Below are 288,358 nucleotides of genomic sequence, written 5' to 3'. Positions count from 1 at the left end.
TATCTGGGGAGCGGTGATGTCACTGCTGTATAATATAACTGATATCTGGGGAGCGGTGATGTCACTGCTGTATAATATAACTGAGATCTGGGGAGCGGTGATGTCACTGCTGTATAATATAACTGAGATCTGGGGAGCGGTCATGTCACTGCTGTATAATATAACTGAGATCTGGGGAGCGGTCATGTCACTGCTGTATAATATAACTGATATCTGGGGAGCGGTGATGTCACTGCTGTATAATATAACTGATATCTGGGGAGCGGTGATGTCACTGCTGTATAATATAACTGATATCTGGAGAGCGGTCATGTCACTGCTGTATAATATAACTGATATCTGGAGAGCGGTGATGTCACTGCTGTATAATATAACTGATATCTGGGGAGCGGTGATGTCACCGCTGTATAATATAACTGATATCTGGGGAGCGGTGATGTCACCGCTGTATAATATAACTGATATCTGGGGAGCGGTGATGTCACTGCTGTATAATATAACTGATATCTGGGGAGCGGTGATGTCACTGCTGTATAATATAACTGAGATCTGGGGAGCGGTGATGTCACTGCTGTATAATATAACTGAGATCTGGGGAGCGGTCATGTCACTGCTGTATAATATAACTGAGATCTGGGGAGCGGTCATGTCACTGCTGTATAATATAACTGATATCTGGGGAGCGGTGATGTCACTGCTGTATAATATAACTGAGATCTGGAGAGCGGTGATGTCACTGCTGTATAATATAACTGATATCTGGAGAGCGGTGATGTCACTGCTGTATAATATAACTGATATCTGGAGAGCGGTGATGTCACTGCTGTATAATATAACTGAGATCTGGGGAGCGGTCATGTCACTGCTGTATAATATAACTGAGATCTGGGGAGCGGTGATGTCACTGCTGTATAATATAACTGATATCTGGGGAGCGGTGATGTCACCGCTGTATAATATAACTGAGATCTGGGGAGCGGTGATGTCACTGCTGTATAACATAACTGAGATCTGGGGAGCGGTGATGTCACTGCTGTATAATATAACTGAGATCTGGGGAGCGGTCATGTCACTGCTGTATAATATAACTTATATCTGGAGAGCGGTGATGTCACCGCTGTATAATATAACTGATATCTGGGGAGCGGTGATGTCACTGCTGTATAATATAACTGAGATCTGGGGAGCGGTCATGTCACTGCTGTATAATATAACTTATATCTGGAGAGCGGTGATGTCACTGCTGTATAATATAACTGATATCTGGGGAGCGGTGATGTCACTGCTGTATAATATAACTGATATCTGGAGAGCGGTCATGTCACTGCTGTATAATATAACTGATATCTGGGGAGCGGTGATGTCACTGCTGTATAATATAACTGATATCTGGGGAGCGGTGATGTCACTGCTGTATAATATAACTGATATCTGGGGAGCGGTCATGTCACCGCTGTATAATATAACTGATATCTGGGGAGCGGTGATGTCACTGCTGTATAATATAACTGATATCTGGGGAGCGGTGATGTCACCGCTGTATAATATAACTGAGATCTGGAGAGCGGTGATGTCACCGCTGTATAATATAACTGATATCTGGGGAGCGGTGATGCCACTGCTGTATAATATAACTGATATCTGGGTAGCGGTGATGTCACTGCTGTATAATATAACTGAGATCTGGGGAGCGGTCATGTCACCGCTGTATAATATAACTGATATCTGGGGAGCGGTGATGTCACTGCTGTATAATATAACTGATATCTGGGGAGCGGTGATGTCACCGCTGTATAATATAACTGAGATCTGGAGAGCGGTGATGTCACCGCTGTATAATATAACTGATATCTGGGGAGCGGTGATGCCACTGCTGTATAATATAACTGATATCTGGGGAGCGGTGATGTCACTGCTGTATAATATAACTGAGATCTGGGGAGCGGTCATGTCACCGCTGTATAATATAACTGATATCTGGGGAGCGGTCATGTCACCGCTGTATAATATAACTGATATCTGGGGAGCGGTGATGTCACTGCTGTATAATATAACTGATATCTGGGGAGCGGTGATGTCACCGCTGTATAATATAACTGAGATCTGGAGAGCGGTGATGTCACCGCTGTATAATATAACTGATATCTGGGGAGCGGTGATGCCACTGCTGTATAATATAACTGATATCTGGGGAGCGGTGATGTCACTGCTGTATAATATAACTGAGATCTGGGGAGCAGTGATGTCACTGCTGTATAATATAACTGATATCTGGGGAGCGGTGATGTCACTGCTGTATAATATAACTGATATCTGGGGAGCGGTGATGTCACCGCTGTATAATATAACTGATATCTGGGGAGCGGTGATGTCACTGCTGTATAATATAACTGATATCTGGGGAGCGGTGATGTCACCGCTGTATAATATAACTGATATCTGGGGAGCGGTGATGTCACTGCTGTATAATATAACTGAGATCTGGGGAGCGGTGATGTCACTGCTGTATAATATAACTGATATCTGGGGAGCGGTGATGTCACCGCTGTATAATATAACTGATATCTGGGGAGCGGTGATGTCACCGCTGTGTAATATAACTGAGATCTGGGGAGCGGTGATGTCACCGCTGTATAATATAACTGAGATCTGGGGAGCGGTCATGTCACCGCTGTATAATATAACTGAGATCTGGGGAGCGGTCATGTCACTGCTGTATAATATAACTGAGATCTGGGGAGCGGTGATGTCACTGCTGTATAATATAACTTATATCTGGAGAGCGGTGATGTCACCGCTGTATAATATAACTGATATCTGGGGAGCGGTGATGTCACCGCTGTATAATATAACTGAGATCTGGGGAGCGGTCATGTCACCGCTGTATAATATAACTGAGATCTGGGGAGCGGTGATGTCACTGCTGTATAATATAACTGATATCTGGGGAGCGGTGATGTCACCGCTGTATAATATAACTGATATCTGGGGAGCGGTGATGTCACCGCTGTATAATATAACTGATATCTGGAGAGCGGTCATGTCACCGCTGTATAATATAACTGAGATCTGGGGAGCGGTCATGTCACCGCTGTATAATATAACTGAGATCTGGGGAGCGGTGATGTCACCGCTGTATAATATAACTGAGATCTGGGGAGCGGTGATGTCACCGCTGTATAATATAACTGAGATCTGGGGAGCGGTGATGTCACCGCTGTATAATATAACTGAGATCTGGGGAGCGGTGATGTCACCGCTGTATAATATAACTGATATCTGGGGAGCGGTGATGTCACCGCTGTATAATATAACTGATATCTGGAGAGCGGTGATGTCACCGCTGTATAATATAACTGATATCTGGGGAGCGGTGATGTCACTGCTGTATAATATAACTGAGATCTGGGGAGCGGTGATGTCACCGCTGTATAATATAACTGAGATCTGGGGAGCGGTGATGTCACTGCTGTATAATATAACTGATATCTGGGGAGCGGTGATGTCACCGCTGTATAATATAACTGAGATCTGGGGAGCGGTGATGTCACTGCTGTATAACATAACTGAGATCTGGGGAGCGGTGATGTCACTGCTGTATAATATAACTGAGATCTGGGGAGCGGTCATGTCACTGCTGTATAATATAACTTATATCTGGAGAGCGGTGATGTCACCGCTGTATAATATAACTGATATCTGGGGAGCGGTGATGTCACCGCTGTATAATATAACTGAGATCTGGGGAGCGGTGATGTCACCGCTGTATAATATAACTGAGATCTGGAGAGCGGTCATGTCACCGCTGTATAATATAACTGAGATCTGGGGAGCGGTCATGTCACCGCTGTATAATATAACTGAGATCTGGGGAGCGGTGATGTCACTGCTGTATAATATAACTGAGATCTGGGGAGCGGTGATGTCACCGCTGTATAATATAACTGATATCTGGGGAGCGGTGATGTCACCGCTGTATAATATAACTGAGATCTGGGGAGCGGTGATGTCACCGCTGTATAATATAACTGAGATCTGGGGAGCGGTGATGTCACCGCTGTATAATATAACTGAGATCTGGGGAGCGGTCATGTCACCGCTGTATAATATAACTGATATCTGGGGAGCGGTCATGTCACTGCTGTATAATATAACTGATATCTGGGGAGCGGTGATGTCACCGCTGTATAATATAACTGAGATCTGGGGAGCGGTGATGTCACCGCTGTATAATATCACTGAGATCTGGGGAGCGGTGATGTCACCGCTGTATAATATAACTGAGATCTGGAGAGCGGTGATGTCACCGCTGTATAATATAACTGATATCTGGAGAGCGGTGATGTCACTGCTGTATAATATAACTGAGATCTGGGGAGCGGTGATGTCACTGCTGTATAATATAACTGATATCTGGGGAGCGGTGATGTCACCGCTGTATAATATAACTGATATCTGGAGAGCGGTCATGTCACCGCTGTATAATATAACTGAGATCTGGGGAGCGGTGATGTCACCGCTGTATAATATAACTGATATCTAGGGAGCGGTCATGTCACTGCTGTATAATATAACTGATATCTGGGGAGCGGTGATGTCACCGCTGTATAATATAACTGATATCTGGGGAGCGGTGATGTCACTGCTGTATAATATAACTGATATCTGGGGAGCGGTGATGTCACCGCTGCATAATATAACTGATATCTAGGGAGCGGTCATGTCACTGCTGTATAATATAACTGATATCTGAGGAGCGGTGATGTCACTGCTGTATAATATAACTGATATCTGGGGAGCGGTGATGTCACTGCTGTATAATATAACTGATATCTGGGGAGCGGTGATGTCACCGCTGTATAATATAACTGATATCTGGGGAGCGGTGATGTCACCGCTGTATAATATAACTGATATCTGGGGAGCTGTGATGTCACCGCTGTATAATATAACTGATATATGGGGAGCGGTGATGTCACTGCTGTATAATATAACTGATATATGGGGAGCGGTGATGTCACTGCTGTATAACATAACTGAGATCTGGGAGCGGTGATGTCACCGCTGTATAATATAACTGAGATCTGGGGAGCGGTGATGTCACTGCTGTATAATATCACTGAGATCTGGGGAGCGGTCATGTCACTGCTGTATAATATAACTGATATCTGGAGAGCGGTGATGTCACTGCTGTATAATATAACTGATATCTGGGGAGCGGTGATGTCACTGCTGTATAATATAACTGATATCTGGGGAGCGGTGATGTCACCGCTGTATAATATAACTGATATCTGGGGAGCGGTGATGTTACTGCTGTATAATATAACTGATATCTGGGGAGCGGTGATGTCACCGCTGTATAATATAACTGATATCTGGGGAGCGGTGATATCACTGCTGTATAATATAACTGATATCTGGGGAGCGGTGATGTCACTGCTGTATAATATAACTGATATCTGGGGAGCGGTCATGTCACCGCTGTATAATATAACTGATATCTGGGGAGCGGTGATGTCACTGCTGTATAATATAACTGATATCTGGGGAGCGGTGATGTCACCGCTGTATAATATAACTGATATCTGGGGAGCGGTGATGTCACCGCTGTATAATATAACTGAGATCTGGAGAGCGGTGATGTCACTGCTGTATAATATAACTGATATCTGGGGAGCGGTGATGTCACTGCTGTATAATATAACTGACATCTGGGGAGCGGTGATGTCACTGCTGTATAATATAACTGATATCTGGGGAGCGGTGATGTCACTGCTGTATAATATAACTGATATCTGGGGAGCGGTGATGTCACTGCTGTATAATATAACTGAGATCTGGGGAGCGGTGATGTCACTGCTGTATAATATAACTGATATCTGGGGAGCGGTGATGTCACTGCTGTATAATATAACTGATATCTGGGGAGCGGTGATGTCACCGCTGTATAATATAACTGAGATCTGGAGAGCGGTGATGTCACCGCTGTATAATATAACTGATATCTGGGGAGCGGTGATGTCACTGCTGTATAATATAACTGAGATCTGGGGAGCGGTGATGTCACTGCTGTATAATATAACTGATATCTGGGGAGCGGTGATGTCACCGCTGTATAATATAACTGATATCTGGGGAGCGGTGATGTCACTGCTGTATAATATAACTGATATCTGGGGAGCGGTGATGTCACTGCTGTATAATATAACTGATATCTGGGGAGCGGTGATGTCACCGCTGTATAATATAACTGATATCTGGGGAGCGGTGATGTCACTGCTGTATAATATAACTGATATCTGGGGAGCGGTGATGTCACTGCTGTATAATATAACTGATATCTGGGGAGCGGAGATGTCACCGCTGTATAATATAACTGATATCTGGGGAGCGGTGATGTCACTGCTGTATAATATAACTGATATCTGGGGAGCGGTGATGTCACTGCTGTATAATATAACTGAGATCTGGGGAGCGGTGATGTCACTGCTGTATAATATAACTGACATCTGGGGAGCGGTGATGTCACTGCTGTATAATATAACTGATATCTGGGGAGCGGTGATGTCACTGCTGTATAATATAACTGATATCTGGGGAGCGGTGATGTCACTGCTGTATAATATAACTGATATCTGGGGAGCGGTGATGTCACTGCTGTATAATATAACTGATATCTGGGGAGCGGTGATGTCACCGCTGTATAATATAACTGATATCTGGGGAGCGGTGATGTCACTGCTGTATAATATAACTGACATCTGGGGAGCGGTGATGTCACTGCTGTATAATATAACTGATATCTGGGGAGCGGTGATGTCACTGCTGTATAATATAACTGAGATCTGGGGAGCGGTGATGTCACCGCTGTATAATATAACTGAGATCTGGGGAGCGGTCATGTCACTGCTGTATAATATAACTGAGATCTGGGGAGCGGTCATGTCACTGCTGTATAATATAACTGAGATCTGGGGAGCGGTCATGTCACTGCTGTATAATATAACTGATATCTGGGGAGCGGTCATGTCACCGCTGTATAATATAACTGATATCTGGGGAGCGGTGATGTCACTGCTGTATAATATAACTGAGATCTGGAGAGCGGTGATGTCACTGCTGTATAATATAACTGATATCTGGGGAGCGGTGATGTCACTGCTGTATAATATAACTGAGATCTGGGGAGCGGTCATGTCACCGCTGTATAATATAACTGAGATCTGGGGAGCGGTCATGTCACTGCTGTATAATATCACTGAGATCTGGGGAGCGGTCATGTCACTCATGTGGCTGTTGAGGTCTCGCACCACATGTAGTTGTCTTGTTGTAATGCTGAGAATGATGGTGGTGGGGAGCGCGGTGTCTGGTGTGAGGTGAACCCCATACTGTGCACAGATCTCGCCGTTCTCTGCGCTCTCCTTCCCACTGGAAACGTGTCAGAGCGTCTTTTATCAATGATCTCAGACAGACTCTTCAGTCCCTTTCAGACTGCTCTGATCCCAGAGACAGGAGTCAGGGAGGAAAGAGCGTGGGACGCAGAGGTCTGAAAAGGTGAGAGGAGTTCGGCCTCATCTGGATACTGGGTCCAGTTCTGGGCACATTTTTAAATAAACATTGAAGAACTGGAGCAAGTTCAGAGAAAGCGACCAGGATGGTGAGCGGACTGCAGAGTGTGTCCTATGAGGAACGAGAACAGGATCTGGGAATGTTTAGCTGCAAAAATAAAGCCTAAGGCTGCGCTCTCACGATCAGCTACATCAGCGTTTTGGACTCTGTGTGTTTTCGCTGCATTCTATTCATGCAGGTAAATCCGCATGTGATCACTGACCCGGGCGGATTTACCGCATCCAATACATTCTAGTGGTGACATTTCTGTTGCGGAGATTAATGTCTCCACTAGAGAGAGTGACCTGCTGCGGCCCGTAAACCTGCGCCACATGTCCGTCTCCACGTGTGATCTGCAGGGGCACAGACACCTGATGGACGTGAGATCTCTAGAAATCCCATCCACTCTGCTGTAACATTTGGTGGCTGCGGTTTTACGCTGCATAAATACTCAGCATCAGACCCGCAGCAATTCCTGAACGTGGGAACGCACAAGAGGAGACGTAATAGCTGTCTACACATATCTGAGGGGCTGTCACAGTGTAGAGGGATCATCATTATCCTCATCTCCACATGGAAATACGAGAAGCAATGGAAGAAACAGAAGGGAGAAGACACAGATTAGATATTAGGAGGGTGACAGTGAGGGAGATCAAGGAGAGGAACAGGCGGCCACGAGAGGTGGTGAGTTCTCCTTCAATGGACGTCTTCAACCAGAGGCTGGACAGACATCTGTCTGAGGTGGTTTAGTGACTCCTGCATTGAGCCGGGGGATGGACACGAGGACTCCGGAGGTCCTGATGACCCTAGAGGTCCCTTCCAACCCTACATTCTAGGATTCTGGGGGAATAGGAGGACAGCAGAGTCTTGAGGAGAAGGATGACAGAGAGGGTCTGGAGGAGGAGGACCACAGAGAGGGTATGGCAGAGGAGGACAGAGGGGTCTAGCAGTGTCTTTCGCCCCTTCTGTCAGTTGGGCAGAGCACTCCTATTTATGGGGTCGTTGTGGTTGACATTTACCTCATATTTAGCTGGATTTAGTCCCCGGGTATAGCCCCCCTGTGGTGCACCGTCCGGACATCCATGCACATAACTATGGCCGGCTGTGACCCTCGTGTGCACATCACATCAGAATATGAGGCGTCTTTCTCCTCAGAGCCCCGAATATATCTGTCCTGGATACCACACAGCAGCCAATCACAGCGCAGCTTTCATTCCTTTCACTGATCTGGTAAATTGGAAGCCGAGCTGTGATTGGTTGCTATAGGTAACTAGGCAGATCTTCCTCTGAGTGAGGCCCAGTGCCTGTAATAAAAGGAGGCCGCCGTCATTACTGAGGACAAAGTGCTTCTCCCGGTCATTCTCCCCTGTGGTATAGGTGCGGCCCCCGGCGGTCATTCTCCCCTGTGGTATAGGTGTGGCCCCCAGTCATTCTCCCCAGTGGTATAGGTGTGGCCCCCGGTCATTCTCCCCAGTGGTATAGGTGCAGCCCCCGGTCATTCTCCCCTGTGGTATAGGTGTGGCCCCCGGCGGTCATTCTCCCCAGTGGTATAGGTGCAGCCCCCGGTCATTCTCCCCTGTGGTATAGGTGCGGACCCCGGTCATTCTCCCCTGTGGTATAGGTGCGGCCCCCCGGTCATTCTCCCCTGTGGTATAGGTGCAGCCGCGGTCATTCTCCCCAGTGGTATAGGTGCGGCCCCCGGCCATTCTCCCCTGTGGTATAGGTGTGGCCCCCAGTCATTCTCCCCAGTGGTATAGGTGTGGCCCCCAGTCATTCTCCCCTGTGGTATAGGTGTGGCCCCCAGTCATTCTCCCCAGTGGTATAGGTGCGGCCCCCCGGTCATTCTCCCCAGTGGTATAGGTGTGGCCCCCAGTCATTCTCCCCAGTGGTATAGGTGCGGCCCCCCGGTCATTCTCCCCAGTGGTATAGGTGTGGCCCCCAGTCATTCTCCCCTGTGGTATAGGTGCGGCCCCCAGTCATTCTCCCCTGTGGTATAGGTGCGGCCCCCAGTCATTCTCCCCAGTGGTATAGGTGCGGACCCCGGTCATTCTCCCCTGTGGTATAGGTGTGGCCCCCAGTCATTCTCCCCAGTGGTATAGGTGCGGCCCCCCGGTCATTCTCCCCTGTGGTATAGGTGCGGCCCCCCGGTCATTCTCCCCAGTGGTATAGGTGTGGCCCCCGGTCATTCTCCCCTGTGGTATAGGTGCGGCCCCCCGGTCATTCTCCCCAGTGGTATAGGTGTGGCCCCCAGTCATTCTCCCCAGTGGTATAGGTGCGGCCCCCCGGTCATTCTCCCCAGTGGTATAGGTGCGGACCCCCATTCTCCCCTGTGGTATAAGTGCGGCCCCCCGATCATTCTCCCCAGTGGTATAGGTGCGGACCCCGGTCATTCTCCCCTGTGGTATAGGTGCGGCCCCCCGGTCATTCTCCCCTGTGGTATAGGTGTGGCCCCCGGTCATTCTCCCCTGTGGTATAGGTGCGGCCCCCCGGTCATTCTCCCCAGTGGTATAGGTGCGGCCCCCCAGTCATTCTCCCCAGTGATATAGGTGCGGACCCCCATTCTCCCCTGTGGTATAAGTGCGGCCCCCCGATCATTCTCCCCTGTGGTATAGGTGCGGACCCCGGTCATTCTCCCCTGTGGTATAGGTGCGGCCCCCAGTCATTCTCCCCTGTGGTATAGGTGCGGCCCCCCGGTCATTCTCCCCAGTGGTATAGGTGTGGACCCCGGTCATTCTCCCCTGTGGTATAGGTGTGGCCCCCCGGTCATTCTCCCCAGTGGTATAGGTGCGGCCCCCCGGTCATTCTCCCCTGTGGTATAGGTGCGGCCCCCAGTCATTCTCCCCTGTGGTATAGGTGTGGCCCCCCGGTCATTCTCCCCAGTGGTATAGGTGTGGACCCCGGTCATTCTCCCCAGTGGTATAGGTGCGAACCCCGGTCATTCTCCCCTGTGGTATAGGTGTGGACCCCGGTCATTCTCCCCTGTGGTATAGGTGCGGCCCCCGGTCATTCTCCCGTGTGGTATAGGTGCGGCCCCCGGTTATTCTCCCCTGTGGTATAGGTGCGGCCCCCGGTCATTCTCCCCTGTGGTATAGGTGCGGCCCCCGGTCATTCTCCCGTGTGGTTTAGGTGCGGCCCCTGGTCATTCTCCCCTGTGGTATAGGTGCGGCCCCCGGTCATTCTCCCCTGTGGTATAGGTGCGGCCCCCGGTCATTCTCCCATGTGGTATAGGTGCAGCCCCCAGTCATTCTCCCCTGTGGTATAGGTGCGGCCCCCGGTCATTCTCCCCTGTGGTATAGGTGCGGCCCCCCCGGTCATTCTCCCCTGTGGTATAGGTGTGGCCCCCGGTCATTCTCCCCAGTGGTATAGGTGCGGCCCCCGGTCATTCTCCCCAGTGGTATAGGTGTGGCCCCCAGTCATTCTCCCCTCTGGTATAGGAGTGGCCCCCCGGTCATGCTCCCCTGTGGTATAGGTGCGGCCCCCAGTCATTCTCCCCTGTGGTATAGGTGCGGCCCCCAGTCATTCTCCCCTGTGGTATAGGTGCGACCCCAGTCATTCTCCCCTGTGGTATAGGTGCGGCCCCCGGTCATTCTCCCCAGTGGTATAGGTGCGGACCCCGGTCATTCTCCCCTGTGGTATAGGTGCGGCCCGCGGTCATGCTCCCCTGTGGTATAGGTGCGGCCCCCGGTCATTCTCCCCTGTGGTATAGGTGCGGCCCCCGGTCATTCTCCCGTGTGGTATAGGTGTGGCTCCCAATTATTCTCCCCTGTGGTATAGGTGCGGCCCCCGGTCATTCTCCCCTGTGGTATAGGTGCGGCCCCTGGTCATTCTCCCATGTGGTATAGGTGTGGCTCCCAATTATTCTCCCCTGTGGTATAGGTGCGGCCCCCGGTCATTCTCCCCTGTGGTATAGGTGCGCCCCCCCCCGATCATTCTCCCATGTGGTATAGGTGCGGCCTTCTGTCTTTCTCCCGTGGGGTATAGGTGCGGCCCCCGGTCATTGTCCCCTGTGGTATAGGTGCGGCCCCCCGGTCATTCTCCCCAGTCGTATAGGTGCGGCCCCCGGTCATTCTCCCCAGTGGTATAGGTGCGGCCCCCGGTCATTCTCCCATGTGGTATAGGTGCGGCCCATTCTCCCCTGTGGTATAGGTGCGGCCCCCGGTCATTCTCCCCTGTGGTATAGGTGTGGCCCCCGGCGGTCATTCTCCCCTCTGGTATAGGAGTGGCCCCCCGGTCATTCTCCCGTGTGGTATAGGTGCGGCCCCCGGTCATTCTCCCCAGTGGTATAGGTGCGGCCCCCGGTCATTCTCCCATGTGGTATAGGTGCGGCCCATTCTCCCCTGTGGTATAGGTGCGGCCCCCGGTCATTCTCCCCTGTGGTATAGGTGTGGCCCCCGGCGGTCATTCTCCCCTCTGGTATAGGAGTGGCCCCCCGGTCATTCTCCCGTGTGGTATAGGTGCGGCCCCCGGTCATTCTCCCGTGTGGTATAGGTGCGGCCCCCGGTCATGCTCCCCTGTGGTATAGGTGCGGCCCCCAGTCATTCTCCCCTGTGGTATAGGTGCGGCCCCCCGGTCATTCTCCCCTGTGGTATAGGTGCGGCCCCCGGTCATTCTCCCGTGTGGTATAGGTGCGGCCCCCGGTCATTCTCCCCAGTGGTATAGGTGCGCCCCCCGGTCATTCTCCCCTGTGGTATAGGTGCGGCCCCCGGTCATTCTCCCCTGTGGTATAGGTGTGACCCCGATCATTCTCCCCTGTGGTATAGGTGTGGCCCCCGGTCATTCTCCCCAGTGGTATAGGTGCGGCCCCCGGTCATTCTCCCCTGTGGTATAGGTGCGGCCCCCGGTCATGCTCCCCTATGGTATAGGTGCGGCCCCCGGTCATTCTCCCCTGTGGTATAGGTGCGGCCCCCGGTCATTCTCCCCTGTGGTATAGGTGCGGCCCCCGGTCATTCTCCCCTGTGGTATAGGTGCGGCCCCCGGTCATGCTCCCCTATGGTATAGGTGCGGCCCCCGGTCATTCTCCCCTGTGGTATAGGTGCGGCCCCCGGTCATTCTCCCCTGTGGTATAGGTGCGGCCCCCGGTCATTCTCCCCTGTGGTATAGGTGCGGCCCCCGGTCATTCTCCCATGTGGTATAGGTGCGGCCCATTCTCCCCTGTGGTATAGGTGCGGCCCCCGGTCATTCTCCCCTGTGGTATAGGTGTGGCCCCCGGCGGTCATTCTCCCCTCTGGTATAGGAGTGGCCCCCCGGTCATTCTCCCGTGTGGTATAGGTGCGGCCCCCGGTCATTCTCCCGTGTGGTATAGGTGCGGCCCCCGGTCATGCTCCCCTGTGGTATAGGTGCGGCCCCCAGTCATTCTCCCCTGTGGTATAGGTGCGGCCCCCCGGTCATTCTCCCCTGTGGTATAGGTGCGGCCCCCGGTCATTCTCCCGTGTGGTATAGGTGCGGCCCCCGGTCATTCTCCCCAGTGGTATAGGTGCGCCCCCCGGTCATTCTCCCCTGTGGTATAGGTGCGGCCCCCGGTCATTCTCCCATGTGGTATAGGTGCAGCCCCCAGTCATTCTCCCCTGTGGTATAGGTGCGGCCCCCGGTCATTCTCCCCTGTGGTATAGGTGCGGCCCCCCCGGTCATTCTCCCCTGTGGTATAGGTGTGGCCCCCGGTCATTCTCCCCAGTGGTATAGGTGCGGCCCCCGGTCATTCTCCCATGTGGTATAGGTGCGGCCCCCAGTCATTCTCCCCTGTGGTATAGGTGCGACCCCAGTCATTCTCCCCTGTGGTATAGGTGCGGCCCCCGGTCATTCTCCCCTGTGGTATAGGTGCGGCCCCCGGTCATTCTCCCGTGTGGTATAGGTGCGGCCCCCGGTCATTCTCCCCAGTGGTATAGGTGCGGACCCCGGTCATTCTCCCCTGTGGTATAGGTGCGGCCCCCGGTCATGCTCCCCTGTGGTATAGGTGCGGCCCCCGGTCATTCTCCCCTGTGGTATAGGTGCGGCCCCCGGTCATTCTCCCGTGTGGTATAGGTGTGGCTCCCAATTATTCTCCCCTGTGGTATAGGTGCGGCCCCCGGTCATTCTCCCCTGTGGTATAGGTGCGGCCCCTGGTCATTCTCCCGTGTGGTATAGGTGTGGCTCCCAATTATTCTCCCCTGTGGTATAGGTGCGGCCCCCGGTCATTCTCCCCTGTGGTATAGGTGCGCCCCCCCCCGATCATTCTCCCATGTGGTATAGGTGCGGCCTTCTGTCTTTCTCCCGTGGGGTATAGGTGCGGCCCCCGGTCATTGTCCCCTGTGGTATAGGTGCGGCCCCCCGGTCATTCTCCCCAGTGGTATAGGTGCGGCCCCCGGTCATTCTCCCCAGTGGTATAGGTGCGGCCCCCGGTCATTCTCCCATGTGGTATAGGTGCGGCCCATTCTCCCCTGTGGTATAGGTGCGGCCCCCGGTCATTCTCCCCTGTGGTATAGGTGTGGCCCCCGGCGGTCATTCTCCCCTCTGGTATAGGAGTGGCCCCCCGGTCATTCTCCCGTGTGGTATAGGTGCGGCCCCCGGTCATTCTCCCGTGTGGTATAGGTGCGGCCCCCGGTCATGCTCCCCTGTGGTATAGGTGCGGCCCCCAGTCATTCTCCCCTGTGGTATAGGTGCGGCCCCCCGGTCATTCTCCCCTGTGGTATAGGTGCGGCCCCCGGTCATTCTCCCGTGTGGTATAGGTGCGGCCCCCGGTCATTCTCCCCAGTGGTATAGGTGCGCCCCCCGGTCATTCTCCCCTGTGGTATAGGTGCGGCCCCCGGTCATTCTCCCATGTGGTATAGGTGCAGCCCCCAGTCATTCTCCCCTGTGGTATAGGTGCGGCCCCCGGTCATTCTCCCCTGTGGTATAGGTGCGGCCCCCCCGGTCATTCTCCCCTGTGGTATAGGTGTGGCCCCCGGTCATTCTCCCCAGTGGTATAGGTGCGGCCCCCGGTCATTCTCCCATGTGGTATAGGTGCGGCCCCCAGTCATTCTCCCCTGTGGTATAGGTGCGACCCCAGTCATTCTCCCCTGTGGTATAGGTGCGGCCCCCGGTCATTCTCCCCAGTGGTATAGGTGCGGACCCCGGTCATTCTCCCCTGTGGTATAGGTGCGGCCCCCGGTCATGCTCCCCTGTGGTATAGGTGCGGCCCCCGGTCATTCTCCCCTGTGGTATAGGTGCGGCCCCCGGTCATTCTCCCGTGTGGTATAGGTGTGGCTCCCAATTATTCTCCCCTGTGGTATAGGTGCGGCCCCCGGTCATTCTCCCCTGTGGTATAGGTGCGGCCCCTGGTCATTCTCCCGTGTGGTATAGGTGTGGCTCCCAATTATTCTCCCCTGTGGTATAGGTGCGGCCCCCGGTCATTCTCCCCTGTGGTATAGGTGCGCCCCCCCCCCCGATCATTCTCCCATGTGGTATAGGTGCGGCCTTCTGTCTTTCTCCCGTGGGGTATAGGTGCGGCCCCCGGTCATTGTCCCCTGTGGTATAGGTGCGGCCCCCCGGTCATTCTCCCCAGTGGTATAGGTGCGGCCCCCGGTCATTCTCCCCAGTGGTATAGGTGCGGCCCCCGGTCATTCTCCCATGTGGTATAGGTGCGGCCCATTCTCCCCTGTGGTATAGGTGCGGCCCCCGGTCATTCTCCCCTGTGGTATAGGTGTGGCCCCCGGTGGTCATTCTCCCCTCTGGTATAGGAGTGGCCCCCCGGTCATTCTCCCGTGTGGTATAGGTGCGGCCCCCGGTCATTCTCCCGTGTGGTATAGGTGTGGCCCCCGGTCATGCTCCCCTGTGGTATAGGTGCGGCCCCCAGTCATTCTCCCCTGTGGTATAGGTGCGGCCCCCCGGTCATTCTCCCCTGTGGTATAGGTGCGGCCCCCGGTCATTCTCCCGTGTGGTATAGGTGCGGCCCCCGGTCATTCTCCCCAGTGGTATAGGTGCGCCCCCCGGTCATTCTCCCCTGTGGTATAGGTGCAGCCCCCGGTCATTCTCCCCTGTGGTATAGGTGCGACCCCGATCATTCTCCCCTGTGGTATAGGTGTGGCCCCCGGTCATTCTCCCCAGTGGTATAGGTGCGGCCCCCGGTCATTCTCCCCTGTGGTATAGGTGCGGCCCCCGGTCATGCTCCCCTATGGTATAGGTGCGGCCCCCGGTCATTCTCCCCTGTGGTATAGGTGCGGCCCCCGGTCATTCTCCCCTGTGGTATAGGTGCAGCCCCCGGTCATTCTCCCCTGTGGTATAGGTGCGGCCCCCGGTCATGCTCCCCTATGGTATAGGTGCGGCCCCCGGTCATTCTCCCCTGTGGTATAGGTGTGGCCCCCGGTCATTCTCCCCTGTGGTATAGGTGCGGCCCCCGGTCATTCTCCCGTGTGGTATAGGTGTGGCTCCCAATTATTCTCCCCTGTGGTATAGGTGTGGCCCCCGGTCATTCTCCCCTGTGGTATAGTTGCGTCCCCTGGTCATTCTCCCCTGTGGTATAGGTGCGCCCCCCCCCCATCATTCTCCCATGTGGTATAGGTGCGGCCTTCTGTCATTCTCCCGTGGGGTATAGGTGTGGCCTCCGATTATTCTCCCGTGTGGTATAGGTGCAGCCCTGATTTATTCTCCCCTGTGTTATAATTGCGGCCCCCATTATTCTTCCCTATACAGTTGTGCCCAAAAGTTCACATACCCCATTTCTTAATACCGTGTATTGCCCCCTTAACATCAATGACAGCTTGAAGTCTTTTGTGGTAGTTGTGGATGAGGTTCTTTATTTTCTCAGATGTTAAAGCTGCCAACTCTTCTTGGCAAAAAGCCTCCAGTTCCTGTAAATTCCTGGGCTGTCTAGCATGAACTGCGCGCTTGAAATCTCCACAGAGTGGCTCAATGATATTGAGGTCAGGAGACTGAGGTGGCCACTCCAGAACCTTTACTGTGTTCTGCTGTAGCCAATGACAGGTCGACTTGACCTTGTGTTTTGGATCATTTTCATGTTCGAACGTCCAAGTACGTCCCATGCGCAGCTTCCGGGCTGATGAGTGCAAATTTGCCTCCAGTATTTTCTTATAACGTGCTGTATTCATCTTTCCTTCAACTTTGACCAAGTTTCCTTTGCCTTTATAGCGCACACATCCCCAAAAGATCAGCGATCCACCTCCGTGCTTTTGTCAGGAAATAGGAAGAAGTTCTGATTACTTCAATTACACATACAGTGCTCTCAGCTGCAGTTTCCTGTGCCTGCCAGCAGAAGGCTGGAATCCTAAACCCCTCATTTCCCCCCTCCTTCAATAATTTTTATGGCTCTGTGCTGCGACAGGCAGGTCTCCCTACTCTCCTCATTCCTCCCTCCCACCTAATACTGGCTAAAACTGGTACAGAAAGCATGAGATTCTATTGTTCTTTTAAGGTTATATATATTGGCACCGATCAGGGCTAGAGATATAAGGATTATATATTCCGAATGTCCATCGAGAGATTTATTTCTCCCTGAAATCGCTAGAAGCTAAACCCAACAAGTGCAAGGAGCGGGTTTCTCCACAAGTGGGTCGTGTAACTACGCCATGTTTACTTAAAAGAATCCCCCCGACGTGGTGCACCTCCTGATCATTGTGTCATCCGTATACGAGGTTCATACAGCGGACTGTGTCAAAAAAAGGTTTGTCATAACTCTCAGAAAAGAGGAGTGCATTTCATAACCCAGCCCACTCAGTGATGTCACGACCAGAGGGCATATCTTAACCCTGCTGAGTTGTGAGTGTGTCTTTTCTCCAGGGTCTAGCTGCTATACAGATGTGTGATATGCATCTTGATGTGTCTCCTGAGCACACGGTCAGCCATAAGATGAAATGATCTGAACGAAATGTAAGTGTTCTTTCAACTTTAATCCCATTGTATTTGTAATTGTACTGTACATACGACACTTGTCTTCTTTATAATATCTTTTTATACTTCTGTAAACACTGCCTAACTTTTTTGGAGTAAAATATAAAATTACTAGGTTTGTCTCTCCTTGCTCTATAATGAACTGTCACATCCTCTGAAGTGAGCTACGCTACTAATTTGGGTCGGCTCCAGACCCGTTAATAATTAAGAAATCAGAGCTGGTGGCAGCGGGATTTGTCCTGTGCGTTTGGGAGGCTTTGTAACTACCGGCGGCGTTGATAATTATTGTTCCTGCCTGAGTGGAAGTAGTTACATCGCCCTCACTACAGTGTGCCCATTAGCCAGGACAAAGTAAGGCAGACTTTCTGGTGACTAATTATCCTAGGTGCAGTACCCAGTCTGACCTGAGGGTAAAGGGGGCGCCAAAGAGCTGCAAGTTCCAATCGGGAACTGGGAAAAGGGATATAGATAAATCCCCTTCAGAAAGAACCAGGGGGGAACCAAACAACCCCAGTTCATGACAAATTGGTGTGAGTGGTGGGGATGATAAAGGTATCCTCCCCGTGAACCATGACAGATTTACAGTAGGAATGGTGTTCCTTCATCATAGGTCTTGTTGACATCTCTCCAAATGTAACATTTATGGTTGTGGCCAAAAAGTTTTGGTCTCATCGCTCCAAGTTACCTTGTTCCAGAAGTTTTGAGGCTTGTCTCTGTGCTGTTTTGTGTATTGTAGGTGAGATACTTTGTGGCATTTGCACAGTAATGGCTTCTTCTGGCGACTCGACCATGCAGCCCATTTTTCTTCAAGTGCCTCCTTATTGTGCATCTTGTAATAGCCACACTGTTAGTTTTCAGAGAGTCCAATATTTCAGCTGATGTTATTTGTGGGTTTTTCTTTGCGTCCCGAACAATTTTCCTGGCAGTTGTGCATGACATTTTTGTTGGTCTACCTGACCGTGGTTTTGTTTTTACAGAGCCCCGGATTTTCCATTTGTTAATCACAGTGTGAACGCTGCTGACTAGCATTATCAATTCCTTGGATATCTTTTTGTATCCCTTTCCTGTTTTATACAGTTCAACTACCTTTTCCCGTAGATCCGTTGACAATTCTTTTGCGTTCCCCATGACGCACAATCCAGAAATGTCAGTGGCTGGATAAAAGATGCCAGAGTCTGTCTGGATCCCAGAAACTCACTCAGCTTTTATGCCCAAACTGATTACAAGCAAACAGGTCACAGGTGAGGATGTTACCTTTAGTAGCCATTCACACCCATTTGTGTCACCTTCTGTGCATGTTATCAGGCCAAAATCAACAGGGGATGTGAACTTTAGATCAGGGTCATTTGGATGTTTTGGGTCATCATGATTTAAGAAGAGAAAACACAGTAGTGACAACAAATGGCTTGTCCCAACCACTAACCATGAGTGTAGAAAAAGTAATGGTGTTATCATTCATATTCTCTGAAAAAAGGCCAAGAAAGCAAAAATTCTGCCGGGGTGTGTAAACTTTTGAGCAGAACTGTAGGTGAAAATCAACTATTGTCCCCTGTGCCATTCATCAGTGGATGGAACCAAGAGGTGCAAGGGCCGCAGCGCCCCCAACCAGATCCCAATCGCACTCACAGTGTGTGTATGTATGTATTTAGATGTATATGTATACACACAGTGGCATGTAAAAGTTTGGGCGTCCCTGGTCAAAATTACGGTTATTGTGAACAGTCAAGCAAGTTGAAGATGACATTTTCTCCACACATACCTTTGATAGTTGAGGCCACAGAAATCTATTTTACCCTCATTGGTCCACAGGACTTTTTTCCAAAATGCATCAGGCTTGTTTAGATGTTCTTTTCATACGTCTGATGCTGAATTTTATGGTGAGGACGCAGGAGAGGTTTTCTTCTAATGATTCTTCCATGAAGGCTATATTTGTGCAGGTGTCTCTGAACAGTAGAACAATGAACCACAACTCCAGAGTCTGCTAAATCATTCTGAAGGTCTTTTACAGTGAAGCACGGGTTCTGATTTGCCTCTCTAGCTATACTACGAGCAGCTCTAACTGAAATGTTGCTTGGTCTTCCAGACCTTATCTTGACCTCCACTGTTCCTGGTAACTAACATTTCTTAGTTACATTTCGAACTGAGGAAAGGACAACTTGAAAACACTTTGTTATCTTCTTATAGCCTTCTCCTGCTTTGTGGCCTCCACCATTTTCCGAGTGCTCGGCGGCTGCTTAGAAGAACCCATGGCTGCTGTTTTTGGCACAAGGTTAGAGGAGGCTCGGTGTTTATAAAGCTGGAAATTTGCCTCACCTGGCCTTTCCTAATGATGAAAATGAACAAGCCATAACCCTAACTGGCTATTTAAGGTCTGACACCTCGGTCAAAGGTATCTGAGCACTGAAAGACAGCACTTACTGAGTGTGTTGGTGGACACTCACTTGGCCGCGATATTCAGGCACGGGCACAATTTTCTACTTAAACAGTCCATGTGGTTTATTTTATGCAGCATAAACCGCCATGTCACATGACACACGCATAGCATTATGGGTTGCAGGCACTACACACGCCAGTTCTCCTCTAACTAGTTCCCGTGGGTGCCCTGCACCGCTGTATCACAGTTTCGTTAGTTTGCGGCATCTAAACAAGCTGGTCATCCTCTGACCAATTACCGTGGGTGACCACACAGTTCATAGAAACCCCTTTCCGGGTGTTACCTTTCTGGAGCTCCTGTTCCACACACTGACCTCCAGTCAGTCCAAGTTCCCAGGGAAGCTGCCGAACTGGAATCATCGTCCCTGTGACCAGTGCACTCCCGACAGTCCAGATCCTCAGATGCATGGTAGCTCCCCCAAACGCAGTGCCAACCCTCACTCTGCAAACGTGGCCTCTCCGAGTGCTGTTCAGGACGTCCGTCCCCACTTGGAACCGTCCAACACACAGGCCACCAGATCCAAAGCCTCACCATGTGCTCTCCAGGAAGTTTGCACTTCCAATACATAGGCCTTCCAGGACCTTGCACATGGACCAATCAGGTCCAAACACTCTCTCCTATGTGACCAGACCTCAGTCGCGTTACATCCCTGTAACCACTCCCATAGGTGGGAGGTGTGTGTGGTTAGTCAGACCCACCCAGTTCTCCGACTAAGGCTACTTTCACACTAGCGTTGTGTGATGTACGTCGCAATGCGTAGTTTTGGAGAAAAAACGCATCCTGCAAAGTTGCCCGCAGGATGCGTTTTTTCTCCATAGACTTTCATTAGCGACCCATTGCGACGGATTGCCACACGTCGCATCCGTCGTGCGACGGATGCGTCGTGTTTTGGCGGACTGTCGGCACAAAAAAGTTCCATGTAACTTTTTTTGTGCGTCGCGTCCGCCATTTTCGACCGCGCATGCACGGCCTAAACTCTGCCTCTACCTCCTCGGACATTACAATGGGGCAGCGGATGAGTTGAAAAACTGCCCCCGTTGTGCATTTATTTCACAACGTGCGTCGGTACGTCGGCCCGACGCATGGTGACGGCCCCGTACCGACGCTAGTGTGAAAGTAGCCTAACCCTGTAAGCTTCCCTCTTAAAACTATACAAATACTTGTGGCACTACAGGTCCCAGAATAACCATACTACAGGCTTACAGCGCAGAGGATCTCCTCTGCGGCACATACAGGCCATTTACAATAATGCCAGTCACTATCTCAATATCACCATTAGTTACGCCTCCATGCGTAATTGCATATCCTGAGGAGCACATACAGCGCCCCCTAGCTGCAGCATGGGTCACTGCATCATGCATCACAGCACACAAATAGCCAATGGTGCACAAACTTTTGCATCTGTGCTATTTTACTTTTTGTCATTTTAAAATGTAAAAAAGGACTATATATATATATATATATATATATATATATATATATATATATATATATACACACAGGAAATGCGTCATCTGTAACTTCAGGCCTCTTAGATCATTTATTTTTCAACTTTCTTCACTGTTCACAATAACAGTAATTTTGACCGAGGGGTGTACAAACTTTTACATGCCTCTGTATGTATACATATACATCTACATACACACACACACATACACTGTCGTTGAGTATCACGCACACAACACTGTATATCACACACATGTATATTACGCACGCGACGCAGTATATATCACACATGATGCTGTATATATCACACACAACACTGTATATATCACACACGACGCTGTAGCTCACATGACGCTGTATATATCAGAAACGACGCTGTATATATCGCACACGACGCTGAATAAATCACACACGACGGTGTATATATCGCACACAACGCTGTATATCACGCACACGACGGTGTATATATATCGCACACGAAGCTGTATATATCGCACACACGACGCTGTATATATCGCACACACGACGCTGTATATCACGCACACGACGCTGTATATATCGCACACGAAGCTGTATATATCGCACACACGACGCTGTATATATCGCACACACGACGCTGTATATCACGCACACGACGGTGTATATATATCGCACACGACGCTGTATATATCGCACACGATGGTGTATATATATCGCACACGACGCTGTATATCACGCACACGACGGTGTATATATCGCACACGACGCTGTATATATCGCACACGATGGTGTATATATATCGCACACGACTGTATATATCGCACACACGACGCTGTATATATCGCACACGACGCTGTATATCATGCACACGACGCTGTATATATCACACACGACGCTGTATATCTCGCACACGACGCTGTATATCTCGCACACGACGCTGTATATATCGCACACGACGCTGTATATATATCGCACACGACGCTGTATATCTCGCACACGATGCTGTATATATCGCACACGACGCTGTATATCTCGCACACGATGCTGTATATATCGCACACGACGCTGTATATATCGCACACACGACGCTGTATATATCGCACACACGACGCTGTATATATCACACACACGACGCTGTATATATCGCATACACGACGCTGTATATATATCGCACACGACGCTGTATATATATCGCACACGACGCTGTATATATATCGCACACACGACGCTGTATATATCGCACACACGACGCTGTATATATATCGCACACACGACGCTGTATATATCGCACACGACCCTGTATATATATCGCACACGACGCTGTATATATATCACACACACGACCCTGTATATATATCGCACACGACGCTGTATATATATCGCACACGACGCTGTATATATATCGCACACACGACGCTGTATATATCGCACACGACCCTGTATATATATCGCACACGATGCTGTATATATATCGCACACACGACGCTGTATATATATCGCACACGACGCTGTATATATATCGCACACGACGCTGTATGTCGCACACACGACGCTGCATATGTCGCACACACGACGCTGTATATGTCGCACACACAACGCTGTATATATATCACACACACGACGCTGTATATATATCGCACACATGACGCTGTATATATATCGCACACACGATGCTGTATATATCGCACACACGACGCTGTATATATATCGCACACGACGCTGTATATATATCGCACACGACGCTGTATATATCGCACACACTACGCTGTATATATATCGCACACACGACGCTGTATATATATCGCACACGACGCTGTATATATCGCACACACGACGCTGTATATATATCGCACACGACGCTGTATGTCGCACACACGACGCTGCATATGTCGCACACGACGCTGTATATGTCGCACACACGGCGCTGTATATATGTCGCACACACGACGCTGTATATATATCGCACACGACGCTGTATATATATCGCACACACGACGCTGTATATATCGCACACGACGCTGTATATATATCGCACACGACGCTGTATATATATCGCACACACGACGCTGTATATATATCGCACACGACGCTGTATATATATCGCACACGACGCTGTATGTCGCACACACGATGCTGCATATGTCGCACACGACGCTGTATATGTCGCACACACGACGCTGTATATATATCGCACACACGACGCTGTATATATATCGCACACACGACACTGTATATATATCGCACACACTACGCTGTATATATATCGCACACACGACGCTGTATATATATCGCACACGACGCTGTATATATCGCACACACGACGCTGTATATATATCGCACACGACGCTGTATGTCGCACACACGACGCTGCATATGTCGCACACACGGCGCTGTATATATGTCGCACACACGACGCTGTATGTATCGCACACACGACGCTATATATATATCGCACACACGACGCTGTATATATATCACACACGACGCTGCATATATCGCACACATGACGCTGTATATATCGCATACAGGACACTGTATATATCGCACACACGACGCTGTATATATATCGCACACACGATGCTGTATATATATCGCACACGACGCTGTATATATATCGCACACGACGCTGTATATATATCGCACACACGACGCTGTATATATCGCACACACGACGCTGTATATATATATATCGCACACACGACGCTGTATATATATCGCACACGACGCTGTATATATATCGCACACACGACGCTGTATATATATCGCACACACGACGCTGTATATATATCGCACACACGACGCTGTATATATATCGCACACACGACGCTGTATATATATCGCACACACGACGCTGTAATATATATCGCACACGACGCTGTATATATATCGCACACGATGCTGTATATATCGCACACACGACGCTGTATATATATCGCACACACGACGCTGTATATATATCGCACACGACGCTGTATATATATCGCACACACGACGCTGTATATATATCGCACACACGACGCTGTATATATATCGCACACGACGCTGTATATATATCGCACACGAAGCTGTATATATATCGCACACACGACGCTGTAATATATATCGCACACGATGCTGTATATATCGCACACGACGCTGTATATATATCGCACACACGACGCTGTATGTCGCACACACGACGCTGTATATATCGCACACGACGCTGTATATATATCGCACACACGACGCTGTATATATATCGCACACACGACGCTGTATATATATCGCACACACGACGCTGCATATATCGCACACGACGCTGTATATGTCGCACACACGGCGCTGTATATATGTCGCACACACGACGCTGCATATATTGCACACACGACGCTGTATATATCGCACACGACGCTGTATATATATCGCACACACGACGCTGTATATATCGCACACACGACGCTGTATATATATCGCACACACGACGCTGCATATATCGCACACGACGCTGTATATGTCGCACACACGACGCTGTATATATCGCACACACGACGCTGTATATGTCGCACACACGACGCTGTATATATCGCACACACGACGCTGCATATATCGCACACGACGCTGTATATATATCGCACACACGACGCTGTATATATGTCGCACACATGACCTTGGCAAGGTTGACTACCCGTGACTTCCCCCACCTTCTTGAATAACCACACCACATCAGTAATTTGGATAATAACGGCCACAGCAGCCAATTTATTATTGATATTAATAAAAACGGACCCTTGGTGCGGCCCTCGAAGCTAACCCGCTCCTGGTCTGGCGATTATTCCGTCGGCACTGCCTCTTCCCTCTCAGCCTTACTTCCAGCTGCGTTTTTACCCAAGCTCAGAAGCATCCTGAGTTGAGGGAAGAGGTTGCCTCCATCCGTTAACCTGTACCCGACTTCCCTCGTCGGGTACCCACCCATCGGTACCGCGCACCCGACCTCCAACATCAGGGTGGCCCTCCGGGTCCCCCGATAGCGTGACCCCGACCTACCTCGTCGGGTATCACGCAAGTATCACCAGACCACGAACTAAGTAACTATCCATGGCAGTGGGTGGGGGGTCCCGCAGTGCAAGAATCCCCCCTCTACCGTACTTTTTTGCCAGCTTCGAGGACCCACCAACGCTCAAATCATCATCCGATGATGTAACAGAACCTCGCGCTCACAAAGAGCTATCCGCCACCAGTCAGGAGAGGAAAAACCCCCTGTGGGGGAAACCTCCAGGGAACCATGGTGATGGACTGCCCTTCCCCTGGGCTTAAAGGTAACTGCCAAATAAGTAATTCTTGTATCAGTCTCGCTCTTGTCCGCGTCCGAATGGTTCATCTGGCTACTGCGACCCGGTCTTCCTTCTTTTCGTCAGGGATGGGTGGGTGGGGCTTGATGTCCGGCCGTCCAGAGAGGGAAAGAGGGCTACGGCTCCTCCCTGCATCCTTTTTATCCCCCCGTGTCCCCCCCCCCTCTCCCTCTGTCCTAGGTCACTTCCCCTATGTCACTTCCCCTATGTCACTTCCCCTTTAATTAGTCCCCTAATACTTCCTCCCCCCCCCCCCCCCGGCTTACCCCCTTGCCGTCCCCCTGCCTTCTCCCAATCCCCCATTCATACGTCACTTGCAACCTGCCCGGTCATGGCCCCCTCCTTACGGACCCTCCGTGCCTTATCCGGGGGTTACTTGACCTTGGCAAGGTTGACTACCCGTGACTTCCCCCACCTTCTTGAATAACCACACCACATCAGTAATTTGGATAATAACGGCCACAGCAGCCAATTTATTATTGATATTAATAAAAACGGACCCTTGGTGCGGCCCTCGAAGCTAACCCGCTCCTGGTCTGGCGATTATTCCGTCGGCACTGCCTCTTCCCTCTCAGCCTTACTTCCAGCTGCGTTTTTACCCAAGCTCAGAAGCATCCTGAGTTGAGGGAAGAGGTTGCCTCCATCCGTTAACCTGTACCCGACTTCCCTCGTCGGGTACCCACCCATCGGTACCGCGCACCCGACCTCCAACATCAGGGTGGCCCTCCGGGTCCCCCGATAGCGTGACCCCGACCTACCTCGTCGGGTATCACGCAAGTATCACCAGACCACGAACTAAGTAACTATCCATGGCAGTGGGTGGGGGGTCCCGCAGTGCAAGAATCCCCCCTCTACCGTACTTTTTTGCCAGCTTCGAGGACCCACCAACGCCACACCGAGAGCCCTTGACCTTCAAGTGCTCGAGACCCCACCAACCAACCCTGCTGCGGCCTTCCGCATCCCCCCAAGCAAGCCTTCAATCCACAAGTCAGTTCCCGCGGTGTTCAAATGTACCCCGTCCCCTAGCCAGTAATCTCCCTCTGTAGAGTCCAAGCCTGCATGACGTATCGTCACCCCTCCGTTCCGTGACACGAACTTAGATACCTCCTTGTTCACTGTTATCCGGGCTTTGTTAATTTTTTTTCACTGACCGTGCCGATGTCCGGCCGTCCAGAGAGGGAAAGAGGGCTACGGCTCCTCCCTGCATCCTTTTTATCCCCCCGTGTCCCCCCCCCCTCTCCCTCTGTCCTAGGTCACTTCCCCTATGTCACTTCCCCTATGTCACTTCCCCTTTAATTAGTCCCCTAATACTTCCTCCCCCCCCCCCCCCCCGGCTTACCCCCTTGCCGTCCCCCTGCCTTCTCCCAATCCCCCATTCATACGTCACTTGCAACCTGCCCGGTCATGGCCCCCTCCTTACGGACCCTCCGTGCCTTATCCGGGGGTTACTCGACGCTGCATATATTGCACACACGACGCTGTATATATCGCACACGACGCTGTATATATCGCACACACGACACTGTATATATATCGCACACGACGCTGTATGTATCGCACACGACGGTGTATATATCGCACACACGACGCTGTATATATATCACACACAACGCTGCATATATTGCACACACGACGCTGTATATATTGCACACGACGCTGTATATATATCGCACACACGACGCTGCATATATATCGCACACATGACGCTGTATATATATCGCACACACGACGCTGCATATATATCGCACACACGACGCTGTATATATATCGCACACGCGACGCTGTATATATATCGCACACGACGCTGCATATATTGCACACACGACGCTGTATATATATCACACACGACGCTGCATATATTGCACACACGACGCTGTATATATATCACACATGACGCTGTATATATCGCACACACGACGCTGTATATATCGCACACACGATGCCGTATATATCGCACACACGACGCTGTATGTATCGCACATGATGGTGTATATATATCGCACACGACGCTGCATATATCACACACGCTGTATATATCGCACACACGACGCTGTATATATCGCACACACGACGCTGTATATATCGCACACGACGGTGTATATATATCGCACACGACGCTGCATATATCGCACACACAACACTATATATCGCACACACGACGCTGTATATATATCGCACACACGACGCTGCATATATTGCACACACGACGCTGTATATATCGCACACACGACGCTGTATATATCGCACACGACGCTGTATATATCGCACACGACGCTGTATATATCACACATGACGCTGTATATATCGCACACACGACGCTGTATATATATCGCACACGACGCTGTATATATGTCGCACACACGACGCTGTATATATATCGCACACACGACGCTGTATATATCGCACACACGACGCTGTATATATATCGCACACGACGCTGTATATATCGCACACACGATGCTGCATATATCGCACACATGACGCTGTATATATCGCACACACGACGCTGTATATATCGCACACACGACGCTGTATATATCGCACACACGACGCTGTATATATATCGCACACGACGCTGTATATATCGCACACACGATGCTGTATATATCGCACACACGACGCTGTATATATTGCACACACGACGCTGTATATATCGCACACGACGCTGTATGTATCGCACACACGACGCTGTATATATATCGCACACATGACGCTGTATATATCGCACACGACGCTGTATATATATCGCACACACGACGCTGTATATATCGCACACACGACGCTGTATATATATCGCACACACGATGCTGTATATATGTCGCACACACGACGCTGTATATATATCGCACACACGATGCTGTATATATGTCGCACACACGACGCTGTATATATCGCACACATGACGCTGTATATATCGCACACACGACGCTGTATATATCGCACACACGACGCTGTATATATCGCACACACGACGCTGTATATATCGCACACACGACGCTGTATATATATCGCACACACGACGCTGTATATATCGCACACATGACGCTGTATATATCGCACACACGACGCTGTATATATATCGCACACGACGCTTGTCACGATTCACACCGTGACTGTCACCAATTGTCAAGATCCCTTAGCTGCTGCCTACGATATGTCACGGCTTGGGGTGACTTTAGACCAGCAGACGGCTATCACATGTGCAGGGGGGCTTATCCGAGTTATCCCTCCACTGCCACAATGTGATGAAAAAAAAAACACACACGAGGCTATTGACCTCTTGTTTACAGCAGGGGCTTATTCTAGGTATCCCACTGCTCTTCACTATACCATGAACTGCAGGGATTTGTGTCTATCCCGCTTACAGTTCCACTTAACACTTGCAGCTCTCTGGCGCCCCCCTTACTCTCAGGTCAGATTAGGTACTGCACCTGGGGTAATTAGTCGCCAGAAAGGCTGCCTGCTATGTACTGGCTATTGGGCGCACTGCAGCAACGCGATAACTACTCCCACTCAGGCAGGAACAATAATTATCAAGCCGCAGTCGCTACAGGGACCCCCAAAAGCCGGCACACGGTCGCTGCCACCAGCTCCAATTGAACGGGTCTGGAGCCAACCCCCAAAATAGTAGCGTAATTCCCTTCAGAGACAGGGTACGTATTTAGAGCAGGAAGGACGAACTAGTATTAAATATGATACCCCATAAATGATTTTTAGGCAGTGTTTATAAAATATTTTACAAAGATGTTACAAATGAGACAATTGCAAATATGTACAAGGTAATTATGAAAATAAAAGGATTAAAGGAAGAAACGATAACACTCACATTTCTCAGATCATTGCATGGCAGTCAGCCAGACATCCCAGCTCATTGGATGTGCTGCTCAGGGCTCACAGGAAAAGAGAAGAAGAAGACTGAGCCGGGAGATCTGGCCACAACTTTATAATCTACAGTCTGTGACCTCACAGAAAGGGCTGGCTTTTCCAGATCCTCCTACCTTTCAGTCTGAGTAACTTGGATACAAATTGGTCTAATGCTTATAACTCCGTCCCAGTACATATCAGAGTCATATCACACCCAGCATAGAGCTTGTATTAACATGAGCTTTCTAAGGAGACCAAATATGTCCTTTACAGAGCAATCCCTACTTCTTCCCCCGATGGAGTTAGGCGACTGTGTTTAGAGTGATGGGTAGATGCTTCGACGGAGATAAAGAATATGTATTTATCATTCCACTATCCTAAATAGTTTGTCTAATATCTCACAATAACCGAACAAAGGACCGCATGGTTCTAGAAGTTTCTCTAACTGTTAAAGCTGAGCACTTACTACTACAGGAACTGGGGGTCGTAAATGCCTTTCGTCAATAAAACTCACTTCCCCCATCTACATTGGCAAGCAAGCTCAACTCTGAAGCAAAAGACAAGGGGGGCCTCCTAGCCCACATCCTGGGCTGACAAGAGCACTAAACTTATGATATTTCATACCATATCGTGACACCTCCCCCTTTTGGCGTGCGCTACGGCGGCAGGACCTCTCGGTATGCCTCCATGCGCACCTCCGTGGGTTCACCCTGGCGGGAGAGTCCATCTGCATTACCATGCTCTTTGCCCGCTTTGTGTTTAACGGTGAAGTCAAATTGCTGAAGGGCAAGGCTCCAGCGTAGCAACCTGCCATTGGTTCCACACATGGTGCTTAGCCAGCGCAGAGGGTTGTGGTCGGTCACCACGGTGAAGGTGCGACCGTACAAGTAGGGCTGCAAACGCTGCAGGGCCCAGACTATGGCCAGGCACTCCTTCTCAATGGTGGAGTAGGCCACTTCCCTCAGCAAAAGTTTCCGGCTCAGGTACAACACGGGGTGCTCTTGGTCCTCCGAGTCAACCTGGCTGAGCACAGCACCGAGGCCAAACTCGCTGGCGTCGGTCTGTACCAAGAACGGTCGACTGCTGTCGACTGCTTTCAACACAGGGGCGTTGCACAGTGCTGTTTTCAATGCCTGGAAGGCCCCCTCACAGCCATCTGTCCAGTTGACGATGTGGGGTAGCTTCTTCCTGGTGAGGTCCGTCAAAGGTTTTGCCAGGCTACTATAGTGCTGCCCGAAGCGCCTATAGTACCCTGCAGTGCCCAGGAAGGACAACACCTGTTTCTTGTTCCTGGGAGTGGGCCAGTTCACGATCACGCCCACTTTGTCAGGCTCCGGTTTCAGGGTGTTTCCACCTACCCGGTGCCCCAGGTAGTGAACCTCCCTCATGCCCATCTGGCACTTTCCCGGCTTGATAGTCAGTCCTGCTCGGTGAATTCGCCCGAGCACCTCCTCGAGATGCTGCAGGTGTTCATCCCAGGAGGGACTGAAGATGGCAATGTCATCTAAGTACGCCACAGCGTACTTCTCCAGTCCCTGAAGCAGGAGATTGACCATCCGCTGGAAAGTGGCAGGGGCATTCTTCATGCCGAAGGGCATGACCGTGGACTCGTACAGTCCAAAGGGTGTGATAAAGGCGGACTTCTCCTGCGCCTCGGGGCTCAGGGGAATCTGCCAGTATCCGCGACTCAGATCCATTATTGTCAGGTATTCTGCGCCAGCTAACTTCTCAAGCAGTTCCTCGATGCGCGGCATTGGGTGCGCGTCAGAGGCTGTAATGGCGTTGAGCCCCCTGTAGTCCACGCAGAACCGGGTGGTCCAGTCCTTCTTTGGCACGAGAACTACAGGTGAGGCCCACGCGCTCTTTGACCGTCGAATCACCCCCAGCTGTAACATCTCATCGATCTCCTGGCGCATAATCTGCTGCACCTGGTCAGAGATTCGATAGGGTGTTCGCCGTAGTGGGGCGTGATTCCCGGTGTCCACCTCGTGGACCGCTAACTCAGTCCTTCCAGGCCGGTCGGAGAACACGACCCGGAAGGGTTCCAGGGTGGTTTGCAACTGCAACCACTGTGGTTCATCTAGCGAGGCGCTTACCTCCACGTCCTCAATGGACCCACGGGCCTTGGCTTGGGCCAGCATGTCCAGGAGGGTGTCCTCCTCCCCGTCTTCGGGTGCGCTGCAGACCGGTAGGACGAAAGGTTCACGTTCGTGATGAGCTTTCATCATGTTGACGTGAAAGGCCTTTCGCCTACCCCGAGTGTGGTCAAGCGTGACCACATAGGTGACCGGGTTGAGCTGTTGGTGGACGACGTACGGGCCCTCCCAGGCTGCCTGAAGCTTATCTGTTGGTACAGGAACCAGCACCCACACCTTTTGACCCACGTGGTAGGTCCGCTCCCGGGCGTTCTGGTCGTACCAGTGCTTCTGATCAGCCTGAGCCTGCGTCATGTTGTCATGCACCAACTGCGTCAAGGTCTGCATCTTGTCACGGAAGCGCATGACATACTCCACTATGGACACTTCAGAAGGGTTCGGCTCCTCTTCCCAGGATTCTCTTATCAACCCAAGGGGTCCCCGGACTCGCCTGCCGTACAGGAGCTCGAAGGGGGAGAACCCCGTCGAGGCCTGCGGAACCTCTCGGTAAGCAAATAGCAGGTGTGGGAGGTACCGCTCCCAGTCGCGCCCTTGTGTCTCAACCAGCATGCGTAGCATCTGTTTGAGGGTACCATTGAAGCGTTCACACAAGCCATTGGTCTGTGGGTGATATGCACTCGATACCAGGTGCTTCACCTGCATTTTCTTACAGAGAGCCTCCATTAGGTGAGACATAAATTGGGTCCCTCGATCAGTAAGCATTTCCCTGGGAAATCCTACACGTGAAAAGATGGCCAACAGGGCATCCGCCACCTTATCTGCCCTAATTGACGACAGAGCTACTGCCTCTGGGTACCGGGTAGCGTAGTCTACCACAGTAAGAATATATTGCTTTCCAGAGCTGCTGGGGACGGCCAGCGGGCCCACAATGTCCACCGCAATCCTCTGGAAAGGCTCCTCTATCATTGGCAAAGGGATCAGGGGAGCCTTAAGAGCAGGCCCCGCCTTCCCCACTCTTTGACAGGTGACACAGGAGCGGCAGTAGTTTGACACATCTGTCCCCATCTTAGGCCAATAGAAGTGTTGAGACAGCCGGGCCTTAGTTTTGCTGATCCCCAAGTGTCCAGCTAGCGGGATCTCATGGGCAATCCGCAACAACTCACCCCGGAATTGCTGTGGGACGACCAGCTGTCTTTCCCTCAACCACTCCTTTTGTGATTCTCCGGGTACTGTCTCCCGGTACAACCTTCCTCCTTCCCAGAACACCTTCTCCTTATCAGTCTCGGAGAAGCGCGTCCCGGCGAGTTGTCTCAAACTCTCTAGGCTCGCATCTGTGTGCAGAGCGGCCTGAAACTCCTGGCTAGGGGAAGCCAGAAGCGACGTCAGGGTCCCTTCCCCACGGGAGCCCTCTGGGACCTGCACTGGGTCCACCTCTGGTTCAGTCACACTGATGACTGAGGAGGGTCCGGAAGGCAGACAGGTATCTGCGTTCCGGGCACTCTGACTGCGGGTGACAGCAGCTACGTAGGCTGTCTCCCCGGGGATTTCTACAGACCCAACAGCCGACGCTGCTATGGGCTCTACCTCCCCATCCACCCCCATTACCTCAGGAGCATTGCTACTTATGGGCCAGTTACCTTCCTCGGTGGCACTGGTCAATTGCATGGCATCCACTTCCTCACGGTTCCCATGTATTTCCCCATTTCCGGTAGCACCGACACTTGCCCCTGCTAGGGGTTCCTCAGCCGTCTCACTCCGCAGAGCGACGTGGCTGAGCACTCCTGTACCTATGGACACATCAACTTTCACAGAAACATCATTATCCGATACAGTTGGCACAGGTACAACATTTCCCCCATCAATCCTAGGGAAAAAATGGTTATCAGATGCAACATTACAAGATAAAGCATGGTCAGGTAACACATGCGATTTCCCATCATCATCATCATCAGGGTTAACTTTACCCTCATTAGTAGATTGGGGAGGGGTGTCAGGGACGTAGTATGCAAACAACCTCCCCAAATCAGTCCCCAACAAAACATCAGTGGGCAAATTATCAGACAGCCCCACTTCTTTCACCCCGCTCCCGGCACCCCAATCAATAAAAACCCGGGCCATCGGTAAGGGACAGCTGATGCCCCCAATCCCAGTGACAGTTAGGGTTTTCCCCGGAATGATTTCTTCAGGGGCCGCCAGTTCGGGTCGGATGAGGGTTCGTTCAGCCCCGGTGTCCTTGAGGCCGGTAGCAACACGACCTCCCACAGTGACGGGCTGTACGTTGTCACACACCCTCCCAACCACACCACCCACCAAAAGAACGGCTGCATTAGGCCCTGGGGCCTGGGATGAGGGGTTCTTCTGCTTGGCTTGACATTGGTGACTGAGGTGTCCAGTCTGCCTGCAGTGGTAACACTGGCGAAGTTCGGGGGTAGGTCTGGTGCTGTTGGCCACGGGGACAGGACCTCTGGTGTGTTGGCTGGCAGGGGTACCGGCGTTGGCTGCAGGCTTACCCCCTCTCCAGCTGGTGGTGACTGGCTTCCGCACTTCCGATCTACGGTTGGCCTCATAGGCATCGGCAATCTGCGCTGCTTTCGTCACATCGTTGGGTTCTCTGTCCATCACGAACTGTCGCACTTCAGTTGGGCAAAGACGGAAGAACTGGTCTTTGATCATCAGGTCTCGCAGCTGTGCAAAGGTGGTCACTGACAGTCCTTGGGTCCACTGGTCAAAGTGGGTCCCCAGTCTATGCACCACATCACTGTAACTGTCGTGTGGGCCACGTAGGAGGGTCCGAAACTTTTTACGGTACACCTCGGGTGTAAGCTGGTACTTGGCTATCAGAGCCTGCTTGATGGCCTCATAGTCACCATCTTGTTCTTGAGGGAGGACAGCAAACGCCTCCAGAGCTTTTCCTCTCAGCCCTGGTGTCAGGTACCGTGCCCATTCTTGTGTAGGCAGCTGGTACTGTCTGCAGGCTTTCTCAAAGGCCCGCAGAAAAGTGTCCAAGTCCCCATCCTTTTCCATAACCGGAAAGTGGTCGGGCCGGGGCTTTGGTGTCTGAGCGCTGCTGGGCTCACGGCTCTGGGACGACCCCTGCATTTGCAGTTGGGCCATCTGCAGCTGGTACTCCCGCTGCGCTTGGGCCTCTCGCTCGGCTCGCTGGGCCTGGGCCTCTCGCTCGGCTCTCTCTTGGTATTGCTGGATCAGCTGCAGACGTCGGTCCAGGTCATCTGCGGAGCATTGTTGCAGAGCCAGTTGCAGGAGGAGGTCTGCACCCCCCTGGTTGCCAGTAGGGCCCGTATTCAGTGGTTGGACCTCTGCTGCAGCACCATGTTCGCTTGTGCCGGCTTCTGCGGCCTCTGGGCTCTGTGGCCTGGCTTGGTCTGCTTCACATTGCACCAGTTCAGCGACCATTTGAGCCTTGGTTTTGTTTGTACAGTCAATCTGCTGTGACATGCACAACGCCATAAGAGTGTCCTTGGACTGCTTCTTATAAAAGGTTTCTCCCAGCACAACCATGGTTGCCAAATAAAAGATAGGATAGAAAAACGAAGAAAAAGGGAGGGGATAATTACCAGTACACAATTGTCTCACAACTAATAAACACTGAGTTCGTTCTCCAAACTTATTTGCGCAGAGTTCTCGCAAGAACTTTCTGCAAGTTTTTAGTGAAAGGAATGATTGCTCAAACCAAATCACTAATGCTCTAATATCCCACCGCTGCCACCAATATGTCACGATTCACACCGTGACTGTCACCAATTGTCAAGATCCCTTAGCTGCTGCCTACGATATGTCACGGCTTGGGGTGACTTTAGACCAGCAGACGGCTATCACATGTGCAGGGGGGCTTATCCGAGTTATCCCTCCACTGCCACAATGTGATGAAAAAAAAACACACACGAGGCTATTGACCTCTTGTTTACAGCAGGGGCTTATTCTAGGTATCCCACTGCTCTTCACTATACCATGAACTGCAGGGATTTGTGTCTATCCCGCTTACAGTTCCACTTAACACTTGCAGCTCTCTGGCGCCCCCCTTACTCTCAGGTCAGATTAGGTACTGCACCTGGGGTAATTAGTCGCCAGAAAGGCTGCCTGCTATGTACTGGCTATTGGGCGCACTGCAGCAACGCGATAACTACTCCCACTCAGGCAGGAACAATAATTATCAAGCCGCAGTCGCTACAGGGACCCCCAAAAGCCGGCACACGGTCGCTGCCACCAGCTCCAATTGAACGGGTCTGGAGCCAACCCCCAAAATAGTAGCGTAATTCCCTTCAGAGACAGGGTACGTATTTAGAGCAGGAAGGACGAACTAGTATTAAATATGATACCCCATAAATGATTTTTAGGCAGTGTTTATAAAATATTTTACAAAGATGTTACAAATGAGACAATTGCAAATATGTACAAGGTAATTATGAAAATAAAAGGATTAAAGGAAGAAACGATAACACTCACATTTCTCAGATCATTGCATGGCAGTCAGCCAGACATCCCAGCTCATTGGATGTGCTGCTCAGGGCTCACAGGAAAAGAGAAGAAGAAGACTGAGCCGGGAGATCTGGCCACAACTTTATAATCTACAGTCTGTGACCTCACAGAAAGGGCTGGCTTTTCCAGATCCTCCTACCTTTCAGTCTGAGTAACTTGGATACAAATTGGTCTAATGCTTATAACTCCGTCCCAGTACATATCAGAGTCATATCACACCCAGCATAGAGCTTGTATTAACATGAGCTTTCTAAGGAGACCAAATATGTCCTTTACAGAGCAATCCCTACTTCTTCCCCCGATGGAGTTAGGCGACTGTGTTTAGAGTGATGGGTAGATGCTTCGACGGAGATAAAGAATATGTATTTATCATTCCACTATCCTAAATAGTTTGTCTAATATCTCACAATAACCGAACAAAGGACCGCATGGTTCTAGAAGTTTCTCTAACTGTTAAAGCTGAGCACTTACTACTACAGGAACTGGGGGTCGTAAATGCCTTTCGTCAATAAAACTCACTTCCCCCATCTACATTGGCAAGCAAGCTCAACTCTGAAGCAAAAGACAAGGGGGGCCTCCTAGCCCACATCCTGGGCTGACAAGAGCACTAAACTTATGATATTTCATACCATATCGTGACAACGCTGTATATATGTCGCACACACGACGCTGTATATATATCGCACACACGACGCTGTATATGTCGCACACACGACGCTGTATATATCGCACACACGACGCTGTATATATATCGCACATGACGCTGTATATATCGCACACACGATGCTGCATATATCGCACACATGACGCTGTATATATCGCACACACGACGCTGTATATATCGCACACACGACGCTGTATGTATCGCACACACGACGCTGTATATATATCGCACACATGACGCTGTATATATCGCACACGACGCTGTATATATATCGCACACACGACGCTGTATATATCGCACACACGACGCTGTATATATATCGCACACACGATGCTGTATATATGTCGCACACACGACGCTGTATATATATCGCACACACGATGCTGTATATATGTCGCACACACGACGCTGTATATATCGCACACATGACGCTGTATATATCACACACATGACGCTGTATATATCGCACACACGACGCTGTATATATCGCACACACGACGCTGTATATATCGCACACACGATGCTGTATATATCGCACACACGACGCTGTATATATCGCACACGACGCTGTATATATATCGCACACACGACGCTGTATATATCACACACGACGCTGTATATATCGCACACACGACGCTGTATATATATCGCACACGACGCTGTATATGTCGCACACACGACGCTGTATATATATCGCACACACGACGCTGTATATGTCGCACACACGACGCTGTATATATCGCACACACGACGCTGTATATATCGCACACGACGCTGTATATATATCGCACACACGACGCTGTATATATATCGCACACGACGCTGTATATGTCGCACACACGACGCTGTATATATCGCACACACGATGCTGTATATATCGCACACACGACGCTGTATATATCGCACACGACGCTGTATATATATCGCACACACGACGCTGTATATATCACACACGACGCTGTATATATCGCACACACGACGCTGTATATATATCGCACACGACGCTGTATATGTCGCACACACGACGCTGTATATATATCGCACACACGACGCTGTATATGTCGCACACACGACGCTGTATATATCGCACACACGACGCTGTGTATATCGCACACGACGCTGTATATATTTCGCACACACGACGCTGTATATATCGCACACGACGCTGTATATATCGCACACGACGCTGTATATATATCACACACACGACGCTGTATATATCGCACACGACGCTGTATATATCGCACCCGACGCTGTATATATATCGCACACACGACGCTGTATATATTACACACGACGCTGTATATATCGCACACACGACGCTGTATATATGTCGCACACACGACGCTGTATATATATCGCACACACGACGCTGTATATATGTCGCACACACGACGCTGTATATATATCGCACACACGACGCTGTATATGTCGCACACACGACGCTGTATATATATCGCACACGACGCTGTATATATCGCACACACGATGCTGTATATATCGCACACATGACGCTGTATATATCGCACACACGACGCTGTATATATCGCACACACGACGCTGTATGTATCGCACACACGACGCTGTATATATATCGCACACATGACGCTGTATATATCGCACACGACGCTGTATATATATCGCCCACACGACGCTGCATATATCGCACACATGACGCTGTATATATCGCACACGACGCTGTATATATATCGCACACACGACGCTGTATATGTCGCACACACGACGCTGTATATATCGCACACACGACGCTGTATATATATCACACACACGACGCTGTATATATCGCACACGACGGTGTATATATCGCACACACGACGCTGTATATATCGCACACACGACGCTGTATATATATCGCACACATGACGCTGTATATATCGCACACACGACGCTGTATATATATCGCACACGACGCTGTATATATCGCACACGACGCTGTATATATATCGCACACACGACGCTGTATATGTCGCACACACGACGCTGTATATATCGCACACACGACGCTGTATATATATCGCACACACGACGCTGTATATATCGCACACACGACGCTGTATATATCGCACACGACGGTGTATATATCGCACACACGACACTGTATATATCGCACACACGACGCTGTATATATCGCACACACGACACTGTATATATCGCACACACGACGCTGTATGTATCGCACACGACGCTGTATATATCGCACACACGACGCTGTATACATATCGCACACACGACGCTGTATATATCGCACAAACGACGCTGCATATATCGCACACACGACGCTGTATATATCGCACACACGATGCTGTATATATATCACACACGACGCTGTATATATATCGCACACGACGCTGTATACATATCGCACACGACACTGTATATATCGCACACGCTGTATATATATCGCACACACGACGCTGTATATATCGCACACACGACGCTGTATATATCGCACACGACGCTGTATATATTGCACACGACGGTGTATATATATCGCACACGACGCTGCATATATCGCACACACGACGCTGTATATATATCGCACGCTACGCTGTATATATCGCACACGACGCTGTATATATATCGCACACAAGACGCTGCATATATCGCACACACGACGCTGTATATATATCGCACGCTACGCTGTATATATCACACACGACGCTGTATATATATCGCACACAAGACGCTGTATATATCGCACACACGACGCTGTATATATCGCACACACGACGCTGTATATATCGCACACGACGCTGTATATATCGCACACACTGTATATATCGCACACACGACGCTGTATATATCGCACACATGACGCTGTATATATCGCACACATGACGCTGTATACATATCGCACACGACGCTGTATATATCGCACACGCTGTATATATATCGCACACACGACGCTGTATATATCGCACACACGACGCTGTATATATCGCACACGACGCTGCATATATCGCACACACGACGCTGTATATATATCGCACGCTACGCTGTATATATCACACACGACGCTGTATATATATCGCACACACGACGCTGTATATATCGCACTCACGACGCTGTATATATCGCACACATGACGCTGTATATATCGCACACGACGCTGTATATTTATCGCACACGACGCTGTATATATCACACACACGACGCTGTATATATCGCACACACGACGCTGTATATATATCGCACATGACGCTGTATATATCACACACACGACGCTGTATATATTGCACACACAACGCTGTATATATATCGCACACACGATGCTGTATATATCGCACACGACGCTGTATATATATCGCACATGACGCTGTATATATCACACACACGACGCTGTATATATCGCACACACGATGCTGTATATATCTCGCACACGACGCTGTATATATATCGCACATGACGCTGTATATATCACACACACGACGCTGTATGTATCGCACACACGACGCTGTATATATATCGCACACACGACGCTGTATATATCGCACACACGACGCTGTATATATCGCACACACGACGCTGTATATATCGCACACACGACGCTGTATATATATCGCACACACGACGCTGTATATATCGCACACACGACGCTGTATATATCGCACACACGACGCTGTATATATCGCACACACGACGCTGTATGTCGCACACACGACGCTGTATATATATCACACACACGACGCTGTATATATGGCACACACGACGCTGTATATATATCGCACACGACGCTGTATATATATCGCACACACGACACTGTATATATCGCACACACGACGCTGTATATATCGCACACACGACGCTGTATATATATCGCACATGACGCTGTATAAATCACACACACGACGCTGTATATATCGCACACACGATGCTGTATATATCTCGCACACGACGCTGTATATATATCGCACATGACGCTGTATATATCACACACACGACGCTGTATATATCGCACACACGACGCTGTATATATCGCACACACGACGCTGTATATATCGCACACACGACGCTGTATATATCGCACACACGACGCTGTATATATCGCACACACGACGCTGTATATATCGCACACACGACGCTGTATATATCGCACACACGACGCTGTATATATCGCACACACGACGCTGTATATATATCGCACACACGACGCTGTATATATCGCACACACGACGCTGTATATATCGCACACACGACACTGTATATATCGCACACACGACGCTGTATGTCGCACACACGACGCTGTATATATATCACACACACGACGCTGTATATATGGCACACACGACGCTGTATATATATCGCACACGACGCTGTATATATATCGCACACACGACGCTGTATATATCGCACACACGACGCTGTATATATCGCACACACGACGCTGTATATATATCGCACACGACGCTGTATATATTGCACACACGACGCTGTATATATCGCACACGACGCTGTATATATCGCACACACGACGCTGTATATATCGCACACGACGCTGTATATATATATCGCACACGACGCTGTATATATCGCACACACGACGCTGCATATATCGCACACACGATGCTGTATATATATCGCACACGACGCTGTATATATCGCACACGATGCTGTATAAATATCACACACACGACGCTGTATATATATCGCACACGACGCTGTATAAATATCACACACACGACGCTGTATATATGGCACACACACGACGCTGTATATATGGCACACACGACGCTGTATATATATCGCACACGACGCTGTATATATATCGCACACACGACGCTGTATATATCGCACACACGACGCTGTATATATCGCACACACGACGCTGTATATATATCGCACATGACGCTGTATATATCACACACACGACGCTGTATATATCGCACACACGATGCTGTATATATCTCGCACACGACGCTGTATATATATCGCACATGACGCTGTATATATCACACACACGACGCTGTATGTATCGCACACACGACGCTGTATATATCGCACACACGACGCTGTATATATATCGCACACACGACGCTGTATATATCGCACACACGACGCTGTATATATCGCACACACGACGCTGTATATATCGCACACACGACGCTGTATGTCGCACACACGACGCTGTATATATATCACACACACGACGCTGTATATATGGCACACACGACGCTGTATATATATCGCACACGACGCTGTATATATATCGCACACACGACGCTGTATATATCGCACACACGACGCTGTATATATCGCACACACGACGCTGTATATATATCGCACACGACGCTGTATATATTGCACACACGACGCTGTATATATCGCACACGACGCTGTATATATCGCACACACGACGCTGTATATATCGCACACGACGCTGTATATATATATCGCACACGACGCTGTATATATCGCACACACGACGCTGCATATATCGCACACACGATGCTGTATATATATTGCACACACGACGCTGTATATATATCGCACACGACGCTGTATATATATCACACACACGACGCTGTATATATATCGCACACGACGCTGTATATATATCGCACACACGACGCTGTATATATCGCACACACGACGCTGTGTATCGCACACGACGCTGTATATATATCGCACACGACGCTGGATATATCACACACACGACGCTGTATATATATCGCACACGACGCTGTATATATCGCACACACGACGCTGTATATATCGCACACACGACGCTGTATATGTCGCACACACGACGCTGTATATATATCACACACGACGCTGTATATATATCGCACACGACGCTGTATATATATCGCACACACGACGCTGTATATATCGCACACACGACGCTGTATATATCGCACACGACGCTGTATATATCGCACACACGACGCTGTATATGTCGCACACACGACGCTGTATATATCGCACACACGACGCTGTATATATCGCACACACGACGCTGTATATATATCGCACACACGACGCTGTATATATCGCACACACGATGCTGTATATATCGCACACATGACGCTGTATATATCGCACACGACGCTGTATATATATCGCACACACGACGCTGTATATATCGCACACGACGCTGTATATATATCGCACACACGACGCTGTATATATCGCACACACGACGCTGTATATATATCGCACACGACGCTGTATATGTCGCACACACGACGCTGTATATATATCGCACACACGACGCTGTATATGTCGCACACACGACGCTGTATATATCACACACGACGCTGTATATATCGCACACACGACGCTGTATATATATCGCACACGACGCTGTATATATCGCACACACGACGCTGTATATGTCGCACACACGACGCTGTATATATCACACACGACGCTGTATATATCGCACACGACGCTGTATATATCGCACACACGACGCTGTATATATCGCACACGACGCTGTATATATATATCGCACACGACGCTGTATATATCGCACACACGACGCTGCATATATCGCACACACGATGCTGTATATATATTGCACACACGACGCTGTATATATATCGCACACGACGCTGTATATATATCACACACACGACGCTGTATATATATCGCACACGACGCTGTATATATATCACACACACGACGCTGTATATATGGCACACACACGACGCTGTATATATGGCACACACGACGCTGTATATATATCGCACACGACGCTGTATATATATCGCACACACGACGCTGTATATATCGCACACACGACGCTGTATATATCGCACACACGACGCTGTATATATATCGCACATGACGCTGTATATATCACACACACGACGCTGTATATATCGCACACACGATGCTGTATATATCTCGCACACGACGCTGTATATATATCGCACACGACGCTGTATGTATCGCACACACGACGCTGTATATATATCGCACACACGACACTATATATCGCACACACGACGCTGTATATATATCGCACACACGACGCTGTATATATCGCACACACGACGCTGTATATATCGCACACACGACGCTGTATATATATCGCACACACGACGCTGTATATATCGCACACACGACGCTGTATATATCGCACACACGACGCTGTATATATCGCACACACGACGCTGTATGTCGCACACACGACGCTGTATATATATCACACACACGACGCTGTATATATGGCACACACGACGCTGTATATATATCGCACACGACGCTGTATATATATCGCACACACGACGCTGTATATATCGCACACACGACGCTGTATATATCGCACACACGACGCTGTATATATATCGCACACGACGCTGTATATATTGCACACACGACGCTGTATATATCGCACACGATGCTGTATATATCGCACACACGACGCTGTATATATCGCACACGACGCTGTATATATATATCGCACACGACGCTGTATATATCGCACACACGACGCTGCATATATCGCACACACGATGCTGTATATATATTGCACACACGACGCTGTATATATATCGCACACGACGCTGTATATATATCACACACACGACGCTGTATATATATCGCACACGACGCTGTATATATATCGCACACACGACGCTGTATATATCGCACACACGACGCTGTATATATATCACACACACGACGCTGTATATATATCGCACACGACGCTGTATATATATCGCACACACGACGCTGTATATATCGCACACGACGCTGTATATATCGCACACACGACGCTGTATATGTCGCACACACGACGCTGTATATATCGCACACACGACGCTGTATATATCGCACACACGACGCTGTATATATATCGCACACACGACGCTGTATATATCGCACACACGATGCTGTATATATCGCACACATGACGCTGTATATATCGCACACGACGCTGTATATATATCGCACACACGACGCTGTATATATCGCACACGACGCTGTATATATATCGCACACACGACGCTGTATATATCGCACACACGACGCTGTATATATATCGCACACGACGCTGTATATGTCGCACACACGACGCTGTATATATATCGCACACACGACGCTGTATATGTCGCACACACGACGCTGTATATATCACACACGACGCTGTATATATCGCACACACGACGCTGTATATATATCGCACACGACGCTGTATATATCGCACACACGACGCTGTATATGTCGCACACACGACGCTGTATATATCACACACGACGCTGTATATATCGCACACGACGCTGTATATATATCGCACACACGACGCTGTATATATCACACACGACGCTGTATATATCGCACACACGACGCTGTATATATATCGCACACGACGCTGTATATGTCGCACACACGACGCTGTATATATATCGCACACACGACGCTGTATATGTCGCACACACGACGCTGTATATATCGCACACACGACGCTGTATATATCGCACACACGACGCTGTATATATATCGCACACACGACGCTGTATATATCGCACACACGATGCTGTATATATCGCACACACGACGCTGTATATATCGCACACGACGCTGTATATATCGCACACACGACGCTGTATATGTCGCACACACGACACTGTATATATCGCACACGACGCTGTATATATATCGCACACACGACGCTGTATATATCACACACGACGCTGTATATATCGCACACACGACGCTGTATATATATCGCACACGACGCTGTATATGTCGCACACACGACGCTGTATATATATCGCACACACGACGCTGTATATGTCGCACACACGACGCTGTATATATCGCACACACGACGCTGTATATATCGCACACACGACGCTGTATATATATCGCACACACGACGCTGCATATATCGCACACACGATGCTGTATATATCGCACACACGACGCTGTATATATCGCACACGACGCTGTATATATATCGCACACACGACGCTGTATATATCACACACGACGCTGTATATATCGCACACACGACGCTGTATATATATCGCACACGACGCTGTATATGTCGCACACACGACGCTGTATATATATCGCACACACGACGCTGTATGTCGCACACACGACGCTGTATATATCACACACGACGCTGTATATATCGCCCACACGACGCTGTATATATATCGCACACGACGCTGTATATATCGCACACACGACGCTGTATATGTCGCACACACGACGCTGTATATATCGCACACACGACGCTGTATATATATCGCACACGACGCTGTATATATCGCACACACGACGCTGTATGTGTCGCACACACGACGCTGTATATATCGCACACACGACGCTGTATATATATCGCACACACGACGCTGTATATATCGCACACGACGCTGTATATATCGCACACGACGCTGTATATATCGCACACGACGCTGTATATATATCGCACACACGACGCTGTATATATCGCACACACGATGCTGTATATATCGCACACGACGCTGTATATATATCGCACACACGACGCTGTATATATCACACACGACGCTGTATATATCGCACACACGACGCTGTATATATATCGCACACGACGCTGTATATATGTCGCACACACGACGCTGTATATATATCGCACACACGACGCTGTATATATGTCGCACACACGACGCTGTATATATCGCACACACGACGCTGTATATATATCGCACACGACGCTGTATATATCGCACACACGATGCTGTATATATCGCACACACGATGCTGTATATATCGCACACACGACGCTGTATATATATCGCACACATGACGCTGTATATATCGCACACGACGCTGTATATATATCGCACACACGACGCTGCATATATCGCACACATGACGCTGTATATATCGCACACGACGCTGTATATATATCGCACACACGACGCTGTATATATATCGCACACACGACGCTGTATATGTCGCACACACGACGCTGTATATATCGCACACACGACGCTGTATATATATCACACACACGACGCTGTATATATCGCACACACGACACTGTATATATCGCACACGACGGTGTATATATCGCACACACGACGCTGTATATATCGCACACACGACGCTGTATATATCGCACACACGACGCTGTATATATCGCACACACGACGCTGTATATATATCGCACACACGACGCTGTATATATCGCACACACGACACTGTATATACTGTATATCGCACACACGACGCTGTATATATCGCACACACGACACTGTATATATATCGCACACGACGCTGTATATATCGCACACGACGCTGTATATATATCGCACACACGACGCTGTATATATCGCACACACGACGCTGTATATATCGCACACACGACGCTGTATATATCGCACACACGATGCTGTATATATTGCACACACGACGCTGTATATATCGCACACACGACGCTGTATATATCGCACACGACGCTGTATATATATCGCACACGACGCTGTATATATATCGCACACACGACGCTGTATATATCGCACACACGACGCTGTATATATCGCACACACGACGCTGTATATATCGCACACACGACGCTGTATATATCACACACACGACGCTGTATATATCGCACACACGACGCTGTATATATCGCACACACGACGCTGTATATATCGCACACACGACACTATATATCGCACACACGACGCTGCATATGTCGCACACACGACGCTGTATATATCGCACACACGACGCTGTATATATCGCACGCTACGCTGTATATATATCGCACACGACGCTGTATATATCGCACACGACGCTGTATATATGTCGCACACACGACGCTGTATATATATCGCACACGACGCTGTATATATCGCACACGACGCTGTATATATATCGCACACACGATGCTGTATATATGTCGCACACACGACGCTGTATATATCGCACACACGACGCTGTATATATCGCACACACGACGCTGTATATATCGCACACACGACGCTGTATATATATCGCACACACGACGCTGTATATATCGCACACACGACACTGTATATATATCGCACACACGACGCTGTATATATCGCACACACGACACTGTATATATATCGCACACGACGCTGTATATATCGCACACGACGCTGTATATATATCGCACACACGACGCTGTATATATCGCACACACGACGCTGTATATATCGCACACACGACGCTGTATATATCGCACACACGATGCTGTATATATCGCACACACGACGCTGTATATATCGCACACACGACGCTGTATATATCGCACACGACGCTGTATATATATCGCACACGACGCTGTATATATCGCACACACGACGCTGTATATATCGCACACACGACACTATATATCGCACACACGACGCTGCATATGTCGCACACACGACGCTGTATATATCGCACACACGACGCTGTATATATCGCACGCTACGCTGTATATATATCGCACACGACGCTGTATATATCGCACACGACGCTGTATATATGTCGCACACACGACGCTGTATATATATCGCACACGACGCTGTATATATCGCACACGACGCTGTATATATATCGCACACACGATGCTGTATATATGTCGCACACACGACGCTGTATATATCGCACACACGACGCTGTATATATCGCACACACGACGCTGTATATATCGCACACACGACGCTGTATATATATCGCACACACGACGCTGTATATATCGCACACACGACACTGTATATATATCGCACACACGACGCTGTATATATCGCACACACGACACTGTATATATATCGCACACGACGCTGTATATATCGCACACGACGCTGTATATATATCGCACACACGACGCTGTATATATCGCACACACGACGCTGTATATATCGCACACACGACGCTGTATATATCGCACACACGATGCTGTATATATCGCACACACGACGCTGTATATATCGCACACACGACGCTGTATATATCGCACACGACGCTGTATATATATCGCACACGACGCTGTATATATATCGCACACACGACGCTGTATATATCGCACACACGACGCTGTATATATCGCACACACGACGCTGTATATATCGCACACACGACGCTGTATATATCACACACACGACGCTGTATATATCGCACACACGACGCTGTATATATCGCACACACGACGCTGTATATATCGCACACACGACACTATATATCGCACACACGACGCTGTATATATCGCACACACGACGCTGTATATATCGCACGCTACGCTGTATATATATCGCACACGACGCTGTATATATCGCACACGACGCTGTATATATGTCGCACACACGACGCTGTATATATATCGCACACGACGCTGTATATATCGCACACGACGCTGTATATATATCGCACACACGATGCTGTATATATGTCGCACACACGACGCTGTATATATCGCACACACGACGCTGTATATATCGCACACACGACGCTGTATATATCGCACACACGACGCTGTATATATATCGCACACACGACGCTGTATATATCGCACACACGACACTGTATATATATCGCACACACGACGCTGTATATATCGCACACACGACACTGTATATATATCGCACACGACGCTGTATATATCGCACACGACGCTGTATATATATCGCACACACGACGCTGTATATATCGCACACACGACGCTGTATATATCGCACACACGACGCTGTATATATCGCACACACGATGCTGTATATATCGCACACACGACGCTGTATATATCGCACACACGACGCTGTATATATCGCACACGACGCTGTATATATATCGCACACGACGCTGTATATATATCGCACACACGACGCTGTATATATCGCACACACGACGCTGTATATATCGCACACACGACGCTGTATATATCGCACACACGACGCTGTATATATCACACACACGACGCTGTATATATCGCACACACGACGCTGTATATATCGCACACACGACGCTGTATATATCGCACACACGACACTATATATCGCACACACGACGCTGTATATATCGCACACACGACGCTGTATATATCGCACGCTACGCTGTATATATATCGCAAACGACGCTGTATATATCGCACACGACGCTGTATATATGTCGCACACACGACGCTGTATATATATCGCACACGACGCTGTATATATCGCACACGACGCTGTATATATATCGCACACACGATGCTGTATATATGTCGCACACACGACGCTGTATATATCGCACACACGACGCTGTATATATATCGCACACGACGCTGTATATATATCGCACACACGATGCTGTATATATGTCGCACACACGACGCTGTATATATCGCACACACGACGCTGTATATATATCGCACACGACGCTGTATATGTCGCACACACGACGCTGTATATATCACACACGACGCTGTATATATCGCACACGACGCTGTATATATCGCACACGACGCTGTATATATCGCACACACGACGCTGTATATGTCGCACAAACGACGCTGTATATATCGCACACGACGCTGTATATATCGCACACACGACGCTGTATATGTCGCACACATGACGCTGTATATATCGCACACACGACGCTGTATATATCGCACACACGACGCTGTATATATCGCACACGACGCTGTATATATATCGCACACACGACGCTGTATATATCGCACACGACGCTGTATATATCGCACACGACGCTGTATATATCGCACACGACGCTGTATATATATCGCACACACGACGCTGTATATATCGCACACACGATGCTGTATATATCGCACACGACGCTGTATATATATCGCACACACGACGCTGTATATATCACACACGACGCTGTATATATCGCACACACGACGCTGTATATATATCGCACACGACGCTGTATATATGTCGCACACACGACGCTGTATATATATCGCACACACGACGCTGTATATATGTCGCACACACGACGCTGTATATATCGCACACACGACGCTGTATATATATCGCACACGACGCTGTATATATCGCACACACGACGCTGTATATATCGCACACACGACGCTGTATATATCGCACACACGACGCTGTATATATCGCACACACGACGCTGTATATATCGCACACACGACGCTGTATGTATCGCACACACGACGCTGTATATATCACACACGACGCTGTATATATATCGCACACGACGCTGTATATATATCGCACACACGACGCTGTATATATCGCACACACGACGCTGTATATATCGCACACACGACGCTGTATATATATCGCACACGACGCTGTATATATCGCACACGACGCTGTATATATATCGCACACACGATGCTGTATATATGTCGCACACACGACGCTGTATATATCGCACACACGACGCTGTATATATATCGCACACGACGCTGTATATATATCGCACACACGATGCTGTATATATGTCGCACACACGACGCTGTATATATCGCACACACGACGCTGTATATATATCGCATGCTACGCTGTATATATATCGCACACACGACGCTGTATATATATCGCACACGACGCTGTATATATATCGCACACACGATGCTGTATATATGTCGCACACACGACGCTGTATATATCGCACACACGACGCTGTATATATATCGCACACGACGCTGTATATATATATCGCACACACGATGCTGTATATATGTCGCACACACGACGCTGTATATATCGCACACACGACGCTGTATATATATCGCATGCTACGCTGTATATATATGTCGCACACACGACGCTGTATATATCGCACACACGACGCTGTATATATCGCACACACGACGCTGTATATATCGCACACACGACGCTGTATGTATCGCACACACGACGCTGTATGTCGCACACACGACGCTGTATATATATCGCACACACGACGCTGTATGTATCGCACACACGACGCTGTATATATCGCACACGACGCTGTATATATATCGCACACATGACGCTGTATATATCGCACACACGACGCTGTGTATATCGCACACACGACGCTGTATATATCACACACACGACGCTGTATATATCGCACACACGACGCTGTATATATCACACACACGACGCTGTATATATCGCACACACGACACTGTATATATATCACACATGATGCCGTATATATCGCACACACGACTCTGTATATATATCGCACACACGATGCTGTATATATCGCACACACGACGCTGTATATATCGCACACACGACACTATATATCGCACACACGACGCTGTATATATATCGCACACACGACGCTGTATATATCGCACACACGACGCTGTATATATCGCACACACGACGCTGTATATATCGCACACACGACGCTGTATATATATCGCACACACGACGCTGTATATATATCGCACACACGACGCTGTATATATCGCACGCTACGCTGTATATATATCGCACACGACGCTGTATATATATCGCACACACGACGCTGTATATATATCGCACACACGACGCTGTATATATATCGCACACACGACGCTGTATATGTCGCACACACGACGCTGTATATATATCGCACACGACGCTGTATATATCGCACACACGATGCTGTATATATGTCGCACACACGACGCTGTATATATATCGCACACACGATGCTGTATATATGTCGCACACACGACGCTGTATATATCGCACACATGACGCTGTATATATCGCACACATGACGCTGTATATATCGCACACACGACGCTGTATATATCGCACACACGACGCTGTATATATCGCACACACGACGCTGTATATATATCGCACACACGACGCTGTATATATCGCACACATGACGCTGTATATATCGCACACGACGCTGTATATATATCGCACACACGACGCTGTATATGTCGCACACACGATGCTGTATATATCGCACACGACGGTGTATATATCGCACACATGACGCTGTATATATCGCACACACGACGCTGTATATATATTGCACACACGACGCTGTATATATCGCACACACGACGCTGTATATATCGCACACACGACGCTGTATATATCGCACACACGACGCTGTATATATCGCACACACGACGCTGTATATATCGCACACACGACGCTGTATATATCGCACACACGACGCTGTATATATCGCACACACGACGCTGTATATATCGCACACACGACGCTGTATATATCGCACACGACGCTGTATATATATCGCACACACGACGCTGTATATATATCGCACACACGACGCTGTATATATCGCACACACGACGCTGTATATATATCGCACACACGATGCTGTATATATCGCACACACGACGCTGTATATATCGCACACACGACGCTGTATATATCGCACACACGACGCTGTATATATCGCACACACGACGCTGTATATATATCGCACACACGATGCTGTATATATCGCACACACGACGCTGTATATATCGCACACACGACGCTGTATATATCGCACACACGACGCTGTATATATCGCACACACGACGCTGTATATATCGCACACGACGCTGTATATATATCGCACACACGACGCTGTATATATATCGCACACACGACGCTGTATATATCGCACACACGACGCTGTATATATATCGCACACACGACGCTGTATATATCGCACACACGACGCTGTATATATCGCACACACGACGCTGTATATATCGCACACACGACGCTGTATATACATTGCACACACGACGCTGTATATATCGCACACACGACGCTGTATATATCGCACACACGACGCTGTATATATCGCACACACGACGCTGTATATATCGCACACACGACGCTGTATATATCGCACACACGACGCTGTATATATCGCACACACGACGCTGTATATATCGCACACGACGCTGTATATATATCGCACACACGACGCTGTATATATATCGCACACACGACGCTGTATATATCGCACACACGACGCTGTATATATATCGCACACACGATGCTGTATATATCGCACACACGATGCTGTATATATTGCACACACGACGCTGTATATGTCGCACACACGACGCTGTATATATCACACACACGACGCTGTATATGTCGCACACACGACGCTGTATATATCGCACACGACGCTGTATATATATCACACACGACGCTGTATATATATCGCACACACGACGCTGTATATATATCGCACACACGACGCTGTATATATATCGCACACACGACGCTGTATATATCGCACACACGACGCTGTATATATATCGCACACACGATGCTGTATATATCGCACACACGATGCTGTATATATATCGCACACACGATGCTGTATATATCGCACACACGACGCTGTATATGTCGCACACACGACGCTGTATATATCACACACACGACGCTGTATATGTCGCACACACGACGCTGTATATATCGCACACGACGCTGTATATATATCGCACACACGACGCTGTATATGTCGCACACACGACGCTGTATATATCGCACACACGACGCTGTATATATCGCACACGACGCTGTATATGTCGCACACACGACGCTGTATATATCGCACACACGACGCTGTATATATCGCACACACGACGCTGTATATATCGCACACACGACGCTGTATATATATCACACACACGACGCTGTATATGTCGCACACACGACGCTGTATATATCGCACACGACGCTGTATATATATCGCACACACGACGCTGTATATGTCGCACACACGACGCTGTATATATCGCACACACGACGCTGTATATATCGCACACGACGCTGTATATATCGCACACACGACGCTGTATATATGTCGCACACACGACGCTGTATATATCGCACACACGACGCTGTATATATCGCACACATGACGCTGTATATATCGCACACACGACGCTGTATATATATCGCACACGACGCTGTATATATCGCACACGACGCTGTATATATCGCACACACGACGCTGTATATATCGCACACACGACGCTGTATATATCGCACACACGACACTATATATCGCACACACGACGCTGTATATATCGCACACACGACGCTGTATATATCGCACGCTACGCTGTATATATATCGCACACGACGCTGTATATATCGCACACGACGCTGTATATATGTCGCACACACGACGCTGTATATATATCGCACACGACGCTGTATATATCGCACACGACGCTGTATATATATCGCACACACGATGCTGTATATATGTCGCACACACGACGCTGTATATATCGCACACACGACGCTGTATATATATCGCACACGACGCTGTATATATATCGCACACACGATGCTGTATATATGTCGCACACACGACGCTGTATATATCGCACACACGACGCTGTATATATATCGCACACGACGCTGTATATGTCGCACACACGACGCTGTATATATCACACACGACGCTGTATATATCGCACACGACGCTGTATATATCGCACACGACGCTGTATATATCGCACACACGACGCTGTATATGTCGCACAAACGACGCTGTATATATCGCACACGACGCTGTATATATCGCACACACGACGCTGTATATGTCGCACACATGACGCTGTATATATCGCACACACGACGCTGTATATATCGCACACACGACGCTGTATATATCGCACACGACGCTGTATATATATCGCACACACGACGCTGTATATATCGCACACGACGCTGTATATATCGCACACGACGCTGTATATATCGCACACGACGCTGTATATATATCGCACACACGACGCTGTATATATCGCACACGACGCTGTATATATATCGCACACACGACGCTGTATATATCACACACGACGCTGTATATATCGCACACACGACGCTGTATATATATCGCACACGACGCTGTATATATGTCGCACACACGACGCTGTATATATATCGCACACACGACGCTGTATATATGTCGCACACACGACGCTGTATATATCGCACACACGACGCTGTATATATATCGCACACGACGCTGTATATATCGCACACACGACGCTGTATATATCGCACACACGACGCTGTATATATCGCACACACGACGCTGTATATATCGCACACACGACGCTGTATATATATCGCACACATGACGCTGTATATATCGCACACACGACGCTGTATATATCGCACACACGACGCTGTATGTATCGCACACACGACGCTGTATATATCACACACGACGCTGTATATATATCGCACACGACGCTGTATATATATCGCACACACGACGCTGTATATATCGCACACACGACGCTGTATATATCGCACACACGACGCTGTATATATATCGCACACGACGCTGTATATATCGCACACGACGCTGTATATATATCGCACACACGATGCTGTATATATGTCGCACACACGACGCTGTATATATCGCACACACGACGCTGTATATATATCGCACACGACGCTGTATATATATCGCACACACGATGCTGTATATATGTCGCACACACGACGCTGTATATATCGCACACACGACGCTGTATATATATCGCATGCTACGCTGTATATATATCGCACACACGACGCTGTATATATATCGCACACGACGCTGTATATATATCGCACACACGATGCTGTATATATGTCGCACACACGACGCTGTATATATCGCACACACGACGCTGTATATATATCGCACACGACGCTGTATATATATATCGCACACACGATGCTGTATATATGTCGCACACACGACGCTGTATATATCGCACACACGACGCTGTATATATATCGCATGCTACGCTGTATATATATGTCGCACACACGACGCTGTATATATCGCACACACGACGCTGTATATATCGCACACACGACGCTGTATATATCGCACACACGACGCTGTATGTATCGCACACACGACGCTGTATGTCGCACACACGACGCTGTATATATATCGCACACACGACGCTGTATGTATCGCACACACGACGCTGTATATATCGCACACGACGCTGTATATATATCGCACACATGACGCTGTATATATCGCACACACGACGCTGTGTATATCGCACACACGACGCTGTATATATCACACACACGACGCTGTATATATCGCACACACGACGCTGTATATATCACACACACGACGCTGTATATATCGCACACACGACACTGTATATATATCACACATGATGCCGTATATATCGCACACACGACTCTGTATATATATCGCACACACGATGCTGTATATATCGCACACACGACGCTGTATATATCGCACACACGACACTATATATCGCACACACGACGCTGTATATATATCGCACACACGACGCTGTATATATCGCACACACGACGCTGTATATATCGCACACACGACGCTGTATATATCGCACACACGACGCTGTATATATATCGCACACACGACGCTGTATATATATCGCACACACGACGCTGTATATATCGCACACACGACGCTGTATATATCGCACACACGACGCTGTATATATCGCACACACGACGCTGTATATATATCGCACACACGACGCTGTATATATATCGCACACGACGCTGTATATATATCGCACACACGACGCTGTATATATATCGCACACACGACGCTGTATATATATCGCACACACGACGCTGTATATGTCGCACACACGACGCTGTATATATATCGCACACGACGCTGTATATATCGCACACACGATGCTGTATATATGTCGCACACACGACGCTGTATATATATCGCACACACGATGCTGTATATATGTCGCACACACGACGCTGTATATATCGCACACATGACGCTGTATATATCGCACACATGACGCTGTATATATCGCACACACGACGCTGTATATATCGCACACACGACGCTGTATATATCGCACACACGACGCTGTATATATATCGCACACACGACGCTGTATATATCGCACACATGACGCTGTATATATCGCACACGACGCTGTATATATATCGCACACACGACGCTGTATATGTCGCACACACGATGCTGTATATATCGCACACGACGGTGTATATATCGCACACATGACGCTGTATATATCGCACACACGACGCTGTATATATATTGCACACACGACGCTGTATATATCGCACACACGACGCTGTATATATCGCACACACGACGCTGTATATATCGCACACACGACGCTGTATATATCGCACACACGACGCTGTATATATCGCACACACGACGCTGTATATATCGCACACACGACGCTGTATATATCGCACACACGACGCTGTATATATCGCACACACGACGCTGTATATATCGCACACGACGCTGTATATATATCGCACACACGACGCTGTATATATATCGCACACACGACGCTGTATATATCGCACACACGACGCTGTATATATATCGCACACACGATGCTGTATATATCGCACACACGACGCTGTATATATCGCACACACGACGCTGTATATATCGCACACACGACGCTGTATATATCGCACACACGACGCTGTATATATATCGCACACACGATGCTGTATATATCGCACACACGACGCTGTATATATCGCACACACGACGCTGTATATATCGCACACACGACGCTGTATATATCGCACACACGACGCTGTATATATCGCACACGACGCTGTATATATATCGCACACACGACGCTGTATATATATCGCACACACGACGCTGTATATATCGCACACACGACGCTGTATATATATCGCACACATGATGCTGTATATATCGCACACACGACGCTGTATATATCGCACACACGACGCTGTATATATCGCACACACGACGCTGTATATACATTGCACACACGACGCTGTATATATCGCACACACGACGCTGTATATATCGCACACACGACGCTGTATATATCGCACACACGACGCTGTATATATCGCACACACGACGCTGTATATATCGCACACACGACGCTGTATATATCGCACACACGACGCTGTATATATCGCACACGACGCTGTATATATATCGCACACACGACGCTGTATATATATCGCACACACGACGCTGTATATATCGCACACACGACGCTGTATATATATCGCACACACGATGCTGTATATATCGCACACACGATGCTGTATATATTGCACACACGACGCTGTATATGTCGCACACACGACGCTGTATATATCACACACACGACGCTGTATATGTCGCACACACGACGCTGTATATATCGCACACGACGCTGTATATATATCACACACGACGCTGTATATATATCGCACACACGACGCTGTATATATATCGCACACACGACGCTGTATATATATCGCACACACGACGCTGTATATATCGCACACACGACGCTGTATATATATCGCACACACGATGCTGTATATATCGCACACACGATGCTGTATATATATCGCACACACGATGCTGTATATATCGCACACACGACGCTGTATATGTCGCACACACGACGCTGTATATATCACACACACGACGCTGTATATGTCGCACACACGACGCTGTATATATCGCACACGACGCTGTATATATATCGCACACACGACGCTGTATATGTCGCACACACGACGCTGTATATATCGCACACACGACGCTGTATATATCGCACACGACGCTGTATATGTCGCACACACGACGCTGTATATATCGCACACACGACGCTGTATATATCGCACACACGACGCTGTATATATCGCACACACGACGCTGTATATATATCACACACACGACGCTGTATATGTCGCACACACGACGCTGTATATATCGCACACACGACGCTGTATATATATCACACACACGACGCTGTATATATCGCACACACGACGCTGTATATATATCGCACACACGACGCTGTGTATATATATCGCACACGACGCTGTATATGTCGCACACATGACGCTGTATATATCGCACACACGACGCTGTATATATGTCGCACACACGACGCTGTATATATCGCACGCTACGCTGTATACATCACACTATGCATTATATACAGTGTTATCTCCGGGGCGCTCTGTGCTCACTAATATTTGGGGTTTTGTTTCCTCCTCCTACTAATATCAGGAGGCAGACGTTTGCTGTGGGGTCTGCAGATGATGAGCTTCTCCGCCCCCTCCGGTCCATGCAGGAAACCCCCAATAAGAAGGAGCAGCCCCCGCAGGCCCCTCACCAGCAGCGCAGGGGTTAATCCACAGCTGCTCCCCTCAGCTGTTCCCCCATCACAAGGGGCGGCGGTTTATAAAGGGCCGGGAGCCCCCCAGGGTCCGAGCCCCGCTACAGCCTGCGCCGGACACGGGGGGCAATGCTCTGCGGAGACATCGCTGTGTGACGGTCAGGAGCTGCCGGGAGACGGTCTGCAGATCTGAGGAGGTCAGTGGGGAGACGACTGCCCGGCACAGAGGAGGCCTGTCACCAAGCAACGGGAGGACTGGGCACGAGGCTGGGAGGACTGGGCACCACGCTGGGAGGACTGGGCACCACGCTGGGAGGACTGGGCACCACGCTGGGAGGACTGGGCACCACGTGGGGAGGACTGGGCACCACGCTGGGAGGACTGGGCACCACGCTGGGAGGACTAGGCACCACGCTGGGAGGACTGGGCACCACGCTGGGAGGACTAGGCAGCACGCTGGGAGGACTGGGCACCACGCTGGGAGGACTGGGCACCACGCTGGGAGGACTGGGCACCACGCTGGGAGAACTGGGCACAACGCTGGGAGGACTGGGCACAACGCTGGGAGGACTGGGCACCACGCTGGGAGGACTGGGCACCACGCTGGGAGGACTGGGCACCACGCTGGGAGGACTGGGCAGCACGCTGGGAGGACTAGGCACCACGCTGGGAGGACTGGGCACCACGCTGGGAGGACTGGGCACCACGCTGGGAGGACTGGGCACGAGGCTGGGAGGACTGGGCACCACGCTGGGAGAACTGGGCACCACGCTGGGAGAACTGGGCACAACGCTGGGAGGACTGGGCACAACGCTGGGAGGACTGGGCACAACGCTGGGAGGACTGGGCACCACTCTGGGAGGACTGGGCACGAGGCTGGGAGGACTGGACACCACGCTGGGAGGACTGGGCATGAGGCTGGGAGGACTGGGCACCACGCTGGGAGGACTGGGCACCACGCTGGGAGGATTGGGCACCACGCTGGGAGGACTGGGCACCACTCTGGGAGGACTGGGCACCATGCTGGGAGGACTGGGCACCACTCTGGGAGGACTGGGCACGAGGCTGGGAGGACTGGACACCACGCTGGGAGGACTGGGCATGAGGCTGGGAGGACTGGGCACCACGCTGGGAGGACTGGACACGAGGCTGGGAGGACTGGGCACCACAAGGGGAGGACTGGGCACCACGCTGGGAGAACTGGGCACCACGCTGGGAGAACTGGGCACAACGCTGGGAGAACTGGGCACCACGCTGGGGGACTTGGCGGAGAGCTGAGACAACTAGATGGAGGCTGGGTGCCGCTCTGGGAGGACTGGGCACCACGCCGGGAGGACTGGGCACCGCTCTGGGAGGACTGGGCAGAGGGCTGGGAGGACTACGTGGAGGCTGGGTGCTGCTCTGGGATGACTGGGCAGAGGACTAGGTGGAGGCTCGGTGCCGCTCTGGGAGGACTGAGAGCCTAGCTGGTTTTGGCTGATACTACTGCCCCTGTGAGTGGTGCACCTGGCACACTGTGACGCCCCCTCAGCTGTGTGCGGGGCCGGCCAGGCTTCATTCCTGCTCTTCTGTCACAGTTATTGGAGTTTTAGACTAAAATCCATCAGGAAGTTGCGAGATCCGACCCGGGTAACCAGGATCCCATCAGATGAGCTTTATACATGGGGTATATGACCCGGGGAGCGGCTGCTGGGGCCTCAGTCCAGTGATCGGGGGACCCTCGCTTCAGTAGCCAGAACAGTACATAAGGGGTTAACAGGGAAGATGGAAGAAGTCGGTGATGTCATCAGAAAAGACTGCGAGACATGAATACAGCGGGCGTCTGTAATACCGGGGTGTAATGTGCAATATATATAGGTTATATCGGGGGAGGTCGGGGTGCGCTGTATGATGCGTGTGTGTCCGGGTAGGTCGGGGTGTGCTGTATGATGCGTGTGTGTCTCCGGGGAGGTTGGGGTGTGCTGTATGATGCGTGTGTGTCTCCGGGGAGGTCGGGGTGCGCTGTATGATGCCTGTGTGTCTCCTGGAAGGTCGGGGTGCGCTGTATGATGCGTGTGTGTCCCCGGGGAGGTCGGGGTGCACTGTATGATGCCTGTGTGTCTCTGGGGAGGTCGGGGTGCGCTGTATGATGCCTGTGTGTCTCCGGGTAGGTCAGGGTGCGCTGTATGATGCCTGTGTGTCTCCTGGAAGGTCGGGGTGCGCTGTATGATGCGTGTGTGTCCCCGGGGAGGTCGGGGTGTGCTGTATGATGCCTGTGTGTCTCCTGGAAGGTCAGGGTGCGCTGTATGATGCGTGTGTGTCCCCGGGGAGGTCGGGGTGTGCTGTATGATGCCTGTGTGTCCCCGGGGAGGTCGGGGTGCGCTGTATGATGCGTGTGTCTCCGGGAAGGTCGGGGTGCGCTGTATGATGCGTGTGTGTCTCCGGGGAGGTCGGGGTGTGCTGTATGATGCCTGTGTGTCTCCGGGGAGGTCGGGGTGCGCTGTATGATGCGTGTGTCTCCGGGAAGGTCGGGGTGCGCTGTATGATGCCTGTGTGTCTCCGGGGAGGTTGGGGTGTGCTGTATGATGCGTGTGTGTCTCCGGGGAGGTCGGGGTGCGCTGTATGATGCCTGTGTGTCTCCGGGGAGGTCGGGGTGCGCTGTATGATGCCTGTGTGTCTCCGGGAAGGTCGGGGTGCGCTGTATGATGCCTATGTGTCCCCGGGGAGGTCGGGGTGCGCTGTATAATGCCTGTGTGTCCCCAGGAAGGTCGGGGTGCGCTGTATGATGCCTGTGTGTCCCCGGGGAGGTCGGGGTGCGCTGTATGATGCCTGTGTGTCCCCAGGGAGGTCGGGGTGCGCTGTATAATGCCTGTATGTCCCCAGGGAGGTCGGGGTGCGCTGTATAATGCCTGTGTGTCTCCGGGAAGGTCGGGGTGCGCTGTATGATGCATGTGTGTCTCCAGGGAGGTCGGGGTGCGCTGTATGATGCCTGTGTGTCCCGGGGAGGTCGGGGTGCGCTGTATGATGCGTGTGTGTCTCCGGGGAGGTCGGGGTGCGCTGTATGATGCGGGTGTGTCCCCGGGGAGGTCAGGGTGCGCTGTATGATGCCTGTGTATCTCCGGGGAGGTCAGGGTGCGCTGTATGATGCGTGTGTGTGTCTCCGGGGAGGTCGGGGTGCGCTGTATAATGCCTGTGTGTCCCCAGGAAGGTCGGGGTGCGCTGTATGATGCCTGTGTGTCCCCGGGGAGGTCGGGGTGCGCTGTATGATGCCTGTGTGTCCCCAGGGAGGTCGGGGTGCGCTGTATAATGCCTGTGTGTCCCCAGGGAGGTCGGGGTGCGCTGTATAATGCCTGTGTGTCTCCGGGAAGGTCGGGGTGCGCTGTATGATGCCTGTGTGTCTCCAGGGAGGTCGGGGTGCGCTGTATGATGCCTGTGTGTCCCGGGGAGGTCGGGGTGCGCTGTATGATGCGTGTGTGTCTCCGGGGAGGTCGGGGTGCGCTGTATGATGCGGGTGTGTCCCCGGGGAGGTCAGGGTGCGCTGTATGATGCCTGTGTATCTCCGGGGAGGTCAGGGTGCGCTGTATGATGCCTGTGTATCTCCGGGGAGGTCGGGGTGCGCTGTATGATGCGTGTGTGTCCCGGGGAGGTCGGGGTGCGCTGTATGATGCGGGTGTGTCCCGGGGAGGTCGGGGTGCTCTGTATGATGCGTGTGTGTCCCGGGGAGGTCGGGGTGCTCTGTATGATGCGGGTGTGTCCCCGGGGAGGTCGGGGTGCGCTGTATGATGCCTGTGTATCTCCGGGGAGGTCGGGGTGCGCTGTATGATGCGTGTGTGTCCCGGGGAGGTCGGGGTGCGCTGTATGATGCGGGTGTGTCCCGGGGAGGTCGGGGTGCGCTGTATGATGCGGGTGTGTCCCGGGGAGGTCGGGGTGCTCTGTATGATGCGTGTGTGTCCCGGGGAGGTCGGGGTGCTCTGTATGATGCGGGTGTGTCCCTGGGGAGGTCGGGGTGCGCTGTATGATGCGTGTTTGACCTCATGGTGGTCAGGGTGATTATAAGCCTATAATGTCTCCTCCTGTTTTGCAGGTTCCGCACACTATGCCGGCTCCACTTCTGCTGCTCCGCACTGTGCTGCTCCGGGCTCTAGGCTCTCGAGTGGCAGTGTCCGGAGCTCAGCAGCTTCGTCGGGGGGCTCACTGGGCCGGGGGTCGTCTCTCTTTCCTGCTCCGAAGACTCTGGAGGTATCTGACGTCCAACCAGTTCCGGGAAGCGGTGCTCAGCTGTGTCCTGTACCTGCTCAGCCTGGTCAGAAAGGTGGGTGAGGGGCCCCGGGGACCCAGGGAGGGGCAGAGACACTGATCCTGTGGCCGAGGAGTCACAGCGTGAACTCTGTACAGGAAAGAAGCTAAAATCCTTAACTTGATCTGTAGGGATCTGCTGCCAGCGGGCCTTGTGGGGACTTATGGGGTCAGGCCCTGTGGGGAGGTGTTGGGGCCGCTGGTAGGGGGGTGCAAATGACTCTTGGACCATCGTGTAGTATTTGGGGGTCATAGATCGTCAGTGAGCCTCCTTCATGTGAGCACAGTAGATGGTGGTGGACACCAAAGAGCAATAGAGTTCTGGTTTCTCATCGTGTACACTCTTTCCTCAGGAGACCACCACAAGCCGCCCGTGACCCCCTAACGAGCAGCAGAGCCGCCGCCATGAGGAAGCCGCAACCATTCACTCTAGGAACGAGGCTGTCCACCCCGAAGTGTCGCGATGTGTCCGCCTCCACCGTGGACGCCTCCAAGTCCCGGCACATCAGCGAGCGCGTGTCTCATTACTTGGCACAGGCCGCTCCCCCATCGCCTGCCCGGGGGGCCGCTCCCCCATCGCCTGCTCGGGGGGCTACCCACAGTCCTGATGGCTGTGTGACAGATGCGGGATCACTGGTGCGCTCCATCAGTAAGATCGCCCTGTCCAGAGAGGCGGAGGGTGCGGCGGCGCGGGGGGAGGGGACGGTAGACCCCCTTCAGCTTCTCGCCAGAACTTCACACGGGAACTGTAATAACAACAACAGCCGTGGACTCGGACCCCCCGGACCCCACCCTTCTGATTTCCCAAGTGCACTGTCCGGGAGGGATCTGAGAACGATATTCGGTGCAGTGGAGGATCACAAGACGGCCAAGGTAAGGGGGCTCCCTGAGCCCAGGTCCACCACCAAGATGACCACCTCTAGCGCAGCACTGGACATTAAGGCTCATACCCGTTTGTGCCAGAAACGGACGAGTGCAATCTCATTAAACAAAAAACGGATTGCACTCGGACCAATGTTATTCTATGGGTGACATCTCATCTGTGATTTTTCTCTCAGCTGAAATAAAAAAAATGACTTCCCCATAAGTAATAATCAGCAAATGCTATGCAGACAGCTGCGGGCTGATATTAATAGCCTAGGAAGGGACCAGGGAATTTAATAGCCTAGGAAGGGACCATGGATACTTCCCCCCACGTCTAAAAACACCAGCACTCAGCCACCCTTAGCCTCTCTTCCCACGGCCCTGTAGCGGTAGCATATGGGGTAATGGTGGGTTAATGTCACCTTTGTATTGTAAGGTGACATCAAGCCCGGTTAGTAATAGAGAGCGGTCAATAAAACACCTATCCATTACTAATCCTATAGTTAGTAAAGGGTTAAATAAAGTCACAGGCAGAATAAAGTATTTTAATGAAATAAAACACTGAACACCGTTTGACCATTTTATTGTTCTCCTAATCCATGCGACGCCCTCGATCTCCTGTAATAAACAAAAAATAACTAACTAACAATATCCCCATACCTGTCCGGCGTACAGTCAGTGCCACGCTGTAATCCATATCTACGGGAATGTACAGTTTACAACCAGGAGCACTGCTAATGTGACCATCCGGGCTGTAAACTACTGGGGAATGAATGAGAAGCTGCCGGCGGCAGCATCAGTAACTAGTGCTGACATCACGGATGCTGTGCTCCCTCACAGCCTGACCCACGGTGAACTCTTCAGCATGAGAAAATGAACTGGCATTTTCCCACGCTACAGAGGTCATCCCAGCTCAGGCTGTGAGGGAGCGCAGCATCAATGATGTCAGCGCTATTCACCGAGTCTGCGCCGGCAGCTTCTCATTCATTCCCCAGTAGTTTACAGCCGGGATGGTCACATTAGCAGCGCTCCTGGTTGTAAACTGTACATTCCCCTAGATATGGATTACAGCGTGGCACTGACTGTACGCCGGACAGGTATGGGGATATTGTTGGTTTGTTATTTTTTCTTTATTACAGGAGATCGAGGGTGTCGCATGGATTAGCAGTAACAATTACATGGTCAAACGGTGTTCAGTGTTTTATTTAATTAAAATACTTTATTCTGCCTGTCTTTATTTAACCCTTTATCAACTATAGGATTAGTAATGGATAGGTGTTTTATTGACCGCTCTCCATTACTAACCGGGCTTGATGTCACCTCACAATACAAAGGTGACATTAACCCCTTATTACCCCATATGCCACCATTACAGGGCCGTGGGAAGAGAGAGGCTAAGGGCGGCTGAGTGCTGGTGTTTTTTGTGTTTTTAGCGGGGGACAATATACATGGTCCCTTCCTAGGCTATTCATATCACCCTGCAGTTGTCTGCATAGCATTTGCTAGTTATTTATTTAGGGGGGACTGTATGTCTTTTTTTGGGGTGGGGGTCCTCCCATTTTAATAGCCAGTAAAGGATAATTATCCAGCTGTGAGCTGATATTAATAGTCTGGGAAGCTCCATGGGTATTACCCCCTTCCCAGGCTATAAACCTCTGCCCCCAGTTGCCAGCTTTCCCTCTGCTGGTTTAGAAAATTGCACGGGAGCCCGCACCGTTTGTTTCCAATAATCGTTTATTAAATACATGTCCAGTAATTTGCGCACACACACTGCACTAATTGTATTTGTCACTGACACCTGTACATCTCCTATTCTATGTGTATTTACTGTATGGAATCCATCTCTCCTATCCTGTTGGCTCCTGCTGCGATTCTACTGTACGTGGCTGCTGAATTACCGGCTTTTCTTCTTCTATCTCTATCCATGTAAAATATAATCTCTGTATTCTATGTATCTATTCTATCCTATTAAAACCCATTCTATACTGTACGCGCAGATCATTTGCCGGCTTTTAATCTGTTTATCTGTCTACTATTTGTATATTGATATATTGAAGAATATTTGGTTTTAGTGGCTGTGTACAGTTGTATGTTACAGTGTGATGTTACCAGGAGCGTTTACATACAGAGACCTGCGCTATATACAAGCTCATGGTAAATCGCACTGCACTCACATTGCCTCATCCGTTGTTTCCTCACATGTGGGTGTGAGCCGGGAACGGAAACATTGTATCCGAAAGCTGTGATACATTGTTACCTCTCCGGGGTCACCCAGAATTAGGGACCATCGGGGGTGCACTGTGCACATGGCAGGGCCCCCCTAACCGTGAGAACCACACCCAGCAGGTGACTGCCCACTACAGGAGGATAAGACACGATGTAACAGCAGAATAGTGAGTGCAGCTCTGGAGGTGGCTGGAGGATGACTCGATGTAACAGCAGAATAGTGACTGCAGCTCTGGAGGACAAGACATGATGTAACAGCAGAATAGTGACTGCAGCTCTGGAGGTGGCTGGAGGATAAGACACGATGTAACAGTAGAATGGTGAGTGCAGCTCTGGAGGTGGCTGGAGGATGACACGATGTAACAGCAGAATAGTGACTGCTGCTCTGGAGGTGACTGGAGGATAAGACACGATGTAACAGCAGAATAGTGACCGCCGCTCTGGAGGTGACTGCAGGATAAGACCTGATGTAACAGCAGAATACTGAGTGCAGCTCTGGAGGTGACTGGAGGGTAAGACACGATGTAACAGCAGAATAGTGACTGCAGCTCTGGAGGACAAGACACGATGTAACAGCAGAATAGTGACTGCAGCTCTGGAGGTGGCTGGAGGATAAGACACGATGTAACAGCAGAATAGTGACCGCAGCTCTGGAGGTGACTGCAGGATAAGACCTGATGTAACAGCAGAATAGTGAGTGCAGCTCTGGAGGTGACTGGAGGGTAAGACACGATGTAACAGCAGAATAGTGACTGCAGCTCTGGAGGACAAGACACGATGTAACAGCAGAATAGTGACTGCAGCTCTGGAGGTGGCTGGAGGATAAGACACGATGTAACAGCAGAATAGTGACCGCAGCTCTGGAGGTGACTGCAGGATAAGACCTGATGTAACAGCAGAATAGTGAGTGCAGCTCTGGAGGTGACTGGAGGGTAAGACACGATGTAACAGCAGAATAGTGAGTGCAGCTCTGGAGGTGACTGGAGGGTAAGACATGGTGTCAGTTTGGGGTGCATACATGATCTGATCTGAGGCTCTGCTCTAGTCACACACCAGTCTGTCGTCCGTGGTTGGGGTCTCTGAGGGATGGAATCTCACTGATGAAGCCGATGCTTCCTGACGTCTGGGGGTCGTTTCTGGGGTGTCGGTCAGTGAGGATGGTCTGGTGTCTTGCAGGATGATGATGGTGAGGAGACGCCGCCGTCTGCTCGGAGCCTTCTTATCGAGCCCCCCGACCCCGCGCAGCTCCTCCAGGAGATCCAGCAGGTATGATGGCGGTTGCGGGTTCCTTCTTCCCATTGCAGGAGGCTGAGCTGCAGATTGTGAGCGGTGTAGTGGGAGCGGTGTCACTCCTGTGTGTACAGCTGATATGGGGGGGGACCCCGCTATACTGAGGGGGCCTGTTTCTATGGATCAGTCTGCAGTCACTGGATACAACTGTAACAAACCCTCAGCTGTGAAAAGCCAGGCCGCGGAGATGGCCGTACATCACCAAGCACAATGCGGAGCGTCGGATGGAGTGGTGTAAGGCCGCCACCTCTGGAGGAGACGTTGTCTGTGCAGTGACGGATCGCACGTCTGTCTGTTGGTCCTTTCCTGTTCCTCATGACGGTGCCCAGAGCAGGTGGTCCATACAGACGGGGGTCGGTAAAGCTCCTGGAGGTGGACGATGAGGGGGCACATACTTTCCCCTGTACGGAGCGTCAGTAATAGACGCTGTGTATTCTGGTGTTCGACGCCTTCATACGTCTTATCTTCCACAGGCGGAGAGCTGGGCACGATGTAAATGGCAGGACCTGAGTGATGGGGGCGACACCGGCCCCCCGACCCTAATGCAGACAGACATCCCGGCCTTTGAGAGCAAAGTGAAGAAGCTGAGTGAGGTGCGTGCATGAGACCCCCCGATGGCGCCGTGGACCCCCGCTGTGTCTTATCATTTTAACAAGAGGGAACCGTGGATTCTGCAGATTCCCCATCAGTACGGAGGTCTCGCCTGTGACCCCACAAGTCGCCACTTTCTTTGGGTCCTTAGTTTCAGTGTTGAGGAGAGAATGTATAAGTTATACCGCGCGGGTTCACATATACTGAGCCTTCTGAAAGTCTTCACGCCCCATGACATTTTTCCAACATAAATGTATCTTATTGGGATTTCCTGTGATACAAACACAAAGTAACAAGGAAATGATATGGGGTGTACTAATTTATTGTAAAACTATAAATCTGAGCATTGTTCTGTGCGTTAGTGTTCACTCCCTGTCGTCTGTTGCCCCTAAATTACATCCTGAGTGACCAATCGCCCCAGAAGTCGCATCATTAGTGGATTGTGTCCCCTGGGGGTGATTTCTCCTCAGTATAATGACAGCTGTGCTGTGATGGCCTCAGAATCCAAGGAGCCCACCAGACAGGTCAGGGATAAAGTGGTGGAGAGGAGGAAAGCAGGGCTAGGGGATAAAAATAAAACCCCAAGATCTAAAGACTACACAGGCCGCTGTGCAATCCGTCATCACAAAATGGAGGGAGTATGGCACAACCGCAAACCTCCCAAGACACGGCCGTCCACCTAACCTGACATCCCAAGCAAGGAGAGCACTAATGAGAGAAGCAGCCGAGAGGCCGATGGTCACTGGAGGAGCCGCAGAGATGCAAACTCAGGGGGAGAATCTGTCCACAGGACAACTACTAGTCGATCACTCCACAAATCTGCCCTTTATGGAACAGAGGCAAGAAGAAAGACATGGTGCAAGCCATAGGAAGTCCCATGTAGGAGAACGGGGCTCTGGTCAGGTGACACCAAGGGAGAACATTATTGGACGAAATACAACAGACCCCAAAAGACTGGAGAGAAAGGGGGGGGGGGAGACAGACCCCAAAAGAGTGCAGAGAAAGGAGAGACAGACCCCAAAAGACTGGAGAGAAAGGTGGAGAGACAGACCCCAAAAGACTGCAGAGAAAGGGGGGGGGAGAGACAGACCCCAAAAGACTGCAGAGAAAGGTGGAGAGACAGACCCCAAAAGACTGCAGAGAAATGGGGAGAGACAGACCCCAAAAGACTGCAGAGAAAGGGGGGGGGGAAGGGACAGACCCCAAAAGACTGGAGAGAAAGGAGGAGAGACAGACCCCAAAAGACTGCAGAGAAATGGGGAGAGACAGACCCCAAAAGACTGCAGAGAGATGGGGAGAGACAGACCCCAAAAGACTGCAAAGAAAGGAGGAGAGACAGACCCCAAAAGACTGCAGAGAAAGGAGCAGAGACAGACCCCAAAAGACAGCAGAGAAAGGAGGAGAGACAGACCCCAAAAGACTGCAGAGAAAGGGGGAGAGACAGACCCTAAAACACTGCAGAGAAAGGGGGGGGGAGTGTCACGATCCCTTAGCCGCTTCCACCAATGTGTCAGGGATCCACACCGTGACCGTCACCCCTACGTCACGGATCGGGGTGACTTTAGGCCAACAGACGGCTATCACATGTGCAGGGGGCTTATCTTAGTTATCCCTCCACTGCCACAATGTGATAAAAAAAACACACAAGGCTATTGACCTCTTAGTTTACAGCAGGGGCTTATTCTAGATATCCCACTGCTCTTCAATATACCATGAACTACAGGGATTTGTGTATATCCCGCTTACAGTTCCACTTAAACCTTGCAGCTCTCTGGTGCCCCCCTTTCTGTCAGGTCAGATTAGGTACTGCACCTAGGGTAATTGGTCGCTAGAAAGGCTGCCTGCTATGTACTGGCTATTGGGCACGCTGCAGCGACGCGATGAACTACTCCCACTCAGGCAGGAACAATAATTATCAATGCCGCAGTCGCTGCAATGTCACCCAAAGGCCTGCACACGGTAGTGCCGCCACCAGCTTCGATTAAACGGGTCCGAAGCTAACCCAAAACAGTAGCGTAACTTCCCTTCAGAGACTTAGGGTACGTTTTAGAACAGGAAGAACGAATCTGGTATATTAAATATTATACCCCATAAATGATTTTCAGGCAGTGTTTATAAAAGGTATATTTTACAAAGATGTTACAAATGAGACAATTGCAAATATGTACAAAGTAATTATGAAAATAAAAGGATTAAATGAGAAAAGGTACAACTCACATGTTCTCAGTTCATATCAGGCAAACACCATGCTGGTGGGCAGAGCTCCCAAAAATCCCAATGCATGAGGTACGGCTTTTCAGATCAGACTCCCATGTTCTTCCAGCAACAGACTGACTGCTAGAGTCCAGCCAAAACAGTTATAGCTCAGCTTGGTGACATCACCAAAAAGGGCTGGCTATCCCAGACCCTCCTACCTTTTCCATCTGACTAAGTGTAAGCTACATTTTCTAAGACTTGTAATTCCTCTACCGAACATGTCATAGTCCTAACAAAACCAGCATTCATCTCGTGTTATCGCTAGCATTCTAGGGAGATCAAATATGTCCTATTTGGGATGTATATTTACAGAGAAATCCCTACTTCTTTACCAGATGGAGTTAGAAACTCGTCTTTAGAGTGATGGATAGCTCCACCGAGGGGAAGTAAGAATATATATTTTTGTGTTCCCATCTTAAATGATTTGCCTAATATCTTACAAAAACCAAACAAAGAACTTTCATGGATTCTAGAAGTTTCTAGTCCAGTTATAGCTGGACAAGAGCTTACACAGCAGGAAATGCCGGTCATAAATACCTTGGCTCTCATAAAACCCCCACACTCTCTGAGAAGGAAAGCTAAATCCTGAAGTAATGGGAAGGGGGGTTTTGAGCCCAGTGTCTGCCATGTGTTCTTGGGGACCATGGTCAGAAGTGCAAAAATCCCTCAGCTGGTGCTAACAGGCAGGGAAACTAAACTTATATTTCATACCATATCGTGACACCTCCCCCTTTTGTAGTGCGCTAGGGAGGTAGAACCCCACGGTATGCCTCCATGCGCACCTCAGTAGGTTCACCCTGGCGGGACAGTCCATCTGCATTCCCATGCTCCCTGCCCGCTTTGTGTTCAATGGTGAAGTCAAATTGCTGAAGGGCAAGACTCCAGCGTAGCAACCTGACGTTGGTTCCACACATGGTGATTAGCCAGCGCAGAGGGTCGTGGTCGGTCACCACGGTGAAGGTGCGACCGTACAAGTAGGGCTGCAAGCACTGCAGGGCCCAGACTATGGCCAGGCACTCCTTCTCAATGGTGGAGTAGGCCACTTCCCTCGGCAAAAGTTTCCGGCTCAGGTACAACACGGGGTGCTCTTGGTCCTCCGAGTCAACCTGGCTGAGAACAGCACCGAGGCCAAACTCGCTGGCGTCAGTCTGTACCAAGAACGGTCGACTGCTGTCGACTGCTTTCAACACAGGGGCGTTGCACAGTGCGGTTTTCAACGCCTGGAAGGCCACCTCACAGCCATCTGTCCAGTTGACGATGTGGGGTAGCTTCTTCCTGGTGAGGTCCGTCACACAAAGCGCCTATAGTACCCTGCAGTGCCCAGGAAGGACATCACCTGTTTCTTGGTCCCAGGAGTGGGCCAGTTCACGATCGCGCCCACTTTCTCAGGCTCTGGCTTCAGGGTGCCTCCGCCTACCCGGTGCCCCAGGTAGTGGACCTCCCTCATGCCCATCTGGCACTTTCCCGGCTTGATAGTCAGCCCTGCTCGGTGAATTCGCCTGAGCACCTCCTCGAGATGCTGCAGGTGTTCCCCTCAGGAGGGACTGAAGATGGCAATGTCATCCAAGTACGCCACAGCGTACTTCTCCAGTCCCTGAAGCAGGAGGTTGACCATCCGCTGGAAAGTGGCAGGGGCATTCTTCGTGGCAGGGGCATTCTTCATGCCGAAGGGCATGACCGTGGACTCGTACAATCCAAAGGGTGTGATAAAGGCGGACTTCTCCTGTGCCTCATAGCTCAGGGGAATCTGCCAGTATCCGCGACTCAGATCCATTGTCAGGTATTTTGCGCCAGCTAACTTCTCAAGCAGCTCCTCGATGCGTGGCATTGGGTGCGCGTCAGAGGCTGTAATGGCGTTGAGCCCCCTGTAGTCCACGTAGAACCGGGTGGTCCGGTCCTTTTTTGGCACGAGAACTACAGGTGAGGCCCACGCGCTCTTTGACCGTCGAATCACCCCCAGCTGTAACATCTCATCGATCTCCTGGCGCATAATCTGCTGCACCTGGTCAGAGATTCGATAGGGTGTTCGCCGTAGTGGGGCGTGATTCCCGGTGTCCACCTCGTGGACTGCTAACTCAGTCCTTCCAGGCCGGTTCGAGAACACGACCCGGAAGGGTTCCAGTGTGGTTTGCAACTGCATCCGCTGTGGTTCATCTAGCGAGGCGCTTACCTCCACGTCCTCAATGGACCCATTGGCCTTGGCTTGGGCCAGCATGTCCAGGAGGGTGTCTTCCTCCCCGTCTTCGGGTGCGCTGCAGACCGGTAGGACGAAAGGTTCACGTTCGTGATGAGCCTTCATCATGCTGACGTGAAAGGCCTTTTGCCTACCCCGAGCGTGGTCAAGCGTGACCACGTAGGTGACCGGGTTGAGCTGTTGGTGGACGACGTATGGGCCCTCCCAGGCTGCCTGAAGCTTATCCGTTGGTATGGGGACCAGCACCCACACCTTTTGACCCACGTGGTAGGTCCGCTCCCGGGCGTTCTGGTCGTACCAGTGCTTCTGATCAGCCTGAGCCTGCATCATGTTGTCATGCACCAACTGCGTCAAGGTCTGCATCTTGTCACGGAAGCGCATGACATACTCCACTAGGGACACTTCAGAAGGGTTCGGCTCCTCTTCCCAGGATTCTCTTACCAACCCAAGGGGTCCCCGGACTCGCCTGCCATACAGGAGCTCGAAGGGGGAGAACCCCGTCGAGGCCTGCGGAACCTCTCGGTAAGCGAACAGCAGGTGTGGGAGGTACCGCTCCCAGTCGCGCCCTTGAGTCTCAACCAGCATGCGTAGCATCTGTTTGAGGGTACCATTGAAGCGTTCACACAAGCCATTGGTCTGTGGGTGATACGCACTCGATACCAGGTGCTTCACCTGCATTTTCTTACAGAGAGCCTCCATTAGGCGAGACATAAATTGGGTCCCTTGATCAGTAAGCATTTCCCTGGGAAATCCTACACGTGAAAAGATGGCCAACAGGGCATCCGCCACCTTATCTGCCCTAGTTGAAGACAGAGCTACTGCCTCTGGGTACCGGGTAGCGTAGTCTACCACAGTAAGAATATATCGCTTTCCAGAGCTGCTGGAGACGGCCAGCGGGCCCACAATGTCCACCGCGATCCTCTGGAAAGGCTCCTCTATCACTGGCAAAGGGATCAGGGGAGCCTTAAGAGCAGGCCCCGCCTTCCCCACTCTTTGACAGGTGACACAGGAGCGGCAGTAGTTTGACACATCTGTCCCCATCTTAGGCCAATAGAAGTGTTGAGACAGCCGGGCCTTTGTTTTGCTGATCCCCAAGTGTCCAGCTAGCGGGATCTCATGGGCAATCCGCAACAACTCACCCCGGAATTGCTGCGGGACGACCAGCTGTCTTTCCCTCAACCACTCCTTTTGTGATTCTCCGGGTACTGTTGTGAATTCCATTCTTGGGCTCCATCCTGTGGTTGCGAATGGTATTTTTGGGAGTTCTGCTCTTGGGCTCCCTCTGGTGGTTTCAAATGGAACTTAGCAGCTGCGTTCACTAATCGGTTTCCTGGCCTTGTTATTTAACTGGGCTTTTGGCTTTAGTGGATGCCAGCTGCCAATGTATTTCCTGTGGATTCAGTCCTTTCCTGGAAGTTCTCTGTTGGCCAGTCCATTTTCAGCTTAAGATAAGTCTGCTACTTTTTGGGTGTTTCCCTGCTTATGACCTTCTGTCAGTTCAATTTATGTCTCTTTTGTCCAGCTTGTCATTATGAATTATTCCGGCTAGTTGGAAGCTCTGGGGTCGCAGATTTGCCCCTCCACACCGTGAGTCGGTGTGGTGGTTATTTTTGTAAACTCTGCGTGGACTTTTAGTTTTTATACTGACCGCACAGCAACCTTTTCTATCTCTGTCTATTTAGATAGTATTGGCCTCCTTTGCTAAAAAATCTAGTTTCATTTCTGAGTTTGTCATTTCCCTCTCCACTCACCGTCAATATTTGTGGGGGGCTATCTTCCTTTGGGGGTTTCTCTGAGGCAAGATAGCTTTCCGTTTCCATCTTCAGGGGTAGCTAGTTCTTAGGTTGTGCAGAGGCGTCTAGGCAGAGTTAGGTACGCTCCACGGCTATTTCTAGTGTTGGTGTTAGGAGTAGGGATTGCGGTCAGTAAAGTTACCACCTCCTCAGAGCTAGTCCTATTTTTGTTTTACCCACCAGGTCATTTCAGTACCGCTCCGTACCCACCAGGTCATAACAGTACAGCTGGCCACAATGTGTTAAATGCATCTCAAAAGAGGGAAGAGAAAGTTCTGAGTCATTTTTTTTTTTGTGTTGCTTGTTTTGTCCTTTTTTTTTCCCCTTGATTTTTGGATGGTGCAGGAGCTTGGTGCTGATATGGAGGTTCAGGGTCTGTCTGCGCATGTTGATCATCTCGCTGCAAGGGTACAGAGTATCCAAGACTATGTTGTTCAAACTCCTGTTTCTGAGCCTAGAATTCCTATTCCTGATTTGTTTTCTGGGGATAGATCTAGGTTTTTAAATTTTAAAAATAATTGCAGATTATTTCTTTCTCTGAGACCCCGTTCCTCTGGTGACCCCATTCAGCAGGTGAAGATTGTTATTTCTCTGTTGCGTGGCGACCCGCAGGACTGGGCATTCTCCCTTGAGCCAGGGAATCCTGCATTGCTCAATATAGATTCGTTTTTTCAAGCACTTGGACTGCTTTATGACGAACCCAATTCTGTGGATCAGGCAGAAAAAATTTTGCTGGCTCTGTGTCAGGGTCAGGAAGCAGTAGAGATATATTGTCAGAAATTTAGAAAGTGGTCTGTGCTTACAAAATGGAATGAGGATGCCCTGGCGGCTATTTTCAGAAAGGGTCTTTCTGAAGCTCTTAAAGATGTTATGGTGGGGTTTCCCACGCCTGCTGGTTTGAACGAATCAAAGTCTCTGGCCATTCAGATTGATCGGCGCTTACGTGAACGTAAGGAGGTGCACCATATGGCGGTGTCCTCTGGGCAGAGTTCTGAGCCTATGCAATGCGATAGAGTTTTGACGAGAGCAGAACGGCAGGAGTTCAGACGTCAGAATGGGCTGTGTTTTTACTGTGGTGATGCTACTCATGCTATCTCTGACTGCCCGAAGCGAACTAAGAGGGTTGCTAAGTCGGTTACCATCAGTACTTTACAGGCTAAATTTCTCTTGCCTATTACCCTGATTTGCTCATTGTCGTCCTTTTCTGTAATGGCATTTGTGGATTCTGGCGCTGCCCTGAACTTAATGGACCTGGAATTTGCCAAGCGCTGTGGTTTTTCCTTGGATCCGTTGCAGAGTCCTATTCCCTTGAGGGGGATTGATGCTACGCCATTGGCCAAGAATAAACCTCAGTACTGGACACAGTTAGCCATGAACATGGCTCCAGCACATCAGGAAAATATTCGCTTTTTGGTGTTGCATAATTTGCATGATGTGGTTGTGCTGGGGTTTCCATGGTTACAGGTACATAATCCAGTGCTGGATTGGAAATCTATGTCCGTGACTAGTTGGGGTTGTCAGGGGATACATAGTGACATTCCTCTGATGTCAATTTCCTCGTCCCCTTCTTCTGAAGTTCCTGAGTTTTTGTCAGATTTCCAGGATATATTTGAGGAGCCTAAATCCAGTCCTCTGCCTCCTCATAGGGACTGTGATTGCGCTATTAATTTGATTCCTGGCTGTAAGTTCCCTAAGGGTCGACTTTCCAATCTGTCTGTGCCAGAGCATACCGCTATGCGGACTTATGTAAAAGAGTCCTTGGAGAAGGGGCATATTCGCCCGTCTTCGTCACCGTTGGGAGCGGGGTTCTTTTTTGTTGCCAAGAAGGATGGCTCCTTGAGGCCCTGTATAGATTATCGCCTTCTCAATAAGATCACGGTCAAATTCCAGTACCCTTTGCCTTTGCTCTCTGATTTGTTTGCTCGGATCAAAGGGGCTAGCTGGTTTACCAAGATTGACCTTCGAGGGGCGTATAATCTGGTCCACATCAAACAGGGTGATGAATGGAAAGCAGCATTTAATACGCCCGAAGGCCATTTTGAATATCTTATGATGCCATTCGGGCTCTCTAATGCTCCATCGGTATTTCAGTCCTTTATGCATGATATTTTCCGGGAGTATTTGGATAAATTTATGATTGTATATTTGGATGATATTTTGTTTTTTTCCGATGATTGGGAGACTCATGTGAAGCAGGTTAGGATGGTATTTCAGATTCTTCGTGCTAATACACTGTTTGTGAAGGGGTCTAAGTGCCTTTTTGGAGTTCAGAAGGTTTCTTTTCGGGGGTTCATTTTTTCTCCCTCGGCTATTGAAATGGACCCTGTTAAGGTCCAGGCTATTTATGATTGGACTCAGCCCACATCTGTGAAGAGCCTTCAGAAATTTTTGGGCTTTGCTAATTTTTATCGCCGCTTCATTGCTAATTTTTCTACTGTGGTTAAACCTCTGACCGATTTGACCAAGAAAGGTGCAGATGTGGTGAATTGGTCCTCTGCGGCTATGGAGGCCTTTCAGGAGCTTAAGCGTCGTTTTACTTCTGCCCCTGTGTTGCGTCAGCCAGATGTTTCTCTCCCTTTTCAGGTAGAGGTTGACGCTTCTGAGATTGGGGCAGGAGCTGTTCTGTCTCAGAGAAGCTCTGATGGCTCTGTGTTGAAGCCGTGTGCTTTCTTCTCCAGAAAGTTTTCGCCTGCTGAGCGTAATTATGATGTCGGCAATCGGGAGTTGTTGGCTATGAAGTGGGCATTCGAGGAGTGGCGACATTGGCTTGAGGGAGCCAAGCATCGTGTTGTGGTCTTGACCGACCATAAGAATCTGATTTACCTTGAGTCGGCCAAGCGCTTGAATCCTAGACAGGCTCGGTGGTCTTTGTTTTTCTCCCGTTTTGATTTTGTGGTCTCGTATCTTCCGGGATCTAAGAATGTGAAAGCTGATGCCTTGTCTAGGAGTTTTTTGCCTGATTCTCCTGGAGTCCGTGAGCCGGCTGGTATTCTCAAGGAGGGGGTGATTCTTTCTGCTATCTCCCCTGATTTGCGGCGGGTGCTTCAGGAGTTTCAGGCTGATAGACCCGACCGCTGTCCAGTGGGGAAACTGTTTGTTCCTGATAGATGGACTAATAAGGTGATTTCTGAGATCCATTGTTCGGTGTTGGCTGGTCATCCTGGGATCTCCATTGACCCTCCTGCTCCGGTGTTGGTTGAGGGGGAGCCCGAATATGTGGTGGAGAAGATTTTGGATTCTCGTCTTTCAAGGCGGAAACTTCAGTATCTGGTCAAGTGGAAGGGTTATGGCCAGGAGGATAACTCTTGGGTTTTTGCCTCCCATGTCCATGCTGCCGATTTGGTACGTGCTTTTCATTTGGCTCGTCCCGATCGGCCTGGGGGCTCTGGTGAGGGTTCGGTGACCCCTCCTCAAGGGGGGGGTACTGTTGTGAATTCCGTTCTTGGGCTCCATCCTGTGGTTGCGAATGGTATTTTTGGGACTTCTGCTCTTGGGCTCCCTCTGGTGGTTTCAAGTGGAACTTAGCAGCTGCGTTCACTAATCTGTTTCCTGGCCTTGTTATTTAACTGGGCTTTTGGCTTTAGTGGATGCCAGCTGCCAATGTATTTCCTGTGGATTCAGTCCTTTCTTGGAAGTTCTCTGTTGGCCAGTCCATTTTCAGCTTAAGATAAGTCTGCTACTTTTTGGGTGTTTCCCTGCTTATGACCTTCTGTTCAGTTCAATTTATGTCTCTTTTGTCCAGCTTGTCATTATGAATTATTCCGGCCAGTTGGAAGTTCTGGGGTCGCAGATTTGCCCCTCCACACCGTGAGTCGGTGTGGTGGTTATTTTTGTAAACTCTGCGTGGACTTTTAGTTTTTATACTGACCGCACAGCAACCTTTTCTATCTCTGTCTATTTAGATAGTATTGGCCTCCTTTGCTAAAAAATCTAGTTTCATTTCTGAGTTTGTCATTTCCCTCTCCACTCACCGTCAATATTTGTGGGGGGCTATCTTCCTTTGGGGGTTTCTCTGAGGCGAGATAGCTTTCCGTTTCCATCTTCAGGGGTAGCTAGTTCTTAGGCTGTGCAGAGGCGTCTAGGCAGAGTTAGGTACACTCCACGGCTATTTCTAGTGTTGGTGTTAGGAGTAGGGATTGCGGTCAGTAAAGTTACCACCTCCTCAGAGCTAGTCCTATTTTTGTTTTACCCACCAGGTCATTTCAGTACCGCTCCGTACCCACCAGGTCATAACAGGGTACTGTCTCCCGGTACAACCTTCCTCCTTCCCAGAACACCTTCTCCTTATCAGCCTCGGAGAAGCGCGTCCCGGCGAGTTGTCTCAAACTCTCTAGGCTCGCATCTGTGTGCAGAGCGGCCTGAAACTCCTGGCTAGGGGAAGCCAGAAGCGACGTCAGGGTCCCTTCCCCACGGGAGCCCTCTGGGACCTGCTCTGGGTCCACCTCTGGTTCAGTCATAATGATGACTGAGGAGGGTCCGGAAGGCAACCAGGTATCTGCATTCCGGGCACTCTGACTGCGGGTGACAGCAGCTACGTAGGCTGTCTCCCCGGGGGTTTCTACAGACCCATCAGCCGACGCTGCTATGGGCTCTACCTCCCCATCCACCCCCAACACTTCAGGGGCAGTGCTACTTATGGGCCAGTTACCTTCCTCGGTGGCACTGGTCAATTTCATGGCGTCACCTTTCTCACGGTTCCCATGCATCTCCCCATTTTCGGTAGCACCGACACTTGCCCCTGCTAGGGGTTCCTCAGCCATCTCACTCCACAGAGCGATTAGATCCGATACTTTGCCGGTATCGGCCGATACTTTCCGATACCAATACTTTCAAGTATCGGACGGTATCGCTCAACACTAGTCCCCAACAAAACATCAGTGGGCAAATTATCAGACAGCCCCACTTCCTTCACCCCGCTCCCAGCACCCCAATCAATATAAACCCGGGCCATTGGCAAGGGACAGCTGATGCCCCCAATCCCAGTGACAGTTAGGGTTTTCCCCGAAATGATTTCTTCAGGGGCCGCCAGGTCGGGTCGGATGAGGGTTCGTTCAGCCCCGGTGTCCTTGAGGCCTGTAGCAACATGGCCTCCCACAGTGACGTGCTGTACGTTGTCACACACCCTCCCAACCACACCACCCACCAAAATAACTGCTGCATTAGGCCCTGGGGCCTTGGCTGGGAGGTTCTTCTGCTTGTTTGGACAGAAGGTACTGATATGACCAGGCTGCCGGCAGTGGTAACACTGGCGAAGTTCGGTGGTAGGTCTGGTGCTGTTAGCCACGGGGACAGGACCTCTGGTGTGTTGGCTGGCAGGGGTACTGGCGTTGGTTGCAGGCTTACCCCCTCTCCAGCTGGCGGTGACTGGCTTCCGCACTTCCGATCTACGGTTGGCCTCATAGGCATTGGCAATCTGCGCTGCTTTCGTCACGTCTTTGGGTTCTCTGTCCATCACGAACTGTCGCACCTCAGCTGGGCAAAGATGGAAGAACTGGTCTTTGATCATCAGGTCTCGCAGCTGTGCAAAGGTGGTCACTGACAGTCCTTGGGTCCACTGGTCGAAGTGGGTCCCCAGTCCATGCACCACATCACTGTAACTGTCGTGTGGGCCACGTTGGAGGGTCCGGAACTTCTTACGGTACACCTCGGGTGTAAGCTGGTACTTGGCTATGAGGGCCTGCTTGATAGCCTCATAGTCACTATCTTGTTCTTGAGGGAGTGCAGCAAACGCCTCCAGAGCTTTGCCTCTCAGCCCTGGTGTCAGGTATCGTGCCCATTCTTGTGTAGGCAGCTGGTACTGCCTGCAGGCTTTCTCAAAGGCCCGCAGAAATGTGTCCAAGTCCCCATCCTTTTCCATAACAGGAAAGTGGTCAGGCCGGGGCTTCGGTATCTGAGCGTTGCTGGGCTCACGGCTGGACTGGGACAACCCCTGCATTTGCAGTTGGGCCATCTGCAGCTGGTACTCCTGCTCCGCTTGGGCCTCTCGCTCGGCTCGCTGGGCCTCTCGCTCGGCTCTCTCTGCCTCTCGCTGGGCCTCTCGCTCGGCTCTCTCTGCCTCTCGCTGGGCCTCTCGCTCGGCTCGCTCCTGGTATTGCTGGATCAGCTGCAGACGTCTCTCTAGGTCATCTGTGGAGCATTGTTGCAGAGCCAGCTGCAGGCGGAGGTCTGCGCTCCCCTGGTTGCCAGTAGGGCCCGTATTCAGTGGTTGGACCTCTGCTGCAGCACCATGTTCGCTGGTGCTGGCTTCTGCAGCCTCTGGGCTCTGTGACCTGGCTTGGTCTGCTTCAAATTGCATCAGTTCAGCGACCATTTGAGCCTTGTTCTTACCCTGGGGGTTCAGGCCATGGTACGTGCTTATCCCAGCAAGGGTGTCCTTCTTCTGCTGGGTGTACCAGGCTTCTCCTTTCGCAGCCATGGCTGCCAAATAAAAGGATAGAAAAACGAAGAGAAGGGAGGGGATAATTACCAGTACACACAATTGTCTCACAACTAATAAACACTGAGTTCGTTCTCCAAACTTATTTGCGCAGAGTCCCCGCAAGAACTTTCTGCAAGTTTTTAGTGAGAGGAATGATTGCTCAAACCAAATCACTAATGCTCGAATATCCCACTGCCTTGCCACCAATTTGTCACGATCCCTTAGCCGCTTCCACCAATGTGTCAGGGATCCACACCGTGACCGTCACCCCTACGTCACGGATCGGGGTGACATTAGGCCAACAGACGGCTATCACATGTGCAGGGGGCTTATCTTAGTTATCCCTCCACTGCCACAATGTGATAAAAAAAAAAACACACAAGGCTATTGACCTCTTAGTTTACAGCAGGGGCTTATTCTAGGTATCCCACTGCTCTTCCATATACCATGAACTGCAGGGATTTGTGTATATCCCGCTTACAGTACCACTTAAACCTTGCAGCTCTCTGGCGCCCCCCTTTCTGTCAGGTCAGATTAGGTACTGCACCTAGGGTAATTGGTCGCCAGAAAGGCTGCCTGCTATGTACTGGCTATTGGGCACGCTGCAGCGACGCGATGAACTACTCCCACTCAGGCAGGAACAATAATTATCAATGCCGCAGTCGCTGCAATGTCACCCAAAAGCCTGCACGGTAGTGCCGCCACCAGCTTCGATTAAACGGGTCCGAAGCTAACCCAAAACAGTAGCATAATTCCCTTCAGAAGGCTTAGGGTACGTTTTAGAACAGGAAGAACAAATCTGGTATATTAAATATTATACCCCATAAATGATTTTCAGGCAGTGTTTATAAAAGGTATATTTTACAAAGATGTTACAAATGAGACAATTGCAAATATGTACAAAGTAATTATGAAAATAAAAGGATTAAATGAGAAAAGGTACAACTCACATGTTCTCAGTTCATATCAGGCAAACACCATGCTGGTGGGCGGAGCTCCCAAAAATCCCAATGCATGAGGTACGGCTCTTCAGATCAGACTCCCATGTTCTTCCAGCAACAGACTGACTGCTGGAGTCCGGCCAAAACAGTTATAGCTCAGCTTGGTGACATCACCAAAAAGGGCTGGCTATCCCAGACCTTCCTACCTTTTCCATCTGACTAAGTGTAAGCTACATTTTCTAAGACTTGTAATTCCTCTACCGAACATGTCATAGTCCTAACAAAACCAGCATTCATCTTGTGTTATCGCTAGCATTCTAGGGAGATCAAATATGGCCTATTTGGGATGTATGTTTAAAGAGAAATCTGTTGTGAATTAGACTTTTTGGCTCCCTCTTGTGGTCACTAGTGATATGACTCTGGGATTGTCTTTCTTCACTTTGGCACTCACCTGGGCCGTTAGTCCAGGGGTGTTGCTATATTAACTTCCTGGATCCTTAGTCCAGTGCCTGGCATCGTTGTAATCAGATCCTTCTGTTTGCTCCTGTCCGCTGGTCCTGGTTTTTGCAAAATTAAGCTAAGTCTTGCTTTTTGGTTATTTAGGTTATTTGCTTTGCTTCTATTTTTGTCCAGCTTGTACTAAATGTGATTTCTGACCTTGCTGTAAGCTCTAGGGGTGCTGGTGTTCTCCCCCCGGCCGTTAGACGGTTCGGGGGTTCTTGAATATCCAGCGTGGATAATTTAATAGGGTTTTTTTGCTTACCATATAAGTCATCTTACTATATTCTGCTATTAGCTAGTGGGCCTCTCTTTGCTAAATACCTAGTTCATTCTTATGTTTGTCTTTTCCTCTTACCTCACCGTTATTATTTGTTGGGGGCTTGTATCCAACTTTTTGGGGTCTTATCTCTGGAGGCAAGAAAGGTCTTTCTTTTCCCTTCTAGGGTTAGTTAGTTCTCCGGCTGGCGCGAGACGTCTAGAACCAACGTAGGCACGTTCCCCGGCTACTTCTATTTGTGGTGCTAGGATTAGATATATGGTCAGCCCAGTTACCACTGCCCTATGAGCTGGTTTTTTGTGTTTGCAGACTTGGTTATTGTTTCTGAGACCCTCTGCCATTGGGGTCATAACAGTATGCCAGGCCAACATTGAATGTTTAATGCATTGCAGAAGTGGGATTATAAGAAAGGAAATTCTGAGGTTTTTTTTTTTTGGTTTTTTTTTCCTCTCTTCCTCCCCTTTACCTCGGAGTGGCTTGTGCTTGCTGCAGACATGAATGTCCAGACCTTGATTACAAGTGTGGACCAGCTTGCTGCTCGTGTGCAAGGCATACAAGATTTTGTTACCAGGAGTCCTTTGTCTGAACCTAAAATACCTATTCCTGAACTGTTTTCTGGAGATCGATTTAAGTTTAGGAATTTCAGGAATAATTGTAAATTGTTTCTATCTCTGAGACCCCGTTCATCTGGAGACTCAGCTCAGCAAGTTAAAATTGTTATCTCTTTTTTACGGGGCGACCCTCAGGATTGGGCCTTCTCGCTAGCGCCAGGAGATCCGGCATTGGCAAATATTGATGCGTTTTTTCTGGCGCTTGGATTGCTTTACGAGGAACCCAATCTTGAGGTTCAGGCAGAAAAAGCCTTGCTGGCTATTTCTCAGGGCCAGGATGAAGCTGAAGTGTATTGCCAAAAATTTCGGAAATGGTCCGTGCTTACTCAGTGGAATGAGTGCGCTCTGGCCGCAAATTTCAGAAATGGCCTTTCTGAAGCCATTAAGAATGTGATGGTGGGTTTCCCCATTCCTACAAGTCTAATGATTCCATGGCGCTGGCTATTCAAATTGACCGGCGTTTGCGGGAGCGCAAAACCGCTAATCCTCTGGTGGTGTTGTCTGAACAAGCACCTGATTTAATGCAATGTGATAGAATTCAGACTAGAAATGAGCGGAAAAATCATAGACGTCAGAATGGGTTGTGTTTTTACTGTGGTGATTCTACACATGTTATATCAGCATGCTCTAAACGCCTAACAAGGGTTGTTAGTCCTGTCGCCATTGGTAATTTGCAACCTAAATTTATTTTGTCTGTAACTTTAATTTGCTCATTGTCCTCTTACCCTGTTATGGCGTTTGTGGATTCAGGTGCTGCCCTGAGTCTTATGGATCTGTCATTCGCCAAGCGCTGTGGTTTTGTTCTTGAGCCGTTGGTTAATCCTATCCCTCTTAGAGGTATTGATGCTACGCCATTGGCGGAAAATAAACCGCAGTTTTGGACACAGGTAACCATGTGCATGACTCCTGAACATCGGGAGGTGATTCGTTTTCTTGTTCTGCATAAAATGCATGATTTGGTCGTTTTGGGTTTGCCATGGTTACAGACTCATAATCCAGTCTTGGATTGGAAGGCAATGTCTGTGTCAAGTTGGGGCTGTCAGGGTATTCATGGTGATTCCCCGCCGGTGTCTATTGCTTCCTCTACTCCTTCGGAAGTTCCTGAGTATTTGTCTGATTATCAGGATGTGTTCAGCGAGTCCAGGTCCAGTGCTCTGCCCCCTCATAGGGACTGTGACTGTGCCATAGATTTGATTCCAGGTAGCAAATTTCCTAAGGGTAGACTATTTAATCTGTCTGTACCTGAGCATACCGCAATGCGTTCGTATATCAAGGAATCTCTGGAGAAGGGGCATATCCGTCCATCCTCTTCCCCTCTTGGTGCGGGATTCTTTTTTGTGGCCAAGAAGGACGGATCTTTGAGACCTTGTATTGACTATCGGCTTTTGAATAAAATCACTGTTAAATTTCAGTATCCTTTGCCTCTGTTGTCAGACTTGTTTGCCCGAATTAAAGGTGCCAAGTGGTTCACCAAGATAGATCTTCGTGGTGCGTACAACCTTGTGCGCATTAAGCGAGGAGATGAATGGAAAACCGCGTTTAATACGCCCGAAGGTCATTTTGAGTACTTGGTGATGCCTTTTGGGCTCTCTAATGTTCCTTCAGTGTTTCAGTCCTTTATGCATGATATTTTCCGGAAGTATCTGGATAAATTTATGATCGTTTATCTGGATGATATTCTGTTTTTTTCTGATGACTGGGACTCGCATGTGGAGCAGGTCAGGATGGTGTTTCAGGTTTTGCGCGAGAATGCGTTGTTTGTTAAGGGCTCAAAGTGTCTCTTTGGAGTACAGAAGGTTCCCTTTTTGGGTTTATTTTTTCCCCTTCTGCGGTGGAGATGGACCCAGTCAAGGTCCGAGCTATTCATGATTGGACTCAGCCCACGTCAGTTAAGAGTCTTCAGAAGTTCTTGGGTTTTGCTAACTTCTATCGTCGTTTTATTGCTAATTTTTCTAGCATTGTTAAACCTTTGACGAATATGACCAAGAAAGGTTCTGATGTTGCTAACTGGGCTCCTGCAGCCGTGGAGGCTTTCCAGGAGTTGAAGCGCCGGTTTACTTCGGCGCCTGTTTTGTGCCAGCCTGATGTCTCACTTCCCTTTCAGGTTGAAGTGGATGCTTCTGAGATTGGGGCAGGGGCCGTTTTGTCGCAGAGAGGCCCTGGTTGCTCTGTGATGAGACCTTGTGCCTTTTTCTCTAGGAAGTTTTCGCCTGCTGAGCGGAATTATGATGTTGGCAATCGGGAGTTGTTGGCCATGAAGTGGGCATTTGAGGAGTGGCGTCATTGGCTCGAGGGTGCTAAGCATCGTGTGGTGGTCTTGACTGATCACAAAAATTTCATGTATCTCGAGTCTGCTAAACGCCTGAATCCTAGACAGGCCCGCTGGTCATTGTTTTTCTCCCGTTTTGACTTTGTGGTCTCGTATTTACCAGGTTCAAAGAATGTGAAGGCTGATGCTCTTTCAAGGAGCTTTTTGCCTGACTCTCCGGGAGTCGCAGAACCAGTTGGTATTCTTAAAGAGGGAGTTATCTTGTCAGCCATTTCTCCGGATTTGCGACGTGTGTTGCAGAGATTTCAGGCTGGGAGACCTGATTCTTGTCCACCTGACAGACTGTTTGTTCCTGATAAGTGGACCAGCAGAGTCATTTCCGAGGTTCATTCCTCGGTGTTGGCAGGGCATCCGGGAATTTTTGGCACCAGAGATCTGGTGGCTAGGTCCTTTTGGTGGCCTTCCTTGTCTCGGGATGTGCGGTCGTTTGTGCAGTCCTGTGGGACTTGTGCTCGGGCTAAACCTTGCTGTTCTCGTGCCAGCGGGTTGCTCTTGCAATGCCTGTCCCGAAGAGGCCTTGGACACACATTTCCATGGATTTCATTTCAGATCTTCCGGTTTCTCAGGGCATGTCTGTCATCTGGGTGGTATGTGATCGCTTTTCTAAGATGGTCCATTTGGTACCTTTGCCTAAGCTGCCTTCCTCTTCCGATCTGGTTCCTGTGTTCTTTCAGAATGTGGTTCGTTTACACGGCATTCCTGAGAATATTGTGTCTGACAGAGGATCCCAGTTTGTTTCCAGGTTCTGGCGATCCTTTTGTGCTAGGATGGGCATTGATTTGTCGTTTTCGTCTGCCTTTCATCCTCAGACTAATGGACAAACGGAGCGAACTAATCAGACTCTGGAGGCTTATTTGAGGTGTTTTGTTTCTGCGGATCAGGATGATTGGGTGACCTTCTTGCCGTTGGCTGAGTTTGCCCTTAATAATCGGGCTAGTTCCGCTACATTGGTTTCGCCTTTTTTCTGCAACTCTGGTTTCCATCCTCGTTTTTCCTCGGGACATGTGGAGCCTTCTGACTGTCCTGGGGTAGATTCTGTGGTGGATAGGTTGCAGCAGATCTGGAATCATGTGGTGGACAACTTAAAGTTGTCACAGGAGAAGGCTCAGCGTTTTGCCAACCGCCGCCGCGGTGTGGGTCCCCGACTTCGTGTTGGGGATTTGGTATGGCTGTCTTCTCGATTTGTTCCTATGAAGGTCTCCTCTCCTAAATTTAAGCCTCGCTTCATCGGTCCTTACAAGATATTGGAAATCCTTAATCCGGTGTCCTTTCGCTTGGATCTTCCGGTGTCGTTTTCCATTCACAACGTGTTCCATAGGTCTTTGTTGCGGCGGTACGTTGTGCCTGTGGTTCCTTCTGTTGAGCCTCCTGCTCCGGTGTTGGTTGAGGGCGAGTTGGAGTACGTGGTGGAGAAGATCTTGGATTCTCGTCTCTCCAGGCGGAGGCTTCAGTATCTGGTCAAGTGGAAGGGCTATGGTCAGGAGGATAATTCCTGGGTGGTTGCCTCTGATGTGCATGCGGCCGATTTAGTTCGTGCCTTTCACGCTGCTCATCCTGATCGCCCTGGTGGTCTTGGTGAGGGTTCGGTGACCCCTCCTTAAGGGGGGGGTACTGTTGTGAATTAGACTTTTTGGCTCCCTCTTGTGGTCACTAGTGATATGACTCTGGGATTGTCTTTCTTCACTTTGGCACTCACCTGGGCCGTTAGTCCAGGGGTGTTGCTATATTAACTTCCTGGATCCTTAGTCCAGTGCCTGGCATCATTGTAATCAGATCCTTCTGTTTGCTCCTGTCCGCTGGTCCTGGTTTTTGCAAAATTAAGCTAAGTCTTGCTTTTTGGTTATTTGGGTTATTTGCTTTGCTTCTATTTTTGTCCAGCTTGTACTAAATGTGATTTCTGACCTTGCTGTAAGCTCTAGGGGTGCTGGTGTTCTCCCCCCGGCCCTTAGACGGTTCGGGGGTTCTTGAATATCCAGCGTGGATATTTTAATAGGGTTTTTTGCTGACCATATAAGTCATCTTACTATATTCTGCTATTAGTTAGTGGGCCTCTCTTTGCTAAATACCTAGTTCATTCTTATGTTTGTCTTTTCCTCTTACCTCACCGTTATTATTTGTTGGGGGCTTGTATCCAACTTTTTGGGGTCTTATCTCTGGAGGCAAGAAAGGTCTTTCTTTTCCCTTCTAGGGTTAGTTAGTTCTCCGGCTGGCGCGAGACGTCTAGAACCAACGTAGGCACGTTCCCCGGCTACTTCTATTTGTGGTGCTAGGATTAGATATATGGTCAGCCCAGTTACCACTGCCCTATGAGCTGGTTTTTTGTGTTTGCAGACTTGGTTATTATTTCTGAGACCCTCTGCCATTGGGGTCATAACAGAAATCCCTACTTCTTTACCAGATGGAGTTAGAAACTCGTCTTTAGAGTGATGGATAGCTCCACCGAGGGGAAGTAAGAATATATATTTTTGTGTTCCCATCTTAAATGATTTGCCTAATATCTTACAAAAACCAAACAAAGAACTTTCATGGATTCTAGAAGTTTCTAGTCCAGTTATAGCTGGACCAGAGCTTACACGGCAGGAAATGCCGGTCGTAAATACCTTGGCTCTCATAAAACCCCCACACTCTCTGAGAAGGAAAGCTAAATCCTGAAGTAATGGGAAGGGGGGTTTTGAGCCCAGTATCTGCCATGTGTTCTTGGGGACCATGGTCAGAAGTGCAAAAATCCCTCAGCTGGTGCTAACAGGCAGGGAAACTAAACTTTTATTTCATACCATATCGTGACAGGGAGACAGACCCCAAAAGACTGCAGAGAAAGGGGGGGAGGACAGACCCCAAAAGACTGCAGAGAAAGGGGGGAGAGACAGACCCCAAAAGACTGCAGAGAAAGGTGGAGACAGACCCCAAAAGACTGCAGAGAAAGGGGGGACAGACAGACCATAAAAGACTGCAGAGAAAGGTGGAGAGACAGACCCCAAAAGGCTGCAGAGAAAGGTGGAGAGACAGACCCCAAAAGACTGTGGAGAAATGTGGAGAGACAGACCCCAAAAGACTGCAGAGAAAGGGGGGGCAGACAGACCCCAAAAGACTGCAGAGAAAGGGGGGACAGACAGACCATAAAAGACTGCAGAGAAAGGTGGAGAGACAGACCCCAAAAGACTGCAGAGAAAGGGGGAGAGACAGACCCCAAAAGACTGCAGAGAAAGGTGGAGGGACAGACCCCAAAAGACTGTAGAGAAATGTGGAGAGAGACCCCAAAAGACTGCAGAAAAAGGTGGAGAGACAGACCCCAAAAGACTGCAGAGAAAGGGGGGACAGACAGACCATAAAAGACTGCAGAGAAAGGTGGAGAGACAGACCCCAAAAGACTGCAGAGAAAGGGGGAGAGACAGACCCCAAAAGACTGCAGAGAAAGGTGGGAGAGACAGACCCAAAAGACTGCAGAGAAACATGGAGAGACAGCACCCAACAGACTGGAGAGAAAGGTGGGATAGACAGACTCCAAAAGACTGCAGAGAAAGGTGGGAGAGACAAACACCAAAAGACTGCAGAGAAAGGTGGAGAGACAGACCCCAAAAGACTGCAGAGAAAGGAGAGACAGACCCCAAAAGACTGCAGAGAAAGGGGGAGAGACAGACCCCAAAAGACTGCAGAGAAAGGAGGAGAGACAGACTGTCACAGTTCACAGGGAGGATATCTTCATCATCCCCACCACTCACACCAGTTTGTCACGAACCGGGGTTGTTTGGTTGCCCCTGGTCCTTTCTGAAGGGGATTTATCTATATCCCACGTCCCAGTTCCGGTTTGGAACTTTCAGCTCTCTGGTGCCCCCTTACCCTCAGGTCAGACACGGTACTGCACCTAGGGTAATTAGTCGCCAGAAAGGCTGCCTGCTATGTACTGGCTATTGGGCACACTGCAGTGAGGGCAATATAACTACTTCCACTCAGGTGGGAACAATTATCAATGCTGTCCGTCGCTACAAAGCCTCCCAAACGCACAGGACAAATTCCGCTGCCAACAGCTCCAATTTCTTAATTAATAACGGGTCTGGAGCCAACCCAAATTAGTAGCGTAATTCACTTCAGAGGATGTGACCGTACGTTATAGAAGAGACACCAAAATGATATCCCTAACAAGGCCATGAAGGTATAACCATAACAAAATACCAAAGAGAAACACCCTCACACAAGAGCCAAAAAAAATTATAAAAGTATATAAGTTTTATTAATACATATAAGACAAGATAAAAACAACAGTAAAGGTACTCAGGGCAGTAACCACCAGTGGTTATATAGTATATAGTATATAAAGATATTATAAAGAAGACCAGTATCGTATGTACAAACAAAAATGGGATTAAAGTTGAAAAAACGCTTACATTTCGTTCAGATCATTTCATCTCCTGGTTGCCCATGTGCTCAGGAGACACATCAAGATGCATGTCACACATCTGTATAGCAGCTAGACCCCGGACAAAAGACTCTGGAAGACTGCTGCTTCACTTGGGGCTGAATCCTCCCCTTTCTCACAGCCGTGACTGACCATTTTTATACCTAGCTCGCTGTATGAACTTCGAACACAAACGACACCATGATCAGGATGTGCACCACGTCGGGGATTCTTTTAAGTGTAAACATGGCATAGTTACACGACCCGCTTGTGGAGAAACCCGCTCCTTGCGCTCGTTGGGTTTAGCTCCTAGCGATTTCCGTGAGCTGTAGATCTCTCTATGGACATTCAGAATATATAATCCTTATATCTCTAGCCGAGATCGGTGCCAATATATATAACTTTAAAAGAACAATAGAATCCCATGCTTTCTGTACCAGTTTTGGCTGGTATTCGGTGGGAGGGGGGAATGAGGAGTTTAAGGAGACCTGCTTTCGCAGCTCAAAGCCATAAAAATTCTTGAAGGGGGGAAATGAGGGGTTTAAGATTACACACGCAGGCTCAGGAAACTGCAGCTGAGGGCTCTGTATGTGTAATTGAAGTAGTCAGAACTTCTTCCTATTTCCTGACACAGACCCCAAAAGACTGCAGAGAAAGGTGGAGAGACAGACCCAAAAAGACTGCAGAGAAAGGTGGTCCTACAAAATATTGACTCGTGCTGAATACTAATGCTCAGCACAATTGTCATATCTATAGTTTTACAATAATTAGTACACCCCGTATCATTTCCTTGTTACTTTGTGTCAGAGGAAATCCCAATAATATACATTTATGTTTGTTGCTGTAATATGGAAAAGTTCAAGGGGTGTGAAGACTTTTTCAGGTGTTTTCATAGCTATATATATATTCCTACACTCCTCCCCTTATTGTATAATGGCACGGCCTTCTCACTCATTACGTGACTTCTGCTCTCTGGGATCATCACTGTCATCATCCTCGTTGCAGATGGCGGACCACATGTGCAGAACTTGTCCTCCCGCGGTGGCCGCCGTCCACTCCCGGCTCCAGGATCTGAAGGACCAATGGCTACTGCTTAAGGAGGCAGCCACCAATCAGAGTTGCGAGGTTGGCGGGGCTAGCGCTCTGCAGGAGTTTAATAAGAAGGCGGATGAGCTGGAGATGTGGATGAGGCAGCAGGTGAGATCACGGGATCGGCTCCCGCCCAGGGTGTGGCAGTGATGTGTGTGGCCGCAGCATTTCCCGTGTGGTCGGGGAGTCGCAGCGATGTGTGTGGCCGCAGCATTTCCCGTGTGGTCGTGGAGTCACCGTGATGTGTGTGGCCGCAGCATTTCCCGTGTGGTCGGGGAGTCGCCGCGATGTGTGTGGCCGCAGCATTGCCCGTGTGGTCGTGGAGTCACCGTGATGTGTGTGGCCGCAGCATTGCCCGTGTGGTCGTGGAGTCACCGTGATGTGTGTGGCCGCAGCATTTCCCGTGTGGTCGGGGAGTCGCAGCGATGTGTGTGGCCGCAGCATTGCCCGTGTGGTCGGGGAGTCGCCGCGATGTGTGTGGCCGCAGCATTGCCCGTGTGGTTGGGGAGTCACCGCGATGTGTGTGGCCGCAGCATTGCCCGTGTGGTTGGGGAGTCACCGCGATGTGTGTGGCCGCAGCATTGCCCGTGTGGTTGGGGAGTCACCGCGATGTGTGTGGCCGCAGCATTTCCCGTGTGGTCGGGGAGTCGCAGCGATGTGTGTGGCCGCAGCATTGCCCGTGTGGTCGGGGAGTCGCCGCGATGTGTGTGGCCGCAGCATTGCCCGTGTGGTTGGGGAGTCGCCGCGATGTGTGTGGCCGCAGCATTGCCCGTGTGGTTGGGGAGTCACCGTGATGTGTGTGGCCGCAGGATTGCCCCTGTGGTTGGGAATCGCATTTAGAAGAGGTTTTGGAAAGTTGGGAATGTGCGGAGTTCAGCGACAATGGAGCATTCCCCGCTGGTCACCTGACGTCTGCCCGCGAGCGGCCATGAAGGCCGTGCTGTGCGGTAGAGAATCTGCTGCTGTGCGGGAAGAGCTGGATGTGTGCGGCTGCGCCAGCCCTGGGAGCGAGCGGGGCCTGGAAGATGGTGGCAAGAAGGGAGCGCCGCATCCAAGGGCCAGAGTCGCGCACCGTATTGGTTCCGGTCCATCCCGTGATATATATATATATACGCTGTCTCTGCAGGAGGAGGCCCCCCCTCTCCGTGTTCTCCTGGACCAGAACCTGGACGAGGTGCAAGTAAGCCGCAAAATGCTGGATCTGAGGCAGGTGAGAAAAGGGCAGCAAAAACAATGACGGCATGTTCTGCACCGCGCCCTAATAGAAGTGACTGCTGCCTGTAGGAAGTGGCCACTGTGTGCACTGCAGAAAAAGCCCCCCGGGGTCCCCTCCCCAGACAAGTGAGAGTCCCCCTCCTCAGACAAGTGCTTCTTCCTTCCCGGGGTCAGCGTTGGGGTCAGTGCCCCCTGGGTCATCCATCCTCTGTGTGCAGATTATGTCCACCCTTGTTGCAGTTTCCTCTGTGGGTGGTCTTCTCTCCACCATCGGCCCTTGTGCTCAGCAGTGAGTGCTGCGGCCATGGCGCCTGCCGGTCAGTTACCCTGTGTTTGGGGGGACGGGACCCTTTGATAAGGTCAGGATATCAGTGACGGTGTGTGCGCTTCCCTTCCAGGAGCAGATCCATTACTGCCGTCTCCAGGAGAGCATCAGCATGCTGGCCCGGAGGCTGGAGAAGCGGGGGCAGCCGGAGAGCAAGACAGCATTGGCCCGCCACAAGCACCTCAGCCGCATGTACGTGCCGCCGTCTCCTCCATCACTGGGCCGTGCAGCGCTGCTCAGTCAGCGGACAGTGTGCTCTGTCTGGTCATCCATCATTGTCGGACAGTTGTCAGTCGTGCTGGTTGTCAGGTCATTCCCCGCCTGGTCTCCTGCGATGTCAGGATGTATAGTGGCGGTCATACTGGTCCCGCTCTCCCCGTCGGCCGTCTGCCCTCTCCCCGTCGGCCATTCCCCCTCTCCCCGTCGGCCGTTCCCCCTCTCCCTGTTGGCCGTTCCCCCTCTCCCCGTCGGCCGTCTGCTGTTCCCCCTCTCCCCGTCTGCTGTTCCCCCTCTCCCCGTCTGCTGTTCCCCCTCTCCCCGTCTGCTGTTCCCCTTCACCCCGTCGGCCGTTCCCCTTCACCCCGTCGGCCGTTCCCCTTCTCCCCGTCGGCCGTTCCCCTTCTCCCCGTCGGCCGTTCCCCTTCTCCCCGTCAGCCGTTCCCCTTCTCCCCGTCAGCCGTTTCCCCTCTCCCCGTCGGCCGTTTCCCCTTCTCCCCGTCGGCCGTTTCCCCTTCTCCCCGTCGGCCGTTTCCCCTTCTCCCCGTCGGCCGTTTCCCCTTCTCCCCGTCGGCCGTTTCCCCTTCTCCCCGTCAGCCGTTCCCCTTCTCTCCGTCGGCCGTTCCCTCTCCCCGTCGGCCGTTCCTTCTCCCTGTCAGCCGTCCGCCCTCTCCCCGTCGGCTGTCTGCCCTCTCACCGTCGGCCATTCCCTCACCCAGTCGGCCATTCCCTCTCCCCGTCGGCCGTTCCCTCTCCCCGTCGGCCGTTCCCCCTCTCCCCGTCGGCCGTTCCCCCTCTCCCCGTCGGCCGCTCCCCCCCCTCTCCCCGTCTGCCGTTTCCCCTCTCCCCGTCGGCCGCTCCCCCCCCTCTCCCCGTCGGCCGTTTCCTCTCTCCCCGTCGGCCGTTTCCCCTCTCCCCGTCGGCCGTTCCCCCTCTCCCCGTCGGCCGTTCCCCCTCTCCCCGTCGGCCGTTCCCCCTCTCCCCGTCGGCCGTTCCCCCTCTCCCCGTCGGCCGTTCCCCCTCTCCCCGTCTGCCGTTTCCCCTTCTCCCCGTCAGCCGTTCCCCTTCTCCCCGTCGGCCGTTCCCCCTCTCCCCGTCGGCCGCTCCCCCCCCTCTCCCCGTCTGCCGTTTCCCCTCTCCCCGTTTGCCGTTCCCCCTCTCCCCGTCGGCCGTTCCCCCTCTCCCCGTCGGCCGCTCCCCCCCTCTCCCCGTCTGCCGTTTCCCCTCTCCCCGTCGGCCGCTCCCCCCCCTCTCCCCGTCTGCCGTTTCCCCTCTCCCCGTCTGCCGTTTCCCCTCTCCCCGTCGGCCGTTTCCCCTTCTCCCCGTCGGCCGTTTCCCCTTCTCCCCGTCGGCCGTTTCCCCTTCTCCCCGTCGGCCGTTTCCCCTTCTCCCCGTCGGCCGTTCCCCTTCTCCCCATCTGCCGTTTCCCCTTCTCCCCGTCAGCCGTTCCCTTTCTCCCCGTCGGCCGTTTCCCCTCTCCCCGTCGGCCGTCCGCCCTCACCGACCACCTCCAGTCTCCTCATTGACCTGTTTCCCGTCCTGACAGGTGGCTGTGTCTTCAGACCTCACTCCATGAACACGAGCAAAGTCTGCAGCTGGCGCTGGAGGCGGCGTCACTGTGGCATCAGATGGACGCCATCCTGCGAGCCATGGAGGAGAAGGTGAGCGATGCCTGCCTCTTGGCTTACCTTCTCGTATGATAGTTGCACATCTGGGGGGGCGGCGTGGGCCATATCTGGGGGGGCATGGGCCACGTCTGGAGGGGGGCGGCGTGGGCCACATCTGGGGGGGCGGTGTGGGCCATATCTGGGGGGGCGGCGGCGTGGCTCACATCTGGGGGGGCGGCGTGGGCCGCATCTGGGGGGGGCGACGGCGTGGGCCACATCTGTGGGGCGGCGTGGGCCACATCTGGGGGGGCGACAGCGTGGGTCACATCTGGGGGGGGGGGCGACAACGTGGGCCACGTCTGAATGGGGGCGCCCCCCCCAGACGTGGCCCACGCTGCCCCCCTTCAGACGTGGCCCACGTCTGGGGGGGGCGGCGTGGGCCACGTCTGGGCGGGCGGCGTGGGCCATGTCTGGAGGGGGGCGGCGTGGGCCACGTCTGGGTGGCTGCATTCTTCCTGTTGGTGGCGTGGAGCCGGGTCACTGTTGCTCCCTCTTTCCCCCCAGGGCCGCTGTGCCGGGCAGAGGAGCGCAGACGATGGGCGCGGAGATCAGGATCTGAGGGACATTGCCAGCCACATCATGGTGAGGGAGGACTGCAGCCCCCGAGCAGTGGCGCCCCCCGGCGGTGGTTCGGGCATTGATGGCGGCTTTCTCTCTTTTAGATGCTGGATGTCGCCGTATCTCAAGTGTCCAAACTCCACCCGCTGCTGTCATCCAGAGCGCTGCGGCGGCACGGGCAGGTGAAGGAGCGGTGGGCACAGCTGCAGCGCACACTCAGGTACAGCGCCTGCTCCAACACCGCACTGTGCACGAAGGGTTAATACTGAGCAATGAAAGGTCAAAACTCCCACAGTACCATGCACCGTTCAGGCACTGCAGCTCCAGAGGTGACTGGAGGACAGGTGCCCACAATCAGTCACACCCTGCTAGGAGCAGCACCTGTCTTGAGAGCTCCAGCACTTCCAGCAGGAGGCCCAGAGTCGGCCTCTCTTCTCCCCAGGGAGAGGCAGGCTTCCTAGGAGGCCGGCATGGCTTCCCAGGCTTCTGTTCCCCGGTCTGTGCCGGCGGGGGACAGAGAGCAGCAGCAGCAGCAACCGGCCCAAGAGGGACTGAGGAGGTCAGGACGGGTGAAGAAAACCTTACCCACCTACTCCAACCCTGAGACGGCTCATCGTCCGCCCAGAGAGGGAGACAGGGGCACCCCAGGCCCCAGGAACGAGAGCCCAGGAACATCCTGGGGGGAGAGGAGCTCCGGCGAGTCCACGAGTACCTTCTCCTCCCGAGTGGTCGCCATGCTACGTGAGTACGAGGACGCCGGCAAAGCACTGACCGGGCTGAAGGAGGAGCTGCAGGAGGCACGGATCCTGAATACCCGAGCCTCTAGCAAGGAGAAACCTGTGACCTCCCAGAGGTTAAGAGCCCTCAGGGATGAGGTGGCCCGGTTAGTGCTCCTCCGGGAGGGGATTGAGAAAAGCGCAGGTCCCTTCCTGGAGAGGTTTAAGAACCAGCGGCGGTTCTCAGAAATGAAGGGGTTAAATACCTCAGGAGAACCGCCAGCCGGCGTCCTAAGCGACGAGGAGGAGGAGGACAACAACGTGGCTGTAACTGGAGTCCTACAAGCTGGAACCAGCCGGGAGAGTGAGTCGCAGAGCCGACAACAGGGAAGCGGCCTCCCGGCACGGCAGAGGACTCCGACAGCACAGGCTGGAGTGTCAGCGGAGGAAGAGGAGGAGGGCGGTCTGCTACAGGAGATCCGACAGCTGGAGTCTCCAGTGAACCTGGACCGCTTCTCCTTTGGTGAGGACGAGCCAGCAGAGGAAACCCAGAAGAGGAAGAAGAAAACGAAGGAGACCGCACGGGAGGTGGTGAGTTACAGATATGTACTGATGGATGATGTTACACCTACCACCTCCTGTGTAAACCCCACCAAACCTAAAGGCACGGGCTCTGCAGTGGGTCCGGGGCATAGGCAAGGTGGGGAGAGGAGGAGGACGTCCGGCGGTGCTGCCGTCTGTGCGGGGAACAGTGCAGGGGGTGAGGCTGTGGAGGTACTCACGGCGCCGGACATAGGGAACCCCGAGGAGTTTCCCTCTCTGCCCTCTGCGGCTAAGCCGGTTATCACCGGGGCTGAGGGGGGCGAGGGGGATGTCCACGCCGTTGCGAAAGGGGACGGTGTGGGCAGACTCCATCCCTGCTCACTACGGCTGAGCCAGCCGACGCCGGGGCTGTGGGGAGCAGGTCCGAGAAACTTGGTGCGGCAAAAGGGGGGCGCACTGTTGTGACAGGGGCGCAGTGCGCCTCAACAGAGAAGAGGCATGCGGCTGCGATAGGGGATCACCGAGTCCAAAAAGAAAAAAAAAAGCAGGAAACATCATCTGCAGGGAACACTGGGCGCCCTGCTGCGACGGGGGGACAAAGTGCTCCAGCACCCAAACGTGACACCAGGACCCCGAAGTCTGTGGGTGCGGGGCAGGCAGTGCCCCCCAACAGGCAGCGGGCCCAGAATAATAAAATACAAACTGCTGCAGTAGGGGGGCAAGGCGCTCCAGAGACACAACAGAGCACCAATCAAGGGAAACCGGGTGTGGTGCTGCACCCCTCCCCCGGTCCAGCAGGTGTGAGTGCAGAGAAGCCAGACACAAGTGAGGAAGGAATGGATATTACTGTGGAAGGTGCAGAGAACACTGGGACAAATGGTGGTGAGAATACTGGTAATAAAGTGATGGGAAGTGGTGAGGGGATTGAAGGGAGTAGTAGTGGAGTGAATGGTGGGAGTAGTGACGTTGCCAATGATGGGAGTAGTGGCGGAGTGAATGAGGAGGGATATACTGGTGTTGGTGGAGGGGAAGCAGGTAGTGGTCCCGCTGCCCCCCCAGCGGTGGCGGGGGCTTCAGCCCCAAGCTATTCAGGAGCTGTCACTGCTGGGGGTAGTAGTGCGCCCTTGTCTGGTGACCCTGAGGATGGTGACTTGCAACAGCGCTTCCTGGACGCCCTGAGGAGAGGGGAGAGTTCCATCAATGTAGAGGGGAGGGAGGTTGATCTGTCTTTCTGGATAGAGAGACACGGTCTTTCCGCCTTCCGAGACAGAGGGGCAGAGACTGTCTGGTCTCTGCCGACAGCGGGCAGAGGAGTAACCGTAGGAACGTGGCCCGTCTCCAGTGGGTAAGCATGGATGCCTGTCCTGATCGGTCAAAGGTTGCTGAGCTCCTGCTGGGGATGGGCTTCGTGGCATATGACATCTTTGCCTTGATCCATCCCTATGGGACCTCCTACTTCGATGTCAGCTTCGTGAGACCGGAGGGCCTTGAGCTTTTCTGGTCTCGCCACGAGCTGGCTCGGGGTCGCCCCGAATGGCAGGGTTTCCTTGCTGTAGTAATATCCCGCCAGAACTCGGTCAGGAAGGTGACCGTTTTGACCAGTAACGAGTCACTTTCCTGTGTCGACATCTCCACCTGGGTTGGACGATACGGCGACATCGTCGGTATTCCTGAGAAGACCCTCGATGAGCATGGTATCTGGTCAGGAGCCTGGACCTTCATGGTGAAATTGAAGGTTTCAGGAAACACCGTTACCCATATCCCTTCCTCAACATTTTTGGGGAGGGACAGGATCTTGATTTTCTACCGGGGGCAGCCTAAGGTCTGTCACGGGTGCGGCAGCCCCACACACTTCAGTGCGCAGTGTACCACCCAGAAATGCGCACTGTGTGGGGACCTCGGCCATCTCGCTGCTACCTGTGGCAGGATTAGGTGTAACCTGTGTGGTGACCTTGGTCACCCGTTCAGTCGCTGTCCGCGTTCCTTTGCCAATGCGGTCCTGAAAGCGGCGAGTGCGGGACAGGCGAAAGCCGGGACTAATCTCGCCGGTGAAGGGACCAGTTAGAGGCGGAGGAGGCAGGGAACCGGTGAGGAGCAGGCTGCCGCCATCCAATATCAGGCGGCAGGAGCAGCGTCATGGGAACAGGGGGCAGGGAGTAATGACCCTAAACTCTGACCCGGGTGCTTCACTTGCAGCTGAAGATCCTAAAGACGGCGAATTGAGCGAGGAAGTCAAGAGACTTGAAAGGGAGGAGAAAAAGGACGCCATGTCTGCCCAGGAACCTTCATCCGGTGACAGTCTGGATGAGGGAGATGGGGAGTGGTCACAGCAAAAGAAAAAGGGTAACAGGAAAACAACTAAGGATAAGAGGGGGTCCGGGCCTCGAGCCTCCTCCTTGGAGTGCGACCCCTCTGACTCCGTAGCCCTGATCCAGGTGCCATTGGAAGGTCCAGCCGCCCCCCCTCTGGTGGATCTCTCTAACCGGTTCCGGGCCCTCCAGGACTCCCCTCCAGAGGGGGGCGATGGGGACCCGGGGCCGGAGGTTGCGGACAAGGTTGTTGGGGCTCAGGAGGTCGCTGGGTCTTCTTCTCAGGGGGCAAATACAAAGCCTTCTGGGGGGGGGACTACCTCAGGACCACCAGACAAGGGCCAGAGTGTATGTAAGGAGAGAATGGATGAGTCTGTTTGTCTTAAGCGCACTAAAAACTCATCATTGTCAGAGGAAGAGGGTGAAACTGTTGGGGGTGGGAAGAAAAAGGCTATCTAATTCAATCAATCATGATGGCGGCACCCACCCCATTGACGCTGGCAACCATTAATGTTGCCAGCATAAAGTCAGATGTGGCAAGGTACACGGCCTTTCATTTTCTCGGCCAACTTGACGCCGACATTTTGTTTTTGCAGGAGACAAGGTTGACCGACCTATCAACCATGCATAAAGCAAGGCGGGAGTGGAGGCACGGGCCTTCCTACTGGTCTCTTGCGGCCGAGCCGTATAGTGGGGTGGCGGTCCTTTTTAAGACCGCAGCGGTTGAATGCAGACGATTGATCGAGTTAGAAATGGGGAGATGCTTGATCCTAGATGTCTCCATTGGGGGACAGGAGCTTCGGCTCATTAACATCTACGGTCCCCAGTCCAAGTGGGACCGCAAGTGTCTCTTCATGAAGATCAAACCTTTCTTATTTTCGAGTCGGCAGGTGGTCTTTGGAGGGGATTTCAACAACGTCACGAGACCCTGTGATAGAGGAGGTTCCGGAGACCGGCTGGCTTATGATTGCGTCGCGCTAAATAGGATAGTAAGTGAGGCACGCCTGGTGGATGTCCACATCCGGCACAACACAGGCCACGCGGGGTTCACTTTTTTTAGAGGTAGTCAGTGCAGGTCTAGGTTAGACAGGTTTTATTTGAAGGAGGATGCCGTCTCCTCGCCGTTGTCGGTTGTGGAGGTGGAGTTCTCCGATCACTGTTTGATTATGTTTTCTCTGAGCGTTACAGAGACTCCTCGGATGGGAAGAGGTTATTGGAAGCTGAATTCGTCACTCCTTGAGGAAGAAGCTGTAAGACGGTCCTTTGAGGAATTTCTTCAGAGCCAGGTACCGCTGCTGGGCCTAAGTAACACTAAGTCGGAGTGGTGGGAGATGTTCAAACATCGGGTGGCGAGATTCTTCCGGCAACTCTCGAACCTCAGAAGCCTGAACAGGGATCGCCTGTATCAGAGCCTGAGGAGGAAACTCGAGCAACTTGTCTCGACTGGGGGTCGCCGCGAGGCGATCTCCAGTGTGAAATCCTTGCTAAAGAGGTGTCAGTACGATAGGCACGCATCTTTGGTTTTTGAGGGGGATTACGGGAAGTACTACTCGCCCGACCCCTACAGAAGCTGCAAGATGTCAGTGAATAGTAAGATAGTGACCGGGCTGATGGACAGTACGGGATCCCTGAGAAGGTCCAGATCAGGGATCTTGGAGGTCGTCAGTTCATACTACTCGCACCTCTTGGGAAGGAAGGAACTGGATCGTGACAGGATGTCGGCTTTCCTGGCTGAAGCTGTTCCTGAGCCAGGGGCTGACCTCTCGCTGGGCGGTTTGGCAGAAGCGATCAAAGAAGAGGAAGTGAGACTGGCGATCGATGGGCTCCGGCCCAAAAAATCGCCAGGTCCGGATGGCTTAACATCCGAGTTCTTTAAGACCTTTAGGGACTCCTTGGTCCCCCTCTTGACTCAGGTGTTTAATGAGTGTCTCTCCTCGGGCACTCTGCCGAGATCATTAAGGAGGTCGGCGTTGATCATTTTGTCAAAGGGTAAGGATCCGTCACGCATTGAGAATTGGCGTCCCATATCACTTCTCAATGTGGACAGGAAGGTTTTGGCTAAGATACTCTTCAATAGGCTGGTGAAGTTTGCACCGCGGCTCCTTTCGGAGGCCCAGCACTGTTGCGTTCCTGGCCGTAGCACTTTCAGTGCTGTTCTGGGTGTCCGAGAGGCCGTGGAGCAAGGCAGGGCGGGCCTTTGGAAGGGGTTCTTTCTGACCCTGGATCAGGCAAAAGCCTTTGATCGGGTCGACCACGAGTACCTCTGGTCTACTCTTTTGAGGTATGGTCTGCCTGGAGGGTTTGTGGACTGGCTTAAGACCTTGTATGCAGAGGCTGAGACTTTCCCTCTGGTAAACGGGTGGATTGGACAACCTTTCGGGGTGGGATCTGGTGTCCGCCAGGGCTGCCCTCTTAGTCCTTTGCTTTACGTGTTTGCGATCGACCCCTTCCTCAGAAGGGTTGATTGTGGACCGTTGGCGGGGGTGACGATGGGCGGGTTGGCGCCAGAGGCTATCCTGAGGGTAGTGGCCTACGCGGACGACGTTACTGTCTTTGTTTCTTCGCAAGAGGAGGCGATGGTGGTGATGTCAGAAGTGGAGAGCTACTCGGAGGCATCCGGGTCCAAGGTCAACCAGGACAAGTGTGAGAGTCTCTGGCTGGGAGGCGGGGATCCCACGTTTGATCTTCCGGACACCCTCCCCGAACGCCAAGAACATGCCAAAGTCCTAGGCATCGAATTTGGCCAGGGTGATTACCCCACGAAAAACTGGGAAGGCAGAATCAAGGGTGTCGCCCAAAAAGTGGACCAATGGAAGGGTTGGTCTTTGACCCTGAGGGAAAGGGTTGACCTGTGCAAAGCTTTCCTGCTCCCCTTGTTAATCTACCTGGGCAGCGTCTGTGTCTTGCCGGAGCCTCTCTGGACACGGGTCTACAGTCTGTTCTTCCAGATGTTATGGGGGAATAGACTAAACCTAGTCAAACGGGAGGTCACTTATCGCACGAGGAGACTAGGGGGGTTGAATATGGTAAACCCCGTGGTGTTTCTAGTGAACACCTTTTTGAAAGTTAACGTGGCAAACCTCTGGAAAGAGAGGGCTCCTCCGTGGGTATTCTCCTGCAAAGGATGGTTTCAGCCTTTCTTCCAGGAATGGGAGACAGGGGGAAGATTGAAGGATCTTCGCACACCGCACGGGCATCTCCCGGCTTATGTTACCCCGGTTCTGAAAATGATGCGCCGGTGGGGTCTGGGAATGTGGGAAGTGAGGTCCCTCCCGAGGAAAATCCTCGACATGCGGGTCTTGCTTTCGCATTTTCAGAGACCATTGGTCCTCAGGGACTGCCCGAGTCGGGATCTAGAGGTTGGGTTAAGTTTGTTAAATTCTAGTAGGATCCCCAAGAAGTATTGGGGCTTGACTTGGCGCTGCTTCCAAGGTAAGTTGTATGTGAGGGACAATTTGAAGCACAGGAGCTCCGTGGACAGGAATTGTCCCCGTGAGGATTGCGCTACCATGCTGGAAAGCATGGAGCACTTCCTGCTTCATTGTCCCTTTAATACAGAGGTGTACAACAGGGTGGGCGCTTCCATTGGTTGGCCGCGGCTGGCCACTCTGTCCTATGCCGAGTGGGCCTATGGAGCGTTCAGAGACCTCGGGAGAAGGGACCGAGCCACTTTATTCTTAGTCAGCGCAGTGGTCAGGTACTTCACGTGAAACGCACGAGTTTTAGTTACGACGCAGAGTAAAATCCTCCGTGTAGATGAAGTTTGTAGCAGCATCCTAGGTGCCCTGGTGAAGGTGCGTTCTCTGGAGTGCGAAAGACTGGGTGCCCGGAGGGCGGCCCATCTCTGGAGGGGTTTCTCCTTCGGCGTGCCTTAGTCCGTTAGCGCTCCTATATCCTGGTGGTGGGCTGATGTCTTTACACCCTAGATTTTTGTTTTGTATCTCTGTTCCTTGAATAGAAGGTTTGCAGGCATCGAACTTGAGCCTTGGGTGGTGAGTATGTAGGTTGTGTTCTGTGATGTTGGTTTATGTATATATTGTATATAGTGTATTGTATATATTGTATATAGTGTATATAATAGAGGGTCTTAGTTAGGTTGGGTGGGGGGATTGGGGGGTTCAACGGCGGTGATAAGAGACTGATCTGGCCTGGCCCAGGCCCCGCCTGGGGAAAAACTTTGGGGCCTGATCCTAGCTCGGATAATTCCTGAACTTTGTGGCCAGAGCTGGATCAGGGGTGGCGGGATAGTTAGAGTAGCTGTATGTATATATATATATTAAAAAAGAAAAAAAAATAGTAAAAAGAGAAAAATAAAAAAAAATGGAAATATAATAAAAAAAAAAAAAATGTGTTAATGTTAATCTTGTACACTGTATTGTATTTAGGTTTGTGGTGGGGTGAATGTGGTGGTGTAAGGGGGTGGCTGTAAGGTGAGGCAGTGGGACCGGTAGGGTTTTGTTGTGTTTGCGGTGTTGTATAGTGTTTGGTTTAGTATAATGTGTTTATAGTGTATATATGTATATAATATTGTATATAGGACGGTGTGAATGTAGTTGGGGTTGTATATAGTAGTATGAATGAAGCTGGGCCGGGGGTCTTACATGATTTTATACTATTTATTATTTATATTTATATTTTTTATAGGGGTATTCATGTTGTTATGAGTATTTTGTTTGTCGTCTTTTAGTTTTTGCTTTCTTTATTTTTATTGGAATTTTTCTTTCACGTCCCTGATTTATAGGTCATGAACTTTCTCCATTTTTGTTCCATTTCCGGTTTATGTCTTTGTGATTTTTGTCTTTTGTTGTCGTCTGATTGGAGCTTTGTTCTTATGTTTTGTTCTGTTGTGTTTTATTTGTAATGTATCTTTGTTATTATCATGTAAAGTATTTTATTTTATTCAATAAAAGACCTGGAGGATAAGACATGATGTAACAGCAGAATAGTGAGTGCAGCTCTGGAGGTGACTAGTGACTCAGCAGTGTGCCCGGTGAGGGGGGATTTCGTCACAGTGGAGCAGGGACTCTCAGACGTCTCTCGGGACGTTTCTCACGATGCTTAGAATTAGATCCTGACTCTATAATCTCTTCTCCAAGGACGGGAAGAGTCTCCAGACGCCGCGTGCCCCCCAGAGATCCCGGCGACCCTCTGACAGGTGTCACCCCGGAGCAGAGCAGCGTTGGAAACCAAGATCTCCTGGAAGGCGGTGGTCCGGCCGCGCAGGTCAGTGGTGGGGCCGGGGGCAGACATTCCTTGCACGGCCCCTTGGATAACTGGCGGTGTGTTTTGCAGACATGTGGGGGTCTCCTCTCTCTGCGCTCACTAGCGGCTCCGAGGAGTCAGGTCAGCGCCCGACGTCCGACCGATGCCAAGAGGTACAGAAGGTAGACACATAAGAGGCGCGCTGCCGTATACCGGAGCGTTATAGAGCTGTATATTCTTTATATCAGGACAGTGATCGCCAGGCCGCAAACCAATCACAGACCTCAGACCGGTCACCAGACACGAGGACCACCCGAGACCACAGAGGTGAGAGCCTGAGTCTCCAGCCGCACCCCACAGTATGTATTGTATGTGTGGTGTATACTGCCCCATCAGCACCTATAGATGTTATATACCACCCCATCAGCACCTATAGATGTTATATACCACCCATCAGAACCTATAGATATTATATACAGCACCATCAGCACCTATAGATATTAAATACCACCCCCATCAGAACCTATAGATATTATATGCTGCCCATCAGCACCTATAGATATTATATACCGCCCATCAGCACCTATAGATGTTATACAGTGCCCTATCAGCACCTATAGATGTTATATACCGCCCACCAGAATCTATAGATGTTATATACTGCCCTTCAGCACCTATAGCTGTTATATACCGCACCATCAACACCTATAGATGTTATATAGTGCCCTATCAGCACCTATAGATATATGCTGCCCATCAGCACCTATAGATATTATATACCGCCCATCATCACCTATAGATGTTATATAGTGCCCTATCAGCACCTATATATGTTATATACCGCCCACAAGAATCTATAGATCATATATACTGCCCATCAGCACCTATAGATTTTATATACCACCCCATCAGCAACTATAGATTTTATATACCACTCCATCAGCAACTATAGATTATATATACCGCCCACCAGAACCTATATATGTTATATACTGTCCATCAGCACCTATAGATATTATATACCACCCATCAGCACCTATAGATGTTATATACTACCACCAGAACCTATAGATATTATATACCACCCCATCAGCACCTATCGATTTTATATACTGCCCATCAGCACATATAGATATTATATACTGCCCACCAGAATCTATAGATGTTATGTACTGCCCATCAGAACTTATAGATGTTATATACCACCCCACCAGCCCCTGTCGATGTCATATATCACCCACCATGCTCCATCAGCACCTATAGATGTTATATACAGTCCATTAGAACCTATAGATGTTATATATCACCCCATCGGCAACTATCGATTATTATTAACTATCAGCACCTATAGATGTTATATACTGCCCATCGGAACGTATAGATGTTATATACCACCCCATCAGCACCTATAGATGTCATATACCGCCCACCAGCACCTATAGATATTATATACTGCCCCATCGTCACCTATCTATATATATATATATAATTGTCTAAGGGTTTTTCCGTCTGTCTGTCTGTCTGTCTGTCTGTCCCGGAAATCCCGCGTCTGATTGGTCGAGGCCGCCAGGCCTCGACCAATCAGCGACGGGCACAGCATGGCGACGATGATGTCATAATGGAAATCCTGCGTCTCTGATTGGTCGAGGCCGCCAGGCCTCGACCAATCAGCGACGGGCACAGTATCGACGTAGATGTCATAATGGTTGCCATGGCGACAATGATGTCATAAAGGTTGCCTCGACCAATCAGCGACGGGCACAGTCTGCCGCGAATTCTGGAATCATCATTGTCCATATACTACGGGGACATACATATTCTAGAATACCCGATTCAGTAGAATCGGGCCACAGTCTAGTAGATGTTATATACCGCCAATTAGAACCTATAGATGTTATATACACCGCCCATCAGCACCTATAGATATTATATACGGCCATCAGCACCTATAAATATTATATACTGCTCCATCAGCGCCTATAGATGTCATATGCAGCCCATTAGAACCTATAGATGTTATATACCACCCCATTGACACCTATAGATGTTGTATACCGCCCATCAGAACTTATAGATGTTATATACCACTCCATCAGCAGCTATAGGTGTTATATAACGGCCATCAGAACCTATAGATATTATATACTGTCCATCAGCACCCATAGATGTTATATACCGCCCACCAGAATCTATAGATGTTATATACCGCCCACCAGAATCTATAGATGTTATATACTACCCATCAGCACCTATAGATTTTATATACCACCCCATCAGCACCTATAGATGTTATATACCGCCCACCAGAACCTATAGATGTTATATACTGCCTGCCAGCACCTATAGATTTTATATACCACCCCATCAGCACCTATAGATGTTATATACCGCCCACCAGAACCTATAGATGTTATATACTGTCCATCAGCACCTACAGATATTATATACCACCCCATCGGCACCTATCAATTTTATATACCGCCCATCAGCACATATAGATATTATATATCCCCCCTATCAGCACCTATAGATGTTATATACTGCCCATCAGAACATATAGATGTTATATACTACCCCATCAGCACCTATAGATGTTATATACACCGCCCATCAGCACCTATAGATATTATATACAGACCCTCGGCACCTATAGATGTTATATACCGTCAATTAGAACCTATAGATGTTATATACACCGCCATCAGCACTTATAGATATTATATACTGCCATCACCTATAGATGTTATATACCACCAATTAGAACCTATAGATGTTATTTACTGCCCATCGGAACGTATAGATGTTATATACCGCCCCCATCAGCACCTATGGATATTATATACCACCCATCAGCACCTATAGATATTATGTACCGCCCCATCAGCACCTATGGATATTATATACCGCCAATTAGAACTTATAGATGGTAAATACTGCCCATCGGAACGTATAGATATTACATACCGCCCATCAGCACCTATAGATAATATACACTGCCCATCAGAACCTATAGCTGTTATATACCGCCCCATCAGCATCCAATAGATATTATATACTGCCCCATCAGCACCTACAGATATTATATACCACCCCATCGGCACCTATCAATTTTATATACCGCCCATCAGCACATATAGATATTATATACCCCCCTATCAGCACCTATAGATGTTATATACTGCCCATCAGAACATATAGATGTTATATACTACCCCATCAGCACCTATAGATGTTATATACACCGCCCATCAGCACCTATAGATATTATATACAGACACTCGGCACCTATAGATGTTATATACCGTCAATTAGAACCTATAGATGTTATATACACCGCCCATCAGCACTTATAGATATTATATACTGCCATCAGCACCTATAGATGTTATATACCACCAATTAGAACCTATAGATGTTATTTACTGCCCATCGGAACGTATAGATGTTATATACCGCCCCATCAGCACCTATGGATATTATATACCACCCATCAGCACCTATAGATATTATGTACCGCCCCATCAGCACCTATGGATATTATATACCGCCAATTAGAACTTATAGATGGTAAATACTGCCCATCGGAACGTATAGATATTACATACCGCCCATCAGCACCTATAGATAATATACACTGCCCATCAGAACCTATAGCTGTTATATACCGCCCCATCAGCATCCAATAGATATTATATACTGCCCCATCAGCACCTATAGATGTTATATACCAGCCACCAGAATCTATAGATGCTATATACTGTCCATCAGCACCTATAGATATTATATACCACCCCATCAGCACCTATAGATGTTATGTACCACCCATCAGAACGTATAGATGTTATATACCACCCCATCAGCACCCATAGATGTTATATTCCATCCATCAGCACCTATAGATATTATATATCGCCCCATCTGCACCTACAGATGTTATATACCGCCAATTAGAACCTATATTTGTTATATACACAGCCCATCAGCACCTATAGATATTATATACTGCTCCATCAGCACCTATAGATGTTATATACAGTCCAGTAGAACCTATAGATGTTATATATCACCCCATCGTCACCTATCGATATTATATACCGTCCATCAGCACCTATCAATTTTATATACAGCCCATCAGAACATATAGATATTATATACCGCCCTATCAGCACCTATATATGTTATATACCGCCCATCAGCACCTATAGATATTATATTCAGACCCTCGGCACATATAGATGTCACATACCGCCAATTAGAACCTATAGATGGTATATACACCGCCCATCAGCACCTATAGATATTATATACTGCCATCATCACCTATAGATATTATATACTGCTCCGTCAGCACCTATAGATGTTATATACAGCCAATTAGAACCTATAGATGTTATATACCACCCCATCGGCACCTATCGATATTATATACCGCCCATCAGCACCTATAGATGTTATATACTGTCCATCAGCACCTATAGATATTATATACCACCCCATCGGCACCTATCAATTTTATATAACGCCCATCAGCACATATAGATATTATATACCACCCTATCAGCACCTGTAGATGTTATATACTGCCCATCGGAATGTATAGATGTTATATACCGCCCATCAGCACCTATAGATATTATATACCGCCCATCGCCACCTATAGATGTTGTATACCGACCATCAGAACTTATAGATGTTATATACCGCTCCATCAGCAGCTATAGATGTTATATAACACCCATCAGAACCTATAGATATTATATACTGGCCATCAGCACCTATAGATATTATATACTGCCCCATCGGCACCTATAGATATTATATTCCGCCCATCAGAACCTATAGATGTTATATACTGCTCCATCAGCAGCTATAGATGTTATATAACGCCCATCAGAACCCATAGATATTATGTACTGCCATCAACACCTATAGATGTTATATACCGCCCATCAGCACCTATAGATCTTATATACTGGCCTATCAGCATCCATAGATGTTCTATACTCGCCCATCAGAGCCTATATATTACATACTACCCCATCAGCACCTATAGATGTTATATACCGTCAATTAGAACCTATAGATGTTATATACACCGCCCATCAGCACTTATGGATATTATATACTGCCATCAGCACCTATAGATGTTATATACCACCAATTAGAACCTATAGATGTTATTTACTGCCCATCGGAACGTATAGATGTTATATACCGCCCCATCAGCACCTATGGATGTTATATACCGCCCATCAGCACCTATAGATATTATATACCGCCCATCAGCACCTATGGATATTATATACCACCAATTAGAACTTATAGATGGTAAATACTGCCCATCGGAACGTATAGATATTACATACCGCCCATCAGCACCTATAGATAATATACACTGCCCATCAGAACCTATAGCTGTTATATACCGCCCCATCAGCATCCAATAGATATTATATACTGCCCCATCAGCACCTATAGATGTTATATACCAGCCACCAGAATCTATAGATGTTATATACTGTCCATCAGCACCTATAGATATTATATACCACCCCATCAGCACCTATAGATGTTATGTACCACCCATCAGAACGTATAGATGTTATATACCACCCCATCAGCACCCATAGATGTTATATTCCATCCATCAGCACCTATAGATATTATATATCGCCCCATCTGCACCTACAGATGTTATATACCGCCAATTAGAACCTATATATGTTATATACACAGCCCATCAGCACCTATAGATATTATATACAGTCCAGTAGAACCTATAGATGTTATATATCACCCCATCGGCACCTATCGATATTATATACCGTCCATCAGCACCTATCAATTTTATATACAGCCCATCAGAACATATAGATATTATATACCGCCCTATCAGCACCTATAGATGTTATATACCGCCCATCAGCACCTATAGATATTATATTCAGACCCTCGGCACCTATAGATGTCACATACCGCCAATTAGAACCTATAGATGTTATATACACCGCCCATCAGCACCTATAGATATTATATACTGCCATCATCACCTATAGATATTATATACTGCTCCGTCAGCACCTATAGATGTTATATACAGCCAATTAGAACCTATAGATGTTATATACCACCCAATCGGCACCTATCGATATTATATACCGCCCATCAGCACCTATAGATGTTATATACTGTCCATCAGCACCTATAGATATTATATACCACCCCATCGGCACCTATCAATTTTATATAACGCCCATCAGCACATATAGATATTATATACCACCCTATCAGCACCTGTAGATGTTATATACTGCCCATTGGAATGTATAGATGTTATATACCACCCATCAGCACCTATAGATATTATATACCGCCCATCGCCACCTATAGATGTTGTATACCGACCATCAGAACTTATAGATGTTATATACCGCTCCATCAGCAGCTATAGATGTTATATAACACCCATCAGAACCTATAGATATTATATACTGACCATCAGCACCTATAGATATTATATACGGCCCCATCGGCACCTATAGATATTATATTCCGCCCATCAGAACCTATAGATGTTATATACTGCTCCATCAGCAGCTATAGATGTTATATAACGCCCATCAGAACCCATAGATATTATGTACTGCCATCAACACCTATAGATGTTATATACACCGCCCATCAGCACCTATAGATCTTATATACTGGCCTATCAGCACCCATAGATGTTCTATACTCGCCCATCAGAGCCTATATATTACATACTACCCCATCAGCACCTATAGATGTTCTATACTCGCCCATCAGAGCCTGTAGCTTTCACATCTTTCTCCTTGTATTCGCTCCCAGGTCAGGCATCTTCTCCGGGAGCTCAGCCGTACATCTCAGTGGCTTCAGGATGTGGAGTTTCTGCTGTCAGAGCCGACAACCATGAGAAGTCCTGAGACGATCCGTAAGGACTTGAAAAAGGTGTCGCTGCTGGAGAGAGAGGTGCGAACGAGGGGCGCAGCTCTGCAGAGTCTGCGAGGAATCGCTAAAAGATGGGCCGTAACCGAGGAGATGGAGGAGAAGGCTCAGGAGTTGGAGGAGAGGTGAGGAACCACACAAAGGAGTGCAGGTGTATTGTATCATGGCACCTCCAGAGCTGCACTCACTATTCTGCTGTTATATCAGGTCTTATCCTCCAGTCACCTCCAGAGCTGCACTCACTATTCTGCTGTTATATCAGGTCTTATCCTCCAGGTCTTTTATTAAATAAAATAAAAATACTTTACATGACAATAACCAAGGTACATTACAAATAAAACACAACAGAACAAAACATAAGAAAAAAGCTCCAATCAGACGACAACAAACGACAAAAATCACAAAGAAATAAACCAGAAATGGAACCAAAATGGAGAAAGTTCATGACCTACAAATCAGGACCGAGAAACAAAAATTCCAATAAAAATAAAGCAAAGCTAAAAGACAACAAACAAAATACTCATAATTACATGAATACCCCTGTAAAAAATATAAATATAAATAATAGTATAAAATCATATAAGACCCCCGGCCCAGCTTCATTCATACTACTATATACAACCCCAACTACATTCACACCGTCCTATATACAAAATTATATACAATATATACACTATAAACACATTATACTAAACCGAACACTATACAACACCGCAAACACAACAAAACCCTACTGGTCCCACTGCCTTACCTTACAGCCCCCCCCTTACACCACCACATTCACCCCACAACAAACCTAAATACAATACAGTGTACAAATTTTTTTTTTTATTATTATTATTATTATTATTATTATTATTATTATTTTTTTTTTTTATTTTTTTTTCCTTTTTTAATATATATACACACACCTACTCTAACTATCCCGCCACCCCTGATCCAGCTCTGGCCACAAAGTTCAGGAATTATCCGAGCTAGGATCAGGCCCCAAAGTTTTTCCCCAGGCGGGGCCTGGGCCAGGCCAGATCAGTCTCTTATCACCGCCGTTGAACCCCCCAATCCCCCCACCCAACCTAACTAAGACCCTCTATTATACACACTATATACAATATATACAATACACTATATACAATATACACAAAAACCAACATCACAGAACACAACCTACATACTCACCACCCAAGGCTCAAGTTCGATGCCTGCAAACCTTCTATTCAGGGAACAGAGATACAAAACAAAAATCTAGGGTGTAAAGACATCAGCCCACCACCAGGATATAGGAGCGCTAACGGACTAAGGCACCCCGAAGGAGAAACCCCTCCAGAGATGGGCCGCCCTCCGGGCACCCAGTCTTTCGCACTCCAGAGAACGCACCTTCACCAGGGCACCTAGGATGCTGCTACAAACTTCATCTACACGGAGGATTTTACTCTGCGTCGTAACTAAAACTCGTGCGTTCCACGTGAAGTACCTGACCACTGCGCTGACTAAGAATAAAGTGACTTGGTCCCTTCTCCCGAGGTCTCTGAACGCTCCATAGGCCCACTCGGCATAGGACAGAGTGGCCAGCCGCGGCCAACCAATGGAAGCGCCCACCCTGTTGTACACCTCTGTATTAAAGGGACAATGAAGCAGGAAGTGCTCCATGCTTTCCAGCATGGTAGCGCAATCCTCACGGGGACAATTCCTGTCCACGGAGCTCCTGTGCTTCAAATTGTCCCTCACATACAACTTACCTTGGAAGCAGCGCCAAGTCAAGTCCCAATACTTCTTGGGGATCCTACTAGAATTTAGCAAACTTAACCCAACCTCTAGATCCCGACTCGGGCAGTCCCTGAGGACCAATGGTCTCTGAAAATGCGAAAGCAAGACCCGCATGTCGAGGAGTTTCCTCGGGAGGGACCTCACTTCCCACATTCCCAGACCCCACCGGCGCATCATTTTCAGAACCGGGGTAACATAAGCCGGGAGATGCCCGTGCGGTGTGCGAAGATCCTTCAATCTTCCCCCTGTCTCCCATTCCTGGAAGAAAGGCTGAAACCATCCTTTGCAGGAGAATACCCACGGAGGAGCCCTCTCTTTCCAGAGGTTTGCCACGTTAACTTTCAAAAAGGTGTTCACTAGAAACACCACGGGGTTTACCATATTCAACCCCCCTAGTCTCCTCGTGCGATAAGTGACCTCCCGTTTGACTAGGTTTAGTCTATTCCCCCATAACATCTGGAAGAACAGACTGTAGACCCGTGTCCAAAGGGGCTCCGGCAAGACACAGACGCTGCCCAGGTAGATTAACAAGGGGAGCAGGAAAGCTTTGCACAGGTCAACCCTTTCCCTCAGGGTCAAAGACCAACTCTTCCATTGGTCCACTTTTTGGGCGACACCCTTGATTCTGCCTTCCCAGTTTTTCGTGGGGTAATCACCCTGGCCAAATTCGATGCCTAGGACTTTGGCATGTTCTTGTGGTTCGGGGAGGGTGTCCGGAAGATCAAACGTGGGATCCCCGCCTCCCAGCCAGAGACTCTCACACTTGTCCTGGTTGACCTTGGACCCGGATGCCTCCGAGTAGCTCTCCACTTCTGACATCACCACCATCGCCTCCTCTTGCGAAGAAACAAAGACAGTAACGTCGTCCGCGTAGGCCACTACCCTCAGGATAGCCTCTGGCGCCAACCCGCTCATCCCCACCCCCGCCAACGGTCCACAATCAACCCTTCTGAGGAAGGGATCGATCGCAAACGCGTAAAGCAAAGGGCTAAGAGGGCAGCCCTGGCGGACACCAGATCCCACCCCGAAAGGTTGTCCAATCCACCCGTTTACCAGAGGGAAAGTCTCAGCCCCTGCGTACAAGGTCTTAAGCCAGTCCACAAACCCTCCAGGCAGACCATACCTCAAAAGAGTGGACCAGAGGTACTCGTGGTCGACCCGATCAAAGGCTTTTGCCTGATCCAGGGTCAGCAAGAACCCCTTCCAAAGGCCCGCCCTGCCCCGCTCCACGGCCTCTCGGACACCCAGAACAGCACTGAAAGTGCTACGGCCAGGAACGCAACAGTGCTGGGCCTCCGAAAGGAGCCGCGGTGCAAACTTCACCAGCCTATTGAAGAGTATCTTAGCCAAAACCTTCCTGTCCACATTGAGAAGTGATATGGGACGCCAATTCTCAATGCGTGACGGGTCCTTACCCTTTGACAAAATGATCAAAGCCGACCTCCTTAATGATCTCGGCAGAGTGCCCGAGGAGAGACACTCATTAAACACCTGAGTCAAGAGGGGGACTGTTGTGAATTTGGATTCTGGGCTCCCCCGGTGGCTACTGGTGGAATTGAACTTGTGACATCATCTTCCCTGTTCACCTGTTCTGATTAGATCTGGGTGTCGCTATATAACCTGGCTTCTCTGTTAGATGCTTGCCGGTCAACAATGTTATCAGAAGCCTCTCTGTGCTTGTTCCTGCTCCCAGACATCTACTAGATAAGTTGGACATTCGTCCATGTTTTGTTTTTGTATTTTGGTTCCAGTTCACAGCTGCAGTTTCGTTACTGTGTCTGGAAAGCTCTTGTTGATCAGGAATTGCCACTCTGGTATTATGAGTTAATGTCAGAGTCCTAAAGTAATTTCTGGATGTGTTTTGTTAGGGTTTTCTACTGACCATGAAAGTATGCTTTCTGTCTTCTGCTATCTAGCAAGCGGACCTCAAATTTGCTAAAACTATTTTCCTGCTGCGTTTGTTGTTTCATCTCATTTCACCGCCAATATATGTGGGGGGCTTCTGTCTCCTTTTGGGGAATCTCTCTAGAGGTGAGTCAGGTCTTATATTTCCCTCTGCTAGCATTATTTAGTTCTCCGGCCGGCGCTGGGCATATAGGGATAAAAAGTAGGACATGCTACCTGGCTACTTCTAGATGATGCGGTAGTTTTAGTTCATGGTCAGTACAGTTACATCTTCCAAGAGCTTGTTCCTATAGAGGCTTATGCTAGTTCTCTGGCCATGGAGATCATGACAGTTTGACCGGCCCACTAAAGGGTTAAAATCCTTGGCTGAGAAAGGAGAGAAATAAGAAGTCTGCTGAGAGTTTTTTTTTTTTTTCTCTAGTTGTGAGTGTGCTCTTAATTGGATCACTTGCCAGTCTGTCTATGCTGCAGTCTTTCTTTTTTTTCTCTCTCCTTCTAATCTTTGAATGGCTCTATGTTCACCTGTCTATAATGGATCTACAGAGTGTAACTGCTGGTTTGAATAATCTCACCACGAAAGTACAAAATTTGCAAGATTTTATTATTCATGCTCCGGTATCTGAGCCGAGAATTCCTTTGCCGGAATTCTTCTCAGGGAATAGATCTAGCTTTCAGAATTTTAGAAATAATTGTAAGTTATTTTTGTCCCTGAAATCTCGCTCTGCCGGAGACCCTGCACAGCAGGTCAGGATTGTGATTTCCTTGCTCCGCGGCGACCCTCAAGACTGGGCTTTTGCATTGGCACCAGGGGATCCTGCGTTGCGCAGTGTAGATGCGTTTTTTCTGGCCTTGGGGTTGCTTTATGAGGAACCTCATTTGGAACTTCAGGCAGAAAAAACTTTGATGTCCCTATCGCAGGGGCAAGATGAAGTTGAAATTTACTGCCAAAAATTCCGTAAATGGTCTGTGCTTACTCAGTGGAATGAGTGTGCCTTGGCGGCTACTTTCAGAGAGGGTCTTTCTGATGCCATTAAGGATGTTATGGTGGGGTTCCCTGTGCCTGCGGGTCTGAATGAGTCCATGACAATGGCCATTCAGATCGATAGGCGTTTGCGGGAGCGCAAACCAGTGCACCATCTGGCGGTGTCCACTGAGAAGACGCCAGAAAACATGCAGTGTGATAGAATTCTGTCCAGAAGCGAGCGGCAGAATTTTAGGCGGAAAAATGGGTTGTGTTTCTATTGTGGGGATTCTACTCATGTTATATCAGCATGCTCTAAGCGTACTAAAAAGCTTGATAAATCCGTTTCCATTGGCACTTTACAGTCTAAATTTATTTTGTCTGTGACCCTGATTTGCTCTTTGTCATCTATTACTACGGACGCCTATATCGACTCTGGCGCCGCTTTGAGTCTTATGGATTGGTCCTTTGCCAATCGTTGTGGGTATGATTTAGAGCCTTTGGAGACTCTTATTCCTCTGAGGGGGATTGACTCCACCCCATTGGCTAATAATAAACCACAATACTGGACACAAGTGACTATGTGTATTAATCCGGATCACCAGGAGACTATTCGTTTTCTGGTGTTGTATAATCTACATGATGATTTGGTGCTGGGATTGCCATGGCTGCAGTCTCACAACCCAGTCCTTGACTGGAGAGCTATGTCTGTGTTGAGCTGGGGATGTAAGGGGACTCATGGGGACGTACCTTTGGTGTCCATTTCATCATCTATCCCCTCTGAAATCCCTGAGTTCCTGTCTGATTATCGTGACGTCTTTGAAGAACCCAAGCTGGGTTCACTACCTCCGCACCGTGAGTGCGATTGTGCTATAGATTTAATTCCGGGTAGTAAATACCCAAAGGGTCGTTTATTTAATCTGTCTGTGCCTGAACATACTGCTATGCGAGAATATATAAAGGAGTCCTTGGAAAAGGGACATATTCGTCCATCGTCATCTCCCTTAGGAGCCGGTTTTTTCTTTGTGTCAAAAAAAGACGGCTCTTTGAGACCATGTATTGATTATCGGCTTTTGAATAAAATCACGGTTAAATATCAATACCCATTGCCGTTGCTGACTGATTTGTTTGCTCGCATAAAGGGGGCCAAGTGGTTCTCTAAGATTGATCTCCGTGGGGCGTATAATTTGGTGCGGATCAGGCAGGGGGATGAGTGGAAAACCGCATTTAATACGCCCGAGGGCCACTTTGAGTATTTGGTGATGCCTTTTGGTCTTTCTAATGCCCCTTCAGTCTTCCAGTCCTTTATGCATGATATTTTCCGCGATTTTTTGGATAAATTTATGATAGTGTATCTGGATGATATTCTGATTTTTTCGGATGATTGGGACTCTCATGTCCGGCAAGTTAAGAGGGTTTTTCAGGTTTTGCGGTCTAATTCTCTGTGTGTCAAGGGTTCTAAGTGCGTTTTTGGGGTTCAGAGAATTTCCTTTTTGGGATATATTTTTTCTCCCTCTTCCATTGAGATGGATCCTGTCAAGGTTCAAGCTATTTGTGATTGGACGCAGCCCTCTTCTCTCAAAAGTCTTCAGAAATTTTTGGGCTTTGCCAACTTTTACCGTCGATTTATTTCTGGTTTTTCGGATGTCGTTAAGCCATTGACCGATTTGACTAGACAGGGTGCTGATGTTGCTAATTGGTCCCCTGATGCTGTGGAGGCCTTTCAGGAGCTTAAGCGCCGTTTTTCTTCTGCCCCTGTGTTGCGTCAGCCTGATGTGACTCTTCCTTTTCAGGTTGAGGTCGACGCGTCTGAGATCGGGGCTGGGGCAGTGTTGTCGCAGAAAAGTTCTGACTGCGCCGTGATGAGGCCTTGTGCCTTCTTTTCCCGTAAATTTTCGCCCGCTGAGCGGAATTATGATGTTGGGAATCGGGAGCTTTTGGCCATGAAGTGGGCGTTTGAGGAGTGGCGCCATTGGCTCGAGGGGGCCAGACATCAGGTGGTGGTATTGACTGACCACAAAAATTTGATCTATCTTGAGACCGCCAGGCGCCTGAATCCTAGACAGGCGCGCTGGTCATTATTTTTCTCTCGGTTTAATTTTGTGGTATCGTACCTACCGGGTTCTAAGAATGTTAAGGCGGATGCCCTTTCTAGGAGTTTTGAGCCTGATTCACCCGGCAACTCTGACCCCACAGGTATTCTTAAGGAGGGAGTTATCTTGTCAGCCGTTTCTCCAGACCTGCGGCGGGCCTTGCAGGAGTTTCAGGCGGATAGACCGGATCGTTGTCCGCCTGATAGGTTGTTTGTTCCTGATGATTGGACCAGTAGAGTCATCTCTGAGGTACATTCTTCTGCATTGGCAGGTCATCCTGGAATTTTTGGTACCAGGGATTTGGTGGCAAGATCCTTCTGGTGGCCTTCCCTGTCACGGGATGTGCGAGGCTTTGTGCAGTCTTGTGACGTTTGTGCTCGGGCCAAGCCTTGTTGTTCTCGGGCTAGTGGATTATTGTTGCCCTTGCCTATTCCTAAGAGGCCTTGGACACACATCTCGATGGATTTTATTTCAGATCTGCCTGTTTCTCAGAAGATGTCTGTCATCTGGGTGGTGTGTGACCGTTTTTCTAAGATGGTCCATTTGGTTCCCCTGCCCAAATTGCCTTCTTCTTCCGAGTTGGTGCCCCTGTTTTTTCAAAATGTTGTTCGTTTGCATGGTATTCCTGAGAATATCGTTTCTGACAGAGGAACCCAATTCGTGTCTAGATTTTGGCGGGCATTCTGTGCTAGGATGGGCATAGATTTGTCTTTTTCGTCTGCTTTTCACCCTCAGACTAATGGCCAGACCGAGCGGACTAATCAGACCCTGGAGTCATATCTGAGGTGTTTTGTGTCTGCTGACCAGGATGATTGGGTTGCTTTTTTGCCATTGGCGGAGTTCGCCCTCAATAATCGGGCCAGCTCTGCCACTTTGGTGTCCCCGTTTTTCTGTAATTCGGGGTTCCACCCTCGATTTTCCTCCGGTCAGATGGAATCCTCGGATTGTCCTGGAGTGGATGCGGTGGTGGAGAGATTGCATCATATCTGGGGGCAGGTGATGGACAATTTAAAGTTGTCCCAGGAGAAGACTCAGCTTTTTGCCAACCGTCACCGTCGTGTTGGTCCTCGGCTTTGTGTTGGAGATTTGGTGTGGTTGTCTTCTCGTTTTGTCCCTATGAAGGTCTCATCTCCTAAGTTTAAGCCTCGGTTCATCGGTCCGTATAAAATATTGGAGATTCTTAACCCTGTTTCCTTCCGTTTGGACCTCCCTGCATCCTTTTCTATTCATAACGTTTTTCATCGGTCGTTATTGCGCAGGTATGAGGCACCGGTTGTGCCTTCCGTTGAGCCTCCTGCTCCGGTGTTGGTTGAGGGTGAGTTGGAGTACGTTGTGGAAAAAATCCTAGACTCCCGTGTTTCCAGACGGAGACTCCAGTATCTGGTCAAGTGGAAGGGATACGGCCAGGAGGATAATTCTTGGGTCACTGCATCTGATGTTCATGCCTCTGATCTGGTTCGTGCCTTTCATAGGGCCCATCCTGATCGCCCTGGTGGTTCTGGTGAGGGTTCGGCGCCCCCTCCTTGAGGGGGGGGTACTGTTGTGAATTTGGATTCTGGGCTCCCCCGGTGGCTACTGGTGGAATTGAACTTGTGACATCATCTTCCCTGTTCACCTGTTCTGATTAGATCTGGGTGTCGCTATATAACCTGGCTTCTCTGTTAGATGCTTGCCGGTCAACAATGTTATCAGAAGCCTCTCTGTGCTTGTTCCTGCTCCCAGACATCTACTAGATAAGTTGGACATTCGTCCATGTTTTGTTTTTGTATTTTGGTTCCAGTTCACAGCTGCAGTTTCGTTACTGTGTCTGGAAAGCTCTTGTTGATCAGGAATTGCCACTCTGGTATTATGAGTTAATGTCAGAGTCCTAAAGTAATTTCTGGATGTGTTTTGTTAGGGTTTTCTACTGACCATGAAAGTATGCTTTCTGTCTTCTGCTATCTAGCAAGCGGACCTCAAATTTGCTAAAACTATTTTCCTGCTGCGTTTGTTGTTTCATCTCATTTCACCGCCAATATATGTGGGGGGCTTCTGTCTCCTTTTGGGGAATCTCTCTAGAGGTGAGTCAGGTCTTATATTTCCCTCTGCTAGCATTATTTAGTTCTCCGGCCGGCGCTGGGCATATAGGGATAAAAAGTAGGACATGCTACCTGGCTACTTCTAGATGATGCGGTAGTTTTAGTTCATGGTCAGTACAGTTACATCTTCCAAGAGCTTGTTCCTATAGAGGCTTATGCTAGTTCTCTGGCCATGGAGATCATGACAGGGGACCAAGGAGTCCCTAAAGGTCTTAAAGAACTCGGATGTTAAGCCATCCGGACCTGGCGATTTTTTGGGCCGGAGCCCATCGATCGCCAGTCTCACTTCCTCTTCTTTGATCGCTTCTGCCAAACCGCCCAGCGAGAGGTCAGCCCCTGGCTCAGGAACAGCTTCAGCCAGGAAAGCCGACATCCTGTCACGATCCAGTTCCTTCCTTCCCAAGAGGTGCGAGTAGTATGAACTGACGACCTCCAAGATCCCTGATCTGAACCTTCTCAGGGATCCCGTACTGTCCATCAGCCCGGTCACTATCTTACTATTCACTGACATCTTGCAGCTTCTGTAGGGGTCGGGCGAGTAGTACTTCCCGTAATCCCTCTCAAAAACCAAAGATGCGTGCCTATCGTACTGACACCTCTTTAGCAAGGATTTCACACTGGAGATCGCCTCGCGGCTACCCCCAGTCGAGACAAGTTGCTCGAGTTTCCTCCTCAGGCTCTGATACAGGCGATCCCTGTTCAGGCTTCTGAGGTTCGAGAGTTGCCGGAAGAATCTCGCCACCCGATGTTTGAACATCTCCCACCACTCAGACTTAGTGTTACTTAGGCCCAGCAGCGGTACCTGGCTCTGAAGAAAATCCTCAAAGGACCGTCTTACAGCTTCTTCTTCAAGGAGTGACGAATTTAGCTTCCAATAACCTCTTCCCATCCGAGGAGTCTCTGTAACGCTCAGAGAAAACATAATCAAACAGTGATCGGAGAACTCCACCTCCACAACCGACAACGGCGAGGAGACGGCATCCTCCTTCAAATAAAACCTGTCTAACCTAGACCTGCACTGACTACCTCTAAAGAAGGTGAACCCCGCGTGGCCTGTGTTGTGCCGGATGTGGACATCCACCAGGCGTGCCTCACTTACTATCCTATTTAGCGCGACGCAATCGTAAGCCAGCCGGTCTCCGGAACCTCCTCTATCACAGGGTCTCGTGACGTTGTTGAAATCCCCTCCAAAGACCACCTGCCGACTCGAAAATAAGAAAGGTTTGATCTTCATGAAGAGACACTTGCGGTCCCACTTGGACTGGGGACCGTAGATGTTAATGAGCCGAAGCTCCTGTCCCCCAATGGAGACATCTAGGATCAAGCATCTCCCCATTTCTAACTCGATCAATCGTCTGCATTCAACCGCTGCGGTCTTAAAAAGGACCGCCACCCCACTATACGGCTCGGCCGCAAGAGACCAGTAGGAGGGCCCGTGCCTCCACTCCCGCCTTACTTTATGCATGGTTGATAGGTCGGTCAACCTGGTCTTTTGCAAAAACAAAATGTCGGCGTCAAGTTGGCCGAGAAAATGAAAGGCCGTGTACCTTGCCACATCTGACTTTATGCTGGCAACATTAATGGTTGCCAGCGTCAATGGGGTGGGTGCCGCCATCATGATTGATTGAATTAGATAGCCTTTTTCTTCCCACCCCCAACAGTTTCACCCTCTTCCTCTGACAATGATGAGTTTTTAGTGCGCTTAAGACAAACAGACTCATCCATTCTCTCCTTACATACACTCTGGCCCTTGTCTGGTGGTCCTGAGGTAGTCCCCCCCCCCAGAAGGCTTTGTATTTTCCCCCTGAGAAGAAGACCCAGCGACCTCCTGAGCCCCAACAACCTTGTCCGCAACCTCCGGCCCCGGGTCCCCATCGCCCCCCTCTGGAGGGGAGTCCTGGAGGGCCCGGAACCGGTTAGAGAGATCCACCAGAGGGGGGGCGGCTGGACCTTCCAATGGCACCTGGATCAGGGCTATGGAGTCAGAGGGGTCGCACTCCAAGGAGGAGGCTCGAGGCCCGGACCCCCTCTTATCCTTAGTTGTTTTCCTGTTACCCTTTTTCTTTTGCTGTGACCACTCCCCATCTCCCTCATCCAGACTGTCACCGGATGAAGGTTCCTGGGCAGACATGGCGTCCTTTTGCTCCTCCCTTTCAAGTCTCTTGACTTCCTCGCTCAATTCGCCGTCTTTAGGATCCTCAGCTGCAAGTGAAGCACCCGGGTCAGAGTTTAGGGTCATTACTCCCTGCCCCCTGTTCCCATTGCGCTGCTGCTGCCGCCTGATATTGGATGGCGGCAGCCTGCTCCTCACCGGTTCCCTGCCTCCTCCGCCTCTGCTGGTCCCTTCACTGGCGAGATTAGTCCCGGCTTTCGCCTGTCCCGCACTCGCCGCTTTCAGGACCGCATTGGCAAAGGAACGCGGACAGCGACTGAACGGGTGACCGAGGTCACCACACAGGTTACACCTAATCCTGCCACAGGTAGCAGCGAGATGGCCGAGGTCCCCACACAGTGCGCATTTCTGGGTGGTACACTGCGCACTGAAGTGTGTGGGGCTGCCGCACCTGTGACAGACCTTAGGCTGCCCCCGGTAGAAAATCAAGATCCTGTCCCTCCCCAAAAATGTTGAGGAAGGGATATGGGTAACGGTGTTTCCTGAAACCTTCAATTTCACCATGAAGGTCCAGGCTCCTGACCAGATACCATGCTCATCGAGGGTCTTCTCGGGAATACCGACGATGTCGCCGTATCGTCCAACCCAGGTGGAGATGTCGACACAGGAAAGTGACTCGTTACTGGTCAAAACGGTCACCTTCCTGACCGAGTTCTGGCGGGATATTGCTACAGCGAGGAAACCCTGCCATTCGGGGCGACCCCGAGCCAGCTCATGGCGAGACCAGAAAAGCTCAAGGCCCTCCGGTCCCACGAAGCTGACATCGAAGTAGGAGGTCCCATAGGGATGGATCAAGGCAAAGATGTCATATGCCACGAAGCCCATCCCCAGCAGGAGCTCAGCAACCTTTGACCGATCAGGACAGGCATCCTTGCTTACCCACTGGAGACGGGCCACGTTCCTACGGTTGCTCCTCTGCCCTGGTGTCGGCAGAGACCAGACAGTCTCTGCCCCTCTATCTCGGAAGGCGGAAAGACCGTGTCTCTCTATCCAGAAAGACAGATCAACCTCCCTCCCCTCTACATTGATGGAACTCTCCCCTCTCCTCAGGGCGTCCAGGAAGCGCTGTTGCAAGTCACCATCCTCAGGGTCACCAGACAAGGGCGCACTACTACCCCCAGCAGTGACAGCTCCTGAATAGCTTGGGGCTGAAGACCCCGCCACCGCTGGGGAGGCAGCGGGACCACTACCTGCTTCCCCTCCACCAACACCAGTAATGTTCTCCTCATTCACTCCACCACCACCACTATTCCCATCATTTGCAACATCACTACTCCCATCATTCACTCCACTACTACTCCCATCATTTGCAACATCACCACTCCCATCATTTACTCCACCACTACTCCCATCATTCACTCCACCACTATTCCCACCATTCACTCCACCACTACTCCCACCATTCACTCCACTACTACTCCCATCATTTCCTGCACAGCTGCTTTCATTCTTCTTACCATTGCCACCACTTCCCGTCACTTTCACTTTTTTTCCAGTATTCACACCACTATTTGTAAAACTGTTCTCTGCACCTTCCACAGTAACATCCATTTTCTCCTCACTTGTGTCTGGCTTCTTTGCACTCACACCTGCTGGACCGGGGGAGGGGTGCAGCACCACACCTGTTTTCCCTTGATTGGTGCTCTGTTGTGTCTCTGGAGCGCCTTGCCCCCCTACTGCAGCAGTTTGTATTTTATTATTCTGGGCCCGCTGCTTGTTGGGGGGTGCCGCCTGCCCCGCACCCACAGCCTTCGGGGTCCCGGTGTCACATTTGGGTGCTGGAGCACTTTGTCCTCCCGTCGCAGCAGGGCGCCCAGTGTTCCCTGCAGATGATGTTTCCTGCTTTTTTTTTCCTTTTTGGACTCGCTGCTCCCCTATTGCAGCCGCGTGCCTCTTCTCTCTTGAGGCGCACTGCGCCCCTGTCACAACAGTGCGCCCCCCTTTCGCCGCACCATGTTTCTCGGACCTGCCCCCCACAGCCCCGGCGTCGGCCGGCTCAGCCATAGTGAGCAGGGATGGAGTCTGCCCACACCGTCCCCCTTTCGCAACGGCGTGGACATCCCCCTTGCCCCCCTCAGCCCCGGTGATAACCGGCTTAGCTGCAGAGGGCAGGGAGGGAAACTCCTCGGGGTCCCCTATGTCCAGCGCCGTGAGTACCTCCACAGCCTCGCCCCCTGCACTGTTCCCCGCACAGACGGCAGCACCGCCGGACGTCCTCCTCCTCTCCCCACCTTGCCTATGCCCCGGACCCACTGCAGAGCCCGTGCCTTTAGGTTTGGTGGGGTTTACAAAGGAGGTGGTAGGTGTAACATCATCCATCAGTACATATCTGTAACTCACCACCTCCCGTGCGGTCTCCTTCGTTGTCTTCTTCCTCTTCTTTGTTTCCTCTGCTGGCTCGTCCTCACCAAAGGAGAAGCGGTCCAGGTTCACTGGAGACTCCAGCTGTCGGATCTCCTGTAGCAGACCGCCCTCCTCCTCTTCCTCCGCTGACACTCCAGCCTGTGCTGTCGGAGTCCTCTGCCGTGCCGGGAGGCCGCTTCCCTGTTGTCGGCTCTGCGACTCACTCTCCCGGCTGGTTCCAGCTTGTAGGACTCCAGTTACAGCCACGTCGTCGTCCTCCTCCTCGTCGCTTAGGACGCTGGCTGGCGGCTCTCCTGAGGTATTTAACCCCTTCATTTCTGAGAACCGCCGCTGGTTCTTAAACCTCTCCAGGAAGGGACCTGCGCTTTTCTCAATCCCCTCCCGGAGGAGCACTAACCGGGCCACCTCATCCCTGAGGGCTCTTAACCTCTGGGAGGTCGCGGGTTTCTCCTTGCTAGAGGCTCGGGTGTTCAGGATCCGTGCCTCCTGCAGCTTCTCCTTCAGCCCGGTCAGTGCTTTGCCGGCGTCCTCATACTCACGTAGCATGGCGACCACTCGGGAGGAGAAGGTACTCGTGGACTCGCCGGAGCTCCTCTCCCCCCAGGATGTTCCTGGGCTCTCGTTCCTGGGGCCTGGGGTGCCCGTCTCCCTCTCTGGGCGGACGATGAGCCGTCTCAGGGTTGGAGTAGGTGGGTATGGTTCTTCTCACCTGTCCTGACCTCCTCAGTCCCTCTTGGGCCGGTTGTTGCTGCTGCTGCTCTCTGTCCCCCGCCGGCACAGACCGGGGAACAGAAGCCTGGGAAGCCATGCCGGCCTCCCAGGAAGCCTGCCTCTCCCTGGGGAGAAGAGAGGCAGACTCTGGGCCTCCTGCTGGAAGTGCTGGAGCTCACAAGACAGGTGCTGCTCCTAGCAGGGTGTGACTGATTGTGGGCACCTGTCCTCCAGTCACCTCCAGAGCTGCACTCACTATTCTGCTGTTACATCATGTATTATCCTCCAGTCACCTCCAGAGCTGCACTCACTATTCTGCTGTTACATCATGTATTATCCTCCAGTCACCTCCAGAGCTGCGGTCACTTGTCTGTTAGTAGTGATGTTTCCCTGTTTCGCAGGTGTCAGGGACTTCAGGGCACCCTCCGGCGCAGAGTCTCTGATCTGAGGGACACATTGGTTCTCTCTGAATTTATGAAGGTTGTACAAATGGAGGAACAGCGGAAGAAGAAAGAAATGGTGAGTGTCCAAAAATCCGGGGAGCTGGGGGGGAGGTCAGGGGAGCAGGGTGCGAGAGGCAAGGTCAGGGGTCGTGGGGCAGAGGGTGAGTTTCTTGCAGTCAGGGGGAGCAGGGCGGGGGTGGTGAAGTCTGCACCCAGTACGTGCCCCAGCTTTCCCAAGGTCCTGACTGACTGTATCCTGTAGAGCTGGGACCACCTTGTGGCGCGGACCCCTGCCTGTGTATCGTGTCTGTCCCCATGTTTCACACCGCCCTTCTATCTGCTCAGATTTCCTCGCGTGGTGCCCCCCCCGGTGACCCCGATGTCCCCCCTGCAGACAGGACAGAGACCTTTTCCCCGTTAGAGGAGCTGAAGGAAGCGGTGGACATGCTGAACGACGCCGTGAAGGAGAGAGCGCGAGCCCTGGCTGCCACCAGAGAGGCGGAGGCACTAGAGAGCAGGGTGAGGGGCTCTGTCTTCCAGGGTGGGGGTCCGGCTCCGGCACTGCTCTGACTCCTGTCTCCTCAGGTGTCCACTGTGTCCCACATGATGGCAGCCGCCTGCACCAACCTCTGTGACGTGCAGTCCCAGCTGGAGGCTGCGGAGAAGGAGTTCATGACTGCGAGGACTGAGATGGAGCTGACGGATCTGCGGGGAGCGATCAGCCAACAGCAGCAGATGGAGGTGAGTGGCCCGTCAGCTGCCACACAGACCCTGAGGCCAGATATGGTCCTGGCTGAACATGGTGGATGCTGCGGGTTAACTGCGGGGTGTCACACTCAGAACACGGGGGTCTACGTGACCCGACTTCCCTTTACTATAGACCGACATATTTGGAGCAATCGAAATAGAGGTGAAGGCTGTAGAGGCGCAGAGAGAGGTGCTGCAGGGCTTGTGTCCGGCACAGAGCCTGTCAGTAAGCAGGAGCGCCGAGGATGCACTAAGGACATGGACCGACTTACAGACCCATGTGCGCGAGAACAGGACCCGCCTGCAGAGGACGGCGCTCATGAGGGAGTTCGTCCTCCGGTACCTGAGCGTCAGGTCAGTGATCATGTGTCATATATATGCCTGAAGAGTAACAACCGGTATACCCGTCCTCTGTAGCTCCTCTGTGTGCTCCCCTCTCGTCCTCTGCGTGCTCCCCTCTCGTCCTCTGCGTGCTCCCCTCTCGTCCTCTGCGTGCTCCCCTCTCGTCCTCTGCGTGCTCCCCTCTCGTCCTCTGCGTGCTCCCCTCTCGTCCTCTGCGTGCTCCCCTCTCGTCCTCTGTGTGCTCCCCTCCCGTCTTCTGTTTGCTCCCCTCTCATCCTCTGTGTGCTCCCGTCCCATCCTGTGTGCTCCCCTCTCGTCCTCTGTGCTCCCCTCTCGTCCTGTGTGCTCCCCTCTTGTCCTCTGTTTGCTCCCCTCTCATCCTCTATGTGCTCCCGTCCCATCCTGTGTGCTCCCCTCTCATCCTCCGTGTGCTCCCCTCTCGTCCTCTGTGTGCTTCTGTCCCATCCTCTGCGTGATCCCTGTCCCGTCCTGTGTGCTCCCCTCCCGTCCTCTGTGTGCTCCCCTCCTGTCCTCTGTAGCTCCTCTGTGTGCTCCCCTCTCATCCTCTGTGTGCTCCCTTATCGTCCTCTGTGTGCTCCCCTCCCGTCCTCTGTGTGCTCCCTGTCCCATCCTGTGTGCTCCCCTCCCGTCTTCTGTTTGCTCCCGTCCTGTGTGCTCCCCTCCTGTCCTCTGCGTGCTCCCCTCCCGTCCTCTGCGTGCTCCCCTCCCGTCGTCTACGCGCTCCCTGTCCCGTTGTCTGTGCGCTCCCTGTCCCGTTCTCTGTGCGCTCCCTGTCCCGTCGTCGACGCGCTCCCTTTCCCGTCATGTGTTTATCCCCCTCCCATCCTCTATGTAATGCCCTCCTGGTGGTCTCCACACAGATCGTGGGCGGTGGTCTTCAGGGGTCCGGTTCTGTCGGGAGGCGCCGGAGGACTGAGCGTGGTGCAGAGTGAGGAGCTGGAGAGAACGATGCAGGGAAAGCGGAAGGAATTTGAAGCGCTGGCTGGGATTGGCTGGAAGTTGATTGGTGAAGATCATCGCCTTCTGCAGATGGTGAGAGTGATAGTTGTTGCCGGGTTCTGCTGGCGCAGCCATGGTGGTCTCCGCAGTGCCCTTGTGATTGAGTCCACGCTGCCCCCACAGGTCCAGGAGCGTCTGGAGGAGGTGCAGGGGCTGCTCATCAGGTGGCGGTGCTGGAAGCAGCAGAGGATTGTGGGTAATCAGATGCCAAAAGTGAAGATAAAGGAGACAACTGATAGCATGGAGGCAGAAAAGGTCTGTAACCACTGGGGCAGCCGTCATAGCCACGCGCAATAAAAGGGATGCGCGCTGAGCCCCAGAACGGCGTCCTGCCTGCGCGCTGAGCCCCAGAACGGCGTCCTGCCTGCGCGCTGAGCCCCAGAACGGCATCCTGCCTGCGCGCTGAGCCCCAGAACGGCATCCTGCCTGCGCGCTGAGCCCCAGAACGGCGTCCTGCCTGGCGCTGAGCCCCAGAACGGCATGCTGTCTACGCACAGAGCCCCAGAACGGCATCTTGTCTGCGCGCAGAGCCCCAGAACGGCGTCCTGCCTGCGCGCTGAGCCCCAGAACGGCATCCTGTCTGTGCGCAGAGCCCCAGAATAGCATCCTGGCTGCGCGCTGAGCCCCAGAACGGCATCCTGTCTGCGCGCAGAGCCCCAGAACGGCATCCTGTCTGTGCGCAGAGCCCCAGAATGGCGTCCTGCCTGCGCGCTGAGCCCCAGAACGGCATCCTGCCTGCGCACTGAGCCCAAGAACGGCATCTGTTATGATCCTTAGTGGCAGAGGATCACAGATAGGACTAGCTAAGTTACTGAACATAGAACAAGCTCTAGGGAGGTGGTAACTGGACTGACCGCAAAACCTGATCCTAGCCAAACACACTAAAGGTAGCCGGTGAACGTGCCTAAATTCCTGGACGTCTCGACGCAGCCTGAGAAACTTGCTACCCCTATAGAGAAAGTAAGACCTCACTTGCCTCAGAGAAATGACCCCAAAGATATAGGAAGCCCCCAACAAATAATAACGGTGAGGTAAGGGGAAAATACAAACGCAGAAATGAAAACAGATTCAGCAAATGAGGCCCACTAATACTAGATAGCAGAAGACAGACAGGGAACTGTGCGGTCAGTGAAAAACCCTATACAAAATATCCACGCTGAGAATTCAAGAACCCCCACACCAACTAACGGTGTGAGGGGAGAAACTCAGCACCCCAGAGCTACCAGCAAGCAAGGAAATCACATATTAGCAAGCTGGACAAGGACAAATAAATAACCAAGAAACATATTGAACACTGATGAGCAAAAAGTAACCAAACAGAAACTTAGCTTCTCTTGACGAGACTGATAGCGAGGGAATTCAGGAGAAATCAAAATAGCACTGAATACATCGACAGCAGGCAACAACTGATAGTCCAGGTGAACTAAATAGGAAACCAGCTAACAGATAACGAGACAGCTGATCAGCCTCAGACCAGCAGAATGACACAAAGAGCCACCAGAGGGAGCCCAAAGACAGCACTCACACAGTACCACTTGTGACCACAAGAGGGAGCCTAAAAACAGAGTTCACAACAGTACCCCTCCCTTGAGGAGGGGTCACTGAACCCTCATCAAAACTCCCAGGGCGATCAGGATGAGCCACATGGAAGGCATGAACCAAATCGGCCGCATGAACATCAGAGGCGACAACCCAGGAATTATCCTCCTGACCATAGCCCTTCCACTTAACCAAATACTGAAGCCTCCGTCTAGAAATACGAGAATCCAAGATCTTCTCCACCACATACTCCAATTCGCCCTCAACCAGCACCGGGGCAGGGGGCTCCACAGAAGGAACCACAGGCACCACATACCTCCGCAACAAAGACCTATGGAACACGTTATGAATGGCAAATGACGCTGGGAGGTCCAAACGAAATGACACCGGGTTAAGGATTTCCAAAATCTTACAAGGACCGATGAAGCGAGGCTTGAATTTAGGAGAGGAGACCTTCATAGGAACATACCGAGAAGACAGCCATACCAAATCCCCAACACGAAGTCGGGGACCCACACCGCGACGGCGGTTTGCAAAGCGCTGAGCCTTCTCCTGTGACAACTTCAAATTGTCCACCACATGGTTCCAAATCTGCTGCAACCTATCCACCACAGAATCCACCCCAGGACAGTCAGAAGGTTCAACGTGACCCGAGGAAAAACGAGGATGAAAACCAGAATTGCAGAAAAAAGGCGAAACCAAAGTAGCAGAACTAGCCCGATTATTAAGGGCAAACTCGGCCAATGGCAAAAAAGTCACCCAATCATCCTGATCAGCAGAAACAAAACATCTTAAATAAGTTTCCAAGGTCTGATTAGTTCGTTCGGTCTGGCCATTCGTCTGAGGATGGAAGGCCGACGAAAAAGACAAATCAATGCCCATCTTAGCACAAAAGATCCGCCAAAATCTGGACACAAACTGGGATCCTCTGTCAGACACAATATTTTCAGAGATGCCGTGCAAGCGAACCACATTTTGAAAAAATAGAGGAACCAAATCGGAGGAGGAAGGCAACTTAGGCAAGGGCACCAAATGGACCATTTTGGAAAAACGATCACACACCACCCAGATGACAGACATTCTCTGAGAGACTGGAAGATCCGAAATAAAATCCATGGAAATGTGCGTCCAAGGCCTCTTCGGGACAGGCAAAGGCAAAAGCAAACCGCTGGCACGAGAACAGCAAGGCTTAGCCCGAGCACAAATCCCACAGGACTGCACAAAGGAACGCACATCCCGCGACAAGGAAGGCCACCAGAAGGACCTAGCCACCAAATCTCTGGTACCAAAAATCCCAGGATGGCCTGCCAACACTGAAGAATGAACCTCGGAAATAACTCTGCTGGTCCATCTATCTGGGACAAACAGTCTCTCTGGTGGGCAACGGTCAGGTCTATCCGCCTGAAATCTCTGCAGCACTCGTCGCAAATCTGGGGAAATGGCAGACAAAATCACTCCCTCTCTGAGGATACCAGCCGGCTCTGAAACTCCCGGAGAGTCAGGCACAAAACTCCTAGAAAGAGCATCAGCCTTCACGTTCTTCGAACCAGGCAGGTACGAGACCACGAAATCGAAACGGGAGAAAAACAACGACCAACGAGCCTGTCTAGGATTCAGCCGCTTGGCAGACTCGAGATAAATCAGATTTTTGTGATCAGTCAAGACCACCACACGATGCTTAGCTCCCTCGAGCCAATGTCGCCACTCCTCAAATGCCCACTTCATAGCCAACAACTCCCGATTACCAACATCATAATTCCGCTCGGCAGGCGAAAACTTTCTTGAAAAGAAAGCACAAGGCTTCATCACAGAGCAATCAGAGCTTCTCTGCGACAAAACAGCCCCTGCTCCAATCTCAGAAGCATCAACCTCGACCTGAAAAGGAAGAGAGATATCAGGCTGACATTAAACTGGAGCCGAAGAAAACCGGCGCTTCAGCTCCTGAAAGGCTTCCACGGCCGCAGGAGACCAATTAGTCACATCAGAACCCTTCTTGGTCAAATCCGTCAAGGGTTTAACCACGCCAGAAAAATTAGCAATGAAGCGACGGTAAAAATTAGCAAAACCCAAGAACTTCTGAAGACTCTTAACAGATGTAGGCTGAGTCAGGTCATGAATAGCCTGGACCTTGACTGGGTCCATCTCAGTAGTAGAAGGAGAAAAAATAAAACCTAAAAAGGAAACCTTCTGTACTCCGAAGAGACATTTTGAGCCCTTCACAAATAAGGCATTAGCACGCAGGACCTGAAATACCATCCTGACCTGCTTCACATGGGACTCCCAGTCCTCAGAAAAGACCAAAATGTCATCCAGATACACAATCATAAATTTATCCAGATATTCTCGGAAGATGTCATGCATGAAGGACTGGAACACAGAAGGAGCATTAGGCTAGTTTCACACTAGCGTTAACTGCAATACGTCGCAAATGCGTCGTTTTGCCGAAAATACGCATCCAGCAAAAGTTCTTGCTGGATACGTTTTTTCGTCATAGACTAACATTAGCGACGCATTTGCGACGCATTGCAAAACGTCGCGTCCGTTTTGCGACACTTGGGCGTGTGGTAGCGGACCGTCGGGAGAAAAAAACGTTACATGTAACGTTTTTTGCTCCCGACGGTCCGCTTTTTCCGACCGCGCATGTGCGGCCGGAACTCCGCCCCCACCTCCCCGCACTTCCCCGCACATCACAATGGGGCAGCGGATGCGTGGGAAAAATGCATCCGCTGCCCCCGTTGTGCGGCGGAGACCACGCTAGCGTCGGGAACGGCGGCCTGACGCACAGCGACGGGTTGTTCCCGACGCTAGTGTGAAAGTAGCCTTAGAGAGTCCAAAAGGCATCACCAAGTACTCAAAATGGCCTTCGGGCGTATTAAATGCTGTTTTCCATTCATCCCCCTGCTTAATACGCACAAGGTTATAAGCACCACGAAGATCTATCTTGGTGAACCAACTGGACCCCTTAATCCGAGCAAACAGATCAGATAATAATGGCAAAGGATACTGAAATTTGACCGTGATTTTATTTAGAAGACGATAATCTATACAAGGTCTCGGCAGGGCCGGTTTTAGGCAAAGTGGGGCCCTAGGCAAAGTTTAAAATGGGGCCCCAAATGCTAACATATTGCACATCATACAGAAGCATTTTGGTTGTATTTACATGCGCTGATCTCAGGCCGCTAAACGAGTGTGATCGACAATACTGAAGTCGTTGGACGCTTGTTTCCCGGCCTCTTTCCACCATCTGGGAAAGAATGAAGGGGACAGAACGATCACTAATAGATCACTAACAGATCACCATACAGTATCATGTTATCAGCAGCACATCTACAGTTTACACTGGCGATGTGCTGCTGAGAACAATGATTTTTATTCCGGCATAAACAATCCAATCACCCAATGAATATGCAGCATTTTGCTTGTTTAGTATAATACACCCCATAGTCCTCCATATAGTATAATACACTCCTCATAGTCCTCCATATAGTATTATACACTTCCCATAGTCCGCCATATAGTATAATACACTCCTCATTGTCCTCCATATATTAAAATATACTCCTCAGTCCTCCATATATCATAATACACTCCTCACAGTGCTCCATATAGTATAATGCACTGCCATAGTCATCCATGTAGTACAATTCACATCCCATAGTATAATGCACCCCATAGTTCTTCATATAGTATAATGTATTCCCCATAGTCCTCAATACAGTATAATTCAGCCCACATATAGTATAATGCAGCCACCACCCCACAGAGAATAATGCAGCCACCTCAGAGTATAATGTAACCCCCACAGAGTATAATGTAACCTCCCCATAGAATATAATTCAGCCCCCAATATACTATAATGTAGCCCCCTCATAGAGTATGATGCACACCTCATAGAATATAAATATAATACAGCCCCCCATAGAATATAATGTAGCCCCGAACAGGATATAATACAGCCCACCTCCCCATAGAATATAATGTAGCCCCATCAAAGGGTATGATGCAATCATCCCTCATAAAATCTAATAAAGCCCCCCACAGAATATAATGCAGCCCCCTCCATAGAATATAATGTATAATGTACCCCCCAAATATATAACACAGCCACATAGTATATAACACAGCCTCCCCCATAGAATATAATATACCCCCATAGTATATAGCACAGCCCACATAGTAGTATATAGCACAGCCACGTAGTATATAGCACAGCCCACTCAGTAGTATATAGCACAGCCCACACAGTAGTATATAGAACAGCCCACACAGTAGTATACAGCACTGCCCACACAGTAGTATACAGCACAGCCCACACAGTACTATACAGCACAGCCCACACAGTAGTATACAGCACTGCCCATAGTATACAGCACTGCCCACAGTAGTATACAGCACAGCCCACAGTAGTATACAGCACTGCCCACAGTAGTATACAGCACAGCCCACAGTAGTATACAGCACTGCCCACAGTAGTATACAGCACAGCCCACAGTAGTATACAGCACTGCCCACAGTAGTATACAGCCCAGCCAACAGTAGTATACAACACTGCACACAGTAGTATACAGCACAGCCCACAGTAGTATACAGCACTGCCAACAGTAGTATACAGCACTGCCCACAGTAGTATACAGCACTGCCCACAGCAGTATACAGCACAGTCCACAGTAGCATACAGCACTGCCCACAGTAGTATACAGCACAGGGAACATTAGTATACAGCACTGCCCACAGTAGTATACAGCACTGCCCACAGTAGTATACAGCACTGCCCACAGTAGTATACAGCACTGCCCACTGTAGTATACAGCACAGCCCACAGTAGTATACAGCACTGCCCACACAGTAGTATACAGTACAGCCCACACCCCCCCTTCCCTCCCCGCCTCTCTCCTCCCGAGAATGGCCGCACAGTCCAGTAAAAAAAACAAAAAAAACACAAGCTCCTTACCTCTGCCCGAGCCCGCGCTGCTCCCTGCTCCTGTGTCGGTGGCTGCCGCCGCACTGCCTGGCACGCAGTGAGTATGTGATGACGCGCACCCGCTGTGTCAGAGGCAGAGTGGGGAATGATGGGAGAGGGAGCATCAGGTGACACTCTCTCCTCCATCATTGCTTTGAACTGTACCGGCAGACACCGGTATAGTTCAATGCGGCGGGGAGTCGGCGCTGGCGGCAGGCGGGCCCCCTGCCTCAAAGGGGCCCCATAGCGGCTGCATGACTTGCTGCTAGCTGGGGGCCCCAGGCAGCTGCCTGGTCTGCCTGCCCCTAACGCCGGCCCTGGGTCTCAGAGAACCATCCTTCTTGGCCACAAAAAAGAATCCTGCACCAAGAGGGGAGGAGGACGGGCGAATATGTCCCTTCTCTAAAGACTCCTTTATATAACTCCACATCGCGGCATGTTCTGGTACAGACAAATTAAAAAGTCGTCCCTTAGGGAACTTACTACCAGGAATCAAATTTATAGCACAATCACAATCCCTGTGAGGAGGCAGGGCACCGGATCTGGGCTCATCAAATACATCCTGGTAGTCCGACAAAAACTCAGGGACCTCAGAAGGAGTGGAAGAAGCAATTGACACCAAAGGAGTATCGCCATGAATCCCCTGGCAACCCCAACTTGAAATAGACATAGCTTTCCAATCCAGAACTGGATTATGGGCCTGCAGCCATGGCAGACCCAAAACGACAACATCATGCAAATTATGCAGCACAAGAAAGCGAATCACCTCCTGATGTACAGGAGTCATGCACATGGTCACTTGAGTCCAATACTGAGGCTTATTCTCAGCCAATGGTGTAGCATCAATTCCCCTCAGTGGAATAGGGAATTCCAAAGGCTCCAGGACCAAACCACAGCGCCTGGCAAACGACAAATCCATCAGGTTCAGGGCAGCACCTGAATCCACAAAAGCCATAACCGAGTAGGATGACAAAGAACAAATTAAAGTAACAGACAAAATAAATTTAGGCTGTATAGTACCAACGGTGACAGATTTAGCGATTTTTTTAACGCGCTTAGAGCATGCTGAGATAACATGAGTTGAATCACCACAGTAAAAGCACAACCCATTTTGACGTCTATGATTTTGCCACTCAATTCTGGTCAGAATTCGGTCACATTGCATAGACTCAGGTCTCTGTTCAGAAAACACCGCCAGATGGTGCGCAGATTTGCGCTCCCGCAAACACCGATCTGTTGTGGATTCTGTTTGTGGGCTCCCTCTGGTGGTTACTGCTGGTACTGGGTGACTTTGGTGGGTTGCGGCCTTTGGTTTCCACCTGTCCATCAGAGGCTGGGTGTTTCCTATTTTACCTGGCCTTTCTGTCATTTCCCTTGCCGGCTATCAATGTGTTCAGATGTGCTCTGTTTGGTTCCTGCCTACCTGCTCCCAGATCTTTCAGGATAAGCTAAGTGCTGATTTTCAGTTGTTTGGTTTTTGGTCCAGCTTGCTTAGAATGTCTCTATGCTAGCTGGTTGCTCTAGTGGACTGAGGTTCTCCCCATGTGCCATGAGTTGGCACATGGGTTCTTGTAATCTCAGGATGGTATTTTTGATTAGGGTTTTTTGCTGACCGCTCAGTCCCCTTTTGTATCATTCTGCTTTCTAGTTTTCAGCGGGCCTCTATTTGCTAAAGCTATATACATCATCTCTATGTGTGTGCCTTCCTCTCATTTCATCGTCAATACATGTGGGGGGCAACTATACCTTTGGGGTTAATTCCTCTGGAGGCAAGTGAGGTCTTTGTTTTCTCTGCAGTACTAGTTAGCTCTTAGGCTGGTGCGTGGCGTCTAGAACCAACGTAGGCACGCTCCCTGGCTATCTCTAGTTGCATTTGTCAGGCGTAGGGCAGCGGTCAGCCCAGGTTCCATCACCCTAGAGCTCGTCCGATATTTGTTATACTTCGCTTGTCCTGTGCTATCCCTCGCCATTGGGGATTCATGACAGTATAGCCGGCCCACAAAGTGTTAATTGTTTGGGCTGAAGCAGGAGAAAAAGAAGTGTTCAGGGAAATTTTTTTTTTTTTCCCTTCAGAGTTTTGCTGCCTAGCCCTTAATTGCTGTCTAGCTGCTTCTTACCTCCTCTTAACCCTTGAATGGCTCTGATCTTAGCTGTTTATCATGGATGTCCAGAGTTTGGCTTCCAGCCTGAGTAATCTCGCAGCAAAGGTTCAAAACATACAGGATTTCGTGGTTCACACTCCCATGTCTGAACCTAGAATTCCTATTCCAGAGTTTTTTTCTGGAGATAGATCTACCTTCCTGAATTTCAGGAACAATTGTAAATTGTTTCTCTCTTTGAAATCTCGCTCCTCTGGAGACCCTGCTCAACAGGTCAAGATTGTTATATCGTTCCTACGGGGCGACCCTCAGAATTGGGCATTTGCATTGGCACCAGGGGATCCTGCATTGCTCAGTGTGGATGCGTTTTTTCTGGCATTGGGATTGCTCTATGAGGAACCTAACCTAGAGATTCAGGCTGAAAAGGCTTTATTAGCCCTCTCTCAGGGGCATGATGAAGCGGAAATATATTGTCAGAAATTTCAGAAATGGTCGGTGCTTACTCAGTGGAATGAGTGCGCCCTGGCTGCAAACTTCAGAAATGGTCTTTCTGAGGCCATTAAGGATATTATGGTGGGATTCCCTGCGCCTACAGGTCTGAATGAGTCTATGGCTATGGCCATTCAGATTGATCGGTGTTTACGGGAGCGCAAACCTGTGCACCAGTTGGCGGTGTCTTCTGAACAGGCACCTGAGACTATGCAATGTGATAGAATTCAGTCCAGAAGTGAACGGCAAAATTATAGGCGGAAAAATGGTTTGTGTTTTTATTGTGGTGATTCAGCTCATGTTATATCAGCATGCTCTAAACGCACAAAAAGGGTTGATAAATCTTTTGCCATTGATACTCTGCAGTCTAAGTTCATTTTGTCTGTGACTCTGATTTTTTCACTGTCTTCCATTTCCGTCGATGCCTATGTGGATTCAGGCGCTGCCCTGAGTCTTATGGATTGGTCATTTGCTAAACGCTGCGGTTTTGGTCTAGAGCCTCTGGAAGTTCCTATTCCTCTGAAGGGAATTGATTCTACACCATTGGCTAGGAATAAACCGCAGTATTGAACACAAGTGACCATGCGCATGACTCCCGTTCATCGGGAGGTGATTCGCTTCCTTGTACTGTATAATTTACATGATGTACTAGTGCTTGGTCTGCCATGGTTACAAACTCATAATCCTGTCCTGGACTGGAAAACAATGTCTGTGCTAAGCTGGGGATGTCAGGGGGTTCATGATTATGCACCTCCGATTTCTATTGCTTCATCTACTCCTTCGGAGATCCCTGCGTTTTTGTCGGATTATCGGGATGTTTTTGAGGAGCCTAAGCTCAATTCGCTCCCTCCTCATAGAGAGTGTGACTGTGCGATAGAATTGATTCCTGGCAGTAAGTTCCCTAAGGGTCGTTTATTTAATCTGTCACTGCCAGAGCATACTGCTATGCGGAATTATATTAAGGAGTCCTTGGAAAAGGGACATATTCGTCCATCTTCGTCCCCTCTGGGAGCAGGTTTTTTTTTCGTGGCAAAAAAGATGGTTCCCTGAGGCCTTGTATAGATTATCGCCTTCTGAATAAGATTACAGTCAAATACCAGTATCCATTGCCTTTATTTACTGATTTGTTTGCTCGCATTAAGGGGGCTAGGTGGTTCACTAAAATAGATCTTCGTGGTGTGTATAATTTGGTGCGGATAAAACAGGGGGATGAGTGGAAAACCGCATTTAATACGCCTGAGGGCCATTTTGAGTATTTGGTAATGCCTTTTGGACTCTCCAATGCTCCGTCAGTCTTTCAGTCCTTTATGCACAATATTTTCCGTGAATATCTGGATAAGTTTATGATTGTGTATTTGGATGATATTTTGGTGTTTTCTGATGACTGGGAGTCTCATGTTCTACAGGTCAGGAAGGTGTTTCAGGTTTTGCGGGCCAATTCTCTGTTTGTGAAGGGCTCAAAGTGTCTCTTCGGAGTCCAGAAAATTTCTTTTCTGGGGTACATTTTTTCTCCTTCTACTATTGAGATGGATCCCGTTAAAGTTCAGGCTATTTGTGACTGGACACAGCCTACATCTGTTAAGAGCCTTCAGAAGTTCTTGGGGTTTGCTAATTTTTATCGTCGGTTCATTGCTAATTTTTCCAGTATTGTTAAACCTTTGACTGATTTGACGAAAAAGGGTGCTGATGTTGCTGATTGGTCTCCTGCGGCCGTGGAGGCCTTTCGGGAACTTAAGCGCCGGTTTTCTTCTGCTCCTGTGTTGTGTCAACCTGATGTTTCACTTCCTTTTCAGGTGGAGGTTGATGCTTCTGAGATTGGAGCGGGGGCGGTTTTGTCACAGAGAAGTTCTAATGGCTCGGTGATGAAGCCATGTGCTTTCTTCTCTAGAAAATTCTCGCCCGCCGAGCGCAATTATGATGTGGGTAATCGGGAGCTTTTGGCCATGAAGTGGGCATTTGAGGAGTGGCGTCATTGGCTTGAGGGTGCTAAACATCGCGTGGTGGTCTTGACTGATCACAAGAATCTCATTTACCTTGAGTCTGCCAGGCGTTTGAATCCTAGACAGGCTCGTTGGTCGTTATTTTTTTCTCGTTTGAATTTCGTGGTTTCATACCTGCCAGGTTCAAAGAATGTGAAGGCGGATGCTCTTTCCAGGAGTTTTGTGCCAAGATGGGCATTGATTTGTCTTTCTCGTCTGCATTCCATCCTCAGACGAATGGCCAGACGGAGCGAACTAATCAGACCTTGGAAACTTATTTGAGGTGTTTTGTTTCGGCTGATCAGGATGACTGGGTTGCTTTTTTGCCACTGGCCGAATTTGCTCTTAATAATCGGGCTAGTTCTGCCACGTTGGTCTCTCCTTTTTTTTGTAATTCGGGGTTTCATCCTCGTTTTTCCTCTGGTCAGGGGGAATCTTCGGATTGTCCTGGAGTGGACGTGGTGGTGGACAGGCTACATCAGATTTGGAATCAGGTGGTGGACAATTTGAAGTTATCTCAGGAGAAGACTCAGCAGTTTGCTAATCGCCGTCGCCGTGTGGGTCCCCGACTTCTTGTTGGGGACTTGGTGTGGTTGTCTTCTCGTTTTGTCCCTATGAAGGTCTCTTCTCCTAAGTTCAAGCCTCGGTTCATCGGTCCTTATAGGATCTCGGAGATTCTTAACCCCGTATCTTTTCGTTTGGATCTCCCAGCATCGTTTGCTATTCATAATGTGTTCCATCGGTCGTTGTTGCGGAGGTATGAGGTGCCCGTTGTTCCTTCGGTTGAGCCTCCTGCTCCGGTGCTGGTGGAGGGAGAATTGGAGTATGTTGTTGAAAAGATCTTGGATTCTCGTGTTTCCAGACGCAAACTCCAGTATTTGGTTAAGTGGAAGGGTTATGGTCAGGAGGATAATTCCTGGGTGGTCGCCTCCGATGTTCATGCGACTGATTTGGTCCGCGCCTTCCATAGAGCTCACCCTGATCGCCCTGGGGGTTCTCGTGAGGGTTCGGTGACCCCTCCTCAAGGGGGGGTACTGTTGTGGATTCTGTTTGTGGGCTCCCTCTGGTGGTTACTGCTGGTACTGGGTGACTTTGGTGGGTTGCGGCCTTTGGTTTCCACCTGTCCATCAGAGGCTGGGTGTTTCCTATTTTACCTGGCCTTTCTGTCATTTCCCTTGCCGGCTATCAATGTGTTCAGATGTGCTCTGTTTGGTTCCTGCCTACCTGCTCCCAGATCTTTCAGGATAAGCTAAGTGCTGATTTTCAGTTGTTTGGTTTTTGGTCCAGCTTGCTTAGAATGTCTCTATGCTAGCTGGTTGCTCTAGTGGACTGAGGTTCTCCCCATGTGCCATGAGTTGGCACATGGGTTCTTGTAATCTCAGGATGGTATTTTTGATTAGGGTTTTTTGCTGACCGCTCAGTCCCCTTTTGTATCATTCTGCTTTCTAGTTTTCAGCGGGCCTCTATTTGCTAAAGCTATATACATCATCTCTATGTGTGTGCCTTCCTCTCATTTCATCGTCAATACATGTGGGGGGCAACTATACCTTTGGGGTTAATTCCTCTGGAGGCAAGTGAGGTCTTTGTTTTCTCTGCAGTACTAGTTAGCTCTTAGGCTGGTGCGTGGTGTCTAGAACCAACGTAGGCACGCTCCCTGGCTATCTCTAGTTGCGTTTGTCAGGCGTAGGGCAGCGGTCAGCCCAGGTTCCATCACCCTAGAGCTCGTCCGATATTTGTTATACTTCGCTTGTCCTGTGCTATCCCTCGCCATTGGGGATTCATGACACCGATCAATCTGAATGGCCAAAGCCATTGAGTCATTCAGACTTGCAGGCGTGGGGAACCCCACCATAACATTCTTAATGGCTTCAGACAGACCTTCTCTGAAATTTGCAGCCAGGGCACACTCATTCCATTGAGTAAGCACCGACCATTTCCGAAATTTTTGACAATATACCTCAGCTTCATCTTGGCCCTGAGAGAGAGCTAGCAAGGCCTTTTCTGCCTGGTTCTCAAGATTAGGTTCCTCATAAAGCAATCCAAGTGCCAGAAAAAACGCATCCACATTCAGCAATGCAGGGTCTGGCGCCAGGGAGAAAGCCCAATCTTGAGGGTCGCCACATAACAGGGAGATAATAATTCTAACTTGCTGAGTGGAATCACCAGAGGAACGAGGTCTCAAAGAAAGAAATAATTTACAATTATTCTTAAAATTCAGAAACCTAGATCTATCTCCAGAAAACAACTCAGGAATAGGTACTTTTGGCTCAGATATAGGACTGTGAACAACAAAATGCTGAATGCCTTGCACCCTTGCAGCAAGACGATCCACACTAGAAGTCAGACTCTGAATATCCATGTCTGCAGCTGAACTCAAAACCACCCAGAGATTAAGGGGATGAGAGAAGCTGGACAGACTGCAGCAAAGGGAGAGTAAAAAAAAAAAAATTGTACTCAGGACTTCTCTTATCCCACTTCTGCGATGCATTAAACACTTTTTGGCCTGCTGTACTGTTATGATCCTTAGTGGCAGAGGATCACAGATAGGACTAGCTAAGTTACTGAACATAGAACAAGCTCTAGGGAGGTGGTAACTGGACTGACCGCAAAACCTGATCCTAGCCAAACACACTAAAGGTAGCCGGTGAACGTGCCTAAATTCCTGGACGTCTCGACGCAGCCTGAGAAACTTGCTACCCCTATAGAGAAAGTAAGACCTCACTTGCCTCAGAGAAATGACCCCAAAGATATAGGAAGCCCCCAACAAATAATAACGGTGAGGTAAGGGGAAAATACAAACGCAGAAATGAAAACAGATTCAGCAAATGAGGCCCACTAATACTAGATAGCAGAAGACAGACAGGGAACTGTGCGGTCAGTGAAAAACCCTATACAAAATATCCACGCTGAGAATTCAAGAACCCCCACACCAACTAACGGTGTGAGGGGAGAAACTCAGCACCCCAGAGCTACCAGCAAGCAAGGAAATCACATATTAGCAAGCTGGACAAGGACAAATAAATAACCAAGAAACATATTGAACACTGATGAGCAAAAAGTAACCAAACAGAAACTTAGCTTCTCTTGACGAGACTGATAGCGAGGGAATTCAGGAGAAATCAAAATAGCACTGAATACATCGACAGCAGGCAACAACTGATAGTCCAGGTGAACTAAATAGGAAACCAGCTAACAGATAACGAGACAGCTGATCAGCCTCAGACCAGCAGAATGACACAAAGAGCCACCAGAGGGAGCCCAAAGACAGCACTCACACAGTACCACTTGTGACCACAAGAGGGAGCCTAAAAACAGAGTTCACAACAGGCATCCTGCCTACGCGTTGAGCCCAAGAACGGCATCCTGCTTACGCGTTGAGCCCAAGAACGGCATCCTGCCTGCGCGCAGAGCTCCAGAACGGCGTCCTGCCTGCGCGCTGAGCCCCAGAACGGCGTCCTGCCTGCGCGCTGAGCCCCAGAACGGCGTCCTGCCTGCGCGCTGAGCCCCAGAACGGCATCCTGCCTGCGTGCTGAGGCCCAGAACGGTGTCATGCTGCACAAGATCCTCAGCGGTTATTGGAAGACGTCATTATTCTGCTACGAAAAGCAAAAAATACCAATATGCCAGATATGAGGCGTAAAGGATTCTCCCAGCACACGGAATATTCCAGCTTAGGCTTCTCTCACACTTCAGTTGTTTGGCGTCAGTCTGCTCCGACATAGTGACGGATCGACGGATCCGTCACAATTGTTGAGAAAACTGTCCTAACGGATCCGTTTTTTTGACGGATCAGTTACTTGGGGGTTGTCTGGGAAAAGTATCTACTTTTTGGAGCATGCGCAATTGAAAAAGCGAATTGGGGCGACGGATCCGCCAAAATGACGGTCACGACGGATCCGTCGCCCATAGGCGGCCATTCTATGGAATGGCGGATGTGACGGATCCGTCACGAACCGCCATTTCGGCGCAGACAAAAAACGTTATAATGTCCATCAATGTCTAGATAACGTCTGCCAAATTTCAACGGATCCATCACATGGCGGATGGAACGGACGACTATCCGCCACAATCCGTCGCTAATGCATGTCTATGGGAAAATAGCGGATCCGCAAAAAAAAAATGGCGGATCCGCTATTTGAGGAAAATGGCGGTTTCAGACTGACGCCAAAAGACTAAAGTGTGAAAGAGGCCTTAGTAACACCCATCATAAGGGAGGAAACCTCCGAATTTACTGCCGGGCTCCTGTGCTGTGATGATGTGCCCCTAGCTCCTCATTTCCTGCCCCTCCAGTTCCTCTCTTCCTGCGTCCGAGTTCCTTGCTTCCTGCCTCCCAGCTCTGTTCTTCTTGCCCCCAGTTCATCACTTCTTGCATCCCAGCTCTTTGCTTCTTGCCTCCCGGCTCTTTGCTTCCTGCCTCCCGGCTCTTTGCTTCCTGCCTCTCGGCTCCTCCTACCCACCCTCTGGTTACTTCTTGCCGACCCTCTCGTTGCTTCCTGCCCACCCTCTGGTTACTTCTTGCCGACCCTCTCGTTGCTTTCTGCCCACCAGCTCTTTGCTTCTTGCCTCCCAGTTCATCAATTCCTGCCTCCCAGTTCATCACTTCCTGCCTCCCAGCTCCTTGTTTCTGGCCTCCCAGCTCTTTGTTTCCAGCCTCCCAGCTCCTTGTTTCCTCCCTCCCAGCTCTTTGCTCCCTGCCCACCATCTCTTTGCTCCCTGCCTCACAGCTTTTTTCCTCCTGCCCCCCAGTTCATCACTTCTTGCCTCCCATCTATTTGCTTCCTGCCCACCCTCTCTTTGCTTCCTGCCCACCAGCTCTTTGCTTCCTGCCCACCAGCTAATTGCATCCTGCCCCCGAGTTCATTGCTTCCTGCCCACCATCTCTTTGCTTCCTGCCCACCATCTCTTTGCTTCCTGCCTCCCAGCTCTTTGTTTCCTGCCTCCCACCTCTTTTGTTCCTGCCCCCCAGTTAATCACTTCTTGCATCCCAGCTCTTTTCTTCCTGCCCCTCAGTTAATGACTTCTTGCATCCCAGCTCTTTTCTTCCTGCCCACTATCTCTTTGCTTTCTGCCTCTCTGCTCTTTGCTTCCTGCCTCTCGGCTTTTGCTTCCTGCCTCTTGGCTCTTTGCTTCCTGCCCACCCTCTGGTTACTTCTTGCCAATCCTCTCATTGATTCCTGCCCACCAGCTCATTGCTTCTTGCCCACCTTCTTGTTGTTTCCTGCCTCCCAGCTCCTTGTTTCCTGCCTCCCAGCTCCTTGCTTCCTGCCCACCATCTTTGCTTCCTGCCTCCCAGCTCTTTTCTTTCTGTCCCCCAGTTCATCACTTCTTGCATCCCATCTCTTTGCTTCCTGCCCACCCTCTCATTGCTTCTTGCTCACCCTCTCGTTGCTTCCGGCCCACCAGCTTTTTGCTTCATGCCCCCCAGTTCATCGCTTCCTGTCTCCCAGCTCTTTGCTTCCTGCCCCCTTAGTTCCTCTCTTCCTGCCCCATCTCTTTGCTTCCTGCCTCCCATCTCTTTGCTTCCTGCTTCCCAGCTGCTTGTGTCCTGCCTCCCAGCTCCTCGTTTCCTGCCTCCCAGCTCCCATTTCCTGTCTCCCTGTTCTTCTCTTCCTGCCTCCCAGCTCTTTGCTTCTTGCCTCCCAGCTCCTCGTTTCCTGCCTCCCGTTTCCTGTCTCCCTTTTCCTCTCTTCCTGCCTCCCAGCTCCTCGTTTCCTGCTACAGCCCGTACGGAGATTTACTGTGTGATGGGCCTGTGATCTTCCACAAGTTTACAGTGACTATGGATGTGTCCATGGAGGGAGTGAACGCAGGGGACCTTGCAGCTTCCACAAGTCACCTAATCAGCTTGTGCCTTTAGCCGGAGAGGATGGAGCCGGGCGTCCACGAGTGCTGGCTCTCGTTATAACGCCTGCCATCATTATACAGTATGCAGTCCACTGCCTTGTGAGGTTCAGCTTCGACACCTGAAACATGGCGGTCATTAGGAGAGTCTCTGGACAGGAGCTGTGTGCAGCCATGAATCCAGCCTGAGACTGTATAGGAGTCTCAGGATGGTACTTTGTAGATAAAGTGCGCTGGCACTGAGGGTGGGGCAGGTGGATCACTGCCTCCTGGGAAATGTAGACTGGAGGCACATAGGAAGAGCTGGCAGCAAGTCAGGATGTAGATACCACCAGCCATGAGGGGAGCTAAAACAATGAAAATAACATTAATAGGTGTGTGGCGCCCATTACAGGGACCGTCAGATTGTTTTTAATTTTCTTTTTTTTTTTGTGTTCTGAAAACCTCTCCGTGCTGCAGCTGCTGCATCTCTGCATAGCTGGACTCCGGTAGTGGTGTCTCTCACATGATGGGGGTAGTAGTAGTGTCTGTGTGTGACCTCCCTCTGTATCCACAGGACATAGGCCCCAGGGCCTTAGAAGAGTTTGAGTGTGCAGAGGATGAGGACACAGCCTCTTTCCTGGCTCCCAGGAGCCCCAAACTCCGCAGGTACAAAAGGAGGGCACTCAGTCCTATACTGTTCCAGCCCCTGTCCGGCAGGCCCCCAGCAGACATAGACGTGGAGGACGGGGTACAGACAGAAGAGGGTCCCAGGAAATGCACCAAGGGACCATTGTGGCTGGAGCCCAAGAATCTTCCCACTGAATCCACGAGCCCCAAACCATCGGAAGAAGAAGTCACGGTGAGAAGATGCAGAAGACCGGCGGGGATCCTGGGGTCACTGGGGGAGGGAGGAGGCATCATACTAATAAAAGGAGCAGACTCCATGTACTGGAGCCCCACAACATCCCTGTGCACCGGAGCCCCACAGCCCCGGAACATCTCTGTGCACCGGAGCCCCACAACCCCAAATCATCCCTGTGCAACGGAGCCCCACAGCCCCAGAGCATCCCTGTGCACAGGAGCCCCACAGCCCCAGAACATCCCTGTGCACCGGAGCCCCAGAACATCCCTGTGCACCGGAGCCCCACAGCCCCAAAACATCCCTGTGCACCGGAGCTCCACAGCCCGAGAGCATCCCTGTGCACCGGAGCTCCACAGCCCCTGAGCATCCCTGTGCACCAGAGCCCCACAGCTCAAGAACCGTGTGCACCGGAGCCCCACAGCCCGAGTGCATCCCTGTGCAGCGGAGCCCCACAGCCCGAGTGCATCCCTGTGCACCGGAGCCCCACAGCCCGACAACATCCCGGTGCACCAGAGCCCCACAGCCCGAGAGCATCCCTGTGCACTGGAGCCCTACAGCCCCAGAACATCCCTGTGCACTGGAGCCCCACAGCCCCAGAACATCCCTGTGCAACGGAGCCCCACAGCCCGACAACATCCTGGTGCACCGGAGCCCCACAGCCCGAGAGCATCCCTGTGCACCGGAGCCCCAGAACATCCCTGTGCACCAGAGCCCCACAGCCTGAGAGCATCCCTGTGCACCGGAGCCCCACAGCCCGAGAGCATCCCTGTGCACCATAGCCCCAGAACATCCCTGTGCACCGAAGCCCCATAGCCCCAGAACATCCCTGTGCATCGGAGCCCCACAGCCCCAGAACATCCCTGTGCACCGGGGTCACGGATCCAGGTGGATCTTTTCCCAACACACGGCTATCACATGTGCAGGGGGCTTATCTTAGTTATCCCTCCACGGCTAGTGTAATGAAAACACACACAAGGCTATTGACCTCTTAGTTTACCGCAGGGGCTTATTTTAGTTATCCCACTGCTCTGCAATATAACACGAACTGCAGGGATTTATGTATATCCTGCTTTACAGTTCCGCTTGAAAACTTGCAGCTCTCTGGCGCCCCCGTTACCCTCGCCAGAAAGGCTGCCTGCTATGTATTGGCTATTGGGCACGCTGCAGCGAGGCGATATAACCACTCCCACTCAGGCAGGAACAATAATTATCAACGCCACCGTCGCTACAACGACTCCCAAAGGCACAGTACACGGTATTGCTGCCACCAGCTTCGATTAACGGGTCCGAAGCTAACCCAAAACAGTAGCGTAATTCCCTTCCAGAGACTTAGGGTACGTTTTAGAGCAGGAGAACGAAACTAGTAATTTAAATATTTTACTCCGAAACATTAGGCAGTGTTTATAAAAATATTACAAGGATGTTACAATAAGAGACAACTGAAAGTATGTACAAAGCAATTATAAAAATAACAGGGATTAAATGAAAAAGTAACACTTACATGTGCTCAGATCATTTCAGGCAAAACCATGCTGGTAGGCAGAGCCAAATATCCCAATTCATGAGATAGTCTTTCTATAGTGAGATCCCAGGCAAAAAAACTGAAGGCTGGGTGAAGTGCAGAGACTTAGACCTGGTCGGCTGTGACATCACTAAAAAGGCTGATTTCCCTGGACCGTCCCCTTTCCTCAGACTACAACTTTTAACAGCAATTCTTATAATTCTCGTATCTTTGCTCCAGAACATGTCAGAATCACAGCACACCCCTCATTCATCTTCTTTTACAATTGGCTTTCTATTGGTACCAAATTCGGGCTAGCTGGGACACACAGTTCCAAATAAATCCGTACTTTGTACCTGTTGGGATTGTAGGCTCACGCTTACAGTGTTTGGCAGATCTACCGATGGAAGTTAGCAATATGTACTTATGTAATTATTTTCCTAGCCCAAATCGGTGGCCCAATATCTTACTATATTAGAGCAAAGAACCTCCTATCTTAACCCTGCTGTTCTGTTTAGATTTCACATACACTTGTACTGTTCCCGGTCATTTTTGACCGTCCTTATAAAATAATCATTTTTAGCTAATCTAAGTGGTTTTTTTAAACAGTTTTTGCACTATTATATTGCTTGTGAAGATGGTTGTTCAAATACCAGAAAAAAAAAAAATACAAAGCTTGTTTTATATTTTTTTTATATCCAAAAGGGAACATGGTATTTTTTCGATTTTTGTAAAAATTGATTATTTTTGCAGATAAAAAAAAAATCTTGATCTAAATGTTAACTATAAGTAATAATATCAAACATTATGTAGATATACTTTTTTCAAAGGCAAAAAAAAAAAAAAAGCTTTTTTCTCTATAAAATGGCAAAAAACGTTGTTTTTTATACACTTATACTGTTCCCGGTCATTTTTGACCGGACCTAACAAAGTTGTGATTTGTACCTAATTCAAGTGTTATTTGATTACCTGTTGCATTGTTTTACTGTATGTGAACATGGTTTTCAATAATCAGATGAAAAAAAAAATCAAAACAATTTTGCAACAATACACACAATAACGTCCCGTCACACATTGAGATATGCCCTGTGATTATGGTGCTGGAGCGTCGCAAACAAAAATGAGGCATGCACTCATTCTATCACAGCAGTGAGAATATGTACTCATAAGCAGACATTGAGTCTACACAACCCTAATGCTAACCCCCTATCATCCATTCTATCACAGCAGTGAGAATATGTACTCATAAGCAGACATTGAGTCTACACAACCCTAATGCTAACCCCCTATCATCCATTTTATCACAGCAGTGAGAATATTGAATAATTTTAGAATAAAAGAATAATTTATCTGTAACATACCTGTAAAAATGGGACTTCAGAGCTCTGACGTCTGAACCTCTGCTCACTCTGTGTTGTCTCCAGCTGAACTGAAACTCTACACTGCTATGTTATCTGTCTACAGATAAGATCAGAGCAGACACCACCCTGCAGCAGGAAAAAGCTCACAGTACAACACTTTAGGTGAATTCTGCTTAGGACAGCATTGCACAGTGTAATACTGTACAACCAGCAAACACATGGAAAATCAGAAAATCATGATTTACAATATGAAATGTTGACAACTGAATGGAACTAGATCTATATGAACAGCAGGGTAAATAAAAACCAGTGAAATAAATTGCGCATAGCTATACTGGAAGCGAATCCGTCGGCTGTATCGCAACTTGAAAATGTTGGTATGTGTAAATCTGTTCTGACCAAAAGTAGTCAGATACATTGATAAATAGTAGTAGATGCAATATATAGTTCAAAATGAGGTGATAGCACCTTTATTTTTGTCAAAAATTGTCTGGAGAGCTGAATAAAGGCCTATCGGTCATTTTTGACCGAACAATACAAGTGTAAAAAAAATTGTACCAAATAAAGTAAACAAAAATAAAAAATAAAAAAAATTCCCACAGAGAGTACCCCCCTAATGACGAAAAGTCAGGGAGCCTCAAGTCTCAGAATCACACGCTGAATTTTTATAACATTATAGAATTTCAAAAACGGTCATTTTTGACCTAACAGAACAGCAGGGTTGGGAGATATCAGACCAGTTTCAGCTGGAGGGAGATTTGTGCCTATACAAGCGCAATAAAAATTCTTGTGGGGGGGCCATGAGGGATTTGGGATCCACATAAACACATCTCAGCAAGCAGAAACACAGAGAGAGGATGTAGAGCCCATGGTGTGCTAACAGGGAAAACTAATAATCATATTACATTTTATACATTATCGTGACAACCGGAGCCCCACAGCCAGAGAGCATCCCTGTGCACCGAAGCCCCACAGCCCCAGAACATCCCTGTGCGCTTATCAGTCTATCCCCGCTGCAGCCTGCCCCCTCCTATAACTCTGTCTTCTTCCATCTGCTCAGCTGCGCTCACCCCACACGTCTTTCTGGAGGCGCTGTCAGGGCTTTCTAGAGGGCACATTTGGGAGCTTGAAGAGAAAGAAACGAGTTTCACTTCCAGTTGTGAACGAGGTAACCGACCAATCAAAGTTCAACGTGTGATGGCTTGTTGTGGCGTGGCCCCTAACACCTCAACTAATACACTTACCCCCAACAGACAGGAAACCCCCCCAATACAAGGAAGTCATCGTATACAGGTCACAGGATGCAGAATAGTGAGTGCAGCTCTGGAGGTGACTGGACGGTAAGGCACAATGTAACCGCAGAATAGTGACTGCAGCTCTGGAGGTGACTGGAGGATAAGACATGATGTATGAGCAGAATAGTGACTGCAGCTCTGGAGGGGACAGGACGATAAGACACGATGTAACAGCAGAATAGTGACTGCAGCTCTGGAGGTGACTGGAGGATAAGACATGATGTATGAGCAGAATAGTGACTGCAGCTCTGGAGGGGACAGGACGATAAGACACGATGTAACAGCAGAATAGTGACTGCAGCTCTGGAGGTGACTGGAGGATAAGACAATGTAACAGCAGAATGGTGAGTGCAGCTCTGGAGGATGACATGAGGATAAGACATGATGTAACAGCAGAATAGTGACTGCAGCTCTGAAGGATAAGACATGATGTAACAGCAGAATAGAGACTGCAGCTCTGGAGGATGACATGAGGAGTTATGTAGCTGGAGATGGGGTTGGATGTTAGGCTACTTTCACACATCAGGTTTTTTGCATCAGGCACAATCCGACGAATGTTGGAAAAAACGGATCCGAAGCAGATTGTAAAAAACTGATGCGACAGATCCGTTTTTTCGATGGATCCAGCTAGCATATCTAGATAATTATTATTTTTTTTTAATTTGGAGCATGCTCAGTTTAAGAAAACAGAATCCGGCGCCGGAATCCGTCATTTTCCAGATCCGGCACCTTCCGGCTTCCATAGGCTTCCATTCTAGCAAACAGCTGGAAGCCGGAGACAAAAAACGTTGCTATGGACGGTTTTTCCATAAACTATGGACGGTTTTTCCATAAACCGGAAACGGCGGATTTGCCGGATCCGGCGAAAACCGGACAAAATGCAATGTCATCTGGCGCAATCCGGCACTAATACAAATCTATGAGGAAAAAAACGGACCCGGCGGCAACATTCGCCGGATCAGTTTTTTTGGAATTTAGCCGGATTGAGCCTGACAGCGAAACCCTGATGTGTGAAAGTAGCCTTAGCTGTTCACTGTGTCTGCCGGATGCGGCTGGTCACACAGGGCGGTCTCGTAGACTTCCTGAACACAATGGCTTCTCTCTGTGGAGTGATACAAGAACCATCCTCTGGAATAGCAGCCATATTGGATGTCCTCCTTTCCAGGAGCTGATAACAGGTGGAGACCGTGGGATTTCGGGGAGGTGCTCATGTGATGCAATCTATAGACAGCGCCTCTTAGGTCGCACTTTTGTGTTTTACACTCTGTTTTGTTGTGATTTTCATGCTTGTGTGACCACCAGGGGGCAGTGTCGCTCCAACACTAACTCAGATGCCATGTCTTCTGCTGAGCTCTGAATTCTGTTACTTTTCTAAATTCCTTTACTAAGCCTTCAGAGAAGGTAAAAATGGCCTCTTAAAGGGATCAGGTTACAAATGAGGTGCAGGGAATTGTTATCAAATAGTTTAGTATACAATGTAAAAAATGGACCCACGTGTCTCGCCCGGCACCTCCCGGTCCACGTGTCTCGCCTGGCACCTCCCGGTCCAGATACTGTATCTTGCCCAACACCTTCAAGTCCATATGTCTCGCCCGATACCTCCAGGTCCAGATACTGTATCTCACCCAGCACCTCCAGGTCCAGATACTGTATCTCGCCCGGCACCTTCAGGTTCAGATATATTCATGACGTTTCCTGTCCTTTGGTTACTTAGCCTCGTTTGTCTTGCATGCTCAGGTCTTTCTTTGTTTCCTTCTTCAGGTCAGCACTTACTTGAACACAAAGGAAGAAACAAAAACTATGTATCAAAGTCTGACTGTGCCGAGAGTTTCAAAGATAGTTTGTTCATCTGCATGCAACTCCACGTTTCCGACATTTGAGCATTCTTCTGGTGGTTTACCTAAGATTAGATCAAACACCTTGTTCCTGAGGAAGGAGAAAGCTCACAGATGTACAATACAAGGAATTATGGGGCTTTGCTCAGATTCAAAACCCAACACCAAAGACATACCAAAATACCAGGTCTCTACATGGCCTCCAAAGCAGGAGAACTATATAAAAAACCCGCTGAGCAAGGACATTTATCCTGTATGTGGATCTGGTTCAAACAAGTTGGCCCTGAAAAGTCTTCACTCTTGCCCACATCTTACTAGTGGGAGAATCCTGACCTTACAGATCTCCAAGGAGCCACACGTGTTGAAAAATATCCAGGACCCAATTACAGTGATATCTGTGGATGACTCTTGCAATGCCGAAAACCTATACTCAGCACCTTCATCCAATGAGTTGAAGGTGAAAGAAGACACCCAGTGGTCGGGCACCAGGGCATGGCTAGATGCCATCACTAGTAGCTCTGGATATTGTAGGCAGAACATTCTTGGGTATGGGAGGACCACAGCCAGTGCACAGAACTCTCGGGAGTTGGAGGACTTCATTCATAACTTTGAGATAGGCAGACTTTCTCCTCTTGTCTTGCGACACCTTGACCTTGACTGGGACTCACAGGAAAAAAACATGAATTCACCCAGGATTGTGGGACCTGATTCATCAAACTGTGATGTCTCAGATTCCCCAGCTTATATTGGAGGAGCTACCACGTTATCATCTGCAGTCCTTCAGGAGATGGGAGGCACATCAAGCATCTCATCTCCGATTTTTCATAAGATGGGAGGAACATTTACCACCTCATCTCCAGTCCTTCTGGAGAAGGGAGGAACATTTACCACCTCATCTCCAATTTTTCATCAGACGGGAGGACAATTTACCAACTCATCTCCAGTCCTTCTGGAGACTGGAGGAACATCTACTACCTCATCTCTAGCCCTTCAGGAGATGGGAGGAACATCTACGACCTCATCTCCAGTCCTTCAGGAGATGGGAGGAACATCTACCACTTCATCTCCAGTCCTTCAGGAGATGGGAGGAACATTTACCACCTCATCTCCAATCCTTCATGAGACAACAGGAGCATCTTTTTTCTTTTGGAGGAACATAGACGAGGTGGTAGATCAGTACTGTGTGAAGAAGCATTATGGTGATGGACAGCGAGCATTAATCTGTTCCTGCAATTGTGTTCTCCATATTCATAAAACTCACTGCAACCTAAGTGACCACAACAAATTCAGAGAGACCCCACCTGATAAAGGAATATTCACAAAGACCAGTTCACTTCCAGAAGTTCTCCATCCAGACCATGAGTTATTGGAAAATGATGATGAGGAGTTGGAAGGTATCTGGAATAATGCCAAGAAAGTTCCAGTCATGTGCCCAGTACAGGCATCTCCCCACATTGCAGCAAAAGGGATGGTGGGGGGTGGTCTGTCTCCAGAGAAACATGACTGTCATAGAGAACCATATGGCCAAGTAATGACAGGAACTGAACCAAACATATTGGTGGCCACATTTGCTCTGCCATCCTCTACCAGGAGATCTACACAATTAGCAACAGAGAAAAGGCTCAACACCTGGAGGGGGAAGAGTGAGGGTATAATCCGCACCCAGGCAAACTGGTATCCAGAGGACATGAGCAAATCAAGGATAAGTGCACAGACCCCTCTACCGGAGACTGTAGAGAACAAGTCCATGGGTGAGAAGGTATTTAGCTCATCCGCCTGCATCCTGGGTATAATATTTCTCCTGGGTGTTTATATATTTATTCTTTCTATATTTTGAGCATAATACAATCTCTGTTGATCTTGTGGTATCTGCTGGTATCGGGGTCTTCCTCCTGTATCCTAGGTATATTAGGTCATCTACCTGTATCCTGGGTATATTAGATTGCCCACTTGTATCTGTGTCCTCCACCTGTATCCTGGGTGTATTAGGTTGTGCACCGGTATCTGGGTCCTCCGACTGTATCCTTGGTATATTAGGTTGTGCACCGGTATCTGGGTCCTCCGAATGTATCCTTGGTATATTAGGTTGCCCGCTGATATCTGGGTCATTTGCCTGTAGCCCAGGGATATTAGGTTATCCGCTGGTATCTGTGACCTCCACCTGTATCCTGGATATATTAGGTTGCTCGGTGGTATCAGTATCCTCCACCTGTATTCTGGGTTTGGTTTCCCACTGGTATCGAGGTCATTTGCCTGTATACTGGGGATATTAGGTTGCCCGGTGGTATCAGTGTAATCCACCTGTATCCTGGGTATATTAGGTTTTCAGTGTCGGGGTCTTCCGCCTGTATCCTGGGTATATTCGGTTTTCTGCCAGTATCTGGGTCTTCCGCCTGTATCCTGGGTATGTTAGATTGTCCGCCAGCATTGGGATCCTCTGCCTGTGTCCTGGGTATATTAGGTTGCCCACTGGTATCTGAGTCATCCGCCTGTAACCTGGGTATATTAGCTTGCCTGCTGATATCTAGGTCATCCACTTGTATCCTGGTATCGGGGTCCTCCTGTATCCTAGGTATATTAGGTTGTCCACCAGTATCTGGGTCTTCCTCCTGTATTCTGGGTATATTAGATTGTCCTCCAGCATTGGGATCCTCTGCCTGTATCCTAAGTATATTAGGTCCTCCGCCTCTATCCTGGGTATATTAGGTTTCCTACTGGTATCAGTCACCTCTGCCTGTATCCTGGTTATATTTGGTTGTCCACTGGTATCATTGACCTCCGGCTGTATCATGGGTATATTTGGTTTCCTGCTGGTACCGGAATCCTCCACCTGTATCCTGGGTATATTAGGTTTCCTGTTGGTATCAGAATCCTCCACCTGTATCCTGGGTATATTAGGTTTCCTGTTGGTATCAGAATCCTCCACCTGTATCCTCAGTATATTAGGTTTTCTGCTGGTATCGGAATCCTCCACCTGTATCCCGGGTATATTGGGTTTCCTGCTGGTATCGGAATCCTCCGCCTGTATCCTGGGTATATTAGGTTTCCTGCTGGTATCGGAATCCTCCGCCTGTATCCTGGGTATATTGGGTTTCCTGCTGGTATCTGAATCCTCCGCCTGTATCCTGGTTATATTCGACTATCTGCTGGTATCGAAATCCTCCGCCTGTATCCTGGGTATATTAGGTTTCCTGCTGGTATCAGAATCCTCCACCTGTATCCTGGGTATATTAGGTTTCCTGTTGGTATCAGAATCCTCCACCTGTATCCTGGGTATATTAGGTTTCCTGTTGGTATCAGAATCCTCCACCTGTATCCTCAGTATATTAGGTTTTCTGCTGGTATCGGAATCCTCCACCTGTATCCCGGGTATATTGGGTTTCCTGCTGGTATCGGAATCCTCCGCCTGTATCCTGGGTATATTAGGTTTCCTGCTGGTATCTGAATCCTCCGCCTGTATCCTGGTTATATTCGACTATCTGCTGGTATCGAAATCCTCCGCCTGTATCCTGGATATATTAGGTTTCCTGCTGGTATCGGAATCCTCCGCCTGTATCCTGGGTATATTAGGTTTTCTGCTGGTATCTGAATCCTCCGCCTGTATCCTGGTTATATTCGACTGTCTGCTGGTATCGAAATCCTCCGCCTGTATCCTGGGTATATTAGGTTTCCTGCTGGTATCGGAATCCTCCGCCTGTATCCTGGGTATATTAGGTTTTCTGCTGGTATCTGAATCCTCCGCCTGTATCCTGGTTATATTCGACTGTCTGCTGGTATCGAAATCCTCCGCCTGTATCCTGGGTATATTAGGTTTCCTGCTGGTATCAGAATCCTCCACCTGTATCCTGGGTATATTAGGTTTCCTGCTGGTATCAGAATCCTCCACCTGTATCCTGGGTATATTAGGTTTCCTGCTGGTATCGGAATCCTCCACCTGTATCCCGGGTATATTGGGTTTCCTGCTGGTATCGGAATCCTCCGCCTGTATCCTGGGTATATTAGGTTTTCTGCTGATATCGGAATCCTCCGCCTGTATCCTGGCTATATTGGGTTTCCTGCTGGTATTTGAATCCTCCGCCTGTATCCTGGTTATATTCGACTATCTGCTGGTATCGAAATCCTCCGCCTGTATCCTGGGTATATTAGGTTTCCTGCTGGTATCGGAATCCTCCGCCTGTATCCTGGGTATATTGGGTTTCCTGCTGGTATCTGAATCCTCCACCTGTATCCTGGTTATATTAGGTTTCCTGCTGGTATCGGAATCCTCCGCCTGTATCCTGGGTATATTAGGTTTCCTGCTGATATCTGAATCCTCCACCTGTATCCTGGTTATATTAGGTTTCCTGCTGGTATCGGAATCCTCCGCCTGTATCCTGGGTATATTAGATTTCCTGCTGGTATCGGAATCATCCGCCTGTATCCTGTGTATATTAGGTTTTCTGCTGATATCAGAATCCTCCGCCTGTATCCTGGGTATATTAGGTTTCCTGCTGGTATCGGAATCCTCCGCCTGTATTCTGGTTATATTCGATTATCTGCTGGTATCGAAATCCTCCGCCTGTATCCTGGGTATATTAGGTTTCCTGCTGGTATTGGAATCCTCCACCTGTATCCTGGGTATATTAGATTTCCTGCTGGTTTAGGAATCCTCCGCCTGTATCCTGGTTATATTCGACTATCTGCTGGTATCGGAATACTCCGCCTGTATCCTGGGTATATTAGGTTTCCTGTTAGTATCGGAATCCTCCACATGAATCCTGGGTATATTAGGTTTCCTGCTAGTATCGGAATCTTCCGCCTGTATCCTGGGTATATTCGGTTTCCTGCTGGTATCGGAATCCTCCGCCTGTATCCTGGGTATATTGGGTTTCCTGTTGGGATCTGAATCCTCCGCCTGTATCCTGGGTATATTAGGTTTCCTGCTGATATCTGAATCCTCCGCCTGTATCCTGGGTATATTAGGTTTCCTGCTGATATCTGAATCCTCCACCTGTATCCTGGGTATATTGGGTTTCCTGTTGGGATCTGAATCCTCCGCCTGTATCCTGGGCATATTAGGTTTCCTGCTGGTATCGGAATCCTCCGCCTGTATCCTGGGTATTTTGGGTTTTCTGCTGGTATCTGAATCCTCCGCCTGTATTCTGGTTATATTCGATTATCTGCTGGTATCGAAATCCTCCGCCTGTATCCTGGGTATATTAGGTTTCCTGCTGGTATTGGAATCCTCCACCTGTATCCTGGGTATATTAGATTTCCTGCTGGTTTAGGAATCCTCCGCCTGTATCCTGGTTATATTCGACTATCTGCTGGTATCGGAATACTCCGCCTGTATCCTGGGTATATTAGGTTTCCTGTTAGTATCGGAATCCTCCACATGAATCCTGGGTATATTAGGTTTCCTGCTAGTATCGGAATCTTCCGCCTGTATCCTGGGTATATTCGGTTTCCTGCTGGTATCGGAATCCTCCGCCTGTATCCTGGGTATATTGGGTTTCCTGTTGGGATCTGAATCCTCCGCCTGTATCCTGGGTATATTAGGTTTCCTGCTGATATCTGAATCCTCCGCCTGTATCCTGGGTATATTAGGTTTCCTGCTGATATCTGAATCCTCCACCTGTATCCTGGGTATATTGGGTTTCCTGTTGGGATCAGAATCCTCCGCCTGTATCCTGGGTATATTAGGTTTCCTGCTGGTATCGGAATCCTCCGCCTGTATCCTGGGTATATTAGGTTTCCTGCTGATATCTGAATCCTCCACCTGTATCCTCAGTATATTAGGTTTTCTGCTGGTATCAGAATCTTCCACCTGTATCCTGGGTATATTGGGTTTCCTGCTGGGATCTGAATGCTCCACCTTTATCCTGGGTATATTAGGTTTCCTGCTGGTATCGGAATCCTCCGCCTGTATCCTGGGTATATTAGGTTTCCTGCTAGTATCGGAATCCTCCGCCTGTATCCTGGGTATATTAGGTTTCCTGCTGGTATCGGAATCCTCCGCCTGTATCCTGGGTATATTAGGTTTCCTGCTAGTATCGGAATCCTCCGCCTGTATCCCGGGTATATTAGGTTTCCTGCTAGTATCGGAAACCTCCGCCTGTATCCTGGGTATATTAGGTTTCCTGCTGGTATCGGAATCCTCCGCCTGTATCCTGGGTATATTAGGTTTCCTGCTAGTATCGGAATCCTCCGCCTGTATCCCGGGTATATTAGGTTTCCTGCTAGTATCGGAAACCTCCGCCTGTATCCTGGGTATATTAGGTTTCCTGCTGGTATCGGAATCCTCCGCCTGTATCCTGGGTATATTAGGTTTCCTGCTAGTATCGGAATCCTCCGCCTGTATCCTGGGTATATTAGGTTTCCTGCTGGTATCGGAATCCTCCGCCTGTATCCTGGGTATATTAGGTTTCCTGCTAGTATCGGAAACCTCCGCCTGTATCCTGGGTATATTAGGTTTCCTGCTGGTATCGGAATCCTCCGCCTGTATCCCGGGTATATTAGGTTTCCTGCTGGTATCGGAATCCTCCGCCTGTATCCTGGGTATATTAGGTTTCCTGCTGGTATCGGAATCCTCCGCCTGTATCCTGGGTATATTAGGTTTCCTGCTGGTATCGGAATCCTCCGCCTGTATCCTGGGTATATTAGGTTTCCTGCTGGTATCGGAATCCTCCGCCTGTATCCTGGGTATATTAGGTTTCCTGCTAGTATCGGAAACCTCCGCCTGTATCCTGGGTATATTAGGTTTCCTGCTGGTATCGGAATCCTCCGCCTGTATCCTGGGTATATTAGGTTTCCTGCTAGTATCGGAATCCTGCGCCTGTATCCTGGGTATATTAGGTTATTTGCTGGTATTGAGTTCTTCTGTCTGTGTCTTGGATATATTTAGTTAATTACTTGTATTTTTGGTGTTTTTAGGTTTAGTTTTTTTTGCTGTTATTATAGGTGACCCAGAAACTGGACTTTCACCTGATGGAGGGACCCTTGGAAAGGAAGCCAGTCCTGCATGTCGGGGGTCGTAAGGTAAGTGGAGTATTTAATGATCAGGAAAGGTATTGAGTCAGGCAGATTCCAGGAGGCTTTCTGTTGAGATGGGCGGTATTTGAGATTTCTGTCACAGTGGGTTGCACCTGAGTCTTCCGGTCACAGTGGGCGGGGCCTGAGCCTTTGTCGTGGTGAGTGATGACCAAGCCTTTGTCGTGGTGGGTGATGCCCGAACCTTTGTCGTGGTGGGCGATGCCCAAGCCTTTTCTGCGGTGGGTGGGGCTCGAGCCTTTTCTGCGGTGGGTGGGGCTGGGGCCTTTGTCCTGCTGTCGGTTGTAGTTGATAGAGGTTTCAGTTGATCATAGTTTTGCCGTCGCTGCCATCACTCGGTCTTTTTGCCCTCAGGCCTCCAGCCGCACGTGGGGAACGTTTTACGCTGTCTTGGTGAGGAGGACCCTCTGCGTCTACCATGACCACAAATATTCCACTAAGGTGAGTGCGACCTACAGAGGCCGCCCATGTATGATATAACCACGAGTTTGGGGGCAGCAGGTGTCACATTGCGTCCTGTCCAAGGGGTAATGCATCCTGTTTCACGACCCATAGAGTTCTGCGTCTGCTTCCCCCTTACACCTCACCGGAGCGGTCTGCACCCCGGAATCAGACTACACCAAGAAAGACAACTGCTTCCGACTGCGGTGAGTGCAGAGCACCTGACACTGTGTGGCCCCTAATAATCCGCTCCGGCAGTAAAAAACGAGAGGATGAGGAGTGAAAAGGATCCAGACAGGTCCGTCATCGGCCGGTGAAGCCGGACACTCCAAAAAGGAAAAGAGCCTATGAGATGCCCACGGCACAGTATATACCCTGTATACGGCCCTCACCCCATATGTGACGGTACATACAGTATATACCCTGTATACGGCCCTCATCCCGTTTGTGACGGTACACGTACATACTATACATCGTCTCCACTTGTCACTATCTTCTCCTGCAGATTAATGGACGGTTCTGAATATCTTTTTCGTGCTCCGACCCCGGAGTCCCTCCATCAGTGGGTGATAAAACTGCGCCATAACTCAGGTGAGTGCCATCTGTCAGGTGTTGTGGAGTCGGCCATGACTGCAGCTGCCGGTGTGGATTGGGCAGATATGCAGTGATCGCTGGGAAGTTCTGCTACTCAATATCTTCTTACCACAGGGATGGAGGCATCAGACCTCCTCAGAGATGCAGTGGCGGCCTCCGAGATGTCCTCAAGAATCATGTCTGGGTAAGATTATAAGGGTTAGTCTTTATTGTCTAAGGCTCTGGAAACCCCAGGAGTTCAGCAAACCCTTCCTCATTCTCCTCCTTTCTCGTTTGCATCCTTCAGTGACTCGTGTCTCCTGTTGTCATTTCTCTCTTCTGTTGCCTCCCAGAGGAGTATGAAAATATGGTTTTTCACCCAAAATTCGACTTTACGCCCGTGCACCACAAACTTCACCCACACTTAGGTCACTGTCTTGGGGTACCTTACAACATATTGACGCCCCCCTGTGGTCGAAGTAGGGGAAATGTGAGATTTTTCACAAAATCAGGACTTTCTCAAAATTTTTCAAGACAGTGACCTAAGTGTGGGTGAAGTTTGCGGTTCACGGGCGGAAAGTCGAATTTTGGGTGAAAAACCATATTTTCATACTTTAAAAATTTCAGACGAGTGTCAGACTTCCAGGCGGGCGAAACTGCTGGAGGTGTACCGAGGAGGCTTCCAGGAGCCTGGGGATGCTTTTCAACCTAACGTCTCTTCTATGATCTACCCCCGTTATCCCTGTTTCTACATTGCCCTTTCTGTATTTTGCACATTGCCTCATCTTTCCTGTTGTCATCGAATCCTCTACATTTCCATTTTCTCACCCTCACTTTATTGTTGTTTCCGGTCTCTCTCGTGGTCTCATTTGTCTATTTTCATGACTCCTTTCTTACGTCTGTTTCTTCACTATCTTCATAGTCTCTGCTCATGTTTCTTCCATTTTCTCCTGTCTTTAACTAAATCTCTTCCGTTCTTTCCTCCGTTGTCTCTTCCGTTGTTTCCATCCTTCATTCCTTCTGTTTTCTTCTTCGGTGTCTTTTCCCTTCTCTCTTCTGTTGTCTCTTCCGATATGTCCCGTTGTTTCCTCTTCCATTGTTTCCTCCTTTTGTTTTTTCCATTGTTTCCTCTTTTTTCTCTTACGTTGTCTGTTTCTTTGTCTCTTCTGTTGTCTCCTCCTTTGTCTTTTCTGTTTTTTCCTCCCTTGTCTCTTCCATTGTTTCTTTTTTTTTTTCTTCCGTTGTCTCTTCCATTGTCTCCTCCGTTTTTTCCTCCCTTGTCTCTTCTCTTGTCTCATCTTTATTTTCTTCTGTTGTCTCCTTCTTTGTCTCTTCCATTGTCTCTTGTCCCCTCCTTTAGCTCCTTTTTCTCGCCCACTGTCACCTCTTTTTTTCTCTTCCATTTTTTTCCTCCCTTGTCTCTTGTGTTGTCTCCTCCTTTATCTCCTGCTCTTTCGCTTCCATTGCCTCCTGCTTTGTTTTTTTTCCATTGTCTCCTCCTTTGTTGCTTCTGTTATCTCCTTCTTTGTCTCTTATGTTGCCTCCTCCTTTTGTCTCTTATGTTGTCTCCTCCTTTTTCTCTTGTTGTCTCTTCCTTTAGCTTCTTTGTCTCGCCCATTGTCTGCTCTTTTGTCTCTCTCGTTGTCTCCTTCTTTGTCTCTTCCTTTGTTTCCTCTTTTTTCTCTTATATTGTTTCCTTCTTTGTTCCTTCTGTTGTCTCCTTCTTTGTCTCCTCTGTTGTTTCCTCTTTTTTCTTCCATTGTTTCCCCCTTCCTCTCCTCCATTGTTTCTTCCGTTCTTTACTACTTGGTCTCCTCCTTTCCTCTTTTCCGTTTTCTCTTCCGTTGTTTCCTTTTTTCTCTTCATTGTCTCTTTTTTGTTTGTTTTTTTCCATTATTTCCTCCTTTTGTCTCTTCCTTTGTTTCCTTCGTCTCCTCCTTCATCTCTTCCGTTGTTTCCTCCTTTGTCTCTTCCATTTTCTGCCTCTCTTCCATTATTTACTCCTTTGTCTTCTCCTTTTTGTTTTTTCCTTTTCTCTTCCTTTGATTCCTCTTTTTTTCTCTTCTGTTGTCTCCTCCTTTGTTTTTTCCATTGTATCCTACTTTGTCTCGTTTCCTCCTTTCCTCCATTGTCTCCGCTTTTGTCTGTGTTGTTGTCTCCTCCTTTATCTCCTGCTCTTTTGCTTCCATTGTCTCCTTTGTCGTATCCTCCTTTGTCTCTTCCATTTTTTTTCCATTGTCTCTTACATTGTTTCCTCCTTGTCTGTTCTGTTGGCTTCTTTATCTCCTCCGTTCTTTCTTCTTTGTTTCTTCAATTGTCTCCTGTTGTGTTTTTTCTATAGTTTTCTCCTTTGTCTCTTTTGTTGTTGTCTTTGTTGTCTCCTACTTTTTCTCTTTCATTGTCTCCTCCTTTGTCTTTTTTGTCTTGTCTTTTCTCTTCTATGTCTCCTTTTTTGTCTCCATTGTGTCTTCCTTTGACTTTTCCATTGTTTCCTCCTTTGTCTCTTCTTTTGTCTCCTCCCTTATCTCTTCCCTTTTCTCTATCGTTGTCTCTTCCCTTGTTCCTCCTTTGTCTGTTCCATTGCCTTTTCTGTCTCTGTTGTTGTCTTCTACTCGGTTTCTTCTGACTCCACCTTTGTTACAGTCATCTTTCTCCACCAGTTATACATTTTCTTTCATGGTATTTTTTTTGTGACATGTTACATGTTATATAGTGTCGGCCATTACTACCTCATGGCGGAAGGAGTTCCACAGGCGGACTGCTCTAACTGTAAGGCTCCCTTTACATAGACTGACTTTCAGCACCAACTATCAGTAACCCTTTACCAACAGGCAGTTACTTAAATGCCTGTTTACACAAACCACAGTAAATGAAGCACAGCGACAGATCTTTTCTCTGCTACTGTGTCTATTTCATCCATTGTCTTCTCTGCAGTCTCTTCTATTGTTTATTCTGTTGCATCTTCGGTCTCTGACACTGTCTCCTCTTTTACCTTTTCCGTTTTCTCTTCCAGTTTGTCCACTGTATCCTACACTGTCTTTGGTGACCCAAGTTTCCTCTGTCTGCTGTTTTCTTTCATTTGTCTCTTCTGCTGTCTCTTTTTTGCCTCCTCTTTTCTCTTCCCCTCTGCCCTCTGTTTCCTCCATTGTCCTCTGTCTCTATTGTTTCTTCTGCTGCCTCTTCTTTTGATTCTCTTTTTGTCGCTTCCTGTAGCTTCTCCTTTTTCAGTTTTGGTGTTTCTTTGTTGCTTCTGTTGAATCCTGGTTTGTTTCTTCCTCTACCTCCTCCTTTGTTGGTTCTGTTGTTTACTTCACTATCTTCTGTCTCTCCCATATCTTCTGTCACCTCCTGTGTCTCTTCCATTGTCTCTTTCATTGTGTCCTGTTTTCCCTCTTCTATTGTTTATTTTCTTGTCTCTTCTCTCTGTGCTTTTGTCTTTGCTATTGTTTCCACCTTGGTCTCTTCTGTTGGCTTTTTCCTACTCATTTTGTCTTTTCTCGTCTCCTCCTTTGCTTTTTCCGTTGTTTCCTCCACTGGTTTGTAACCTCCTGTTTCTTCTGTTGTCTTCTCCTTTTTGTCTCCGTTGCCTCCTCCTTTTTTTTTACATTTGTCTCTTCCATTGTGTCCACTCTTTTCTGCCACTTCATTCATCTTCTCGCTTTTTTTGTCTTCCATTGTCTTTTCTGTTTGCTCCACTGTCGTCATTGTATTGTATTGTTTCTTCAATTGTTTTTCCATTTTTTTGTCTTCAGTTTCCTTCCCTCGTTTCTTGCGGTCTCTTCTTCCATTGCATCTTCTTTCGTCTGTACATTTGTCTCTTCTTTTTTTTCTTCCGTCACCCCAGTCTCTCCTATTGTTTCTTCTTTTCTTTTCTCCTTCGCTGTATTTCCTGTTGTCTACTCTTAATCCCATTGTCCCCTCCAGTGTCTGTTGTCTCATGTGTTGTCTCCTTCACTTTCTTCTCTCCTATTTTTTCTTTTCTCCTCCATTTCCACTTCTGTTATTCATCATTGTCTCCACAAACTTCTCTCTTTTACTGTATCTTTTGATATTTTCTTGTTGCCTCTGTCTTTTCCATTGTCTCCTGTTTCCTATACTGTCTTGTGTTTCTCCCCATTTTAGATATGTTTTTTTTTCCTGTTACCTCTTCTTCAAAGGCAGCACAGTGGATAGCATTGGGCAGAATGGTGGCTCAGTGGGTAGCACTGTACAATATATAGGGCTGCACAGTGACTTACTGGTTAGCACTGTACTTTATATAGGGCAGCATGGTGACTCAATGGTTAGCACTGTACTGTATAGAAACGAGCATGGTAGCTCAGTGGTTAGCACTGCTATATATAGGGCAGCATTGTGGCTCAGTTGTGAGCACTGAACTATGCAATGCATAGAGCAGCATCGTGGCTCAGTGGTTAGCACTGTATGATAGCTCAGTGATTTGCACTGTTGCTTTGCTGCACTGGGGTCCTGGGTTCAAATCTCACCACAGAGAACAGCTACAAGTAGTTTGTATGTTCTCCCGTGTTTGCCTGGCTTTCCTCTAGTTTTCTATCACATGCCAAAGATAGAGATGGGCGAACCCAAACAGTAAAGTTCAGTGTCCATACCAAACACCTACTGTTCGGGCACGGAAACTGAACACGGACTTCACCAGGATCCGTGTTAGGCCGAGGCCACACTTGCGAGTGTCATTTGAGAATCTCACATCAATACCCGGCACTGCCGCCGACACTCGGTATTTCTATAGCCCTCGTTCTCCTGTAATGAAACAAAAATAAAAAACAACAATATCCCTCACCTGTCTGTTGTTCTGTCCCACACCGTAATCCATGTCTGGGGATAAATAGTTTTCAAACTGGACGGCGCCAGGATGTGACCGTCCAGACTGAGAACCACTGATGAATGAGCTGCTGCGAGCGCAGCGTCAGTGACTAGCGGTGATATCATCGAGGTTGCTGCAGGTCACTGAAGCTGCGTTCCCATCACGGCTGAACTGCGGTGACTTCCCTTCGGTGAGAGGCGAGTTCACTTGCAGAATTTCACTGTGGAGAATTTGAACTGCGGTGAACTCTTTGTCTCTTCTGTTTCCACTCTTTGGTATTGTTTCGTCGGTTGCCTCTTCTTCGATTGTCTAGGTCTTGTATTGTCTCCTTCTTTTCCTTTCGTAATGTCTTCCTTTTCTCTTTTGTGGTCTCCTTCTTTGGCTCTTGTGTGCGCTCCTTCTTCTTTGGCTCTTGTGTGCTCTCCTTCTTTGGCTCTTGTGTGCGCTCCTTCTTTGGCTCTTCTTTGGCTCTTGTGTGCTCTCCTTATTTGGATCTTGTGTGCTCTCCTTTGGCTCTTGTGTGCGCTTCTCCTTCTTTGGCTCTTGTGTGCACTCCTTCTTCTTTGGCTCTTGTGTGCGCTCCTTCTTCTTTGGCTCTTGTGTGTGCTCTTGTGTGCTCTCCTTCTTTGGCTCTTGTGTGCTCTCCTTCTTCTTTGGCTCTTGTTTGCTCTCCTTCTTTGGCTCTTGTGTGCAGTCCTTCTTTGGCTCTTCTTTGGCTCTTGTGTTCTCTCCTTCTTTGGCTCTTGTGTGCTCTCATTCTTCTTTGGCTCTTGTGTGCGCTCCTTCTTTGGCTCCTGTGTGCACTTCTTCTTTGGCTCTTGTGTGCTCTCCTTCTTTGGCTCTTGTGTGCGCTCCTTCTTTGGCTCTTGTGTGCGCTCCTTCTTCTTTGGCTCTTGTGTGTGCTCTTGTGTGCTCTCCTTCTTTGGCTCTTGTGTGCTCTCCTTCTTTGGCTCTTGTGTGCGCTCCTTCTTCTTTGGCTCTTCTTTGGCTCTTGTGTGCGCTCCTTCTTCTTTCGCTCTTGTGTGCTCTCCTTCTTTGGCTCTTGTGTGCGCTCCTTCTTCTTTGGCTCTTCTTTGGCTCTTGTGTGCTCTCCTTATTTGGATCTTGTGTGCTCTCCTTTGGCTCTTGTGTGCGCTTCTCCTTCTTTGGCTCTTGTGTGCACTCCTTCTTCTTTGGCTCTTGTGTGCGCTCCTTCTTTGGCTCTTGTGTGCTCTCCTTCTTTGGCTCTTGTGTGCTCTCCTTCTTTGGCTCTTGTGTGCGCTCCTTATTTGGATCTTGTGTGCTCTCCTTCTTTGGCTCTTGTGTGCTCTCCTTCTTCTTCTTTGGCTCTTGTGTGCTCTCCTTTGTTGGCTCTTGTGTGCGCTCCTTCTTCTTTGGCTCTTGTGTTCGCTCCTTCTTCGTTGGCTCTTGTGTGCGCTCCTTCTTCGTTGGCTCTTGTGTGCTCTCCTTCTTGGCTCTTGTGTGCGCTCCTTCTTTGGCTCTTGTGTGTGCTCCTTCTTCGTTGGCTCTTGTGTGCGCTCCATCTTCTTTGGCTCTTGTGTGCTCTCCTTCTTTGGCTCTTGTGTGTGCTCCTTCTTTGGTTCTTGTGTGCGCTCCTTCTTCTTTGGCTCTTGTGTTCTCTCCTTCTTTGGCTCTTGTGTGCTCTCATTCTTCTTTGGCTCTTGTGTGCGCTCCTTCTTTGGCTCTTGTGTGCACTTCTTCTTTGGCTCTTGTGTGCTCTCCTTCTTTGGCTCTTGTGTGCACTCCTTCTTTGGCTCTTGTGTGCTCTCATTCTTCTTTGGCTCTTGTGTGCTCTCCTTCTTTGGCTCTTGTGTGCTCTCCTTCTTTGGCTCTTGTGTGCTCTCCTTCTTTGGCTCTTGTGTGCAGTCCTTCTTCTTTGGCTCTTCTTTGGCTCTTGTGTGCTCTCCTTATTTGGCTCTTGTTTGCTCTCATTCTTCTTTGGCTCTTGTGTGCGCTCCTTCTTTGGCTCTTGTGTGCATTTCTTCTTTGGCTCTTGTGTGCTCTCCCTCTTTGGCTCTTGTGTGCGCTCCTTCTTTGGCTCTTGTGTGCGCTCCTTCTTTGGCTCTTGTGTGTGCTCTTGTGTGCTCTCCTTCTTTGGCTCTTGTGTGCGCTCCTTCTTCTTTGGCTCTTGTGTGTGCTCTTGTGTGCTCTCCTTCTTTGGCTCTTGTGTGCTCTCCTTCTTCTTTGGCTCTTGTTTGCTCTCCTTCTTTGGCTCTTGTGTGCAGTCCTTCTTTGGCTCTTCTTTGGCTCTTGTGTGCTCTCCTTCTTTGGCTTTTGTGTGCTCTCATTCTTCTTTGGCTCTTGTGTGCGCTCCTTCTTTGGCTCCTGTGTGCACTTCTTCTTTGGCTCTTGTGTGCTCTCCTTCTTTGGCTCTTGTGTGCGCTCCTTCTTTGGCTCTTGTGTGCGCTCCTTCTTCTTTGGCTCTTGTGTGTGCTCTTGTGTGCTCTCCTTCTTTGGCTCTTGTGTGCTCTCCTTCTTTGGCTCTTGTGTGCGCTCCTTCTTCTTTGGCTCTTCTTTGGCTCTTGTGTGCTCTCCTTATTTGGATCTTGTGTGCTCTCCTTTGGCTCTTGTGTGCGCTTCTCCTTCTTTGGCTCTTGTGTGCACTCCTTCTTTGGCTCTTGTGTGCTCCTTCTTCTTTGGCTCTTGTGTGCTCCTTCTTCTTTGGCTCTTGTGTGCTCCTTCTTTGGCTCTTGTGTGCTCTCCTTCTTCTTTGGCTCTTGTGTGCACTCCTTCTTCTTTGTCTCTTGTGTGCTCTCCTTCTTTGGCTCTTGTGTGCGCTCCTTCTTTGTCTCTTGTGTGCTCTCCTTCTTTGGCTCTTGTGTGTGCTCCTTCTTCTTTGGCTCTTGTGTGCTCTCCTTCTTTGGCTCTTGTGTGTGCTCCTTCTTTGGTTCTTGTGTGCGCTCCTTCTTCTTTGGCTCTTGTGTTCTCTCCTTCTTTGGCTCTTGTGTGCTCTCATTCTTCTTTGGCTCTTGTGTGCGCTCCTTCTTTGGCTCTTGTGTGCACTTCTTCTTTGGCTCTTGTGTGCGTTCCTTCTTTGGCTCTTGTGTGCACTCCTTCTTTGGCTCTTGTGTGCTCTCATTCTTCTTTGGCTCTTGTGTGCTCTCCTTCTTTGGCTCTTGTGTGCTCTCCTTCTTTGGCTCTTGTGTGCTCTCCTTCTTTGGCTCTTGTGTGCAGTCCTTCTTCTTTGGCTCTTCTTTGGCTCTTGTGTGCTCTCCTTATTTGGCTCTTGTTTACTCTCATTCTTCTTTGGCTCTTGTGTGCGCTCCTTCTTTGGCTCTTGTGTGCATTTCTTCTTTGGCTCTTGTGTGCTCTCCCTCTTTGGCTCTTGTGTGCGCTCCTTCTTTGGCTCTTGTGTGCGCTCCTTCTTTGGCTCTTGTGTGTGCTCTTGTGTGCTCTCCTTCTTTGGCTCTTGTGTGCGCTCCTTCTTCTTTGGCTCTTGTGTGTGCTCTTGTGTGCTCTCCTTCTTTGGCTCTTGTGTGCTCTCCTTCTTCTTTGGCTCTTGTTTGCTCTCCTTCTTTGGCTCTTGTGTGCAGTCCTTCTTTGGCTCTTCTTTGGCTCTTGTGTGCTCTCCTTCTTTGGCTTTTGTGTGCTCTCATTCTTCTTTGGCTCTTGTGTGCGCTCCTTCTTTGGCTCCTGTGTGCACTTCTTCTTTGGCTCTTGTGTGCTCTCCTTCTTTGGCTCTTGTGTGCGCTCCTTCTTTGGCTCTTGTGTGCGCTCCTTCTTCTTTGGCTCTTGTGTGTGCTCTTGTGTGCTCTCCTTCTTTGGCTCTTGTGTGCTCTCCTTCTTTGGCTCTTGTGTGCTCTCCTTCTTTGGCTCTTGTGTGCGCTCCTTCTTCTTTGGCTCTTCTTTGGCTCTTGTGTGCTCTCCTTATTTGGATCTTGTGTGCTCTCCTTTGGCTCTTGTGTGCGCTTCTCCTTCTTTGGCTCTTGTGTGCACTCCTTCTTTGGCTCTTGTGTGCTCCTTCTTCTTTGGCTCTTGTGTGCTCCTTCTTCTTTGGCTCTTGTGTGCTCCTTCTTTGGCTCTTGTGTGCTCTCCTTCTTCTTTGGCTCTTGTGTGCACTCCTTCTTCTTTGTCTCTTGTGTGCTCTCCTTCTTTGGCTCTTGTGTGCGCTCCTTCTTTGTCTCTTGTGTGCTCTCCTTCTTTGGCTCTTGTGTGTGCTCCTTCTTCTTTGGCTCTTGTGTGCTCTCCTTCTTTGGCTCTTGTGTGTGCTCCTTCTTTGGTTCTTGTGTGCGCTCCTTCTTCTTTGGCTCTTGTGTTCTCTCCTTCTTTGGCTCTTGTGTGCTCTCATTCTTCTTTGGCTCTTGTGTGCGCTCCTTCTTTGGCTCTTGTGTGCACTTCTTCTTTGGCTCTTGTGTGCTTTCCTTCTTTGGCTCTTGTGTGCACTCCTTCTTTGGCTCTTGTGTGCTCTCATTCTTCTTTGGCTCTTGTGTGCTCTCCTTCTTTGGCTCTTGTGTGCTCTCCTTCTTTGGCTCTTGTGTGCTCTCCTTCTTTGGCTCTTGTGTGCAGTCCTTCTTCTTTGGCTCTTCTTTGGCTCTTGTGTGCTCTCCTTATTTGGCTCTTGTTTGCTCTCATTCTTCTTTGGCTCTTGTGTGCGCTCCTTCTTTGGCTCTTGTGTGCATTTCTTCTTTGGCTCTTGTGTGCTCTCCCTCTTTGGCTCTTGTGTGCGCTCCTTCTTTGGCTCTTGTGTGCGCTCCTTCTTTGGCTCTTGTGTGTGCTCTTGTGTGCTCTCCTTCTTTGGCTCTTGTGTGCGCTCCTTCTTCTTTGGCTCTTGTGTGTGCTCTTGTGTGCTCTCCTTCTTTGGCTCTTGTGTGCTCTCCTTCTTCTTTGGCTCTTGTTTGCTCTCCTTCTTTGGCTCTTGTGTGCAGTCCTTCTTTGGCTCTTCTTTGGCTCTTGTGTGCTCTCCTTCTTTGGCTTTTGTGTGCTCTCATTCTTCTTTGGCTCTTGTGTGCGCTCCTTCTTTGGCTCCTGTGTGCACTTCTTCTTTGGCTCTTGTGTGCTCTCCTTCTTTGGCTCTTGTGTGCGCTCCTTCTTTGGCTCTTGTGTGCGCTCCTTCTTCTTTGGCTCTTGTGTGTGCTCTTGTGTGCTCTCCTTCTTTGGCTCTTGTGTGCTCTCCTTCTTTGGCTCTTGTGTGCGCTCCTTCTTCTTTGGCTCTTCTTTGGCTCTTGTGTGCTCTCCTTATTTGGATCTTGTGTGCTCTCCTTTGGCTCTTGTGTGCGCTTCTCCTTCTTTGGCTCTTGTGTGCACTCCTTCTTTGGCTCTTGTGTGCTCCTTCTTCTTTGGCTCTTGTGTGCTCCTTCTTCTTTGGCTCTTGTGTGCTCCTTCTTTGGCTCTTGTGTGCTCTCCTTCTTCTTTGGCTCTTGTGTGCACTCCTTCTTCTTTGTCTCTTGTGTGCTCTCCTTCTTTGGCTCTTGTGTGCGCTCCTTCTTTGTCTCTTGTGTGCTCTCCTTCTTTGGCTCTTGTGTGTGCTCCTTCTTCTTTGGCTCTTGTGTGCTCTCCTTCTTTGGCTCTTGTGTGCTCTCCTTCTTTGGCTCTTGTGTGCTCTCCTTCTTTGGCTCTTGTGTGCTCTCCTTCTTTGGCTCTTGTGTGCTCTCCTTATTTGGATCTTGTGTGCTCTCCTTATTTGGATCTTGTGTGCTCTCCTTCTTCTTTGGCTCTTGTGTGCTCTCCTTCTTTGGCTCTTGTGTGCTCTCCTTTGTTGGCTCTTGTGTGCGCTCCTTCTTTGGCTCTTGTGTGCGCTCCTTCTTTGGCTCTTGTGTGCGCTCCTTCTTTGGCTCTTGTGTGCGCTCCATCTTCTTTGGCTCTTGTGTGCGCTCCTTCTTCTTTGGCTCTTGTGTGCTCTCCTTCTTGGCTCTTGTGTGCGCTCCTTCTTTGGCTCTTGTGTTCGCTCCTTCTTTGGCTCTTGTGTGTGCTCCTTCGTTGGCTCTTGTGTGCGCTCCATCTTTGGCTCTTGTGTGCACTCCTTCTTCTTTGGCTCTTGTGTGTGCTCTTGTGTGCTCTCCTTCTTTGGCTCTTGTGTGCTCTCCTTATTTGGCTCTTGTGTGCTCTCATTCTTTTTTGGCTCTTGTGTGCGCTCCTTCTTTGGCTCTTGTGTGCATTTCTTCTTTGGCTCTTGTGTGCTCTCTCTCTTTGGCTCTTGTGTGCGCTCCTTCTTTGGCTCTTGTGTGCGCTCCTTCTTTGGCTCTTGTGTGTGCTCTTGTGTGCTCTCCTTCTTTGGCTCTTGTGTGCGCTCCTTCTTCTTTGGCTCTTGCGTGTGCTCTTGTGTGCTCTCCTTCTTTGGCTCTTGTGTGCTCTCCTTCTTCTTTGGCTCTTGTGTGCTCTCCTTCTTTGGCTCTTGTGTGCAGTCCTTCTTTGGCTCTTCTTTGGTCTTGTGTGCTCTCCTTCTTTGGCTTTTGTGTGCTCTCATTCTTCTTTGGCTCTTGTGTGCCCTCCTTCTTTGGCTCTTGTGTGCACTTCTTCTTTGGCTCTTGTGTGCACTTCTTCTTTGGCTCTTGTGTGCGCTCCTTCTTCTTTGACTCTTGTGTGTGCTCCTTCTTTGGCTCTTGTGTGCTCTCCTTCTTTGGCTCTTGTGTGCTCTCCTTCTTCTTTGGCTCTTGTGTGCTCTCCTTATTTGGATCTTGTGTGCTCTCCTTCTTTGGCTCTTGTGTGCTCTCCTTCTTCTTCTTTGGCTCTTGTGTGCTCTCCTTTGTTGGCTCTTGTGTGCGCTCCTTCTTCTTTGGCTCTTGTGTTCGCTCCTTCTTCGTTGGCTCTTGTGTGCGCTCCTTCTTCGTTGGCTCTTGTGTGCTCTCCTTCTTGGCTCTTGTGTGCGCTCCTTCTTTGGCTCTTGTGTGTGCTCCTTCTTCGTTGGCTCTTGTGTGCGCTCCATCTTCTTTGGCTCTTGTGTGCTCTCCTTCTTTGGCTCTTGTGTGTGCTCCTTCTTTGGTTCTTGTGTGCGCTCCTTCTTCTTTGGCTCTTGTGTTCTCTCCTTCTTTGGCTCTTGTGTGCTCTCATTCTTCTTTGGCTCTTGTGTGCGCTCCTTCTTTGGCTCTTGTGTGCACTTCTTCTTTGGCTCTTGTGTGCTCTCCTTCTTTGGCTCTTGTGTGCACTCCTTCTTTGGCTCTTGTGTGCTCTCATTCTTCTTTGGCTCTTGTGTGCTCTCCTTCTTTGGCTCTTGTGTGCTCTCCTTCTTTGGCTCTTGTGTGCTCTCCTTCTTTGGCTCTTGTGTGCAGTCCTTCTTTGGCTCTTCTTTGGCTCTTGTGTGCTCTCCTTATTTGGCTCTTGTTTGCTCTCATTCTTCTTTGGCTCTTGTGTGCGCTCCTTCTTTGGCTCTTGTGTGCATTTCTTCTTTGGCTCTTGTGTGCTCTCCCTCTTTGGCTCTTGTGTGCGCTCCTTCTTTGGCTCTTGTGTGCGCTCCTTCTTTGGCTCTTGTGTGTGCTCTTGTGTGCTCTCCTTCTTTGGCTCTTGTGTGCGCTCCTTCTTCTTTGGCTCTTGTGTGTGCTCTTGTGTGCTCTCCTTCTTTGGCTCTTGTGTGCGCTCCTTCTTCTTTGGCTCTTGTGTGTGCTCTTGTGTGCTCTCCTTCTTTGGCTCTTGTGTGCTCTCCTTCTTCTTTGGCTCTTGTTTGCTCTCCTTGTTTGGCTCTTGTGTGCAGTCCTTCTTTGGCTCTTCTTTGGCTCTTGTGTGCTCTCCTTCTTTGGCTTTTGTGTGCTCTCATTCTTCTTTGGCTCTTGTGTGCGCTCCTTCTTTGGCTCCTGTGTGCACTTCTTCTTTGGCTCTTGTGTGCTCTCCTTCTTTGGCTCTTGTGTGCGCTCCTTCTTTGGCTCTTGTGTGCGCTCCTTCTTCTTTGGCTCTTGTGTGTGCTCTTGTGTGCTCTCCTTCTTTGGCTCTTGTGTGCTCTCCTTCTTTGGCTCTTGTGTGCGCTCCTTCTTCTTTGGCTCTTCTTTGGCTCTTGTGTGCTCTCCTTATTTGGATCTTGTGTGCTCTCCTTTGGCTCTTGTTTGCGCTTCTCCTTCTTTGGCTCTTGTGTGCACTCCTTCTTTGGCTCTTGTGTGCTCCTTCTTCTTTGGCTCTTGTGTGCTCCTTCTTCTTTGGCTCTTGTGTGCTCCTTCTTTGGCTCTTGTGTGCTCTCCTTCTTCTTTGGCTCTTGTGTGCACTCCTTCTTCTTTGTCTCTTGTGTGCTCTCCTTCTTTGGCTCTTGTGTGCGCTCCTTCTTTGTCTCTTGTGTGCTCTCCTTCTTTGGCTCTTGTGTGTGCTCCTTCTTCTTTGGCTCTTGTGTGCTCTCCTTCTTTGGCTCTTGTGTGTGCTCCTTCTTTGGTTCTTGTGTGCGCTCCTTCTTCTTTGGCTCTTGTGTTCTCTCCTTCTTTGGCTCTTGTGTGCTCTCATTCTTCTTTGGCTCTTGTGTGCGCTCCTTCTTTGGCTCTTGTGTGCACTTCTTCTTTGGCTCTTGTGTGCTTTCCTTCTTTGGCTCTTGTGTGCACTCCTTCTTTGGCTCTTGTGTGCTCTCATTCTTCTTTGGCTCTTGTGTGCTCTCCTTCTTTGGCTCTTGTGTGCTCTCCTTCTTTGGCTCTTGTGTGCTCTCCTTCTTTGGCTCTTGTGTGCAGTCCTTCTTCTTTGGCTCTTCTTTGGCTCTTGTGTGCTCTCCTTATTTGGCTCTTGTTTACTCTCATTCTTCTTTGGCTCTTGTGTGCGCTCCTTCTTTGGCTCTTGTGTGCATTTCTTCTTTGGCTCTTGTGTGCTCTCCCTCTTTGGCTCTTGTGTGCGCTCCTTCTTTGGCTCTTGTGTGCGCTCCTTCTTTGGCTCTTGTGTGTGCTCTTGTGTGCTCTCCTTCTTTGGCTCTTGTGTGCGCTCCTTCTTCTTTGGCTCTTGTGTCTGCTCTTGTGTGCTCTCCTTCTTTGGCTCTTGTGTGCTCTCCTTCTTCTTTGGCTCTTGTTTGCTCTCCTTCTTTGGCTCTTGTGTGCAGTCCTTCTTTGGCTCTTCTTTGGCTCTTGTGTGCTCTCCTTCTTTGGCTTTTGTGTGCTCTCATTCTTCTTTGGCTCTTGTGTGCGCTCCTTCTTTGGCTCCTGTGTGCACTTCTTCTTTGGCTCTTGTGTGCTCTCCTTCTTTGGCTCTTGTGTGCGCTCCTTCTTTGGCTCTTGTGTGCGCTCCTTCTTCTTTGGCTCTTGTGTGTGCTCTTGTGTGCTCTCCTTCTTTGGCTCTTGTGTGCTCTCCTTCTTTGGCTCTTGTGTGCGCTCCTTCTTCTTTGGCTCTTCTTTGGCTCTTGTGTGCTCTCCTTATTTGGATCTTGTGTGCTCTCCTTTGGCTCTTGTGTGCGCTTCTCCTTCTTTGGCTCTTGTGTGCACTCCTTCTTTGGCTCTTGTGTGCTCCTTCTTCTTTGGCTCTTGTGTGCTCCTTCTTCTTTGGCTCTTGTGTGCTCCTTCTTTGGCTCTTGTGTGCTCTCCTTCTTCTTTGGCTCTTGTGTGCACTCCTTCTTCTTTGTCTCTTGTGTGCTCTCCTTCTTTGGCTCTTGTGTGCGCTCCTTCTTTGTCTCTTGTGTGCTCTCCTTCTTTGGCTCTTGTGTGTGCTCCTTCTTCTTTGGCTCTTGTGTGCTCTCCTTCTTTGGCTCTTGTGTGTGCTCCTTCTTTGGTTCTTGTGTGCGCTCCTTCTTCTTTGGCTCTTGTGTTCTCTCCTTCTTTGGCTCTTGTGTGCTCTCATTCTTCTTTGGCTCTTGTGTGCGCTCCTTCTTTGGCTCTTGTGTGCACTTCTTCTTTGGCTCTTGTGTGCTTTCCTTCTTTGGCTCTTGTGTGCACTCCTTCTTTGGCTCTTGTGTGCTCTCATTCTTCTTTGGCTCTTGTGTGCTCTCCTTCTTTGGCTCTTGTGTGCTCTCCTTCTTTGGCTCTTGTGTGCTCTCCTTCTTTGGCTCTTGTGTGCAGTCCTTCTTCTTTGGCTCTTCTTTGGCTCTTGTGTGCTCTCCTTATTTGGCTCTTGTTTGCTCTCATTCTTCTTTGGCTCTTGTGTGCGCTCCTTCTTTGGCTCTTGTGTGCATTTCTTCTTTGGCTCTTGTGTGCTCTCCCTCTTTGGCTCTTGTGTGCGCTCCTTCTTTGGCTCTTGTGTGCGCTCCTTCTTTGGCTCTTGTGTGTGCTCTTGTGTGCTCTCCTTCTTTGGCTCTTGTGTGCGCTCCTTCTTCTTTGGCTCTTGTGTGTGCTCTTGTGTGCTCTCCTTCTTTGGCTCTTGTGTGCTCTCCTTCTTCTTTGGCTCTTGTTTGCTCTCCTTCTTTGGCTCTTGTGTGCAGTCCTTCTTTGGCTCTTGTGTGCTCTCCTTCTTTGGCTTTTGTGTGCTCTCATTCTTCTTTGGCTCTTGTGTGCGCTCCTTCTTTGGCTCCTGTGTGCACTTCTTCTTTGGCTCTTGTGTGCTCTCCTTCTTTGGCTCTTGTGTGCGCTCCTTCTTTGGCTCTTGTGTGCGCTCCTTCTTCTTTGGCTCTTGTGTGTGCTCTTGTGTGCTCTCCTTCTTTGGCTCTTGTGTGCTCTCCTTCTTTGGCTCTTGTGTGCGCTCCTTCTTCTTTGGCTCTTCTTTGGCTCTTGTGTGCTCTCCTTATTTGGATCTTGTGTGCTCTCCTTTGGCTCTTGTGTGCGCTTCTCCTTCTTTGGCTCTTGTGTGCACTCCTTCTTTGGCTCTTGTGTGCTCCTTCTTCTTTGGCTCTTGTGTGCTCCTTCTTCTTTGGCTCTTGTGTGCTCCTTCTTTGGCTCTTGTGTGCTCTCCTTCTTCTTTGGCTCTTGTGTGCACTCCTTCTTCTTTGTCTCTTGTGTGCTCTCCTTCTTTGGCTCTTGTGTGCGCTCCTTCTTTGTCTCTTGTGTGCTCTCCTTCTTTGGCTCTTGTGTGTGCTCCTTCTTCTTTGGCTCTTGTGTGCTCTCCTTCTTTGGCTCTTGTGTGCTCTCCTTCTTTGGCTCTTGTGTGCTCTCCTTCTTTGGCTCTTGTGTGCTCTCCTTCTTTGGCTCTTGTGTGCTCTCCTTATTTGGATCTTGTGTGCTCTCCTTATTTGGATCTTGTGTGCTCTCCTTCTTCTTTGGCTCTTGTGTGCTCTCCTTCTTTGGCTCTTGTGTGCTCTCCTTTGTTGGCTCTTGTGTGCGCTTCTTCTTTGGCTCTTGTGTGCGCTCCTTCTTTGGCTCTTGTGTGCGCTCCTTCTTTGGCTCTTGTGTGCGCTCCATCTTCTTTGGCTCTTGTGTGCGCTCCTTCTTCTTTGGCTCTTGTGTGCTCTCCTTCTTGGCTCTTGTGTGCGCTCCTTCTTTGGCTCTTGTGTTCGCTCCTTCTTTGGCTCTTGTGTGTGCTCCTTCGTTGGCTCTTGTGTGCGCTCCATCTTTGGCTCTTGTGTGCACTTCTTCTTTGGCTCTTGTGTGCGCTCCTTCTTCTTTGGCTCTTGTGTGTGCTCTTGTGTGCTCTCCTTCTTTGGCTCTTGTGTGCTCTCCTTATTTGGCTCTTGTGTGCTCTCATTCTTTTTTGGCTCTTGTGTGCGCTCCTTCTTTGGCTCTTGTGTGCATTTCTTCTTTGGCTCTTGTGTGCTCTCTCTCTTTGGCTCTTGTGTGCGCTCCTTCTTTGGCTCTTGTGTGCGCTCCTTCTTTGGCTCTTGTGTGTGCTCTTGTGTGCTCTCCTTCTTTGGCTCTTGTGTGCGCTCCTTCTTCTTTGGCTCTTGTGTGCTCTCCTTCTTTGGCTCTTGTGTGCAGTCCTTCTTTGGCTCTTCTTTGGTCTTGTGTGCTCTCCTTCTTTGGCTTTTGTGTGCTCTCATTCTTCTTTGGCTCTTGTGTGCCCTCCTTCTTTGGCTCTTGTGTGCACTTCTTCTTTGGCTCTTGTGTGCACTTCTTCTTTGGCTCTTGTGTGCGCTCCTTCTTCTTTGACTCTTGTGTGTGCTCCTTCTTTGGCTCTTGTGTGCTCTCCTTCTTTGGCTCTTGTGTGCTCTCCTTCTTCTTTGGCTCTTGTGTGCTCTCCTTATTTGGATCTTGTGTGCTCTCCTTCTTTGGCTCTTGTGTGCTCTCCTTCTTCTTCTTTGGCTCTTGTGTGCTCTCCTTTGTTGGCTCTTGTGTGCGCTCCTTCTTCTTTGGCTCTTGTGTTCGCTCCTTCTTCGTTGGCTCTTGTGTGCGCTCCTTCTTCGTTGGCTCTTGTGTGCTCTCCTTCTTGGCTCTTGTGTGCGCTCCTTCTTTGGCTCTTGTGTGTGCTCCTTCTTCGTTGGCTCTTGTGTGCGCTCCATCTTCTTTGGCTCTTGTGTGCTCTCCTTCTTTGGCTCTTGTGTGTGCTCCTTCTTTGGTTCTTGTGTGCGCTCCTTCTTCTTTGGCTCTTGTGTTCTCTCCTTCTTTGGCTCTTGTGTGCTCTCATTCTTCTTTGGCTCTTGTGTGCGCTCCTTCTTTGGCTCTTGTGTGCACTTCTTCTTTGGCTCTTGTGTGCTCTCCTTCTTTGGCTCTTGTGTGCACTCCTTCTTTGGCTCTTGTGTGCTCTCATTCTTCTTTGGCTCTTGTGTGCTCTCCTTCTTTGGCTCTTGTGTGCTCTCCTTCTTTGGCTCTTGTGTGCTCTCCTTCTTTGGCTCTTGTGTGCAGTCCTTCTTTGGCTCTTCTTTGGCTCTTGTGTGCTCTCCTTATTTGGCTCTTGTTTGCTCTCATTCTTCTTTGGCTCTTGTGTGCGCTCCTTCTTTGGCTCTTGTGTGCATTTCTTCTTTGGCTCTTGTGTGCTCTCCCTCTTTGGCTCTTGTGTGCGCTCCTTCTTTGGCTCTTGTGTGCGCTCCTTCTTTGGCTCTTGTGTGTGCTCTTGTGTGCTCTCCTTCTTTGGCTCTTGTGTGCGCTCCTTCTTCTTTGGCTCTTGTGTGTGCTCTTGTGTGCTCTCCTTCTTTGGCTCTTGTGTGCTCTCCTTCTTCTTTGGCTCTTGTTTGCTCTCCTTCTTTGGCTCTTGTGTGCAGTCCTTCTTTGGCTCTTCTTTGGCTCTTGTGTGCTCTCCTTCTTTGGCTTTTGTGTGCTCTCATTCTTCTTTGGCTCTTGTGTGCGCTCCTTCTTTGGCTCCTGTGTGCACTTCTTCTTTGGCTCTTGTGTGCTCTCCTTCTTTGGCTCTTGTGTGCGCTCCTTCTTTGGCTCTTGTGTGCGCTCCTTCTTCTTTGGCTCTTGTGTGTGCTCTTGTGTGCTCTCCTTCTTTGGCTCTTGTGTGCTCTCCTTCTTTGGCTCTTGTGTGCGCTCCTTCTTCTTTGGCTCTTCTTTGGCTCTTGTGTGCTCTCCGTATTTGGATCTTGTGTGCTCTCCTTTGGCTCTTGTGTGCGCTTCTCCTTCTTTGGCTCTTGTGTGCACTCCTTCTTTGGCTCTTGTGTGCTCCTTCTTCTTTGGCTCGTGTGTGCTCCTTCTTCTTTGGCTCTTGTGTGCTCCTTCTTTGGCTCTTGTGTGCTCTCCTTCTTCTTTGGCTCTTGTGTGCACTCCTTCTTCTTTGTCTCTTGTGTGCTCTCCTTCTTTGGCTCTTGTGTGCGCTCCTTCTTTGTCTCTTGTGTGCTCTCCTTCTTTGGCTCTTGTGTGTGCTCCTTCTTCTTTGGCTCTTGTGTGCTCTCCTTCTTTGGCTCTTGTGTGTGCTCCTTCTTCTTTGGCTCTTGTGTGCTCTCCTTCTTTGGCTCTTGTGTGTGCTCCTTCTTTGGTTCTTGTGTGCGCTCCTTCTTCTTTGGCTCTTGTGTTCTCTCCTTCTTTGGCTCTTGTGTGCTCTCATTCTTCTTTGGCTCTTGTGTGCGCTCCTTCTTTGGCTCTTGTGTGCACTTCTTCTTTGGCTCTTGTGTGCTCTCCTTCTTTGGCTCTTGTGTGCTCTCCTTCTTTGGCTCTTGTGTGCTCTCCTTCTTTGGCTCTTGTGTGCGCTCCTTCTTTGGCTCTTGTGTGCACTTCTTCTTTGGCTCTTGTGTGCTCTCCTTCTTTGGCTCTTGTGTGCACTCCTTCTTTGGCTCTTGTGTGCTCTCATTCTTCTTTGGCTCTTGTGTGCTCTCCTTCTTTGGCTCTTGTGTGCTCTCCTTCTTTGGCTCTTGTGTGCTCTCCTTCTTTGGCTCTTGTGTGCAGTCCTTCTTCTTTGGCTCTTCTTTGGCTCTTGTGTGCTCTCCTTATTTGGCTCTTGTTTGCTCTCATTCTTCTTTGGCTCTTGTGTGCGCTCCTTCTTTGGCTCTTGTGTGCATTTCTTTGGCTCTTGTGTGCTTTCCCTCTTTGGCTCTTGTGTGCGCTCCTTCTTTGGCTCTTGTGTGCGCTCCTTCTTTGGCTCTTGTGTGTGCTCTTGTGTGCTCTCCTTCTTTGGCTCTTGTGTGCGCTCCTTCTTCTTTGGCTCTTGTGTGTGCTCTTGTGTGCTCTCCTTCTTTGGCTCTTGTGTGCTCTCCTTCTTCTTTGGCTCTTGTTTGCTCTCCTTCTTTGGCTCTTGTGTGCAGTCCTTCTTTGGCTCTTCTTTGGCTCTTGTGTGCTCTCCTTCTTTGGCTTTTGTGTGCTCTCATTCTTCTTTGGCTCTTGTGTGCGCTCCTTCTTTGGCTCCTGTGTGCACTTCTTCTTTGGCTCTCGTGTGCTCTCCTTCTTTGGCTCTTGTGTGCGCTCCTTCTTTGGCTCTTGTGTGCGCTCCTTCTTCTTTGGCTCTTGTGTGTGCTCTTGTGTGCTCTCCTTCTTTGGCTCTTGTGTGCTCTCCTTCTTTGGCTCTTGTGTGCGCTCCTTCTTCTTTGGCTCTTCTTTGGCTCTTGTGTGCTCTCCTTATTTGGATCTTGTGTGCTCTCCTTTGGCTCTTGTGTGCGCTTCTCCTTCTTTGGCTCTTGTGTGCACTCCTTCTTTGGCTCTTGTGTGCTCCTTCTTCTTTGGCTCTTGTGTGCTCCTTCTTCTTTGGCTCTTGTGTGCTCCTTCTTTGGCTCTTGTGTGCTCTCCTTCTTCTTTGGCTCTTGTGTGCACTCCTTCTTCTTTGTCTCTTGTGTGCTCTCCTTCTTTGGCTCTTGTGTGCGCTCCTTCTTTGTCTCTTGTGTGCTCTCCTTCTTTGGCTCTTGTGTGTGCTCCTTCTTCTTTGGCTCTTGTGTGCTCTCCTTCTTTGGCTCTTGTGTGCTCTCCTTCTTTGGCTCTTGTGTGCTCTCCTTCTTTGGCTCTTGTGTGCTCTCCTTCTTTGGCTCTTGTGTGCTCTCCTTATTTGGATCTTGTGTGCTCTCCTTATTTGGATCTTGTGTGCTCTCCTTCTTCTTTGGCTCTTGTGGGCTCTCCTTCTTTGGCTCTTGTGTGCTCTCCTTTGTTGGCTCTTGTGTGCGCTCCTTCTTTGGCTCTTGTGTGCGCTCCATCTTCTTTAGCTCTTGTGTTCGCTCCTTCGTTGGCTCTTGTGTGTGCTCCTTCTTTTTTGGCTCTTGTGTGCTCTCCTTCTTTGGCTCTTGTGTGCTCTCCTTCTTTGGCTCTTGTGTGCTCTCCTTATTTGGATCTTGTGTGCTCTCCTTATTTGGATCTTGTGTGCTCTCCTTCTTCTTTGGCTCTTGTGTGCTCTCCTTCTTTGGCTCTTGTGTGCTCTCCTTTGTTGGCTCTTGTGTGCGCTCCTTCTTTGGCTCTTGTGTGCGCTCCATCTTCTTTGGCTCTTGTGTGCGCTCCTTCTTCTTTGGCTCTTGTGTGCTCTCCTTCTTGGCTCTTGTGTGCGCTCCTTCTTTGGCTCTTGTGTTCGCTCCTTCTTTGGCTCTTGTGTGTGCTCCTTCGTTGGCTCTTGTGTGCGCTCCATCTTTGGCTCTTGTGTGCACTTCTTCTTTGGCTCTTGTGTGCTCTCCTTCTTTGGCTCTTGTGTGCGCTCCTTCTTTGGCTCTTGTGTGCGCTCCTTCTTCTTTGGCTCTTGTGTGTGCTCTTGTGTGCTCTCCTTCTTTGGCTCTTGTGTGCTCTCCTTATTTGGCTCTTGTGTGCTCTCATTCTTTTTTGGCTCTTGTGTGCGCTCCTTCTTTGGCTCTTGTGTGCATTTCTTCTTTGGCTCTTGTGTGCTCTCTCTCTTTGGCTCTTGTGTGCGCTCCTTCTTTGGCTCTTGTGTGCGCTCCTTCTTTGGCTCTTGTGTGTGCTCTTGTGTGCTCTCCTTCTTTGGCTCTTGTGTGCGCTCCTTCTTCTTTGGCTCTTGCGTGTGCTCTTGTGTGCTCTCCTTCTTTGGCTCTTGTGTGCTCTCCTTCTTCTTTGGCTCTTGTGTGCTCTCCTTCTTTGGCTCTTGTGTGCAGTCCTTCTTTGGCTCTTCTTTGGTCTTGTGTGCTCTCCTTCTTTGGCTTTTGTGTGCTCTCATTCTTCTTTGGCTCTTGTGTGCCCTCCTTCTTTGGCTCTTGTGTGCACTTCTTCTTTGGCTCTTGTGCGCACTTCTTCTTTGGCTCTTGTGTGCTCTCCTTCTTTGGCTCTTGTGTGTGCTCCTTCTTCTTTGGCTCTTGTGTGTGCTCTTGTGTGCTCTCCTTCTTTGGCTCTTGTGTGCTCTTCTTCTTTGGCTCTTGCGTGCGCTCCTTCTTCTTTGGGTCTTCTTTGGCTCTTGTGTGCTCTCCTTATTTGGATCTTGTGTGCTCTCCTTTGGCTCTTGTGTGCGCTTCTCCTTCTTTGGCTCTTGTGTGCACTCCTTCTTTGGCTCTTGTGTGCTTCTTCTTTGGCTCTTGTGTGCTCCTTCTTCTTTGGCTCTTGTGTGCTCCTTCTTTGGCTCTTGTGTGCTCTCCTCCTTCTTTGGCTCTTGTGTGCTCTCCTTCTTCTTTGGCTCTTGTGTGCACTCCTTCTTCTTTGTCTCTTGTGTGCTCTCCTTCTTTGGCTCTTGTGTGCGCTCCTTCTTTGTCTCTTGTGTGCTTTCCTTCTTTGGCTCTTGTGTGTGCTCCTTCTTCTTTGGCTCTTGTGTGCTCTCCTTCTTTGGCTCTTGTGTGCTCTCCTTCTTTGGCTCTTGTGTGCTCTCCTTATTTGGATCTTGTGTGCTCTCCTTATTTGGATCTTGTGTGCTCTCCTTCTTTGGCTCTTGTGTGCTCTCCTTCTTTGGCTCTTGTGTGCTCTCCTTTGTTGGCTCTTGTGTGCGCTCCTTCTTTGGCTCTTGTGTGCGCTCCATCTTCTTTAGCTCTTGTGTTCGCTCCTTCTTTGGCTCTTGTGTGCGCTCCTTCTTCTTTGGCTCTTGTGTGCTCTCCTTCTTGGCTCTTGTGTGCGCTCCTTCTTTGGCTCTTGTGTTCGCTCCTTCTTTGGCTCTTGTGTGTGCTCCTTCGTTGGCCCTTGTGTACGCTCCATCTTTAGCTCTTGTGTGCACTTCTTCTTTGGCTCTTGTGTGCTCGCCTTCTTTGGCTCTTGTGTGCGCTCCTTCTTTGGCTCTTGTGTGCGCTCCTTCTTCTTTGGCTCTTGTGTGTGCTCTTGTGTGCTCTCCTTCTTTGGCTCTTGTGTGCTCTCCTTCTTTGGCTCGTGTGCAGTCCTTCTTCTTTGGCTCTTGTGTGCTCTCCTTCTTTGGCTCTTGTGTGCGCTCCTTCTTTGGCTCTTGTGTGCGCTCCTTCTTCTTTGGCTCTTGTGTGTGCTCTAGTGTGCTCTCCTTCTTTGGCTCTTGTGTGCTCTCCTTCTTTGGCTCGTGTGCAGTCCTTCTTCTTTGGCTCTTGTGTGCTCTTCTTCTTTGGCTCTTGTGTGCGCTCCTTCTTCTTTGGCTCTTGTGTGCGCTCCTTCTTCTTTGGCTCTTGTGTGTGCTCTTGTGTGCTCTCCTTCTTTGGCTCTTGTGTGCTCTCCTTCTTTGGCTCGTGTGCAGTCCTTCTTCTTTGGCTCTTGTGTGCTCTCCTTCTTTGGCTCTTGTGTGCGCTCCTTCTTTGGCTCTTGTGTGCGCTCCTTCTTCTTTGGCTCTTGTGTGTGCTCTAGTGTGCTCTCCTTCTTTGGCTCTTGTGTGCTCTCCTTCTTTGGCTCGTGTGCAGTCCTTCTTCTTTGGCTCTTGTGTGCTCTTCTTCTTTGGCTCTTGTGTGCGCTCCTTCTTCTTTGGCTCTTGTGTGTGCTCCTTCTTTGGCTCTTGTGTGCTTTCCTTCTTTGGCTCTTGTGTGCTCTCCTTCTTTGGCTCTTGTGTGCTCTCCTTTGGCTCTTGTGTGCTCTCTTCCTTTGGCTCTTGTGTGCTCTCCTTCTTTGGTTCTTGTGTGCTCTCCTTATTTGGATCTTGTGTGCTCTCCTTATTTGGATCTCGTGTGCGCTTCTCCTTCTTTGGCTCTTGTGTGCGCTTCTCCTTCTTTGGCTCTTGTGTGCGCTTCTCCTTCTTTGGCTCTTGTGTGTGCTTCTCCTTCTTTTGCTCTTGTGTGCGCTTCTCCTTCTTTGGCTCTTGTGTGCTCCTTCTTTGGCTCTTGTGTGCTCTCCTTGGTCTTTGGCTCTTGTGTGCTCTCCTTCTTTGGATCTTGTGTGCTCTCCTTCTTTGGATCTTGTGTGTTCTCCTTCTTTGGCTCTTGTGTGCGCTCCTTTTTTGGCTCTTGTGTGCTCTCCTTCTTCTTTGGCTCTTGTGTGCTCTCCTTCTTTGGCTCTTGTGTGCGCTCCTTCTTTGGCTCTTGTGTGCGCTTCTCCTTTTTTGGCTTTTGTGCACTCCTTCTTTGGCTCTTGTGTGCTCTCCTTCTTCTTTGGCTCTTGTATGCACTCCTTCTTTGGCTCTTGTGTGCACTCCTTCTTTGGCTCTTGTGTGCACTCCTTCTTTGGCTTGTGTGCACTCCTTCTTTGGCTCTTGTGTGCGCTCCTTCTTTGGGTCTTGTGTGCGCTCCTTCTTTGGCTCTTGTGTGCGCTCCTTCTTTGGCTCTTGTGTGCACTTCTTCTTTGGCTCTTGTGTGCTCTCCTTCTTTGGCTCTTGTGTGCACTCCTTCTTTGGCTCTTGTGTGCTCTCATTCTTCTTTGGCTCTTGTGTGCTCTCCTTCTTTGGCTCTTGTGTGCTCTCCTTCTTTGGCTCTTGTGTGCTCTCCTTCTTTGGCTCTTGTGTGCAGTCCTTCTTCCTTGGCTCTTCTTTGGCTCTTGTGTGCTCTCCTTATTTGGCTCTTGTTTGCTCTCATTCTTCTTTGGCTCTTGTGTGCGCTCCTTCTTTGGCTCTTGTGTGCATTTCTTCTTTGGCTCTTGTGTGCTCTCCCTCTTTGGCTCTTGTGTGCGCTCCTTCTTTGGCTCTTGTGTGCGCTCCTTCTTTGGCTCTTGTGTGTGCTCTTGTGTGCTCTCCTTCTTTGGCTCTTGTGTGCGCTCCTTCTTCTTTGGCTCTTGTGTGTGCTCTTGTGTGCTCTTCTTCTTTGGCTCTTGTTTGCTCTCCTTCTTTGGCTCTTGTGTGCAGTCCTTCTTTGGCTCTTCTTTGGCTCTTGTGTGCTCTCCTTCTTTGGCTTTTGTGTGCTCTCATTCTTCTTTGGCTCTTGTGTGCGCTCCTTCTTTGGCTCCTGTGTGCACTTCTTCTTTGGCTCTCGTGTGCTCTCCTTCTTTGGCTCTTGTGTGCGCTCCTTCTTTGGCTCTTGTGTGCGCTCCTTCTTCTTTGGCTCTTGTGTGTGCTCTTGTGTGCTCTCCTTCTTTGGCTCTTGTGTGCTCTCCTTCTTTGGCTCTTGTGTGCGCTCCTTCTTCTTTGGCTCTTCTTTGGCTCTTGTGTGCTCTCCTTATTTGGATCTTGTGTGCTCTCCTTTGGCTCTTGTGTGCGCTTCTCCTTCTTTGGCTCTTGTGTGCACTCCTTCTTTGGCTCTTGTGTGCTCCTTCTTCTTTGGCTCTTGTGTGCTCCTTCTTTGGCTCTTGTGTGCTCTCCTTCTTCTTTGGCTCTTGTGTGCACTCCTTCTTCTTTGTCTCTTGTGTGCTCTCCTTCTTTGGCTCTTGTGTGCTCTCCTTCTTTGGCTCTTGTGTGTGCTCCTTCTTCTTTGGCTCTTGTGTGCTCTCCTTCTTTGGCTCTTGTGTGCTCTCCTTCTTTGGCTCTTGTGTGCTCTCCTTCTTTGGCTCTTGTGTGCTCTCCTTATTTGGATCTTGTGTGCTCTCCTTATTTGGATCTTGTGTGCTCTCCTTCTTCTTTGGCTCTTGTGGGCTCTCCTTCTTTGGCTCTTGTGTGCTCTCCTTTGTTGGCTCTTGTGTGCGCTCCTTCTTTGGCTCTTGTGTGCGCTCCATCTTCTTTAGCTCTTGTGTTCGCTCCTTCGTTGGCTCTTGTGTGTGCTCCTTCTTTTTTGGCTCTTGTGTGCTCTCCTTCTTTGGCTCTTGTGTGCTCTCCTTCTTTGGCTCTTGTGTGCTCTCCTTATTTGGATCTTGTGTGCTCTCCTTATTTGGATCTTGTGTGCTCTCCTTCTTCTTTGGCTCTTGTGTGCTCTCCTTCTTTGGCTCTTGTGTGCTCTCCTTTGTTGGCTCTTGTGTGCGCTCCTTCTTTGGCTCTTGTGTGCGCTCTATCTTCTTTGGCTCTTGTGTGCGCTCCTTCTTCTTTGGCTCTTGTGTGCTCTCCTTCTTGGCTCTTGTGTGCGCTCCTTCTTTGGCTCTTGTGTTCGCTCCTTCTTTGGCTCTTGTGTGTGCTCCTTCGTCTTCTCTTGTGTGCGCTCCATCTTTGGCTTTTTGTGTGCACTTCTTCTTTGGCTCTTGTGTGCTCTCCTTCTTTGGCTCTTGTGTGCGCTCCTTCTTTGGCTCTTGTGTGCGCTCCTTCTTCTTTGGCTCTTGTGTGTGCTCTTGTGTGCTCTCCTTCTTTGGCTCTTGTGTGCTCTCCTTATTTGGCTCTTGTGTGCTCTCATTCTTTTTTGGCTCTTGTGTACGCTCCTTCTTTGGCTCTTGTGTGCATTTCTTCTTTGGCTCTTGTGTGCTCTCTCTCTTTGGCTCTTGTGTGCGCTCCTTCTTTGGCTCTTGTGTGCGCTCCTTCTTTGGCTCTTGTGTGTGCTCTTGTGTGCTCTCCTTCTTTGGCTCTTGTGTGCGCTCCTTCTTCTTTGGCTCTTGCGTGTGCTCTTGTGTGCTCTCCTTCTTTGGCTCTTGTGTGCTCTCCTTCTTCTTTGGCTCTTGTGTGCTCTCCTTCTTTGGCTCTTGTGTGCAGTCCTTCTTTGGCTCTTCTTTGGTCTTGTGTGCTCTCCTTCTTTGGCTTTTGTGTGCTCTCATTCTTCTTTGGCTCTTGTGTGCCCTCCTTCTTTGGCTCTTGTGTGCACTTCTTCTTTGGCTCTTGTGCGCACTCCTTCTTTGGCTCTTGTGTGTGCTCCTTCTTCTTTGGCTCTTGTGTGTGCTCTTGTGTGCTCTCCTTCTTTGGCTCTTGTGTGCTCTTCTTCTTTGGCTCTTGCGTGCGCTCCTTCTTCTTTGGGTCTTCTTTGGCTCTTGTGTGCTCTCCTTATTTGGATCTTGTGTGCTCTCCTTTGGCTCTTGTGTGCGCTTCTCCTTCTTTGGCTCTTGTGTGTGCTCCTTCTTCTTTGGCTCTTGTGTGCTCTCCTTCTTTGGCTCTTGTGTGCTCTCCTTCTTTGGCTCTTGTGTGCTCTCCTTATTTGGATCTTGTGTGCTCTCCTTATTTGGATCTTGTGTGCTCTCCTTCTTTGGCTCTTGTGTGCTCTCCTTCTTTGGCTCTTGTGTGCTCTCCTTTGTTGGCTCTTGTGTGCGCTCCTTCTTTGGCTCTTGTGTGCGCTCCATCTTCTTTAGCTCTTGTGTTCGCTCCTTCTTTGGCTCTTGTGTGCGCTCCTTCTTCTTTGGCTCTTGTGTGCTCTCCTTCTTGGCTCTTGTGTGCGCTCCTTCTTTGGCTCTTGTGTTCGCTCCTTCTTTGGCTCTTGTGTGTGCTCCTTCGTTGGCTCTTGTGTACGCTCCATCTTTAGCTCTTGTGTGCACTTCTTCTTTGGCTCTTGTGTGCTCGCCTTCTTTGGCTCTTGTGTGCGCTCCTTCTTTGGCTGTTGTGTGCGCTCCTTCTTCTTTGGCTCTTGTGTGTGCTCTTGTGTGCTCTCCTTCTTTGGCTCTTGTGTGCTCTCCTTCTTTGGCTCGTGTGCAGTCCTTCTTCTTTGGCTCTTGTGTGCTCTCCTTCTTTGGCTCTTGTGTGCGCTCCTTCTTTGGCTCTTGTGTGCGCTCCTTCTTCTTTGGCTCTTGTGTGTGCTCTTGTGTGCTCTCCTTCTTTGGCTCTTGTGTGCTCTCCTTCTTTGGCTCGTGTGCAGTCCTTCTTCTTTGGCTCTTGTGTGCTCTTCTTCTTTGGCTCTTGTGTGCGCTCCTTCTTCTTTGGCTCTTGTTTGTGCTCCTTCTTTGGCTCTTGTGTGCTTTCCTTCTTTGGCTCTTGTGTGCTCTCCTTCTTTGGCTCTTGTGTGCTCTCCTTTGGCTTTTGTGTGCTCTCCTCCTTTGGCTCTTGTGTGCTCTCCTTCTTTGGTTCTTGTGTGCTCTCCTTATTTGGATCTTGTGTGCTCTCCTTATTTGGATCTCGTGTGCGCTTCTCCTTCTTTGGCTCTTGTGTGCGCTTCTCCTTCTTTGGCTCTTGTGTGCGCTTCTCCTTCTTTGGCTCTTGTGTGTGCTTCTCCTTCTTTTGCTCTTGTGTGCGCTTCTCCTTCTTTGGCTCTTGTGTGCTCCTTCTTTGGCTCTTGTGTGCTCTCCTTGGTCTTTGGCTCTTGTGTGCTCTCCTTCTTTGGATCTTGTGTGCTCTCCTTCTTTGGATCTTGTGTGTTCTCCTTCTTTGGCTCTTGTGTGCGCTCCTTTTTTGGCTCTTGTGTGCTCTCCTTCTTCTTTGGCTCTTGTGTGCTCTCCTTCTTTGGCTCTTGTGTGCGCTCCTTCTTTGGCTCTTGTGTGCGCTTCTCCTTTTTTGGCTTTTGTGCACTCCTTCTTTGGCTCTTGTGTGCTCTCGTTCTTCTTTGGCTCTTGTATGCACTCCTTCTTTGGCTCTTGTGTGCACTCCTTCTTTGGCTCTTGTGTGCACTCCTTCTTTGGCTCTTGTGTGCACTCCTTCTTTGGCTCTTGTGTGCGCTCCTTCTTTGGGTCTTGTGTGCGCTCCTTCTTTGGCTCTTGTGTGCGCTCCTCCTTCTTTGGCTCTTGTGTGCGCTCTATCTTCTTTGGCTCTTGTGTGCGCTCCTTCTTCTTTGGCTCTTGTGTGCTCTCCTTCTTGGCTCTTGTGTGCGCTCCTTCTTTGGCTCTTGTGTTCGCTCCTTCTTTGGCTCTTGTGTGTGCTCCTTCGTTGGCTCTTGTGTGCGCTCCATCTTTGGCTCTTGTGTGCACTTCTTCTTTGGCTCTTGTGTGCTCTCCTTCTTTGGCTCTTGTGTGCGCTCCTTCTTTGGCTCTTGTGTGCGCTCCTTCTTCTTTGGCTCTTGTGTGTGCTCTTGTGTGCTCTCCTTCTTTGGCTCTTGTGTGCTCTCCTTATTTGGCTCTTGTGTGCTCTCATTCTTTTTTGGCTCTTGTGTGCGCTCCTTCTTTGGCTCTTGTGTGCATTTCTTCTTTGGCTCTTGTGTGCTCTCTCTCTTTGGCTCTTGTGTGCGCTCCTTCTTTGGCTCTTGTGTGCGCTCCTTCTTTGGCTCTTGTGTGTGCTCTTGTGTGCTCTCCTTCTTTGGCTCTTGTGTGCGCTCCTTCTTCTTTGGCTCTTGCGTGTGCTCTTGTGTGCTCTCCTTCTTTGGCTCTTGTGTGCTCTCCTTCTTCTTTGGCTCTTGTGTGCTCTCCTTCTTTGGCTCTTGTGTGCAGTCCTTCTTTGGCTCTTCTTTGGTCTTGTGTGCTCTCCTTCTTTGGCTTTTGTGTGCTCTCATTCTTCTTTGGCTCTTGTGTGCCCTCCTTCTTTGGCTCTTGTGTGCACTTCTTCTTTGGCTCTTGTGCGCACTTCTTCTTTGGCTCTTGTGTGCTCTCCTTCTTTGGCTCTTGTGTGTGCTCCTTCTTCTTTGGCTCTTGTGTGTGCTCTTGTGTGCTCTCCTTCTTTGGCTCTTGTGTGCTCTTCTTCTTTGGCTCTTGCCTGCGCTCCTTCTTCTTTGGGTCTTCTTTGGCTCTTGCGTGCTCTCCTTATTTGGATCTTGTGTGCTCTCCTTTGGCTCTTGTGTGCGCTTCTCCTTCTTTGGCTCTTGTGTGCACTCCTTCTTTGGCTCTTGTGTGCTTCTTCTTTGGCTCTTGTGTGCTCCTTCTTCTTTGGCTCTTGTGTGCTCCTTCTTTGGCTCTTGTGTGCTCTCCTTATTTGGATCTTGTGTGCTCTCCTTATTTGGATCTTGTGTGCTCTCCTTCTTTGGCTCTTGTGTGCTCTCCTTCTTTGGCTCTTGTGTGCTCTCCTTTGTTGGCTCTTGTGTGCGCTCCTTCTTTGGCTCTTGTGTGCGCTCCATCTTCTTTAGCTCTTGTGTTCGCTCCTTCTTTGGCTCTTGTGTGCGCTCCTTCTTCTTTGGCTCTTGTGTGCTCTCCTTCTTGGCTCTTGTGTGCGCTCCTTCTTTGGCTCTTGTGTTCGCTCCTTCTTTGGCTCTTGTGTGTGCTCCTTCGTTGGCTCTTGTGTACGCTCCATCTTTAGCTCTTGTGTGCACTTCTTCTTTGGCTCTTGTGTGCTCGCCTTCTTTGGCTCTTGTGTGCGCTCCTTCTTTGGCTGTTGTGTGCGCTCCTTCTTCTTTGGCTCTTGTGTGTGCTCTTGTGTGCTCTCCTTCTTTGGCTCTTGTGTGCTCTCCTTCTTTGGCTCGTGTGCAGTCCTTCTTCTTTGGCTCTTGTGTGCTCTCCTTCTTTGGCTCTTGTGTGCGCTCCTTCTTTGGCTCTTGTGTGCGCTCCTTCTTCTTTGGCTCTTGTGTGTGCTCTTGTGTGCTCTCCTTCTTTGGCTCTTGTGTGCTCTCCTTCTTTGGCTCGTGTGCAGTCCTTCTTCTTTGGCTCTTGTGTGCTCTTCTTCTTTGGCTCTTGTGTGCGCTCCTTCTTCTTTGGCTCTTGTGTGTGCTCCTTCTTTGGCTCTTGTGTGCTTTCCTTCTTTGGCTCTTGTGTGCTCTCCTTCTTTGGCTCTTGTGTGCTCTCCTTTGGCTTTTGTGTGCTCTCCTCCTTTGGCTCTTGTGTGCTCTCCTTCTTTGGTTCTTGTGTGCTCTCCTTATTTGGATCTTGTGTGCTCTCCTTATTTGGATCTCGTGTGCGCTTCTCCTTCTTTGGCTCTTGTGTGCGCTTCTCCTTCTTTGGCTCTTGTGTGCGCTTCTCCTTCTTTGGCTCTTGTGTGTGCTTCTCCTTCTTTTGCTCTTGTGTGCGCTTCTCCTTCTTTGGCTCTTGTGTGCTCCTTCTTTGGCTCTTGTGTGCTCTCCTTGGTCTTTGGCTCTTGTGTGCTCTCCTTCTTTGGATCTTGTGTGCTCTCCTTCTTTGGATCTTGTGTGTTCTCCTTCTTTGGCTCTTGTGTGCGCTCCTTTTTTGGCTCTTGTGTGCTCTCCTTCTTCTTTGGCTCTTGTGTGCTCTCCTTCTTTGGCTCTTGTGTGCGCTCCTTCTTTGGCTCTTGTGTGCGCTTCTCCTTTTTTGGCTTTTGTGCACTCCTTCTTTGGCTCTTGTGTGCTCTCGTTCTTCTTTGGCTCTTGTATGCACTCCTTCTTTGGCTCTTGTGTGCACTCCTTCTTTGGCTCTTGTGTGCACTCCTTCTTTGGCTCTTGTGTGCACTCCTTCTTTGGCTCTTGTGTGCGCTCCTTCTTTGGGTCTTGTGTGCGCTCCTTCTTTGGCTCTTGTGTGCGCTCCTCCTTCTTTGGCTCTTGTGTGCGCTCTATCTTCTTTGGCTCTTGTGTGCGCTCCTTCTTCTTTGGCTCTTGTGTGCTCTCCTTCTTGGCTCTTGTGTGCGCTCCTTCTTTGGCTCTTGTGTTCGCTCCTTCTTTGGCTCTTGTGTGTGCTCCTTCGTTGGCTCTTGTGTGCGCTCCATCTTTGGCTCTTGTGTGCACTTCTTCTTTGGCTCTTGTGTGCTCTCCTTCTTTGGCTCTTGTGTGCGCTCCTTCTTTGGCTCTTGTGTGCGCTCCTTCTTCTTTGGCTCTTGTGTGTGCTCTTGTGTGCTCTCCTTCTTTGGCTCTTGTGTGCTCTCCTTATTTGGCTCTTGTGTGCTCTCATTCTTTTTTGGCTCTTGTGTGCGCTCCTTCTTTGGCTCTTGTGTGCATTTCTTCTTTGGCTCTTGTGTGCTCTCTCTCTTTGGCTCTTGTGTGCGCTCCTTCTTTGGCTCTTGTGTGCGCTCCTTCTTTGGCTCTTGTGTGTGCTCTTGTGTGCTCTCCTTCTTTGGCTCTTGTGTGCGCTCCTTCTTCTTTGGCTCTTGCGTGTGCTCTTGTGTGCTCTCCTTCTTTGGCTCTTGTGTGCTCTCCTTCTTCTTTGGCTCTTGTGTGCTCTCCTTCTTTGGCTCTTGTGTGCAGTCCTTCTTTGGCTCTTCTTTGGTCTTGTGTGCTCTCCTTCTTTGGCTTTTGTGTGCTCTCATTCTTCTTTGGCTCTTGTGTGCCCTCCTTCTTTGGCTCTTGTGTGCACTTCTTCTTTGGCTCTTGTGCGCACTTCTTCTTTGGCTCTTGTGTGCTCTCCTTCTTTGGCTCTTGTGTGTGCTCCTTCTTCTTTGGCTCTTGTGTGTGCTCTTGTGTGCTCTCCTTCTTTGGCTCTTGTGTGCTCTTCTTCTTTGGCTCTTGCCTGCGCTCCTTCTTCTTTGGGTCTTCTTTGGCTCTTGCGTGCTCTCCTTATTTGGATCTTGTGTGCTCTCCTTTGGCTCTTGTGTGCGCTTCTCCTTCTTTGGCTCTTGTGTGCACTCCTTCTTTGGCTCTTGTGTGCTTCTTCTTTGGCTCTTGTGTGCTCCTTCTTCTTTGGCTCTTGTGTGCTCCTTCTTTGGCTCTTGTGTGCTCTCCTTATTTGGATCTTGTGTGCTCTCCTTATTTGGATCTTGTGTGCTCTCCTTCTTTGGCTCTTGTGTGCTCTCCTTCTTTGGCTCTTGTGTGCTCTCCTTTGTTGGCTCTTGTGTTCGCTCCTTCTTTGGCTCTTGTGTGCGCTCCATCTTCTTTAGCTCTTGTGTTCGCTCCTTCTTTGGCTCTTGTGTGCGCTCCTTCTTCTTTGGCTCTTGTGTGCTCTCCTTCTTGGCTCTTGTGTGCGCTCCTTCTTTGGCTCTTGTGTTCGCTCCTTCTTTGGCTCTTGTGTGTGCTCCTTCGTTGGCTCTTGTGTACGCTCCATCTTTAGCTCTTGTGTGCACTTCTTCTTTGGCTCTTGTGTGCTCGCCTTCTTTGGCTCTTGTGTGCGCTCCTTCTTTGGCTCTTGTGTGCGCTCCTTCTTCTTTGGCTCTTGTGTGTGCTCTTGTGTGCTCTCCTTCTTTGGCTCTTGTGTGCTCTCCTTCTTTGGCTCGTGTGCAGTCCTTCTTCTTTGGCTCTTGTGTGCTCTCCTTCTTTGGCTCTTGTGTGCGCTCCTTCTTTGGCTCTTGTGTGCGCTCCTTCTTCTTTGGCTCTTGTGTGTGCTCTTGTGTGCTCTCCTTCTTTGGCTCTTGTGTGCTCTCCTTCTTTGGCTCGTGTGCAGTCCTTCTTCTTTGGCTCTTGTGTGCTCTTCTTCTTTGGCTCTTGTGTGCGCTCCTTCTTCTTTGGCTCTTGTGTGTGCTCCTTCTTTGGCTCTTGTGTGCTTTCCTTCTTTGGCTCTTGTGTGCTCTCCTTCTTTGGCTCTTGTGTGCTCTCCTTTGGCTCTTGTGTGCTCTCCTCCTTTGGCTCTTGTGTGCTCTCCTTCTTTGGTTCTTGTGTGCTCTCCTTATTTGGATCTTGTGTGCTCTCCTTATTTGGATCTCGTGTGCGCTTCTCCTTCTTTGGCTCTTGTGTGCGCTTCTCCTTCTTTGGCTCTTGTGTGCGCTTCTCCTTCTTTGGCTCTTGTGTGTGCTTCTCCTTCTTTTGCTCTTGTGTGCGCTTCTCCTTCTTTGGCTCTTGTGTGCTCCTTCTTTGGCTCTTGTGTGCTCTCCTTGGTCTTTGGCTCTTGTGTGCTCTCCTTCTTTGGATCTTGTGTGCTCTCCTTCTTTGGATCTTGTGTGTTCTCCTTCTTTGGCTCTTGTGTGCGCTCCTTTTTTGGCTCTTGTGTGCTCTCCTTCTTCTTTGGCTCTTGTGTGCTCTCCTTCTTTGGCTCTTGTGTGCGCTCCTTCTTTGGCTCTTGTGTGCGCTTCTCCTTTTTTGTCTTTTGTGCACTCCTTCTTTGGCTCTTGTGTGCTCTCGTTCTTCTTTGGCTCTTGTATGCACTCCTTCTTTGGCTCTTGTGTGCACTCCTTCTTTGGCTCTTGTGTGCACTCCTTCTTTGGCTCTTGTGTGCACTCCTTCTTTGGCTCTTGTGTGCGCTCCTTCTTTGGGTCTTGTGTGCGCTCCTTCTTTGGCTCTTGTGTGCGCTCCTTCTTCTTTGGCTCTTGTGTGTGCTCTCCTTCTTTGGCTCTTGTGTGCACTCCTTCTTTGGCTCTTGTGTGCTCTCCTCCTTTGGCTCTTGTGTGCTCTCCTTGTTCTTTGGCTCTTGTGTGCTCTCCTTTGGCTCTTGTGTGCGCTCCTTCTTTGGCTCTTGTGTGCGCTCCTTCTTTGGCTCTTGTGTGCTCTCCTTCTTTGGCTCTTGTGTGCGCTCCTTCTTTGGCTCTTGTGTGCGCTCCTTCTTCTTTGGCTCTTGTGTGCTCTTCTTCTTTGGCTCTTGTGTGCTCTCCTTCTTCTTTAGCTTCTGTGTGCTCTCCTTCTTTGGCTCTTGTGTGCAGTCCTTCTTCTTTGGCTCTTGTGTGCTCTCCTTCTTTGGCTCTTGTGTGCTCTCATTCTTCTTTGGCTCTTGTGTGCGCTCCCTCTTTGGCTCTTGTGTGCACTTCTTCTTTGGCTCTTGTGTGCTCTCCTTCTTTGGCTCTTGTGTGCTCTCCTTTGGCTCTTGTGTGCTCTCCTTCTTTGGCTCTTGTGTGCTCTCCTTTGGCTCTTGTGTGCTCTCCTTATTTGGATCTTGTGTGCTCTCCTTTGGCTCTTGTGTGCACTCCTTCTTTGGCTCTTGTGTGCTTCTTCTTTGGCTCGTGTGTGCTCCTTCTTTGGCTCTTGTGTGCGCTCCTTCTTCTTTGGCTCTTGTGTGTGCTCCTTCTTTGGCTCTTGTGTGCTCTCCTTCTTTGGCTTTTGTGTGCTCTCCTTCTTCTTTGGCTCTTGTGTGCTCTCCTTATTTGGATCTTGTGTGCTCTCCTTATTTGGATCTTGTGTGCTCTCTTTCTTTGGCTCTTGTGTGCTCTTCTTCTTTGGCTCTTGTGTGCTCTCCTTCTTCTTTGGCTCTTGTGTGCTCTCCTTTGTTGGCTCTTGTGTGCGCTCCTTCTTTGGCTCTTGTGTGCGCTCCATCTTCTTTAGCTCTTGTGTTCGCTCCTTCGTTGGCTCTTGTGTGCGCTCCTTCTTTGGCACTTGTGTGCTCTCCTTCTTGGCTCTTGTGTGCGCTCCTTCTTCTTTGGCTCTTGTGTTCGCTCCTTCTTTGGCTCTTGTGTGTGCTCCTTCTTCATTGGCTCTTGTGTGCGCTCCATCTTTGGCTCTTGTGTGCACTTTTTCTTTGGCTCTTGTGTGCTCTCCTTCTTTGGCTCTTGTGTGCGCTCCTTCTTTGGCTCTTGGGTGCGCTCCTTCTTCTTTGGCTCTTGTGTGTGCTCTTGTGTGCTCTCCTTCTTTGGCTCTTGTGTGCTCTCCTTTGGCTCGTGTGCTCTCCTTCTTTGGCTCGTGTGCAGTCCTTCTTCTTTGGCTCTTGTGTGCTCTCCTTCTTTGGCTCTTGTGTGTGCTCCTTCTTTGGCTCTTGTGTGCTTTCCTTCTTCTTTGGCTCTTGTGTGCTTTCCTTCTTCTTTGGCTCTTGTGTGCTCTCCTTCTTTGGCTCTTGTGTGCGCTTCTCCTTACTTGGCTCTTGTGTGCGCTTCTCCTTCTTTGGCTCTTGTGTGCGCTTCTCCTTCTTTGGCTCTTGTGTGCGCTTCTCCTTCTTTGGCTCTTGTGTGCGCTTCTCCTTCTTTGGCTCTTGTGTGCACTCCTTCTTTGGCTCTTGTGTGCTCCTTCTTTGGCTCTTGTGTGCTCTCCTTGGTCTTTGGCTCTTGTGTGCTCTCCTTCTTTGGATCTTGTGTGCTCTCCTTCTTTGGCTCTTGTGTGCGCTCCTTCTTTGGCTCTTGTGTGCGCTCCTTCTTTGGCTCTTGTGTGCGCTTCTACTTTTTTGGCTTTTGTGCGCTCCTTCTTTGGCTCTTGTGTGCTCTCCTTCTTCTTTGGCTCTTGTGTGCACGCCTTCTTTGGCTTTTGTATGCACTCCTTCTTTGGCTCTTGTGTGCTCTCCTTCTTTGGATCTTGTGTGCTCTCCTTCTTTGGCTCTTGTGTGCGCTCCTTCTTTGGCTCTTGTGTGCGCTCCTTCTTTGGCTCTTGTGTGCGCTTCTACTTTTTTGGCTTTTGTGCGCTCCTTCTTTGGCTCTTGTGTGCTCTCCTTCTTCTTTGGCTCTTGTGTGCACGCCTTCTTTGGCTTTTGTATGCACTCCTTCTTTGGCTCTTGTGTGCACTCCTTCTTTGGCTCTTGTGTGCGCTCCTTCTTTGGCTCTTGTGTGCGCTCCTTCTTCTTTGGCTCTTGTGTGTGCTCTCCTTCTTTGGCTCTTGTGTGCACTCCTTCTTTGGCTCTTGTGTGCTCTCCTTCTTTGGCTCTTGTGTGCTCTCCTTGTTCTTTGGCTGTGTGCTCTCCTTTGGCTCTTGTGTGCGCTCCTTCTTTGGCTCGTGTGTGCTCCTTCTTCTTTGGCTCTTGCGTGCGCTGCTCCTTCTTCTTTGGCTCTTGCGTGTGCTTCTCCTTCTTTGGCTCGTGTGTGCTCCTTCTTCTTTGACTCTTGTGTGCGCTCCTTCTTTGGCTCTTGTGCGCTCCTTCTTCTTTGGCTCTTGTGTTGTGTCCTCCTGTCTCTCTACTATTGTCTCCTCGGTTTTCTTTTCCTTTTCTTTAGTTGGAGCTTAATAGTATCCTTTTAAGAAGTGTTTTAGGACAATCATGAGTCTAAATAGTTTGTCAATTCTTTAGGTCATTGATGCTGGATCTGTGCCAGTCCATACCAGCACAATCCACAGATCTAGCTCAAGTAGCCAAACCACCATATTGGAAGAAGACTTCGAATGTGACAGCTGGTGAGACACTTATTATTTCAGCAAGATCTCTTCACGATAAGGACAGCAGTGAGAACAGCGCAAGACAGAGTTCCATAAAGCTCTCCAGCATCCTTCAAAGTAAACATGGATAAACACAATGTTACCGCATGTGTGATATTTAGAGCAGAATCCACATCGCCTGTATCCTTGCCCACTGTCACACTCCCAGCATCGCTGTATGTATCCTATGATGCTACTGCTATCTGTCCTGCAAAGACCATTTGTTTCTTAAGCAGTCACTAGCGAAAATCCTGCCATGATTTTACCTTGGATAACAACCAGACATAGCGCAGTGCTGCCGGACAATTAGTCAATTGTTTTTTGTGTAATTGTTTTAAGTGTTTCAACTCCTTAATTCTTGTGAATACAATATCAAGCAGCAACTTCTACCCGACCCTCGGTTCTGCCCGCTGGCTTGTATCAGGGAGCAGGGGAAAACTAGTTGTCTTCAACTTCAGGGAGCAGGGGAAAACTAGTTGTCTTCAACTTCTTTAGTCTCATGCGGAGAACATAAAACCCCATTTGGAAGCTAATTGTCCAGACGAGAGGTGCGGTCTGTATGTCTCTGCTTTAACCCCTTAGCACAATATTACATATATGTACATGATTGCGTCTGGAGAGGAAACATTAACGAGCCGCAATCTATGTATAAGAGCTGAGCGCCAGCCGCAGTCATTAACCATGTAAACGCCGCTGTCAAGCTCTTTAAAAAAAATAATCAGTTTTGGTATTGCTGTGTGCATACAAGTGCGATCTATCAAAATATAAAATTAATCAACCCAATTGGTAAAGGATAGAAATATGAAACGCCACAATTGCTTTTTTTTTGTCACCACTCCAGAAAAAAATAACAACAAAGGCACATGAAAACGTTTCTTCCCCAAATTGGAATCAACAGGTCAACTTGTCACACGGAAATGAAGCCATCACCCCGCATATGCGATTGAAAGATAAAAATGTTACAAGTCTTGGAAAATGGGGACACAAACCCCCCAAAAGTTATTTTTAGATTTCTTAATTTTTTTCTTCTCCACTTCTATGAAAACAAAAAATCTACCAGTTTGGTATTACTGTAAAAGTCCTGACCTGGAGACTTTGGTAATGGAAGCCGTGACTGAAAACACCCCAAAAATGGCAGAATTGCACCTGCCTCACAATTTCACCACACTTGTAATTTTTCCGATACATTTAATGTTAAGTTTAGAATGTCGACATACATATTCTCCGCACTCCTGCCCCTTAATCTCCACACTCCTGCCCCATATTCTCCACACTCCTGCCCCATATTCTCCACACTCCTGCCCCTTATTCTTCACACTTCTCCCCTTTATTCTCCGCACTCCTGCCCCTTATTCTCCACACTCCTGCCCCATATTCTCCACACTCCTGCCCCTTATTCTTCACACTTCTCCCCTTTATTCTCCGCACTCCTGCCCCTTATTCTCCACATTCCTGCCCCTTATTCTCCACACTTCTCCCCTTTATCCTCCGCACTCCCGCCCCTTATCCTCCGCACTCCCGCCCCTTATCCTCCGCACTTCTGCCCTTCCATCGGCAGCTAGATATAGGCTTCTTGGCAGATCGTGACTGATGGCCGTCCCCGTTCTTGTCTCAACAGAGCTCGGAGATATCACGAGTTCTGTGTTTTCGCCTTTTGAGGTCTGACTGCAGGTTCTCACTGGATGGCCGAGGACCGAAAATGTCAATGTTTTCTTCACCGAGCCACTTAGTTGTCACTTTTACCTTGTGACCTGGTGTTCAACATGGGGAAAGAAGCATCATCACCACATTGTCCTGGATACTGGGAGTAGTTTTCTTGGAAAAGGATTAGATCCCGTTCTTTATTTTGTGGTTGTGATCTTAGATAAGTTGTGAGTGACCCCTCCATGGATGAGAAGCCCCCACACGAGTGGTCTCAGGAGGCTTTACTGCTGGTAGACATTGGACTCATGGCAGCGTCACCTTCTCTTCTCCGGACAACCATTCTTCCTGATGTCCCAAACAGCCTGAAGGGACTTCACCACCGTCATCTGTAGTCTGAACCCCGAACTGTTTGCAGAGTGTCAGTCTGTATTTGAGGTTTTTCTTGGAGAGAAGTGGCTTCTTTGTGGTCCTTCTTAACCTCCGGCCGCCTCTACAAGCTTACACTTAACTGTGTACAGATGCACTGACACCTGCCTGCTGCCGCTCCTGAGCAAGCTCTGCACTGGGGCTGAACCAAACTCTCAGAGAAGTTTTCTTTATGAGGTGATCCTGACACTTGCTAGACTTTCTTGGGTGTCCTGAATTCTTCTTTACAGCAACTGATCCTCACTTTGCTGCTTGCAAGATTGCCCCTAAATCAACCATTTAATGGATTATCAATAACGTCAATGTCCTGGCCTTTAAATCCCTTTTGAAACAAAGTAATGCTGACTGCCAGGTGATCTCCAGAGACCAGACTGCCATGCCCCATTATAAAGCAATCAGCCTGCGCTCATTCAATCACCATGATCGCAGCCGCCTTGTCCTCGCAAAATCTTTTTTTCCCGAACTAACGGGAAGATCACAGAAATGATTTAATCAGTCACTTTGTGGCAAAAATGAAAATCTGTGGAAATGTTTTTTTCCTTCTTGCGTCAATTTTCATAGGAAGGATTAGCATTAACTGAAGAGTAGTATGAAGAATTATCAGATGAACTGCAAAACTATTGTAAATTGCCCCTACAAAAACTGAAGCAGCAAACTTGATAAAAATCCACATTTTTGGCTGTGGCTGCGACTGCACCGATGTAAGCAGAACTCATGGCAACAACATCGGATGAAGCGATGCTGGAAGTGACAGCAGGGAGGAGCCCGGGCTCTTCTCTAGAGATCATGTAGGAGCTAGACTTGTAGTTTTCTAGATTTTAATAGTGAAATACCCCGATATTTTCTGTTAGAGATAATGGGGGTGGTTGTGATCACTGAGTGTCCAACTATCATAGGAAGAGAGTCCCAACACCCAGGAGAAAATTATATAGCAGGTACACAGTCAAAGAAATGGAACTGGCATCGCGCGCTGATACTGAGAAGCGGCGTCATGCACGTGCAGATACTGGGAACCGGCGTCATGCACGTGCCGATACTGGGAACCGGCGTCATGCACGTGCCGATCATGGGAGCTGGCATTGTGCAGTTGCCCATATTAGGAACTGTCATTCTGAGCATGGCGATACTGGCGACTGGCGTTTTATTGCACCTATACTGGGTGCTGGCATCCTGAGCGGACGTTGTACACACCCATACTGAGAACTGGCCTTGTGTTTGTGCCGATACTGGGAACTGTCATACTACGCTCGCCGATATTGGGAACTGGCGTCATAAACACACTGGTACTGGGAGCTGACATCGTGTGTGTGCCGACACTAGGAGCAGGCATTGTGCGCGACCATACCTGAAACTGGCATTGTGCTCGCGCCCATACCTGAAACTGGCGTTGTGGATGCCCCATGCTCGGAACTATCATCCTGAGCGCTCCGATAATGGGAACTGGCATCAGGTTTGTTCCGATACTGGGAGTTGGCGTCTTACAACCAACACTGGGAGCTGGCGTCGTGCGAGCCCATACTGGGAGCGAGTGCCATCTACGCGTTGATACTGGGAACAAGGATATAACAATGCGGGAAATGTAACAATTCTGTCTGTTAACAGAAGTCGCCAAACTGAAGTGTCATTATGTGCCAGGAGGATCCATGATGTCTGATGACGCTGACCCTGAGAATAACTCCACCAGGAGAAGGTCACAGTCCTTCAGCTCAGGTGAGATATAGAAACTTTCCACCTCCCGAGATCACTAATTTCACAACCTCCCCAGCAGTGACGCCACAGATTACCCGGCCTCTCCAGCACTGGAAATTGGCGGTGACGTCACCGATTTCCCAGACTCTCCAGCACTGGAGATCGGCGGCGACGTCACCGATTTCCCAGCGTCTCCAGCACTGGAAATGGGTGGCGACGACACATTTTCCCGGCCTCCATCTCGGTGATTTGTGCATCCTTCGCCTGCTGCTCACAGAACTTTCTTTCTTGCAGTGCTGTATCAGAAGGTGACGGCCACTTTAGACACTGAAGATCCCTCAAGCTTCTCGGTGACCCTATTCATCGGGGACCGTCTGCCCCCACGTGGCCGCTCTCACTCTTTTGCCGCCCCGCCGTTGGACTCGCTCCACAGGAAAACAACAGACCTGAAGTCATGGAATAAATCTGTGCTCAGCAAGTTATTTTCTAACAAAGAATAACGGGGAAATCGCCAGGAATCCTGGGAGATGTGGTCATAACTGGTGCAGAACTGTAAGCCGGCCAGGAGAGGATTATGGGCGATGAATTGTGGCGTCACCCTGGTGGGAACAATTATAGGCCTGAGCTGCGACATCCTTGGCTCCTCGTCCTGTAGAGGTGGTCAGGGAACATTTGCCATGTATGATGGAGGTGCAGGCTCCCTGCCGTCCTTGTGCCCGTTAGTCTCTGCCGTGTGCACACGAGCCCTGCGCCGAGCTGGGGGCGTCTGCAGGAGAAAGCGCAATGTCCCAGCCAAGAACCCCACGGGGAGAGGGGAAGAACTGTGAGCTGGAGCGGCCGGCAAAGCCTCTCCTTACAGTACAGCAGAATAGTGAGCGCAGCTCTGGAGTATAATACAGGATGTAACTCAGGATCAGAAATGTAATGTATGTACACAGTGACTGCACCAGCAGAATAGTGAGTGCAGCTCTGGGGTATAATACAGGATGTAACTCAGGATCAGTAATGTAATGTATGTACACAGTGACTGCACCTGCAGAATAGTGAGTGCAGCTCTGGAGTATAATACAGGATGTAACTCAGGATCAGTAATGTAATGTATGTACACAGTGACTGCACCAGCAGAATAGTGAGTGCAGCTCTGGAGTATAATACAGGAGGTAACTCAGGATCAGTAATGTAATGTATGTACACAGTGACTGCACCAGCAGAATAGTGAGTGCAGCTCTGGAGTATAATACAGGATGTAATTCAGGATCAGTAATGTAATGTATGCACACAGTGACTGTACCAGCAGAATAGTGAGTGCAGCTATGGGGTATAATACAGGATGTAACTCAGGATCAGTAATGTAATGTATGTACACAGTGACTGCACCAGCAGAATAGTGAGTGCAGCTCTGGAGTATAATCCAGGATGTAACTCAGGATCAGTAATGTAATGTATGTACACAGTGACTGCACCAGCAGAATCGTGAGCGCAGCTCTGGAGCATAATACAGGATGTAACTCAGGATCAGTAATGTATGTACACAGTGACTGCACCAGCAGAATCGTGAGCGCAGCTCTGGAGCATAATACAGGATGTAACTCAGGATCAGTAATGTATGTACACAGTGACTGCACCAGCAGAATAGTGAGTGCAGCTCTGGAGCATAATACAGGATGTAACTCAGGATCAGTAATGTATGTACACAGTGACTGCACCAGCAGAATAGTGAGTGCAGCTCTGGAGCATAATACAGGATGTAACTCAGGATGAGTAATGTATGTACACAGTGACTGCACCAGCAGAATAGTGAGTGCAGCTCTGGGGTATAAAACAGGATGTAACTCAGGATCAGTAATGTAGTGTATGTACACAGTGACTGCACCAGCAGAATAGTGAGCGCAGCTCTGGAGTATAATACAGGATGTAACTCAGGATCAGTAATGTAATGTATGTACACAGTGACTGCACCAGCAGAATAGTGAGTGCAGCTCTGGAGTATAATACAGGATGTAACTCAGGATCAGTAATGTAATGTATGTACACGGTGAATGCACCAGCGGAATAGTGAGTGCAGCTCTGGGGTATAATACAGGATGTAACTCAGGATCAGTAATGTAATGTACGTACACAGTGACTGCACCAGCAGAATAGTGAGTGCAGCTCTGGGGTATAATACAGGGTGTAACTCAGGATCAGTAATGTAATGTATGTACACAGTGACTTTACCAGCAGAATAGTGAGTGCAGCTCTGGGGTATAAAACAGGATGTAACTCAGGATCAGTAATGTATGTACACAGTGACTGCACCAGCAGAATAGTGAGTGCAGCTCTGGAGTATAATACAGGATGTAACTCAGGATCAGTAATGTAATGTACGTACACAGTGACTGCACCAGCAGAATAGTGAGTGCAGCTCTGGGGTATAATTCAGGGTGTAACTCAGGATCAGTAATGTAATGTATGTACACAGTGACTTTACCAGCAGAATAGTGAGTGCAGCTCTGGGGTATAAAACAGGATGTAACTCAGGATCAGTAATGTATGTACACAGTGACTGCACCAGCAGAATAGTGAGTGCAGCTCTGGAGTATAATACAGGATATGTAATCGAGTGCAATAGTAAGTTGGAGCATGATGCTGAGATCGTCTTCCCTTAGATACTGTAGTTACCCTCCATACATTGTATTTGTGGTTAGGTGGGATGTATTAAAAACGCCGTGGTGCTTTGTTCTTTACATTATATCAATCATCTGTCTGTTCTACTGTCCTATGTACATCAGAGACTGCCCCCAGCATCCCCTGAACTAAGTGACCCCAACCTCCTGCACCGAGTGACCTTTGTCTTTTCTATTACATTTTCTGAGTTTTATAATGTTAATAAAGTAATTGAGACGCCGTTCGGCCCCTGTGGTCTCTGCCGTTCGGCCCCTGTGGTCTCTGCCGTTCGGCCCCTGTGGTCCCTGCCGTTCGGCCCCTGTGGTCTCTGCCGTTCGGCCCCTGTGGTCTCTGCCGTTCGGCCCCTGTGGTCTCTGCCGTTCGGCCCCTGTGGTCCCTGCCGTTCGTCCCCTGTGGTCTCTGCCGTTCGGCCCCTGTGGTCTCTGCCGTTCGGCCCCTGTGGTCTCTGCCGTTCGGCCCCTGTGGTCCCTGCCGTTCGTCCCCTGTGGTCTCTGCCGTTCGGCCCCTGTGGTCTCTGCCGTTCGGCCCCTGTGGTCTCTGCCGTTCGGCCCCTGTGGTCCCTGCCGTTCGGCCCAATTATCAGATGACACTGGTGCAGACCAAGATGGGACAGGAGAGTAGAATCCTACACAACGGCTCCAATCAGTACAGTGATGTCTCCAGATGGGCAGCGAAGAAGACCAAGAGGTAGAGAAGGGCTCTACAGACAAACCGCCAGCGCCCTCTAGCTGCAGCTTATGTGTGGTGCAAGACCTCCACTAAATCCATCAGAGCCGGGCTGCAGTGCCAGACACGGCCACAGACAGATGAGGCGCTGTCAAGGAAGACCAAACCTTTTTTTTTTTTGGAAGTGCATTTGAACAGCAAGGTGGATTGCTGTTGAGGGGAAATAGAGAAAAAAAATAAAAATCTATAAATCTTCAGCATAGCGAGTGTGAGCGAGCTGAGTGTGACCTGAGCGTAAGTGTGAACGGCGGTAAGTGTGTGACTTGTGATTCAGTGACTTTGGAATCGGAGTTTCCAAGGGAGGAATTGCTGTCTGTTTTTTATTAATACTTTGTATTTATTTTTATTTAACGCTTCTGTCTGGTGCAATCCCCATTAGGAAATGTGCTCCACAATTGTTAATGCCATCCAGTGCACATCTTGCCACATGTATGCAGTCCTTGACCAGCCGGTCGAGGGTGCATACTGCTGTGCGAGATGTGAGCACATTGTGCATTTGGAAACCCAGATTCTGGATCTAAATGTGCAGCTGGCAACACTGAGATCCATAGACAATATGGAGAGGAGTCTTCTGCTCACAGAGCAGACGCTCAATGGGATAGATGAGGAGGGGGATGGTAGGATGGAGCTGCAGGACAGTGTGACAGTTAGCTGGGTGACAGATAGAAGGCGGGGTAGAGGGAAGAGTGTCAGGGAGGCTAGTCCTGATCTGGCACACCCCAATAAGTTTGCTAAGTTGGCAGATGAGGGGGGTGCCCGTACAGGGGTAGCACTGCTGCAGCCAGGCATGTCCTCTGAAAGCCAGAGGAGTGACTGCTCCAGTAAGGGGGGAAATAGGAGAGCAGGGCAGGCCAGACAGGTGCTGGTAGTGGGGGACTCAATTATTAGGGGAACAGATAGGGCAATCTGTCACAAAGACAGGGATCGTCGGACGGTGTGCTGCCTACCTGGCGCTCGAGTCCGGCACATCGCTGATCGGGTGGACAGATTACTGGGAGGGGCTGGTGAGGACCCAGCGGTCATGGTGCACATTGGCACAAATGACAAAGTTAGAGGTAGGTGGAAGGTCCTTAAAGATGATTTCAGGGAATTAGGCTGCAAGCTGAAAGCAAGGACCTCCAACGTGGTATTTTCTGAAATACTGCCTGTACCACGTGCCACGCCAGAGAGGCAACGGGAGATTAGGGAGGTTAATAAGTGGCTCAAGAATTGGTGTAGGAAGGAGGGGTTTGGGTTCCTGCAGAACTGGGCCGACTTCTCAGTTGGCTACAGGCTCTACGCTAGGGACGGGCTGCACCTCAATGGGGAAGGGGCAGCTGTGCTGGGGGAGAAAATGGCTAGAAGGTTGGAGGAGTGTTTAAACTAGGGATTGGGGGGGGAGGGTATTCATTTTATAGGAGGGGAAGATAGTGCAGATAGAGACCTGGGCACAAATAAGGAAGTTGGGGGTGGCAGTGGCATGGGGGGTGGGGTTAGAACAGTTAATAATTTAAGAAAGAATAGAGGTACAGAGAGGAACATCAAGTGCATGTATACTAATGCCAGAAGCCTCGCCAACAACATGGACGAATTAGAACTAATGTTGTTGGAGCATAATTATGACATGGTGGGGATATCTGAGACGTGGCTGGATGAGAGCCATGACTGGACTGTTAACTTGCAGGGCTATAGTCTGTTCAGAAATGACCGTACAGATAAGCGAGGGGGTGGGGTGTGTCTGTATGTAAAATCGACCTTAAAACCCATCCTGCATGATAATATAGGTGAATCTAATGAAAATGTAGAGTCCCTGTGGGTGGAGATAAGGGGAGGGGGAAAAAATAATAAATTACTGATAGGGGTTTGTTATAAATCTCCAAAAATAATGGAAGCAATGGAGAATATCCTCGTAAAGCAAATAGATGAAGCTGCGACTCAAGGAGAAGTCATTATTATGGGGGACTTCAACTACCCTGAAATAGACTGGGGAACAGAAACCTGCAGTTCCAGCACAGGTAATCGGTTTTTGACAATTTTGGATTGAGAGCTGGCTCAGGGATAGGAAACAAAGGGTAGTTATTAATGGAGCACATTTGGACTGGGTCACGGTTAGTAGTGGGGTACCACAGGGGTCAGTATTGGGCCCTCTTCTTTTTAACATATTTATTAATGACCTTGTAGGGGTCATTCAGAGTAGAATTTCAATATTTGCAGATGACACTAAACTCTGCAGGGTAATCAATACAGAGGAGGACAATTTTATATTACAGGCTGATTTGTTTAAACTAGAAGCTTGGGCTGATAAATGGCAAATGAGCTTTAATGGGGATAAATGTAAGGTCATGCACTTGGGTAGAAGTAATAAGATGTATAACTATGTGCTTAATTCTAAAACTCTGGGCAAAACTGTCAATGAAAAAGACCTGGGTGTATGGGTGGATGACAAACTCATATTCAGTGGCCAGTGTCAGGCAGCTGCTACAAAGGCAAATAAAATAATGGGATGCATTAAAAGAGGCATAGATGCTCATGAGGAGAACATAATTCTACCTCTATACAAGTCACTAGTGCGACCACACTTAGAATACTGTGCACAGTTCTGGTCTCCGGTGTATAAGAAAGACATAGCTGAACTAGAGCGGGTGCAGAGAAGAGCGACCAAGGTTATTAGAGGACTGAGGGGTCTGCAATACCAAGATAGGTTATTACACTTGGGGCTATTTAGTTTGGAAAAACGAAGACTAAGGGGTGATCTTATATTAATGTATAAATATATGAGGGGACAGTACAAAGACCTTTCTGATGATCTTTTTAATCATAGACCGGTGACAGGGACAAGGGGGCATCCTCTACGTCTGGAGGAAAGAAGGTTTAAGCATAATAACAGACGCGGATTCTTTACTGTAAGAGCAGTGAGACTATGGAACTCTCTGCCGTATGATGTTGTAATGAGTAGTGTTGAGCATTCCGATGCTGCAAGTATCGGGTATCGGCCGATACTTGCTGTATCGGAATTTCCGATACCGAGATCCGATATTTTTGTGATATCGGGTATCGGTATCGAAACAACATTAATGTAAAAATGTGTAAAAGAAAGAATTAAAATAAAAAATATCGCTATACTCACCTGTCCGACGCAGCCTGGACCTCAGCGAAGGAACCGGCAGCGTTGTTTGTTTAAAATTCGCGCTTTTACTTGGTTACGTGAATTCCCGGCTTGTGATTGGTCAGGGCGGCCATGTTGCCGGGACGCGGACCAATCACAGCAAGCCGTGACGAAATTACGTCACGGCTTGCTGTGATTGGTCCGCGTCCCGGCAACATGGACGCCATTAACCAATCACAAGCCATGACGTCACGGGAGGCTGGACACGCGCGTTTTTTAAAAAGTGCGCAAGTCCAGCCTCCCGTGACGTCACGGCTTGTGATTGGTTAATGGCGGCCATGTTGCCGGGACGCGGACCAATCACAGCAAGCCGTGACGTAATTTCGTCACGGCTTGCTGTGATTGGTCCGCGTCCCGGCAACATGGCCGCCCTGACCAATCACAAGCCGGGAATTCACGTAACCAAGTAAAAGCGCGAATTTTAAACAAACAACGCTGCCGGTTCCCTCGCTGAGGTCCCGGCTGCGTCGGACAGGTGAGTATAGCGATATTTTTTATTTTAATTCTTTCTTTTACACATTTATATGGTTCCCAGGGCCTGAAGGAGAGTTTCCTCTCCTTCAGACCCTGGGAACCATCAGGGATACCGTCCGATACTTGAGTCCCATTGACTTGTATTGGTATCGGGTATCGGTATCGGATTGGATCCGATACTTTGCCGGTATCGGCCGATACTTTCCGATACCGATACTTTCAAGTATCGGACGGTATCGCTCAACACTAGTAATGAGTGATTCATTACTTAAATTTAAGAGGGGACTGGATGCCTTCCTGGAAAAGTATAATATTACAGGGTATATACACTAGATTCCTGGATAGGGCGTTGATCCAGGGAACTAGTCTGATTGCCGTATGTGGAGTCGGGAAGGAATTTTTTTCCCCAAGGTGGAGCTTACTCTTTGCCACATGGTTTTTTTTTGCCTTCCTCTGGATCAACATGTTAGGGCATGTTAGGTTAGGCTATGGGGTGAACTAGATGGACTTAAAGTCTTCCTTCAACCTTAATAACTATGTAACTATGTAACAGATCGAACACTCGCCCCCCTTCGCAGTTGTGACCCTCACACCCCCCCTTCACAGTAGGGGCTCTCGCACACACCCCCTTCACAGTTGTGATCCTCACACCCCCCCTTCACAGTAGTGACCCTCACACCCCCCTTCACAGTTGTGACCCTCACACACACCTCTCACAGTTGTGACCCTCACACCCCCCCTTCACATATGTGACCCTCACAACCCCCCCTTCACAGTAGGGACTCGCACCCCCCCTTCACAGTAGTGACCCTCACACCCCCCCTTCACAGTAATGACCCTCACACCCTTCACAGTTGTGACCCTCACACACACCTTTCACAGTTGTGACCCTCACACCCCCCCTTCATAGTTGTGACCCTCACACCCTTCCTTCACAGATGTGACCCTCACATTCCCCCTTCACAGTTGGGACCCTCACACACACACCTTTTACAGTTGTGACCATCACACCCGCCTTCATAGTTGTGACTCTCACACCCTCCCTTCCCAGTTGTGACCCTGACACCCCCCCTTCACAGTTGGGACTCACACACCCCCCCCCCTTCACAGTTGGTACCCTCGCACACCCGTCACAAATCACAGGGAGGATAACTTTATCATCCCCACCACTCACATCAACATGTCATGAACCGGGGTTGTTTGGTTGCCCCTGGTTCTTTGTGAAGGGGATTTATCTATATCCCACTTCCCAGTTCCAGCTCTCAGGCGCCCCCTTACCCTCAGGTCAGACATGGTACCGCACCTAGTGTAATTAATCGTTAGAAAGGCTGCCTGCTATGTACTGGCTAATGGGCACGCTGCAGAGAGGGCGATATAACTACTCCCACTCAGGCGGAAACAATAATTATCAACGCCGTCCGACGCTACCCGGTTTCCCAACGCACATGACACATCTGCTGCCACCAGCTCAGATTTCTTATAAATAACGGGTCCAGAGCCAACCCAAATTAGTAGCGTAATTCACTTCAGAGGACGTGACAGTACGTTATAGAACAAGGAGAGACATAATTTTATATTTTACTCCAAAAAAGGTAGGCAGTGTTTACAAAAGGGTAAAAGGATATTATAAAAGAAGACCATTATCGCATGTACAGTACAATTACAAATAAAAAGGGATTAACAGAAGAAAATCGACTTACGGTTCTTTCATATCATGGCTTACCATGTGCTGCTTGGGAAGGGCATATATCCCGGTGCATGACAGATCGGACTCGCAGTTCGTTCCTTGGACAAAAGACTAGTGAAGACTGATGTCTCACTCACTAATCTCCGTGCTCAAACCAAAGGTACTCCCCCTGTGGTGACCTCACTCAGAGGCTGAATACTCCACTTTCTTAACATTATGAAAAGCCATTTTTACACATATTTTGGCATATGAACCTCGTAGCAGAAAGACAAAGTTATCACTATGCTCAGCACGTCCTGAAGGTTAATTTAAGTGAAAACTCGTTTTGGCTGGGAGCCCCAGATAAGCAGTAATGCCTTTCTCACTTTCGGCTAAGCGCTGGGCTCCCAACCCCACCCGTTAGGAGCCCTGGCCCTGCGGTTTCTGGGGATAAAAACAGCCTATTTCTGTGACTATCCTGTTTTGATATATTTTGTCTTAAAGGACAACTGAAGCTACACAAAGGAATTGCAATGCTTTGCTAATCTTTACTTTTGGCTTCACAGTTGCAAACTAAGACATTCCTGAGGTAGGTGGAAACAAGTGGCTTAGAATTTCACTGTGCTGCAGGCAGAGGAAAGAAGGGGTCAGATCTGCAGCGTGTGTCTGTCCTCACCTCTTGGATGTAGCAGAGCCCAGTGTGTGTGATAATTGACAAATACCTCATGTTCCTGATAACCCCCCTTCACAGTTGGGACCCTTACACACACCCCCTTCACAGTTGGGACCCTCACACACCCCCCTTCACAGTTGGGACTCATGCACACACACTCCTCCTTCACAGATGGGACCAACCCTCACACACCCCCTTTACAGTTGCGACCCTCACACTCCCCTTCACAGTTGGAACCCTCACACACCCCCTTCAGTTGGGACCCTCACAACTCTCCCCTTCACAGTTGTGACCCTCACACCTCCCACCTTCACAGTTGTGATCCTCACACAAACCCCTTCAAAGTTGGGACCATCACAAGCCCCCCTTCACAGTTGGGACCCTCACCAGCTCCCCCCTTTCACAATTAGGACCCTCACACACCCCCTTCACAGTTGGGACCCTCACACCCCCCCTTCACAGTTGGGACTCACACATACCCCTCCTTCACAGTTGGGACTCACACACACCCCTCCTTCACAGTTGGGACCCTCACACACCCTTCTTCACAGTTGGGACCCTCACACCCCCCCTGCACAGTTGGAACCCTCACACCTCCCCCCCTTCACAGTTGTGATCCTCACACAACCCTGAGGATAATGTATAATATAAGTTTTAATTTCTCTTGCCAGCCCATGCTGTGGGCTGAAACCCCCCTTCCCTCTGTGTTTCTGAGATGTGTATGTGTAGAAGAGGTTTTATTGCTCTGGCTGTAAATTCCAGGCTCTGGGCAACTTACTCGTCCTCCTCCCATCTGTACCAGCTAGAACTGGTATAGAAGTTCTCCAAAATCCATGAGGGTCTTTGCTCTAATATAAGATTCTGGGCCACTGACTTGGGCTAGGAAAATAATAAATACATATTGCTAACGTCCATCGGCAGATCTATCAGCCACTGTAAGCATGAGAATCTAGTTCCAACAGGGACAGAGTACAGATTTCTCCGGAATCGGGCGTCCCAACGAGCCCGAATTTAGTACCAATAGAAAGCCAATGGTAAAAGATGAATGAGGGGTGTGCTGGGATTCTGACATGTTCTGGAGAGGAGATACGAGCCTTATACAAATTTGTGTTAAATTTGGTAAGTCTGAGGAGAGAGGAGGGTCTGGGTAAACCAGCCCTGTTAGTGATGTCACAGGGCTGCAGTTTATAAGTTTCTGCCAGGCACACAGCAGTTAGCCTTACCAGAGCTCTGACTGCCAGACCTGATGCATTGGGACATTTGGGAGCTCAGTCCAGTAGCCTGGTTCTGCCGAAAAATGATCTGAACACATACAAGTGTTGATTTCTCATTTAACCCCTGTTATTTTATAATTACTGTTGTACATAGTTCCAATTGTCTCTTATTGTAACATCCTTATAATATTTTTTATAAACACTGCCTTTTTCTTTCGGAGTAAAATATCTAAATTACTAGTTCGTTCTTCATGCTCTAAAACATACCCCAAGTCTTCTGAAGGGAATTACGCTACTGTTTTGGGTTAGCTTCGGACCCGTTTAATCGAAGCTGGTGGCAGCATAACTTGTTCAGTGTATTTGGGAGTCGTCGTAGCGACGGCGGCATTGATAATTATTGTTCCTGCCTGAGTGGGAGCAGTTATATCGCCCTCGCCGCAGCGTGCCCAATAGCCAGTACAAAGCAGGCAGCCTTTCTGGCGTCTAATTATCCTAGGTGCAGTACCTAGACTGACCTGAGGGTAAGGGGGGCGCCAGAGAGCTCCAAGTTCTCAAGTGGAACTGTAAAACGGGATATACATAAATCCCTGCAGTTTGTGGTATATTGTAGAGCAGTGGGATAACTAAAATAAGCCCCTGCTGTAAAGCGATAGGTCAATAACCTTGGGTGTGTTTCCATCACATTGCAAGCAGTGGAGGGATAACTAAGATAAGCCCCCTGCACATGTGATAGCCGTCTGTTCACGGTGTGAATCGTGACAAATTGGTGGCAGCACGGTGGGATCTTAGAGCATTAGTGATCTGGTTTCAGCAATCATTCCTCTCACTAAAAACTTGCAAAGTTCTTGCGAGGACTCTGCGCAAATAAGTTTGAAGAATGAACTCAGTGTTTATTAGTCCTGAGACAATTGTGTGTATGGGTAATTATCCCCTATTGTAACTCTCTACTAATCGGCCTCCCTCTTACCAAACTCTCCCCGCTCCAATCTGTCCTGAATGCTGCTGCCAGGATCATATTCCTCACCAACCGTTACACCGATACCTCTACCTTGTGGCAGTCATTACACTGGCTACCCATCCACTCCAGAATCCAGTACAAAACTACTACCCTCATCCACAAAGCACTCCATGGCTCAGCACCACCCTACATCTCCTCTCTGGTCTCAGTCTACCACCCTACCCGTGCCCTCCGCTCCGCTAATGACCTCAGGTTAGCATCCTCAATAATCAGAACCTCCCACTCCTGTCTCCAAGACTTTACACGTGCTACGCCGATTCTTTGGAATGCACTACCTAGGTTAATACGATTAATCCCCAATCCCCCCAGTTTTAAGCGTGCTCTAAAAACTCATTTGTTCAGACTGGCCTACCACCTCAACGCATTAAACTATCCCTGTGTGGCCTATTTAAAAAAAAAAACAAAAAAAACAATTAGGTTCCTCCATCATGTTCTCATACACTTTATGCAGTTAATAGCACTCTGTGTCTGTACTGCTACATATTTAGGCAGTTAACTGGTTCATGCAACTTTACATGAACACCCGTGCCTTACACTATGGCTGGTCCAAATAACTAAAGCAATTGTTACCATCCACCTCTCGTGTCTCCCCTTTTCCTCATAGTTTGTATGAGTAATATTATTACTGCCCTTCTCTTTGTCTTTCTGTCCTATCTTTTATTTGGCAACTATGGCTGCAATGGGAGAAGAGTGGTATAAGCAGCTTAAGAAAGACACTCTTATTACCCTGTGCGGGGTGTGGCGGATCGATGCCACGAACAAAAACAAAGGCCAACTGGTCGCGGCTCTGGTGCAACGGGAAACCGGCCACAGCCCAGTGGGTGCAGAACCCGGCCCAAGCGGAGGGGGTGCTGCAATAGATGTCCAACCACTGAATGCCGGCCCTACTAGCAATCAGGGCGAATTGGACCACGTGCTGGCGGCCTTGGAAGAATTCCCCACTGACGACCATGATGGACGTCGGCAGCTGATTCAGCAATACCAGCAGGAGGCCCAGGCCCAACGAGCTGAGTGCCAAGCCCAGCGAGAATATGAACTGGAGATGCTTCAGCAGGGTATGATGCCCTCCACCGCCCGGAGCCGTGAGCCCAACAGCGCTCAGATACCGAAGCCCCGGCCCGATCACTTTCCTGTTATGGAAAAGGACGGGGACTTGGACACTTTTCTGCGGGCCTTTGAGAAAGCCTGCAGACAGTACCAGCTGCCTATAGACGAATGGGCATGATACCTGACAACAGGGCTGAGAGGCAAAGCTCTGGAGGCGTTTGCTGCCCTCCCTCAAGAACAAGATGGTGACTATGTGTCACAGGAAGCCTAGGTAGGCAAGAGCTAATAACCCAGGCCCCTGCGATCTCCCTCAACTCTGGAAAACCCTGACTGACCCTCTCCCAGAGTTTACACTGATGGTGTGCATGTCTGGGCCTCCACCCTCACCCTGTCTCCTGTTTCAACCCTAGGCTGAAACCTCCACCCACCACCCAGTGACGAGACCACACACCAATACCCACAGTTAGCACAGACAAGGATAACAGAAAATATGCACCACGCCGCAGTCACACAGGAATACACTATAAGTGCACAGGGCAAAACAAATACAAATAAAGGAAGGAGAAAATATAACAAAGGGAAATACACCACCAGATACGATTCTCCAACTCCTAGACCACCACTCCAGACCGAGATAACCAAGCACAAAGCAGAAGCTATAATCGGCGACGCCCAATGTTCAGAAGAACTATTTAAAGGCAGTGGGCGTGACCCAGCTTCCAATCCGAGCACCAGCTAAATTAACCCCGGACCAGCTAGATAAAAACTAGCCGACGCCACTGAGCGCATAGTGGACAAAAGCGGAATTACGGCTGTCTGTCGAACGCCCTAGTATGAACAGCGTCCGACATGACAGTACCCCGCCTTCTACGAGGGACCCCAGGGCCCTCACGACTTATAGGACCCGGTTTGTCCAGATGGCGGCGGTGAAACATACTGACCAGCCGATCCGCATGAATGTCCGAGGCTGGGACCCAAGACTTCTCTTCAGGCCCATAACCACGCCAGTGTACCAAGTACTGTAAAGTGCGGCGCACCACACGAGAGTCAACCACCTTGGAGACTTCAAATTCCAAATTACCATCCACCAAGACTGGAGGTGGCATCGGCACCGCGTCCATGGAACTCACCACCTTCTTTAAAAGAGATCTGTGGAACACGTTGCGTATCTTATACACCGTAGGAAGCTCCAATCGGTACGCTACTGGGTTAATGACGGTGGTGACCCTAAATGGACCAATAAACCTAGGACCCAATTTAAGGGATGGTATTTTGAGTCTTATGTTTTTTGTGGATAACCACACCCAGTCATCCACACTCAGGTCCGGACCTGGCACACGCCTACTGTCAGCCACACGTTTGTACCTAGCACCCACACTCAGCAAGCGCTGTTTAACTCTCCTCCAGACTGATGACAGTTGTGCTCCTAACTGGTCTTCCTCCGGGACGCCGGAAGAGCCCCCCTGACTCAAAGTACAAAATTGAGGATGTAGCCCGTAAACACAAAAAAACGGAGACTCCCCAGAAGACTCCTGGCGGTGATTATTGATGGCAAACTCAGCCAAAGGAAGGAACGTCAACCACTCCTCCTGGTTATCAGAAACAAAGCAGCGTAAGTACTGCTCCAAATTTTGGTTCATACGCTCGGTCTGACCATTTTACTGAGGATGAAACGCCGAAGAATGAGACAACTTGATCCCCAGCCGTGAGCAAAACGCTTTCCAAAATTTTGCCACAAACTGAGTACCCCTATCAGAGACGATGTCAGACGGAACCCCATGAAGTCTGACCACCTCCTGCACAAATACCTGAGCCAGAGTCTTAGCATTAGGCAACGAAGGCAAAGACACAAAGTGCGACATTTTTGAGAACCGATCAATAATCACCAAAATGACTGTGTTCCCGGCTGAGGAGGGCAAGTCAGTGATAAAATCCATGGAGATTTCCGTCCATGGCTTACTAGGTACCTCGAGAGGAAGTAGTGTGCCAACAAGACGGGAACGGGGCGTCTTAGCCCTAGCGCACGTGGTGCAAGCTGACACGTATGAGACCACGTCCTGTCGGATTTTGGGCCACCAAAACCGACGTGACACCAACTCCAAAGTACCCCTGACCCCTGGGTGGCCAGCCAGGACAGCATCATGATGCTCCGCCAAAACCTTTAAGCGGAGATGAAGCGGTACAAACGATTTGTTGACGGGAAGCTCAGATGGTACCTCCTCCTGGGCCTCGGCAATCTTAGCCTCTACCTCGGTTGTGAGAGCTGAAACCACAACACCCTTTTGGAGGATGGGTACCGGATCTTCCCGAGGTTCTCCCCCCGGAAAACACCTGGACAGAGTGTCCGCCTTAGTGTTTTTAGACCCAGGTCTGTAAGTAACAACAAAGTTGAACCGCGTGAAAAACAATGCCCAGCGAGCCTGCCTGGGAGATAGACGCTTGGCAGACTCCAAATAAAGCAAATTCTTTTGGTCGGTAATAACAGTAACCTGATGAACCGACCCCTCCAAGAAGTGTCGCCATTCCTCAAAGGCCAACTTGATTGCCAACAATTCCCTGTTGCCGATATCGTAGTTACGTTCGGCAGACGACAGTTTCTTGGAGTAATAGGCGCAAGGACGCAAATCGCTCAAGGATGAGCCTTGTGACAACACCGCCCCCACACCAACCTCAGACGCATCGACTTCCACGACAAAAGGTTTCGATACGTCTGGCTGCACTAGAATGGGGGCCGAAACAAAACTGTTCTTAAGAAATTCAAATGCGCGCACAGCAGCCTCAGACCAAACGGAGAAATTGGTACCGTTTTTAGTCATGTCAGTTAGCGGTTTAGCAATGATAGAAAAATCTTTGATAAACTTCCTATAGTAGTTAGAAAACCCAAGGAACCGCTGAAGTGCTTTCAGGTTATCAGGACGTTCCCAATGCAGCACCGCTTGCACCTTAGCAGCGTCCATTTTAAACCCAGAAGCAGGCACAATATAACCCAAGAAAGGCAACTCCTGAACCGAAAATACACATTTCTCAAGTTTTGCATAGAGCTTATTCTCTCTGAGAAGCTGTAACACCTGCCTGACATGATCTAAATGAGTATCACGGTCGCAAGAATATATGAGAATGTCATCTAGGTACACAATAACGAATTTCCCCAAAACATGCGACAACACATCACTTATGAAATGTTGGAACACAGCAGGTGCGTTTGTCAACCCAAATGGCATCACCAAATTTTCAAAATGACCCTCAGGGGTATTAAAAGCCGTCTTCCACTCATCACCTTGACGGACTCTTATGAGGTTGTACGCCCCCCTGAGGTCAAGCTTGGTAAACCACTTAGCACCTGCCACCTGGTTGAACAAATCTGGTATCAGTGGCATAGGGTATGGATCACGAACCGTAATCTGGTTTAACTCCCTGAAATCCAAACACGGGCGTAGTCCGCCATCTTTCTTCTTTACGAAGAACCCCGCTGCCACAGGCGAGGATGAAGGCCTGATGTGCCCTTTGCTCAAACTTTCAGCAATGTAATCCTTTAACGCTTGTCTCTCCGGACTGGAGATGTTAAACATCCTTGCTTTAGGCAATTTGGCCCCTGGTTTAAACCTGATAGTACAGTCATAGGGGCGATGTGGTGGCAACTCTGAACAACCCTTCTCAGAGAACACATCCACAAAATCCAGAAGTGACTCAGGAACGCTTGAAGTCACAGCAGACACACATGTGGCCAGGCAATTCTCTGTTATGAATTCCATTCTCGGGCTCCCTCCTGTGGTCATGAGTGGTACTGTGTGAGTTTGTTCTTGGGCTCCCTCTGGTGGCCTTTAGCGATATGGCTGGGCTCAGCTGTTTCATCTCCTGCTAGGCTGGGCCTATTTAACTCACCTGGACCTTTACTTGTGGCCTGCTGTCGGTGTATTCAGTCCTGATCCTGTGCTCTCCTGAATATTCCTTGTGACCAGTCTCCTGCTATGAGAAGCTAAGTTTGCTTTTTCAGTTTCTCATTATTTCCTTGTAAACGTTTCTCATTATATGATGAGTTCAGCCCAGCTTGCTTTCATGTGATTTTTTGCTTGCTGGTTAGTTCTGGGGTGCAGAGTGCGCCCCTCACATCGTGAGTCGGTGTGGGGGTTCTTGTATTCTCTGCGTGGTTTACTTTTGATAGTTTTTGTACTGACTGCACAGACACCTATCTTTATCTGCCTATCTAGTATTAGCGGGCCTCATTTGCTAAATCTGTTTCATCTCTACGTTTGTGTTTTCCCCTTGACTCACCGTTATTATTTGTGGGGGGCTATCTAAAACTTTGGGGTACATTTCTCTGAGGCAAGTGAGGTCTTTGCTTTCTCTCTAGGGGTAGTCAGTTTCTCAGGCTGTGACGAGGCATCTAGGTTTTCAGGTAACGTTCCACAGCTGCCTTTAGTGTGTTGGATAGGATCAGGATTGCGGTCGGTATAGCTTCCACATCCCCAGAACTTGTCCTATATATTCAGGGTATATGTGTCAGGTCAGTTTGAGATCCTACCACCAGGATCATAACAGTACAGCAGGCCCTAAAGTATTAGGCTCCTTTCAGACATAGCGCATTTTTGAGCTCTATTTTGCGGGCGCTTTTCAAAAATGCGCAATGTCATTTTCGTCTGCCGGCAAAGTGAATGAGAAATTCACTTTGCCGTTCAGACACACCGCAAAAAAACGCGGCGCTTTTGTCTGCAAACACGCCGGCCTAAAAAGAATTGACATGTCAATTCTTTACGCAGCGGCGTGTCTGCGTATCCCCATAGGGCCCCATATTACCATCCACACACAGCGCCTTTGTCCTGGGTGTCGGCGTCTTTGTACGGAGGGGTTGACACCCAGGACCGGACGTGACGGATCCAGCCAGCGGTGAAGACATCGGGCGTGCTAGGAAGCAGGAGAGGTGAGGTGACCACGCCCACAGAGCCATCCACGCCCACGTTGCGCAGCGGCGCCGCTCACAGAGGACAGAGCCGCAACCATTCAGCGGCGAAGACAGGTGAGCCGATGCCTCATTTACCCAGAGCTGCAGGACTCCCGGGATCCTCAGCTTGCAGCTTACAGTCCGGCGCGATATTGGGGACCGGAACTGTAGCTGCGTCTACTCACACAGTGAAGAAGCCGGGGAGAGGAGACAGGGAGGAGGCTCCACCCATGGCTCCGCCCACCGCTAGCGGCGGTACCGCTCCCGGAGAAGAGAGGATTGCTGCAGATGGAAATGCAATTTCAGGTGAGCGCTTAAAGCGAGCGTCACCTATCCTGAAGCCCCTTAATCACCCTGCCCTGGCCCCCCAGACCGGCACATCTCCTAAGATATCAGCAGTTGCATTTGTGCCGGTGGGGAGGGGGAGCAGGGGAAATGATGAGACTCCGCCCACTATGCACGCAGCTTGTAATATGATTGCTGCATCTAGGGATGCAGGGGAAAAATCAATTAAAAGAGCGTTGAACTATGATGCCCCAGAATTTGTGCCCCATCCCATTACTCAGAAGATGGAGGGGCTAAAAGTTGCCAGCCCGAAATCAATCTCAGCCAAACCAGACGCTGCACTGTATACAGGCTTAAAAATAGACAGTGTACAATTGCAGAGCCCTGATGTTTGTTTTGATAAGGGGGGGGAAGTTCCCATATTGGAATTACCTAACGTTGAAGAAACAAAAGCTCTCACTATAGCGTCTATAGACAAATTGATGAGCGAGTTCTGCGACAAATTGAACAAGAAATTAAGGGAAGAATTCATATTATTCGATAAAGTGTGTTTTAATCCACCAAATTATGTATTGTATTCTGAGTCATAAAGACAGGAAATGACCTCAATGACTTTTTTTTTCCCCTTTTTTTTTTTTTTTTTCAAACAAACTTTATTTTCAGTAAACAATGCTGAAAAAAACGCAGCTGCAAAAAACGCAGCAAAAAACGCAGTGTGTGAAAGCAGCTGCGTTTTTTGCCTGCGTAAAAAAACGCAGGTAAAGCAGCAGCAAAATACGCGCGCGTAAAAATACGCAGCAAATACGCTGTGTGTGAAAGTAGCCTTAATGCAGCAGAAGAGGGAGAAGAGAAATCCTGAAGTCATTTTTTTTTTCCTCTGCACTGTGTTTGGCTTCTCTCCTCCCCTTAATCTCTGGGTGGTTCTGAATTCAGTTGCAGATCCATATCCATGTCCATACATTCAGAGTCTGTCTTCTAGTGTGGATCATCTCACTGCAAGGGTACAGGGCATTCAGGATTATGTAGTCCGCAGTCCTATGTCAGAGCCTAAAATACCAATTCCTGAGCTGTTTTCCGGAGATAGATCTAGGTTTTTGAACTTTAAGAATAATTGTAAGCTATTCCTTTCTCTGAGACCTCGCTCCTCTGGTGATTCTGTTCAGCAAGTTAAAATTGTTATTTCTTTGTTGCGTGGTGACCCCCAAGATTGGGCATTCTCTCTGGCGCCAGGAGATCCTGCATTGCTAAATGTGGATGCGTTTTTTCTGGCGCTTGGAGTGCTTTACGAGGAACCTAATCTGGTAGACCAAGCAGAGAAGGTTTTGCTGGCTCTCTCTCAGGGTCAAGATGAAGCAGAGGTTTACTGTCAGAAGTTTAGGAAGTGGTCTGTGCTCACTCAATGGAATGAGTGCGCCCTGGCGGCGATTTTCAGAAAGGGTCTTTCGGAAGCCCTTAAAGATGTTATGGTGGGGTTCCCCACGCCTGCGGGTCTGAATGAGTCAATGTCTTTGGCCATTCAGATTGATCGGCGTTTGCGGGAGCGCAAACCTGTGCACCATCTGGCAGTAATTTCTGAGCAGAAACCTGAGCCTATGCAATGCGACAGGATTCTGACCAGAGTTGAACGGCAAGACTACAGACGTCAGAATGGGTTGTGCTTTTACTGTGGTGATTCTGCTCATGTTATCTCAGCATGCTCTAAGCGCACAAAAAGGTTTACCAAATCTGTCACCATTGGTACTGTACAACCTAAATTCATTCTGTCTGTTACTTTGATTTGCTCTCTGTCATCCTACTCAGTTATGGCTTTTGTGGATTCAGGTGCCGCCCTGAATCTGATGGATTTGTCATTTGCCAGGCGCTGTGGTTTTATCTTGGAGCCTTTACAATTCCCCATTCCACTAAAGGGAATTGATGCTACACCATTGGCCAAGAATAAACCTCAGTACTGGACTCAAGTGACCATGTCTATGACTCCTGCACATCAGGAGGTGATTCGCTTTCTTGTCCTACATAATTTGCATGATGTTGTCGTGTTGGGTCTGCCATGGCTGCAGGCTCATAATCCAGTCCTGGATTGGAAAGCAATGTCTGTGTCAAGTTGGGGTTGCCAGGGAATTCATGGCGATGCCCCTTTGGTGTCAATTGCTTCTTCTACTCCTTCTGAAGTCCCTGAATTTTTGTCAGACTACCAGGATGTATTTGATGAGCCCAAATCCAGTGCCCTACCTCCTCACAGGGATTGTGATTGTGCTATAAATTTGATTCCTGGTAGTAAGTTCCCTAAGGGACGACTTTTTAATTTATCTGTACCAGAACATGCCGCTATGCGGAGTTATATAAAGGAGTCCTTGGAGAAGGGGCATATTCGCCCGTCCTCGTCCCCTTTGGGTGCGGGGTTCTTTTTTGTGGCCAAGAAGGATGGTTCTCTGAGACCCTGTATAGATTATCGCCTTCTAAACATCACGGTCAAATTTCAGTACCCCTTGCCATTATTGTCTGATCTGTTTGCTCGGATTAGGGGGGCCAGTTGGTTCACCAAGATAGATCTTCGAGGAGCGTATAATCTTGTGCGCATAAAACAGGGCGATGAATGGAAAACAGCATTTAATACGCCCAAAGGCCATTTTGAGTACTTGGTGATGCCTTTTGGGCTTTCTAATGCTCCCTCTGTGTTTCAGTCCTTCATGCACGACATCTTCCGAGAGTATCTGGATAGATTTATGATTGTGTACCTGGATGATATTTTGGTCTTTTCTGATGACTGGGAGTCTCATGTGAAGCAGGTCAGGATGGTATTTCAGGTCCTGCGTGCCAATGCCTTGTTTGTGAAGGGCTCTAAATGTCTCTTCGGAGTCCAGAAGATTTCTTTTTTGGGCTTTATTTTTTATCCGTCTACTATTGAGATGGATCCAGTCAAGGTCCAGGCTATTCATGACTGGACTCAACCTACATCTGTGAAGAGTCTTCAGAAGTTCTTGGGTTTTGCTAATTTTTACTGTCTCTTCATCACTAATTTTTCTAGCGTGGTTAAGCCTTTGACGGATTTGACCAAGAAGGGTTCTGATGTGACGAATTGGTCTCCTGCGGCCGTGGAGGCCTTTCAGGAGCTTAAGCGTCGGTTTTCTTCGGCTCCTGTCTTGCGCCAGCCCGATGTCTTTCTTCCCTTTCAGGTTGAGGTTGATGCTTCTGAGATTGGAGCAGGGGCTGTCTTGTCGCAGAGAAGCTCTGATGGCTCTGTGATGAGACCATGTGCTTTCTTTTCAAGAAAGTTTTCGCCTGCCGAGCGGAATTATGATGTTGGTAATCGTGAGTTGTTGGCAATGAAGTGGGCATTTGAGGAGCGGCGACATTGGCTTGAGGGAGCCAAGCATCGTGTGGTGGTCTTGACGGATCACAAGAATTTGACTTATCTCGAGTCTGCCAAACGGTTGAATCCGAGACAGGCTCAATGGTCGTTGTTTTTCTCTCGTTTCAATTTCGTGGTTTCATATCTTCCGGGTTCAAAAAACGTGAAGGCTGATGCCCTTTCTAGGAGTTTTGTACCTTACTCCCCGGAAGTTTCTGAACCGACTGGTGTTCTCAAAGAGGGGGTGATTTTGTCTACCATCTCTCCTGATCTGCGACGGGTGTTGCAGGAGTTTCAGGCCAATAGACCTGACCGTTGTCCACCGGAGAGACTGTTTGTCCCAGACAGATGGACTAGTAGAGTTATTTCCGAGGTTCACTCTTCGGTGTTGGCAGGCCATCCTGGGATTTTTGGTACCAGGGATTTGGTGGCGAGATCCTTTTGGTGGCCTTCCTTGTCGCGGGATGTGCGTTCCTTTGTGCAGTCCTGTGGGATTTGTGCTCGGGCCAAGCCTTCGTGTTCTCATGCCAGTGGATTGCTTTTGCCTTTGCCTGTCCCGAAGAGGCCTTGGACGCATATTTCCATGGATTTTATTTCGGATCTTCCTGTCTCTCAGAAGATGTCTGTCATCTGGGTGGTTTGTGATCGTTTTTCCAAAATGGTCCATTTGGTGCCCTTGCCTAAGTTGCCTTCCTCCTCTGATTTGGTGCCACTGTTTTTTCAGAATGTGGTTCGTTTACATGGTATTCCGGAGAACATTGTGTCCGACAGAGGATCCCAGTTTGTGTCCAGATTTTGGCGATCCTTTTGTGCTAGGATGGGCATTGAATTGTCTTTTTCGTCAGCCTTCCATCCTCAGACGAATGGTCAAACCGAACGAACTAATCAGACCTTGGAAACTTATTTGAGATGTTTTGTTTCTGCTGACCAGGATGATTGGGTGACCTTTTTGCCATTGGCTGAGTTCGCCCTCAATAATCGGGCTAGTTCTGCTACTTTGGTTTCACCTTTCTTTTGCAATTCTGGTTTTCATCCTCGTTTCTCCTCGGGTCAGGTTGAGTCTTCTGACTGTCCTGGGGTGGATTCTGTGGTGGATAGGTTGCAGCAGATTTGGAACCATGTGGTGGACAATTTGACTTTGTCCCAAGAGAAGGCTCAGCGCTTTGCTAACCGCCGTCGCTGTGTGGGTCCCCGACTTCGTGTGGGGGATTTGGTATGGTTGTCTTCTCGTTATGTCCCGATGAAGGTTTCCTCTCCTAAGTTCAAGCCTCGTTTCATCGGTCCTTATAAGATTTTGGAAATCCTCAACCCTGTGTCTTTTCGTTTGGACCTCCCAACATCGTTTGCCATTCATAATGTGTTCCATAGGTCATTGTTGCGGAGATATGTGGTGCCTGTGGTCCCTTCTGTTGATCCTCCTGCTCCGGTCTTGGTCGAGGGGGAGTTGGAATATGTGGTGGAGAAGATCTTGGATTCTCGTATTTCGAGACAGAGACTTCAGTACTTAGTGAAATGGAAGGGTTATGGTCAGGAGGATAATTCCTGGGTTGTCGCCTCCGATGTCCATGCGGCCGATTTGGTTCGTGCCTTTCATTTGGCTCGTCCTGATCGGCCTGGGAGCTCTGGTGAGGGTTCGGTGACCCCTCCTCAAGGGGGGGGTACTGTTGTGAATTCCGTTCTCGGGCTCCCTCCTGTGGTCATGAATGGTACTGTGTGAGTTTGTTCTTGGGCTCCCTCTGGTGGCCTTTAGCGATATGGCTGGGCTCAGCTGTTTCATCTCCTGCTAGGCTGGGCCTATTTAACTCACCTGGACCTTTACTTGTGGCCTGCTGTCGGTGTATTCAGTCCTGATCCTGTGCTCTCCTGAATATTCCTTGTGACCAGTCTCCTGCTATGAGAAGCTAAGTTTGCTTTTTCAGTTTCTCATTATTTCCTTGAAAACGTTTCTCATTATATGATGAGTCCAGCCCAGCTTGCTTTCATGTGATTTTTTGCTTGCTGGTTAGTTCTGGGGTGCAGAGTGCGCCCCTCACATCGTGAGTCGGTGTGGGGGTTCTTGTATTCTCTGCGTGGTTTACTTTTGATAGTTTTTGTACTGACCGCACAGACACCTATCTTTATCTGCCTATCTAGTATTAGCGGGCCTCATTTGCTAAACCTGTTTCATCTCTACGTTTGTGTTTTCCCCTTAACTCACCGTTATTATTTGTGGGGGGCTATCTAAAACTTTGGGGATATTTCTCTGAGGCAAGTGAGGTCTTTGCTTTCTCTCTAGGGGTAGTCAGTTTCTCAGGCTGTGACGAAGCATCTAGGTTTTCAGGTAATGCTCCACAGCTGCCTTTAGTGTGTTTGGATAGGATCAGGATTGCGGTCAGTATAGCTTCCACATCCCCAGAACTTGTCCTATATATTCAGGGTATATGTGTCAGGTCAGTTTGAGATCCTACCACCAGGATCATAACAATTCTCCTGGCAGAATTCGCTCCACTGAATTATGTCCTGAGTTTTCCAGTCAATAACCGGGTTGTGTATAGACAACCATGGAAAACCCAAAAACACCTGTGCAGGAAGATTCCTGAGCACCTTACATGTAACCTGCTCGAAATGTAGAACCCCAATGTGGAGTTTCACCTCAGCCACAAACTCAGTAATCTCCCCCTGTGAGAGAGGAGCAGCATTGATGGTGACCACGCGGATAGGATGAGGCAGTTTTTCGATCTTAAAACCGGCTGTGCGTGCAAACTCCTCATCAATGAGATTTGTGGCAGAACCACTATCCACAAAAACAGTGATTGGCAGCTCTCTGCCAGCGACAATAACTTTGGCAGGGAGCATGCACAGAGAAACCACCATGGAGGATATGCATAGGCTCAGATTGGTCTCCTCCACACCCTCTGAACTTAGAAGTTTTCCGCCGTTGCGTTTTTCTTAGACAGCAGAGGACAAATGTTAACAAAATGACCAGTTTTACCACAGTAAAAACAGGCTCCCTGCTTCTTGAGCACAGGGGCTCGCTGCTTAACATGTGACACCCCTGCGATTTGCATAAGTGTTGTGAATTCTGTTTTTGGGCTCCCTCTGGTGGCTGCAGATGGTACTGGGTGACTTGCGTTCCCTAAGGTCTCTGGCATCCACCTGTTCCATCAGGAAGTGGGAGTTCCTATTTAACCTGGCTTCTCTGTCATTCCCTCGCCGGCTATCAATGTATCAGTGTGTCTCTGTTACCTTTGCTACCTGCTCCTAAAGCCTACAGGACAAGCTAAGTCTGGATTTCCCTGTTTCATGTTTGCTTTCATGTTTTTAGTCCAGCTTGCAGATATGTAAATCTCTGCTGCTGGTTGCTCTAGTGGGCTGAAATTACCACTCATGTACCATGAGTTGGCACGAGTTCAAGTAATTTCAGGATGGTATTTTGAAGGGTTTTAAGCTGACCGCGCAGTTCACCTTTTGTATCCTCTGCTATCTAGCTTTAGCGGGCCTCATTTTGCTGAATCTGTTTTCATAACTACGTTTGTGCCTTCCTCTCATTTCACCGTCATTACATGTGGGGGGCTGCTATTTCTGTGGGAATATTTCTCTGGAGGCAAGAGAGGTCTGTGATTCTTCTGATAGGGGAAGCTAGATCTCCGGCTGGCGCGAGACGTCTAGAGCCCCCCCAGGAACGTTCCCCGGCTGCTGCTAGTTGTGTGTTGAGGTTCAGGATCGCGGTCAGCTCAGGTTCCATCACCCTAGAGCTCGTCGTGTTTTTGCCCGTGTTCTTTTGTTAATTCCCTGCCATTGGGAACATGACAGTATAGCCGGCCCACAAAGTGTTAATTGTATTGGCTGAAGTAGGAGGAAAAGAAGTCTGAGGAACTTTTTTTTTTTTTTTTCCTCTCTCTTACTCAGAGTGTGCTGCCTAGCCATAATTGCAGCCTGCTGCTTCTTTCCTCCTCTTAATCCTTGAATGGCTCTGAACTCTACTGTTTAACATGGACGTCCAGAGTTTGGCTTCCAGCCTGAATAATCTTGCTGCTAAGGTGCAAAATATACAAGATTTTGTTGTACATGCTCCTGTGTCTGAACCTAGAATTCCTACCCCAGAGTTTTTTTCTGGGGATAGATCTAGTTTCCTGAATTTCAGGAACAATTGCAAATTGTTTCTTTCTTTGAAATCTCGCTCCTCTGGAGACCCTGCTCAGCAGGTTAAGATTGTTATATCTTTCCTGCGGGGCGACCCTCAGAATTGGGCATTTGCATTGGCACCAGGGGATCCTGCGTTGCTCAGTGTGGATGCGTTTTTTCTGGCATTGGGTTTGCTCTATGAGGAACCTAACTTAGAGATTCAGGCTGAAAAAGCTTTATTAGCTCTCTCTCTCAGGGGCATGATGAAGCGGAAATATATTGTCAGAAATTTCGGAAATGGTCAGTACTTACTCAGTGGAATGAGTGCGCCTTTGCTGCCAATTTCAGAGAGGGCCTTTCTGAGGCAGTAAAAGATGTTATGGTGGGGTTTCCTGCGCCTACAGGTCTGAATGAGTCTATGACAATGGCTATTCAGATTGATCGGCGTTTACCTGTACACCAGTTGGCAGTGTCTACTGAACAGGCACCTGAGACTATGCAATGTAATAGAATTCTGTCCAGAAGCGAACGGCAAAACTATAGACGGAAAAATGGGTTGTGTTTTTATTGTGGTGATTCAGCTCATGTTATATCAGCATGCTCTAAACGCACAAAAAAGGTTGATAAGTCTTTTGCCATTGGCACTTTGCAGTCTAGGTTCATTTTGTCTGTGACTCTGATTTGTTCATTGTCATCCATTTCCGTAGATGCCTATGTAGATTCGGGCTCTGCCCTGAGTCTTATGGATTGGTCATTTGCCAAGCGCTGTGGTTTTTGTCTGGAGCCTCTGGAGGTCCTTATCCCCTTGAAGGGAATTGACTCTACACCATTGGCTAGGAATAAACCACAATATTGGACACATGTGACTATGCGTATGACTCCCGTTCATCAGGAGGTGATTCGCTTCCTTGTACTGTATAATCTACATGATGTCCTAGTGCTTGGTCTGCCATGGTTACAAGCTCATAATCCAGTCCTTGACTGGAAAACAATGTCTGCGTTAAGCTGGGGATGTCAGGGGGTTCATGATGATGCACCTCCGATTTCCATCGCTTCGTCTACTCCCTCTGAGGTCCCTGCGTTTTTGTCTGACTATCGAGATGTTTTTGAGGAGCCTAAGCTCAATTCGCTCCCTCCTCATAGGGATTGCGATTGCGCTATAGATTTAATTCCTGGCAGTAAATTTCCTAAAGGTCGTTTGTTTAATCTGTCTGTGCCAGAGCATACTGCTATGCGGGATTATATTAAGGAGTCCTTGGAAAAGGGACATATCCGTCCATCTTCATCCCCTTTAGGAGCAGGTTTTCTTTTTGTGGCCAAAAAAGATGGTTCCCTGAGGCCTTGTATAGATTATCGTCTTTTGAATAAAATTACAGTCAAATATCAGTACCCTTTGCCATTATTGACTGATTTGTTTGCTCGCATTAAGGGGGCTAAATGGTTTACTAAGATAGATCTTCGGGGTGCGTATAATCTTGTGCGAATAAAGCAAGGGGATGAGTGGAAAACCGCATTTAATATGCCTGAGGGCCATTTTGAGTATTTGGTAATGCCTTTTGGACTTTCTAATGCTCCTTCAGTCTTCCAGTCCTTTATGCACAATATTTTCCGTGAATATCTGGATAAATTTATGATTGTGTATTTGGATGATGTTTTGATTTTTTCTGATGATTGGGAGTCCCATGTCCAACAGGTCAGGAAGGTATTTCAGATTTTGCGGGCCAATTCTTTGTTTGTAAAGGGCTCAAAATGTCTTTTTGGGGTCCAGAAGATTTCTTTTTTGGGGTACATCTTTTCCCCTTCTACTATTGAGATGGATCCTGTCAAGGTTCAGGCTATTTGTGACTGGACGCAACCTACTTCTCTTAAGAGTCTTCATAAATTCTTGGGCTTTGCTAATTTCTACCGTCGCTTCATAACTAATTTTTCTAGTGTGGTTAAACCTTTGACTGATTTGACTAAGAAGGGTGCTGATGTTGCTGATTGGTCTCCTGCGGCTGCGGAGGCCTTTCGGGAACTTAAGCGCCGGTTTTCTTCTGCTCCTGTGTTGCGCCAGCCAGATGTTTCACTTCCTTTTCAGGTTGAGGTTGATGCTTCCGAGATTGGTGCGGGGGCGGTTTTGTCGCAGAGAAGTTCCGATGGCTCGGTGATGAGGCCATGTGCGTACTTTTCTAGAAAATTTTCGCCCGCCGAGCGGAATTATGATGTTGGTAATCGGGAGCTTTTGGCCATGAAGTGGGCATTTGAGGAGTGGCGTCATTGGCTGGAGGGTGCTAAACATCGTGTGGTGGTCTTGACTGATCACAAGAATCTGATTTACCTTGAGTCTGCCAGGCGTCTGAATCCTAGACAGGCTCGTTGGGCGTTGTTTTTCTCCCGTTTCAATTTTGTGGTCTCATACCTGCCAGGTTCAAAGAATGTTAAGGCGGATGCTCTTTCTAGGAGTTTTGCGCCTGACTCCCCTGGAGATTCTGAGCCCACTGGTATCCTTAAGGATGGGGTGATATTATCTGCTGTCTCCCCAGACTTGCGTCGTGCTTTGCAGGAGTTTCAGGCGGATAGACCTGATCGTTGTCCGCCTGAAAGACTGTTTGTTCCGGATGATTGGACCAGTAGAGTCATCTCTGAGGTCCATTCTTCTGCGTTGGCGGGCCACCCTGGAATATTTGGTACTAGAGACTTGGTGGCCAGGTCCTTTTGGTGGCCTTCTTTGTCAAGGGATGTGCGTTCTTTTGTGCAGTCTTGTGAGGTTTGTGCTCGGGCTAAGCCTTGCTGTTCTCGGGCCAGTGGACTGTTGTTATCTTTGCCTATCCCGAAGAGGCCTTGGACACACATTTCCATGGACTTTATTTCAGATCTCCCTGTCTCTCAGAAAATGTCCGTCATCTGGGTTGTGTGTGACCGTTTTTCTAATGGTTCATCTGGTACCCTTGCCTAAGTTGCCTTCCTCCTCTGAGTTGGTCCCTCTGTTTTTTCAGAACGTGGTTCGTTTGCATGGGATTCCGGAAAACATCGTTTCTGACAGGGGATCCCAGTTTGTGTCTAGATTTTGGCGGGCGTTCTGTGCTAGGATGGGCATTGAATTGTCTTTTTCGTCTGCATTCCATCCTCAGACGAATGGCCAGACGGAACAAACTAATCAGACCTTGGAAACTTATTTAAGGTGTTTTGTGTCTGCTGATCAGGACGACTGGGTTGCCTTTTTGCCCCTGGCTGAATTTGCCCTCAATAATCAGGCTAGCTCTGCTACCTTGGTTTCTCCTTTCTTTTGTAATTCGGGGTTTCATCCTCGTTTTTCCTCTGGTCAGGTTGAGACTTCTGATTGTCCTGGAGTGGACATGGTGGTGGATAGGCTGCACCAGATTTGGAGTCATGTGGTGGACAATTTGAAGTTGTCCCAGGAGAAGACTCAGCAGTTCGCTAATCGCCGTCGTCGTGTGGGTCCTCGACTTCGTGTTGGGGACTTGGTATGGTTGTCTTCTCGTTTTGTTCCTATGAAGGTCTCCTAAGTTTAAGCCTCGGTTTATCGGTCCTTATAAGATCTTGGAGATTCTTAACCCTGTATCTTTTCGTTTGGACCTCCCAGCATCGTTTGCTATCCATAACGTCTTCCATCGGTCGTTATTGCGGAGGTATGAGGTACCGGTTGTTCCTTCGGTGGAGCCTCCTGCTCCGGTGCTGGTGGAGGGTGAATTGGAGTATGTTGTTGAGAAGATCTTGGATTCTCGTGTTTCCTGACGGAGACTCCAATATTTGGTTAAGTGGAAGGGTTATGGTCAGGAGGATAATTCTTGGGTAGTCGCCTCTGATGTTCATGCCACGGATTTAGTCCGTGCCTTCCATAGGACTCATCCTGATCGCCCTGGTGGTTCTCGTGAGGGTTCGGTGACCCCTCCTCAAGGGGGGGGTACTGTTGTGAATTCTGTTTTTGGGCTCCCTCTGGTGGCTGCAGATGGTACTGGGTGACTTGCGTTCCCTACGGTCTCTGGCATCCACCTGTTCCATCAGGAAGTGGGAGTTCCTATTTAACCTGGCTTCTCTGTCATTCCCTCGCCCGCTATCAATGTATCAGTGTGTCTCTGTTACCTTTGCTACCTGCTCCTAAAGCCTACAGGACAAGCTAAGTCTGGATTTCCCTGTTTCATGTTTGCTTTCATGTTTTTAGTCCAGCTTGCAGATATGTAAATCTCTGCTGCTGGTTGCTCTAGTGGGCTGAAATTACAACTCATGTACCATGAGTTGGCACATGAGTTCAAGTAATTTCAGGATGGTATTTTGAAGGGTTTTAAGCTGACCGCGCAGTTCACCTTTTGTATCCTCTGCTATCTAGCTTTAGCGGGCCTCATTTTGCTGAATCTGTTTTCATAACTACGTTTGTGCCTTCCTCTCATTTCACCGTCATTACATGTGGGGGGCTGCTATTTCTGTGGGAATATTTCTCTGGAGGCAAGAGAGGTCTGTGATTCTTCTGATAGGGGAAGCTAGATCTCTGGCTGGCGCGAGACGTCTAGAGCCCCCCCAGGAACGTTCCCCGGCTGCTGCTAGTTGTGTGTTGAGGTTCAGGATCGCGGTCAGCTCAGGTTCCATCACCCTAGAGCTCGTCCTGTTTTTGCCCGTGTTCTTTTGTTAATTCCCTGCCATTGGGAACATGACACATAGGCTCCGTGAGCTCACCTACAGCAACCTTACGTGAACCTAAACCCTCTCCCATAGGCGATGTCTCATACTCCCCCTGACGCAAACAGCGATCACTGCGAACAACAAGACTCAAAGCAGAATCTAGAGAAGCAGGAGTCTCGTACATCAGGAGGGCTTTTTTATCCCTTCCAGAAACCCCATGAATAAACTGACTCCGCAGCGCGGGATCATTCCACTGTGAGTCGACCGCCCAGCGGCGAAATTCAGAACAGTAATCCTCTGCAACACGCTCCCCCTGGCGAATAGCGCGTATCTTAGATTCTGCTAGAGCCATTCTGTCAGGATCATCGTAAATGTGTCCAAGAGCAGAAAAAAAACTCTCCACTGAGTTAAATGCAGCAGAATCAGAAGGCAAAGAAAACGCCCATGCTTGAGGATCCCCGTTTAGTAATGACAACACCAGGCCCACACGCTGAGCCTCATTACCTGAGGAGATCGGGCGCATACAAAAATACAGTTTGCAAGCTTCACGAAAAGCAACAAATTTACTGCGTTCTGCAGCAAACCTTTCAGGCAACTTAGGCTCAGCCACTTTACCTGCCGCTCCAGCTGGCACATTAGATACTGCTAGTCCCTGTTGCTACACTGCCCCCCTCAACTCAGTGACCTGTAGGGACAGCGCCTCCCACTGGCGGGTTATGGAAGTCATGGGATCCATGGAATTCAAATAATGTTGGCCGATTATAATGTCACGGGAAGCCTAGGTAGGCAAGAGCTAATAACCCAGGCCCCTGCGATCTCCCTTAACTCTGGGAAACCCTCACTGACCCTCTCCCAGAGTTTACACTGATGGTGTGCATGTCTGGGCCTCCACCCTCACCCTGTCTCCTGTTTCAACCCTAGGCTGAAACCTCCACTCCCCCCTTCACAGGTGGGACCCTCACACTCCCCCCTTCACAGGTGGGACCCTCACACTCCCCCCTTCACAGGTGGGACCCTCACACTCCCCCCTTCACAGGTGGGACCCTCACACTCCCCCCTTCACAGGTGGGACCCTCACACTCCCCCCTTCACAGGTGGGACCCTCACACTCCCCCCTTCACAGGTGGGACCCTCACACTCCCCCCTTTCACAGGTGGGACCCTCACACTCCCCCCCTTCACAGTTGGGACCCTCACACTCCCCTTCACGGTTGGGACCCTCACACACCCCCTTCACGGTTGGGACCCTCACACCCCACCGCCGATAGGACCGGCAGAATGTTATGCGGTGAGCGTCCATCACGGGCAGACGACAAGAAGCCGCCGCGGTCTCTCAGCTCCGTCCTCCCGCCCTCAGGGTGCAGCTCCGGCCACACAGCGCCCCTAGCGTCCGAATCAACCCGCTGCGTTCATTTCCTCCAGCCCCAGTACAGCAGGGGGTGGAGCTGTGGATGACGTAAGCACTACGTGGCCTGTGATTGGCTCCAGCTGGGGTCATAGTTGCTGCTATTGGGCGCAGTTCTGACTTCGGGATTTTCCTGATTCCGTCACCGGCCGCAGTGAAGATGAAGAGGCCGGCGGCGGCTCCGGTGTCCTAGGTGAGAGCGATGCCGGGCCTGCCCCTCCCCCAGGAACAGGCGGTCTATTCCCGGGGTCTCTGTGCCTCTCTACTGCCCCCCGGGGGTCTCTGTGCCTCTCTACTGCCCCCCGGGGGTCTCTGTGCCGCTATACTGCCCCCCGGGGTCTCTGTGCCTCTCTACTGCCCCCCGGGGTCTCTGTGCCTCTCTACTGCCCCCCCGGGGGTCTCTGTGCCTCTACACTGCCCCCCCGGGGGTCTCTGTGCCTCTATACTGCCCCCCCGGGGGTCTCTGTGCCTCTATACTGCCCCCCCGGGGGTCTCTGTGCCTCTCTACTGCCCCCCCGGGGGTCTCTGTGTCTCTCTACTGCCCCCCCGGGGGTCTCTGTGCCTCTATACTGCCCCCCGGGGTCTCTGTGCCTCTCTACTGCCCCCCGGGGGTCTCTGTGCCTCTATACTGCCCCCCCCGGGGTCTCTGTGCCTCTATACTGCCCCCCCCCCCGGGGTCTCTGTGCCTCTATGCTGCCTCCCGGGGGTCTCTGTGCCTCTATACTGCCCCCGGGGGTCTCTGTGCCTCTATACTGCCCCCGGGGGTCTCTGTGCCTCTATACTGCCCCCCCCCGGGGTCTCTGTGCCTCTATACTGCCCCCCCCCGGGGTCTCTGTGCCTCTCTACTGCCCCCGGGGGTCTCTGTGCCTCTATACTGCCCCCCGGGGGTCTCTGTGCCTCTATACTGCCCCCCGGGGGTCTCTGTGCCTCTATACTGCCCCCGGGGGTCTCTGTGCCTCTATACTGCCCCCGGGAGTCTCTGTGCCTCTATACTGCCCCCGGGTATCTCTCTATACTGCCCCCCTGGGGTCTCTGTGCCTGTATACTGCCCCCCTGGGGTCTCTGTGCCTCTCTACTGCCCCCCGGGGGTCTCTGTGCCTCTCTACTGCCCCCCGGGGGTCTCTGTGCCTCTCTACTGCCCCCCGGGGGGTCTCTGTGCCTCTCTACTGCCGCCCGGGGGTCTCTGTGCCTCTCTACTGCCGCCCGGGGGTCTCTGTGCCTCTATGCTGCCCCCCGGGGGTCTCTGTGCCTCTATACTGCCCCCGGGGGTCTCTGTGCCTCTATACTGCCCCCCGGATATCTCTCTATCTGCCCCCCGGGGGTCTCTGTGCCTCTATACTGCCCTCTGGGGTCTCTGTGCCTCTATACTGCCCCCCGGGGGTCTCTGTGCCTCTATACTGCCCCCCGGCGTCTCTGTGCCTCTATACTGCCCCCCGGGGGTCTCTGTGCCTCTATACTGCCCCCCGGGGGTCTCTGTGCCTCTATACTGCCCCCCGGATATCTCTCTATACTGCCCCCTGGGGGTCTCTGTGCCTCTATACTTCCCCCCCCCGGGGGTCTCTGTGCCTCTATACTGCACCCCCAGGGTCTCTGTGCCTCTCTACTGCCCCCCCCCCGGTATCTCTCTATACTGCCCCCCGGGGGTCTCTGTGCCTCTATACTGCCCCCCCCCCCGGGTCTCTGTGCCTCTCTACTGCCCCCCCCCAGGGTCTCTGTGCCTCTATACTGCCCCCCCCCGGATATCTCTCTATACTGCCCCCCGGGGTCTCTGTGCCTCTCTATACTGCCCCCCCCGGGGGTCTCTGTGCCTCTATACTGCCCCCCCGGGGGTCTCTGTGCCTCTATACTACCCCCCCAGGGGTCTCTGTGCCTCTATACTACCCCCCCAGGGGTCTCTGTGCTCCTCTACTCCCCCCGGGGGTCTCTGTGCCCCTATACTGCCCCCCGGGGGTCTCTGTGCCCCTATACTGCCCCCCGGGGGTCTCTGTGCCCCTATACTGCCCCCCCCCCGGGGTCTCTGTGCCCCTATACTGCCCCCCCCCCCCCCCGGGGTCTCTGTGCCTCTCTACTGCCCCCCGGGGTCTCTGTGCCTCTCTACTGCCCCCCGGGATCTCTGTGCCACTCTACTGCCCCCCCGGTGGTCTCTGTGCCTCTATTCTGCCCCCCCCCCCCCGGGGGGTCTCTGTGCCTCTATACAGCCCCCCCCCGGGGTCTCTGTGCCTCTATACAGCCCCCCTAGGGTCTCTGTGCTTCCATACTGCCCCCCCGGGGGTCTCTGTGCCTCCATACTGCACCTCCCGGGGTCTCTGTGCCTCTATACTGCCCCCCGGGTATCTCTCTATACTGCCCCCCGGGGGTCTCTGTGCCTCTATACTGCCCCCGGGGGTCTCTGTGCCTCTATACTGCACCCCCGGGGTCTCTGTGCCTCTCTACTGCCCCCCCCCGGGTATCTCTCTATACTGCCCCCCGGGGGTCTCTGTGCCTCTATACTGCACCCCCCCCGGGGGTTTCTGTGCCTCTCTACTGCCCCCCGGGGTCTCTGTGCCTCTATACTGCCCTCCGGGGTCTCTGTGCCTCTATACTGCCCCCCTGGATATCTCTCTCTACTGCCCCCCGGGGTCTCTGTGCCTCTATTCTGCCCCCCCCCCCCGGGTGTCTCTGTGCTTCTCTACTGCCCCCTGGGGTCTCTGTGCCTCTATACTGTGACTTATGCACTGTCCCTCTACTTCCAAGGGGTCCCTGTGGCGCCCATAGCACCTGGTGGGGGGGCCCCTGTTGCGCCTGGTGTGGGGGGGCCCCTGTTGTGCCTGGTGTGGGGGGGTCCCTGTTGTGCCTGGTGTGGGGGGGTCCCTGTAGCGCCTGGTGTGGGGGGGTCCCTGTAGCGCCTGGTGTTGGGGGGTGGGGTTCGTGTATCACCTGGTGGGGGGTCCCTGTGGGGTGTGTCGCTGTACTGAGGCTGCAGTTCTCTTTTGCAGCTGGTGCTGGGATCGCTCCGCCATGGCTGAGGACTGGGGCTCCAAGAAGCTGGACCTCCACCCAGAAGACGGCCGCTGTGACTCGGGCCTCGCGGACTCGGTGCAGTCGCTGCAGGAGGAGGCCGGCCTCAGACTTCACTCTGCTCCTGATGACGGATCCGCGGCCTCTGCTTCCGCTTCTCGGCCTCTGTGCCGCGGTGCTGCCGAGGACAAAGCCTCCGAGGTCCAGGACCTGGAGCGGGTGGACTCCACCTACGGCTCTGCCTCGCTCACCGAGTCCCTGCCGCAGACTTGCCTGCCCCCTGGTGGTGGAGTGGCGGACAGCAGCAGACAGGACAGCGAGCTCCTGGACAGCCTGACGTACCTGTCCGAAGAGGGCGACACGTGAGTAATGCTGCACCTGTACCGGGGGAGGGGCTGTGCTATCTGCCGGGGGTCCATCACAGCGGGCTCACAGCACTGATACTACGAGGAAGCCTCCGGCCCATCTGCTGCAGTACCAGGTGCAGCCATAGATGGTGGGGCCGCTGTCCTGGGCAGGGTGTAATTACAGGGGTCCGGTGCTGGGCGGGCTCCCACCTGTGGCATTAGTGGGGTGTCCATGTTGTGGGTCACGCAGTTAACCCTTTCCACTCTGGTTCTGTAAGTCGCAGCAAATTGGGGACCCTGAACCTGCACCAGGGCGGCCGTCATCTCCCACTCTTAACCTGTGCAGCGCCATGTCAGGACCTACAGGGCGGCCTCGGTCACACATATTGCTGGGGCCCGATGTGTGCTGGGGGTATGTCTGGGTACAGCCGGGGCATGTGGTCTGCTGGGACCTGAAGACCCCTATGTGTCCAGTCACTATGATGAGTGCAAGCTCTTGGGGTCGGGATGGCTGCTTGTCTTCGTCTTCCTCCTCGTCTTCCTCCTCGTCTTCCTCCTCGTCTTCCTCCTCGTCTTCCTCCTCGTCTTCCTCCTCGTCTTCCTCCTCGTCTTCCTCCTCGTCTTCCTCCTCGTCTTCCTCCTCGTCTTCCTCCTCGTCTTCCTCCTCGTCTTCCTCCTCGTCTTCCTCCTCGTCTTCCTCCTCGTCTTCCTCCTCGTCTTCCTCCTCGTCTTCCTCCTCGTCTTCCTCCTCGTCTTCCTCCTCGTCTTCCTCCTCGTCCTCAGAAAACAAATGGTGAGCGTGGAAATTGTCTGCGCTGCCGAATAACTGAGGGTCCGGACGTATTCTCATAAAGAAGTGTGGTTTATTCTACTCGTTTCGAGTTCTATGATTTCTTCATCAGGAAGTACCACAGACAGCGTTGTGCTCTTCCTCCTCCTCCTCGCGCTCTTACAGTTGGAGAACATTCCTGTGCCGTTAACCTCTTGTGCGCCATGACATGATGATGTGACAGCTATTTCAAGCTGTGGAAGTCCCTGGTGACTGGGGGGCTGAGCCATCCGCCAGCGGAGTGAGGTGCGGCCCTCCGACATCCCCACACAGGAATGCATCAACCAGGCTGGTGCAGGAAATGCCCTGCGAGGGGGCACTTGGTTTCAGAAAGTAATTGTTTTGTAACTGGCAGCATTGCTGATCTCAGATCATGGACCAATCACAGCTGCCGGTTCTGAAGAGCCAATATTAGTCACATATTATGTAATGTCTGGGGGTTATGTCAGTACTGGAGCGTTATAAGAGGGGCTGATATCCAGGGCTATAGAGTCGGCATCGTGGAGTCTGAATCGGTATAAAATGGACCGACTCTTAAAATATATAATAAATTGGGTCCAGTAGTTCAATGCAGTTTGTGGGGAATATTTTTTTTCATAAGAATTTGGGAAAGTTGTGAAATGTCCTATAAATGTCTGTCCTATTCCTGATCTAAGGTCTAGACTTTTAGCCGAGATGAATCTGTGCGGCAGTTGATGTTCATGATAAGTAGTGAGGCTCCTCCTCTACAGGGGAAAAAACAAACACACAGGGAAGGAATGCCTGCATTCATCTCAGAACTTCTGAAGTGAACAGTAAAGCAGGATTAAAGAAGGTAAGTAATTCCTAAAGCATATCTAAACATTCAATAAACTGTGCATAAATCAATGGTCCAGTATATGTTGTCTCTGTATGCTTCATGTTTTAGTTTGTTTTTCCTCTTGGCTCATGTTTGGAGAAATTAGCTGCTCTGATGACTTATATACACTATACATAGAATATAAGGGGAAAAACTGTTTTCTAACATCTCAAATTCTGAAATACAGTAACAGGATTGATGAGAACATAGATATTTGTGTGTTCTGCAATATGATTCAGCACAAACATGCTCCCTCCCTCCTCCCCTCTTCATAGAATGGGAAGAAATATGATGTGAAGCATTTAGTGAGCTGTACCCTGAGAAAAGCCTGACATTGAAAGTTCAGAGTAAAGCTATTGAACACATTTTACAAACTTTATACTTATCTGTCCTATTGATTTATGCAAAGATTGTTTTAGTTCTATCCCAAATTATACAGTGCGTGATTCCCTATTGCAAGAATTACAGTATACTTTATTTTTTTCACAGGGCAAAATTATTTTGAGAGCGAATTTACATAATTACAGAGCTTCTAAGAAGCCTCCTATGAAGTGAACCCAGATGAAAACAAATGCTGTGATGCCAAAATCAGTGCATACTCAGGCAGTGGTAAAAAATGCTCCTTCAAGAGCTTCCAATCTAAAAAGACATTTACAACGCTGCCACCCAGAAGTTTACAAAGTTGTGACTGAAAAAGATCACAGCAGCATCAAGATACCAGCACTTCCCCCCCAGGCAAAGGAGGAAAAAGTGTCTCAAACGTCAGTTACAAGATATTTTGTAAGTGACAAATTTACTGTAACAATGACAGCAGATGTGCTTAAAGGACAGCTCATTGAGCTTTTACAGCTCTTAATGGAGAAATGGCTCGCAAACTGAGAATTAGACTGCACTCAGATGTCATCTGAATGCAGTCCTATTGTGAGATCTTTTGGAATACCTGGGGTGGACCCGCAGATCCACGACAACGAACCTCCCAAGGGTGAGCTGACCAGGTAGACCACCCCCTATACAGGGAGCGTTAGGGGCAGACCCAAGGGAGACTATTGCCGTAAAAGCTGGAACCCGGAGACAGGTAGTAGGAGGTACAAAATAGAGAAGCTGGGCGTAGGATGGACAGAGCGGGGTAAGAAGTACAGTTAGGTAAGAGCTGGGTACAGGCGAGACCAAAGGAGCACTAGGAAGGGGAAGACACAAAGGAAGCAGGACAGGACAGAGACACCAGACTACAGAGTACGGAGAGGACACTGGGAGGGCTGGACTGGACGAGGAGACAAGGAAGCCTGGGAAAGGCAGAGAAGCTGAACTGGCTGGACAGAGCGGAGACTCAGAACAGGCAGTGCAAAGACAAAGGTGAACCTGAGTCACAGAAGCACAAATGACAGACAGGCAAGGAGCAGAGGAAGGAATCGCCTTAAATACATGGAGTGCTGGAGGACTTCCGGGTCACGGTCCTCCAGGACCACAGAGAGGAGATACAGAGCGCCTGCAAATCAGAAAGAGGAAGTGCTGGAGTGGGTGGTGCGCACGCGCACCCGATGAGAACCAGAGAGCAGAGAATGAAGGAGAGGACGCGCGCCTGCAGGAGGAGTGCGCCGCAGCGGGTAAATATGAGCGGAAGAAGTGGCCGTGACATAAACCTGGTGTTTCTCTGGAAAGAGAAAGTATTAGAAAATTAGTGATTGAAGAAGCCCTTAACCAAAAGGATGATCTTAAAAAGACTCTCGAGACGCTTTGTGTTTCTTAAAATGGATGCCTGCACACGTCACAGAGTGACCTATTTTGCTATCAACGTTCGATATGTTTGTGACAACAAAAAAATTGTTACTAAGACGCTGGCAGTAAAAGAAAACATGATCAGGGGTCATCGGTACATTGCCATCACAACCAGAGGTCTCCTTGAGACATCTATGGTTGTTGATGACAGATTGCCGAGTGCCACCCTGTGGTCGGCGCTCACAGAAAGCCTCCAATTCTGCTGCATAGAGGTGATCTGTGCATTACCTGTGTAGCAGAGGCGATCGAGTAGTGCATGCTTCTAGCCTCCCATGGAGGCTATTGATACTATATTCCAAGGAAATTTGTGGTTAAAACTCCGCACTGCCTCAGGGCTGAATTCCAGGAGTATGTGGTAGAGTCACAGTGGTTTTATTCAACGCGTTTCAGGGGTCTCATTCCCCCTTCATCAGGAAATACCACCTGATGAGACCCCCTGAAATACGTTGAATAAAACCACTGTGAGGCCGGCGTCACACTAGCGAGTTTTACGGACGTATGAGCGCAGAAAATATGTCCAGAAAATACGCATTGCACACGGCCCAATGATTCTCTATGGGGCAGCTCCTATCTGCCGTATATTACGGCCGTAGAAAATCGCAGCATGCGCAAAAAATCTGCCAATGAAAGTCTATGGGGGCGAGAAAATTACGGATTACACACGGACCATGCATGTGACTTGCGAGAAATACGGACCGGTGTTCTCTAGAAAAGCCGGCAATTCTGTGCGGTGTACAGTAAAATCACACTGACAGGTTAGAACACACACACACACACACACACACACACACACACACACACACACACACACACACACACACACACACACACACACACACACACACACACACACACATACTCATTCTGAAGAGTTCCCAGGCATGAGTTCATCCAGCAGGGGGCGCATCACCGCGACTCTAGGTAACTACAGGACATTCCCCTGCTTTCCATTCATTCACCAAGTTTTACAGTCAGGAGCACAGCTGCATTAGCAGAGCTCCTGGGTGTAAAATGGTTTAACCCCTTCAGATGGATTTACAGCGTGAGACGACTGTAACGACGGAAGGTATGGAATATTGTTGTTGTTTGTTTTTTTTTTACTTTATTTCAGGTGGATTAAGAGTATAATAAAATCATAAAACACCCTGTGTCTTTAATTAAAATGCTTTGTAATAATGTGTGTGTGCTTTATTAACCATTTCGTACTATTGGATTAATAATGGATAGGTGACATAATTGACGCCTCTCCATTATTAATCTGTCTTAATGTCACCTTACAATAGCAAGGTGACATTAACCCTTCATTACCCCATATCCCACCGCTACACGGGAGTGGGAAGAGAGTGGCCAAGTGCCAGAATAGGCGCATCTTCCAGATGTGCCTTTTCTGGGGTGGCTGGGGGCAGATGTTTTTAGCCAGGGGGGGCCAATAACCATGGACCCTCTCTAGGATATTAATATCTGCCCTCAGTCACTGGCTTTACCATTCTGGCGGAGAAAATTGCGCGGGAGCCCACGCCATTTTTTTTCCGGGATTTAACCCTTTAATTTAATAGAGCCCCCAAATTTGACACACAGACACGTCTTACATTAGTGAAGAGGAATATGTAATAAAAGAAGGGATATGAGATGGTTTACTGTATGTAACCATGTCTCATATCCTGTCGGGTTTGTGAAGGAGAAATGAAAAGTCGGCAATTGAATTACAGGCTTTTCTGCTATCTAGCGCTGAAAATATATATATATATATATAATTTTTTTGGGGGATCCATGATGTGTCCATTTTGCAAGCCTGCGAGAAAAAAAACACCATACGGATGACACACGGATAAATTTGTGCGTAAAAATCGCATCCTCGCATTGAATACAGAACAATAAAAAAAATTGACCTGATCACTAAAGGGTGTAGCGAGAAAAATCAAATCGCTAAAATAAGCCCGCACCCGACCCCAGATCACAAAAAATGAAGACCCTACGGGTATCTGAAAATTGCGCATATTTTTTTTTCTTTTAGCAAACTTTGGAATTTTTTTTTTTACTACTTAGATAAAAGAGAACCTAGACATGTTTGGTGTCTATGAACTCGTAATGACCTGGATAATCATAATGGCAGGTCAGTTTTAGCATTTAGTGAACCTAGCAAAAAAAGCCAAACAAAAAACAAGTGTGGGATTGCATTTTCTTTGCAATTTCACCGCACTTGGAAATTTTTTTCCCGTTTTCTGTTACAACATGGTAACACCAATGGTATCGTTCAAAAGTACAACTCGTCCCCCAAAAAATAAGCCCTCACATTGCCATATTGACGGAAAAATAAAACAGTTATGGCTCTGGAAAGAAGGGAAATGGAAAAAGCTCCAGGGGTGAAGGGGTTAATGATTGAGCGATTGCTTGAGGTGAAACCCTTCCTTGTAGATATGGCCTCAGGTAACACTACATGAAGACCAATGGACACAGGTGGCTGAATTGAAGGAATTTCTTCATCACTCATTTATAGTGACTAAAGTTACAAGCTGAGGATTTAACTCCTGGCATTTTTAGTGGAAGAGCTTGATGTTTTCCCTGTCCCAGAGAAGAGGTTTAATCACAGATGGCATTGCTGCTTCAATGAAATGGAGACACTGCTATTAGAAAATAAAATTCTTCTGGCGGCTGTTTGTGGACCCGAGTCATCGTATATTGCTGGATGATCATCAGCTTACTAAAGGAAAAGAAGTTCAGCTTGAGGTAGCAGTTAGGATGAGTGGCTACAGGACGGCCAAGAGCAAGAGGACTCGGGTCCTGCCAGCGCTGCTGCTGCCGTTCCTTCATCTTCATCAGATGAGGAGTTTGATTTCGACAAGTATTTGGACGACATGGAGCAGGCAAAGCGTTACTGCAGGGAAAGATTCCACTCCCATAGAAAACAGATTAACCAGATTTCAGCAACATTTTTCACTTGCTCTCAAAGAAGTAGAAGAGTTCAATCGTTCATCACAACTGACTGTGCACGAGGCAATTCCTTTACACCCTGAAATTGTTAGCGATGTCGCCCATGTGGTTACTGCTTTACCACCGAACCAAGTTAGTGTAGAGAGGCTGTTCTCTAGCCTTAAAATAATTCGGTCAGATGTGAGGTCATCTATGAAGGAGAATCTGATGGAGGCGATGCTATTTCTCAGAACAAATTCATAGACTGCACAAATGCTATTCAGTACGTTTTTGCTGAAAACTTTTTATTTTTTACACTTACTGCAGAGTGTATAATAAATTGTAAATATGCAGTTTTCTTTGTTCTAAAGTTGTTGTGCAATAAATATACATTGCTCAAAAAAATAAAGGGAACACTTAAACAACAGACTATAACTCCAAATAAATCAAACTTCTGTGAAATCAAACTGTCCACTTAGGAACAACACTGATTGACAATCAATTTCACATGCTGTTGTGCAAATGGAATAGACGACAGATGGAAATTATTGGCAATTATCAAGACACCCTCAATAAAGGAGAGGTTCTGCAGACGGGGACCACAGACCACATCTCAGTACCAATGCTTTCTGGCTGATGTTTTGGTCACTTTTGATTGTTGGTTGTGCTTTCACACTCGTGGTAGCATGAGACGGACTCTACAACCCACACAAGTGGCTCAGGTAGTGCAGCTCATCCAGGATGGCACATCAATGCGAGCTGTGGCAAGAAGGTTTACTGTGTCTGTCAGCATAGTGTCCAGAGGCTGGAGGCGCTACCAGGAGACAGGCCAGTACACTAAGATACGTGGAGGGGGCCGTAGGAGGGCAACAACCCAGCAGCAGGACCGCTACCTCCTCCTTTGTGCAAGGAGGAACAGGAGGAGCACTGCCAGAGCCCGGCAAAATGACCTCCAGCAGGCCACAAATGTGCATGTGTCTGCACAAACGGATAGAAACCATCTTCATGAGGATGGTCTGAGTGCCCGACGTCCACAGATGGGGGTTGTGCTCACAGCCCAACACCATGCAGGACGCTTGGCATTTGCCACAGAACATCAGGATTGGCAAATTCGCCAATGGCGCCCTGTGCTCTTCACAGATGAAGGCAGGTTCACATTGAGCACATGTGACAGACGTGACAGAGTCTGGAGACGCCGTGGAGCGTGATCTGCTGCCTGCACCATCCTTCAGCATGACCGGTTTAGCAGTGGGTCAGTAATGGTGTGGGGTGGCATTTCTTTGGAGGGCCGCACAGCCCTCTATGTGCTCGCCAGAGGTAGCCTGACTGCCATTAGGTACCCAGATGAGATCCGCAGACCCCTTGTGAGACCATATGCTGGTGCGGTTGGCCCTGGGTTCCTCCTAATGCAGGACAATGCCAGACCTCATGTGGCTGGAGTGTGTCAGCAGTTCCTCCAAGATGAAGGCATTGAAGCTATGGACTGACCCGCCCGTTCCCCAGACCTGAATCCGATTGAACACATCTGGGACATCATGTCTCGCACCATCCACCAACGTCACGTTGCACCACAGACTGTCCAGGAGTTGGCGGATGCTTTAGTCCAGGTCTGGGAGGAGATTTCTCAGGAGACCATCCGCCGCCTCATCAGTAGCATGCCCAGGTATTGTAGGGAGGTCATACAGGCACGTGGAGGCCACACACACTACTGAGCATCATTTCCTTGTCTTGAGGCATTTCCACTGAAGTTGGATCAGCCTGTAACTTCATTTTCCACTTTGATTTTGAGCATCATTCCAACTCCAGACCTCCGTGGGATATTAGTTGTGATTTGCTTTGATAATTTTTAGGTTTCATTGTTCTCAACCCATTCCACTATGTAATGAATAAAGATTTACAACTGGAATATTTCATTCAGTGATATCTAGGATGTGGGATTTTAGTGTACCCTTTATTTTTTTGAGCAGTGTATTTTATGTTCTATCTAAATGGCTTAATTATTGTATCATAATAAAGATTAAAAGCCTGATGTTATCATTTTACTACAGTAAATAAGAATTGAGGAGTCGGAGGTTTGGCTTACCGACTCCACCGCCCTGCTGACAGTCACATATGGTGTAATGTCTGGAGGTTATATCAGTAATGGAGCGTTATAAGGGTCTGTGCACACATTGCGGATTAGCCGCTGCGGATGCGCAGCAGTTTTCCTTGCGGTGTACAATACCATGTAAATGTATGGAAAACAAAATCCGCAGTGCACAAAAAACACGCGGAAAGGCAGCATTGTTTATTCCGCAGCATGTCAATTCTTTGTGCGGATGTCGCAGCGTTTTACACCTGCTCCTCAATAGGAATCTGCAGGTGTTAAAACGCAGGTGAAATCCACACATAAACGCTGGAAATCCGTGGTAAATCTGCAGGTAATCCGCAGTGCGTTTTACCTGCGGATTTTTCAAAAACTGAGTGGAAAAATCCACTCATAGATTAAGAGGGGCTGATATCAGTCACATATGGTGTAATGTCTGGGGGTTATATCAGTACTGGAGCGTTATAAGAGGGGCTGATATTTGGGGGCCGGGAGGGTTCTGCACTTGTCCCCGGTCTCTCCCTCCGCTGTCAGTAGCCCGCTGCAGCCTCTAGCCTTAACACCTCCTGTGCCAGTGTGTTGTGTGGCGATGCTGCCCCCTAGGGGAGAGTGATGACAGCTGTCCTCTCTGTCCCATGAAGGGGCCCGCTGCCATCACTGATGGGGGCCACTGAAGAGCAGAGGAAATGGCGATCTCGAGGGCGCTCATTCTGTAGTGTTCTGTGTAGAATTCAGTGGAAAGTCTGGACCCCCGGGCACATAATGGCTTCCTTCTTATTGGAATGTGTACATTGTAGATTCAGACTGAAGGAGCAAAACCGCAGGAACAGATGTGGAACAAGGAGTAAAGAGCCGAGTGGCGCGGCCAGTGTGCCCCTCAGGGTCCTCCTGTGCCCCCGTTACTCTGATGGTGCCCTTACACCTCTCGTCATTCTCTCCACGGCGTCATCTGGTCGTCACTGGAAATGGCTCCAATCATCGGGTTACCCGGTCCAGAGCTCGGGTGCAGAATCTGCAGACTCCAGAAAGTCTGCGCCCATCAGGTGTTTTGTAGTGTCGGTGTGCAGCTCCATACAGGACTGAGCCTACTCTACAACTGATGTAGGCCAGAATATGACAAGAAGCAATCAACTAAGAGAAGCTGCAGTCCATCATTATTATCAAGCATGGCATTCAGTTCCTGGAAAACGGCTAGAACCTTGACGGTATCCTCAAGTGCAGGCATGCAAACCATCAACTGCTATTATGAAACTAGCTCTCACCAGGACCGACCCAGAAAAGGACAACTGAGAGTGACCTCTGCTGCAGAGGATAAGTTCATCAGTCACCAGCCTCAGAAACCACTGACAGCAGCTCAGATAATGGCCCTGATAAATGATGCCCCAGCAGCAGACACATCCCAGCATCATCTGTTCAGAGGAGACTGCGAGGGGCCACTGCTGAGGACCACTAACAAGAAGAGACCAGTATGGAGCAAGTAGCACAAGGACCTGAGATCAGATCCTGAGATCCCGGTGACGACTGGTGCAGCTACGGAGAGAACGACGAGGGGCATAAAACCGCCATCACAGGGGCCACAGGATGAGCCTGAGGCGGGAGCAACCTGGGGGGTACACAACACACGGGAGGAACCTGAGGAGGGGAGGCATGGGAGGAACCTGGGGGGGTACACAATGCACGGGAGGAACCTGAGGTAGGGGCCACAGGGGGAACCTGAGGATGAGAGGCACGGGGGGTACAGCGCACAGGAGGAACTGGGGGGCGCACAATGCACAGGAGGAACCTGAGCTAGAGGCCACAAGAGGAACCTGAGGTAGGGGGCCACAGGGGGAACCTGAGGAGGGGAGGCACGGGAGGAACCTGGGGGGTACACAACACAGTGGAGGAACCTGAGGAGGGGGCTACAAGAGGAATCTGAGGAGGAACCTTAGGGGGGACACTGCGCACAAGAGGAACCTGGGTGGGGGGCACAATGCACGGGAGGCACATTTGGGGCACTGCGCACAGGAGGAACCTGAGGTAGGGGCCACAGGAGGAACCTGGGAGGGCACAACACACGGGAGGAACCTGAGGTAGGAGCCACAGGGTGAACCTCTGGGAGGACACGGGAGGAACCGGGGGGGGCACACAACACACGGGAGGATCCTGAGGTAGGGGCCACAGGAGGAACCTGGGGGGAGTACAGCGCACAGGAGGAACCTGGGGGAGGGCACCACAGGATGAACCTGGGGGGCACGGGGTGCACAGAAGGAACCTGAGGTGCCACACTCTGGTCATGTCTCTCGTTGCCTTACTCCTTGTTCCGCGTCTGGTGTTTCTGTGACCATTTTGCTTCAGTCTGAATGTACAATGTGCACAATCCAATAAAAAGAAGGAAAAGCCCTGAATGACATGAATGGGTGTCCGGGACTGTGGAGCAGTATTGTAAATGACGCCCCCTCCTGGATGAGGGTCTCATGTGTATAACCTTGTCTCTGCCGCAGCCTCCTGCATCTGTCCATCATCCACACTGTCCCCGAGATGTCCCTCTACTTCATCTCCCTGGCACCCAAAGAAGTGCTGGATATCCAGAACGACCTGTCCCAGGTGAGGGCACAAGGGGCCTTGCGATGGGGCGAGGGAGGAGGTCAGGGGACGGGACTTGCGGCTGGTAGAGGGTGTCTGGGCGCGCCGGATCTCGTGGCTGGGGGACAATATTGCAGGTAGTGAGCAGATCATAATTCCCTCTCCTTCCCTACAGTTGGCCCTCCATCTTGCCGTCTACCTGGGGCAGTTGAGGGTCTGGATGCACCAGGTCACGCGTTCGTGTGAGGGGGGTCTGGGCTTGCCAGGTCTTGCGGCCGGGTGAGGGGGGTCTGGGCGGCCGGGTGTCGTGCCCGTGTGAGGGAGGGGGGTCTGGCGCGCCGGGGCTTGCGCCTGGGTGAGGGGGTCTGGGTGTGCCGGGTGTCATGCCCGGGTGAGGGGGGGTCTGGACGCGCCGGGGTGAGGGGGGGTCTGGGTGCGTCAGGTCTCGTGCCCGGGAGAGGGGGGGGGTCTGGGCGCACCAGGTTTTGTGCCCGGGAGAGGGGGGGTCTGGGTGCACCGGGTATCGTGCCTGGGTGAAGGGGGGTCTGGGTGCGCCGGGGCTCAAGCCCGGGTGAGGGTTTTGCGCCGGGTCTCGTGCCCGGGAGAGGGGGGTCTGGGTGCGCCGGGTATCGTGCCTGGGTGGAGGGGGGTCTGGGTGCACCCGGGCTCACGCCCGGGTGAGGGTTTTGCGCCGGGTATCGCATCCGGGTGAGTGGGGCTGGGCGCGCCGGGTGTCGTGCCCGGGTGAGTGGGTCTGGACGTGCTGAGTCTCGTGGCTGGGGGACAATATTGCAGACAGTGAGCAGCTCATGTTTCCCTTTCCTTCCCTACAGTCGGCCCTCCATCTTGCCGTCTACCTGGGGCAGGTGAGGGTGGTGGAGGCTTTGGTGGATAAAGAGGTGAACCTGGAGCTGCAGGACCGGCGGGGGGACACGGCGCTGCACCTGGCCTGTGAGAAGGAGCACCTGGACTGCGCCGCGCTGCTGCTCTGCGGCCCAAGGAGGCGACAGAACCTGCTGCAGCTTCAGAACTGGAAAGGTGAGGGTCCACCGTGCCTGAGCGAGAGCCCCCCTTAGAGCAGCGGGGTCCGGAGTCCAGGGAGCCCAATTTGGGCTGCGCAGTGTGTGACGGTAGTGATCCTTTTGCTACTCCTCCTGTCCGCAGGGCTGTCATGTCTGCACATCGCCACAATGAAGAGGAACCCCGCACTGATCTCGCTTCTCATAGAGCACGGAGCCGACATCAACAGCCCGGTACGTGTGCTGGAGCCTGTGTTGTGCATCCTCTGTGCTGTGCATCCTCTGTGCCCTTCTCCTCTGTCCCGTGAATTCTCGGTGCCGTGCATCCTCTGTGCCCTTCTCTGTGCTGTGCATCCTCTGTGCCCTTGTCCTCTGTCCCGTGAATCCTCTGTGCTGTGCATCCTCTGCCCTTCTCCTCTGTGCCGTGAATCCTCTGTGCCGTGAATCCTCTGTGCTGTGCATCCTCTGCCCTTCTTCTCTGGGCCATGCACCCTCTGTGCCATGAATCCTCTGTGCCGTGCATCCTCTGTGCCCTTCTCCTCTGTGCTGTGCTCACATTCTGCCCTCGTCCTCCAGGAGGGGAACAGCGGTAAGACACCCCTGCACCTCGCAGTGCAGATGGTGGACCGGCCACTGCTGCTGCATCTGCTGCGACATGCGCCCAAGGTGGACGCCCTGATGTATAACGGATGCACGCCGCTGCACCTGGCCGTGGGCAGTGAGGACGCGGGACTGGCCCGGCTGCTGTGCCAGGCAGGCGCCGACGTCTTACAGCGTAACCTGGAGGGAGACACCCCCCAAGACCTGGCCGAGGGCAACAACCAGGTAAGAGTGGCCGGTCACCCACCCCCGAACGACCCATGACCTCCTGCAGGGGGCAGTGCTGTCATCACGCTCCTCACAGCTGAGGGTTCTTACAGTGTATCCATCCTCCAGAACTCCAGCCTGATACATTGTAACGAACGCTCAGGACAGGGGCACCATTGTCCACCCGGAAGCACCGCACCAGACCCTCAGCTGTGCGCACCACCTTACCCGCTCACCGTCTCCTCTCCTTCTCTCAGCTCCTCGCTCTTCTCCCATTTGATGATCTGAAGATTTCAGGGAAACCCGTGGTGACGTCGGCCTGACCACAGCTGGACCCGCCCGAGGACCCCACTCTGGAGCCGCCCCATGGACTCTTGAGACTGCACTGGGCATGGCCTAACAGGAGGCGGGCCCATCATGCAGCGTGATGTCACTTCCTGCCCCTCCCCCGCATATTTGTATTTCTCCACTTTTGACTGATGAATGAAGCGTGAGACCCCCGCACGATCACACGATGCTACCCCTCAAATGTAACTCTTGTTTCAGCGATCATTGCGTTGGATGAGAAATTGTGAGCAGACGCCGCTGCCTCCACACCGCTGCTCTGGCCCTCCACGACTCTGCCCCCACTGCTCCAGCCCTCCGCACCACTGCTGCTGCCACTTCGACCTTCCACACCGCTGCTCTGGCCCTCCACGACGCTGGTCCGGCCCTCCACGCCCTTCATGCCGCTGCCCCCACCACTCTGGCCCTCCACGACACTGCCCCCACCGCCCCAGCCCTCTGCACCACTGCTCCTGCCACTCCAACCCTCCACGCCGCTGCTCTGGCCCTCCACAACACTGCCCCCACTTCCCCAGCCCTCCACGACGCTGCTCCGGCCCTCCACGACACTGCTCCAGCCCTTCATGACGCTGCCCCAGCCCTCCACGACGCTGCCCCCACTGCTCCGGTCCTCTACGCCGCTGCCCCCCGCCGCTCCGGCCCTCTACGCCACTGACCCCCCCCCCCAATAGCCCTCCATGCCGCTGCTCTGGCCCACCACGGTGCTGCGCCACTCCTGATTGTTGCAACTCCTTCATATTTACTGATAAAGGTGAAACAAAGCGCAGTGCACAAGAAAGTGTTAATCAGTCGGATCCGGCGCTATTCTGGCCTCTGAGCAAAAGATGGGAGAGGATGCATCGGGCGGAAAACTGTTGCAAGTCCTGACCCTCCATCACCAGCTGCGGCCCCCCAGAGGATCCTGGCCACTGTCACAGAAATGCACAAGAGCCATCATCAAGAAGAACAGGCAGACAAAACCCAACCCGGCGTCACACCGTGCAGATGACCCACACAGCCAAAATGCACGAAAAATGCAGCCGAGGTCACCAATATCTGAGCTGTCCGACGCCGGTCTAATGGGTACAGGGAGAGCCCGCTGTGCTGAGCCTGTAGATCTTTTATTATAAAAATGAAAAACATAATAATAGCGGAAAACATAACAAAAATATTAGCCAGAAAATAATCAGTATACTGAACACTGGTCCAGCCGCTCATTCTCTCCTCTCACACATATTATATATACAGAATAATAACTACTTTGACCTTCTGGTCCGGTCACCAAATATAATAATAACAAATAAAATAATGGCAAACAAAAACTATATACATGATTTTAGTTTTTTTTTAGTTTTAAATAAAATAACCACAAATTTAAACAAATATATACAATACTAAGCTATCCTCCATTCCCAACCCCCCGCACTGACCTGAGAGCTGGTCCTGCGTCTCATGCCTCAGTCCATGTCCAATGTCCATAGGCCAGATCAGGCAGTGCCAGTTTTCCCCCAAACAACCCACTGTCCCATAGTCCCACAAGATAAACCCACCTCCCCCCTTTTTTCCTACCACCCAACCTAACACCTACACCCAAATCTATATCTCTATATACAATATACACTCACCGGCCACTTTATTAGGTACACCTGTCCAACTTCTTGTTAACACTTAATTTCTAATCAGCCAATCACATGGCGGCAACTCAGTGCATTTAGGCATGTAGACATGGTCAAGACAATCTCCTGCAGTTCAAACCGAGCATCAGTATGGGGAAGAAAGGTGATTTGAGTGCCTTTGAACGTGGCATGGTTGTTGGTGCCAGAAGGGCTGGTCTGAGTATTTCAGAAACTGCTGATCTACTGGGATTTTCACGCACAACCATCTCTAGGGTTTACAGAGAATGGTCCGAAAAAGAAAAAAAATCCAGTGAGCGGCAGTTCTGTGGGCGGAAATGCCTTGTTGATGCCAGAGGTCAGAGGAGAATGGGCAGACTGGTTCGAGCTGATAGAAAGGCAACAGTGACTCAAATCGCCACCCGTTACAACCAAGGTAGGCCTAAGAGCATCTCTGAACGCACAGTGCGTCGAACTTTGAGGCAGATGGGCTACAGCAGCAGAAGACCACACCGGGTACCACTCCTTTCAGCTAAGAACAGGAAACTGAGGCTACAATTTGTACAAGCTCATCGAAATTGGACAGTAGAAGATTGGAAAAACGTTGCTTGGTCTGATGAGTCTCGATTTCTGCTGCGACATTCGGATGGTAGGGTCAGAATTTGGCGTAAACAACATGAAAGCATGGATCCATCCTGCCTTGTATGGAGCATCTTTGGGATGTGCAGCCGACAAATCTGCGGCAACTGTGTGATGCCATCATGTCAATATGGACCAAAATCTCTGAGGAATGCTTCCAGCACCTTGTTGAATCTATGCCACGAAGAATTGAGGCAGTTCTGAACGCAAAAGGGGGTCCAACCCGTTACTAGCATGGTGTACTGTCATGATCTCTGCAGGCAGAGATCATAGCAAGCCTATAGAGGGACAAGCTCTCGGAAGATGGAACTATACTGACCATGAACTAAGCCTGCCGCGCAACTAGAAATAGCCAGGTAGCATTTCCTATTTATAGCTAGATGCCCAGCTCTGGCCTAAGACCTAAATAGCTAGCAGAGGGAAATATAAGACCTGGCTCACCTCTAGAGAAATATTCCAAAGAAGACAGTAGCCCCCCACATATAATGACGGTGAGTTCAGATGAAACAACAAACGCAGCAGGAAAATAGTCTTAGCAAATTTGAGGTCCGCTTACTAGATAGCAGAAGACAGATAGTATACTTTCATGGTCAGCAGAAAAACACTAACAAAACACCATCCAGAGATTACCTTAAACTCTGGCATTAACTCATAACGCCAGAGTAGCAATCCCTGATCAACGAGAGCTTTCCAGACACAGTAACAAAACTTCAGCTGTGAACTGGAACAAATAGGCAAAACAAAACATGGACAAAAGTCCAACTTATCTAGTAGTAGTCTAGAAGCAGGAACAAGCACTGAGAGGCATCAGATAACATTGTTGACCGGCAAGAAACCACCAGAGAAATGAGCTTAAATAGCGACACCCACTACTGATGGAACCAGGTGAAACAGGAAAGAGGATGACAAGTCCAATTCCACAAGCGGCCACCGGGGGAGCCCAGAATCCAAATTCACAACAGTACCCCCCCCTCAAGGAGGGGGCACCGAACCCTCACCAGATCCACCAGGGCGACCAGGATGAGCCCTATGGAAGGCACGAACAAGATCAGAAGCATGAACATCAGATGCATTGACCCAAGAATTATCCTCCTGGCCGTAACCCTTCCAGTTGACCAGATACTGGAGTCTCCGTCTGGAAACACGAGAGTCCAAAATTTTCTCCACAACGTACTCCAACTCACCCTCAACCAACACCGGAGCAGGAGGCTCAACTGAAGGTACCACAGGTACCTCATACCTGCGCAATAACGACCGATGAAAAACGTTATGAATGGAAAAGGACGCAGGGAGGTCCAAACGGAAAGAAACAGGATTAAGAATCTCCAATATTCTATAAGGGCCGATGAACCGAGGTTTAAACTTAGGAGAAGAGACCCTCATAGGGACAAAACGAGAAGACAACCACACCAAATCTCCAACACAAAGCCGAGAACCAACACGACGATGACGGTTGGCAAAACGCTGAGTCTTCTCCTGGGACAACTTCAAATTGTCCATAACCTGCCCCCAGATGTGATGCAATCTCTCCACCACCGCATCCACTCCAGGACAATCCGAGGATTCCACCTGACCGGAGGAAAATCGAGGGTGAAACCCCGAATTACAGAAAAACGGGGACACCAAGGTGGAAGAGCTGGCCCGATTATTGAGGGCGAACTCTGCCAATGGCAAAAAAGCAACCCAATCATCCTGGTCAGCAGAGACAAAACACCTCAGATATGTCTCCAGGGTCTGATTAGTCCGCTCGGTCTGGCCATTAGTCTGAGGGTGAAAAGCAGATGAAAAAGACAAATCTATGCCCATCCTAGCACAGAATGCCCGCCAAAATCTAGACACAAATTGGGTACCTCTGTCAGAAACAATATTCTCAGGAATACCGTGCAATCGGACAACATTCTGAAAAAACAGAGGAACCAACTCAGAAGAAGAAGGCAACTTGGGCAGAGGAACCAAATGGACCATTTTAGAGAAACGGTCACAGACCACCCAGATGACAGACATCTTCTGGGAAACAGGCAGATCCGAAACAAAATCCATCGAGATGTGTGTCCAAGGCCTCTTAGGAATAGGCAAGGGCAACAGCAGTCCGCTAGCCCGAGAACTACAAGACTTGGCCCGAGCACAAACGTCACATGACTGCACAAAGACTCGCACATCTCGTGACAGGGAAGGCCACCAGAAGGATCTTGCCACCAAATCCCTGGTACCAAAAATTCCGGGATGACCTGCCAATGCAGAAGAATGTACCTCAGAGATGACTCTGCTGGTCCAATCATCCGGAACAAACAGTCTATCAGGCGGACAACGATCCGGTCTATCCGCCTGAAACTCTTGCAAGGACCGCCGCAGATCAGGAGAAACGGCCGACAAAATTACTCCCTCCCTAAGGATACCTGTGGGTTCAGAATTACCAGGAGAGTCCGGGTCAAAACTCCTAGAAAGGGCATCTGCCTTAACATTCTTAGAACCCGGTAGGTATGACACCACAAAATTAAAGCGAGAAAAAAATAAAGACCAGCGCGCCTGTCTAGGATTCAGGCGTCTGGCAGTCTCAAGATAAATCAAATTTTTGTGGTCAGTCAATACCACCACCTGATGCCTAGCCCCCTCGAGCCAATGGCGCCACTCCTCAAACGCCCACTTCATGGCCAAAAGCTCCCGATTCCCAACATCATAATTCCGCTCTGCAGGCGAAAATTTGCGAGAAAAGAAGGCACAAGGCCTAATGACGGAGCAGTCGGAACCTTTCTGCGACAACACTGCCCCAGCTCCGATCTCCGAAGCGTCAACCTCAACCTGAAAAGGCAGATTCACATCAGGCTGACGCAACACAGGGGCAGAGGCAAAACGGCGCTTAAGCTCCTGAAAGGCCTCTACAGCATGAGGGGACCAATTAGCAACATCAGCGCCTTGTCTGGTCAAATCAGTCAGTGGTTTAACGACATCCGAAAAACCAGCAATAAATCGGCGGTAAAAGTTGGCAAAGCCCAAAAATCTCTGAAGACCCTTAAGAGAGGAGGGCTGAGTCCAGTCACAAATAGCTTGCACCTTGACGGGATCCATCTCAATGGAAGAGGGAGAAAAAATATACCCCAAAAAGGAAATTTTCTGGACCCCAAAAACGCACTTAGACCCCTTCACACATAAAGAATTAGACCGCAGAACCTGAAAAACTCTCCTGACCTGCTGGACATGAGAGTCCCAGTCATCAGAAAAAATCAGAATATCATCCAGATATATTATCATAAATTTATCCAGAAAATCGCGGAAAATATCATGCATAAAAGACTGGAAAACTGAAGGGGCATTAGAAAGACCGAAAGGCATGACCAAATACTCAAAGTGGCCCTCGGGCGTATTAAATGCGGTCTTCCACTCATCCCCCTGCCTGATCCGCACCAAATTATACGCCCCACGAAGATCAATTTTAGAGAACCACTTAGCACCCTCTATACGAGCAAACAAATCAGTAAGCAATGGCAATGGGTATTGATACTTAACAGTGATCTTATTCAGAAGCCGATAATCAATACATGGTCTCAAAGAGCCGTCTTTTTTTGAGACAAAGAAAAACCCAGCTCCCAAGGGAGAAGAAGATGGACGAATATGTCCCTTTTCCAAAGACTCCTTTATATATTCCCGCATAGCAGCATGTTCCGGCACAGACAGATTAAACAAACGACCCTTGGGATATTTACAACCCGGTATCAAATCTATGGCACAATCGCACTCACGGTGCGGAGGTAACGACCCAAGCTTGGGTTCGTCAAAGACATCTTGATAATCAGAGAGGAACTCAGGGACTTCAGAGGGAATGGACGACGAAATAGAAACCAAAGGTAAGTCCCCATGAATACCCTTACATCCCCAGCTCAACACAGACATTGCTCTCCAGTCCAAGACTGGGTTGTGAGACTGCAACCATGGCAATCCCAGTACCAAATCGTCATGTAAATTATACAGCACCAGGAAACGAATAATCTCCTGGTGATCCGGATTGATACGCATGGTTACTTGTGTCCAGTATTGTGGTTTATTATTAGCCAATGGGGTGGAGTCAATCCCCTTCAGAGGAATAAGAGTCTCCAAAGGCTCTAAATCAAAACCACAACGATTGGCAAAGGACCAATCCATAAGACTCAGAGCGGCGCCAGAGTCAACATAGGCGTCCGTGGCAATGGATGACAAAGAGCAAATCAGGGTTACAGACAAAATAAACTTAGACTGAATGGTGCCAATGGAAACAGACTTATCAAGCTTCTTTGTACGCCTAGAGCATGCTGATATAACATGAGTAGAATCCCCACAATAGAAACACAATCCATTCTTCCGTCTAAAATTCTGTCGCTCGCTCCTGGACAGAATTCTATCACACTGCATACTTTCTGGCGTCTTTTCCATAGACACCGCCAGATGGTGCACCGGTTTGCGCTCCCGCAGACGCCTATCAATCTGAATAGCCATTGTCATGGACTCATTCAGACCTGCAGGCACAGGGAACCCCACCATAACATCCTTAACGGCATCAGAGAGACCTTCTCTGAAAGTTGCCGCCAAGGCGCACTCATTCCACTGAGTAAGCACAGACCATTTACGGAATTTTTGGCAGAAAACTTCAGCTTCGTCTTGCCCCTGAGATAGTGCCATCAAAGTTTTTTCTGCCTGAAGTTCCAAATGAGGTTCCTCATAAAGCAAGCCCAAGGCCAGAAAAAACGCATCCACATCGCGTAACGCAGGATCCCCTGCTGGCAATGAGAAGGCCCAATCTTGAGGGTCACCCCTGAGCAAGGAAATCACAATCCTAACCTGCTGAGCAGGGTCTCCAGCTGAACGAGACTTCAGGGACAAATAAAGCTTACAATTATTTCGGAAATTCTGGAAGCTAGCTCTATTCCCTGTGAAGAACTCCGGCAAAGGAATTCTCGGCTCAGATACCGGAGCATGTACCACAAAATCTTGTAAATTTTGTACTTTCGTGATGAGATTATTCAAACCCGCAGTTACACTCTGGAGATCCATTATTGTCAGGTGCACACAGAGCCATACAGAGATTAGGAGGAGAGAGAGAAAAAAGACTGCAGCAAGGCAGACTGGAGGGAAAAAAAAAAAAAAAAAAAAAAAATTCCAGCAGACTTCTTATAACTCTCCTTTCTCAACCTGGGTCTTTAACACTTTATGGGCCGGTCAAACTGTCATGATCTCTGCAGGCAGAGATCATAGCAAGCCTATAGAGGGACAAGCTCTCGGAAGATGGAACTATACTGACCATGAACTAAGCCTGCCGCGCAACTAGAAATAGCCAGGTAGCATTTCCTATTTATAGCTAGATGCCCAGCTCTGGCCTAAGACCTAAATAGCTAGCAGAGGGAAATATAAGACCTGGCTCACCTCTAGAGAAATATTCCAAAGAAGACAGTAGCCCCCCACATATAATGACGGTGAGTTCAGATGAAACAACAAACGCAGCAGGAAAATAGTCTTAGCAAATTTGAGGTCCGCTTACTAGATAGCAGAAGACAGATAGTATACTTTCATGGTCAGCAGAAAAACACTAACAAAACACCATCCAGAGATTACCTTAAACTCTGGCATTAACTCATAACGCCAGAGTAGCAATCCCTGATCAACGAGAGCTTTCCAGACACAGTAACAAAACTTCAGCTGTGAACTGGAACAAATAGGCAAAACAAAACATGGACAAAAGTCCAACTTATCTAGTAGTAGTCTAGAAGCAGGAACAAGCACTGAGAGGCATCAGATAACATTGTTGACCGGCAAGAAACCACCAGAGAAATGAGCTTAAATAGCGACACCCACTACTGATGGAACCAGGTGAAACAGGAAAGAGGATGACAAGTCCAATTCCACAAGCGGCCACCGGGGGAGCCCAGAATCCAAATTCACAACAGTGTACCTAATAAAGTGGCCGGTGAGTGTATACAGCAGCACACACCACAATAACCACGAAGCCCAAGTTCGGCACCTGCAGCTCTACATCACTGGATAATGATCAAACAAAACTAAAATCTACAGTGTCAGCAGCAGCCCACCACCAGGAAAGGAGATGACCAGACTAGGGCACACTAAAAGAAAAGCCCCTCCAGAGGAGCGCGGCCCTCCGTGCGCCCAGTCTCCCATACTCCAGAGAGCGCACCTTCACCAGGTCACCGAGTATGGTCCTAAACACATCGTCCACTGGAAGGATTTCTCGTTGCGTCGATACTAAGCACTGTGCGTTCCACGTGTGATACCTAACCACTGCGCTAACTAGAAATAAGGTGCAGCGGTCCCGACCACCAAGGTCTCCGAATGGCCCATTCCGCATAGGAGAGACCGGCCAGCCGAGACCAGCCAATGAAGGCGCCCACCCTGTTGTACACCTCTGTGTTGAAGGGACAATGAAGCACGAAGTGGTCCATGCTTTCCAGCAAGGTACCACAATGCTCCTGAGGACAGTTCCTGTCCTCAGAGCTCCTACACTTCAGATTGGCCCTCACACACAGTTTCCCATGGAAACAGCGCCAAGTCCCAAAACTTCGAGGGGATCCTGATAGAATTCAAAAGATGCAAACCCACCCCAAGATCCCGACTTGGGCAATCCCTGAGCGCCAGAGGCCTCTGGAAATGAGTCAACAGAACCCTATTGTCAAGGAGTTTCCTTGGCAGAGTCCTGATCTCCCACATTCCCAGACCCCACCGACGAATTACCTTCAGGTAAGGTAGCGTAAGCCGGAAGATGTCCATGCGGTGTGCAAAGATCCTTCACTTGCCCTCCTGTCTCCCATTCCTGGAAGAAAGGCTGAAACCATCCCCTACTGGAGAATACCCACAGAGGAGCCCTCTCTTTCCAGAGGTTTGCAATATTGATCTTAATGAAGGTATCCACAAGGAATACCACAGGGTTGACCATACCCAACCCTCCTAGTCTCCTCGTACGGTAAGTAACCTCCCTCTTGACCAGGTTCAGTCTATTCCCCCATAACAGTTGGAAGAACAAACTGTAGACCCGAGTCCAGAGAGACTCCAAGATGCACACACTGCCCAGATAAATCAGTAAAGGGAGCAGGTAAGTTTTGATCAGGTTTACCCTTTCCCTTAGGGTCAAAGACCAACCCTTCCATTGGCTCACCTTCTGAGTGGCGATCTCTAGCCTGCTGTCCCAATTTTGTTTGGGGGTAATCCCCCTGGCCAAATTCGATGCCAAGGACTTTTGCAGAGACTTTGGGTCCTGGAAGGGTGTCCGGGAGATCAAAACCAGGATCTCCTCCTCCCAGCCAGAGACTTTCACACTATCCCGGTTGATCTTGGACCCGGATGCCTCCGAGTAGCGATCTACCTCTGACATCAGCCACCCTGCCTCCTCGTGAGAGGAAACAAACAGTGACATCATTGGCATACGCCACCACCCTCAGAGTGGCTTCCAGTGCTGCCTGGTCCATCTCGATCCCGGCCAACGGTCCACGCTCCACCCTCCTAAGAAGAGGGTCAATTGCAAACACGTACAGCAGCGGGCTCAAGGGACAACCCTGGTGAACACAGGACCCAACCTCAAAAGAGCTGCCAATCCTACCATTCACAAGCGGGAAACTCTGCTCCACTGTACAAGGTCTTAAGCCAATCAACAAACCCCCCCCCCCCCCGGTAGGCCATATCTAAGAACGGACCAGAGGTACTCGTGATTAACCCAATCAAATGCTTTTGCCTGGTCCAGTAACAGCATGTACCATTTCCAGTGACCAGCCCTACCCTGCTCCACCACCTCTCGGACACAGAGCATAGCACTAAATGTGCTGCGGCCTGGAACAGAGCAATGCTGGGCCTCCAAAAGGAGTGGGGGTGCAAATTTCACCAGCCGATTAAACAGCACCTTTGCCAGAACCTTCATGTCTGCTTTGAGAATGGGACGCCAATTCTCAATGCAAGATGAGTCCTTACTGTAACGGGGTCTACCGTGCTGGGGTACCTTTTTCAGTACCACCCCGTGTTTCAGGAGGTCCACTCTGCTTTGGCTGGAGTCTGAATGAAGGACGCTGGCTGGAATTGCTTGGTTACATGGGCGCATATAAAAGCTGACTGCTTCTCCACGTATTTCCAGTGTGACAACCCTTTACTCACAGGACAAAGAATATCTCACACAGATACAGAGGGCAGGCCAATTGAAAAGCGGCAGGCCAGACATACATTACAATAGCCACAGGTGTCCGGAGCCTTACGATATTTACTGTGGGAATTACAAAGGTGGGGGAGGACAGAAGGGGGATATCTTGTCCCCTCTGCCCAGGGGCGCAGCCTGTGGGCTGATGCATTAGGGACATGCATCTCACATGGAACCTATTATACATATACAGTCATGGCCAAAAGTATTCACACCCCTGCAATTCTGTCAGATAATACTCAGTTTCTTCCTGAAAATGATTGCAAACACAAATTCTTTGGTATTATTATCTTCATTTAATTTGTCTTAAATGAAAAACCACAAAAGAGAATGAAGCAAAAAGCAAAACATTGATCATTTCACACAAGACTCCAAAAATGGGCCAGACAAAAGTATTGGCACCCTCAGCCTAATACTTGGTTGCACAACCTTTAGCCAAAATAACTGCGACCAACCGCTTCTGGTAACCATCAATGAGTTTCTTACAATGCTCTGCTGGAATTTTAGACCATTCTTCTTTGGCAAACTGCTCCAGGTCCCTGATATTTGAAGGGTGCCTTCTCCAAACTGCCATTTTTAGATCTCTCCACAGGTGTTCTATGGGATTCAGGTCTGGACTCATTGCTGGCCACCATAGAAGTCTCCAGTGCTTTCTCTCAAAGCAATGTATGTATATTGAGTGTGAGTCATACAGGTGATCCCACTAATAATTAATCATAACAAAGCAAAAAAAGTGGAACATAAAACGTAACTTTTAATACACTAAAGTCGATAAAAACCAGTCACCCAAGTGAACACATAAAATGGGGCCAAGTCTCAACCATATGTAATGGACTTTAGAGACTGATGAGCCCTAGACAGGATTAAAAGTTTCTGACTGTATATGCGGAATCGGTCTTTCTGAGATAAGGTTTTAAAGAGGCTGTACAAAAATCATATAAGACAGCAACAAACCCTATGCATACAGACGCATATAAGAACAATGGACAGTTATAAGCATATACTGTGAGAGATGCTTACTGTAACTTTTAAACAAAGTAAAAGGAACGGTCTCACCAATTCCATAAGGCAGGCATCGGAGCACCGGGTATTTTGTCAGATATCCGGAGAATGAAGAGATGACAGTCCCTATGTCAATCCCTATGGGGCTACCAGTAGGCTATCCCCAAAGCTTCTGCCCTTACAAGGGCAGTCCACATCTACCCCTGTATACACGTCCTGCACTCTCCCTGTAATCTGGCGTTGTCTCCGGAGACCCGATTAAGCCAGACTAGGGGATTATGGTCCGTCAGGAGGGAAAACTGTCGTCCATACAAATATGGTTGTAACTTTTTGAGTGCCCATACTATTGCCAGGCACTCCTTCTCAATGGCCGCATAGCTCACTTCACGGGGCAGTAGTTTCCGACTCAGGTAAGCTACCCAGTGTTCTTGGCTGTCCGGCCCGACTTGGCTCATTACTGCCCCCAATCCAAACAGAAGCGTCTGTGAACAAGGAAACGTTTAGCTGGATCGGGTGCGGCCAATACAGGGGTATTGGGGAGGGTGTCCTTTAGCTGGTGGAAGGCTTCCTCACACTCTGGGGTCCAGGTTACCTGGCGGGGTTGGTTCTTACGGGTCAGATCAGTGAGGGGCTTGGCTACGCTGCTGTAATTGGGGATGAATTTCCTGTAGTACCCCGCTGTCCCTAGAAACGCCATGACCTGGGTTTTAGTGCGTGGGGTGGGCCATTTGGCAATGGCCTCAATCTTGGCTGGTTCTGGTCGCTGTTTCCCACTTCCCACCCAATGTCCTAAATACTGAACCTCCACTTTGCCCACGTGACACTTGTTTGGGTTCAGGGTGATTCCGGCCTTGTGGATTCTGCCCAACACTGTCTCTAGGTGATTTAGATGCTCTTCCCATGTCGCGCTGTAGATGGCGATGTCATCCAGGTAGGCACAAGCATAGTCCTGGAGACCATCCAGAAGCCGGTCAGCCAGCCTCTGGAAGGTCGCAGGGGCAGTCTTCATCCCGAATGGCATAACTCAAAACTGGAATAAGCCGAACGGGGTGACAAATGCCGACTTGGGAATAGCATCAGGACCAAGGGGAATCTGCCAGTAGCCTTTGCATAGATCGATGGTGGTCAAATATTTTGCCCCCGCCAGCCGGTCTAACAACTCATCCACACGCGGCATGGGATACGCATCCGTCACCGTTTTCTCATTGAGCTTACGATAGTCTACACAAAACCTTGCAGTCCCATCCTTCTTGGGCACTAACACTACGGGGGATGCCCATGGACTATCTGACTCTTTAATGACCCCTAAACGCAACATCTCTCGTATCTCTTGTTGCATCCCTTCTCGTACAGACTCAGGGACACGGAAGGGGGGTTGTCGCAGGGGGGTCTGATCCTGGGTCTCAACCTTGTGTTGTGCCAGGCGAGTGTACCCTGGTCTCCCCGAAAACATCCTCTGTCGCTGCCTCAACAATGCCTCCACCTGCTGTCTCTCCCGGGGACCTAGGTCTTCACCCAAGTGTACCTGGTCCCATGTTTTAGACTGAGTCCTTTCCCCTAAGACATCAGGCAAGGGAAGTCCGGCTAAATCCTCTGCCTCAGGTGCACAGATGGCCACTACCTCTTCAGGGCGCTCCCGGTAGGGCTTCAGCATATTCACGTGGAACATGCGGATAACCCTGGGGTCATCACAATCGGCAACATTATAGGTGGTGTCGGCTATTTTCCCCACTACCTGGTAGGGCCCCTGCCATGCAGCTTGGAACTTGTTCTGCCTAGTGGGCTCTAACACCAGGACCTTCTGCCCTATTTCCAAGGTGCGCTCTCTGGCCCTATCGTACCATACGCGCTGGCGCCGTTGGGCCACCTGCATATTTCCACGTACAGCCTGGGTCAGCTCCTGTAGGCGGTCCTTGAATTCCAGCACAAAGGGTACAATAGGTACCCCTTCTATGATGCCCTCCCCTTCCCAGTGTTCTAGCACTAAGTCTAGGGGTCCCCTTACCCATCTCCCGTATACCAGTTCGAACGGGGAGAACCCCGTGGATTCTTGGGGCACCTCCCGATAGGCAAACAGGAGGTGAGGCAAGAATTTCTCCCAGTTCCTGTAGGTCCTGGTAAAAGTCCCAGTGAGTTGTTTTAACGTCCTGTTAAAGCGTTCACACAACCCATTGGTTTGCGGGTGGTACGGGGCGCTTCTAATGGACTTTACGCCGCACAGCTTCCACAGTTGGTTGGTCACCTCTGCTGTAAACTGGGTACCCTAGTCCGAGATAATCTCCCGGGGAAATCCAACCCATGAGAAAACCTGGAGCAGGGCAGCCGCCGTCTCTGCCAGTATGTTAGGTAACGCAACCGCCTCTGGATACCGTGTGGCATAATCTACCACTGTCGATATACACTGTGTTCCAAATTATTATGCAAATTGGATTTCAGTGTCAGGAAGATTTAATTGTTTTGTTTTTCAAATAAACTCGTGGATGGTATTGTGTCTCAGGGCTCAATGAATCACTGAAATCAATCTTAAACACGTGATAATTAGTTTTCCAGGTGATTCTAATTAAAGGGCCACTGTCACCCCCTCCAGCCGTTCTAAACTAAAAGAGCCACCTTGTGCAGCAGTAATGCTGCAGTCTAACAAGGTGGCTCTTTTAGTTTTTGATTCAGTTATTACCTCAATAAAGCGTTTTAAAAATTGGCCACAAATACCCGATTTTGTACCTGGAGGCGGTCCGAAGCGTCCTGTATGAATCCCCCAACTGCCGTCACTCTTCTCTTCAGGGGCGATGGTCGCCGCCCCCTGAGCGCTGTTTCTTAAATCCGGCGCCTGCGCTGTGCGTGCCTGCCTGGGGCCTGTGCAGTCTTCATTGTCAGTCACAGCTCAGATGCAGGGTGCCTGACTGCGCCTGTGCGGGCAGTGCGGCCACCCTGTTGCTGAATCCCCGCCCCGCACTGTGTTATTCATTATGCACAGTGCGGGGCTGGGGTTCCTGGGCATGCGCACTGCGCTGTTTAGACGCTCCCCAGCTCAGACGCTCCCCAGCTCAGACGCTCCCCCAGCTCAGACGCTCCCCCAGCTCAGACGCTCCCCCAGCTCAGACGCTCCCCCAGCTCAGATGCTCCCCAGCTCAGACGCTCCCCCGCCTTCCCAGGAACCCCAGCCCCGCACTGTGCATAATGAATAACACAGTGCGGGGCGGGGATTCAGCAACAGGGTGGCCGCACTGCCCGCACAGGCGCAGTCAGGCACCCGGCATCTGAGCTGTGACTGACAATGAACACTGCGCAGGCCCCAGGCAGGCACGCACAGCGCAGGCGCCAGATTTAAGAAGAAACAGCGCTCAGGGGGCGGCGACCATCGCCCCTGAAGAGAAGAGTGACGGCAGTTGGGAGATTCATAGAGGACGATTCGGACCGCCTCCAGGTACAAAATCTGGTATTTGTGGCCAATTTTTAAAACGCTTGTCACGATATGGTATGAAATATCATATAAGTTTAGTTTCTCTTGTCAGCCCAGGATGTGGGCTAAGAAACCCCCCTTCTCTTTTACTTCAGAGTTGAGCTTGCCTTGCCAATGTACATGGGGGAAGAGCGCTTTATTGCCTAAAGGAATGTTTATGACCAGGTAGAAGCTTCCTCCAGCAAGAACTGGATTCTAAGTCTCTAGAACCATGCGGTCCTTTGTTCCATTTTTGTAAGATATTAGGCAAACGATTTAAAATACGAACACAAAAATATATCGTCATAATCACACTCGGAGGATCTACCCATCACTCTAAGCATCAGCGTCTAACTCCATCGGGTGAAGAAGTAGGGATTGCTCTGTAAATAATAGGACATATTTGATCTCCATAGAAAGCCCACGGTAATCTGAGATGAATGCTGGGTTTGTCAGGACTATGATATGTTCAGCAGCGGAATTACAAGTCTTAGAAGGATTTAGCTTATACTTAGTCAGAATGCAGAGAGAGGAGGGACTGGGATAGCCAGCCTTTTTGGTGATGTCACCAAGCTAAGCTATAACTGTTTTGGCCGGACTCCAGCAGTCAGTCTGTTGCTGGAAGAACATGTGGGTCTGACCTGAAGAGCTGTACCTCATGCATTGGGATTTTTGGGAGCCCCTCCCACTAGCATGGTGTTTGCCTGAACTGATATGAACTAAGAACATGTGAGTTATCTTTTCTTCCTTTAATCCTTTTATTTTCATAATTACCTTGTACATATTTGCAATTGTCTCATTTGTAACATCTTTGTATAATTTTGATAAAGCACTGCCTAACCTTTCTGGAGTATAATATTTAATGCTAGTTCTTCCTCCCTGCTCTAAAAACGTACCCTGTCTCTTGAAGGGAAATTACGCTACTGTTTTGGGTTAGCTCCGGACCCGTTTGATCGGAGCTGGTGGCAGCTTACCGTGTGCAGACTTTTGGGGTGTTGTTTCAGCGACTGCAGCTTGATAATTATTGTTCCTGCCTGCGTGGGAGTAGTTATCGCGTCGCTGCAGCGCGCCCAATAGCCAGTACATAGCAGGCAGCCTTTCTGGCGACTAATTACCCTAGGTGCAGTACCTAATCTGACCTGAGAGTAAGGGGGGCGCCAGAGAGCTGCAAGTGTTAAGTGGAACTGTAAGCGGGATACACAAATCCCTGCAGTTCATGGTATATTGAAGAGCAGTGGGATACCTAAAATAAGCCCCTGCTGTAAACTAAGAGGTCAATAGCATTGTGTGTGTTTTTTTATCACATTGTGGCAGTAGAGGGATAACGAGGATAAGCCCCCCTGCACATGTGATAGCCGTCTGCTGGTCTAAAGTCACCCCAATCCGTGACCTAATGGTGGCAGTGGTCAGGAATCCCTGTGGATTTTCGTGACAAACTGCGGGCCACGGCTAAGGGATCGTGACAATTGGTGACAGTCACGGTGTGAATCGTGACAATTGGTGGCAAGGTGGTGGGATATTAGAGCATTAGTGATTTGGTTTGAGCAATCATTCCTCTCACTAAAAACTTGCAGAAAGTTCTTGCGAGAACTCTGCGCAAATAAGTTTGGGAGAACGAACTCAGTGCTTATTAGTTGTGAGACAATTGTGTACTGGTAATTATCCCCTCCCTTTTTCTTCGTTTTTCTATCCTATCTTTTATTTGGCAACCATGGTTGGGCTGGGAGAAGCCTTTTATGAACAGCAGACCAGAGACACCCTTGTTGCCTTATGCAAGTCACAGCACATTGACTATGCAAGCAAAAACAAAAGCGAACTGGTCGCAGCCCTGATGCAATGGGAAGCCGCTCTAGACCACTCACAGAGCCCAGAAGCCGCAGATGCCAGCACCAGCGAACATGGTGCTGCAGCAGAGGTCCAACCACTGAATGCTCGCCCCGTTAGCAATCCGGGCGAATTGGATCCCCACCTGCAGGCGGCCTTGAAAGAATTCCCCGCTGACGACCATGAGGGACGTCGACAGCTGATCCAGCAATGCCAGGAGCGAGCCGAGGCCCGAGCCGAGCAGGAGGCCCAAGCGGAGCGGGAGTACCGGCTGCAGATGGCCCAACTGCAAATGCAGAGGTCGTCCCAGTCCAGCCGTGAGCCCAGCAGCGCTCAGATACCGAAGCCCCGGCCCGACCACTTTCCTGTTATGGAAAAGGATGGGGACTTGGACACTTTTCTGCGGGCCTTTGAGAAAGCCTGCAGACAGTACCAGCTGCCTACACAAGAATGGGCACGATACCTGACACCAGGGCTGAGAGGAAAAGCTCTGGAGGCGTTTGCTGCTCTCCCTCAAAAACAAGATGGTGACTATGAGGCCATCAAGCAGGCTCTGATAGCCAAGTACCAGCTTACACCCGAGGTGTACCGTAAAAAGTTTCGGACCCTCCAACGTGGCCCACACGACAGTTACAGTGATGTGGTGCATGGACTGGGGACCCACTTTGACCAGTGGACCCAAGGACTGTCAGTGACCACCTTTGCACAGCTGCGAGACCTGATGATCAAAGACCAGTTCTTCCATCTTTGCCCAACTGAGGTGCGACAGTTCGTGATGGACAGAGAACCCAAAGACGTGACGAAAGCAGCGCAGATTGCCGATGCCTATGAGGCCAACCGTAGATCGGAAGTGCGGAAGCCAGTCACCACCAGCTGGAGAGGGGGTAAGCCTGCATCCAACGCCAGTACCCCTGCCAGCCAACCTACCAGAGGTCCTGTCCCCGTGGCCAACAGCACCAGACCTACCACCGAACTTCGCCAGTGTTACCACTGCAGGCAGACTGGACACCTCAGTCATCAATGTCCAGCCAAGCAGAAGAACCCCTCATCCAAGGCCCCAGGGCCTAATGCAGCAGTTCTTTTGGTGGGTGGTGTGGCTGGGAGGGGGTGTGATAACGTACAGCATGTCATTGTGGGAGGTCATGTTGCTACAGGCCTCAAGGACACCGGGGCTGAACGAACCCTCATCCGACCCGAACTGGCGGCCCCTGAAGAAAACCCTAACTGTCACTGGGATTGGGGGCATCAGCTGTCCCTTACCGATGGCCTGGGTTTATATTGATTGGGGTGCCGGGAGCAGGGTGAAGGAAGTGGGGCTGTCTGATAATTTGCCCACTGATGTTTTGTTGGGGACTGATTTGGGGAGGTTGTTTGCATACTACGTCCCTGACACCCCTCCCCAATCTGCTAATAAGGGTAACGTTAACCCTGATGATGATGATGGGAAATCGCACGTGTTACCTGACCATGCTTTATCTTGTAATGATGCATCTGTTAACCCTTTTTTCCCTAGGATTGATGGTGAAAATGTTGTACCTGTGCCAACTGTACCTGATAATGATGTTTCTATGAAAGTTGATGTGTCCGTAGGTACAGGAGTGCTCAGCCACGTCGCTCTGCGGAGTGAGACGGCTGAGGAACCCCTAGCAGGGGCAAGTGTCAGTGCTACCGGAAATGGGGAGATACATGGGAACCGTGAGGAAGGTGATGCCATGCAATTGACCAGTGCCACCGAGGAAGGTAACTGGCCCATAAGTAGCAATGCTCCTGAGGTAATGGGGGTGGATGGGGAGGTAGAGCCCATAGCAGCGTCGGCTGATGGGTCTGTAGAAACCCCCGGGGAGACAGCCTACGTAGCTACTGTCACCCGCAGTCAGAGTGCCCGGAACGCAGATAACTGTCTGCCTCCCGGACCCTCCTCAGTCATCAGTATGACTGAACCAGAGGTGGACCCAGAGCAGGTCCCAGAAGTCTCCCGTGGGGAAGGGACCCTGACGTCGCTTCTGGCTTCCCCTAGCCAGGAGTTTCAGGCCGCTCTGCACACAGATGCGAGCCTAGAGAGTTTGAGACAACTCGCCGGGACGTCATTCTCCGAGACTGATAAGGAGAAGGTGTTCTGGGAAGGAGGAAGGTTGTACCGGGAGACAGTACCCGGAGAATCACAAAAGGAGTGGTTGAGGGAAAGACAGCTGGTCGTCCCACAGCAATTCCGGGGTGAGTTGTTGCGGATTGTCCATGAGATCCCGCTAGCTGGACACTTGGGGATCAGCAAAACTAAGGCCCGGCTGTCTCAACACTTCTATTGGCCTAAGATGGGGACAGATGTGTCAAACTACTGCCGCTCCTGTGTCACCTGTCAAAGAGTGGGGAAGGCGGGGCCTGCTCTTAAGGCTCCCCTGATCCCTTTGCCAGTGATAGAGGAGCCTTTCCAGAGGATTGCGGTGGACATTGTGGGCCCGCTGGCCGTCCCCAGCAGCTCTGGAAAGCGATATATTCTTACTGTGGTAGACTACTGTCACGATTCACACCGTGACTGTCACCAATTGTCAAGATCCCTTAGCTGCTGCCTACAATATGTCACGGCTTGGGGTGACTTTAGACCAGCAGACGGCTATCACATGTGCAGGGGGGCTTATCCGAGTTATCCCTCCACGGCCACAATGTGATGAAAAAAAAACACACACGAGGCTATTGCCCTCTTAGTTTACAGCAGGGGCTTATTTTAGGTATCCCACTGCTCTTCAGTATACCATGAACTGCAGGGATTTGTGTCTATCCCGCTTACAGTTCCACTTAAACCTTGCAGCTCTCTGGCGCCCCCCTTTCTGTCAGGTCAGATTAGGTACTGCACCTAGGGTGATTAGTCGCCAGAGACGCTGCCTGCTATGTACTGGCTATTGGGTGCACTGCAGCGACGCGATAACTACTCCCACTCAGGCAGGAACAATAATTATCAAGCCGCAGTCGCTACAGGGACCCCCAAAAGCCGGCACACGGTCGCTGCCACCAGCTCCAATTGAACGGGTCTGGAGCCAACCCCCAAAATAGTAGCGTAATTCCCTTCAGAGACAGGGTACGTATTTAGAGCAGGAAGGACGAACTAGTATTACATATGATACCCCATAAATGATTTTTAGGCAGTGTTTATAAAATATTTTACAAAGATGTTACAAATGAGACAATTGCAAATATGTACAAGGTAATTATGAAAATAAAAGGATTAAAGGAAGAAACGATAACACTCACATTTCTCAGATCATTGCATGGCAGTCAGCCAGACATCCCAGCTCATTGGATGTGCTGCTCAGGGCTCACAGGAAAAGAGAAGAAGAAGACTGAGCCGGGAGATCTGGCCACAACTTTATAATCTACAGTCTGTGACCTCACAGAAAGGGCTGGCTTTTCCAGATCCTCCTACCTTTCAGTCTGAGTAACTTGGATACAAATTGGTCTAATGCTTATAACTCCGTCCCAGTACATATCAGAGTCATATCACACCCAGCATAGAGCTTGTATTAACATGAGCTTTCTAAGGAGATCAAATATGTCCTATTATTTACAGAGCAATCCCTACTTCTTCCCCCGATGGAGTTAGGCGACTGTGTTTAGAGTGATGGGTAGATGCTTCGACGGAGATAAAGAATATGTATTTATCATTCCACTATCCTAAATAGTTTGTCTAATATCTCACAATAACCGAACAAAGGACCGCATGGTTCTAGAAGTTTCTCTAACTGTTAAAGCTGAGCACTTACTACTACAGGAACTGGGGGTCGTAAATGCCTTTCGTCAATAAAACTCACTTCCCCCATCTACATTGGCAAGCAAGCTCAACTCTGAAGCAAAAGTCAAGGGGGGCCTCCTAGCCCACATCCTGGGCTGACAAGAGCACTAAACTTATGATATTTCATACCATATCGTGACACCTCCCCCTTTTGGCGTGCGCTACGGCGGCAGGACCTCTCGGTATGCCTCCATGCGCACCTCCGTGGGTTCACCCTGGCGGGACAGTCCATCTGCATTCCCATGCTCCCTGCCCGCTTTGTGTTCAATGGTGAAGTCAAATTGCCGCCCACTTTGTCAGGCTCCGGTTTCAGGGTGCCTCCGCCTACCCGGTGCCCCAGGTAGTGGACCTCCCTCATGCCCATCTGGCACTTTCCCGGCTTGATAGTCAGTCCTGCTCGGTGAATTCGCCCGAGCACCTCCTCAAGATGCTGCAGGTGTTCATCCCAGGAGGGACTGAAGATGGCAATGTCATCTAAGTACGCCACGGCGTACTTCTCCAGTCCCTGAAGCAGGAGATTGACCATCCGCTGGAAAGTGGCAGGGGCATTCTTCATGCCGAAGGGCATGACCGTGGACTCGTACAGTCCAAAGGGGGTGATAAAGGCGGACTTCTCCTGCGCCTCGGGGCTCAGGGGAATCTGCCAGTATCCGCGACTCAGATCCATTATTGTCAGGTATTCTGCGCCAGCTAACTTCTCAAGCAGCTCCTCGATGTGCGGCATTGGGTGCGCGTCAGAGGCTGTAATGGCGTTGAGCCCCCTGTAGTCCACGCAGAACCGGGTGGTCCGGTCCTTCTTTGGCACGAGAACTACAGGTGAGGCCCACGCGCTCTTTGACCGTCGAATCACCCCCAGCTGTAACATCTCATCGATCTCCTGGCGCATAATCTGCTGCACCTGGTCAGAGATTCGATAGGGTGTTCGCCGTAGTGGGGCGTGATTCCCGGTGTCCACCTCGTGGACCGCTAACTCAGTCCTTCCAGGCCGGTTGGAGAACACGACCCGGAAGGGTTCCAGGGTGGTTTGCAACTGCAACCGCTGTGGTTCATCTAGCGAGGCGCTTACCTCCACGTCCTCAATGGACCCACGGGCCTTGGCTTGGGCCAGCATGTCCAGGAGGGTGTCCTCCTCCCCGTCTTCGGGTGCGCTGCAGACCGGTAGGACGAAAGGTTCACGTTCGTGATGAGCCTTCATCATGTTGACGTGAAAGGCCTTTCGCCTACCCCGAGTGTGGTCAAGCGTGACCACATAGGTGACCGGGTTGAGCTGTTGGTGGACGACGTACGGGCCCTCCCAGGCTGCCTGAAGCTTATCCGTTGGTACAGGAACCAGCACCCACACCTTTTGACCCACGTGGTAGGTCCGCTCCCGGGCGTTCTGGTCGTACCAGTGCTTCTGATCAGCCTGAGCCTGCGTCATGTTGTCATGCACCAACTGCGTCAAGGTCTGCATCTTGTCACGGAAGCGCATGACATACTCCACTATGGACACTTCAGAAGGGTTCGGCTCCTCTTCCCAGGATTCTCTTACCAACCCAAGGGGTCCCCGGACTCGCCTGCCGTACAGGAGCTCGAAGGGTGAGAACCCCGTCGAGGCCTGCGGAACCTCTCTGTAAGCGAATAGCAGGTGTGGGAGGTACCGCTCCCAGTCGCGCCCTTGTGTCTCAACCAGCATGCGTAGCATCTGTTTGAGGGTACCATTGAAGCGTTCACACAAGCCATTGGTCTGTGGGTGATACGCACTCGATACCAGGTGCTTCACCTGCATTTTCTTACAGAGAGCCTCCATTAGGTGAGACATAAATTGGGTCCCTCGATCAGTAAGCATTTCCCTGGGAAATCCTACACGTGAAAAGATGGCCAACAGGGCATCCGCCACCTTATCTGCCCTAATTGACGACAGAGCTACTGCCTCTGGGTACCGGGTAGCGTAGTCTACCACAGTAAGAATAAATCGCTTTCCAGAGCTGCTGGAGACGGCCAGCGGGCCCACAATGTCCACCGCAATCCTCTGGAAAGGCTCCTCTATCACTGGCAAAGGGATCAGGGGAGCCTTAAGAGCAGGCCCCGCCTTCCCCACTCTTTGACAGGTGACACAGGAGCGGCAGTAGTTTGACACATCTGTCCCCATCTTAGGCCAATAGAAGTGTTGAGACAGCCGGGCCTTAGTTTTGCTGATCCCCAAGTGTCCAGCTAGCGGAATCTCATGGGCAATCCGCAACAACTCACCCCGGAATTGCTGTGGGACGACCAGCTGTCTTTCCCTCAACCACTCCGTTTGTGATTCTCCGGGTACTGTCTCCCGGTACAACCTTCCTCCTTCCCAGAACACCTTCTCCTTATCAGTCTCGGAGAAGCGCGTCCCGGCGAGTTGTCTCAAACTCTCTAGGCTCGCATCTGTGTGCAGAGCGGCCTGAAACTCCTGGCTAGGGGAAGCCAGAAGCGACGTCAGGGTCCCTTCCCCACGGGAGCCCTCTGGGACCTGCTCTGGGTCCACCTCTGGTTCAGTCATTCTGATGACTGAGGAGGGTCCGGGAGGCAAACAGTTATCTGCGTTCCGGGCACTCTGACTGCGGGTGACAGCAGCTATGTAGGCTGTCTCCCCGGGGATTTCTACAGACCCAACAGCCGACGCTGCTATGGGCTCTACCTCCCCATCCACCCCCATTACCTCAGGAGCATTGCTACTTATGGGCCAGTTACCTTCCTCGGTGGCACTGGTCAATTGCATGGCATCCACTTCCTCACGGTTCCCATGTATTTCCCCATTTCCGGTAGCACCGACACTTGCCCCTGCTAGGGGTTCCTCAGCCGTCTCACTCCGCAGAGCGACGTGGCTGAGCACTCCTGTACCTATGGACACATCAACTTTCACAGAAACATCATTATCAGATACAGTTGGCACAGGTACAGCATTTTCACCATCAATCCTAGGGAAAAAATGGTTAGCAGATGCATCACTACAAGATAAAGCATGGTCAGGTAACACATGCGATTTCCCATCATCATCATCATCATCATCAGGGTTAACGTTACCCTTATTAGCAGATTGGGGAGGGGTGTCAGGGACGTAGTATGCAAACAACCTCCCCAAATCAGTCCCCAACAAAACATCAGTGGGCAAATTATCAGACAGCCCCACTTCTTTCACCCCGCTCCCGGCACCCCAATCAATAAAAACCCGGGCCATCGGTAAGGGACAGCTGATGCCCCCAATCCCAGTGACAGTTAGGGTTTTCCCCGGAATGATTTCTTCAGGGGCCGCCAGTTCGGGTCGGATGAGGGTTCGTTCAGCTCCGGTGTCCTTGAGGCCGGTAGCAACACGACCTCCCACAGTGACGGGCTGTACGTTGTCACACACCCTCCCAACCACACCACCCACCAAAAGAACGGCTGCATTAGGCCCTGGGGCCTGGGATGAGGGGTTCTTCTGCTTGGCTTGACATTGGTGACTGAGGTGTCCAGTCTGCCTGCAGTGGTAACACTGGCGAAGTTCGGTGGTAGGCCTGGTGCTGTTGGCCACGGGGACAGGACCTCTGGTGTGTTGGCTGGCAGGGGTACCGGCGTTGGCTGCAGGCTTACCCCCTCTCCAGCTGGTGGTGACTGGCTTCCGCACTTCCGATCTACGGTTGGCCTCATAGGCATCGGCAATCTGCGCTGCTTTCGTCACATCGTTGGGTTCTCTGTCCATCACGAACTGTCGCACTTCAGTTGGGCAAAGACGGAAGAACTGGTCTTTGATCATCAGGTCTCGCAGCTGTGCAAAGGTGGTCACTGACAGTCCTTGGGTCCACTGGTCAAAGTGGGTCCCCAGTCTATGCACCACATCACTGTAACTGTCGTGTGGGCCACGTAGGAGGGTCCGAAACTTTTTACGGTACACCTCGGGTGTAAGCTGGTACTTGGCTATCAGAGCCTGCTTGATGGCCTCATAGTCACCATCTTGTTCTTGAGGGAGGGCGGCAAACGCCTCCAGAGCTTTTCCTCTCAGCCCTGGTGTAAGGTACCGTGCCCATTCTTGTGTAGGCAGCTGGTACTGTCTGCAGGCTTTCTCAAAGGCCCGCAGAAAAGTGTCCAAGTCCCCATCCTTTTCCATAACAGGAAAGTGGTCGGGCCGGGGCTTTGGTGTCTGAGCGCTGCTGGGCTCACGACCGGACTGGGACAACCCCTGCATTTGCAGTCGGGCCATCTGCAGCTGGTGCTCCCGCTGCGCTTGGGCCTCTCGCTCGGCTCGGGCCTCGGCCTCCTGCCGGTATTGCTGAATCAGCTGCAGACGTCGGTCCAGGTCATCTGCAGAGCATTGTTGCAGAGCCAGCTGCAGGAGGTGGTCTGCACCCCCCTGGTTGCCAGTAGGGCCCGTATTCAGTGGTTGGACCTCTGCTGCAGCACCATGTTCGCTTGTGCCGGCTTCTGCGGCCTCTGGGCTCTGTGGCCTGGCTTGGTCTACTTCAAATTGCACCAGTTCAGCGACCATTTGAGCCTTGGTTTTGTTTGTACAGTCAATCTGCTGTGACATGCACAAGGCCATAAGAGTGTCCTTGGACTGCTTCTTATAAAAGGTTTCTCCCAGCACAACCATGGTTGCCAAATAAAAGATAGGATAGAAAAATGAAGAAAAAGGGAGGGGATAATCACCAGTACACAATTGTCTCACAACTAATAAACACTGAGTTCGTTCTCCAAACTTATTTGCGCAGAGTTCTCGCAAGAACTTTCTGCAAGTTTTTAGTGAGAGGAATGATTGCTCAAACCAAATCACTAATGCTCTAATATCCCACCGCCTTGCCACCAATATGTCACGATTCACACCGTGACTGTCACCAATTGTCAAGATCCCTTAGCTGCTGCCTACAATATGTCACGGCTTGGGGTGACTTTAGACCAGCAGACGGCTATCACATGTGCAGGGGGGCTTATCCGAGTTATCCCACCGCTGCCACCAATATGTCACGATTCACACCGTGACTGTCACCAATTGTCAAGATCCCTTAGCTGCTGCCTACAATATGTCACGGCTTGGGGTGACTTTAGACCAGCAGACGGCTATCACATGTGCAGGGGGGCTTATCCGAGTTATCCCTCCACGGCCACAATGTGATGAAAAAAAAACACACACGAGGCTATTGCCCTCTTAGTTTACAGCAGGGGCTTATTTTAGGTATCCCACTGCTCTTCAGTATACCATGAACTGCAGGGATTTGTGTCTATCCCGCTTACAGTTCCACTTAAACCTTGCAGCTCTCTGGCGCCCCCCTTTCTGTCAGGTCAGATTAGGTACTGCACCTAGGGTGATTAGTCGCCAGAGACGCTGCCTGCTATGTACTGGCTATTGGGTGCACTGCAGCGACGCGATAACTACTCCCACTCAGGCAGGAACAATAATTATCAAGCCGCAGTCGCTACAGGGACCCCCAAAAGCCGGCACACGGTCGCTGCCACCAGCTCCAATTGAACGGGTCTGGAGCCAACCCCCAAAATAGTAGCGTAATTCCCTTCAGAGACAGGGTACGTATTTAGAGCAGGAAGGACGAACTAGTATTACATATGATACCCCATAAATGATTTTTAGGCAGTGTTTATAAAATATTTTACAAAGATGTTACAAATGAGACAATTGCAAATATGTACAAGGTAATTATGAAAATAAAAGGATTAAAGGAAGAAACGATAACACTCACATTTCTCAGATCATTGCATGGCAGTCAGCCAGACATCCCAGCTCATTGGATGTGCTGCTCAGGGCTCACAGGAAAAGAGAAGAAGAAGACTGAGCCGGGAGATCTGGCCACAACTTTATAATCTACAGTCTGTGACCTCACAGAAAGGGCTGGCTTTTCCAGATCCTCCTACCTTTCAGTCTGAGTAACTTGGATACAAATTGGTCTAATGCTTATAACTCCGTCCCAGTACATATCAGAGTCATATCACACCCAGCATAGAGCTTGTATTAACATGAGCTTTCTAAGGAGATCAAATATGTCCTATTATTTACAGAGCAATCCCTACTTCTTCCCCCGATGGAGTTAGGCGACTGTGTTTAGAGTGATGGGTAGATGCTTCGACGGAGATAAAGAATATGTATTTATCATTCCACTATCCTAAATAGTTTGTCTAATATCTCACAATAACCGAACAAAGGACCGCATGGTTCTAGAAGTTTCTCTAACTGTTAAAGCTGAGCACTTACTACTACAGGAACTGGGGGTCGTAAATGCCTTTCGTCAATAAAACTCACTTCCCCCATCTACATTGGCAAGCAAGCTCAACTCTGAAGCAAAAGTCAAGGGGGGCCTCCTAGCCCACATCCTGGGCTGACAAGAGCACTAAACTTATGATATTTCATACCATATCGTGACAACTACGCTACCCGGTACCCAGAGGCAGTAGCTCTGTCGTCAACTAGGGCAGATAAGGTGGCGGATGCCCTGTTGGCCATCTTTTCACGTGTAGGATTTCCCAGGGAAATGCTTACTGATCAAGGGACCCAATTTATGGCTCACCTAATGGAGGCTCTCTGTAAGAAAATGCAGGTGAAGCACCTGGTATCGAGTGCGTATCACCCACAGACCAATGGCTTGTGTGAACGCTTCAATGGTACCCTCAAACAGATGCTACGCATGCTGGTTGAGACACAAGGGCGTGACTGGGAGCGGTACCTCCCACACCTGCTATTCGCTTACCGAGAGGTTCCGCAGGCCTCGACGGGGTTCTCCCCCTTCGAGCTCCTGTACGGCAGGCGAGTCCGGGGACCCCTTGGGTTGGTAAGAGAATCCTGGGAAGAGGAGCCGAACCCTTCTAAAGTGTCCATAGTGGAGTATGTCATGCGCTTCCGTGACCAGATGCAGACCTTGACGCAGTTGGTGCATGACAACATGACGCAGGCTCAGGCTGATCAGAAGCACTGGTACGACCAGAACGCCCGGGAGCGGACCTACCACGTGGGTCAAAAGGTGTGGGTGCTGGTTCCTGTACCAACGGATAAGCTTCAGGCAGCCTGGGAGGGCCCGTACGTCGTCCACCAACAGCTCAACCCGGTCACCTACGTGGTCACGCTTGACTACACTCGGGGTAGGCGAAAGGCCTTTCACGTCAACATGATGAAGGCTCATCACGAACGTGAACCTTTCGTCCTACCGGTCTGCAGCGCACCCGAAGACGGGGAGGAAGACGCCCTCCTAGACATGCTGGCCCAAACCAAGGCCCGTGGGTCCATTGAGGACGTGGAGGTAAGCGCCTCGCTAGATGAACCACAGCGGTTGCAGTTGCAAACCACACTGGAACCCTTCCGGGTCGTGTTCTCCAACCGGCCTGGAAGGACTGAGTTAGCGGTCCACGAGGTGGACACCGGGAATCACGCCCCACTACGGCGAACACCCTATCGAATCTCTGACCAGGTGCAGCAGATTATGCGCCAGGAGATCGATGAGATGTTACAGCTGGGGGTGATTCGACGGTCAAAGAGCGCGTGGGCCTCACCTGTAGTTCTCGTGCCAAAGAAGGACCGGACCACCCGGTTCTGCGTGGACTACAGGGGGCTCAACGCCATTACAGCCTCTGACGCGCACCCAATGCCGCGCATCGAGGAGCTGCTTGAGAAGTTAGCTGCCGCAAAATACCTGACAATAATGGATCTGAGTCGCGGATACTGGCAGATTCCCCTGAGCCCCGAGGTGCAGGAGAAGTCCGCCTTTATCACACCCTTTGGACTGTACGAGTCCACGGTCATGCCCTTCGGCATGAAGAATGCCCCTGCCACTTTCCAGCGGATGGTCAATCTCCTGCTTCAGGGACTGGAGAAGTACGCTGTGGCGTACTTAGATGACATTGCCATCTTCAGTCTCTCCTGGGATGAACACCTGCAGCATCTCGAGGAGGTGCTCGGGCGAATTCACCGAGCAGGACTGACTATCAAGCCGGGAAAGTGCCAGATGGGCATGAGGGAGGTCCACTACCTGGGGCACCGGGTAGGTGGAGGCACCCTGAAACCGGAGCCTGAGAAAGTGGGCGCGATCGTGAACTGGCCCACTCCTGGGACCAAGAAACAGGTGATGTCCTTCCTGGGCACTGCAGGGTACTATAGGCGCTTTGTGCAGCACTATAGTAGCCTGGCAAAACCTTTGACGGACCTCACCAGGAAGAAGCTACCCCACATCGTCAACTGGACAGATGGCTGTGAGGGGGCCTTCCAGGCGTTGAAAACAGCACTGTGCAACGCCCCTGTGTTGAAAGCAGTCGACAGCAGTCGACCGTTCTTGGTACAGACCGATGCCAGCGAGTTTGGCCTTGGTGCTGTGCTCAGCCAGGTTGACTCGGAGGACCAAGAGCACCCGTGTTGTACCTGAGCCTGAAACTTTTGCCGAGGGAAGTGGCCTACTCCACCATTGAGAAGGAGTGCCTGGCCATAGTCTGGGCCCTGCAGCGCTTGCAGCCCTACTTGTACGGTCGCACCTTCACTGTGGTGACTGACCACGACCCTCTGCGCTGGCTTATACTTAGTCAGAATGCAGAGAGAGGAGGGACTGGGATAGCCAGCCTTTTTGGTGATGTCACCAAGCTAAGCTATAACTGTTTTGGCCGGACTCCAGCAGTCAGTCTGTTGCTGGAAGAACATGTGGGTCTGACCTGAAGAGCTGTACCTCATGCATTGGGATTTTTGGGAGCCCCTCCCACTAGCATGGTGTTTGCCTGAACTGATATGAACTAAGAACATGTGAGTTATCTTTTCTTCCTTTAATCCTTTTATTTTCATAATTACCTTGTACATATTTGCAATTGTCTCATTTGTAACATCTTTGTATAATTTTGATAAAGCACTGCCTAACCTTTCTGGAGTATAATATTTAATGCTAGTTCTTCCTCCCTGCTCTAAAAACGTACCCTGTCTCTTGAAGGGAAATTACGCTACTGTTTTGGGTTAGCTCCGGACCCGTTTGATCGGAGCTGGTGGCAGCTTACCGTGTGCAGACTTTTGGGGTGTTGTTTCAGCGACTGCAGCTTGATAATTATTGTTCCTGCCTGCGTGGGAGTAGTTATCGCGTCGCTGCAGCGCGCCCAATAGCCAGTACATAGCAGGCAGCCTTTCTGGCGACTAATTACCCTAGGTGCAGTACCTAATCTGACCTGAGAGTAAGGGGGGCACCAGAGAGCTGCAAGTGTTAAGTGGAACTGTAAGCGGGATACACAAATCCCTGCAGTTCATGGTATATTGAAGAGCAGTGGGATACCTAAAATAAGCCCCTGCTGTAAACTAAGAGGTCAATAGCATTGTGTGTGTTTTTTTTTATCACATTGTGGCAGTAGAGGGATAATGAGGATAAGCCCCCCTGCACATGTGATAGCCGTCTGCTGGTCTAAAGTCACCCCAATCCGTGACCTAATGGTGGCAGTGGTCAGGAATCCATGTGGATTTTCGTGACAAACTGCGGGCCACGGCTAAGGGATCGTGACAATTGGTGACAGTCACGGTGTGAATCGTGACAACGCTTTATTGAGGTAATAACTGAATCAAAAACTAAAAGAGCCACCTTGTTAGACTGCAGCATTACTGCTGCACAAGGTGGCTCTTTTAGTTTAGAACGGCTGGAGGGGGTGACAGTGGCCCTTTAAAGGAAAACTACTCAAAAATGATGTTCCACATTATTAAGCAGGTCACAGGTTTCAAGCAATATGGGAAATAAAAAGGATCTCTCTGCTGCTGAAAAGCGTTAAATAGTGCAATGCCTTGGACAAGGTATGAAAAAATTAGATATTTCACAAAAACTTAAAGAGTGATCATCTAACTCTGATGAGATTTGTGACTGAAACAGAGCACAGACAGACTTCAAGCAAATAAAGGCATAATGAGGAAGTTTTCTGGCAGACAAATTCATTGGATTAAGAGACCAGCTGCCAAAATACCATTACAAAGCAGCAGTTATTTGAAGCTGCTGGTGCGTCTGGAGTCCCTCGAACCTTAAGGTGTAGGATCCTTCAAAGGCTTGCTGTGGTGCATAAACCTACTATTCGGCCACCCCTAAACAGTGTTCACAAGCAGAAACGGTTGCAGATGGCCCAGACATACATGAAGACTAATTTTCAAACAGTCTTGTTTACTGATGAGTGTCGAGCAACCCTGGATGGTCCAGATGGATGGAGTAGTGGATGGTTGGTGGATGGCCACCATGTCCCAACAAGGCTGCGACGTCAGCAAGGAGGTGGAGGAGTCATGTTTTGGGCCAGAATCATGGGAAACAGCTTTTAAGGCTCTTTAAGGTTCCTGAAGGTGTGAAAATGACCTCAGCAAAGTAAATAGAGTTTCTGACTGACAACTTTCTTCCATGGTCTAAAAAGCAGAAACGTGCCTTCAGGAGCAAAATCATCTTCATGCATGATAATGCCCCATCTCATGCTGCAAAGAATCCCTCTGAGTCATTGGCTGCTATGGGCATAAAAGGAGATAAACTCATGGTGTGGCCACCATCTTCCCCTGACCACAACCCTACAGAGAACCTTTGGAGTATCATCAAACAAAAGATCTATGAGGGTGGGAGGCCGTTCACATCCAAACAGCAGCTCTGGGAGGCTATTCTGCCTTCATGCAAAGAAATACAAGCAGAAACTCTCCAAAAACTCACAAGTTCAATGGATGCAAGAATTGTGAAGGTGATATCAAAGAAGGGTTCCTATGGTAACATGTAACTTGGCCTGTTGGGATGTTTTAGAGGTAAATAGCTTTTTTGTTCAGTGAATGTGACCTCCTAATACTGCAAATTCCACAAATGACCATTTTCAGTTCTTTAAAACATATCAAATGTTTAGAAATACTACTGTGCCTAATAATTTGGAACAGTGCATTTTGAGGTTTTATTCATTTTGGAGATTATACTGTTATCATTGGGAGGTCTCTTCAATAAAATTCGATGTATACTCTAACGGGTGATGACTTTTATTAGACTGTCATTTACATTGACCATTTAGGAAAATCCGAGAAAAATGTCATTTGCATAATAATTTGGAACGTAGTGTATACCTTTTCCCTGACGGACTGGGTTTGGCTAACGGCCCTATCAGATCGACCGCTACTCGGCTAAATGGTTCCTCCACAATGGGGAGGGGGCGTAATTTGGCCTTGCATCGATCTCCCTTCTTGGCAATGCGCTGGCAACTGTCACAGGTCTGGCAGTACTGACGAACATCATAGGTTATCCCGGCCAAAAGAAGTTTTGTGTCAGACGATGCCTGGTGTGACTGACGCTGAAGTGCCCGGCCAAGGGTATGTCATGAGAGATTCGCAGTAACTCCTGCCTATACTTCTTGGGAACTACCAGCTGTCGTTTTATAGTGGGGCTCGTCCCTGTGTGGTGCTGCTCTGTGATCCGGTAGAGGACTCCCTGCTTCCATACAAACTGTTCCCCTTCCAGTACCCCTCTCGCCTCCTGTGCCTTCCCACAATATACCTCCAATGAAGGATCCTCAAGTAACTCCCTCTTAAATTCATCTGGGGTGGCCCAAGAAATGTGTCTGGCTATGGGAATACGTGTAGGGCTGGGATGTCTTACCTGGGCCTCCTCTGAGTGTGATTCCGCCTCCGCAGCTCGAGCTTGTCTCTGGGTGATCACAGGATATGTCTCAGCCAGAGGGGCAACCGAGAAGGCAGACAACATGGGCCCCAAGTCATTTCCCAGCAAGACGTCTGCAGGCAAATCCTCCATCAAGCCGACCTCAACAAGGCCATCCCCGACTCCCCAGTTCAGGTGAATCTGGGTAGTGGGCAGTCGATGTATGGCTCCCCCTGCTACACGGACTGCCACTGTCCGGTCCGTCTTCTCTTGGTCCCGGAGGAGATGAGGCTTCACAAGGGTCAAAGTTGCCCCGGAATCTCTTAGTCCCTGTATACGTTTCCCATTAACCCACACGACCTGTCAATGCTGTTGTCGATTATCTGCCCGGGCAGCCTGCACGGGGTCTACTTCATGTAGCACTTCCTCCATCTCTTCCATCCCCTGGTTAGTCGTAGCCCCCAATGCCGGGTCAGCTTCGCCTTGGTAGCAGTGTACAGCGGCCCGGCTGAAGGTAGCTGTTCCCGCCTTTGGCCACTGGGTATGCTGAGTCCGGTTGGGACATTGTCTTTGCAGGTGGCCCAGCTGATGGCAGGTGTGGCATCGCGCCCTAGGGGACTGTGGTAGGCCGGGTGTGGAGAAACGGGGTCAGTAGGTGCTCTCGTCCGCTGGCCCGGCTGTCTTTAGCAAGACTGCATGGTCCACGGCTCATACCACTGAACGCCCGCTCTATCTCCCCGTGGGCAATACACTACACAGACAACACAGGGTTAAGGTAAAACAGTGTGGCAATACTTTATTGAACCACAACACACAATAGCAAACAGAACGATCCCACCAATTACCCCAAAATGGTGCACATTACAGGGCCTCACCCTTCCGCTGACTCGCCGAGATAATGGTAGATGTTATGTCAGAGCTCCCAGGGTCGCTACTTCATCTGTGGATGCACGCACAGAGAAGGGGTAACGACAAGCATAGGGAGATGACCAAGAACTGTCCATAGAGTCCATACAAGGTCCAAAGCCAGTTGACACGAGAGTCAACACCTGGCTTATCTGACCATCTCCATGGTCACTGGATCAGATCTGTGTCCTTCCAACCGGAGCCGAAAACCCCTAGGTTGTATCCTATAGAATCATAGATCAGTGTCCCTTGTGATGGTGCCATGATGAATTGGCTGCAGTCCTTTCTCTTGTCAGTTGGGTGGTTTGCAGAATGTCTGGCTGGTAGCTCTGTATGGGTATGTGCACACGTCCGGATTTCTTGCAGAAATTTCCTGAAGAAAACCGGAAATTTTCTGCAAGAAATCCGCATTTTTTTTTTTTTTGCGGTTTTTTTTGTGTTTTTTTCGCGTTTTTTTTAGCATTCTGCAAGCGTAATTAGCTTGCAGAATGCTAAAGTTTTCCAAGCGATCTGTAGCATCGCTTGGAAAACTGACTGACAGGTTGGTCACACTTGTCAAACATAACGTTTGACAAGTGTGACCAACTTTTTACTATAGATGCTGCTTTTGCAGCATCTATAGTAAAAGATAGAATGTTTAAAAATAATAAAAAAAATAAAAAAAATGCTTATGCTCACCCGCAGACAGCTGATCTCCTCACCAGCGTCCGTTCCGTATAGATGGTGTGTGCGCGCAGGACCTTCCATGACGTCGCGGTCACGTGAGCGGTCACATGACCGGTCTCGACCAATCACAAGACGGCGACGTCATCGGCAGATCCTTCACCGCACACCAGCTACAGGAACCGAAGCGACAGCGTGCAGTGGAGAGGCGGGAAGACATCGAGGGTGAGCATATGACTATTTTTTATTTTAATTCTTATTTTTTGACTAATTATATGGTGCCCAGTCCGTGGAGGAGAGTCTCCTCTCCTCTACCCTGGGTACCAACCGCACATAATCTGCTTACTTCCCGCATGGTGGGCACAGCCCCGTGTGGGCAGTAAGCAGATCAATGCACTCCTAGGTGTGCGGAATCCCCTGCAATTCCGCATTTTAATGAACATGTTGCTTTTTTTTCCGCGATGCGATTTTTTTGCGGAAAAAAAGGCTACATTTGCACAAAAAATGCGGAATACACTGAAAATAATGGGAGGCATATATATGCGTTTTTTCGCGTTTTTATCACGTTTTTATAGCGAAAAAACGCAAAAAAACCGCGAAAAATCCTGAACGTGTGCACATGGCCTATAACTTCAGACCAGACTCCCAGGATGTGATCTCAGAGTCTTTTTTATACCCAAGGCATGTAAACTATTTTTAGAATTACCCAGGGTCCTTCAGTCCAACATCAAGATAAGGTAAACAATGGTGATGGGATTAAGTAGCACTATTAGCATATAAGCACACATCAATAAACGAAGCTTAACCCACTCAATGTACAGTCACTATTACAGAGTTAAGCCTAGGTCACACTAAACGACTTACGATCACGACCAGCGATACGACCTTGCCGTGATCGTTGGTAAAGGTACCTTCACATTAAGCGACGCTGCAGCGATAGCGACAACAATGCCGATCGCTGCAGCGTCGCTGTTTGATCGCTGGAGAGCTGTCACACAGACCGCTCTCCAGCGACCAACGATGCCGAGGTCCCCGGGTAACCAGGGTAAACATCGGGTTGCTAAGCGCAGGGCCGCGCTTAGTAACCCGATGTTTACCCTGGTTACCATCGTAAAAGTGAAAAAAACAAACAGTACATACTCACCTGCGCGTCCCCCGGCGTCTGCTTCCTGCACTGACTGAGCGCCGGCCCTAACAGCAGAGCGGTGACGTCACCGCTGTGCTTTTACTTTCACTTTAGGGCCGGCGCTCAGTCAGAGCAGGAAGCGGACGGCAGGGGACGCGCAGGTGAGCATGTACTGTTTGTTTTTTTTACTTTTACGCTGGTAACCAGGGTAAACATCGGGTTACTAAGCGCGGCCCTGCGCTTAGTAACCGATATTTACCCTGGTTACCAGCGTAAAACATCGCTGGTATCGTTGCTTTTGGTGTCAAACCTGACGATAAACGCCGGTCTGACGACCAAATAAAGTTCTGAACTTTATTCAACGACCAGCGACATCACAGCAGGATCCTGATCGCTGCTGCGTGTCAAACTAAACGATATCGCTAGCCAGGACGCTGCAACGTCACGGATCGCTAGCGATATCGTTTAGTGTGAAGGTACCTTAAGTCGTTGTGTGGTCGCTGGGGAGCTGTCACACAAACCGCTCTCTCCAGCGACCAACGATCAGGGGAACGACTTCGGCATCGTTGAAACTGTCTTCAACGATGCCGAAGTCCCCCTGCAGCACCCGGGTAACCAGGGTAAACATCGGGTTACTAAGTGCAGGGCCGCGCTTAGTAACCCGATGTTTACCCTGGTTACCCGGGTGCTAATGCACGCGCTGCTGCAGAGAGCTTCCCTGCACTGAATGTGTCAGCGCCGGCCGTAACAGCGGTGACGTCACCGCTGTGCTCCGCTTTACGGCCGGCGCTGACACAGTCAGTGCAGGGAAGCTCTCGGCCGGAGCGCGTGCATTAGCAGCGCTCCTGCCGAAAGCAGTTTTAACCCTGTGGACGCCGGGGGACGTGACAGACATCAGAATGTGAGTATGTACTGTTTTTTTTTTTTTTACTTTTACAATGGTAACCAGGGTAAATATCGGGTTACTAAGCGCGGCCCTGCGCTTAGTAACCCGATATTTACCCTGGTTACAAGTGAACACATTGCTGGATCGGCGTGTGTGACAGTGGGTGATCAGCGACCAAAAAAATGGTCCTGATCATTCCCCAATGACCAACGATCTCCCAACAGGAGCCTGATCGTTGGTCGCTGTCACACATAACGAGATCGTTAGCGGGATCGTTGCTACGTCACCAAAAGCGTGAGTATATGACTATTTTTTATTTCAATTCTTTTTTTTTTTACCAATTATATGGTGCCCAGTCCGTGCAGGAGAGTTTCCTCTCCTCCGCCCTGGTTACCAACCGCACATGATCCGCTTACTTCCCGCATGGTGGGAATGGTCAATGCATTCCTAGGTGTGCGGAATCCCCACAATTCCGCAAATTTAATGAACATGTTGCTTTTTTTTTCCGCGATGCGATTTTTTCGCAGAAAAAAATGCAACATTTGCATAAGAAATGCGGAATACACTTAAAATAATGGGAGGCATATGTAAGAGTTTTTTTCGTGTTTTTATCACGTTTTTATAGCGAAATAACGTGGAAAAAACGCGAAAAATACTGAACGTGTGCACATGGCCTTACACAGTATGTTAGATAGTATATCAGTTGGCAAGTCTGTCTTCTTGTCCCACCAAACATAAACACTTAAATTCACAAGCCAATAGACAGATAAAAAAAGCCAGTTCCTTTAGTTTGCAAAAACATGGTTGTCTGGGAAATTAGGATACAATCTGGTTTCTTCACACTGGGTTTTTAGCTGGTCCCCCTACAATCTTCAGTGGTTTGGGGCCCTACAGGTCCATGGGCGGACCCCTAGTGACCATCTTTGATCCGGACAACTGAGGCCTCCTGGCATCATGATGTTCATCGGCCAGACGAGCGGCCTCCTCAAGAGTCGTTGGCCGCCTGTCCCGAAGCCATTCCTGTGTCTTGGGGGTTAGTCCATTAAAGAATCGCTCTAACAAGAAGAGCTGGAGGACGTCCTCTTTAGTGGTTGCTTGGCTCCCTTGTACCCACTGTAGCAGTGACCGCCGTAATTTACAGGCCCATTCAGCGTGGGTATCGGTTGCGCGTTTTATAAGTCTGCGGAACTTTTGGCAGTATGCCTCTGGTGTCATCGCATAAAGGGCCAAAATTACTTCTTTGATCCGCTCATAGTCCATACAGTCCTCATCAGGTACCGTGCGATAGGCGTCCGCTGCCCGGCCTGTCAGCTTGCTGGCCAGAATCTGAACCCGTTCCTCCGGCTTCACTTGATGAAGGGCACACTGCCGCTCAAAGTCCTGCAGAAAGCCATCAATGTCTTCCTCTGCCTCCCCCAACTGTCGGAAGGCATTATACTGGATCGCTGACTCTCCATTTTGGCCAGCTCCACTTTGGTCTGCTCTGCCAACTCCATCTTGGCTAGCTCTCTCTTGGTCCGCTCGGCCATCTTTTCCTTCAGATCAGTACGCACATCAGCCATCACCTCTCGTATGATCTCTACTGCAGGGTTTTATGCCATAGAACGCCAGTCTGTTCTTTACCTCCCTCTGGAATTCAGTCTCCTCCACGTTCACATTGGGGGGCGCTGCACCGTCGTGTTCCATGATGGCTGCTATCAAATCCGCTTTTGTTTTGTTGCTGGCGATTAACCCTCGGGCTTCCACCAGATCTTTTAATGTAGTCCTCTTTAACTTCTGGTAGTTGTTTTCCATTCATTCCTTTCCTCCTGTAGATGGGGTATCACATCCAGCTGTCTGCCACCAGTGTAACGGGGTCTACCGTGCTGGAGTACCTCTTTCAGTACCACCCCGTGTTTCAGGACGTCCACTCTGCTTTGGCTGGAGTCTGAATGAAGGACACAGGCTGGAATTGCTTGGTTACATGGGCGCATATAAAAGATCACTGCTTCTCCACGTATTTCTAGTGTGACAACTCTTTACTCACAGGACACAGAATATATCACACAGATACAGAGGGCAGGCCAATAGAAAAACAGCAGGCCAGACATACATTACAATAGCGGCAGGTGGCTGGAGCCTGCCGATATTTACTGTGGGAATTACAAAGGTGGGGGAGGTCAGAAGGGGGATATCTTGTCCCCCCTGCCCAGGGGCGCAGCCTGTGGGCTAATGCATTAGGGACATGTATCATACATGGAACCTATTATACATACATAGAACTGCACAACATATTCTGGGTGCCGGGGGGTTCTCTAACACGTAACAAGGAGCGACCATAGATTATACCGAGTACAGGAGAGAGAGGAGCGTCCGTAGATTATACAGAGTACAGGACAGAGAGGAGCGTCCATAGATTATACCGAGTACAGGAGAGAGAGGAGAATCCATAGATTATACCGAGTACAGGAGAGAGAGGAGCGTCCATAGATTATACCGAGTACAGGAGAGAGAGGAGCGTCCATAGATTATACCAAGTACAGGAGAGAGAAGCGTCCATAGATTATACCGAATAAAGGAGAGGAGCGTCCATAGATTATACCAAGTACAGGGGAGAGAGGAGCGTCCATAGATTATACCGAGTACAGGAGAGGAGCGTCCATAGATTATACCGAGTACAGGAGAGAGGAGCGTCCATAGATTATACCGAGTACAAAGGAGAAAGGAGAGTCCATAGATTATACCGAGTACAGGAGAAAGAGGAGCGTCCATAGATTATACCGAGTACAGGAGAGGAGCGTCCATAGATTATACCGAGTACAGGAGAGAGAGGAGCGTCCATAGATTTTACCAAGTACAGGAGACAGAGGAGCATCCATAGATTATACCGAGTACAGGAGAGAGAGAGCGTCCATAGATTATACCGAGTACAGGAGAGAGGAGCGTCCATAGATTATACCGAGTACAGGAGAGAGAGGAGCGTCCATAGATTATACCGAGTACAGGAGAAAGAGGAGCGTCCATAGATTATACCGAGTACAGGAGAGAGAGGAGCGTCCATAGATTTTACCAAGTACAGGAGACAGAGGAGCATCCATAGATTATACCGAGTACAGGAGAGAGAGAGCGTCCATAGATTATACCGAGTACAGGAGAGAGAGGAGTGTCCATAGATTATACCGAGTACAGGACAGAGAGGAGCGTCCATAGATTATACCGAGTACAGGACAGAGAGGAGCGTCCATAGATTATACCGAGTACAGGAGAGAGAGGAGTGTGCATAGATTATACCGAGTACAGGACAGAGAGGAGCATCCATAGATTATACCGAGTACAGGAGAGAGAGGAGCGTCCATGGATTATACCGAGTACAGGAGAGAGGAGCGTCCATAGATTATACCGAGTACAGGACAGAGAGGAGCGTCCATAGATTATACCGAGTACAGGGGAGAGAGGAGCGTCCATAGATTATACCGAGTACAGGAGAGAGAGGAGCGTCCATAGATTATACCAAGTATAGGAGAGAGAGGAGCGTCCATAGATTATACCGAGTACAGGAGAGAGAGGAGGCTCCATAGATTATATCGTGTACAGGACAGAGAGGAGCGTCCATAGATTATACCGAGTACAGGAGAGAGAGGAGTGTCCATAGATTGTACCGAGTACAGGGGAGAGAGGAGCGTCCATAGATCATACCGAGTACAGGAGAGAGGAGCGTCCATAGATCATACCGAGTACAGGAAAGAGAAGCGTCCATAGATTATACCGAGTACAGGGGAGAGAGGAGCGTCCATAGATTATACCGAGAACAGGAGAGAGAGGAGCATCCATAGATTATACAGAGTACAGGAGAGAGAGGAACGTTCATAGATTATACTAAGAACAGGAGAGAGAGGAGCGTCCATAGATTATACCGAGTACAGGAGAGAGAGGAGCGTCCATAGATTATATCGCGTACAGGAAAGAGAGGAGCGTCCATAGATTATACAGAGTACAGGAGAGAGAGGAGCATCCATAGATTATACCAAGTACAGGAGAGAGAGGAGCGTCCATAGATTATACCGAGTACAGGGGAGAGAGGAGCGTCCATTGATTATACCGAGTACAGGAGAGAGGAGCGTCCATAGATTATACCGAGTACAGGAGAGAGAAGCGTCCTTAGATTATACCGAGTACAGGGGAGAGAGGAGCGTCCATAGATTATACCGAGTACAGGAGAGAGAGGAGAGTCCATAGATTATACCGAGTACGGGAGAGAGAGGAGCGTCCATAGATTATACCGAGTACAGGACAGAGAGGAGCGTCCATAGATTAAACCGAGTACAGGACAGAGAGGAGCGTCCATAGATTATACCGAGTACAGGAGAAAGAGGAGCGTCCATAGATTATACCGAGTACAGGAGAGAGAGGAGCATCCATAGATTATACCGAGTACAGGAGAGAGAGAAGCGTCCATAGATTATACCGAGTACAGGAGAGAGAGGAGCGTCCATAGATTATACCGAGTACAGGAGAGAGAGGAGCGTCCATAGATTATACCGAGTGCAGGAGAGAGGAGCGTCCATAGATTATACCGAGTACAGGAGAGAGAGGAGCGTCCATAGATTATACTGAGTGCAGGAGAGAGGAGCGTCCATAGATTATACCGAGTGCAGGAGAGAGGAGCGTCCATAGATTATACCGAGTACAGGACAGAGAGGAGCGTCCATAGATTATACCGAGTACAGGGGAGAGAGGAGCGTCCATAGATTATACCGAGTACAGGAGAGAGAGGAGCGTCCATAGATTATACCAAGTATAGGAGAGAGAGGAGCGTCCATAGATTATACTGAGAACAGGAGAGAGGAGCGTCCATAGATTATACCGAGTACAGGAGAGAGAGGAGGCTCCATAGATTATATCGCGTACAGGACAGAGAGGAGCGTCCATAGATTATACCGAGTACAGGAGAGAGAGGAGCGTCCATAGATTATACCGAGTACAGGGGAGAGAGGAGCGTCCATAGATTATACCGAGTACAGGAGAGAGGAGCGTCCATAGATCATACCGAGTACAGGAGAGAGAAGCGTCCATAGATTATACCGAGTACAGGAGAGAGAGGAGCGTCCATAGATTATACCGAGTACAGGGGAGAGAGGAGCGTCCATAGATTATACCGAGTACAGGAGAGAGAGGAGCGTCCATAGATTATACTGAGAACAGGAGAGAGAGGAGCGTCCATAGATTATACCGAGTACAGGAGAGAGAGGAGCGTCCATAGATTATACCGAGTACAGGAGAGGAGCGTCCATAGATTATACCGAGTACAGGAAAGAGAGGAGTGTCCATAGATTATACCGAGTACAGGAGAGAGAGGAGCATCCATAGATTATACCGAGTACAGGATAGAGGAGCGTCCATAGATTATACCGAGTACAGGAGAGAGAGGAGCGTCCATAGATTATACCGAGTACAGGAGAGAGAGTAGCATCCATAGATTATACCGAGTACAGGAGAGAGAGGAGCGTCCATAGATTATACCGAGTACAGGAGAGAGAGGAGCTTCCATAGATTA

At 49.7% G+C, this 288,358-nt stretch overlaps 2 protein-coding genes across 6 annotated transcripts; both read left to right on the top strand.

Moving 5' to 3' along the window:
* The first annotated feature begins 59,824 nt into the window (after nt 1–59,824).
* On the top strand, nt 59,825–202,304 carry LOC143804151 (uncharacterized). Of its 5 annotated transcripts, none has more exons than XM_077281948.1 (33): nt 59,827–60,066; nt 63,933–64,160; nt 64,498–65,017; nt 68,411–68,500; nt 68,998–69,117; nt 91,834–92,025; nt 93,044–93,127; nt 93,531–93,649; nt 95,220–95,334; nt 95,845–95,922; nt 96,003–96,118; nt 104,563–104,689; nt 104,759–104,841; nt 104,917–104,995; nt 111,518–111,759; nt 126,085–126,202; nt 126,472–126,645; nt 126,712–126,867; nt 127,007–127,227; nt 128,097–128,268; nt 128,359–128,490; nt 145,699–145,983; nt 149,909–150,016; nt 150,102–150,188; nt 151,905–153,737; nt 158,918–158,995; nt 159,362–159,448; nt 159,563–159,654; nt 159,954–160,039; nt 160,157–160,226; nt 195,536–195,639; nt 199,333–199,440; nt 199,714–202,304. In XM_077281948.1, exons 3-33 carry the CDS (start codon nt 64,550–64,552, stop codon nt 199,917–199,919), a joined length of 6,030 nt encoding a protein of 2,009 aa, XP_077138063.1. In that variant the 5' UTR covers nt 59,827–60,066; nt 63,933–64,160; nt 64,498–64,549; the 3' UTR covers nt 199,920–202,304. The 5 variants fall into 5 exon arrangements, 4 of the variants coding, with proteins under 4 accessions (XP_077138063.1, XP_077138061.1, XP_077138062.1 ...); XM_077281946.1 differs by having other exon boundaries at nt 195,536–195,738; XM_077281947.1 differs by lacking the exon at nt 150,102–150,188 and having other exon boundaries at nt 195,536–195,738.
* A 28,500-nt stretch (nt 202,305–230,804) lies between these two features.
* NFKBIE (NFKB inhibitor epsilon) lies at nt 230,805–248,030 on the top strand. The gene is made up of 7 exons (XM_077281951.1): nt 230,805–230,943; nt 233,726–234,109; nt 245,017–245,119; nt 245,932–246,136; nt 246,263–246,351; nt 246,694–246,942; nt 247,182–248,030. Exons 2-7 carry the CDS (start codon nt 233,748–233,750, stop codon nt 247,245–247,247), a joined length of 1,074 nt encoding a protein of 357 aa, XP_077138066.1. The 5' UTR covers nt 230,805–230,943; nt 233,726–233,747; the 3' UTR covers nt 247,248–248,030.
* The last annotated feature ends 40,328 nt before the right edge of the window (nt 248,031–288,358 follow it).

The sequence above is a fragment of the Ranitomeya variabilis genome, chromosome 2 (genome assembly GCF_051348905.1).
Source record: "Ranitomeya variabilis isolate aRanVar5 chromosome 2, aRanVar5.hap1, whole genome shotgun sequence".
Taxonomy (NCBI): Eukaryota; Metazoa; Chordata; class Amphibia; order Anura; family Dendrobatidae; genus Ranitomeya; species Ranitomeya variabilis.
This window is presented reverse-complemented; position numbering and strand designations above follow the sequence as displayed.

Coding starts and splice junctions, on each gene's coding strand:
- LOC143804151 (XM_077281946.1), top strand. CDS start 64,550: ATGAGGAAGCCGCAACCATTCACTCTAGGAACGAGGCTGTCCACCCCG. Junction 126,868..127,006: donor GCCAACAGCAGCAGATGGAG/GTGAGTGGCCCG, acceptor CCTTTACTATAG/ACCGACATATTTGGAGCAAT. Junction 160,227..195,535: donor TCCTCAAGAATCATGTCTGG/GTAAGATTATAA, acceptor TCAATTCTTTAG/GTCATTGATGCTGGATCTGT.
- NFKBIE (XM_077281951.1), top strand. CDS start 233,748: ATGGCTGAGGACTGGGGCTCCAAGAAGCTGGACCTCCACCCAGAAGAC. Junction 234,110..245,016: donor CTGTCCGAAGAGGGCGACAC/GTGAGTAATGCT, acceptor TCTCTGCCGCAG/CCTCCTGCATCTGTCCATCA. Junction 245,120..245,931: donor TCCAGAACGACCTGTCCCAG/GTGAGGGCACAA, acceptor CCTTCCCTACAG/TCGGCCCTCCATCTTGCCGT.